Below are 288,358 nucleotides of genomic sequence, written 5' to 3' on the forward strand. Positions count from 1 at the left end.
GCCAGAATCACAGCAACCTTTTTCACAGGATAAACAAGTATCGAGTGTGGATAATAGAAACATTTTTGATCATCCTTCTGCTGCATACCTCTCTGAGGAACTTCCTTTTGATGACATTCTGTTTCGTTAGGATTCCCCGAAGCAGGATTTGGAACCTGCGCCTATTCCCGTTCATCAGAAAGGTCCCTACGTTGAGATGGTGGTGGGAAATAGGAAGCATCTATTTTTAGTAGATACAGGAGCACAAAAGTGTTCCATTGAACATTCACGGGTTCCAAACATTCCCCTGTCAGGGCAATCCTATGTTTCCGTAGGGTTTTCAGGCACACCTGTAGTTTGTCCAGTCTCTTTGCTGGTACCGATAACAGTGGGTCCCTTCACGTCGCAGTGTCCATTTCTACTTACTACAAACTGTAGAGAGAATTTGCTGGGGTTAAATTTGTTGAAGGAATTGAATGCAGTAATACATTGCACCTCGGAAGGAGTTCGGTTACCAATTTCACCTCAGCAATCACTCGCCTCTCAGTTTTTGACTCGGCCTTTACCGCCAGAATTCAGTAACATTCCGGAATGCTTATGGGCGATTGATGATGATGATGTGGGCATTCTTCAAATTGAACCTGTTAAAATTATTCTGAAACATGGAGTAAAACTGCCTCGCATTCCACAATATAAGATCTCAGTTGAAGGCGAACAGGCTTTGAAATGTATACTTTCTGATTTTGTACATCGTGGAGTAATTGAGGAAATTACAAGTAGTTTGTGTAACAGCCCGATTTTGCCGGTGTACAAAAAAGGTGATAATGTGATTCCTTTTCGGTTTATAATTGATTTGTGTGCTATTAACAAAATTGTGGCTCCTCAGTTTCCCATTGTACCTGATGTAACAACGATACTAACATTGATTCCGGCTTTTGCCACTCACTTTAGCGTTGTGGACCTCAAAAATGCGTTTTTCAGTATTCCTATACACAAGGATAGTAGGTATTTGTTCACGTTTACCCTAGGTGGACGTTCGTTCACATTCACTCGTGCACCACAAGGGTACACTGAGAGTCCAAGTATTTATAGTAGAGCATTGAAAGAGCAACTCGATACTCTCGAGTTGCCTACTACTTGCACGTTACTACAGTATGTAGATGATCTCCTCTTGGCTTCTGATTCTGAGAATGCCTGTAAAGAAGGCACCATGTTGTTGCTTTGTCGTCTACCAAAACATGACCATAAAGCTTCACTCAAAAAATTCCAATATTGTTGCCAGGAGGTCTCCTATTTAGGCTATCTCCTGTCAAAGGAGGGAAGAAGGTTGACATCTGAACGAATACAAACTATTTCTGGCATGTCTGTCTCAAATACGCAGAAGGAAGTTAGAGCCCTGATAGGTATGGCTTCTTCCTGTAGATTGTGGATCCCTAATTTTTCGTTAACGATTAAACCAATGCTGGCTTTGACAAAGAAGGGCCTTTCTTTGCCATTGCCATGGACTTTGGAACACCAGACAGCATTTAATTTACTCAAAACCGCGCTGTTTTCGGCACCGGTTTTAGGAACTCCAAATTATGAAAAGGCCTTTGTGTTGTATGTGCATGAACGTGATGGATGTGCTTTGGCTGTGTTAACGCAGGAACATGGAGGGAAGAGTAGGCCGTGCGGCTATTTCTCATCCGTCCTTGATCCTGTTGCATGCGCTTTGCCAAGATGTTTGAGAGCTGTCGCTGCTGCGTCTGTAAAACAGAGCGAGGGAATGGTCCTGGGTCATGCATTAACCCTAATGGTACCTCACTCTGTAGATGTTCTATTAAATAGAACTCAAACGCAACACCTTACTTCCGCACGATTGACAAGATACAAATTGATCTTGTTTGCTCCCCACATTCAAATTCAGAGGTGTTGTGTATTAAATCTGGCTGAACTTTTACCTGTCCCGCAAGATACTGTTGATGGTGACGAAACGTCACACGATTGCCTTTACACTACAGAACAAGAGACTAAAGGTAGAATCGATTTGAAAGATACGCCTTTGAATAGCCCACAAGGAGAGCTATTTTGTGATGGCTCTTGTTTCAAACTTCCGAATGGTACATCCACGGCTGCTTATGCCGTCACTACCTTGAGCACGATTGTGGAAACCAAAAGAATCATGCATAATTCCGTGCAGGCCGCAGAAATTATAGCATTAACTCGAGCTTGTGAACTTTCTGAAGGGCTTACAGTAAATATATATACCGACAGCCAGTATGCCTTTGGGGTGGTTCACAACTTCGGTAGACTCTGGAAAGAACGAGGTTTCTTGACCTCACATGGCACAAAAATACAGCACGGCACTTTGATAGTGCAATTACTTTCAGCGCTCGCACTCCCTGTTCAGTTAGCCATTGTAAAATGTACAGCACATCAGAAGGTTACAGATGATATAGGAAAAGGGAATGCTTTTGCTGATCAGATAGCTAAACAAACTGCCACTGATTTTAGTTCAGAAATGTATGCCGTAAGGGAAACTGTAAATGTTTGCACTTTTGGTGAAAGTATTGATTTTGTAAAAGACATTCAAGCAGATGCTACTGTAGAGGAGACCAAGAAATGGGTCGAGGGTGCAGGGAGATTGGATGGTGATGGGTGTTGGGTGGACAATGTTGAAGGAAAATGGTTGCTCCCTGACGCCCATATTACAATGATGGTCATTATGGCTCATGGTCCGACCCATGTCTGTGCTCATAAATTGACTAAAATGTTACACAGTGTATGGGCCATTGATAAAATTTTCAAAATTGCGGAGCGCTTTGTCCAAGGGTGCATGGTCTGCTTGCAGCACAATGTAGGAAGAGGTACCTCGACTCCTAAAGGAAGTTTCGCTCCACCTTCTGTTCCGTTTGAGGTCATCCACTTTGATTTTATTGAGATGGAACGTTGCAACAATCTTAAATACGTGTTGGTCGTCATTTGTGCATTTAGCAAGTGGGTTGAGGCCTTCCCTGTTAGAGATGCAACTGCCATAACCACGGCAAAGACTCTGTTGAAAGAGTTCTTTCCTAGGTTCGGGCTGCCGAGAGTCATCGGATAATGGACCACACTTTATCGCTGCTGTAATCCTACAAATATGTGAAGGATTGCAGATTGATAAACGGTTTCATTCGGCCAGACATGCCCAAAGTGCCGGATTAGTGGAAAGACATAACAGCATTATAAAGAACAAGCTCGCTAAGGCGTGTGCTGGCACCAAGTTAAAATGGCCGCACGCCTTACCGATCGTGTTGCTGACGATGAGAACAACCCCTCAAACTAAGACTGGGCTTTCGCCCTTTGAGGTGGTGATGGGGAGGCCTGCTAATATTTGGGGTATGCCAAAGAGTCGCTCATTGTGGGATCTAGAGAATGTGCTTCTTTCAGATTACTGTAACCAGTTGACTAAAAATCTATTTTCAATTTATCACCAGGTGCGAGAGGCATTACCTGTAGGATACGAGGGTCCCGGTCACAGTCTACGACCAGGAGACTGGATCCTCACGAAAGTTTTTGAAAGGTCGTCTTGCCTTGCACCTCGGTGGAGAGGTCCCTACCAGGTCCTGCTAGTCACCCAGACTGCGGTGTGGGTAGTGGGGCGGAACAATTGGATACATGCAACGCACACCAAACGGATCCCGCAGCCCGTGCCATATGATACAGAAGACACAGAATCCCTTTCCAATGCTGTAACCAACGTGCCCGAAACAGCAACAACCGACAAGAGAGTATGACACCGTTCCAGAGTTCGTAAGCCCAGACAAAACGGCCATCTTGTCTCCGCACTCTCCAACAGTGGTACTTCCGGATCATCCATTTTCTGATCCCATTTCCGTTTACTCGCCATCTCCAGTGGGAAGTGACGACACCTTGCTTTCTGATCCTTCAGCACCAGAAAATGTGAAATATAATTTACGTCCAAGAAAATAGACGTATGGCACGGTTTGACTATGCGATTGGAGAAATCATTTGAGGGCTTGCCTTTTGGCCTGACTGTACGAAAGGATTCTGCTGGCTAAGGGTTGTGGGAAAGACATTAAGAAGACGCATTAATAGGTGGGGTGTGGGGTTAGGGTACAAGTTAGGTATGGGAGGGGGCTGCAAGGGTTCTCCCCCTGCATTATATAAAATAAAACGTGAAAATAGTTAATTTTGATTTTTGGTGAAAATCGATTTGGTCACTTCTCCATTAGGTAAAATATATTCAATCAAATCTACCCCATTTGTGAAATGCACCACCCACACTTATAACACAGACCAGACTAACTATGCCATGGATAAGGCGGCGAAAATGGCAGCATATCTTCCAGTGCCACAAGTTTCAGAGTATCCTGTGTTAACATGCAGCACTGAACAGGTGCCAGCACCCTGCAGTGCCTTACCAATTGCAGAGTTGATTGAGTTACAGGGATGAACACCACAAGAAGAGAAAGAGCTATGGGTGAAAAGAGGGTATAAACTGTCCACGACCGATCTGTTATGGAAGCAAGAAATATGTGGGAAAGCGATTATGCCACATGAGCTAATACTGGTTGTGTTCGATCAATTACACCATCCATCACACATTTCCAAACAGCACTTTGCAGCAGACATACAGGAGGATTGGTTTGTCCCCAACATACAGGAGAACTTAACTAACATGGCTACACGATGCACTACATATCAAAGTTACAATACAGGGCTTATATTAAAAACTATCAGAGGCACCTTGCCCTGCCCTACTGGGCCATTCCACGAACTGCATATTGGTTATGGGGACATGGGTGAAAGGTGCAATGGATCTTGTTACCTCATTGTGGTCATGTGTCCCTTCTTGAGATGGGTGGAGGCAGGAACTTATGCACATTCAGACGCTAATTGTGCCACCAAATTTTAGTGTGGGAGGTTTTTCCTCGATGGGGCATGTGCAATGTATTAAGGTCAGATGACAGCATGCATTTCTTTAAATAACTTTTCAAAGAGGTTTCAGCATTATTGGGCATTAAGCATCGGATGTGTATGATTTACCACTCCCAGGTCAACGGAATAGTACAACGGATAAATGGCCTATGAAAAAGTAAGCTATCAAAACTGTGCACCACATTAAAGAAAAACTCTGTGCACTGTTTGCCCCTTGCATTATTCAGTTTGCACACACAGCCCTGCAAAGACCACCATTTATCACCATGCAAAGTGGTAACAGGGTACCGCATGCACACACCACTCTCTCCTGTTAGACGAGCATCAGACACTCACAGGTTAGCATCCAACTTGGGGGAGGAATTAAGCAGCTATTAGTCCTCCCTAACGAAGGCCATAAAATGTGTCTCCCAAAAGATTGCGCCCAACAGATTGCGCCTCCCCGGACTGAGGAAGCAGCCGGCGCTGTAACAGAACTGCCAGCAATGTCACCCCTCTGCAACTGTCCCCTGGCGACTGGATTTACATTAAAAATGTTGTGCACCAGTGGAACAAACTCAGATATAACAGTCCTTTCCAGGCCATATACGCCACTCCCCTTACTGTAAAAGTAAAGGAATTGTGTTACTTGGTGCACCTCTCTGATGTCTGCAAAGCACCCAAGCCTATGCCTACAACGAAACAGTAAAGCGCCCCACGTCCACAGCACCCAAACACCACCCTCGACCACAGCTCATGGGCCCTTTTTTAAACAATAAATATCCCCACGCAAACCCTATACAATGCTGCTATGCATTACATTTGCACAGGGAGTGCACTCTCGCACTCCACCATACTCTTTCCTATCCTTGCTCTTGTTCTCCTATTTCCCTCTCATCTGGAAGTGAGGCGGGCAGAACGAAAGTGGCGCCACTCTTACTGTCCTTAGAAGAAACTAACTCTTTCCAGAAGCTCACTTGTGTATACCACATGGCTATTTGGACTGTTAAACAGACATTCTTTGTGCACAAAGTGGAATCAGCTATAAAACAGATGAAGGAACTCTTTTCTGTAGTCAAGTCCTTTCCCTCGACTACTTGTTTCATTCCTAGGGTACCTGCCACTCAGACACGTGGTGATCTATTGTCCAAGTCTTTTACTACAAAGATAACAGATATCCGGAGAGTCATAAAAACTAAAATGGCTAGCTCCGTTTACCCAAAGTTGAATGATCTGGAGATTGTCAGTACCCAGGTGTGGTCCTTTTCCCCTGAGTTTTCAGCTGAAGCAGTTTTTATGGCAGGCAGTCAACTCAAATCAGCATCCCCTCCAGACCCTTCCCCCTTAAGGTTCTAAAAGATATTCTGTCTACCATTACTCCCTGCCTTATGCTGGCAGTCAATCAATTCTGCCTGCTAGGCTCTATTCCTGAAGAGCTCAAACAAGCCACTGTTATCCCTCTTCATAAAAGCCTTCATTGGATGTCTCTGTTCTGGCCAATTATTGTCCTATTTCTCTCCTTCCATTTCTTATGAAGCTTCTTGAATCTTTGATTTCCCTTATTCTTTCCTCATTTCTTGAATCTTAGTCATTTTCCGACCCTTTTCAGTCGTGGTTCTGGGCCGGGCGGGGCATAAAGAGTGTCCTGGTCTCGGTAGTTGATGGCCTTACCATGCTGGTTGACCAGGGTGGAATGGGTGTGCTGATATTATTATAGCTTTCTTCTGCATTCAACACAGTCAACCACTCCATCCTACTGTCCTGCATGGATGTGGCAAGCCTCTCTGGGCCAGTCCTGGCCTGGTTTTAATCTTTTCTGACTGAAGGGGCTAATCTCTCCCTCATCCTCCTTTTTGCTTTTCTGTCATCCCACTTTCCTGTGGTGTTCCTCAAGGCTCTGCCTTGTCCCCAATGTTGTTTAATATCTATATTCTACCTCTGATTGAGCTCCTCCACTCCCATGGCTTTCGGTGCTACTCCTACGCTAATTACACTCAGACACTGTTGCGTTTAGATCTGGACTGAAGTGTCTTCGTGGTTGTGAAAGTGCATGAGGGCCGTGGGAGAATGGATGGGCCGCAATTGGTTGAAGCTCAATGGGGACAAGAATTAGATTTTTGTGGTGGGTTCTCCTCTGGACCCCTTTCTGTGGTGCCCATCTTTCTGGCCCAGGACTCTGGGTGACCTACCTTTCCCTGTCACAGTGGTCAAGAACTTGGGAGGCTATCGTTCTGCCTCACTTTCTATGGCCACTCAGATGGGTGTAGTATGCAAAACCGGCCACTTTTCCCTGCAGGTGCTATGCAAGGTTTTGCCTTTTCTACCTGCCCACCTACACCCACAGGTGGTTGCCTTGGTGGTGATCAGTCGGATTGATTACTGCAAACGATCTGTTCCTGGCTCAACCCCTTGGGCTCATATATCGGCTGCAGCTCCTGCAAAATCTGTGAGCCATGCTAACTATGTCCCTACCCTATGGATCTTACGTTAGCCTTGTGCTCCGTTACCTGCATGGGCTCCCTGTAGCCAAAAGGATTGAATTTAAGTCCCTGTGTCTAGTTCACAAAGCTCTCTATCATCTAGGAGGAGACTATTTGCGAAGTAAATTTCATCTCAACATCCCTGGCCGTTCGCTTCACTCAGAAAAATCATGATACCTAAATTTCATCTCGCCAGGGTTGGTGGCTGAGCCTTTTCAGTCTCCACCACCAAACTCTGGAATACGTTACCTATATCATTGATAGGTATTGAGAACCATCTCCTTTTAGCCGCCTTCTTAAAACCCTTCTGTTCTAGGTCACCTCCTTTTGCTATACAATAGCTTGACCTCTGTGTTCGGTCTTCGCGCCAAGATACCCTTGAGTGGATGCGCGCGCTATAAATGTTGGTACCGTAACAGCAGGAGGGCTACTGGAAGGCGGAGTGTTGGCCAAAGTGAATAAAGCATGTGCTCCATTCTGGAACTAACATATCACAAAACTGACGTGGATCGAAGCAATGGAGAAACCAGTAAAAGTGCAACAGCAAGAAACTCATGAACTGTGTTATTACAATGAAGGAACTGTGTTCGTGGGGGTCAACCAACGATGCAATAAAACATTATTCATATTCATTCCAGACCTCAAAAAAGGCACAGATGCAGTAATGGGTGTGTGGACAGCACACATTCTTCCATCTCCCGCCATCATGAAGGGGCAACTGCTCACAGGCCACGTTGAACTCAGCACTTCTCGTGATCCCTGAAGAGCACCTTGCAGTGCGATTGAATAATTTGATTGCCTCTACCGCAGCTTCAACAAAAGGGGGGCCCACATGAAGCATGCAGCAGGCCCCCATCTTCCGTATTTTACCTGAAAAAGAGAAAAACAACAAGTTGTGCATGAAGCGAAGGTCAAACTACTTGTCTCAAGATTCCTATGAATTGCTCAAAGAAATACCCAACGAATATAGACTGTTCAGCAAAGAAGAAACCTTTTGTGCATCTCTCCTACTGCGGGTTTCAAACAGCCACAAACACCAAGTGGCTCCAAATTGTGCACTGAGAGGTCATACAGCGGGTGAATGATACACACAAAGCCTTAATACAATCAAGGTTGACTTTCATGCTATACGATTGATGACCCTCCAGAATCGATATGTGTATGACCTGCTCACGGCGATGGAAGGAGGGTTTTGCTGCAAAATTGGCAATTCACGCAGAGACCGGTTCCCTGGTGCAGATAATAGAAGCAGTGCACACACTCAGAACGCACATGCAGACTGAAGCTGGTATACAGCAGGGGGATTGGTTTGATAACCTTTTCTCTTGTGCACCATCCTGGATGGGAGCGATTATCAAACTGCTGGTGTCTGTGGTAGTGTTTGTGTTGGTACTTTTCTCACATGCCAGCTGGGGCTCCGATTTTGTGCCAAAGCAGTACCTAACAGGGCCATGATGATGGTTTCAATTGGGGTATCAAATGCACCTCGCAGTACAAAAGATAGTGCTGTCCAAACAGATGACCCAAACAAACTGAACTGAGACAGCTGTGCCAGCCCTTTAAGATGAGGTAGCAATACTACGAGGTGAATGGGGATGCAGAAGATACTCAAACATCAATAATCAAAATGACTCAGGAAGTTGGCAAAACTGACTGTTTTAATGTCAATTATCTAAAACAGTGAGTATAACAGACATCTACGGACGTCTCATGGCATAGTCTCAATGATTTTCATAAAAAACATCATACTTATAGTGAAAACTTGTCATTGATGACGTTAACCTACTTATAACTAACATCATCCTACGTGGCAAACTAAAAAAACCTAGTGGCAATTGTGATTGGGTATAAAGGAACATCTAAGTATACATTTGTTCCATACTAGAATGATAGGCTTCTTAACATCAGGTGGGGCAACTAAGCGCTCCCAACGAACAGGTCACAGGTCACTGTGAATGTTACGGAATGTACGATGTCCTATTGGTTACACAAACTATAGAACCCTAAATTACGTGGCCCCCTACAATAGGTTGGCTCTCTTACATCTGTCAGTACTTTTCCACCTACGTTAGCAGCTCACACGCTGGACTTCCCGGTGCTGGTGAGCTGGTCATAACCATTGCTTCTCACCAATTAGCATATCATCTATCATCACCTCAGTGGTCTGCTGTCAATTAAGCCTTTCAACTCGGCTTCGGAAATGTTCTTTGCTCTGGGGAATCCAGGGGAGCAGAGGCATGGTCTGCCTCCCTGCTTATGTGTGGTTCGTCATATTTGTCCAACTTCATCATCAAATTCGAGCTCTAGTGCATTTAAAATACTATTCTATAATAGACCTCTGACGTCTTCCTTGTTTTCGTCCATGTCTTCTGAACAGGAGTTTCATTCTTTCACACAATTATAAATACTTCTGCTCATCTTAGCTCAATACGACCTGGCCTTCTTGGGGTTGTTCCAGCATTCCCTTCAGAGATTCAACTCTGTATTTCAATTTGTTTTTCAACTGTGACACACTGGAAAAAAGCCTTCTTTCTCTAGTCCAGCACTGCTATAATATGTAGTGGAAGCATCCACACTTTACTTGCTCCTATATAGGTATACATTGGCGCTTGCTGCAATCTATTCACTACATAGCTAGCCTCAAGAAAACAGTGTCTGCTTGCGTTACTTTTGCATCTGTACACATGTGACATTACTTGATATCTTCATCGTTTCTGTAGCATAAATTTCTACACCTCGAGCCTGAGATGTCACTTATCTTTGATACTTTCTTGATGCCTTATAGAATATACACATTCTCTTATCTATGCATCTTTCTGTGTACATGAGTCTGGCTTCGTGTGACATCACCAATCTGCTCTTTTTCATTTATTTGTTCTGCTTCTTCTGGAATTTCATACAAATGGCTCATATGCTGGTATGGCTTCCTTAATGGGAACCTTGCTTCCAGGATTCTTCTTTGTATTGGTATTCTCACTGGTACTGCACGTGTCTCACACTCTGGCTCCGAACATCCAGGCAATATGGGCGAAATGGCAGAGGTGGGGGTATGTAGCTCCTTCTCTACACTCCCCCCTCTGGGAAATTCATCGACCACTCTCCCGTTGTCCTTCACATCCAGACATCCTTGTCTGAAGAACTGCTTCTTTGGTACCCAGATCTTGATTACCCCTTTCAGGCACCCAGCTGATTTCACATGCTCATCTTTATTCCATGTCATGAGCATGCACTGTCCACCTTGACTGCAATAAATCCATCTTCCCGCATACTTCTTATGGTTCTTTGGATACAGGAACTTCGTTCCCTCAGGTGCATGAATACTGGCCTTCACGAAATCTCTGATTTCTTCATCTGCCAGATCTTTGGCTTTCCATCCTGATTCAACCTCAATCATGATCTTCATCCCTTTGGCTTTCTTTGCATTGTGAGATTATTATGCTAATCAGACAGAATCCAAGCAACAGCATCACTATCAGGGCTCCAAAAAACTTGACAATGGTCCTCATTACGACCCAGGCGCTAATGGGTTAATGGCACCGTAAAAGGCTGCGGCGCCGTTCACCTATTAGCGCCTAATTACGAGGTCCCTTTGCGGGCCCCGACCTTAGCGGCTGGTGTAGACCAGCCGTTAAAGTAGGGACCCGCAAAGGGACCTTGGTGCTAATTACGGTGCCGCAATTCGCGGCACCGTACTTAGCGCCTTCCCCATTCCCATTGAGCCCTATGGGGCAAAAATGGGAATGGGGAAGGGCCATGGAGGAAGGGGGAATTGCCGCCCGCCAACCTTGTAATGGGGTGGTAATTCCCCCTTTCTCCATGGCGGAGTCGGTAATTTACCGGCATGGACCATGGTGCTAATAGCACCATGGTCTTCCGCCAGGGTCATAATGAGGCCCAATATCTACCATCCATTCTGGAATCCAAGAAAAGAGCTCTCCAAACCAACTGTCAACAGCAATGTCTTCCATTTCATCTACCATCTGGACATGTAGCTTCATCAGCATCTCTATGGCCTCTGTCAAGGTGCCATTCTTGTCATTATGAGAAGGTATGAATGTGCAACATGATTCTCTGATTTTGGCACAAACACCTCCATCTATTGCTATGATCATGTCCAAGACATATCTGTTTTGAAGAGTCAGACGTATGGCTCTCAGTTCTTCTCTGATAGCATTAAATCCCTTTATGGTAGTGCTGATCGTCTGCAGCAATTCCATCTGGTAATCTGCAGCCATTTGGCGTTTGCTCCAATCTGGATACTCGGCATAAAGATCAACGTGAATATTGACGAAGTCTGGCTGAACAATCTGTGCTCATATGGAATGGCATCAAAGGCTTCTATAAAATTTTGCTGAGAAATAGTTCTCTCTCTTCATTCTACTTATCAGCTCCACAGATCTCTTCTTCCTCAGGTGAGCATCTGCTTTCGGGAAACTGTCAAGATTTAAATCGCTTTTAGGAATCACCAACGCTGGAACATGGACATTTACTATTGAGCAAAGTCCCCCCGCCCCAATTCTCTGGTAGCTTCATATAACCTCTGGATCCACAAGCCCAGTAGTGGCCCATTATCACTGCTGTACCAATTTTCATTCCTGATACGTCAAAAATCCGACCACAGTTCTGATTATCACCAACTCTTCTTGTGCCATTGTTTCTGAAGCACAATTTTGCACTCTTCAAAGGTCCTCCTTCATGCTCGACCCATGTCAGTAGTGTGGCAAGTCTCGACCATAGAGGCTTGCATCCATTCTGTACAAGGTTAACAGTTGGTTCATAAAATCCAATTATTATCTGGGCTCTGCAGATAACAACTCCTTCTTCCCATCCATCTGAAGACAGTACTGATCCCCAGATCTGCATCTGGCCTCCGATCTTCCATCTCCGAATGTCGTCTGCCAATTTTTTTCTGGACTCTCAAGTCTTCTGTTTATCTCCCATCTGATTCCAGCTCCTTTTACTCCAGGCTTTTCATATCTGATCACATGATTCTTGGTATGTACCCTGTCTTGTGTCTTTGTCTTTGTCTCTTCCACATAATCATCTTCATCTGGATCTGTCCATTCAGTTGCCCATTTGAGATAGGCATCTCAGCTCAAGAACTGACCTCTTGTACGGCAGAGTGCTATGTGTGATAGACAATGTGCTGTCTGGACATCTATTTCAATAGCTATGAAGATTTTAGACTTCCCCATGCTATAAGGCAGGAGTGCACATACAGAGCATTCCTCCTTTGAGGTTCTCCTTCCCTCTTCTTTCATATGCTGATACCATGTGTTATTCCTCAAATGTGCTGTACTGTCCAAGTAATCATTTAACTCATGATCATCCTCCCTAGTACTTCTCTTGGGTCTCATTCTTTTCTTATGAGCCTCTATAATTATCTCATGAAGTATGTCAGCATAATTCCTTCTTACTGGACCAATCATAGAAACATTTGTCAGTGAACCTGGTGCATTTACATGTGCTACCTGTGTAGGGGAACGTTCCAGAAGCCTCATCATATTCTGATGCCTTCTTCTAGTAGCAGAAAATGACAGCCATAGGGAGTCTGCAATAATCTTCATACGTGACCTACCTCCAAAAGGTAACCTAGTCTTATCTACCTCAGGAGTAGGTGCTTTCAAAGGAGGAACAATTACAAAATTGCCACATCTGTACCCTCCTTCTGTATAGTAAGATACATAGGAATTGTTGGATCCATGTAATATGCAGTGCGCACTGTAAGTGAGAGAAGTACCACTATGAACAAAAAACACATGTACAAAACGTATATGTACGCCCACTTTTTACAACAATAATTTCTTGCACATCGTGGAGGTCTCTCGTTGTTAGCCACTATATTGTTGCTATTGACGCTGCCTATTCTTAAAGGAGAGTTCCGGGACTTTTTTTTTATTGTCCCTACGGTTCGGCCATGTGTTTTTAAGCATAACTCGGTCGATCGTAGAAAACTTTCCTATGGACCTTACCCGACTTTTCGTCCATTAACGCACTCGAAATCAGCCGCCATTTTCTGATAATCCTATCACTTGCCGCATCGCCCTGGCTCACCTGCTTTTGCGGCACTAAATCAAATCCCCCGCCCCTGAAACAGACTTTATCAAAACATTCATATTCCCCGCCTCTATCCGTGACGTGACTGTGCTGCGTAGGCAAACGCGCCCAGGCGTCTTCTACGCGACTCCACACAGAACCCGGAAATCAACACAGATCAGCTCACACAACACAGCGCGCCACAATTCGCAATATGAAACTGTACTTTTAAATCAAACCGCAAGATTGTAAATTTGGTAAAGTACATTTATTTGACATCAAATGTTTAGAGAATATTCAGCGATTTTCTTTTTTATTTGCTCACGTTCCAAAAAGTTCGTTTTGAGGCACGCGATGTTCCTTTGCTGTACACAGGGTCTTAGATCATCTCACAATACAGCGCCACAATTCGGAATATGAAACTGTGGTTTAAAAGCAAACTGCAAGATTGTACATTTGGCAAAGTACATTTATTGGACATCAAATGTTTAGAGAATATTCAGCGATTTTCATTTTTATTTGCTCTCGATCCAAAATAGTTCGTCTTGAGGCAAGCGATGTTCGTGTGCAGTAAACAGGGTGTTGGTTTACGATAAAATAAGCTCTTCGGTCGCACTGATAATCGCATGGCTGTTCCAACAACGAGGCACTAGGCCACCACAACGGTCTGTATGTTGCATCTAGCCGTTAGTACCGTGTAAGGGCATACTTGTACTTGGCGATCGTCCCATAAAATGGTCAGGGTGGTAACGTTGTTCACGCGGAGAAGCAACTGGCGGTTAAAAAAGCCGTCCGCCGGTGTCTGGTACTCGTGACACATGCAGTAATGCATGATGTACCTGTTTGAAAAACATAAACAATGAAATTAGTCTCACCATCAGATCTTTATTAAAATTATTCATTTTATATATTCGGTCGGGAAATTATTTCATAGCTAGGACAGTGCAACTGGGTTTTAAACGTCAAGGGGGGGCTGTAGGATACTGAGACAGTCCCTCAGTGCAGGGGTTGACAGGGAGTGCACCAGCCTGTACCACCTGTGAAAATGAAAGATGCAAACTGTATTAAAATGACAACTTTCTTATCACTGTCGATTCAGGTAAAAAATGTCATTTTGCTTTGAAAAAAATTCTATCTAGAAAATGCACAACATGGAACCAATTTACATGCATTCGAATGATGAGACGACCATGAAATAGTAGTGGCATCACTGACATCACAACCAGAGTATACTTACTCGTTACTCGGATTACGCGGACGAACAGTGCCGCAAAGTTCGTGCATAAGCACCATCATCATCCTCAACACGGTCCGTGAGAGGCAGGCTTCCCTGAACTCTGGCAGCTCGGTGATGCATTGCGGACTTGGCTCGCCTTCCGAAATGTAGGCCAAGCACCCGGAATTTTCACGGCAGCAGCAGTTCTCCTCCTCAGTTGGCATTAGCTCGCACCGATTGCACGTGCACCAGGTGGAGACGCCGTCCATGTGACATGGTCCAGGCTCTTCATCCGTTGACTGGTCCTCCCAACTGCCGTCCGAATCCCCATCGTTTTCGCGTGCTTGCCTTTCCAGTAGTTCTTCCTCGGTGTACTCGGGCTCGTACATATACGGCATTATTGTAGCCATTGTGTGGTAAAGAAAGTAAAATAATTTATAGCGGTGGTACTGGTATCTGTTCACACGGGCTACAATCAACGAAGGTAGCTGACCAGAGCACAGAAACGAGTCACAGAATACTCAAAGTAACACACAGAGAGTAATGGAATCGAAAATCTGCTGCTGTGTGTTGTGAAACGGTGTGTTTATACTTATTGAGGAAAGAGGCGTCCTGCCATTTCCATGGCGACAGTTCATTAGCTGAGGCGCAGCGATTGTTGACACGAAACGTGCTTTGGCGTTGGGAAATGGGCGGTACGCGTCTGCTGATGTCAGGCTCAGGGGCGGGGGATTTGATTTAGTGCCGCAAAAGCAGGTGAAGAATTTATGTTGTACCTATTACATGTGTATACTCAGTACATCATATACTTTTAAACAACACTCACTGGGGGGCCGTCACTCTGCAGAGAGATATGGGACCCCCAGTCTAGAGGAGAAAACAAAAGGAATTAATACCGCTTCTTACAAAGACAAAACTCATTTATTAAAAATCAGACTTAGTGTTTTAGTAACAACAATAATTAATAAGACCAAATTGGAACAAATGGGGCATTTTACATTAGATAATGCCCGGTATTAGATTTTATTAGATTTTTTTAGGGCTTTCTATGCAGCACGTTGTATATTATTAAAATTTATTTAAACAACGTAATACTAGCACCTATAAAGATCTTACACCTCTTGCTGATATCACACACCTAAGGATCCTACCCAATAAGGTCCTTACATACATATAGACACAGTAAAACAGACCTATACCTAAGGTCACTTTCAATTCTTATTGATTATGTCAAGTTGTTTTATGACATAGATCATAGAAAAGCATGAGTCCAGCTCATACTCTAATAAGGTCGACCGGTTTCATAACCACACTTGTTTAGGTCATCTTCTTCAGGACATGTAGTTTCAAAGGAAGGGGTGTTGACTCCCTAATGGAAAGACTTTTTCCAGATGTGTGTTCTTACTCCTACAAGGAAGTAAGAGAAAAAAGGGGGGGTTTATATCACTCCTCTGGTCCCTAAATTACATTTATACTTTATTTTAAATACAATGCTTATAAAAGTATTTCTGAATCTATTAGCCAAAAGGTCAATTTTTTATACTGAGGCTGCTGTTTGGCATTCAAAACAGCGCCAAGAAAGGCACTTAACAAGGGAGGGGAATGGGGATGGGACGTGCCCAGGGGGACTCCTTATGATTTAATTCATTAATACATGCATCAAGGGCTCTTGTTGGTACACCTTATAGCCCTATTGTGCAGCGAGTATATGCAAAGGTAGTTTAAAAGATAATGTTTTTCCTTACCGCCCACTTCAAACTAGTGGCACTGTCTTGTGTTGCCTGCCCATATACGCGTTGTGCAATTTGTCTTATCCCCTGCTGTAAACAAGAGAAAGCAATGGAAGAATCACCTTCCATACGTCACTTTAACTATATCATAGGTATTATCCTTATCATTAGCACGAATGCCTTTACAAAAATGTATAAGTTAAAAGAGCTTACCAGTTCTTTTAATACTCGTTGCTTATCGTATGCAAGAGGAAAAAGGGGGGGTGTTGTAGGCGCCGTTAGATCGCCTCATCAAGCGGCTATATTATTACTTTCCTGAAAGGAAAAACGAAAAACCCGCGGATGCACTCGCATTATATAAGGCTCTCTGTTACGGAAAAGTGGTTCTTTATTTATACCGTCATGCTATCTCAATAAGGCTGTACCAGAAGAAGATAGGGCTGCAAATTCATACCTTCGGTCCTCGCGTATGTAAGCACTATCCGGGTCTGCTGCTCTGATTACTCTGCAGCGGCTGTTAGTAACGGGCCGCCCTGCAACACTATCCTATTTTGATTACTGGCATACGTGGCCACTCTATGGTTGCAACGCCATATTGGACAGGGAAAACTAGGTCGCCATCTTTGATCAGGTCAAAAGTGACCTGTTGTAACCTTGTATGCTTATTTATCAAAGTAAAATACGGATGCGTGTTTGTGGGAACTTACTATCTGTTCTACACTGTTTTTTCTTTGGGCAGGTCGTACTTACACAGGAAAGGGCTTATAGACTTCTAATATATATCTCGGAGTTGGAAGATTCTAAAAGTAAAAAAATTCCCTATACAACAAAAGATTAATTCTCATCATTGAACAATTTAGTCAACATCTTTAACAGCAATGATATATATTACATATTCAATGGCATTTGTATTAACAAAAGTTGTGAGAGATACATAGCAAGCGAACACATCCCAGTTACATAAACAATTTGAAATGGGATGGGAACACGGGGAGATCCTATTTGGTAGAGCATTCTCTCATCACATGATACCAGATCAATGATCAAGAAAAGCAAACAAGGAAAATGAATGTTTTTGTTACATCGGCCCATGTTGCAGCTATTATAGCAAACAATACATTCTGTACATTACAGTGACACAGTGACTAACTCAAGGCGTCAATTACTATCATTAGAGATGCCTATCTTATAGTGGCTGTAACAACTTTTATGCCAGGGGGTCAAAAACAGGAATTCTAAAGACATTACCAATGAATCAACGTGGGAGAACTGGCAGCTCATTCCATTGGATTTGTTCATTCAGACCGATCTTGTGTGTATTTAGTCTAAAAATCCAATTTTGTTCCCTCCTCAAGAGGATGTTATGATAATTCCCACCTCTTTTAGGAAATTGTATTTTTTCAATGACTGTCCATTTAAAGTCTTCAGGGCCATGTTCTTTTGTTATAAAATGATTGACCATTGGAGCTGTAAGTTTTTTGGTTCTAAGGCACGACCGATGTTCTATCATCCGTTTTTTAATTGGTCTCATTGTCATGCCCACATATTTCAGATTACATGGACAAACTATCAAATAGATCACTCCTGATGTGTTACAGTTAGTGAGATGTCGTTGTACCAATGGAATGAGCTGGCAGTTCTCCCACGTTGATTCATTGGTAATGTCTTTAGAATTCCTGTTTTTGACCCCCTGGCATAAAAGTTGTTACAGCCACTATAAGATAGGCATCTCTAATGATAGTAATTGACGCCTTGAGTTAGTCACTGTGTCACTGTAATGTACAGAATGTATTGTTTGCTATAATAGCTGCAACATGGGCCGATGTAACAAAAACATTCATTTTCCTTGTTTGCTTTTCTTGATCATTGATCTGGTATCATGTGATGAGAGAATGCTCTACCAAATAGGATCTCCCCGTGTTCCCATCCCATTTCAAATTGTTTATGTAACTGGGATGTGTTCGCTTGCTATGTATCTCTCACAACTTTTGTTAATACAAATGCCATTGAATATGTAATATATATCATTGCTGTTAAAGATGTTGACTAAATTGTTCAATGATGAGAATTAATCTTTTGTTGTATAGGGAATTTTTTTACTTTTAGAATCTTCCAACTCCGAGATATATATTAGAAGTCTATAAGCCCTTTCCTGTGTAAGTACGACCTGCCCAAAGAAAAAACAGTGTAGAACAGATAGTAAGTTCCCACAAACACGCATCCGTATTTTACTTTGATAAATAAGCATACAAGGTTACAACAGGTCACTTTTGACCTGATCAAAGATGGCGACCTAGTTTTCCCTGTCCAATATGGCGTCGCAACCATAGAGTGGCCACGTATGCCAGTAATCAAAATAGGATAGTGTTGCAGGGCGGCCCGTTACTAACAGCCGCTGCAGAGTAATCAGAGCAGCAGACCCGGATAGTGCTTACATACACGAGGACCGAAGGTATGAATTTGCAGCCCTATCTTCTTCTGGTACAGCCTTATTGAGATAGCATGACGGTATAAATAAAGAACCACTTTTCCGTAACAGAGAGCCTTATATAATGCGAGTGCATCCGCGGGTTTTTCGTTTTTCCTTTCAGGAAAGTAATAATATAGCCGCTTGATGAGGCGATCTAACGGCGCCTACAACACCCCCCCTTTTTCCTCTTGCATACGATAAGCAACGAGTATTAAAAGAACTGGTAAGCTCTTTTAACTTATACATTTTTGTAAAGGCATTCGTGCTAATGATAAGGATAATACCTATGATATAGTTAAAGTGACGTATGGAAGGTGATTCTTCCATTGCTTTCTCTTGTTTACAGCAGGGGATAAGACAAATTGCACAACGCGTATATGGGCAGGCAACACAAGACAGTGCCACTAGTTTGAAGTGGGCGGTAAGGAAAAACATTATCTTTTAAACTACCTTTGCATATACTCGCTGCACAATAGGGCTATAAGGTGTACCAACAAGAGCCCTTGATGCATGTATTAATGAATTAAATCATAAGGAGTCCCCCTGGGCACGTCCCATCCCCATTCCCCTCCCTTGTTAAGTGCCTTTCTTGGCGCTGTTTTGAATGCCAAACAGCAGCCTCAGTATAAAAAATTGACCTTTTGGCTAATAGATTCAGAAATACTTTTATAAGCATTGTATTTAAAATAAAATATAAATGTAATTTAGGGACCAGAGGAGTGATATAAACCCCCCCTTTTTTCTCTTACTTCCTTGTAGGAGTAAGAACACACATCTGGAAAAAGTCTTTCCATTAGGGAGTCAACACCCCTTCCTTTGAAACTACATGTCCTGAAGAAGATGACCTAAACAAGTGTGGTTATGAAACCGGTCGACCTTATTAGAGTATGAGCTGGACTCATGCTTTTCTATGATCTATGTCATAAAACAACTTGACATAATCAATAAGAATTGAAAGTGACCTTAGGTATAGGTCTGTTTTACTGTGTCTATATGTATGTAAGGACCTTATTGGGTAGGATCCTTAGGTGTGTGATATCAGCAAGAGGTGTAAGATCTTTATAGGTGCTAGTATTACGTTGTTTAAATAAATTTTAATAATATACAACGTGCTGCATAGAAAGCCCTAAAAAAATCTAAAAAAATCTAATACCGGGCATTATCTAATGTAAAATGCCCCATTTGTTCCAATTTGGTCTTATTAATTATTGTTGTTACTAAAACACTAAGTCTGATTTTTAATAAATGAGTTTTGTCTTTGTAAGAAGCGGTATTAATTCCTTTTGTTTTCTCCTCTAGACTGGGGGTCCCATATCTCTCTGCAGAGTGACGGCCCCCCAGTGAGTGTTGTTTAAAAGTATATGATGTACTGAGTATACACATGTAATAGGTACAACATAAATTCTTCTCCACAGACCGTGATTAAGTGCTAACATGTATTATGAATACACGGTAGGAATGCAAGTTTGACCTTTTAGAGGTCATCAAATACAGAATACCCTTTGTGTTTCAGCAAAAGCAGGTGAGCCAGGGCGATGGGGGGAAATGATAGGATTATCAGAAAATGGCGGCTGATTTCGAGTGCGTTAATGGACGAAAAGTCGGGTAAGGTCCATAGGAAAGTTTTCTACGATCTACCGAGTTATGCTTAAAAACACATGGCCGAACCGTAGGGACAATAAAAAAAAAGTCCCGGAACTCTCCTTTAATCTTTTTTAAGGAGAGAAAAAATAATCTTTATTTGGGCAACATCATGCAGTACTCGGGAATCTGTTGAATTTAAGTTCCTCAATCAGCTGACTGATTGCAGGACGACTAACAGGATTCTTTATGTAGACAAAGGAATCGTCCTTTTGCTAGATGAAATATGGGTGCTTATCCAGTAGATAATAGAAAACAAAGGAAAGTAAGGTCTCGATGTCTGCACTCGAAAGTCTAATTTAAGATGTTCTCAGTGTTCTCTCAGAATAAAGATTGACCTGCTCTATGATGTCAAGTAAAAGTTCATTCAGCGCCACTGTGTTCCTTGGGTCTCTCGAAAAGGTTTGAACATCAGTTTGTCTTCCAACAAGATGCGGGGCATGTTTCTATCAGGTAATAAAATATCATACCCCTAGTCTTTGCACATTATAATCACTTAGGGGCATTTGCGTTTTCCCCACTGTACTTGGGAAGCTGGAGTACTTGCTCTATTACGGCTGCGAGCAATCTCCTCACGATCGGACCAGACTTAGGATCTTGCAGGAAATGACGAATGTCAAAAGTTCGCCCCACTAGTGCAGGGCAAGAATGAAGAATGCAGACAAAAACAGCAATGATGATCCGATGAACGTTGTCATTGTGCACCACCATGGGCACCTCTGAAAAGGAACTCAGTGAGAAAGGAATCAGGGAACTGTTCCCTTTTCCAGTCATCAAAAAGGAAATCCAAATCTGGCATTCTTTCCTTCCTGATCAAGGTTTAAGCATGCCTCAGTCCAATGTAAAATGCTCTTGTGGCTCAAGAACAAATAGCTTTCTATCACTCCTTTTTTAGTAGCTGAAATGAGTGTCCCGAACAAGCCACAGTACAAAGTACCCTTTGTCTGTCTTTATTGGACAGTCTCTGCGTCCTTCTTCCTTGTTATGGACCTAGTCTGCACGTGCTGAGGTTCTTCCCCGTGCTTGCTTCCGACAGGGGTGGGGTTGAAGGGGTCTCTCCAGCATAAATCTTTATGTCTCCAAGAAATATCCACGCATGCCTTCTGATAACTTTTACTGCTGACGGTGTCACGTCTTCTACTACGAATGGGCCATTAAAGCGTGACTCGTGCCATTTGCGAGTGAAATTCCTAACTAGGATCGAATCTCCGGGAACATTTTTGGGAGACGTAGTTCTTCCGATTCGGTTGTTGGATTGTCTTCATATGTGTCTGTGCCCCACATCCCTTCCATTTGAGCTGAGCTGAAATGACAGAGATACTTGTAGTCAAACATGTTATGTATGCACGTAACGCCTTTCCAAACAATGTTGCTGTCGACTGGGAATCACTTCTAGTTCTCGATGGAGGTGTGAGGGGTGTCCTAATCCACCTCCCTGTCACTATTTCATGGGGTGTAAGATGGTGGTCGGAACCTGGCTGATTTCTCAACGCATACAATGGCAGTGGTAGGCAATGCAACCATCCTTTCTTCAAGGTGAGTTTCAGTTTCAATATTCTTTCTTTAAGAAGGCCATTGAGTCTCTCACAGACGCTGTTCCGCTGCAGGTGATAAACCAATGAGAACGTGTGCTTTATACCAAGCAGCAAGCATATCTGTTCAAAGACTTCATTGACAAAATAAGGGCCGTTATCTGATCTCAATACTTCACATATTCCCCATCTAGGAAACACTTCTCGTACTAGATATTTTGTCGCGCAGGTGGAGTCTGGATTTTTACATGATCCAGCCTCAATCCACCTTGAAAAGGGACATACCACTACAATCATGTATCTGTATCCATTACAGACTTGCAGCATGTCGACATAGTCGATATGTAAATGCTGAAAAGGACCATTAGGTCTCGGGATAACTCCTTTAACTGTACGCAGTGTGTGCCCAGCAGAAAACATTTGACATACGATACAGTTTACTATGTAAAATGCAACGTGTTCTACCAAATTCGGTACAAACCATTCCTCTGCAATAGTTGCAGCAAGGCTCTCTCTATTAACATGCGTTGAGTATTGTAGCTGTTCTATGCCACCCTTAATAAGGCTACAAGCATCACCGGTTTACCAGTGCTGTCCTGTCGCCAAAGTGCTTCAGAAGAGTTTAAAGAACACCCCCTCTGCACCCATAGGTCTTTCTCATCCTGTGGTGCTTCCACCTGTATCTCCATTAACTGAGTCTTAGACAGTTCGTTATAACGTACAGACACACTCATCATCACCACCATACTTTCATTCATATCAGGTGTGTCAAACTTCATAATGTCTTCTGAATATGCAACACGTTTTGCTTCCTCATCGTCAGATTGATTTCCTAGTGAGATAAAGTTAGCCCTTTTAGTGTGAGCTGCTGTCAGGAACCAGGAGTGGAAATGCTGGAGTCGATGGAAGTTCCGAAACCGAGGATCTTTCTAGTCCTCATCCAACATGGCGCTTTGCCTTGGGAGTTCCGAAACCGAGGATCTTTCTAGTCCTCATCCAACATGGCGCTTTGCCTTGGGAGTTCCGATACCGAGGATCTTTCTAGTCCTCATCCAACATGGCGCAATGCCTTTAAAAGCAGGCTCCGCCCCCCTGCTCGGCGCGTTGTATCTGTTGCTGTTTCTTTCAACGCTCCGAGTGCTGTTTATTTGTATCGTCCTTCCGTGATTCAACTCCTTCTACAGCCCTCCCGTAGCGAGCCTGAACTACGCTCGTTTCCTTTCCTCTCTTACCTATCCATTCCGCCAGCAGTGTTGGTTCTACTTCCAACCTTTTGGACACAGTGCCTCTCCTTCGCACCGTGTTCTCTATTCCTTTTCGGCTGCCTTTCGTCCACTACCATCTCGGCAGCTCCTTTCTTACTTGATTCTGTACCCCAGTCCTATGCTGTGTTTTGCTCGCCTCCGCGAGGTTTATCCATTTTACCATTGGATTGTAATTTCACCTGTCTGGATCCACAACAAGAGCAGCTGTGCCATCTCTTCGAATCATCATCCAGATCATCTATGAACTAGGGTTTTTTCTGCCTCGTGCTTTTTCCCTAGATTGGAGGCTGGCCCCCTGGGGTTCCCCTAGGACAGGTCTTTGCCTCTGTCAAGGTGGCCTCCGGAGGGGCTAGACCTTACCTGCACGAAAAGAAGATTCGAGCACCCAAAGGTGCAAGGATAAAAGAAAGGAGACTCCAGAAGACTGAACCTGGCCGTCAAGAATCCACCTCAGGAGAGTCAGGTGAGGAGAAGGGGGAGGTAGACTTAGAACTTGACAGAATACAACGCCCGTGTAAAACCATGGCCTCCTTGGAACAATACCAAGAACTAGTGGCAGCTATGCAGAATCTAACTGCAGAAGTCCAAGCACTGAGAACTGAGAATATCGCCCTCCGACAACAGGTGGTCTTACACCGTGACGACCGCGGGGATCTACCCGCTATGCCCCTTTCTTTTGGCAAGTATGATGGTCACCCAGGGGGATTAAAGGACTTCCTCGACGCCTGCAATGTTTATTTTGCCTTTCGCACCCATACCTATGAATCCGCCAAGTCCAGAGTCGGATTTATTATTGCCAACCTCATTGGCAACGCACTGGCTTGGGCCACTCCCCTGGTAGCCAGAAATGATCCTTCCCTGAATGACTATGACCGTTTTGTGGAAACCTTTAGGGAAAGGTTCGACAGACCAGAAGTAGTCTACTCTTCCCTGGAAGCTATATTAGATGTCACACAAGGGAACACAGACGTCCAGACCTACATATCCCGCTTCCAGAGATTGGCGGCTAAGGCGGATTGGCCGGACTCTGCTCAACAAACAATATTCCGAAGAGGGCTACACGATGAAATCAAGGATGAGTTAGCTCGTGTAGCTCGACCCTTGTCCTGCCAAGGACTGATGACTCTATCTCTACAGATCGAATTCCGTCTATCAGAACGGAGACAAGAAAGAAGACGAATCAGAGGCACCCCTCAGACTATCGGTCTACCAGCTCCTTCTCCCACATCCAGGTCAAACCTCACTCCTGAAGAACCTATGCAAATAGGAGCCACCCGAGGACCTCTCACCCCTGAGGAACGCAAACGAAGAAGAGAAGCCGGATTGTGTATGTACTGCGGTTCCTCTAAACATTTACTAAGAAACTGTCCGGAAGTTCCTCCTAGGCGGAAGGAAAACTACAACCCTCGAGCTGTCGCAAGGGAAGTCTCGGGGGAATTGCTAAGTACCCTTGCAACTGCTCAAGACCCATGAATAACCCCGAGGAAAACAGTCTGATGGTGTTCCGTGTCAAGTTGTGGCTATCTGACTCGAGTCCCACTGAAGTTCTTGCCATGTTAGATTGTGGAGCAGCCGGAAACTTTATGGACTCCAATTGGGCTAAGGAACATCAGGTTTCCTCAAGACCAAAGACAACTCCCATACCTGTAGAAGGTGTGGATGGGAGGCCTTTATCTTCCGGACCTATTACTAAAGAGACTATACCTTTGAGGATGGAATTGAGCCACCATTCTGAATATTTGGTGTTCGATCAGATCCGAGCTGCGCACTTTCCAGTGGTCATTGGTATCCCTTGGTTAAGACGACACAATCCTCAGATCAACTGGAAGACCAATAGAGTGAGCTTTAATTCGCACTTTTGTAGGTCCACTTGTATGAACCAGTCAATCAGCTTAACTCACCAGGGCGGAAGGGCAGGTCCTGCTCTAAGTCCGGCTATCATCGCTTTGGTTCCAACACATTACCAAGAGTATTCGGAGGTGTTTTTAGACATCCAACCACGTGAGTTACCTCCTCACAGGGCAGAGGACTGTGGTATCGACCTACTTCCGGATGCCACAGTTCCGTTTGGACAGATGTATCCCTTGTCTCTCCCTGAAAGAAAGGCTCTACGGTATTACCTAGACTCCAATCTTCAGAACGGGCTTATTCAGGAGTCTAGATCCGCTTGTGGTGCCTCCTTATTCTTTATTCCAAAAAAGGATAGTGCAGAATTACGTCCCTGTATTGACTATAGAGGTTTGAATAAGGTGACAATTCGGGACAGGTATCCCATGCCTTTGATCAGAGATATTCTGGAGGCAGTACAGGGGGCTATTTACTTCACCAAACTGGATCTAAGGGGCGCTTACCACCTCCTAAGGATAAGAAGAGGGGACGAATGGAAGACGGCGTTCCGCACCCCATTTGGACTCTTCGAGTATCGGGTGATGCCATTCGGACTTGTCAATGCCCCAGCCATTTTTCAAAGATACATGGACAAGGTATTCACGGATATGTTGTTCGTATCTGTTGTAGTGTACTTGGACGACATCCTGGTATTCTCCCAGACATTAACCGAGCATAGGGTACTGGTTAAGAGAGTACTACAACGTCTTCAAGAACACAAGCTATTAGCTAAACCGGAGAAGTGCCAATTCGAAACCACCTCTGTATCCTACCTAGGATTCCTTTTGTCAGAAAGAGGCATAGAGATGGATCCAGGTAAGGTTAAAGCCATCAGGGAATGGAGAGAACCCAATACCGTCAAGGAGCTACAAAGCTTCTTAGGGTTAGCAAATTTTTACAGAAGGTTCATTCCCAACTTCTCCAACCTAGTGCTTCCTCTGACCTCCCTGCTAAAGAAGGGTGTCAAGTTTGTCTTCGGAGAGGAACAACAGAAGGCTATGCTAACCCTTAAGGAGTGTTTTTCTTCTGCTCCTGTTCTGGTACAACCAGACCAAACCAAACCTTTCATCTTAGAGACTGATGCGTCGATAGGAGCGATAGGTGCTATCCTATTGCAGAAGGCCGCGGATGAGTGTGAACATCCAGTGGCATACTATTCTAAGACCCTCACCAGCAGCGAACGCAATTACTCTGTTCTGGAAAGAGAGCTATTGGCCATCAAATTAGCCTGTCAAGAATGGCGTCATCTCCTACAGGGCGCTGCCCATTGTTTTGTCATCAGAACGGACCATCGTAACCTTCGGGTACTCCAACAAATGGAGTGTACCAATGCCCGACATGCCCGGTGGGCTTATTTTTTTTTGCAATTTGATTTTGTGATAACCTACATACCCGGCTCTGAAAACAAGAAGGCGGATGCATTGTCACGAAGCATAGGGGACAGCTCAGGGAATTACGAAGGGCATGACCGTATTTTCCCCGATCTTAAGGTTTTAGCAACTACTGTCTCCTTCCTCCAAGACCTGATACCTCAATATCAGGCTTGCACAGAACTCCCTTCTTCGGTCCGCTTACGTAGTGATGGGTTGTACTACCATGAAGACGCACTTTTCATTCCCACTAAAGAACTGCAGAAACTCATTCTTTCCTGGTGTCATGATTCTCCTTTGACAGGACATCCCGGAATCCGAAAGACCTATGAATTGCTGCAACGAGGTTTCTGGTGGCCAAGGGTAAGAAAGGATGTGCACCAGTATGTCACTTCATGCTCTATATGTGCTTCTAATAAATACCGCACTGGCAAACCACTCGGTCTCTTGCAGCAGCATTCCTTACCATCACGACCATGGGAACACGTGTCTACAGACTTCATTGTCGAACTCCCTCCTTCTAACAACATGACAGTAATAATGGTCACAATAGATTCCTTCAGCAAGCTGGCCCACTTTTCTGCATTCAGGCAGATACCATCCGCTTCTGAGACCGCTGAGGTCTTTCTTCGAGACATTGTCCGACTGCATGGATTACCCCGGACTATTGTATCGGACAGGGGATCTCAGTTTACGTCCAAATTTTGGACTTCTCTTTGTCAGACTTTAGGAATCCACCGCGCTCTTTCCTCGGGGTACCACCCTCAGAGTAACGGGCAGACAGAAAGGCTGAATGCCAGCCTAGAACAATACTTGCGGTGTTTCTGCAGTCCACAGCAGGAGAGGTGGTACCATTTCCTCTCGCAAGCAGAGTTTGCATACAATAACACTCTGCATACCTCTATCCAAATGAGCCCTTTTTTGTGCACGTATGGGTATCATCCTCAACATCTACCGGGTCTTAGTTCTCCAGCCACAAGGATCCCTGCCTTGGATGGTATCTTACAGGAAATACAGGAAATTCATGGTCTTGCCAAGAAGGCACACCAGGCCAGTCTACAGACTCAAAAGAGATGGGCAGATAAGAACCGGGGATCTAATCCCAACTGGGGTGTGGGTCAACTGGTTTGGTTGTCAACCAAATTCCTACCTAGATGGGTTCATGCTGGGAAGTTTTCCCCTAGATATCTTGGGCCATTTTCTATCCTTCAACAAATCAATCCGGTAGCCTACAGGCTCAGACTTCCGGACTACCTCAAGAGAGTTCATCCGGTTTTTCACATATCCTTACTTAAGGAGTATAAGGAAGATCCGTTCCTTAGACCCATCCACAAGGGTCGCGCCCAGGTACGAAGTATCCCGGAAGAATACGAAGTGGCTTACCTGGTGGATTCCAGATACCGCAAGGGCAGACTCCAATACCTGGTACACTGGAAGGGCTATCCAGTGGAAGAAAGGACCTGGGAACCAGTTAGCCACATCCACGCACCCAGACTTCTCAGGAAGTTCCATTATCTCCACCCGGGCAAGCCGGGGGGCTCCCCGAGAGGAAGGAGGTATACTGTCAGGAACCAGGAGTGGAAATGCTGGAGTCGATGGAAGTTCCGAAACCGAGGATCTTTCTAGTCCTCATCCAACATGGCGCTTTGCCTTGGGAGTTCCGAAACCGAGGATCTTTCTAGTCCTCATCCAACATGGCGCTTTGCCTTGGGAGTTCCGATACCGAGGATCTTTCTAGTCCTCATCCAACATGGCGCAATGCCTTTAAAAGCAGGCTCCGCCCCCCTGCTCGGCGCGTTGTATCTGTTGCTGTTTCTTTCAACGCTCCGAGTGCTGTTTATTTGTATCGTCCTTCCGTGATTCAACTCCTTCTACAGCCCTCCCGTAGCGAGCCTGAACTACGCTCGTTTCCTTTCCTCTCTTACCTATCCATTCCGCCAGCAGTGTTGGTTCTACTTCCAACCTTTTGGACACAGTGCCTCTCCTTCGCACCGTGTTCTCTATTCCTTTTCGGCTGCCTTTCGTCCACTACCATCTCGGCAGCTCCTTTCTTACTTGATTCTGTACCCCAGTCCTATGCTGTGTTTTGCTCGCCTCCGCGAGGTTTATCCATTTTACCATTGGATTGTAATTTCACCTGTCTGGATCCACAACAAGAGCAGCTGTGCCATCTCTTCGAATCATCATCCAGATCATCTATGAACTAGGGTTTTTTCTGCCTCGTGCTTTTTCCCTAGATTGGAGGCTGGCCCCCTGGGGTTCCCCTAGGACAGGTCTTTGCCTCTGTCAAGGTGGCCTCCGGAGGGGCTAGACCTTACCTGCACGAAAAGAAGATTCGAGCACCCAAAGGTGCAAGGATAAAAGAAAGGAGACTCCAGAAGACTGAACCTGGCCGTCAAGAATCCACCTCAGGAGAGTCAGGTGAGGAGAAGGGGGAGGTAGACTTAGAACTTGACAGCTGCACATGTAATGACTGCGATGGCTCCTGGGAGTTGTAGTGCCTTAATAAGCCTGTCCAATAAGGCAGCGTGTTGCACTGGAGTGCCGTCCGCTTGGAGGTAGCTCCTCCTTTTCCAATGTGCTAGTCCTGCGTGTACCGTCAACGTCACGTAGGCAGTCACTGTACACGATTACTTCCTGGTATGCTATTCTCAAGTGCAACTGTCAACACCACTAATTCTGCAGCCTGTGCTGAAAAGTTAGATGGTAGTCGTGCACTTTCCAATACTTGAAACTCCCCATTGGCTGTGCGCTTAACCACAGCGGCACCTGTATATCTCTGTCCATCATTTTGACTGATTCTTGAAGCACTGTCAATTAAAAGAATTTCCCCAGCTGCCAATGCATTCTCTTTCACCCTCGGGATCTCATCATAGAATTCCTCATAGTTTGAGCAATCATGCGCATGCTCGTCCTCTGCCAGTGGTTCAGCTATAAACATGGCAGGGTACACTATTCTGCATCGAACTATTTTAGTCACCGGATTCCATAAGACTACCTTGTAGGCAGAAGCCCTCGGAGACGTCAATGTGCCTTTCTGTTTTTCCAAAATGGCAAATAAAGCATGCTCATCAAATAACGTCATGGAACATCCCATTACTATGCTTGCAGCCTTCTCAATGGTGAATGCGGCGGCTGTCAAAGATTGTTCAGAAGGAAAGTGACCCCTCATGACTGGGTCCAAAATCCCACTGTAATAAGCTAAAGCCTTATACCCCAAATTAGTTCTGTGCGTGAGTACTGCTGTCATGTCAGTGCCATTCGTATGTGAAAACAAAAAGAATTCCTCAGCATAATTAGGAATCCCTAAAACAGAAGCTGCGCAGATTGCCTTTTTGAACTCATCAAACCCTTCTTCCATTTCTTCAGTCCAGACAATTTTTTCTTGAGTTACCTGTGCTTTTTTCAGACCCTGCAACAAACCTTCTTTCCTTCATGCGAGATCAACTGGCGCTTCTTCTTGACAATACTGTAATTTCTCTTTATCCACTGTATATCCGTTCTCAGCAAGAATAATCATTAGCTGAACAGAATCACGTCTGCACTCTTCCTCTGAGGTGCTACAGACCAATATGTCATCTACGTATTGCAAAACAACACTTTGCAAATTGATATTGCTTAAGTCCATTCGTAGGACTTTATTGAAAATTGATGGAGACTCACAGTACCCCTGAGGCAATCTCGTGCTTTTTAACCTCTGTTGTCCAAATATAAATGTAGTCAGATATTGAAAATCCTTATGCAATGGGATTGAATAAAACACATTTTCAAGTCAATCACTGTGAAATATCATGCCTCAACAGGGATACTAAATAGAATTGTCGTAGGATTAGGAACTAGAGGGAACTCGTTCTCCACAATCTGGTTAATCAGGCATAAATCCTGAATTAAATGCCACAACCCTCTCGTTGTTTTTGATAGGGTACACTGATCTATTACACAGTGACTCTGACGTCACTAAGATACCTTGTTCCATCATGGCGGAAATCATCTTGAAAATACCTTCATCTGCCTCTCGAGACATGGGATACTGTCGTGCACGAGGTAAAATTGCTCCTGGTTTCAATTGAATCTTAACTTCTCCAGCCCCTGTCAATAGGCCTACGTCATAGGGGCGTGTTGTTCATAATGAAGCTGGCACTTTTGCCATGTCTTCATCGAAAAACTCAGGACGCTTCAATGCTAGCAACATTTTGTGTGGAATCTCAGGTTTGATTGCTCTCACCCAATAAGTGATACTGATTTTGAATACTACTTCATCAACTGATGCATGATCTCTAAACATATCCTCATAAGTAACGTCAGTCAATCTATAACCTTCCCCAATGGTGATCACTGTACTCCATTGTCTGCCTTCATCATCATTTCCATCAAGCAAAGCCATTTTTCCTCGCACTGTGGCTGCTTGCAACTCTAAGGGAAAGATACGTCCTCCCTCCTCATCCATAGGTATCCTTGGCCTAAACAGAAATTCATCAGGGATCCTCACAGTTTTACCCACGACCAGACGTGCGCTCCGTACCTCTTGGTATTATTCCCTTGCTTCTTCCATCCTAACCCAATTCTAGTCCCTTTGCTTCCTTTCTTGATTCCTGGACTTGTGTGCTAGTTGTGCACCCTGTTATTTCCTGGATTCCTGGACCCTTGCTCCCCGGTACTTGAACGCACGCTGGAGTTGGAAGAGACTCGTGCAGCCTTAAGACTCAAGCAGTCGGCAAGAAGGCATCGATCAAGAAATCCAGCAAAGATCAAACTCAGGTGAGAAGGGGGGAACTCCTTGATAGTTTGAGACGCCACCCGACCAAACTCGATATGGAAATGGAAGTGGCCATCCAGGACCTAATGCGTGGCATGCAAGATCTATCAACCGTGGTGCAGAATCTAAAGGCGGAAAACGCCGCTCTCAAACAACTAGTTCTATCCCGCGATTCTGCCACAAAAGAAAGTGTATTGCTGGACGGTATAGTGGACAAATATGATGGCTCACCAAAAACCCTTTGAGGATTCCTGGATTCATGTTTGGTTCACTTTACTTTTAAGCCCTACTACTTTTCAACTCCCAGGGCTAAAGTGGGCTTCATAATTTCCCACCTTTCAGGAAACACCTTAACATGGGCTACGCCCCTCGTTAATTCCGGCGACGTTCTTCTAGATGACTATGATTGCTTCATACAGGCCCTTAAGACCATGTTTGACCGTCCAGAACAGGTCTATAGTGCCCAGGAACGCCTGTTAGACTTTCAGCAAGGATCCCAGGATATACTCACCTATGTTACCCGATTCAAGCAGTTAGTCAAGGAAGCTGATTGGTCCCCGTAGGCGAGTTTTACCCTTTTCAGGAGAGGACTGAATGAGGAGATTAAGGATGAGTTGGCCAGAGTGGCTCGCCCAAACTCATTCCAGGCACTAATGGACCTTGCCATGCAAATCGAATTTTGTATCCAGGAAAGAAAGGCAGAGAAGAAGAAATCTAAAGTTAATCCTCCGAAGCCGTCCTTTGAGAGTACCACCAAGGCGGACACTAACCCTGGCTCAATCTCTGTAGCTCGCGGTATTATTCCCTTGCTTCTTCCACCCTAAGCCAATTGTAGTCCCTTTCCTTCCTTTCTTGATTCCTGGACTTGTGTACTAGTTGCGCACCCTGTTATTTCCTGGATTCCTGGACCCTTTCTTCCCGGTACTTGAACGCACGCTGGAGTCGGAAGAGACTTGTGCAGCCTTATTCAAGACTCGAGCAGTACGCAAGAAGACATCGATCAAGAAATCCAGCAAAGATCGAACTCAGGTGAGAAGGGGGGAACTCCTTGATACAAACTCTCTTCGCTTCCTTGCTTCTTCTCTCACCCTTTCTTCTTCCTTTCTTTTCATATCTATTCTCTCATTTGCCCTTCGTATTTCTTCATCTCTTTGCCTTTGTGTTCTTTTATCCCTTAACTTCTGTTCCTCCTCCTCTTCTCTCTCTTTCTAGCTTTTCTCATTCTTCGATTGCCCTCAGTCTGTTATCATATTTTCTTTGTTCCTCTGCTCTCTCCTGCTTTTTCAGTTGTTTGTCTTGATACACCTATTCCCACCTTTGTCTATCCTTCTTTTTCGCCCTATCTTCTTTCAATCTTTCTTCTCATTCCCTGTCCTTTTTGTCCTGTTCGTCTCGATCTTCCCTTTGCCTTACCTCCTCAATGCTTTTACCATTGAGTTTGAGCAAAGTCTGACCACCCATCATCTCGTTCTGTATGAGCGCTATCTCATCAGCCTTATCTCTCTCTCTTTTCCATCTCTATATTTCCCGTCCTATGTCTAAGGATGTGCTTGGTTGATCACTTCTCTCCTTGTCTTTTTTCTCTTTGTCCTTCGGGACTTTAGAGATCACCTCTCTTTCAACAATCTTCTCTGGGCTCTCATCACTGCTATGTGCAGGCGACTCATATGCCGGATTTCTGTACCCTGCCGCTGCCTTAAGCTCTCTTAATGGGTACACTCTGTCATTTTCCTTACTATTACCATTTATTTCAGGTGCAGCGTGGGGAGCAGAAGGCTCCTCACCCCCCTCTTTGCATATGTTAAGTATCCAATCCTCACGAGGCGGCTCTTCCCTTTCCTCCTGGTACATCTTCCAGAGCTCTAAGCTCGCTAGTCTTGTATCTAACTTTTTTCCCGTGTATGCTGCATGCAAAAATGTCATCATGTGCTGCAGAATTTCCTTCGATAGTGATCCCCCTTGTGGCCATGGCATGAACATTTTATCTGTCATGCCTTTGACCTACTCTGCACTATAGTGTTTAAGCTTAGGTGCGTGTTTTGGCAGCTGTCTGCAGAGATGTGCAAGTGGAGTAATATCCTCCATTCTGACTCGTCACACTTTACTGTCAATACTCACCTTTACAAATAAATACATCTAAAAAAAATCAAAATATGAACGTGCACCAATCGTCGCAGCCCCAAACCCTCTATATCACGTTTTACTCCAATCTACTTTGTTCGTTCAAACACCATATATTCAAATTCAACAAATAAATAATTAACTCTTTAAATCCTGCTTTTTCCTTATTCACGTCTTCAGCATATATATATCTTTTGGACATGTAAAACAAACAGACAAACGGACATACTCGACCAGCCACATATATCTCAGTCTACGATCCTTGAGACTTATCCTGCCCCTAAAAATATCCCGATTGGGATGTGAACTGTTCTCTTTAGACAAGTCTTTAAACGAGTCAGTCTCCTACGTCAACCGCTAATGGGACCCTAAATACAGTTATTTCTGTTACATGCTTATGAAGCAGGGCACTGGGCTTACTCTACTGTGAGGCTTCTCATCTCACAGTTTCTCAATTGCTTGGCTCCTCTCCTCAAAAGAATGACTTAATACTCAATGTTCATCGTCTCAAATCAGTTATTCCCCAACCTCCCTCCGTTGCTCGTTTTCCCCTTATCACTCTTTTCACTTATTGCCCATTCACAATTTTGCCACCTCACTCAGTTTTTTACTCACCATTCGCTTTTTTGACTTTGAACTCTCGGGATCGCCACCTCTTTATCAGCCGCTTCAACCTTCCGTCCGCTTAGCTTCCTGTAGACGTCGGGAGGGGTTTATTGCCTGAAAACAAGGGATCCATCTAACCTGAGCCTGCAAGGCTTGTCTTATACTATTACTGCTATCTACAGCGAGCTGCACGTCCTTCCAGTTAAATGGCAGAGGACTTTCAATATTTCCGGGAACCCAAAGCTTACTATCTCGATGGATTTTTGACCATCACCACTCTGCTACCACGAGAACTGAGACAGCGTCCCAGCCCTTTAAGATGAGGTAGCAATACCACGAGGTGAATGGGGATGCAGATGATACTCAAACATCAATAATCGAAACGACTCAGGAAGTTGGCAAAACTGTCTGTTTTAATGTCAATTTCTATTGAGGATAGCTATGTAGTGAATAGATTACGGCAAGCGCCAACGTATACATATGTAGGAGCAAGTAAAGTATCACTGGTGGGTTATCGCCAACCTCGTGATGAGGCCCTTGTTGGGGTTCACCATGAAGTCGCTCATTCATTGCTGGCTAATCTAATTTCAAATTTCATTCATGATAGGTGTGATGCTTGCATTGAAATAGCATCCTAGTACTTAAGATTGCTGACATGTTTCTTTGGGCAGCAGCAGTCACAGGAGCAATCGTTGGGTAACGTGCACACATTTTAACTTGCATTTATTTAGGTAATGGCTACATGCATGCAGTCATACTTGCATTTTTTTATATTTGAAATGGAGCATGGGAGTGGTTGCAAATCATCTATGATTCAAGAAAACTGATTAATGTGGATATATACACTGAAAAGTAGGATTCATGGTTGTCGTTTTATTGTGAAGGAGATGGCAAGATAATGATTGGCATGCAGTTAATAGGCTTGGCCCCTATTCACGGCGGGTGGGTGGTTTGCAATCAATTTTCCATCACCAATTCACACCCACCTTGCCCTATACCCCATGCCTACGCCTACCTTCTACTACATTTATGTTGCATTCATGTCACATGCATATGGATAGGTGCACTTGTAACAGGCAGGTGAACTGGCTACATGCTGTGGGGTACACTGGTGGTGGGGAGGCGGGTTGCATTGGTATGACTTGTCTGTCCTGCAGGTGATAGGGTTGTGCTCAGTGTGTTTTTGCATGGGTATGTGGCATTGTTGTGATGCATTTTGGTACCTGTAGTGCATTTGATGTGCCTATCCAGCTTTGCAGTTATAAGGTTTGGGTGTGCTCCGTCAGGCCATTTCACACATGCGAGTCATGCCCTTCAACTCATGCATGCAATTTGTGTGTATAACATTGCATTATGCACATGGACTGGTGACAGTTATCCACCCGCCATTTCACATTGCACATGCACTGGTGATTCAACTCACCCAACAGACGGGTACGCTCTGGTGACAGTGTATTATCCACCCCCATTCCACAGTGTACATGCATTGGTAATTCAACTCACCCAACAGCTAGGTATGGTCTCTGCTGTGATGTGCCATGTACCCTGGCAGAGTGGAGCTCCTCATCACCCTAGAATCATGTGTCGCTCCCAGGAATCTTGCAAAGCAATGGGTGATGAGGTTGTGTGCATCACACACCATCTGCACATTGAGGGAGTGGTACAGTTTCCTGTTCCTGTAGACTGCCTCAATAGCATGCCTGGGCACAAGCTCCACGTGTATGCAGTCCAATGCACCAATCACATTGGACGTGCATGGAATGCAACTTTGGTGGGTGAAGGATTCCAATCGGGCATCACACAACAGACCCGGACCTTCGCCCTTAGCCTTAGATGTAGTGTACGATTAGGATGCTTTTTCTTTCTATTCAACAAATTCAAATTGAGCCGATACCCGACCCATCTCACACCCCCTTTTACAAATACCCCGGGTCACAATGGACCATGAACCAGGCCGGTGGGTGATAACACAATATTTATTTCTTTTAATTTCAAAGAAAGTCACACAATTTTTACATTGGGCAGCAATCACCAATGGGGTGAAAATTACAATGAAAACCACTGAAATACACTTGGGTAACCTTCAACAAGCACATGTCCAAAGCACAAATGAATAGGAGCACTTTTTGAATTAGGATTGTCATGAGTTTTGACCCATGTTGAATCAATAGACTGGGTAGATGTGGGGATGAGCTGTCGCCGCCCATTATTCTATCCCAGAACAAACTAAATGAATAGACTGGGTGGATGTGGGGATGAGCTATCGCCGCCCACATTCACGCCAGAATAGGAGAACTGCGCAGTTGGCACGAGACCACTCCAAAGATACAACCTTCTTGTGGGGAATTCATTTTCTTAATCCCAAAAAATTGTTGCATTACCAGTACTCACCACTATCAGAAAGCCGGCATTTTAAAACCACCAGACTTTTGTGTAAAACTGAACAAATGAAACAAAACCAGACCAAGGAAAGACTTGCTAAGAGGTGGATACAATGTAAAATTATATTCTGAAATGACTTGAAGGAAGTAATTATTTAATGTATATGTAAAAATTGTCAGTTTGATTTGAATGTAGAAAACTGGGAACAAAAAGTGACATTTAGCTGAAACCTGGCTTAATGAAACTGAATTCTGCCTGACAACTACCCCCGACAGGAGTTGATACTGGATCAACAGATGTGTTCCCAGGCCTGGCTGCCAGGCCTGGCTGCATCCTGAGGTCACATGGCCCTGTTGATTAGATTAGGGGTGGAGCAGCTGGGGACTACAGGGAGTTGAACAAAGGCCTGTCCTGGACTCAGGCAAATGTTATATTGGGGGGCTGTAAAGTGGCTTCCTCTTAGGGGAAACTGGGAGGGGCAGTGCCTCTGCTAGCAGCTGAGCTTGGGGGAAGTGGATAAACCAGTTATTTCACCCTGTGATGTGGGAAGCCACACCCCTTTTTGACCAGGGCATAATTTTAAAAAGATAGATAACTCAAAGTGCGGACTTGTCAGAATTATATAAGTAATATCATTATTTTTGTGATTTTTCTGTGAACATTTTGAGATGCGTTAGGTCCCTGTGGTGTATTCTGGGGGGTTGCTAGCAGAAAATAGGGTCTCACTCCAAATGTCTGCATGTTAAAAATCTGACACTTCATCAATTAATGTCCATACTCCTTGCGCACATGTGTGTAATTTTGGGTAAATGTCCGATATTGCAAAACCAGTTAAAAAGCGCAAAATGTTGTCAGTTTTGAATGCAAGCCCCCAGGAAGATCAGAGGCGGACAAGCATGGACCATAAGGGATATATAATGTGCACATGTAATTTCAACAAATTGTATATCTGGGAAGGATGTATTTGAATCAAATATAGATTTGTGGGCAAACTGACCAGGGGAGGATCCTCTGACCATAAAACCTACAGCATCACTCTGACTCACATTTCCTTCCCCCAATCAAGGAAGAGAGAAAAGCTTGACCAATGATCAGTTGAGAGAGGGGCTGGCTTAGTGATGCTGCGCACACACCCACTTTCAAAAGACATAAAAAGAGCCACTGGAAGCTAGAGAGGACATTCAATTCCATTTGCTGCGGAGCATGCTGACCGACGACTTTACATCCAGAGATCCAGACTTCAAATCCATCAATCTCCAAAGACCAGAACTTTACTTCAGAACTTAAAGCAAGGGCCTAAACCCACAAACTGAGAACTCTTCTCAGCAGGCCTCAGCAACCTTAAAATCATTTGAAAACTATTCCACAGCCGGGTGAGCTGTTGAATTCTTTTGCCAAGAACAATTGCCAGAGACCAGACCAGAGATCCAGAGTGACCCAGACCGCTGTGAGCAGAACCAGAGAGCTGACCCAGATCACTGTGAAGTGCCGAGACCAGAACCGGAGTCCAGTCCAAAACCTGACCAGATCTGTGGCAAGGCCTATTTCAAATTTATATTGTGAGTACCCAGCAGAACTGTGCAGAACCAATCTCTTAGTTAAAATATTCTAATCCAAACTATTTTAACCTAAGTAGAACTGCCTCCTAGAAATCGTATCATCTGTCATTTCTAAAGCTGCACAACTGTCACCTGTCAATTCTGAAGCTGCAAGCTGTCACCTGTCATTTTGAGTTTACTTTAAATCCAAAAAACGACCTTTATTTAATCGTCCGTATCTCTGGAACCGTTTGGGCTAGGAACAAAATTAGAATCTATGCTTTCCAACGAACCTAGAACCGACTTCCAACTCCTTATACTTTTTCCGCAATCGCGAGACACGCACTCGCGAAATTTACCGCGATTTGCGATTTCGGCTCAATTTCTCCACTTGTCAAAATAGCAGCTCCATTCTTTCCTTTGTTAAAATCAGTTTGCAACTTGGTAATAACTCATAGAGCATTGCTAAAGTGAGCCTGAACTAATACCAACACGCATCTCCCACTCACCCTGAATCTCTAGAGGGAATTAAAATCAGTTGGCACATTTTCCCATCCATTGCCATCACATTTAAAAAGCATTTTGGGCCTGTGTTTCAAACTCCTACCTGTTTCCTCTAAGCTTGCTGGGGGGAACTGAATTTCGTATTGTATTTGATTGCATTCCTGAGAACTGTGTGCTCCTCTTTCCATTTCCTTCCATTTCTCTCATTGCATAGGGGAGGGTGGGTGAATTGCCAGAGAAAAAGTGATTATCTTATCTTTTGCTAAAATCATATCAAGTATTTCTTTACTGCATTTTATTCCTCATTGCTTTTCCCTTGAAATCATAAAAGTATTTGTGCTACTTTATCCATCCTACACCAACTCCTCATTGATTATAAAGAAGTGTGCTAGTGTCAGATTACCCCTTGTTGATTAACATTATATTTATAAGGGCGATATTGATTATTAATTTATTATAAAAGCGTGGTATCTATATTTTGTTTTATTTCTCAAATAAACTTTTTAAACTTGCAAAACAGAACTATTTCTTGGCTCAGTGGGGTCAGTGGGATTCTAAGAGAGGGGTGTTACATAGGGGTAGTCGTCCAGAACTCATGAACTGGACATAAAGATATATCAATAAGGGTTTCCATTCAGTATCCCAGACTAGGCATTGACTTAGCTGTAGCGTTGAATTGAATCCTTTTACAGGATACATAGCACCCAAGTTATGGTTTCCTCCTGCAATGTTCCCTCAACCCACAATAAATCTGATTCTGAGTAGATAGAAAGAGGCAGCAGGTAGTCAGGGATATGAGGCCGCAAACAGAACTAAAATCCAACCTCACCCTCACAAAATAAGATTTTAAACCCTTTGCAATGGCCTAAAATGACACTCGGATTTTAAAAAATAATTAATTATATGTGTAATTAAATAATGATGTACATATGTTTTATCACAGTCTACGGGGTATCATATCACTAGCAACTATAAGGTAAGATATCACACAAGGCATACAGTTCACAAAGCAGGTTGAAATGGAAAACACAGTGCAGACAATCACACATGGAAAAGTTACATTTTTTTAGTTTGCCGTTTTAAATGTCAAACCGGTTTTTCAGAAAAACAGGTGAAATACTCTGAATTGGAATGCAGTTTTTAGGCTGGGGAATAGATGCACATCACAAGGACAATATAGAAGTGAAAGAAGGGCTCTAGCCGAAGAACTGGATGAGATTTGCAAGATAAAAGGAGGGTTGGTGTTGGTAAAATAAAGCCGTTAAAGGGAGGAAACCGGTTTGGAAAGAAAAAGGACAGGTTTTACTTAAGCTAGATTATTCAGACTAAATTGTTAAAGAAAGACACGGTATGATCCCGGGTTAATTTGCAACTTAACTATTTCACCTCACGTTCAGATCTATGTGGGAATTAATTCAAATTATTCCAAATATCGCTAAGGAGTTACAAGGTGAGGTGAATGAAAGAATTGCACTGACACTAGAAAAAACAAGGACAGGGTGCACAGAGAATTAGAACTCTTTAGACAAGTTATCTGGGTATGGATAGGATTGCTTAGAAAATAGGGCAAACACAAAGGGGTCAAGATGGGGTATGCTATATGTTGTTCTGGGATGGGTAAATACTCACAGTCAGCACTTGAGTTTGGAATTTAGGGCAGCCAACCGGGTTCTGGGCTCAAAAGGTTCTGGTCACTGGATAGTGGGCTCTCCTGGCAAAAGACAGCTGGGCAAAGGTCTTGTAATGGCACAGCGATGCCTCAGCTGGATGGAGCTGGTAAGGAGAGCAAGCAGGCGGCACTGGAGAATCCCAAAGAGGGTTCAGCCACCTTTCCCCTTTCTCCCTGAATCTAGTGGGATTTTGTTTTGGGGTTTTAGTGCTGAAGGGTGGTGCTGCCTGAATAGGAAGGCCTGGGTCAACTATCCCTTTTCTGGCAGTGGGGTCTGTAATCTTGAAGAGTGAAGGTGGGATATCTGGATACGCAGGCGCAGGAAGATTCAGAAGAGAGTGTCCCGAGTTCTGTCAGCCACTCTGATTTATAAGGCATGGTGACATCATAGAATTTTATGGTGGGCCAGGCTTAAGCTAGGCATGCCTCTAACAACTGAAATGGCCAGGGGTGATTGTTACCGCCTTGCTGTCAGCTGGTTAGATTTTTAGAGACATTACATAAGCTTTACGAGGTGGCTTTACAATGCCTAGGATCCTCACAGAGTTACTTTAGCTAAAATCCAATTTTGACATGAATGGCACATTTTTAAAGTTGTGACATCTTAACAAATTACATAGGCAGATTACATATTTTATGCAGAACATGGCAGTCCCACCCTCATGTCTGTAGGACTTTGTTTCGCCCGTCTAATAGTTTTTCACGATTTTCAGTGATAAATATTCGACCTAAAATTCTATAACTTTATACATGGGTATAGATTATCATAAGGAATGTAAGTACTGAATTTCACAGTGGCATCATGTACACTGTCCTCAAACTTTCCAATTCTCTGCCATTTCTGTTCCCAATATGGCAGTTAAGGCTACCACGTTTTAAATTAAAAAACACAAAATTAAATTTAAACTGTTAACTTTTTACATTCCTGCAAAGTCCTGTTGCAAAGATACAAGATACAAGTCTTAAAGGTTTATTAATAAAATAGTCTTTAGAGCCAAAATGGTCAGCATTATTCAGCATATAAGGGCATAGTTCGAAGGCTGCTTTTGGGTTAGCTTTGAAGCTCCCAGTAGAGGTTGCGGGGACGTGTGATTTCCTATTTCACATGTCTGTGTCCCAGAATCCCTATTGTAAAATGCCTCAGCCCTGACAAAAGTCTAATGAGCCTGTGATATGCGGCCTTCTGGCCCATTCAAAGTTTTCCAAGGTAGCAATTATCACCCATGTGTCCTAGAATCTATGGTGGTTGCTTCTTTCGGGGGTTAGGCCACTCCTTTGGTCAGCCAAATGTCCCCTGAGCCATGGCAGAAACCTGTTTGGCTAGTTTTCAGAAGGCAGCCCATGTCTTTATTCTTATTTTATTTTATTTTGTTTTAAATCAAAATCAAGCCTGTTCAATAAAACATCCCATAAATGTTTCCCAGCAAAACAAAACATTTACATTGCTAGGCCAAAACTGGGCCTTCTTTCAACATTACACTTTCAAAACAGGCATTTTTCCTTATTTACAAAAGCGCATTTTAACACATGGTGAAGTCTGCTGGGCTGACCATTTCAAAAGGATTTCTCTCTGAATTTCCCAGATTGTTTTGCAGGCCTAGTCAATTTCACTCATACAACAATCTGTTTAAAACACAGGTCCATTGAAATTGACATAGGCCCAGAGAGCCAGAGTCTCTTTTGCAGCATTGATATTTGACATTTTGTAACTCAAAAGTCAAGCGTTTTCCTGTGCAACTGAAAATAAAGCTTCTTTTGATTTCTCAGATTTGGCTGACACAGCCTGTCATACAGGGATAATGTTTTATTTTGCTGGAGCACCATCTGGATATGGGTGGGCATGGCAGTGCCTCATTGATGAAAGCAGTGTGATGTTGAACAGATGGATATAGTGTCAGGGCGCCATCATTATAAAGGCCAAATATTTCCTTTTTCAGTAGAAATGTGGATCAAGCAGCAAAGCAGTGCTGCTTCTCAATTTTCTTCTTGGTGCATGTAAGAACACACTGGCAGGCTTTCTCAGTGTGTCCCCTTGTTCCATCATGCCCCATAGGTGCTTGGCAAGATGGTGCAGCCATCATTTTGTAGCTATAAAACACAGTTTTGATGTGTGGCAATGGTGCTCCAAGGAGCCAGCGCAGCCACTTTGCAGGTTATGTTGAAGTGCAGCTTGGTGATGTGGGGAAGTACTACTGAGTGGGTAAATATATCCCACAGGTGGCATTAACCTGATCAAGTGTTCTGGGTAGGGCCATGTGGTCAGATACGTGCCGCGGTAAAGCATCCAGGACCTGAAAAGGACCCTCAAAAAACAGGGTTGTGATAGCCTGTGCAGCTCACCCACAGTGTGTTGGTAGGTGCTGGTTGCCAGGAAATGTAGCACAGACACTATCTTGAGCAAGGGGGGGATGGCAGTACCGATGTGGGTGAGGCTGACGATGTCGTCGCGGATCATGTCATCTACGGAGGTCGATGGTGGCCCTGTCCAGTCAGTAGAGGATGTGGATCTGTGTTTGGGTGAGGTTGAAGGCTGTGGCCCTTATACAGGGAATGGGTGGCTGCCTGCAGGGTGCTACCTGCTGGCCATTGTTATTCAGCATGGCCATGATGATCCCCCTTTTCCTCCTGTGCCTCTGGCGCCTCCTCTGCCTCTTCCAGTTTTATCCCTGCATGCAGGGACTCCACCTCCATTACTGCTACTGCAGCTGCCAGCATGGTTGTGTTGAAAGGGGTGTGGGGTGTGGCAGTGGTCCTTTTGTGCATTCACAGTGCTAGTGGTGTGCAGCTGGGCTGATTGTGGCCACTTGTGGCCTGTTCCTGTACACCTGACACTGTTTAACGCCTGGTCAGTGATGCAGGTGTTTCCGGCGTGGTTATCACTGTGCCACCACCACTTTTATGGCAGTTTTTCCATGAAGTCGGTACTCGGAATGTGCCCATGCTACCACTGTTTTGGTGTTTCAGGCACGGCCCACGGGTCATTCCACAGGTTCCGTTCATGGTGCTGCCGGATACAGTAGCACTGTAGATGCTACTCGCGGTGACGGTGTTTGCAGCATCGCGACTCGTAGAATGCCGGTCTGGAATAGGGTGCTGTTACGGTGCGACCGGCACCACTATTTCCGGTCCGGCATACTTGTAATGAGGCCCGCTGTCTAATAAGTTGCCATCCTTCACCCTTTGGGAAGATTGTGCCCTGGCAGGCCACCGGAGGAGGGCTGGGTATCTTTGTACGTATGATCCCACGAGAAGAGGGGCACGGGCCTCTGACCCCCACCGGTCTCAATTCTAAGTTCTAGCACCCAAATGCCCTAGATTTAGGACCTTTGTTGAATTCCAAGGTATCGGCTAGCCCCAGACCACTGGTCACAAACCTATTAGACCCCCGATCGATCAAAAAGATCAGAAAGCAGGGCTTCCCTGCCTTCACTTCTGAGTCATGTGATTTGTGCTACGAGGTGCAGGGAGGGATGAAATTACAGCCCAAGACAAGGGTGGAAGTCCTTGGAGAGGTGCTGGCATGTCTGGGAGCGAGTTAAGTGTGTGAGTTAGTATGACCTCGGCCTTTCCCCTCTGCCCTGTCTGCTCATGCCAGGTGCACTGCTACATAGATAGAGATGTGTTGTTTTAGTTTGTACATAATTGCCAATTAGCCACCTTGTGACCAATGATGAATACAGCATCGACCACGTGGAAGAAGATGGACAGACGGGGCTGGGACCAATGGCCTGGCATCCCCTATGGAGCAGGTGACCTATGTATAGGTTTCACCAATGAGCTGCGCAGGTTTCTACTGTATGTGATGATGTCACTGATGATGCTGTCTGCCTTCAAAAAGTTTTCTTTGTGCTGATTTTGGCGGAACGTTCCACGGCAGCAGAGTTCTTTGTTGACGCTTCAATTTTTATGTGGAAATAAACCTTGTTAACCTTGTTATCCTTGCAAGTAGTGTATTGGGCCTTTTTCCCTCGTGGGTTGTATTTCTTCTGGTGTGAGCGTCTAGGGGCTTTCCTACATTTAGGCCAATACTACTCGTTACACCTGAACCTGGTTTGACCTGCATCGACAGCACCTCCAAGTCTGGTTTGACACCTAACATCGGAATCAGGTACTTTCATGTGACCCTGTCCCGCTGTTCCACCTTTAGGGGCCCTAGAGAGTGGTTAAGTCCCTTTTTGCACCTTTTTTCCATCAAGACATATCTTTTTGCTCTAGATTGTTGCATTTCTCGCCCGTTTCTACCCTGACAAAGTATACAAGGGGCTTACATATTCCTGTTCTCCATCTTAAGTCGCTTTTTTTACAGGGTTGGGTCTTCTGGTGTTTTTAGTACTTGCATGATTGATTTGTTTAATTCAAGAAAATATTTTTAGAACCTTTATTTGACATTCTTTTATTTTGGAACTTGTATGCTATACCTGTTTGAGTTACAAGGGTCTCACATTCACACACCTTCTAAAAGTACAGCCTTGGCCCACGTTACCATAAAAGGTGACAGGGGTGTATCTCTTGGCTGCCTGTGCCTGTTTGACCTGTATGATTAGGATCACTGTTGGTTTAAAGAAGTGTGGGGGTTGAGTAGGGAGTTCAGCCACTACCCTTCCTTGCAATCCACCAGAGCAGAATTCATTTTTTCACATCCGCTATGTGGGATTTTCCAGATCAGTGAATCTCAGTGTTAAAAAATGAGCCAGAGGGTTGAGTCTGGTACAGTATTGGCGTGCTACATGACTAGCATGCGTGCAATTAAACGGTTTACAGCATAAGGGGAATTATCTGATTGTTACACACGGATGTGTACTTTGTTCATTAAATAAATTGACTGAAAATAGAACACAGGTAAAGGATGCGGGCCATTTTAGTCAATCTGTTCCTGGTGCTGTGTGTACTATGTACATGTAGTCACAGATGCCGGCTGGTTTCCATTGTATGTCTAGAGATGTGAGTGGACGATATATATCTTTTTTTATTGTAATAGTTCATAAAATAAACCTTTAAAAAAGGTAAACATTAAACTCATAATACAATTTCCATGACAAAATATTATTCCATCAATCAATCAAGTGAAGGAAGAAATAAAACCTCATTTTAAAACGTTTCACAATCCCCTTATAAAACTATAACAACTAAAATACACTTAAAATACAATTCACAAACTCCCTTTATAATAATAACTTAATCTCTGCACGAAACTTCAACACAGCAATGTGGAGCGGGGTGCAGAGTCGGCTCTGCAGTCGGATCCAAAAAATATACCGATCAACACAGTCCACTCTATGGACAAATTTACTGCATGATAACATCCAGAGATGATTTAGCTCAGGACGTTCTGACAATAACGACAGTAGGGGTGATCACGAGACAAAAGCTTTCTGATGTAACGATATTTAATTTTCTATCGTTCCAAAAAATGCAATTCTTAAACAAAATGCCCCGGTCATAGGGGCCCCGGGGCATTACCAGACTCGGTAATGCCCCCGCTGCGAGGGGCATATTGCTATTAGTACCCCGGCCCGCAACACCGGGGTACTAATAGCATTTTTTTCTAAACAGAAAAGAAAAAAAAGTTAAAGGAAATGGCCGCCGGGAAAGGGAAAATGGAGCCTTTCCATGGTGGCCATCGGGAGCAGATGCGCTGGGAACAGGAGTGTTCCCAGAGCGTTCGCTCCCGAAAAAAAAGAAAAAATCAGAAGATAAGTGGGGTTGGGATCGTGGGGAGTGGGGAGGAAAAGAAAAAAAAATAGACATACCTGAATTTCCAGTGGGGGACGAAGTTGGTCTCCAGCCGTGTGGAGGCTCGGAGCGGGGATGGCCCTGCTTCAAGCCTCCTCCTTGGCTATGGGGCTGCCACGCCCCCCACCAGGGACAAAGCAGTGGAATCCCGGCAGAGGGATTCCTGGCCGGGTAAGGCCCCGGCTAGGGCCAATCAGAATGGTTCTTTCATTCTAATTCTCCCTCGCCGGGTACTAATTTGAAATAAAAACTTGCAGCAATGGAAGTTATTGCTACCTTCCCAGCAAAGAGGACATGGATAGATTAGTATAAAAACCTTACAATTTAAATAGAACATTTTGGTTGAAGCAACGTGCAGGTTACAAAGAAGAAGAAAAACTGCTGCAATTTGCCATGCATAAACAATGACATCACCTTTGGAATCACCACTTGGGGGTAAAATATGACTGGGGACCTAACTGATGGCAGGGTGGCAATGGGATATCTGATATGGGGTGGTTAGACGTCGGGGGCCTAATGGGGGCGTACCAAGGGGCCTTTGTGGTGGCAAAAGATTGCAAGGGATGAAACTGAGGACCAGATAGGGAAGGGTGGACACCGGGACATTATTGGTAGCGGGGGTCACTGGTGACTTAATGGTCTCCCATAGTGGACGCTGTGGAACTGATGAGGGTCCGGTCCCAGCATAAGGCACTAGGGATGGGATGGGCTATGATACAGTCACGTGGTACCAGATGGATGGGACCAGGCACTGGGTGAATGAGGTTTGAAAATCAAAAGGTAGTGAATGACGGGGGGTGAGGTCTCCTTCCTACACTCATTCAAAAACACTGTGAGAGTGGGTGTCAGTGTGTATGCATGTAAGTGTGTGTGTGTGTGGGAGGCTGCGTTTAGCCAGAGAATGATCTAAGCATTCCCAAGGAACTGTGCACGCGTGGGCATGATAAGAAGCAGTAATGTAGGCAAGCATGGCATTATAGAAACTGGTGGTGTTGGCAGGGTGGCATTATGAAAACTGAAAACGGTAGAGTAATATAGAAACCGGTTGTGTGGACAAATGGGGACATTTTGAAAAATGGGTGCATGGGAACCCTAGGGCATCAACAACACAGGCAAAGTGGCCGGTTGGGGGCATTCTGGGAAATAGTAATCTGAGCAAGTTGAGACATTCTCCAAAAATGGCTTAAATCTCGGAAACAATCAAAAACGCAGGCCTCTCAAAAGGCTATGGCAGACATTGCCTGTTTGAGTGGGACTCACACACACACACACACACACTAAGCTCAGCCAGCAGCTGAAGGCTGTGCGCCATGTTTGGTGTTAGAGAGAGGTAAAGCATCTATGGCAAACACGTTCCACAGCCAAAGGCAGCCAAAACACAACCTTCAGGAAAAGGCTGTGCCCTGATGCAGACAGTGCTGTTTGTAATAGAAACATTCACAGAAAACAGTAAGCAGACAAAGGCAGCTGCCTATTAATGGTGTATCTCAGTAGTACACACAGTGCACCAGGTGTATGCATTTCTGCTCTAAACTTCAATCTGTGACTACCACACTTTCATTAAACAAGTTTCTCAGATGAAGACCAGATGTGTGTGAATGGTTGGGCCAAGGGAGCGCGTTCCCCAGCCTCCACCATAAGAAGCCTCTCCCCGCCACAGGCCAAAAATAGCAGGCTGTGCTATTGTGATAGTACATAGTACATAGCTAAGGTTGTGAGACTACTGTCTGGCTGTTGATAACATATACATTCTGATCTGATCAATGAATCCTGTAATGCATGTTGTGCTTACAGTTTGAGGGGATGTCAATCCCCCGCAGGGGGCGCTAGAGGGACAGCTTCCATAGCGGGCCACCGTTCTGGCCACCTCCTCCTGGGGCACCCCCACCTTGCCTCCTCCAAGGTAGCAAGGGGCGTCTCCGGGCCCAGCCACATCCGGCAGGGCTCCGGGAGGCATACATAGGCGGGGGGGACTGCTCAGCCGAGTGTCTGTTTGCAGCACCCACCCTGCCTGAAGTCCCACCCACCCTTATGATATGATATGATATTTTATTTATATTGCGCTCATACACAGGTGTTTCAGAGCGCGACAAGGCAAGGGAGGGGAACAGGGGAGAACGAAACAACGATCTTACTAGGCCCAGTGACATTGAGAACGTGCAAGTGCATGGGAGAGGGGGATGGGGAAAAGTGCATGGAGGGGAGGGAGAAAGTGGAAAGTGCAGAGCAAAGGAGAAACAGGATAAACAATCATAACAAAAATAAATACATAAATAATAAAATCAGCACAAAGTGGTAGTGCAGTCAAGTGGCAAGTGCTAGTTTTGAGGCAGCAGATCAGGTGGGTCCGATAAGTGCAGGAGGGAAAAAAAGGGGGCAGGGGGCTGTATTGGTACAGATACAACCCCAGTGCAAGGGGTGGCCCGGAGGCAGTGCAGTAGGGTGGCAGGATGAGCAGGAACGTGAGACCAGAGACAGAGGGTGTACCAGTGCAAGGTGCCAAGAGAGCAGACCCTTGCCCTTCTTGCAGGATATTAGGACACCCGCAGAAGAATTTACGAAGTAGTTCTGGGGTTTTCAGTGCAATTGACAGGTAATCAAAGGAACATGTGTGCTTATTATAAAATTTGATTCCCCATTAAAATTAGTTTGTTGATGTCTTTGCGTTTTCAGCGGACTTCGAAGGGTGTAAGTTAATAGGTTGTTTGGTTCATGCTCTTGTAAAGGTTGCCAATGTATAGGATATCAGAAGCCCACAGTGGAAGTAAAGAAATGGTTCTGGGGTGTTTAGTGCAAGCGATGAGTAGTCAAGAATTATGTTTGTTTACTATAAAGTTTAGCTCACTCATTGAAATTAAAGCATTGTATTTGTTTTGCTTTTCAGTGGACTTCGAAGGGTGTAAGTTTAGTGGTTGTTTTGTTCATGCTTTTGTAAAGGTTGCTAATTTTCTTTTTTCTGTCACAGGCGGAGTTACAGGGCAGTCCTAGCCGGGGAGGAGAAGGACATAGCGGTTTTGAGCGTGGGCGGTTTCCCGATGGCTGCAATTGAGCCAAATTCGGACGATGGGCACTGAATCCTTTAGGGACAGTTGAGACTCCTCGTCAACGAGATTCAGTGGTCCCGAAGAATTACTGTTTCACTGTTACAATCAGAGGCGTATGCCTGCTACTCTGCAAACCGGAAGTGATAATCAAAGGTGTATGTCCGTTACTCTGCAAAGCGGAAGTGACAAGTGTCCCTGGGAATTTATGACAATGACATTGCCCGCGTACGGGGCCACCTTAGAAGCCTAAGGATGTGAATTTACTTTGGGCTGGGACTGCCCCCTGTATTGCTGTATGACTCCAAAAAATATGATCTTGTGTTTCCAAATATACTCCACTGGTCCTTAGTATTCTTTGGTATGCGTATCCATCACATTATGTCTCATGCCCCCAGAAAGGGGGTGGCCAATGAAGGATGGCCCGCTATGTCTTTCACATCCGAGAGTTGGGGCGGGGATGGTGTGCGCACTTGTATTTTGTTAGGCAGAGAGGTAAGGAAAGCCTTGCATGAAACTGGAGGCGTTAAAGTTTTGCTGTGTTTGTGTAGAAAAATGTACTTGCCCAAACACAGTAAAACTTTAAAGCTGCTACTTTCAAGAAAGACTTACATCGCCTCTCTGCATACTGGTGCTTTAAAATGTATCATTTGATAGTTGGTCCCCACACCAGACCTTGGGGGAAGCACAGTGGGGGGGGGAGCCTCCAAGTTTGCCAGCCCAATTTCTGAAGTGGCCCCTCCCATCACTAGTTAGCCCCCCTCGGAATGTAGGTTTCGTTGCGCCGCTGCTCAGCCCCAATTACCATTCAAATGGCCCTGCTGTTTGGTGCATTACAGTGGTACAGAAAGAGCATAGCTGCCATCCATCCACTGTGCAGAATGCATGGAAAAAGAGCGGTGTGTACCATGCACACGACTCATGTCTGTGTTTCTTGGATGTGTGTCACTATGAAGAATATGACCACTGTTAAGTGCATTAGAGTGGTACACAAAGTGCACAGCTGCCGGCCATACACTGTGCAGAATGCATGGAAAAAGAGCGGTGTGTACCATGCACACAGCGTATGTCTGTGTTTCTTGGAAGTGTGTCTCGATGAAGAATCTGACCACTGTTTGGTGCATTGGAGTGGTACACAAAGTGCACAGCTGCTGGCCACCCACTGTGCAGAATGCATGGAAAAAGGGCGGTGTGTACCATGCACACGACTCATGTCTGTGTTTCTTGGATGTGTGTCACTATGAAGAATATGACCACTGTTAAGTGCATTAGAGTGGTACACAAAGTGCACAGCTGCCGGCCATACACTGTGCAGAATGCATGGAAAAAGAGCGGTGTGTACCATGCACACAGCGTATGTCTGTGTTTCTTGGATGTGTGTCTCGATGAAGAATCTGACCACTGTTTGGTGCATTGGAGTGGTACACAAAGTGCACAACTGCCGGCCATCCACTGTGCAGAATGCATGGAAAAAGAGTGGTGTATACCATACACGCCTTATGTCTGCGTATCTTGGATGTGTGTCACTGTGATGTGTCACGGCCTATCATTACAAACCCCACACTAGCAACTGAAAACAAGTTCTTTGAGTGTACATTTTCAACTCAGTATGAAATGTGTAAAGGACACATTGAGTCAAGGGAATTGACTTAAGATGGCCTAGAAAGAGCAGATGGTTGCTGGAGGTACGCGTGCACGAAGACTGCTGTTGAAATGAGGCTTTGCAGTAAACATAGATACTGTAACAGTACTACCCTGGTGGGTTATCAGTCCCGATACTTTGTGCAGGACAGAGCAGATGGGCGCTACAAGGAACACGTCACATACTTGAAGAAGGTTACATGATGAGTGGCGGCCTCAGTACATTGTACATTGCTCAAGAGCTGTTACATTTATCCTTCTGTAATAAAACACTTGGAAATTTGGTGAAAAGAAACTGTATTTAAAACGATGTTAGATTTGCTACTCACAACCTAAAAAGCTCCGGAATTCGACCGTTTGCAAGTATGTATAATAGGCAGACACCGCGATGTGTGCATAGAAGTTACTGTACCTGTGCCTGCCAGCTTTGGCCCAGGCCACGTGCACAGCGATAATCCCTTTCAGCGGTCAGCGACTGCTCCTATTGTTTAAGCCCAAGTAAATAATGGAAGGAGCTGGCCCTCGGAGCCAGGCCGTGGAGGTTTTGCGGTAATCTTGTCACTTTCATCCAGCTGCCCCTTTAACCCGTTCGCCCCCGGTTCACGCGGAGCCGCCACCCAGCGCTGGGAGTGACTGTATCACTGTAGCCTTCACAGGCTGTTTGTTGACCACATGCACGTCCCGAGCCCTGGAGCTAAAAGCACTTTACACCATAAAATAAAAGCACTGTCTTTTTTTCTCAAAGGTTACGTCTGGAGGCCACGCTGCTCATACTTCACACGGAAAACTACCGAAAGGGCTGTGCAGTCCTGCGTGATTTACGCTCTCTCGGCGCATTAGGATGTACAGCTCCGCCGCCGTGCTCCGCAGCAGCGTGAATGGATGTGCATTATTCAGAAAACATGTTTAGGAAACTTGTCAGAACATTATAAAGCAGGGGGTCGGGCGGCCATTAAATCTTAGGGATCTGATGAGGCACATGCTGCCAGGATGAGTTTGCAGTTTAAAACCCTGACGGGGTGGGGGGTGTTAGAGTAGGGGGTTCACCTTACACAGAATCTGCAGGTCATTTAGGTGAAGGACCACCAGGCCCATCCCGTCTGCCCCTTCGGGTCCTGCTCTTTTCTCCGGACCCTGCTAGGCAGAGGTCAAAGTGGGCAGGATCTAAAGGGAACGGCGTTCCGTTTCATCGTTCCCTTACTTCATGCGCCCTTACTTTATGCGACCCAGAATACGGTTTCAGGACGGCAACTTTTTACAACATCCTTTTTGTTTTGCATGTCACCCCTGCTGGCGACTTGAACCTACCTATGCCTTGCTGATATTCACCCTGTGTAACATGCACTGCGTGATCTCGCAGGTGCTGTATTTGGGGTTCTTTATTTCAATAGACTGCTTGGGATGTAAAACCCATGCTGCCAAACAGCCCAGCTTCATGGCAATGCGTGTGTGATTGGCTGCAAGCTCAGCTTTGTTTGCGGGCAATGAGAAGGGTGTGTGTGTGGCTGGGCATGTTCTTTAAGAGGTGGGAATGGTGGGTGGTGAAGGGGAGGCTGCATGAAGGAGCATGCTGAGGAGGACAATGAGTCACTAATGGCAGTCATTGGAATGCATTTACTTTCTGTGCGTTGTCTTAGTCTTAGTAGAACTCTTGTAGAACACAATGTTGCAGGGTGGAGTAGAGAAAAGCAAGGACCCAGGTATGGGGTTTGGGGGTGCCAAGTGAGTATGGGGGAGTGGGCAAAACAGAGGGCGGGCAGAGGGAACATAGTTCACACCTTTTTTTTATACTTCGAGCACTGCTGTTAGGTGGCCACTTGTGCCCTTGCTTACCCAATACCATTGCTTTATTTCATTCCCAAAACCATTGGGATTTCCTCCTTTTTGGTTTCCACCAATTCTGCTAGGAAGACTGATTGTGCATGTGTTACATAATGTAGGAGTGCATAGGTCGTTTTATATTATGCCCCCATTGAGTGAAATTATTATTTCTGCGCTCCTCCATGCTATGACTGATTATATTTTATTTTAAAAGCAGTCACCGTCATTCCTTTTTAAAAAGTCACGGACACTAATGGACACTCTTCGAACCTCCCTAGGGCAGCCATCCCCACAGTTTGAAGACCACTGGCATTGCATACCATGTTGCTTCCCGTCCACTTTCAGTGTCTCATCAGTGGCGTGTCCAGACTCTTTTGACTGGTGTGGCCCAAGTGGGGCACTGACTTATGCAGGAGTGGCATGAAGCATTACCGTATACCACACGCACATACACACAGACACACATATAGGATAGGATCATGGGGTGGCATCTGGGGCGGCCAATTAGATTGCAGGGGTAGCACATGCCACTCGCAGGCCACACCTATGGGTCTCTCCCCTTATTCTCAAGGTGTGCTCGGCCACTGGCATATGCACTTTGTACTGCGCTTATTTTCTTCATCGACTACCTCCGCCATACCCCTGTTTCTTCTTACAAGGGTTTGGCAACAATAGTTCTCTATAAATGCCCTCATTAGACACGCAAGTGTGGGGCTGAATGGCACCAAAGAAGGGCATGCACAAGTCTGCACGGGTAGAGAAATCTCAGCCACCACTATGGGCATGATCAGCGAGAAATGCAGCACAAAATCCGAAACCCGTGCATTATGACGTGACTACATTGCGGCCCGCTGAAAATATTCCTTTATTTGGCTGCATCATGGCCCAAAAAACCAAGGCAACTTATAAACTGTGAGTAACCTGCAGGTAGCAAGTTTTGGAGCTCAAATGGTTGACTTGGTCATCGTTTCAATTTTCTCAGGGTCATAGAATGCGTACAAATGAGCTGAGCAATAGCACCCATTATGTGCGCGCCAAAAGCCAACTCAGCTGTATTATCTTGGATATACGTGGTTGGCTGGGCTTGCCGACCCACCGAATATTAAAATGCAGCCAGGTTTTTAGAATGACTAAATCTAATGCAATTATTCCACATCGGGCTTCCTTCTAAGCACCGGGAGTGCAGGGAATGTCTTGAGATTAACAATGCACTTAAAGACATTCAAATGTGTCATCTTCCTGCTGTTCAACAAAGGGCTTCCAGCTCCACAAAGCCAACATCTGAGAGCGTGTCTTTATTACAAGAGAAAAAAGGAGAAGAAGAAGAAGATGGAGAAGAAGAAGGAGAGAAGAAGATGGAGAAGAATGATGATCGTAATCCTAACACCAATAGTAATCTGTTTTAAGTGTTTCCTGTTACTATTTTCCGACCTAATTTATGCAGAAAAATAGTACTCATGTTCTATTAGCTGCATTTATTGTTGACTAATGTGCTATATTTTGCATTATTCCGGCATACCGCCAACTTCAGAGCCATCTGTAAGAAAGGCCAGGGTAGAGAGAAGGCAGGAAATGTTTGTGGCAGGACCATGGTTCCTGTGGGTCATCTGGTGGTGATGCTGAACTTTATGGCAGAAGAAAACCGGAAATGCACAGCAGAGGCCGACACTGGGCATCGATCGGGAAAGCTCCTGTGCACCAGGCATGGGCCTCTCGGAAAAAGGCCTACTGGTCCTACAGAAAAAGTATGCATCATTGGAATCTATTTAGGGGCTCCAAGTAATTGCCTATTGCCCAGGTACCTGGAAGACAGTCAACATTTGCACTGTTATTTATTTGTTCTTTTGCTTCCGTCTGGATATGGATGGGAGTTCTTCGAAGATGAGCAGCTGGGGGACCATCGCTTTACAATGGACTTAAAAAAAGAGCACATGCTTTGCAGAAGAATGTGCACATGACACATGCTTTTGAAATGAGGCCTTAATGAACATATCGGAAGTATGATTGTGCACAAATTTCCGTGCCGCGGTCAGGGCTAGATCTTATTTGTATAATGAGCACATAGGGAAGGCCTACTTGCGACAAGGATGACCCTAGACAACCGATGGGGTTGAGGGGCATTTAGTATATTAAATAAGTAAGGCTAACCAATGCTAACAAAGACATTGCCAAAATAGCCGGGAACAATCAGTTAGCCCAAAGGAATTTATTAGAGGAAAAAAATGGTCCTCAAAGAGCCGGTGTTCCATTCCTGCTGAAGCAGGGGTTGGGGGGTGGTGAAAAGACTTTCGAAAATGGCAAACATTGATAAGCACGTGAGGCAATACATAGCTGCTTGCAAGAACCTCTATACGCTTTGAGGAAACGTCTGGTAAGCTTTGCGCATGCATGAATCCAACATATGTGCGCGCATGCATGCCACCAGTGCTACAGATATGATTTAGAAGTAGAAGTATTATTCTTCCTCTTTTTTTAATTTGGGAGTAAAATTATTTTTTAGGGAGGAAACATGTAAGCCCAGATCCCAATGAGAGTATTTTATGAGCAAGTACAAATATGTTTTAACTAGGAAAGGGAAATGTTTTTGTAATAATGATTTCTTTGCACCTAGTTATTCATACACATTAAAAGATACATATGTACTTCTTCCAAGCAATTTCTTCCTGTGATACCTACAACATGCACTGCTAGTCCAAACATACCAATGGGGCTGTGTGAGTGAAAGCAGGGGCAGAGGGTCATATGTGTGGGTTTCCCAATTTAGGGGGGAGTTTTTTACTCCGTTTTTATTTTTTTTCCAGACTATTTGCCCATTTTTAGGGAGTAAAAGTGGCTGATATACCCTTTAGCTGTAGGGTTGCGTGACATCCACACAATATGCAGTGGACAAGCAAATATTGTCTCCAATAAGTGTTAGAGCTGGGCAACAAGACAGACAATGGAACCAGAGGCCAAGAGGAAAAAGAAAGAAAAAGTCCAAATATGCATTCATTTTGTTAGCAGGCATTTGCTTTGCATAGGGCTAAAGTCGTACGTAAGTAGAAGGTGGGTACATAAAGTGGGGTGCAGAGACTAGAGTGTGGCTGCACTGCTCAAGGGTCCATTGAAACAGCAGAGAGCTACTGGGTGACCGCCAAGGAAGGCAATGGAAATTGGGAGGAAGGACAACTCTTGTAACCAGAAATGATCAACGAGAATTCCAATAACCAAAACATATGCATTCATTTGTGCATGTACTGTGTGCCTCTAAAATATGTCCGTTTATGTTTTTTGTCACAAGACTCTGAAACAGTCGAGGATGGAGACTACACGGATGATGGCTCGGTGGCTTGTGCACCCACCGAGTGGAGCTGCTTTTAAATGGGATAACCCACCTGATAATGCCAGCTTTGCCGGTGTGGGCAGCCTTTTCTCTTCCTGGGGTGATGTAATGAGTACCACCGTGTTGAGTAATAACAACACCCAACAGTTAAGCGCCAAGAGCCTGCCCGGCGTGCACTGCTGTGTAGATGGTTAACTGGCCCGCCAAACAACAGAATATTCACAACCAGTCGGATTTTATAAATGAGCAAGAAACAACAGTCATCGGACATTGTGATTGCTCAGTGATTGCGGATATCCCGAAAGGCGGACTGGGGAGAACTATCCGGGGTGTCCTCCATCCCGAATAGAGCAGCAACGCAGCGCCCGGCCCCGAAACTAAATGAGCAGCGCAGGGCAACGCCACGCAGAAATACCTCCGAGGAAAACCCGCCGTTCCTAGGGGCAACATTAATAACAGGGTGTGCCAGCGCAGCAGCAGCACCGGTAATCATTAGGTCCAGCGCCACGGGCACAGCCATAGACCCCGCCGGCCGCGACCTGCGGGCAGAGAGCCACGGCAGACACACTCCACACAATGCAAGCAGCCGCCATCCGGGCGTGCTCTGCCATGCGCTGCCCCCCGAACCCAGCGCCTGAAACAAGGACGCCGATAAATTGCGCCCCTCGGAGCGAAGTGCTCCAGAATCCACATACACACACGAGTTTTTCTAGGAGAAAAATCCATTACGTGGTGTAACAGGAATGTGTGTGTGTGATGAGTTGTGCTACTTGCGTGGCGTTAGAAGGCACTCCGTGGCCCTCCTTACACGGGTAGATGTGTGTGTGGAAGGGGTGGAGGGGGGGGTCTGGCTTACTCATTCCGGGTACCAGAGCCAGTGCACGCGGCCGCAGCAGCACACAGCGAGGGGTGAGTCCCCGTCACTCATCTGATGTGAATTGGGACGTTGCTGGAGTGGTTCGGGCAGCACAGCAAAGATCACATACATGTATTGTGACGGGGGGGGGTGGTTATTCAGTGCCAATATGTAATTCAATAGCGAGAAGGAAGGCTTGGGACATGCACTTGGCAAATCGGGACGCAGGGGCCGCACAGCAGGTGCAGGGCGCTGTTCAGTAGCCGCTGCCTAATGCTCCCGTCACAAGTGGGACACAACACTGTTTTGGGTGAGAGTTGCTACACGATACGCTGTTTGGGGGGGGGGAGTTCTGCTGACATGGCAGCGCGGGGCAGCAGGTGACTCTGGCATGTAGGTGTTCAGGGGTGGCATCGTGAGGGCTCGGGATAGCGGGGAGGCGCTGGCTGCTCTGGTGCATTGCTTTCAAGTGCGGACTACGTTCCGAAAATGCCTTAGTGCCCCGAGGAACCCACTCCCGCACCACCACGAATTTTCCTTTCTGATAGGTGCTCCTCAAAGCCAGAAGAGGTGTCGTCCAAGAAATGCCGCCAATTGATAGTCAATGCGATGATTTACTCGCCTTCCTTGCTGAATTCGTGAACAATTCGAAAGAAATTCACGCAAAACGAAGGCTTGCACAGAAAATATGTCCCGAAGGCGCCGCAGGGGTGCTTTCCCCCCAACCACCGTGCTCAAGAGAGATCCCTTCCTACAGGTGTTTTCGGTGGAATGGGCAGAGCGATTCTGGGTAGGATAGCCCCCGCTTTCCCTGCACCTACGGGTGCCCCCTGGTTCCCCGGGCAAAGGTCCTCGCCTTTTCAAAGCTTCTTCCTTCAGCCCGGAGAGTCGAGCTGCTTCCTTCCCGGGTCCATCGCGTGCGGTTGGTAACTGGCGCGGGTGCCTGCTTGGCCACCCCCCCGTCTCCCTGCTGTCAGTCGTCGCTTCTCGCCGTCAGTGCGTCCAGTCAGGCCCCCTTGCAGCCTGGCCCTTGCCGGTCGCTCTGAGAGGTGTCGTCGGTCTCCCCTCAGAGTTTCTCCCAATCCCGGCGCGCCTTCTTCCTCACACACCTCCCGCTTACACTCGGGCCCGTCTCCCTGGTCTGTGATGTAAGGGAGGAGTCCTTCCCCTCCCGCAACAGAACCCTACTCCCATTTCACAACACGCTCTCCTCCCCAGCTGCACGCCAGCCAACTACCACACGGGTATGGCTCAGCATCTCCTGCTCCCCCGTCCCCTTTCCGCGCCGCAAGTCGCCTTTTCAGCTCCTCTTCACTTCTCTTAACGCTGCACTTTTTCCGCGTTCTTTGCTGCTGCTCGTCTCGCGCGCTCTCTTTTATTAACCGGATTTACTATCTCTCTGTCTTTCCCCTCGTTTGGCAATTTTCCCTTCCTCATTTTTTTGGGGGGGAGTGGGGGGTTGACCCTACTCCTCTGGCTTTTTCGAGGATCTCTCTACCCGCTCGCTCTATTTCATCACCCTGCCTCCTCTTCCGCAGCCGCGCTCCGAGCTGCGCTGACACGTCCCCAGCCCCTCGTGCCACCTGTCCTCGTTTCCTATGCCGCCCCCCCATCGCGCCTCTTTCACTTCTCATTTCCCCGTCACCAAAATACTCTCTACCGAGCCCCCCGCGCCCCCCAGCACTCCACTCTTCCTTCAGGAATGTGCGTTCCGCCCGTCCATCCCTAGCAAAGAACGGCCTCCCTTCATGCGCACCTGAGGCCAAGCCCGGGTGTTTCCCAGGCCCCTCGGACGGCGCCCGCTCTCCTCGCCGGACCCTGGGTCCTCTCCCAGCTTCCTATGCTGTTTCACCCCTACTCACGCAGCTTCCTTCACAGGGGTCTGCCTCCTCGTGACACCTGAGATGGCCCCCCGGTGCCCCCTCTCTCTGCCCGCGCGCCCTGGGCGCTTTCTCTGCTCTACTAAAGTTGCTGCCCGGGTCCTTGCCAGACACCCCAGCTTTGCGGCCACGGGGTTAGGGGGGGGGGTGGGCACCCTCTCTCCCCCTCAGGACTCCTCCGCCAGTCCTTCCCTCGCCCCTCAGCCCCACTCTCCGCTCCCCGGGCAGCAGGCTCCCTTCTCCCCCGTGTGTGTGGCGCTTGCGCCCCGCCCCTGCCTCCTCCCCTCTGCCGTCCATTGGTTTCCCAGGCCCTGGCTCCCCGTCCGGCCCCCGGCGGCTGTCCATTGGCGCCGCGGCCCCTCCTTCCTCGGCCATGTCCCTCCTCCCCACAGCCCCCCCCCACCCCCTCCTCACCACCCGCCCCGGCCCCCTCCCGGCCCGCTCCCCCCGGGTCTGTCCTCTCAGCCCAGGCTGACGTTCAAGTTCGCGCTGGCGGCGGCGGGCGGCGGGCACGTCACGTCCGCACTTGAACTTGCAGCTCAGGGGGCTTTTGCCATTTTCTCCACCTCCCTCCCTCCCTGCTGCCTCCCTCTCTTGCTCTCTCTCTGCCTCTCATTCCTCCGCCGACCCTGGGAGAGAGGTACAGGCGCGCACCACAGCCCGGGGAGCGGGGGATGGCGCTGCCCCGCCGCCCGCGCCATCTTTGTCTTATTTCTGGTTTATTCGGAGGCGAGAGGCTGGGATGAGGCTGCCGGCCCGCGCCGCCCGGGAGAGCGCCCCCGCCGCCCCCGACCCCGTGTGAGCAGCGAACGCCCGCCCGCGCGCCCGCCGCCAGGACTCGCGCACCCGGGCCACCAGCCATGTCTCGCCGCAAGCAGGGCAAGCCCCAGCACCTGAGCAAGCGGGAGTTCACACGTGAGTACACGCCTCTGTGCCCGGCATCTGTCAACTCCCGTCCCCTCTGCCCGCGCGCCCCCGGCTCCACTTGTCTGTCACTGTGCGACCTGGTGTGTGTGTGTGGGTGTCCATGCGTGTGCATCTCGCTCCATTCTCCACCTGAGTGTCCTGCTCGGGGGTGTCCCCGTGCACCCTCGGCGCGCCTGCATCCTTCCCCCTTGCTGCCCCTCTCTCCGCATCTGTTGAACACGCGCACTCGCCGCCAGGCGGAAAGAGATACCTGACTTTCCTCATTGCAAACTTGTTTACTCTTCCTGGGTAGTGCTGGCGGCGCGCCCGGCGCCCCCCTTCCTGCACGCGCCGCCTCGCGGAGGAGCGCTGACCCCGGCCAGGCTCTCTCTCTCCCCGCGCGGAAGGGACCGAGCCCGGGCAGCATGTGCGGCGGCGCCACGCTCCTTGCGCCCCCGTGCCTGCAGAGCACGAGCCCTCGGCAGCTGCTTCCTGGGTGAAACGAGGAAACGGCTCTGCTTTGCATGGCGAGGATGTGCACTGCATTTCAGTATACCCTGCACGGCGCAGCTTTGCTTGCGTAACTAGTATTCACCTTGCATCACACTTTTCCGTGCATCGAGCTTGCACTTTTCCGTGTGTTGGGCTGTGCATCTCCGCTCAGGGATATTTAGCAGTGTGCACATTTACGTCAATGCACGCTGCACGGCTCATCTTATTCCATAGTGTGGTTTGCTTCTATGATGCGCACTACGCTTTTCATTCGTGTTTCGAGGTTGGCATGTTTTGCTCTAAGCTCATTCTCTGTATTTCTTTTGGGGCAGTTTTATATCGTTGGCATTTGCCGGGATGCATGTTGCACCATTTAGCACTGCAAGTGTCTAGATTTTGCACCAAGAATCTTCACTGGGAACTATTTGTATCGGCCACTTTTATTTACAAACATTGTACAGAGCGTGCCCCTCTGCCGTGTCTTTCTCACGGGAACAAAGGTTGTGCACTGCAGTTCTCCTCGCATCGTATTTGGCATGCTCTAAGCCACCCTGGATTCAATTTGCACGGTGCATCAGTATGCACCTTTTCTTGGATGCACTTTGCACGGTGCACCCGTTTGCATCCAAGTTGCAGTGGGCAACTTTCACTTGATGGCATATGCTCTATGCACCAGGAACCCTTCACCCCTGTCCTACATTGTGTATGGGGGCCAGTGTCCCCTTGCCCTAAGCCCCGTCCACTTGCACGGAAGGTATTTTCGACAGGGAGCCAGGCCTCGGAGCCATGAGTGCAACCAGAAATTAGAGTCCTTGGTTAAAGGGACGCTGAGTCCGGGGACTCTACATTTGTAGATAAGGGGTGGGGGTCTTCCTCTGGTCAGCTCTGCAGTCAGGACAGTGGGCAGCCCCAGCCGCTGGAGGCAGCCGCTTAAGTTGTATTTGTTTTTCCTTATACACTATTCCAAACCATGCAAAGCCCTAACCCTGTTCCCCGACGCTTGCACAGCCGCTGCTGCCCGCGGAGCTTTTCCCTCCCTCTCTTTACTATTTTTTGGAAGAATTTCAAAAAACGGAGGAAGCGGGATTTGATTGGGGAAACTCTGGTGTGTGGCTGTTTACAAGCGCCGCGTGTGTGTGAGCGAGAGATCCCCCGGCAGCCTCCCCCTCGGTTCCGGGGAGGGCTCTCTGCCAGAGAGGCGGGCGGGCGGGCGGTCTGCGCGCGGGCTTGCGAGTGTTTATCCGCCGCGGCTTCTCCTGCCTGCTCGGATCCCCAGTTAAAAGTCATGCTCTCGCCTTCCGCCTCTGCACATCAGCGCAGTTCTGAAAGGGGCAGCCCTTTTATAGATATGACCGTGGCCATCATGGCAGGAACTGTGTCATTTTGGGGCTAACAGTTAAACAGGCTTGAGAGATGTGCATGGCCACCCGGCACAGCCATTCTCCCAGGCGGGGAATGCCTACCTAGAAAAAGTTCCATGAGTGAAAAAATCACGCACGATTCATGAACTTTATTTTGCTTCCAGTTTTAGTCTGGTCACTTTCCTATAGTTGACATAGGCAGTCCTTCCTTCCTTCCTTCCTTCCTTCCTTCCTTCCTTCCTTCCTTCCTTCCTTCCTTCCTTCCTTCCTTCCTTCCTTCCTTCCTTCCTTCCTTCCTTCCTTCCTTCCTTCCTTCCTTCCTTCCTTCCTTCCTTCCTTCCTTCCTTCCTTCCTTCCTTCCTTCCTTCCTTCCTTCCTTCCTTCCTTCCTTCCTTCCTTCCTTCCTTCCTTCCTTCCTTCCTTCCTTCCTTCCTTCCTTCCTTCCTTCCTTCCTTCCTTCCTTCCTTCCTTCCTTCCTTCCTTCCTTCCTTCCTTCCTTCCTTCCTTCCTTCCTTCCTTCCTTCCTTCCTTCCTTCCTTCCTTCCTTCCTTCCTTCCTTCCTTCCTTCCTTCCTTCCTTCCTTCCTTCCTTCCTTCCTTCCTTCCTTCCTTCCTTCCTTCCTTCCTTCCTTCCTTCCTTCCTTCTCACGTACTCCCATACTCCCTTCTCAGGGCCCATGTATTCTGTCTGCGCCTCTCACGTGCAGCCTCTCCCCCCCCCCCATCACCACAGACGTCAACGTCGTGTTGTGGATTTCGTGGCCTAGGTGGTGCTTCTCCGCGCCCCTCTTTCCTGCCCCGTCGCCGTGCGGTTCTGCAGGCTGTGTCCGAGCTCTGCTCTCGCGAGGGGGAAGCGGGCGCCCAGAGCCCCTGGCCGCCGCTAGGAGGCACACGAAGATCAACAAACGCAGACGAACTTGAACCTGGCCGCTTCCCCCTCCTGAGCTCTGCTTCATTTTCATAATTTGCCTGTCTGGAGGGGCACGGCGGCTGAGATACCTCCCCTCCCCCTCCTCTCTTTGTTCTTAATTTTGACTTCAGGAAAAAAAAAACTTTTCTGAGAAAGCACAGCCGCTGTCTCTCATAGCACGCGTTGGAAACTAGTTGGAGTCTTGCTTTTTTTCTCACTGAGCCGCACTCTCTAAGCGTAAAGTATTTTAAAAAAACAAAGCACCATATCAGCTACGCGTGTGTTGCGCGAAAAGTAACCTTTCTGCAATATAGGGGTGTTTAGAGGCACGCTATGTACATGTCTCGTCATACATGCCACCATACACAGGAACACACACGCCTCTGCCCCTCTGAAACGGGGACTACACCCGCCGAGTGATAGAGGGGCGTAGGGCTGTGTGCCACCTATTTCGCTGCCGTCGAGCGCACGCGATTCCAATTACTTCTTTCTTTTTTGGCGCCTCGAAAGCCCGAGTACCCATATTTCCAAGAAACGTCCTGAAGTGGCCCCCGGGAAATGAGAAGCAGGTTTCCTGTAACACAGAGGGCCGCCTTGTTGACCGCCTGGCACGCCTGCCTTTCCCTGCACGTGCTCGCCAAGGCCGGGCACGGCCACCAGAGACCCGCCGCCCCACCGCGAGCCTTGCCCCCGCCTGTCCCGAAGAACACTCGGAAGGGGCTTTAGGCGGATGCGCTAACACTTTAAGAAAATAAAGTCGTCGACTACAATGCGTTTTGTTTGTGGACTACGAATCGATGCAAATGTGGCCACTGGAATCGGAAAGACGAAAAGATGCTTGTGGATTGCACGCACGATATATATATGTATATCATGCGTCGTGTGTATCTGTACACGCTTCATGTGTACTTTATTATTATCAACGCACGTCTGCCTTTCAGTTCATTTGCTCCAATTCAACCTCCAAATTACAACAGTCTAAGTCACTGGGTGAAATTGTTCTGGCATTCAGAACTACATTCCTAAAACAGTCACATTTTGAGAGCACACATAGCAACAATGGGGGTTCATACCCTGAAACATATATTGTTTTCATTGTGCCTTTTTGTTCTCGCAAACCCCCGTTGTTGCATCGCACTGGCTTGTCCGTCTGTCTGTCCCATGTCGACGTCTTCCTCTTTCCCACGAGCGTCCTCTTTTGTGTGCCTGTCGCCCAGGTGTCATTATTCTTCATGATCACACATCACCCATAAGAGCTGTGGACATGTTAAGGTTGCGGGGTTGTCGCCGTGCATTTGATCATCTTGTTAATTTCAAGAACTTTGCCTCCTATAAAATTAATTGGGTGAAATGATGGGGGTGTGCTCAGCAGTCTCCCGACTGCCATTCCGCTTCCTGGTTTGGATTGTAAAGCCAGGCATTCATTTTGCAGAGCAGGATTTAGGGTTTGTGTGTGTGTGTGTGTGTGCGGGTGTTTTTCACGGTCGAACATTCATTTCATCTGCGTTAATTTGCAATCATCAATTCCTTCCTATGGGCACACATTTCCACGATTTAAAATGGGCGCCTGCATTCTTGCAAGGAGGAAAGGTGCAGTGGCTTTCAAACCTTGCTCCTTAAGGCTTTGCAGAATCAGTTTTGAGAAAGCACCCCACTGCGAAACACAGCTGCTCCTACTAATTCTTTGCCAGGGACCTGGTTATGCTTTGTCTGGTGAGTTGGCAACCTCTACCATTCCATGTTGAAGAGATGCTTCCTTTCTGTAACCGGCAACCTCCTTGCTATATGACCTTATGTTAAGTGGAGGTCGGTGCTGGGGGGTGAGCGATGACGGAATGTGCCAACTTACCCATGTCAAAATACAGGTGGGAACCTTGTGGGGTGTGGGGGCCTCATTTCATGTAATTTGACCCCCCCCCCGCATGTCTGGGAGTTCTCCGTCTGGGTAGGGTAGTAATGCATTTGACCTCCGTCCACCAGATGTGTGCCCTATTTCAATATCCCTTCCAACATTCGACAGCCAAATTAAAATCTATTTTTTGATTCTCTGTGGCTTTAAGTTCATTACATTGTGAAATTGCCAGCCTACTAAAGAAGGTCAGGCTGATTAACCATTTCAGAGGTCCTTGCCACCACGCTCCTTCTCCAGCGATGCCCTTGCCTTTTTTGTAAAGTGTATTCTCGAGACCGTTCACGTTTTTAGTGCCTTTGTTTGAAAAGTGCATACATAAACGTCAAGTTTTTTTTACCAAGTTGAAATATCGATTGCAGTTAAATAAATGATCACATAGTGAAAAAGAGATCCAGCACATGTCTGTACAGACTTGCAGTGCTAATTTTAAGCAACGACGAGCATAGAAATCAAGTTGCAGCAAATCCCTTTTCTGGAAGTGATTTCAGAAATGACTGTCGACATTGTCAACATTCGGTTTGTTGAGCACATACAGGGCTCCTTGCAGTCTTGGTGTGGACGTGCAGTTCTCAGAACGGCTAGGCCTAGTCCTGTGTGTTGGCCAACACCAATGCGGACATGTTGGGAAGAGTGTAGAGGCTGGGAACTAAATGTGCACTCCTACTCAATGTCACCGACTAGACATACCCACAGAAGTTATGGCTTTCGGCCTCACAGATGAAAAAGAAAGTCCGTCTGCAGCATCCTTGCAGTGGAATATTCCTCCTCACCTTTTTCCTTGTCCATTGCTCCACAAAGCAAAGATCACGGGATTCCATCATGTAGTGCACAGGGAGTACAAATGATGTTAATAATCAAACCATCCCTCCATTTCTTTCATTTGCTCAATGAAAGACGGTGCATGGATTAAAAGTGATATTGCACTCGCTGACGTTTTAAAAATACCATTAGTCCCAAAAAGGGACTGCAATTGCCAAGCCTTTGTTTTTGGACAGGTTTACATTTTATTTACGAGTGCAATGTGAGACTTTTCTGTAGTAAGTAATCATTTGTGTGGTCTGTATGTGTGAAATGATGATCATTTTGGTAATTCCTCTCACACATGGCTGCGACTGTTACTGTGCACGGTGTATGGTTGCGCAGAGAGACGCACGAGTCATACGTCGTGCAGCATTCCATGCCTAGTTTTTGTTGTTGTTTTTCTTATACAAGGGCTCTGACGATTCTCTTCTGTGTTTTCCCCAACTGCAGCTGAGCCTCTTGAAGCCATTCTTGCTGACGATGAACCGGAGCACGGCACACTGGGAGCGCCCGAGGGGGACCAGGACCTGCTCACATGCGGCCAGTGCCAGATGAACTTTCCGCTAGGCGACATCCTTATTTTTATTGAGCACAAACGGAAACAATGCAGTGGCAGCTTATGCCTTGAGAAGGCCGTGGATAAGCCACCCTCGCCGTCACCCAGCGAGCTGAAGCGGACGGCCCAACCCGTGGAGGTGGGCATCCAGGTCACGCCGGAGGACGACGACTGCTTGTCGACGTCATCCAGAGGAATCTGTCCCAAGCAGGAGCACGTGCCAGGTAAATGGAAGCCCACCAACTATGCGTTTCTCCATTGTTCAGCATCATTGTGTTTGGTTAACCTCAGGTTAGTGATCTGCCCATTTACAGGCCAGTGGCAGTCGCAGGGTGGTGCATTTTGTAATATCAAGAGCTATGTTCCCAAGTTTACAGAGATAGAAGCTTGTGTGTTTTCTATCCTTTGTTGCAATGTGTCTTATCCTCAGTAGGCCCTTGAAGAGGAAATCCACTAGCTGTCCAGTATGTTTCAAAGTAGTTTTCTACTTAATTATTGGTCATTTATATTGCGCTTAATGCAAGGCTTCACCAGCTTCTAAGTGCTGGGCTGGAAACTGAGCCCAAGAGCAACGCATCATCTTGTTCCTAAGGCGAGTGCATTGCTACCGAGCTATGCTCCCGGCTTTGCCATTGGCCAGATCTGAATGCAGGCATAGGAAGGGAGAGATGTTCAGGAGAAGTCTTTCCCATCTCAGAAGAGAACGGGTTAAGAGTGTTCCTGGCTAGCCCACCCTCTCACCCCCCCAGCCTTGAATCCATATTGTCTGTCAGCAGCATGGGCTGTAATTAAACACAGCCCTGTGGCAAAGTGACACCACGACCTTGACTTTAAGATGCCATTTTCAGCCGGCCAGGCCAGAGTCGCCAGGGCAGCCGCTGAAGCGCGCAGACATGCTCAGTCGAAAACTTTAAGGGCATGTTGGACATTTCCAAAGGTTGGTGTGACAGGAAGGGCTTCTCGCTGCAGCCAGTGTCTTCAGCCGCATGATAAATGCGCCTCTCTCGCTTTCTCTCATGCCTCTGATGTGGTCTTGACAGATGCATCTTGATTTTATTTTTGGTGTGAAGCGCCATCCCTCGCGCTTGGAAGTGACGTGCACCTTTTCATCTATTGCCACCAGAAAATGTATTAATAGCCAGATGTGTTTGTTGCAATGTACCTCTCTGAATCGGCCCATCCGAAAGAGAGGCTGCGAGAGGGGGGTTTGTGGATAAACAGCCAATCAAGTTACAACCAAATCATGGTACAGAAGCAGTGCATGGGTGCTTAGACTAGTGGCCAGAGTGTAGGCAAACTTTAGATGGAAAATTATGAAGAGCTCCCCTAAATATATTCCCATATATATATTTATTGGGCAATTTGTTTCTTTGACTTTGATAAAATCAATAGAGAAACGAGCACATAACATAGTACCACCACAAACATGTCTTTCGAAATTTTGAGGATCTCACCTATTTAGCATGTTTAGCTCCTCATTTAATAAATAATAGCTCAAGCATACTCACAGACATGCACTACAGTTCACATTGTGAAAATAGTGTTTCACTGCATTAGGGCCCAAAATGAGTCTCTTGTGTGTGCCCCAGCCGTCTACCGCGCCAAGCCATTTATTTCCTCTGCAGGCATCCATTGAATTCCAAGCTGTTATGCGACTTTCTCCAAAGCTTTACAGGCATCCATGCAGATTTACTTTTTCTGTGTTAAAGAGTTGCAATGCTCAAAAGATGTCAATGAAAGGTAGGCTCCAATTTAAAATGGAGGCCTCACAGGGCCTGATGATGCACGAAGTGTGTTTCAATGGGTAAATCCAAGTGAATCAGTCCCGAAGTCTTTGCGATGTCTTTTGACATTGTGTAGGTTAAAGATGTTTACCCCTTCCTCTCAGGGCCTGGTGCATGGCGGGGACCATTTCCATGCGCTGCCTACAATATGAAAGAATGAAAAGGAGTTTGGATATGAGTAATGAAGCCAGCGCCTAGCGGGGTGAAGATGTAGCCCCCAGAGCTCCAAAAGCCAGGCTAAATCACCAAATATGGAGTAGCACTCGGGTGATGCAAGATCATATTTACATATAGAACAGCTCTGTTTAAAAGACACAGCACAGGCTCTGTCAGGCAAGAATTGGAAGCATGCTTCTTGCCAGGGTCCCAAATAGGTCACGCTGCTTAGACTGCAAGTCCGCGAAAGACTTCTGCAGCAGAGGCAATGTGTGCAGGTAGCATTGGCATTGTCAGGGAGGAGGTTTGCTTCTGTTGACTCAAGTTTGTGTTGAGCCGGTTCACATGAAGTGCACTATGTTGGCTTTCTTGAGAGCACACAATACATGGGGGTTTTGCAGAACTTTTTATTTACATAACAGAAATATTCGTAGCTACTAGGGAGCAATACTCGTATTTGGATCTCTTCACTGCTTTGCAAAACATGGCTGCAGTGCAGTGCCCAAAGTCATAGCGGGGGCTTCAATGACAAGGTCTTGCACCTCTTGTGTAATAGGGAGGGGATACCCAGCACATGGACGGCCACGTCCTGTGCTTCGAAGCAGTTACGCGAAACAGAGTCGACATGCTCGCTGAGTCACCACAGCATTTTTGATTCATCATTTTTTAAATTTTGTATCAGATACTATACTATATGCAGTATGGAAAAACCCCAAGTAAATGACTCGAATAAATCGACAAAGCAGCATGCCCCGAACATGTATGAAAATGCAAAGTACAGGTCTTCATAGCCATAGTTGTTAACCCTCAAGCCCACCCTACCCACATAAATCAATCTTCATACAACCATCAGAGGTATTTTGATTAAGTTTTGCCTTCACACGACATATTAAATTGTGATGGGAAAGCAGAGGCATATCCTTCCTGATACCGTGTTGACACAGAAGTCTAAGAACACAAAGTTCCGTAGGGAAAGATCCTCCCATTTCCTCTTTCAACTATTTGGGTCACTCTTCGGGGTATCTTTGCTCTGTCTCAGTTGTCTCCCGAGATGCCAGTGGAACTGAATGGGTAGCTTTTATTGAATTACTGTGGCTCATGTTGGCACTGAGTGTGAATACTTTCGATGCTTGGCATTCTTGCATGTTCGGTGTCCCGGTGGTCGTCGATTGCTGTGCATGAGGCTATAGGGCGTGGTGTTAGCTGTTACAGGGCGCCCTGAAGTTTAAGGCTTGTAGACACACTTGTCTTTTAGTCTTCATCAGCACCCGCTCCACTTGGTTAGATCTCAGAAGTAATAAGCCCTCGGCATTGTAATGTTTTATATACAGACTTATATATGAGTGTATATAACAGCCGACTGAAATCTGAGGATTGCGGGTGTAAGGAATACATTAATGAAGAAGAGGAACATTCTCGCCCAGAGCAATGCTAAACAAAGAAACAGTTTTTGGTGTGGTAAATTCGAGAGAAAAAAAAATTCTGGGGTGTTGTTTAAAGTGCTAAGGACAAGTGTGCACATCCTTTTTGCATAAACTTGATTAAAGCTCAGTAGTTCAGGGGTTAATATTTTTCCTTGAATACCCAAACAGGTGCTATATTTTTACAAATAAACAGTCAATAGATTCCGGTCCGGAATACATTTAAGAAAGATCCGCTCTCTCTAATAAGGTACAGCGCCAGGCCTGTGTTCACTACTGAAAGACCATTTGTTACTGCCCTTTCCTGTTAGGTAAATTCAGATGGGTCCATCCCCACGACCCACTTGTTGTTTGTGCCCATAAATAAACAGAAGAATATCCTATTGCCAGCAGCAGCCTTTGCGGCCCCCTTCCTGGTGCCCTCATAGAGAGAGTGCTGTCTTGTTACATCACTCCAGGGGAGTCCATTTTGTCTGGGGCATTCTGTGTTGTCGTGAAACTCAGGTGCGCACTGCAGGGCACCCAGCACGCTTTGTCATTTCTAAAGGTGGTCCTCTACATTTTATGTGTTGGACCATACACAGTAGGCCTGTTGCCTGCAAACACTCTTGGTCACTGTTTATTTAAAGTGCACCTTAAAGGTTTATTTTAAATTGTATCTAAAACATGGCAGGGCCTGTACATTTATTTAATGAACTTATGATCTAATAGCATCTTTCTCCCACCGCTTCATAAATGTATGGGTGTTATTATTCTTTGGAGGATAGCTCAGGGGCAACGTGCTCGCCTTGGAAGCAAGACGACACGGAGCACCACAAGTTCGATTCCCGGGTCCGCGCTTAGAAACCTCTGGGTATTAAGCGTGTTAAAATAACCTATCATATCACTGTGCAGTAAGCTAGCCATGAAATGGTCACAGCAGAATTAACCGTGCACATGTAATGTGGGTACAAGACAACAACTGAACACAAACAATGACTAGCACCGTTATGAAGAGGCGCCGAGCCCTGGCATATATTAGCCAGAAGGCAGCCAGTGCCATGCTGCAAATGCCAAACACTGCCATTTGCTGTGCCCGCGCAGTTCTTTGTGGCGTCCAGCGAATAAGGGCGAGTTGCACACTTAAATGAGAACCTAATGAGCCACTGCTCAGAGAAGCATCTCTTCACAGAGCAGATGTCAAGGCAGAAAATCGCAGGCGCAGAATTTGCCATCAGAAATGCGCCATCGGACCCATGCAAACTGCCCGTTTTCATGGCTACTCTTGGGCCTAATTTGCCAAATATTTTTCTATGGGATTGCGCCATTGTAAAACGCTTTTGTAAATCAGTCCCTCCTCTCGCATACAATAGCCAGTGGTGCAGACATTATCATTGGCAGGAATCCCTGTTTGAAGTATTAAATGGTAATGTTTCATCGTTAAGCTGTTAGATGGGTTCATCGCTACCCCGCGTTTACATGCTCTTTGCTGATTTGTCATTACTGGCCAAAGTACTTGATGCCTGTATGTGCAAAATTTCTTTAAACCCCATTAGCAATCACTGTATCTGCGTTCAATTGTTTCTCTCAGCGCGCTTAGCTTGCTGAGGCGTTTTAATGGGCAGATCAGGTGCCCCCTCGTTATTTTCCCAGCCTTTTATAAACATACAGTGCAGTAGTATGAATGGTATGATTGCTGTTATCGGTCCACCGTTATGCCTTTTAATACTTAGCATCTCTACCGCTCTGATTCATCTTTTGGACCCCCTTTCGGCATGCCCTAATGATCCTTCTCATCATGAAACATCTCTCCCCACCCGCTGTCCCACCAGTGCACTCATTCTTAAAGGAAACTGTGTTTGGTCCCTTGGACTTTTATGCAAGGCCTTCTTTTTGATGACCACACTTTCTGTATGTGGACAGGCAAACACGACAGACACATCACAAGACAGATTGACTGTCCCATGTCTTTATAACAGTTGCTGCTGTGTGCATGGCGGCGGTGGGGTAGGAAGAGGGTGATTTGCATGCATAGCCTGCTTGTGTGCCTGTTATCTGCAATACTTTGAAGTGGCACACGCGTCATGTAGCACAATATAATAAGTCTGCCTGAATGCATACCTAGCTTTATTCGCAGCCGACACTCACACATTTCAGTCATTTGTATTTTGAATATGGTGCACATTTGGAAATCTCGTGCAACCTCGATATTCCTTCTTACACCCCCAAGTGCATCTATTATATTCCCCCCACTGTATCCCGCCCCTAGTAGCATTCTTCAATTTATTTCAACGTGACCCTCAATCCCAAGAAAGGCATGGGGGTGTAACCAAATTCTTAGTCTGATTCAATGCTTTTATATCATCCGTTTTCAACCTAGCTGCTGTGTAACCAGTGCTCCCGATAGGATTTTGAAGTGGTAGTATTTTACTCCCTTCTTTTTGGACGTAAAACAATCAAGCCCAATTCCCAGGGAGAGTATTTTCATAGTGAGTAAACCTGTTTCCACTGTTAAACAGGAATGTTTTTGTAATTTATATTTATTTGCATTTCGTTTTTCCTGCACATTACGCCTTCAGGTCAGGCAGTATTAACAGTACAGTGTCTTGCTGTGGCACTGCGCGCACTGCTGGTCCAGACGTATCCAAGGAGCTGTGTGGGTGGAAGCAGGAGGACAGGTTCCTCACGTGTCTCTTTCCGGTTTCTTTGTTGGGAGTATTTGCCTATTTTTAAGGAGTAAAAGTGGGTGATAACGGTAGGGCCGGCTTCAACAAAAGGCACAGTGCCCGGCCTGGTTCTGTGTCCATTTTAGATTGCGCGTTTTTGGCGATGTTTCCTCAATAGCTCAGCGAGTGCCCCACACCAGACTCCTGTTTATCATTCGGTGTCTTTGTGCAATCTCCTGGGCCCTATGGGCGCGCACGGCTGTATGCGCTTCACATGTGCCCTTGTATCTGGGTCTGGTTGTTTGAGAGCTCCTGCGTGCATGCATTTTCTGAGTTATGAATGATTGATTATCACTCGTGAATGGCAAAGCCATGAGGCAGTAATTTAATCATCTACTGCAGTAGAAGAAAAAAAAAACATGCTGATAACGCGGAGAAGTGATGGCTTCATTCCATTTTAGAAACATGCGTTCAGGAGGCGATGGAGGCCCGATAGCGTACGATGGCTATGCGCCTAGCGTGAGATGGCATGGCGCGCGCCTGCCCCATCCAATGTTTTCATTGTCTCAGTCTCTTCCTGGAATACCAGGTATGCCATTGGCATCACACGTGTCTTCAACTGACGTATTTTGGATATTTGAAATTAAATATGTAAATTATAATGACAACACACGTGTGCATATATTTATGTGTCTTCGCGTGATATGCCGGCTCATGTATGTACGTCCATAGAGAGAAGGTTTTCAGCTCTAGGGTGTAATATCTCATTTCACTGTGTTGGTAAGGCTTCACGCGAGGCCTGGCCACACATGTGTGATATGGACCCCCCCCCTCCCATCTACCTAGTGCGTAATAATTATTATATGCCATGCTTCATGCCACGCTTCACACAGAGTAGTCTCCACTGTTTGAACTGCTAGGCATCATATAGTAGTGCAATGCATGCTGCCTTGTATTCTCGTTATGGCACTTGCAAAGTAGCTATCCATTTTAACTCAACCCTTTGACCAAATGTCACACGCTGACTATGTCACACCTGGGGTCAGCAGCATGCCATCCATATGTGAAACCCACGTGAAGACATTCAAGTCTCTCGACCAATAACCACATATGAAGGGCCTATAATAACTTTATGGGGTTCTGATGACCTGATAAGTCATGAGTTTGAAGGTTGAGTGCTTTATTACTGTCATCAGAGCATCAAGATGGTGATAAGGAGCACCGCGCGCTGCCGGCCCATGTGGATGCTTTTATATGCCAAAATGTCAATGGAGAAAAAATACTATTCACTGGGTGACGTCATCCCTGTGAATTACAGGTTTTGGCGCCATTGATGACCCTGACATTCATTAAATCTCCTCCACACTCTATAGGCCTAACGCAGTCGTTACTATTCACAGGAAAGCAAGATGATAACTCACGTATGAATGCATTCACACAAAGATCTTCCTGAAGCTCAATGAGAAATGAAGCGAAGCATTCGTTTGCATTTCCTCTCTTTCACTTGTTTTGGGGCTCGTTCTTTGATTCATCGAGTCCGCTGTACCTCAAAATCAACTTACGATGTGCTCTTTCCAGGGTGTTTGAATGTAACATTTTAATTTTCTGAAATAAATCGAGGCTTTCTCAAATATAGAGCTGTTCGCTGCCTTGCATCTCCCACTGGTACCAACACATTGAGCGGGATCCCTGGCAGTGGGCAACAGCTCTATGCTGGCACCGACTTGATTTTAGAAGGGCCATGGCCGTCAAAGCATCGTCAGAAGGACGGCTGAAGTGGGGTTGGCGTGCCGCGCAGCTTACGGCTCCTGCATGGAAGCTGTGATTTTCAATTGCCCTGAAGAAGGCTGCATGTTTTGGGTGTTTTGTCGACATGCAGTGCCGGGGAAAGCCTCTCCGAGGCAAGTTGTAACTAGAACTGTCACTGTGACTGCATGGTTGAGCTACAGGAGTTTCTCTCTGTAGTTTTTCCATTGTCTGGTTTCCCAAAAGCTTAATTAAACACAGTGGGCCTGATTCACAGAGAGATTTTCATTGGGATTGCGCCATTATAAAATGCTTCGGTGAATCGGGATCTGTGGGTTGCGTGGCCACCAAATGTACTCCTGGCGGCATGTAAAAAAATGCTGTAAGAGTCACGGCGGCAAAAGTGTCTTGTGCAAAGCCTTCCTGAGTTCAGAGTGCCCTTTCATACACCAGTGCGACAGTTCAGTCGAGTGAGCTTCTGCCAAAGAGACTTGTGTGTATTTTGGAGGTAACAGAACTTGTTGGCCTTAACTTGCACAATTCCCACCATTAAGTTCGGTTTAGAATCCACCAATTATTTAGTCTCAGAGAAATGGTATTTGTATTTGTGTTGAGCATTATTGTTCTACTAAGCCATACTTTGCCCAACATCCCGGACTGACCAAGGCCATCTTGCATCTCAGCTGAAGGGCTTCCCTGCATGCTGCTCTTCTGTTAAGTGGTTCAGAAAATGTCCAATATTTTTCAGCCACTCCGGAGCCGCCTCACCCCACTAGCAGATGGAAGGGTCCTAAATATGATGTTGGTCAGATGTATTATTTAGTGTCCTGCTGCCCCTGAATTAAATGCAACTGACCTGCAACACACCTATTATGAATTGTGCTGCCTTACTGCAAATGCAACTGACCTGCAACATACCTATTATGACTTGTACAGCCTATGCTGCTTATGCAACCTACCTGTAACACCTGACAACATCTTGTAACACCATACTCACTGTAACTAGTGCCTAGGTGCCTCAGGGCTTTGTGTGCTGCTATAAATGCACAAATAAAATAAACATATGGTAAGGACGCCCTGACCAAACCTCTGTCCACGTGGCTTCAAGTCAGGCCAGTGCCAGGTGGCGCTTCTCGGCGCATCGGATCTTTTTGCCACTCGTGTGGTGTGAAGCTGTTGCAGTTTGGTAGGCCGAGGCATGCAGCTTGAAAGCGATGTGAGAGAATGCAGATAAACAGAACTGGCCCTCATTTCGAAGGATCCTGGCTAGAGGCGTAGAGCGGGAGAAATCCTTTGATGACTCCCTGGCCACATGATACCCAATCACCCACTGTGTGCATGTGCTCTGTCATTGTGCTATCAGACCTCATGCAAATTGGAAATTCAGGTCAGCAGAACGTTTCTGCCCAAGAGCAGGGGCACAACACGGAGCCCCTTCCCGGAAAAGGGCCGTTGACGCAGCCCAGTTGCTGAGGTTGCAGCATAAATGCATTCTTTGCTTTATCAAAATGTGCAGAAAAGGAAAAGGAAGTTTGAAACGACAAGAAGGCAGCAAAGAAAAGCAGACAATTTCATCTCGCTCAATTGAATTCTGCTGGGACGCTGGCTTGTTTTTCTGTGCCGTGGTACCAGCTCCGTGCAATAAAAGGCACTTAGCATCAAAGAAGACACAGCTTGGCACCTTGCCACCCCTTTAGCCCGAGATCTAATCACTCAGAATCTTTGACTTTTTCTACGCGATTCTATGTGCGCCCACGGGTACGTGCCAGCCAAATTATTAAGATGAGAAATATTCAGTTTACATTGCCTCTTCCTTGGGGCCCAGCTGAGCTCGCCTGCGCATATCACGCTGCGTAAGTGTGTCTTGGAGGGTGCAATCGATAACCATGCACTATCGCATGTCTTGATGGATGGCCAACAGTATCACTATCGCCATGGCGTTCCTCCATTTTCTCCGCAAATGTTTTTTCTCATTAATTCTCATGCCAGGTCTGCAAGCGACAGATCCTCGGCGATCAATGTCGCTACGTGTGTTGCGTGATATTTCGGGGTAGCGTTTTAAGCGACTGCTAATGATTCTGTAACAGACTGAGGTCGTGGGTGATTCTTAAAGTGCACAGTGAATGTGTATGAATTTGCGACCGTGTGCCACGAGGCGTGGAGTGAGTGAGGCCAGTGGATTTTGGTGAAGGCCTATTTTCTGGTGGCCGCTGGTTTTTAGGTGAGCAACTGAGCATTGGCTTGTTCTTCGTCTATGTGTGCTGTGCACCAGCTGTGCCGAGTTGATTACAGCCCCCCCCTCCCCCTCCCTAGCCCCCGCCTAGGAATCCAGTTGTGAGAATGTCTTCACAGAGCTGTGCGGAAGGGGGGCCGTGTCTGCTGCGAGCGGTGTCAGTTACTTGGCGGCTGGTTCCGTCGCCGCTGATTAGTCATTCCACGGTGGCACCGAGCTGGGCAGGCAAGGGCGGGGGCGGCCTGGGGTGTGGTGAGGTCGGGCCTGAGCCCAGCAGGGAGCTTGTGTTCTTCATTTGCCTGTACAATCGGCGCACAGCGGCTGTACCTCGGAGCAGCCCTCAGGTGTGAGCGCAGGCGGGCGCATGTAAATGCCCTGTCAGGCACAGCAGCGGAATACGAATGCCCCCCACGCCCCCGCCCCACCCTCCTCCACAGCGCTGTGATAAAGCTGTGCACTGGAAGCTTAATGTGCAGCCGGGCTTGGGAATGACAGCGGCGCATGCATGTCCAATATGCCACCGTGTCCGCACAGTGTAAATACCGGCGTCCCTGTTCCTTTCCCCTGCCCTTGGGGTGGCACGCCGAGCGCACAGCTATTTAGCTCAAATTGCAATAGCCATGCCCGTTTTGAATTCGTGCCATTTAGGTCTTTGCAGAGTGTTGCATAAAGCATGGAGCTAAAACATCCTAGCTGAACAGAAAACAAACTGGAACGGTTAGCCTCGGTTTCTGGGTGTTCACGCACTCTCGTTTTTCCCTCTTGCTCACCATTTAAAACCCGGTTGTGTATTTTTTTCGTGCCCACGTTTAGGGGTTTCGGAGATGACCACGTGGCTTGTTCGCCTTCGAGAATCCACAGCTGCCCATGCGTGTGTAGTACAAAGACACAGTCCCACAATAAGCAAGGACTCGGCGTGCATGTTTCCTGAAAAGGCGCACTCGACTAAAGTTTGCTGCCAAGTGGGGCTGCATTAAAGGGCTGCTGGCAGGGCACACCATAGCGCCTCTTCGTTTGGTACCCAGTTCACAGAAGCGGCGCGGAAGCAGCGCTGGGCGGAAACTGAAGACTCGCAGCGTGCAGCTCTGCACCTGAGCTGCACGTATCCCAGAATGCACGCTGGTAAGGTTAGCAGAGGAGCTGGGCGGCGCGCGCGACGCTCGGGTCAGGGTGTCCACTAGAAACACTTCCGCAGCTAAGAAAGGTTATCATGTATCAATGAAAAAGTAGTGCACGAAGCCAGCAGATTTCAGCCACGACCTCACAGTGCCCTAGAAATGCCCCGACCCCCCAAAAGCAAACACCATTCCCCAAATGGCAGTGTTCGCGCTGAGAGCATGTGTGCGTGCCAGACATGTTGTGGCTACTACATTGACGTGTATGGCTCATGCGCTGCGCTTAACACCTGGCCTCACTTGTCAAGAGGCATTTCCATTCACCCCTTTCATATTGTTTTCATGGAGCTTTCTTTTGATAGGCCAGAGGTGTTAATAGTATCTTAGTCAAGTATAATATGATAATGCATTCACACCGGGGCACTCTAAGCAATTATCTAAATTCAGTAATCACATATAATAGCAGAGGCTATTTTTTTGCAACATATTGATTCACAAACTTGACAGTTGTAATGTCTTCCTCTAATTATCAACGCTCTCATGTCACACCTATCTATGATTAGCCCCTGTGCCCAGCACACGTCTCTTGCTACATGTGGTTGTCGATGTTCATTTACACACATGGCAAAAGGCCCCCCTCAGTGTTGTTAAATGTCTTAAATCCTCCATGGCTTAATAACACGTGTGGTAAAGTGGGCACCCTATGCCTAATAGCTTGGCTTGGCATATCACCCATCTCAAAATATCTCATAAGACGACCTGGTGCTCTAGACAGTGTTGGAAAGTGCAAAACCCGCATAAAACCCTATTTGTATTGAAGATCCTCTGGGTCATATGTGAGCCTAGCTCATGTGTGGGTGAGTGCAGATAAGGAACTTGCTGGAATGATCCCCACTTCCATGCCGTACCTCCCCTGACGAGGTTTTGGTGATTGGCCAAAGAGACATACATTTGATTGTCAGTGTTGTTAACAACCAAATCAGCACAGCGGCCTCCTTCACAGCAAATGTTTCAATGTTGCAGAGCCATGCCTCTTAAGTTTGCGGTCACCACTAGCCAGTGGCTAGTGATTATTGACTCTTGGCCGGTAAGAAAGGGTGTGCTGTGTGTATCTGGAGAACTGAGGTGGCGAGTGACATTTTATGCCTGGCTAGTAGCTTGAACGTGAAGTGTTTACCTCTGGTAGAGCAGTATGTGACTTCTTAGTGGACACTCTCCCCTCTGTTCCTGCCTTCAGGCACACTGCCTTCCAGTTTCAGGCCCTCTGGATCGAGGCAAAGAGTAGAGGGAGAAAAACAGACTTCTGCCTTGAATGGGGACTGCTTCACCAATGCACACTGCGTGGAAAAGCTGGTAGATATATGTTCATGAAGCGGGTCATCTGTATGTATTTAATACATCACGCTCTGCAGGCAAGTTAAGTGGAGAGGAACTGCAGGCTGGTCCCTGGAAAATCAGCTCTAGGTTATGTTAAAAAAGGTATTCTTTGCCTTCCAGTCTGGCGTTCAGATAGGTATACCTATTCTAACTCTTTCTGCACCCTCTCGCCCACCATATAACAGAGTAATCCCTGAACTCCACAGCACAGGAGAATGCCATTTGATGCTGCATCCATACCCAGGACTATGCACACGTCCACAGCGTAACCTCCCTGATTCCGAATATGAGCAGAATGTAAATGATGTTGCACGTCATCTCCCCACCCCTACACCAAACCGTAATGTGACTGCCGCAGTGAAATTCACAGCACAGGAGAATGCCATTGATGCTGCAACCACACCCATAACTATGCACAAACCCACAGCGTAACCTCCCTGATTCCGAATATGAGCAGAATGTAACTGATGTTGCACCCAGCCTCCCCACTGCATACTGCAGCGTAATGTAACGGTTGCAGACGTGCCTGCATCTTTCTCTGAACATGTGGCTGCTACTGACACTCCCACACGGATGCATACATATGGAAGGGTACGCACTGCTACTATCGTCCTGATCATTTCATGCAGTTTTGCTCATTAGTGCCCCTGCCTTCCCTCAAAAGACGGAAACGCAGGCAGCCAGAGCGTGACAGTTTGTTAAAAACGTTTTTCATGCTCCATTTTAGGCGGGTGCCATATGAAAGTTGTCAGCGGGCACGACACCGCTGCAGTGTGTTTGAGGTTTCCCGTGGTTAACCTTTCTGGGAAAACCCTGCTCCAAGAGACAGACTTGGCACAATGGCCCTGCGCCCTGGCAGGGAGGCACTGATTCTTGGCATGGGTAGCCTGACTTGGTGCCCTCACAATGAATCTTTTCTTACAGGCACTCTGGATGCTGAGTGGTTCCCATTTGTGGAGGGGGTAGAAACGAGGAGCTTTGCTTTCCTGTCATCGCTCGTCTAATTGTTGTTAAAGAACAACTACCCTAACAGCTCGAGATTGTCTTACGCAGGAGCTTCCCCGATTAGAAAAAAAATAGAATCCAAAACCACACTGAGGAATGGGACTATTGCTGTTGTGGGGCGAAGAGAAGGGCCTTACTTTACCTCACCGAACTGTGATCTCTGTACACGGAGTGATACCCTGACTTTATAAAAACACCTATTAGCTGTAGAATAAGTATTAAAACACGACATGCAACCCTTCTTCCAAAGGCAACGATTCGTGTGGATACCCTGCTTCGACCCTTCCTGGTGCGTCACATGCTTGCCTGTCCTCTTTCTGGGGATTGCTTTTTCGGCCGTCCACTTTATTTGTTCTTGGAAAAATGCAGGCCTTAGGCATTGCACTTAAGCCAGTGTTCCCACAACCTGCATCCTTTATTTACAGAGTCAAATGTAATGACGATTAGCCTTTAATGTCCATTGCTTCGCCCTTCGCATTTCCTGTTGAAGGAAAGTACATTTGTCTCAGGGTTAAACACCTAAGACCCCTTTTAAACTTTGCAAGACCATAAATAACTTTATGCATTTAATTCTAAGTAATTAGTTCAATACAATGTTTTAATTATTTTGTTTTGCTTAGTTTATTTTGTTTAAAAATATATATGTGTTCTGTAGTATTTACTTTGGGGGAAACATTAAAAAAGGAGGACTGGGTGTGGGATTAAACCCCTGATAAATGTATTCTTAGATCTTCTTTGAAAGCAACTGCTAGCCTTTTAACTAAAACATTTGAGTTTCTTCAAAGCACGTTAGTTTCTTCTGATCTCAGAGCTGTGCGGCTTGTAGCAGTGGCATGAAAAACCTTATTCTACTCACAATTGGGTGGCTTAACAACTCTGTTTGTACAATAGAGATACAAATTCATTTATAAAAACAATTTGGTGGCTTGACAGCAGGCATTGTGTGGCGCTCCCTGCCTTTGTGCAAGACGTGGCGCTGAGATCACGACTCTCCGATTCCGCAGTGGTCTGTCACGATTGCAGGCTTCTGTCTCGTCGATAGATCCTCCCTCCTTTACATTTAGACACCTGAAGCAGGGACTTATTGACTACACAAGCGTTAGAGCCGAATAAGGAACTATCTTATGTTGAGGTGGCTGAAGTTGTGCGACGCAGGCTAGAGGTTTTTTATGACATTATGCTTGAATTCTATTAGCCTCCTCCCAATGGTTTAGAACTTGTGTTTCTTCACCTCCCTGCTAACCTGCTGGCCCCAGAATTCCAGCAGGTGCTTTCCTCTTTTGATCCCTTTATCTTCCCCACAAGTTGTGTTGATGCTTGTTGATGTGCCACCCTCATGCTCCTCGTCTGTTTGTTTTCAGTGTCCTGTCAATGTGTGGTTCTAACCGTACAGTGTCTCCAGTGCATTGCCACAAAAAGGCACCTCATACTGTTCCATAGGGGAGTGCATCGCTATAAGTGGCAAACTTAATGAGCTCTGTATTTGTCCATACATCTTTGGTCACCACCTTTTGAAATTTTGATGCATTGCTTTTTGACCCAGGTATATTGTGGTGTACAGGCCACGTTTATTTTTATTGCGTGACTTGGGAAGGTATGGGAACACTAAATTGTTTAGGTTTGGAAGAGATTGCCCCAGGCATTTGGGCTTGTATTAGTAAAATAGAAGCAAGGCCTCAAGGCCCTGTATCTTTAGCCAGGAAGCAAACCTTGTTGTAAGTGGAGAACGCGGTCTGATGTTTTGATATCGATTGTGCCCGTTGCAATGTAGAGCGTTTTTTTGGTGGCACACCCCCTTCTCGTCCAGCCTTCACTGGCATGACGATTGCGTTTGTTTAGCGGCAGACGTGGGCGCAAGAGTGGAGGGGCTGCAGGAATTGCCCGTGTCAACGAGACTGTGGGTCCATTCAGCCTCGTGGAACGGCAGGGATAACACATCTGAACTATGGCCTGCCAACCAACCCAAACCTTCTGGGCATGGGATGGCGTCTGCAGCTTACTCCTGGAAATCCCAAACTAATCACGTTCAGGCCAGGCTAATTGTTCATTTAGTGAATGGGCACAAGGGCTGTAGCCCATCAGCATGAACAAAACGCTTGGGAAACAGATGAAGGAGGGACTATGGGCAGTCTATTCTTGGAGACTCGGTTGTTTATATCACATTATCAACCCATATTTTCTGAAGCCTCCCATGGGACGTCCTTATTCGTCATTCTGGCCACCTCTGACATATTCTAATAAGCTGCTGGCATGTTTTTGATCACCTTCAAGTGGTACGGCATGCCAGATTGTCTGGGAGTGCGCGCCAGGATTTAACCATTCAAAGCTATATTCTTATGAGAAAAAAATAAAAATGTATACATATGAAACACGTATTCTTTCTATACATATGCAGACGCCTGCATGTGTGTGTCTGCGTTGTGCATGTATTTTTATTGATCTGTACATAGATAGTGTTCCATGGTATTATACTATGCTAGTATGCACCCCAAATGCACTCAATGTTTCACATACACACACACCCACCCTCTGGTTCTCTCTCTCTCTCTCTCTGTCTCTCTCTCTCTCTCTCTCTCTCTCTCTGTCTCTCTGTCTCTCTCTCTCTCTCTCTCTCTCTGTCTCTCTGTCTCTCTCTCTCTCTCTCTCTCTCTCTCTCTCTCTCTCTGCCGCTCTCTCTCTCTTTCTCTCTCTCTGTCTCTCCCTGTCTCTAGTGTGGCCTGAGGCTGTGTGTAAATCCTGTCAGTGGAACTCCATCCGTGAGAACTGCACATAGGATCTCAGTGCGAGCAATGAGCGGATCTGGCCTTCTTTGCATAAATTAGCATGTGCACACCGAGAATGGCATCTTGAGGTTTCTTTCTTTTTTTGGTACACAAGTCCAAATCAGTCTTGTCTGTGACTAATGTGCCTCCGTTGCCCTGCGGCCGGAACGAAAGCCTTCGATCTGGTCTGGAGAAACGTAGAAGAAATAAAAATGTTTGGACGCAGAAAGGAAATCTCAGCAAGAAAAACCCAGTGCCTTTTGGATGAATCTTACTGATAATTTGCAGGAGCTCATTTGAATTTTAAGCACTTCTTTAATCTTCAAAGGCTAAATTGCTTTATGAATATGCATAGTGTGGGCAGACTTTAGTTCATTACCTAGTTGTAAATTCTAATGACCATTAGGTCCTTGCAGTAATTGCGAATTGTTTTGCATTTTTGATTGGCCTATTAACATGTGCATTCGGCACACATCAGACCAGCCTGTCAGGCTGCTGAAGGATTAAAAAAAAAGGTGAAAATTGTTTATAGCACCAGGATTTCTTAGATTTTCGATCTTGGAAAATTGATGATGTAAAAAAATAATAATAACGTAGTGTTTTTTTCTTGCCAAGATTGAAAGTTCACCAAGAGATTTGACATTTTTAATTTACATGATGACTTTGCACTCCTTCATTAATGCAATTTGCATATGAAGCTGTAGTTAATCACTTTTGATCATGTTTTCTGTATTAGCTGCCTCAGTGGCTCCTCTCTCTCTTGCTGCAGCCGGAAGAGGCAAGCCCATGCCCCCTCCTTGCCAAGCTTCCTCTGTCCAATGTAGACATCTGTGGCTCAACCTTCGGCAGCCATCGGAGGCTTGTCACATTTCTTTTCTATTGCAACATTTCAGGAATTGAAAAAAGGAAATAGCTATTTGCTCGTCAGAAAAGGGCCTATTTAAATTGAAAAGAATCCGCCATTTCCCAATATGGCTTCTCCTGTCCATGTAGGTCCACCTTGCATTTTTTATGAGCACCCAATAAAGCTGCTAGGCTTGTTTGAACGTCAGACAATGTTGCTAAATATGCCACTCAAGCCCAAGAAAGATACTTAGTTTGTCTGGGGACACAGAGCTTTACTATAAAGTGTAACTCAGGTCTGATTGCTCCACGCTCAAGTCATAAGCTCACTTCAAGCAAAAGTCTGCCTAGACAACCAACTTTGGCACGGATCTAAACACACCCTGAAGAAGAAGCACACGTGGTTAAAGTACCCTAGCGTAAAATACATTATTTTAAAACTCAGTTCTTGCAGGGGCCTCCCGAGACAGATCGGTGGTAGCTGATTTCTAGGAGCCAGCGGCATTCTGTGTGTTGGCTGGCATGCACCTCCACTGCCAAGGGTCTGAAGCACAATATTATTTACAGTGCATATTCCCAGGATGACATGAGCTCCTTTTTTATGACTTTGTGCGGGGTATTGGGTCCTAAACACTCACTGAATGTCAGCAGCCAGTCGGCAATGTAAATCATGCTCTTTAAGTCCTAGTGTCCCACCAATGACCGGCTGCCTCCCTCAGCACGGGCAGGCAAGGGTCACTTCCTGCACGTGCTGCCCTTATGCTGCACAAAGAAAGTCCAAGGGCAACCAAAGGCAGTTCACAGCGTCTGCGTATCTGGTATGTGTCTTCTGCACCGCAATGCCCTCTACATCATAATGGATGCTCCCCTTTTGGTTTGCGAGGCCAGCCTGACATGTGGCTAAAATATGCTGAAACTGATACCCCGATTAAAAGGGATCTCTAACCAAAGAAAATAAATGGTGATGGGAGGTGGGGGTCGAAGGGGGGGGGGGGGGCGGATCATGTACGAAACATTAGTACGTTTTTAACCTCACGAGGGCCCAGGACTGCCCTCCTGTGACTCCCAGGCAGGGCCTGCTGGATGCGCACCCGCAGTTCAGCGTTGTTAATATTCATCTGGGAAACAGTATCCAGAACACAAATAAATTATTAAGTGCATGAACTTTTTAGGCAGTAAGATGAACTGATGGGGTCCATCTGCGAGATCCAGGGGCTTTTTTATTTGTGTGTGTGTGTGTGTGTGTGTGTGTGTGTAGCGGTTCTGCCCTCTCCGACTTCATAGCCTTTGGTCTCTGGCCAAGAGCATGCATAATTGATTCCACACGCGCTATCATCTGCTTGGTGTAATTGCTTTAGTAAGATAGGAGGAAATCTAATGGACCAATCACCATTTGGGAAACTGGCACAAAAAAACAACTTATTTCCAAGCTTTCTGTTGGTTCTGTGGCGAAGGGGTGGCCCACTCCAAATAATAGACAAAGAACTCTTGTGCAATGAAAGCAGGCGCTCTACTTTACCCGTGCACAGTGTTATTTTTTTACTGTTCAGTTGTTGTATTCTTATCCTCCTCCCACTGAGAGGTCTACCCCACAGGGCTTTTCCACAGAGGTAGACAGCGCAGCGATTTCAACATGACAAACACACTCGATTTTTAGAGGGTTGTCAAATAGAATTTTCAAGAATGTAAACTGCACCTAGTTTTGGATAACATTGTTACCAGAGAAATAAAAGGGACGCTGTCCTAGAATAACACCACAATTGTAGAATTAGAAAAACAAAACTGAAATAGAAGGGAATATGGCAAGTTGACCAAGCTTTTGAAGCTTGGCGGGGAAGACCTTTCCAGGGGTAGTGCGAGAGACAGATATCTCTTGCTGACTTATAGCATGCAGTAACATTGCTCCGTTTACCTATGACAGGGTTGCCACGGTGCAAATGAAGTCACACTGTGTCCACTTCGTATCAGTCTCCTGACACATTATGTAGAGTGTAAACTATGGCCACAGCCGCATAGCCTGCGCTGACAAAGCGAAAATCATCTTGTTTAAATAAAGAAATACTAGGCCGCTGCACTTGAAATGAGTGTTTGTGCGTGACTATAGGGATGCAGATTTTTCTAACTGTACAGGATGGAAGGGTCGACAGCAGAAACATGTTCACGCATTTTAGCACCATAGTAATTCTATGGAGAACAGGTTTTGAAAACCTTTACTATACATGTAAACCCTGAACACCTAGCCAGGGCCCTACAGGAAAAGCTGATAGATTGAAGTTGGCCACTTGCGGCAAGCCAGTTCCACTGGTGGACGAAATCGCATCTGAAATGAGATTGGCAAAGAAGCCGTTGTGTCAGTGAACGTATGCCATTTGCAGACCTGGATTCAGTAAGCCAGCAAAAAGATATGAGGGAGCCATTGGCGGCTGAATGGAGTTGATCGGAGGCTGAACTCCTGAGCGGAACGTGCGGAAACGAGGGAACGTCAGAACCCAGAGTCATAGACAGGCTCCCCACCTCATTGAGTAGTGGTGAAATCCCAGAGAAAGGGAAACACACAAGTACACCAAGAGCACATGCAGGAATTAGCTCTAGATAGAGTTGACCTTCTGACTAACAATGCTTCTCCTTTGATATTTCTATCAATTGTTATTTGAGAGAACTTACAACGCACTAGATCAAATGTAAATCTGGAGACTTTTCTAAAGTGATTAATAATGGTGTTAAGAGTTACCACTTGTTTGTGTGCAGTGTGCGAGAAGCACAGGGAAATTACTTTTTTTTCCGTCAAGAGATGGGGACCAGAACCAGAGTTTGCCTACAGCAATTGACAACTCAGTCACTACCAGGCCCTGCTTCCTTAAAAATAAAAGAAATCTGAATCAAAACCATTAGCAATGAAGGAAACGAATTTCCAGACAAGCCATACATTGGAAGCTATCATCTTAATTGCAAGTCATCAAAAACCCAGGCTTGAAGTGACCAAAGGGGAAGTTGGTTAATTGAAAGGGAGCCTGGCTTCATTCTGGATGATGAAGTACAAGATCTCATGACAGTAGAGCAAGAAGTAGAATTTCATGCGGACATCTTTCAGGGCCTGCTAAGAAGAAAAAAAAAACAACTTTATGTCCCTCAGATTGAGCTATTCTGTTGTTTCTTCTCCTGCATTGCAAATCTGATCCCAATCAGAAACATGAATTTAAGAGGCAGCCACAGCACTCATTGCAAGAGTTGAGTAGCAGTAAAATGAAACCCTCAGCAACGCTAGCTCGTTCTCAGTTCTTCCCGCCCAGAGTGGCAAATCGCCCCTCTGCATAGGAAGCAGGCATCTGAACATGGGGCTCATTGGCAGGTTGGCCAATCACACTGGCGGGAATGGGCCTGAGTCCACCCACTCATGGCACGTAGGCGGCCAAAGAATGGAAATGAGTTCTGATGAGTCTAGATATCTCTTGAGCCTGCGGCCTAGGCATGAAAAGCTTCTTCGCACATGGTAAGCCACCAAGCTATAGGGTTCCATTTTCCAGAGATTGTCTGGGAAATGTTGCTTTTCATCACCTGTTTTTGTTGTAGGTTCCTGCAGAGTCTGGTATTGATTGAAGTGTCACAGAGCTGAGCTACATTTTATGTAGCCTTTCAAAAAAAACTCTCATTAGTTTCTTTTTCAAGACAGTATTCATCTAAGCGTACTGGTGTGTAAGCCCTGCTTGTTTACAGCTGCGCATAAACATTTTCCTTGTGTATCCTTTGCGACTTTCATATGGTAGCTCGATACACACATTAACTTCCCGCATAAATATTATGATGGCAGCATGCAAGGCTGGTAGTGTTTGCTGTGGTTGTTCAGGGATCGAAATTAAGATTGGATAAGCAGGAGCTAAATGCAGCTCCTCGGTACCCAGCCAGCAGTAGCCAGTGACCGGGAGATACCACTGGGGTACCAGGAGCTAGTTTGTAGCGTTCTGCAGATGTAACTTCCACATAAGATGCTCACATATCATTATGTCCTTTATTTTATGACCCCTAATGCTTTAAATGGTGCATAGATGTTTACTAATGTTTATTTTTAATTGGTCCCAAATACACACAGTTAGATTCACATGGGTGTGTTTGTTCGGCATCCGTTGGCCTGGAGAGCCAGGTAGCTGTTACTGTCAAGCTAGCCAGGCTCTTCTAGGCTACAAGCAAGAGCTAAATAACTCCCAGCTCTCCTCAGTGTTGAACCTTGGTTGTTATTTCTCAAGTATGCCACCATCAGTGATGCAGCCTTTTTAGTTGTCTCATACAGTTACTGCCACGCTTATTCACAGAGCGTTTTCCAATGGGTTTTCAACATTATAAAACAGTTATGTGAATTAGTGCCGTAAATGTGTGGCGTGTACTTCCAGCACACACATTGGTGGAGACAGAGCGAGTCGCGCAACGGCATTGCAGCACACACAGCATCACTGACAAATTACAGTGCTTTTGGGGGGTCCTGGGTGGTGGGATAAAGAGAGCGCTTTAACAACAGGGGGCGGATTATCTGTTTTGCACACAGTACCCCCTTTAGCATCTCCTACCAAACACTCAATGCAGCATCTCGCATTGTGAAAGCTTCACTGATGTAAGTGAGCTCCACAGCAGGTCACCCATTTCCCTTTGTCAGTTCGAATTTTTTCAAGTTAACAAATATTTTGCTTTTCACCCGTTTTGTATGCTGGGATTGCAGGCTTGGGGGAGTGAGCTGTGGGGGAGGGGAGCTGTGAAAAATGTGTGTACCCACATAATTCATGTTTCTTTCCTTGCGTTGCACAGGCCTTGTTTTACAGCAGTGACTGTGCTTATTACACATTACATGCCGTGCCTCACGACTGGTGTAGTTCTGAGGGTCACATGTCTTTATACCGTGAATGCCCATACATCGAATATTTTATATAGAAACAGTTTATAGTGAATGCACTTTTTTGGGGGAGGAGGGTCCACGGCCAAATCCCTGTTTCCCACCCCTAAAATCCCTTCCAGCTGTTTCCAAAAAATATTTAACCCGTTACCCCACTCTAAATGCATTCACTATAACATGTTTCAATATAAAATTTCGATATATGGGCATTCAATATAAAAGATTCGATATAAACACTGTATACCGTTCTGAGTAATGCATGTGCTGTCATTGCTTCTGTAAAAAAAAAGAATGTGGAAAACTTATTTCAAAAGCTTTCCACAATTATAAGACTTATTCAGTCACATTTCACACTGTATCCAACATTTTCATGCTGCACTCGATGCCAGCTGGGCCTTCCATGCTATCCCTCGAACCATCAATACCGCTCACAGCCTATATCACTACTCATCTATGCATCTCTTCAACTATGCATTCATACATATAGTTTGTCAGCACATCTGTAGTCAAAGTGGTGTTGAGCGTAGAATGTAGGAATTCCGTTTTGCTGACTGCACGCAACTTTAAGTCGGTGTTGTTGCGTTTAATGGTGGCAGTGCACATGAACAGTGGCTATAATGTATTGCGATTGGCTACACATGTAACTCGCAGTGGTGACTGACAAGAGAGAGAGAGACACTGCGCAATCACATTAATTTTGCTATGTGTGAATGAATGAATGCTTACATGAGCAGTTCTCAGTCCTCATACAGTCAATGCTTCATTTCCCCACCACTGCTGCTACCCCCCCATAGCTGCTCCCCACACTGTCGACATATTTGGGGTTACACTGCAGCTCGCATTTGCCCATTACTGACTATCACCACTTCACAATTAAAGTGAGTGAGAAACCTAAGTGCTGGGCTCAAAAATAAGCGCCAGGGCTGAGCCCTGCAAACACCCCCACAAATTAAGCACTAGAGACATGTATGCAAATGATGTGTGCTGTTCACTGCACAACTGGGTAGCCCACACATCACCACTCATGTTGAAGTGCACCTGTCTAGCTAACGTTGTGTCCCGTGATATTTCATTTGCAGCTTTATTTAGATCTAATCTTAATATAACTTGTTAGTTTTTGCATTTCATATAATTAGTTATTTCTGCAAAATGACATGCGGGTAGATGTAGGGAGCACCCCTCTGCTGCAGCATATAGCCTTACAGCCCTTTCCCAAAACTGTTGGTGAGGATGGGTCTTGCGTTAAGCGATCAACTCTGACACGGGGCATGCCTGCGCGTGTTATTCTGGAATTATGCAGGGCCCTTCTGCAGTCGGCAAATCGAGTACCCTTACATTCTGTGATAATTGCAGATATTATTTTATTACAGCGCTTAAAAACGGGAAATCTAGAATGAAGTGTGATTAAAAAAATAATGTAATTATTATTTCCCCAAATAAAGGTTAATAAAGAGCAATGTTAACCAACTCTACACATACATTTTTGTTCTCATAGTTCGCATTATCAATCATTTAAAATAAACATTGTGTGAGGTGGTGACTGTAGACTTCGAATTCCAATTTGTGGTTTTAAAACAGGTGGTTGACTAACTAAAAGGCCACACTTGCCTTGTGGTTTGAAATCTTACATTGGGGAGCACCCCAAAGTTTGTCTTTTTTTTCTGCTCCCGTTCTTCTTCATGCTAAAGTACTTTGTTTTGAGGAGCGGAATAAAATATGGTTTCCCTATTTTTTCGAAACATGCCGGAAAATACGATGTAAGAATAGGAAGAGCCAGACTGATACTCCCTGCCTGATAACTAGCCACGCACACATATTCCATCAGATTACAGTATCCTCTGCTACTTACTGCCTTTCCCATGTGCAAATCTAATGCATGTTACAAATGACCAGACTGGCCTGCTTCGATTCTAAGCCTAATCGTAAGGACTCTTTTAAATAATTTACTAAAGACACTGTATAAAGTGAGCCGATCCTCGTTGCTTTTGAAAAGGGTTACTTTTTTTCAGAGGAATACAAAAAAAAACATATATCGACCCGGTATCAATGTCATTTTGGGGCATCCCCAGATGTTTTTGAAAGGTATCTTCCTTTTCTCAATAATTAATATTTCCTTCTTTCAAATATCAGAAAGTTCGTATGCAGTTTGAAGTCGTATAGAAAGTATGCTGTGGGTTATGAATGATCCCATACTTGAATTTTCGGCAAATGTGGAAAGCCTGTGAGACCGATTTGTGCTGCATTCCAGAACTCACAATACTATTATTATCTGTGCGCAGACATTGCTGTTTAGCGCTTTTCCTCTCAAACAGTAACATCTACACATTCTGTTCTCTGGGCCTGCGTAGTTAGTGTGATTTGGCGTATCCGGAAAAACAAATTCTTTATTTGAGAAAAAAATATTCTATGAATGTCCTAATCCTACTGAGGACACGGAGTTGAGCACTGCTGGAAAGAGACCTTGCCCAGATGGGCCCACTGCAATACACACGTTGGGCCAGATTTACAAACTATTTTGTAAATCAGGCTTTTGGCCTCTGACCTCAGAAAGCAGGCCTACCGAATCCCCAAAGTGGTTACTTGCTTAACTCCTGACCAGAGCAATTTTTTTGCTACTGCCCTGCCTAAAAACGAAAAAGGCTGAAACAATCTGCACAGAAGGTATGTGCACAAACTCTCGGCCGCTCAGGACATTAGTTTAGTGTTGGCATAGGTAAGGGCAAGTTAGAACTGATGTTTATTACAAAACCGACAGGGATCATACAGGACATTAAAAAATCTCCAGAGTCACCGCTCCCAAGCCTGTGTCGCACCATTTTGTGGTCCTCTTGCGTCACAAGATGGGCCCTTCCCAAAAAAAAACTATTGTTCTTTTTGGTTGGGTGATCGGAGTGGTATGCCTTATAGATTGCCCCTGTGGATCTCAGTTGATTGGCCTTCGCATGTCAGGTGGCTGGCCTGCCCATTCCCTAAGAGACTATCTATCACATTGTTGCAGGGTTGCAGGATTACCATTGGCCCTTGCCCTCTGCCATCCACCCGTGAATTTCTGTCCCCTGATTGGCTGGAACTGGTCTCCCCAGGTCTGTGACCTAGCTCTGTTTGCAGTGCTCTGTGCACCTCTTAGAGGTGATGAGAATGACTATGTGTTCCCAATGTATCTGTTAGCAGTATCATGTTTGGCTATGAGAGTGCCCTCAACGTTGCAACATTGTTAACAAGTCCATGTTTCATTTCATATGTGTGTTGCTGAGAACCGTTCGTCTTAACATTGCGGGTGAGTAACCGTTGTCTAGCTCGGCTGCATCACTTGGTTGAGGACCATGAAATCGAGCTCTTCTGGTCTGCAATTCTGAGGATTTATTCTGTTTTTCTGCAGATGGCCCCTTGTCGTTTTAGGTCTGCAATGTGGTGCTTGTCTGTGGCCTTGGCTGCGAGCCCTGGACTTCCTCTTCTGTGCAGCCTAATTCTGCTTTCCCTCTTCTCTCGTCTTGCGGCTTGTGGCCTCATGTAATCCTTGTTATACTTATACTATGATTTCTACTTATCTATATACTGATATGTTTCCCATATGTTAGTCATATTTGGTCCTTCCAGGCTCCTTATGTGATCATGTAGTTCCATAGGGTTAGTTGCTATAAGCATCTGCAAGCTTGCTCTGCATCTCTTTGTTGCCTTGCGTTCAGCGTTTCTGCACTTAGCTAATGTGAAAAATAATAAAATCTTTTGACAGTATGTATCTATCATCTGTCTACAGAACTGTGTAAGCATGTTCTTCGTGTATTAACGTGTGTGTTTGTGTATGGCTGCGAGTGTGTTTGGTAACTAATGTGGCTATGGCGTGGTGTCACTAATGACATCTGCACCGTGGTTTCTCGGTATTAGTCAACGTCATCCATCGAGGCATTTGGATCCATGACCAATGTTGAAGCACCTGTATTCATTAAGACATTGATTGGATATGGTTTGAATGGTTGTCTAAGAGAATATCTTTCTGCATACGTGTCAGGCACTGGTCCTCCTGGGGACTTGCCGAATAGTGAGTGGATAGTGAGTGGCTTTGTGCATTTATTAACTCTTTGGGCCATCATGTTCATGGGGGTGAGGAGGGGCATTCCAGGGACCCTCTCTTCAGTAGGAATTCACAAAATCGTGTTATTTTTGTTTCCCAAAGTTGTCCAAAAATAGATTCCCTTTTGAAGCACAATTCAGCCTGAACTAAGTAGTTTGGAAGGGCAACTTCCTTGCAAACACGTTTTACAATGGCACAATCCCAATGAAAGATGATTTGGAAATCAGGCCCAATACCTTATATATGGTATATGCCACATCATGCAAGAATGCACATACAACACATTCATATTCATTGAATCTACATGTAGAGTTGAGTTTTGTCTTATCCTCTCAATAGTCACACATTAGTATTCAGTAGTCACATCTCATGAAATGATGTATGCTAGAATACATTGGGCCTGATTTACAAAAGTGTTTTATAATGAGGAAATCCCATTGGAAAACGCTTTATCAATCTGGCCCATTATGTGGTCAGTCACCGTCAGAATGAGAAAGAATAAAGCTTCAGCATTGCATGCCAGTGGGATATTTGTCACCCTAGCCAGTTATCCCTGCTCTATTCATTCAGTTTATAGATGTGGAATTGAGAAGTTCAGAGAGTTAAAATGAGTTAGTGCTTCTTATAGTTAAACATTTTTGAAATCAAGATCTTACAGCATGAAATGCAGTGATTGTTTTAACACTGCCCTGATACCATAATGGGAGTATGAAAATATAGTGTCATAACATACTGCTGTGATGTTAGTATGCATTAGTGGCGTGTGCGTTGCGTGTTTGTGTGTGTGAATGTGATGTGGATATAGAATTAGCTTAGAGTGTCTGTGCACCATGAACTGAGCACGTGCACAGCCATCCTTAACCTGAGACTGGGCTACAATTCGGGGTGGAAAGCAGCTATTTTGTCCCCACATCCAAATCCTGGGGCTGCCTCAATCTGTGTTCATGCTTGCTTCAATGTTACACCCATTTTAATGTTAGGGTAAGTTTTGTGAAACATGAAATGATCACCCAGTCCAGCGTGCATTATGTACTTATATATTAAAGATCTGAAGTCTCACTCCTGCTCCCCTTCAAGATTTCTATTGTCTTCCTCTGGTCGCGCATCTGTCAGCAACGGCTGGAGAGGCTTCAGCAAATGGTCACCTGACAACATGAGGCTGACATCCATAGGAAGATTCGGAGATGTACGGAGCAAATCAGAAAGTCTTTTTCAATGGTGTATCTCATTGAAAACACTTTGTGAATTAGGCCCATAGTGTTAGAGAGTGAGAGAGATGGAGCGACAGCCCCAGATCAGCATATCATAATCCCTCGCTCTCTCGCTTTTTCTTTATGTATATGTATATATATATACACATATATTTGTGTGTGTCATTACTATTATGTTATTGTTTGATAACTGATATATTCTTAACCTTATAGTGCATGTGCAATATCACAAGAACCTATCAGTTTCCCAGTAAATTCTCAAATCCTGACGAAACATTTGAGAAAATACAAATTCAACCAAGGGTGAATGCAGCAGGCAAATGTAGTGATGATTGGTGGAGAGGGAAAAGATACAACATTGCTCAGTGGGTTAATTGATCTACTTCTGATATTGGTGTGCTATCTGCAGGGAAGATGTCTATTGTGCTAAATTGTCTTTTCCTCCCTGGTATCTGAGCAAGGGTCCTCCCTGGTCTTGAAGCTAATTCACTATACCTGTAAAACCAGGATATTACTTGCATAAGCCCAGCAAACGTTATTATCCCTTTTCGATGTCAATGTATAGAGTGACATTGAGTCATGGTTACTAGTACTACCTGTTATCTACAGCACTCCCAAATCTGTCAGGCGCTGACAGCAAACTCTGTAAAAAACACAAGTTATGCTTATTATTGCATGAGGTCCCACTGTCACCAGATAGTTTAGTTCAGGGGTCAACTACTAAAAAGCACAGTGTAGCTCAGGGGCCAAAAATCGAAGTTGCAAGCTACTAGCCACGGTTAAAAAGTCACTTGCCACTTCCATTTTATACACACAGCACACCATTTCTTACTCGTACATGGTCAAATGGCACTAGTCAATAGCTAGTGGCGAGTGCAAATCTTTCACCCTGGTGTGGCTTCTGCAAAAGCAACAATGTGTGGGAAGACAAATTATATGGAACTGTTTGGCTATCGAGCCCCTGATACTGACCTGCCTCTCGATTCTTTGGGTCTCACGTTTTATGGATAGAGATCCCGCCCACTACTACTGTGTGCCCTGAGCGAAAAATATCCTGAAATTTCATGGCAGCCCATACATTTCCCTTTATGTAGTTTCATCACATGTCTTAAATCCGTATTTTGTATTAATATTCATTCCTCATTATCTGTGCAGACTTGCCTCACATGGTGTCGGATAGAATCCTTCACAGGGTAAGAAACCTAATTGGCCAGCTGGACCCACACAATGGGCGCTTGTCGGTAATAGGAGCTCTGCACATACAAACTTTAGTCAGGGCGTTTGCGGGCTTGCAGAAGGCTGTGCACCATTCCCCCTACGAGGGAGGGGGCAGAGGGGGCCCACCTGCTTCTGAAAGAATGGCTGTATACTTTCTTAAGGCTTGGGTGTAGACTAATGTCAACTAGCGCTATAAGGTAACACAGAAGCATTACATTGTAACAAGAATCCATTCATCATTTTGAAATGGGTTTGTTTTACTCCCTGTTTTTTTTTTAAAGATGCGAGTGAAATGATTTTTCGGGAGGTACTTAAAATGGGGGAATTTATTAGTTGAGGGAAAATGTATTTTTTACCCTAAAAATGTATATCTTTCGGCGATGCACACTTTTTTTGCAGCTAGCAATTGGTGGGAGTTCTTCAGAAGATCAACCGGCAATAATATTAGAACTCCTTGCTACGTCACTACTCTGCTGCCGGAGCCACTGGCCCAAACATAACGGTGGATCTGTCTGGAAAGAAGCAGAATACAGTGCCTGACTTACAAAGCATCCTTCAATGGGATTGCACCAAAGTCAACAAAGCGCCGACGGGTCCCTATATTTGTAGTATTTTACTTCCTATTTTTGCGTTTGTCTCCCTTAAAACATATGCCTGATTTAAGGGAGAAAAGGTGTCTGGATCCCCATTTTATCTACAAGATAGAGCATAACAAAGCCAGGCCTAACCTTTTAACACAGTGCATTGTTGCGCAACGCAACATCATGGTGCAACATCATTTGTAGCGTAACTTAACATAGCCCTTTGGCAGAACTAATCCTTATAGTAGCATCATCTTGCCATTACTTGGCGTAAAATTCTTTATGATATTCAAGCTCTCGAGAGCTCCCCCCTCTTTATTTAACAAGGCGGTCTGGCTAAAAAAAAAAATGCCCTCGTTACTTGTGAGGGGGTGGCGGGCCGGTTGTATGAATGCTTACAATTGTGGTGGGGGGAGGTGTGGGCAGGCTGGGCTTGGCTGGGGTTCAGACACCCAAAGTGTTATGCGCTTCAATCAGTGTGCATTGTGCGGCGTGTTGCTCCTCTTAATGTATTCCACACTGGCTGTGAACATTTTAATTGCAAGTCAAAATGAATTAGTACTGTTGGCACGGCTGTGCCAGGGAAGATTTTTGTGCTAAATTTCAAGCGACTAGAGAACGAAAAAAAATCTGCTTTTGTTTTCTGGCTGGGGGTAGTGTTGGGTGAGGGGCGGCATGGAGGGGTCAAAGGTTGGACGTAAGCCTCCATTCTTTCCCCCTTTTTTAATTCCTCAAGTTGCTTTCACCCGGAACCTGTCCCAGTCCGACAGGCCCTTAGCAATGTGGTCAGACTCATCTGGTGAAGGATGAGGGGAGGAGGGGAAAGAAGAAAAGATGTTAATAGTGAGAGGGGCAGCGGCACAATGGGAAAATTGTACACTGCGGCCTTTAGTCTCGGCAGTGCGGCCAGGCTGGTTTAGCAGACAGCATGATAGAGGGCTTTGTCCGGGGTCCCAGGGCGTGCCCTGAACTTGCAGGACTCTGTTTATCTCGAACAAAAAGGAAGGGACGTACACCGGCCTAGGCGATGTCTCGGTTTCTTTCTTAGCTATAAAGATACAGGGGTTGCTGCTGGGGGTTTGGGGACTTGCTGGAGAGGACTGGGGAAGTCATGGGAAAGGAAGGGCAAAGAGGAGCGATGCCGCGTTGAGTGAGTGCAGGAGAGGGAGGGGTGGCGGGGCCTGGCTCAGGCTGTACATTAACAGATGAACTTGGCTCAAGGCCAGACTCGGCATGAGCGAATGTTATAGGGCTGGGAGCAGCCAGGTCTTTGTGTGCGCGTGTAGATTTTTTTCCTTTAATCAAAGCAAAAATACAAACAACTATCAGGGCAGCTTTTGGTCCAAGGCAGTAGAAGGCAGATTCTGTCATTTCTTCCTGGCTTGCTGCTGGAAAATAGAGATCATTCCAACAACCCCACGGGCACACAGTGGCGAAAAAGAAAAAGGGGATGCTATTGTAAGAGGTTATCTTTTAGGAGCTCCCAAACAGGGAGGGGCATTCACAGGATGTGAGGAAGAAGAGGAGCATGGATTACGTGCCACGTGTATCAGGTCTCTGGGCAGAGTTGTGTGTTTGTTTTGGGCCTATATCAACGTGCAGCTTGTGAGTAAAAAGGGGGCGGGGAAGGTTAAATGTGTGTTCTGCATGTAGATAGATGCTGTTGTGTTTCTGTCACTCTGAAATGTTTGGGTGTCCAACTGAGAGGTGACGTTATGAGGTTGCACAGTAAGGGCCTAATTCACAGGACATTTAGTAAGGAGCAAAGTGACCTTGCGCTGCCCCGTGCAAAGTGACTTTGCACTGCAAAAATACACTTTGCACCGGGCCTAATTTACAGAGCGGAGCAAAGTGACTGTGCACTGCAAAAGTACTCTTTGCACCGCACCAAATGGGCCTAATTCACACAAAAAACACTAAGTCCACAAAGAACCGACAGTTAGCCCTGTGGTGCACACGTATGGAGGCATTGTGTGTCGTTTAAGGGGTTGGGGGATTTTAGCGGTGAGTCGATTACTCAAGGAGAAGAGGGTAGCAGACAAACGAGTGATACAAGTGGTGGGGAAAAGAAGCATGGGTTGCAGCCACTGGAAATAAGAAGCGCCATCCAGTGGAGAAGCAAGAGGTGCATCAAGGAAAAACAGCAAATCATACCATGCAATTGCAAGGCATGAGAAAGCCATACAACTGCCCAAAGAGCATTAGAAGTCACAGCAACACATGAAAAAATCTGTGTGTGTGAGCGCAGGTGTGTTGCGTGTATGTGCGAGTGCACCTGCTGAAGGGGTGTGTGTGAAAAGATAAAGCTCAAGGGTGTATTTTTCTGGCAGAAAGTGACCCCTGAAGAGATTTGATAGAGAAGTGAACGCAGTGAGATTGTACGGGCTCTCTCCCAGTACAGCTCTTTGCTCTGAGTGGCTCCCCGGGGACCACCTGCACACAGTGGTAGTGGGCAGGACATTTAGAAAGAGCAGATGATGCAGACAGTAGTCCTGGCAGCAGAATCGACAACCTATATAGGCACATTTTTCACTGGATTCTGATTGCTATCTGGTCTCGACATCCTTAAATTTCTTTCTTTTTAATTGTGGCATGCATCTGCCCCGTGCAAGAGGTTTCCGGCACTAGCCCCCTGCCACGTGGGCTCATGTTCAGACTTTTCTGGCTACTTTATGTGCAATCTGCCCAATCAAGTTTTCAGTTCTCCAATAACTTCAGCCGAAATCCAAGGAAACGTCACAGGTGCCTACGCACTGGGAGTGTGCGTATTGCCCTGCGGGACCTTGAGATCTAGTGAGTATTTGAGGACTTGCTGTGTGGACACGCACGAGACAAACTGACGCACAATCAAGGCCTGCAGCGATTCTCTGCATGCTTGCTGGTCATTATGCAAACATACTGCCTTTTACTGCATAGTGGCTCGATGAGTCCAGCCAACATCACTTGCCTGCATTTTTAAGCTCTTTCGGGTGAGTCCAGCAGGGAAACCCTATTCAGTCCGTAGCTGCCCGTCAAACGCTCATCCATGCTACTGGTTCCCTCAATACATGCCCACAATTTTAATTTTAAAACGGTGACAATGTGTTTTGCCCTCTGGACGACGTTAAAAAATATCAGTTTTAATGATGGTGAACTATCTGTCACCCAATTATGCACGTGTTTCTGGCATCTAAGCACAATCTACAGTCACAGGGTCCATCCTTTCTCCAAAAAAGGACAATTCATTACGTTGGGTCTGAAGTGAAAATATAGGTTTGCTCAACTGCTGGTTTGGCATTCTACTTTGCTTCTGAATGGCATGTTTCGGGAGATTGTGCAGAGTGGCAAACTCAGAAAATGGAAAGTCTCTGAGGGAATCTGCTTAGGGAGCAAGAGGAAGGCAAATAACAAGGAGCAGAGCACCGTCAGGGCTTCTCAGGCCTCAGGTGCCGAGACCCAGGCATTGTGGGGCAGCCTCTGGAAACGGTGATACCAGTTGCATTGCTTGGACCGGGGCATTAACAGGAATAGTGGAGACCAGGAGACCATTTGCATTGCTTGGACCGGGGCATTAACTGGAATAGTGGAGACCAGGAGAGCCATGGAGAATCTTACAGTCCGAATTCCGTGACAAAGGAATAAAACATAGAACAAATGACAGGCTGTGCAATGCACTTCCAACCTCAAAGAAATGGAATGTGTTTCAGGGAGCCAGCAGAACCAGAAAGGTTGGAGTGGAGGCAGTGGCCACACAGGTGCACCAAGCTCCCATTTTTTTTTACATTTTATTTATTTTTGTCTGTGCAGAAAATGTTTGTAACACTTTCTTACAACGGAAACATCCCATCAGTCTGGTGGAAGTGGGAGTACACACTGCCAGTATCAGAGTACGCACAAAGAGTGTTTTACACTAATCCATTTAGAGGATATTTAGCTGGCACATTTCTGTTCATGTATGTCCGGCAACTGGAGCATGCGCCATCTCTTGTTATGGCATAACCCAAACATGCTCGGGTAATATGCAGAGGTTGAAGTGGGTGGGAGCGGTGCGCCTATACTTTTTATTTTTAAGTGTCACTGTTCCTATACTTTTATTTTAAAAAGAAACCGTCCCGGAATAGTTTCGTTTTTAAAATAAAGGTGTAGGAAGAAGTTGAAGCTTGCACTTCAATGCACTGCACTGAGCATTCCCTTAAAGAGCAGGTGTGTTTGTTTAGGGTTGGGTTTTGTGTGGGAGGGGGTGCAGCGATGGGGTTTGTGGGGAGCGGGGCAGGCCAGCAAGGAACATAGTTCCACTACTTCTTTTCGTACACTTCGACCACTGGATAAAGATGACTAAAAGCATCCTTTGAATTTACATATGATTAGAACCATTCTAGACATCCGAGGGCCACTTGCACGTGTTTCACACCAGGTGTAGGGGAACAGATAAAAGCTGTGGCTGTGCAAGTTAATCCTCAGGAACATGTCTTAAGCGGAATATACAGGGGCACTCCAAACACGGCAAAAGCCGAGGAAGCGGACGCTTCTGTGCCCTCAAACCCCTCGCCTTTGCAGTGACCTTTCGCATGACATGTGCCCCCATGCCACCAGCCGCATGCTTTCCTGAGCAAAGCGAAGCATCCCATTTTTCTGACAGTGCTCTTTGCAAGCTCTGGAGCAATGTAACATCGTGGCCTGTTGTGCTGGGAATTTGTCAACACCGTGTAACTGCTTGGAAAACCTGCACCCTCCGTTATCCTGGCTTGCATGAGCCAAGAGGCAGTTCAGTTCCACGATAAATTCCTGTCTGCCTAAGACAGACATCTCTCATATATGTTCCACAATAAATAACACATGCGGGGTGGTCTTATGAGGATACGGAGTGTGACGTAGAGCCATATTCAGTAAGAACGCCCACACTGAGGCCTGCAAGGTCACCCCGAAGTGCCTACGTTTAGTGAAGTGCAACAGCGAAGGCAGGGAGATTATGGAAAACATGAGTTAATCGTAGGTAAACCAAGGGGCGGGACATGGGCAGTTGCCACCCAGTGATTGGTTGTGGCAGAATGACTAACAGACATTTTGATTGACAGATAAACAGGGCTGAGGCTGTGTTATATTTAGACAAACACATCATATTTCTACCATGATCTTAAATATCTGAGCCGCATCGCCTTCAGACATGTTAGTTACAGCTTGCCAGATGACTTACAGCAAACACACCCGGTGATACAGTAAACCCTTACTGTAACTCATCTAAGTGCTGCAACATTTTTTCGAGCTTGGAATAATGAAACTGCGGGTATATTTCTGTGAATTGGCTAACTACTGGGCTACACTATCTTCTTCCAATGCATTAGAGATGAGGTGCTTGTGTGTTTGCCATGAACACATCATTGTTTAACATTGGAAAACTGGAATCGCTGTTGCCACAATGTATACCATGTGGCCAGGTTGAGTCACACTTTTAAATGAATACAATTGGATTGGAATGATTAGAAATATAAGGAAGATGACATTTGAACTCTTACAAAATATGAAATGATTCCTGATGTTTTTACAATCTAAGAAAACAACAAACAATTCACAAGTCTGAAAATTACATTTCTGCAAACAATGTACATTTGTTCAATATTAGACATTAAATACACACATATTGAGCGTTGCAACTTTCACCTTAAAGGTGCTGCAGTAAAGGAGTTGTGACAAATCTCACAACTGATTTCCTTACATTTTTGGCCCAAGTGTACACAAGCAGAGTACGCACATAACGTCAGCCCACTGCCGCGCTTATTTCACGATATGATTTGATAGGTCATGTATAACGCGCGCTTAATGAGAGGTTTCTAAGCGGGGCCGGGATGCGAACCTGTGTTGTTCCAGGTTGTCTTGCTTCCAAGGCAAGTTCGTTGCCCCTGAGCTATCCCGCCGAGCCAAGAACACTACTTGCATGTGGTGAGCCTTCAAACGTGAGCCTTGTCCCTGCCATTCAGAGTTACATTTTCAGCTTGTTGAATATTTCCTCACCCTAATGCATCTAAGACCTGACACTCTAACCGGCTACTCCACGCATGCTTTGGACTATGAATCCCAGAATCCCTTAACGTTGACTAAGCTGGGTAGGATTGATGGGAGTTGCAGTACAAAAACATCTGAGAGCCAAAAGTTGAAGTCCCTTGCACTAAGATTTAAGAGAGTCGTTCATTTCATGCTCACACCTGGCCTTGTCTTCATGCTCCAGTTCACATTCCCCCACCTCTTGGGTCTGGGGGCAGGAAGTACTCTAATTCTTCAAGCCAAAGCCCTAGATTTGGTTTTGCTGAAGGCATTGAAGGGCTGTAAAGGGGCCATCACAACCCAATAGTGGGAAAGACTGGTAACAAGGTGACTGGATGAGAGGGTTAATATTTCTGCTTTAAGCTTCTGGCAATAGTGACTTAAAAAAGGAAAGAATCAGCAGTGTTGACTAGTGGTAATTCACTGCGTTCCCTTTCCTAAGACGTCCCTTTATTTCAGGTGCAGGGATTTGCGTGTTGGGATGTCAGGATAGTAACAGGTGCGGCCTGCCTTGAGTCTTAAGTTGCATTAGCCGTCAGATAGCAAAGCAGGTAGAACCTTCGCTTTGATATCCATACAGAGACTGTTGACGCTGGTTCGAATCTCAAACTCAGCCTTTCATCCTTTCATGGTCGATAAATGAGCACCATACACCATGGGTAATATTAACCAGCGCTGAGATACCTGATGGTTCGTAGCGCAATGTAAATGCAGATTTTTATTGTTATCTTCTGCACAGTTGTCGGTAATTTACATCTGGCTTCGAGGTTGTCACCCTTCCACGGCAGGCCCGTAGTTGCACCCAAGGTTGACACAAATGTGTCGGCTTTAAATGCAACGTATTGTTTCATAATGTGGGAGGAGGCGGAGTCCCATGAACCAGCAAAATGATGCTATCTTCAGGCCAATTTATATGCACTGCTCGTTTGTCCCCGATGCAAATTATTAAGTTCTAATTATACATATCCATTTAATTACCTCATACGTTTTTATTTCGCAGACCCTTTTCGGCGATTCAGCATGAGATGGTTGCCGATGGTAATTATTTGTGCATTTTGCGACATAAATGGCAAGCACGAGGCACTGTTCTCCCCATTGGAGGAGTAACACGGACACACTCTATTTTTTTAAAACCTTGTATCATGTACTTTAAAAAAAGTAGAGAATATCCCCCGTGTCCATATTTAGCATAGTCACGATGAACAAATATAAATATTACATTTTCAATGTAGGTCTGTCTGGATGCTCTGGATTTGGCTATTTCCAAGTTCTACAAATTTCATTTCATACGAGAACTCAGTCACAGGTAGATGGAGTGATTCCGCTTAGTACCAGATGAACATATCCAGACCAGCAGACGCATCTAGATAGACGTTGGCCTGCGTCGCATCTGGATAGGATCGATTGAAGGATAACATGCCCGCGCCTAGGAAAAACGTGAATGCTAACATGTGCCACACCTAGAGTTGTGAACACCAGCCTGCGTGGCGCTCAGATGGAGTTGTGAATGTTAGCATGCCCACACCTGGACGGGTCTCTAGACACTAGCCTGCGCCGCATCTGGATGGGGGTGTGAGGGTTGGCATGACCACACCTGGATGGAGTCCTAAACATTGGCCTGCGCCGCGTATAGATGGGAATGTGAGGGCCAACAGGTGCCACACTCAGACAGAACTGTGAATGTTAGCATGGTAAAGGTCAGTTAACCCACTAACCAATATAAGCTCAAACTCTGAATACTTATCTCACTCAAAAAACTCACACAACCATCTCTCGCACAACAAGCCGCACGCACTTCACAACACTGCAACAACACATAAGCCGGAACAACAGCACACGCGGATTGACTCCGATCCGATACCTGCATCAAAGCTCAGCACCCTGTGTATACGGAGTTGAAGCTGCCAACAGAACACCACTCCTCACTATCCTTCTCCCTTATTCACCTTACTAACCCATCCCACCTTTATGATTTACAGATCCGCCTGATCGCCTGGGGAACAATTCCGCTGGTGACGGTGCGCGGTACAAATACCTTTAACATTTAAGATTTAACATTTAGTCATACAATGGTTGTCCAGGCTGGGATTTTGGTATTATATAACTCATGCATCCTTGTTGCAGGGATGAAATTCCAGCCATTGGCCACATCCCGGCCCAGTAGACAGTGGCACATGGAAGTGATTAGCAGGGCCCCCAGGAGTGGGGGCAGAGAGCAAGGTTGGTTCCTTTGCTCTGCTATGCCCTCAGTTTGAATATGTATCTCTTGTTAATGCTGTACTTACAGTCTCTGGAAGCACTCCCTTGAATTAGCGCGCAATAGAAACAATCTTTTCAGGTATCATTTTGTGCAAGGATTCTGCTTTTTGAAACTGCTGTGGTGTGGAACACTAAGCATGATCCTTTCTATGTGGTGCATGTCTTTGATGCTTATATTTTGCTACATATATCTGCCATGTGTGTGCCAGAAAATTCTTTCTTGTGACCTTCGTGTTTAGGCCGCTACATTGGTAGGACAGAAGAAATTAGAAGAAAGTTGAAATCAGCGTCCTTGTGCCTTCCTTCAACTGTTGTGAATCGGATATTGGAGAGGCGCTATTGGACGTGTGGGGTGTGATGGGAGGCATCCCCAGCAAGGGTTCAAATGTTAGAGTGATGCCATGTCTTTGTTGTATTAATAAGCTTAAAGTCACACCACCCTCTTTCGTGATAAACCTTTCTGTTTACTACATTCACTTTTCCCGGGGGCCTAGGCACAGGCACGCTCGGCATTCATGTAAGGGCCCCTCCGTGGCAACACAAGGAGAACAACAGTGCCTTTTCTTTTAGTTAAGTGTAAGGGCATGCACTGACCAGCCCCTGACCTTAACTTCCCACTGAGAGAGGCAAGGTGTGTTGCTATGCAAACTCAATCTTTACAGCTGGCACTTAATTCTTGTGAGCAACCATGATTGTGGGTGTCATTGCATCAATTATTTTGGTAATACCACTTCCTACATGCCCGCTGGTCCTGTTTCCGTATTACAAATCATTTCTCTGCCACTGGCAATGAGGAAGATGGCTGAGGAACTGTAGAGAATGTCCTCTTCGTTAATGGAGTTCATGCGCAGTCGGCCATCTTACAGTCACGGCCTCGAGGCAAGGAGCTCATATGTAAGTAGACTTGAAAGTCATTGGCTCCTTCAAATCACGGTGTTGTGGAATTTTGTTGCACAAGAAAACAGAGGCAGGTTTTGCGATCACTCTTTGTCCTCGTAACCCCTACAGCCAATGCAGGGATGCGCATCTATATAGACATGATGAAAATCAGTGGGGCTCTGCGTCATAGTGGGACTGGCTCATACCTCAGCATCCCCTCTCAACTCTGCATTGGATCTAATGGAGCACAGGTTCTTGAAGAAGACTGGTGTCATTGGTGGCGTCTGAAAGTGCACCACAGGTGATATCGTGGAGAGGGCTGTTGCAAGGAGGAAACATCCGAGTATTTGCTTGCAGTGCCCTTAAACTGTCAATAAAGTTGACTAAACGCATTCACTTGAGAACATCATCTCCTATTGGACCGCTTACTCCTCTGCCAGCTTATCATTGCATCCTAGTCCACCATCACCTTCTGTAAGAATCCGCTCCTCACCATTGGCTGCCATCCGCCATCTTGCATTAGAAAAGGAATTCAGCACGATGGAGCATGCCAGGCTCTGCCCAGAACAATACATACAACACAGTACTTGCAAGATGTATCAGCGGTGTACAGTTTGCCGTGCAAGTTTCTTCAGCACTTCTTCCTGACATTTACTTACAGTGATTTGACGCTATGACGCAGCCAGAATACAGAAACCATACTGTTCTCAGCACCTTGAACTACACTATCCTAATATAGTGTACACAGTGATAAAAGGGAGCATGAAACTGGTTACCCTGAGCGCTCCTATGACTGGCTTTCCGAAAGTGGCCAGTCATTACATATGTCTCTGAGCGCTTATGTATTTCTGTTCCTACAGTCTTGTCATTTATCGTCAAAGCTCACATCGGAGGGAGGTCATTATTGGGACGGCGAGTTGGTGGAAAAGTGTATTCTGCGTTTATTCTGCTCCTCAGCCGGTCGGCGAGAAGAATCCATTGTGCAAGTCAGAGCCTGAGGTCAGCCATCAAAGCTCCCGATCAATACAACAGCTTGAAGCAGAATGGGGAGGATTCGAAACAATTAAATATTTATAATAACAAAATGTCTGCAGATGAAGGAAAGCTTGTCTTCCCAGAGGATGAGCTCACACCCCAACCCCCACCACACGTTTCTCAGTAGGTTCCGGATGCTGCGGGGAAATATTGTATTTATTACACGGAAGAAGGCAAAATCCGCAGAACCTGGAGCAGTTCAGAGGAATTCTGCATGCCTACCCGTTGCGATTCGGGTGATACTGCTCCAGGGATCTGCTGCAGCTCGCCCCCACATATGGCCTCGTGCCACGGTGTCGAGAATCACAAAAAGGAGGCAGCGAGTACATTCTGTGGGAATATCCATCCATCGTTGACTTGGGAGGCAGGGATCTAAGTGTTGACGATATCACTTACAAATAGTGTATTGCACAGAGTGGGCATGCTGGAGCATCTTTTTCAGTTTTTAGCTTGACTTGTAAATGTAACCCAAGTAAATGCCCTTAACAACGATTGTGCAAAGACCTTGCAGCAGAAGATGTACACGGTGGCAAGAGTTGACAATTGGGTAGCGATTAGCCCACCAGGTACTAAGGCAGGGCTTCTTTTTTTTAAGCCTTGTGCATACGTTTGTGAGGACCAATACAGAAAATGGAAGGTCGTTGGATTAAAGGGGCATACCCCTCACTATGAAAGTTAAATAGGTGCACAGGGGTTTTAACCAGATCCCTACTCCGATGTGTGCTGTGCACTAGCCTGGAGTGCAGCTTCTGACTTCCCAGTCGTGGTTACTGTAATATCGTGAAGGCGGTTCAACAGGTTGATGTATTATAAACAATGAACGACATCAAGTCCATGTCCAGATTCAAGTTAGCAATAATTCAATGCAGAGCGGGTGTACACGCTCAAAGCCCCCTGCTAGTCACGCCAGGCACCCACAGCCTTGAAGAGCCTGCTCACTAAACACAGGCACTAGAAATATATGAGTAACTTGGGACGAACGAAGAGACACATGACGCATTTTTAGGGAAGGTCGCAGAAACAACGGAGTCGAGGAAGCCACCTGCCCTGGCCACCCCCATAAATGTTTTGTCAGAATGAATTTTCTGTTCCCGTCTGCGGCGAGAAATTGAGCATTCGATATTTTGTTTGTGAAGGGAACAGGAGTTGGCATAGTGAAAGCTGTGTGCTCGAGTTAAGCAGCGGCCCTTCCCATATCTGAGATTAACCTGGACATGCCCGGATCTTGCGGGAGGGAGGGTGGGTCGGGGGGGGGGGCTTAGTAAGCAGCAGACGGCTTCTGTGGTCAAGTGGAACGGGGACAAAACCGACGCAGCCCTGCTTGATTTTTGCCAAGTTCCTTATCGTGGAGAACATGTGCGCAGCCGTCTAGTCACCACTCCCTTTGCGCTGGACGGATATGTTCCTTAACCCTGTGTGGCACATTTTCTTTGCGCTGGCATCAGGTGTTCCTGGGCCGCTTGACAGTAACATATGCAAATTAAAACCTATTTACTCTTCCTTGATTGATTTATTGATCGGGAAGCTGTTTCGTTATAAAACTCTGTAGCTGTCCGGGTGAAGCGGTGTTCTTTTGCACCCCTTTAATGCACGATTGAAATTTTTGAGCATGCCTTTTTTTTTAAACCTGCCCAATTGCAATTTATAGGAAGGTGGCAGTGGCAGTTTCTGTAATGGGTTAGCCCTACGTCCCTTCCAAGGATTTGCCCCTGCCATGGGCTAAAGTGACGCAAGCCATCACGCCTGGGCATCGACTAGCCCAGGCCTTCTTTCTCGCCTGCAATCTTCTGTGTGGTTGTAGCAGTGAGTCGGCTTTTACTATGTTGTGTCTGCGCACTCAAGTCTGCAAACGCTGTGATCTGCGCTGGTTTACTGCCTGCTGGAATCATGAGTCACAACTGACTTTTTTTTTAGGCACAATTTAGAAAACTGTTACTGTCATGATCAACTATTTTGATCAATGGATAATGATAATCTATCTGCAGATGGGTTGTACCTACAACAATCAGGTTAATTGAAAACAGGTAGCCTGTTTCTGTTAATAACCCCTGTTGCCTTTTTGACTTGATATTGCTTCGTCAAAAGTATAATCCCCTATTTACATGGGCGCTTGGCAGCCCGTGAAGGTTGGAGTTACTTGAAGTCAAAGAAAGTGGTTTACAACCAACCTAAATTAGGGCCGCTGGCTAGTGGAGAATTGGCACGCGCACTCCGTGCCGCCAGGCAGCTGATTATTATCTACGCCACGTCTTGCTGCTCTTTTCCCTTTCTAGCTTGTCTCTTGGGCCTTTTTGGAGCCCAGTGCTTCCATCTCCAGGGTTCGAAATTGAGAATCAGGAGCTAAAAGCAGGTCCTCGGTGTTGGCATCACCTTGTGGACAGGAGCTGCCGCAGGGGAACCAGGCGCTAGCATAAATGCTCCTTTCACTTTTTGTCCATTTTGTATGAGCCATTGTGTTTAAATGTCTATTAGATATGTTCTAATTCTGCTTTATTAAAATTCTCAAATACTCAAAGTTAATGTCACATGTCCATGTTTGGAAGGCACCAGTTGGTCCTAGGAGCCAAAGGTAGCTCCTGGTAGATGTTGGTTTCAAGCTAACCAGGCTCTACTATGAGTTAGAAGAAGGAGTTAAATAGCTCCCAGCTCCCCTCAATTTCTAACCCTTTTATCTCTGTTTTCAGATTTTGCATCCTTTCATGTCTGTGTGAAGCAAGCACAACTGCTATTCTAGCAGCCCTGCAAGTAAGGGCCAACATATTCCACTTGCATCAGTGCGATAATTCCTTGCACGGGGAAAGTGTTTAGAGGGCTTCTTCCATTAACTGTTTCTCAGCTGTGCATGTTTAATGGGACAGAGCCGCTTAGCTGGCCCATGCCTGCTAATGCTAGTGTGTCACCTACACTACTTCTATTGTGGCCTGTATTCCTCGTGGGCAGGGGTATGTGATTGGGGGAAGATTATGAATGCAGATACCCTACAGCAGGGGGGAAAAATGTAAGTTAGACGCTACTACTCAGCCATAAAAAAGTTACTCACCACCTCAATTCCATACATGCTCATAGCACACCATTTCTTAATCGCATAATCACAGAGTCAGATACCACTAGCCAATGTGCTAATGAACATTTTGTACCACTTCTGTGTGCCCATAGCTGAGCACTGCGTCACTGTGGCATTTGCATTGTGCACTGTGTACTGTTACTGTTGACCAAGTTAGTGGTATTGACTGCAAAGCTGGGCTTATATGCATCATCTGCCTCTTCCTGCCTGTCTTTTTCTCTTCCTCCATTTTGTTACAAGAACCATTCGGATTGGCTAGGAATTAAGAACCCCTCTCCCTCATGAGGAAGGATGGGTTTTGGGGCAATTTTCCGATCACACATGCACTTGGTGGCACGACAAAAATATTGTCCCAGAAATCACAATTGGATTACTCATTCACCACCTCGGGGATAATAAGTAAACCACAGGATATTGTTTTATGGAGAGGCAGGCTTTCCTGCACGCATCAAGCAGGTCTAGCGCCAGGTCCTATGTGATCAGACTGCTGGACAGTCATGTGCTTCTGGAAGGAGAATGTGACAGCTTTTTTGTTCACCTCGCCCAATAACTCACAAACCTAAGATCAGTAATGAGCAAATTATCCACCCAATGCTTCTAGAGTTCAATTAAGGACATTGTACTCATTTCTAACCAGCTCGAGATGGATATTGGCAATTGTGTTATTTGATTATTTTCAGTTTGCTACGGATTAATGCTGCATCACAAATTAGTTTCCCTTTAGCAATGGAGTAATAAGAAATTGCCCTGACTTATGTCTTTTAGTGCCCTTGAAATCACGTAGTTATGATATGATATGTTATTTATAAGATGTTTAACACCCAGAGGTTTCTAAGCGCGGACCCAGGGATTGAACCTGTGTTGCTCCGTGTCGTCTTGCTTCCAAGGCGAGCACGTTGCCCCTGAGCTATCCTCCTGAGAATGCTACTGCACCCTGACTCTCAGGGCAGAAATAAGGAAAATGCACACATAAATCTGCGTGAGTTTTGCCAGTAGACAGCCCAGGGGTATTGAGAGCCAAGCAGAAAGGGGCTACCACAGCTCTGCATAAAGTAATACAATGCGAAATGGCTATAGCCAGGACCCAAACACACTCTTGCAGGGGTTGAAATGGAGATTCAATGAGCGGGAGCTAACACCAACTCCTGGGGGTTGGCATCACCCAGTAGGCAGGAGCTACGGCAGGGGAACCAGGAGCTACCAGAGATGCTCCTTTAATATTGGTCCATTTTGTATGAACCATTGTGATTAAATGTGTTCCAATTATTTTTATTAACATTCTCAAATACTCAAAGTTAATGTGACATGTACACGTTTGGAGGGCACAGTTGACCCCAGAAGCCAAAAGTAGCTCCTGGTAGCTGTTGGTTTCAAGTTAAACAGGCTCTACTGTGCTAGAAGCAGGAGCTAAATAGCTCCCACCTCCCCTCAATTTCGAACCCTGCTCTTGCCTTAGACCACGTGCCTCTCTGCTTGGAATAGTGTATGACTGCATGGATGTACAAAATCCGAAACCTATGCCGACTTGGTCCTTTTCCACTGCTTGCCACACATTGAAAGCTGCATCGGACAGAAATCACAGAGCAGCTCCATTTTCTTTTTTTATGGTGTTTAAGTTTTAGCATCAAAAGCAATTAATCACATTCAGTGTGAAAACACCATCAGGTGGATTTACAATTAGGCAGTGGCTAATGCAGGTCATAATTTATAATATAATGGGACATGCACTGCACTAAAGAACAAACCCATTAAGCACACCCTATTTGTTGTTTGTGCTTAAGCAAAGTAACCTGCCTACAGGCCCAGGGTTCTGAACTCCAGGCCTGTGTTACAAACGTTTTCTACAATGGCGCAGTCGCACCTTAAAACGCAGTGCAAATCAGGCCCTTCTACCCATTTTCTATCAACAGCTAATCTCTCAATCGATGCCTCTCAATCCGGGGGCTCCCTTTACGGCTAACCTGCGGCCGTCCGTACCCATAACGATGAACAGAGTTTTCACATTGGCACACAGGTAGAGGGTACCTTTACTGCCTGCACCCATGAATACTACATGTTTTCTGTGTCTGCCTTTTCCGCTATCCGACTTACACCTCCCACCCTCATTTCTTACAGAGCCATGTGCTGCGAGGCCAACATTAGTGACAGAAAGGCACTATAATACCACTTACCTTACCGTACCTTACTCTTTCTGTTGACAATGCCATAAATCAAAGACTTCACTGTTAAGTTTAATCCTCAATATCAGCCATTTTATGGCATTAACCTGAACCCTCCCTGCTCATAGAGCTCATGCATGAAGCAATCAGTCAGTGGAGATTGCAGACAGAACAGTGTCTGCCAAAAAAAGCTCTTATGTCTACTATTATTTAATTAAAAAAGAGTAGGTGGGCTGCAGCATCAGTGTGGATAACATTAGACGTCACACCCATAAGGGTTGTTCTACTTCTGTCACGTTCTGAGCCTGAGGTTGTGTCTGATTTTTATTTGAGATAGGAGATAATTACATTCTTTTTCCTAGCACTCCCACACCGCTATCGGAGAGGGATCTTTTACGCTCGGTGTCACGTGTGTATTAAATGTATGTATCTGTTGATGGTCACTTGAAGGAGGGCTAGATGAATGCGGGAGACCCTTGGTGGATCACAAGTTGGGCGAATTTGTTTTGGCTACATTTTCTTTATGGATTGTTTTCTTTCAACGCCAAAAGCAGGGGAGACACTCACCCTCTTCCTACTCCCACCTATCCCCTCCTCGCTCTCCCCATTCTATATGCCTGTCCCCATCCCACCATCTATCTTAAGTGCTGGCTATTTTTTGGGGGGGGACCTGCAATGGTACTTCCTTTGCCTTGGACCTCACAGCTGTGCCATGCTCTCCGCTCCACACTGTTTACAAATATGTCTTGAGACTGGCTCCATTGACTTGACTGGATACTGTCCTTCAGCTTGTTCCTGTTTTGTATTGTTCTCCAGAGCATAAAGGCAAGCAGGATGGGTGAGCACCCCCCTCCATGTACCTCTCCCCCTCTGATGAAAGGCATTCCCCATTCTTGAGCTCTTCTGGATGAACTGGCCGGCAGCCTTTAGGATAGCTGAAGATGAGCAGTGATATTCATCTTGACCTCGGCCCCAAATGTGTGAGCATGCGTGTTACCACCATTTAATTGTGTATTTTCTCAGTTCTGTGTCCTGTCACTGGGGGGAGGGGGGCAGTTGTGATGTATTTTCTTAGTTTAGAAGAATGCAGTCAACGGGAGCTTACCATTGGCTAGCATATCCAATTTACTAATAATCTTGGAATATTTGTTTGAAAGTGATTTGCAAAGGACAGCAAAATTGTAACATGTGCAAATCAACAGACAATGCTTGTTATTTGTAAAACTGGCGTTATTGGATAAATGACTTGTTCTTGTACAGGCGTCATCATGTTTCACTGCTTGCTGCCTGGCACCCAGAAATACAGACCAACAGACCTCAGATAAGGGACGTGCCATCCCCTCTCCCTATGTGCACAGGCATATACAAGAAACACAAAGGAGCAGTCCTTTGCTTCCATCCTCACAGCCCTGTGGATGTTTTCATAGTCTGTGGTACCAGCAGCGCTGCGCCACAGGAAGAAGCGCTAATATTATGACTCACTGATCTGAAAAATGAACTTTAAGGGGGAAATACATACTTTAATTTGCATGAGCTAGTTGCTGCAAAGATTTATGGATTACACAAGGATATCTGTCTTATAGTTCAAAGATACTTTTACTCGCCTAAAGAACGACCTCATTGGGAATATGAATAGCTGGTTTTACCCCAAAAGATAATTTTACTCCCAGTTTAAAAAATAGTGACTAAAACACCACCGCCCCCCACCCCCCACATCAACATTTTATATATCTGCAGTCCCTGGTTAGAGTGGTCAAGTTGGGAAGGAGTCTTTCCCTGGGACACAGTGTACACGGACTGCTGTGAAGCATGTATGTACACACCGATCCCAGAGCCAGGGCATTTGGGACAGTTGTGAGATAAAGGTAAAATTAAAACAGACGCAGCCATTTTTGGTCTGATTCAACATATATGTATGTATTAAATGCTAAAACATAAATACACCACGGTGGAAAGGACCGGCTGCATACATTGGGCCTGGTGGATTAAGCGTTTTTCATTGTAATTGTCCCATTGAAAAGAGCGTTTGTAAATCAGGCCTGTTGACTGCCGATGCGTTTTCTTTTTATAGGAGGTTTCAGCAGATGCCTTTTTTCCTTACATTTTTTTTACTATTATTTGTTTACTTGTGTGTAGCCAACTTTTGGCTTTTACAAATAACGTTGAGGAATGAACATGTAAAAAGTAGGTGCTATGCCTTGTGGTTGTCTTTCATATTTATGTTTGTAGTGCTTCAATTTTCTCAAAAGCTAATCTTTTTTCCTTTAACTATTTTTCTTAGGATGGGGAAACTCCTTCCCATTTGCCAAAAACCTTACTGGGTGAACTGGTTTGTTTTGATTTCTAGCATGTGGCCACCCTCACACATATTCTACCCTATACATAGAAAGACCCTGTTTCTTGCCTGCTATGAGTAAACCATGGAGGGAGGCAAAAGTTGTCTGATCTAAAAGGGCAAACTTGTTCAAATAAAAAGAAAGAAACAATCCTAAAAACTAGGCAGGACCCATTGCGCCAGGGCGGAATTTGCTTTTCTGAGGGGGTGTCAGAGGGAGGGGGGGGGTGGCCATGCACTTCTACCAGCAGACGGTGTCATGTCGAAGGAGAGGACTGCATTTTGAGGTCAAATTTCCATATAAGAGACCTCTCCACTTACTGCCTACATAAACCATAAACACTCTATTGATGACGCAGCATAGGAGGGGGATATCAGTCGCGTATTCATTTACCTTTTTTACAGGGATTTCTTATCAGCAAAGAATTGTCTTTTCCTACAGCTAAAAGAGGCACCAACTACGCGTTGTCCAGGTCAGGCCCTTCCTTGTGGTTTAAAGAGGCCTCCAATCATCTAAATGCTTTGTCGGTTCTGCTGGATGCAAGCCAGAGCTTTTAACTGATTTTTTTACAATGGGCTCCATTGCAAAACCAACTCTTCCTGTAAGACTCTGTCACCAGTTCAGCCTTGGCTTAAGAGCGCTTTCACTTCCTTCCCTCGGCGCTGCCGTCAAGATCACCCGGTGGCACTGGTCAATACGCCATATACCAGCATCGGCCCAGCCAATGTTGTCGACCCTGTTGTCTAAATTGTTTGGATTCTGCTATCATTGTGCCTGTTGCAAAAACAACAAATAATTCAACATGCGGCTCGTGATCAGGGTGTGAAGGTGGGAACCAAAGCTCCCTGATCATAGAGACTGGACACATATGGCCAATGGTATTCATGGAGAGTATGGCCCTGCCCTTCCATTTGGAGGCCCAGTCTTAGTGACCGTAGTTATGTGAGATGTGTCATTCGTCTGGAGGACGGTGGTGCCTGGCTCCAAAGAGTTTCCATTCTGGGGCCTGGGGCAGCTGGTTGTCCTCATTTAAATGTGCTTCAAGATCCTCCACTGTGGTGGGTTGTATGGGAGCGCAGTGTACAGCATCACAAACCAGATGCGTGTTGTCAAATATTGTTGGAAAAGAGGTGGATATTGACGCATTTCTAATGGAAGGCAATAATGCTGTCTATTAATTTGAAGACAGACGTTTTCAGTATCTTCTTGTCCATTCTTGTCAAACAGGAGACACCCCTCTATCCATCTTTTCTAGGGGACCAGTTCCACAGTTATCCAGAACATAGATGGTGCCTTCAGAGGAATTCTGGGATAAGGGTCCCCACCCTAGATTGTTCTCGGAGTGGGTGAATGTGCCCCACTTGTTCTTGCAGATTGGTTTGAGAATAGACTTTAGAAGCAGTATGGACTAGGTTCTAGGTAGGACACCTGCAAGACAAAAGTCAAACACCAGGGACACTCCGTAGCTGCAGCATGTGAAGTAACACCCAACAGCACTGTATATTGAATGCAGCCCACAAATCAACGTCAACAGCAAACTAGCATTTATTTGCAGCACCTTAAATGAAGAAAAGGTTAGGAGGAGCATACTTGTTTTATACTCCAGAGTGTACTCCATGTCCCAATGCCTACCTCTTGTTGACATTCATGGCTAGTACCGCAGGTTGAGTCTAGACTGCATGCATTTAGAAATGAAATACACATCAAGCAGAGAATTGCAAACTGTCCTGCCCGGGTTCTTCTTTGAGATTAAATGTGTGAAGAAGTGACCCGGTTTCTCGGTACACACCAACTGGGCATGCATATGAATCTTCATCACCTGAGTGGTACCATCAGACCAAAAATGCTTCTGAATCAATGTGGCCGTGTCAAGGTACTCCTGCTCCATGGGGCGAGTAAAGCAGGGGCAAGTGCTAGCTTGTGCGGGTAGTTTTCCCTGCTAACAGTCAGTGCTTCATTGGAAGAAACCCACATCATGTCAGTTCTGGCTGTAGCTCCCTTTGGTGGCCAGTGAATCAATAGTCTTCTAAAGCAGAAAGGGAGTTTTTTTTTCTTTTCTGAAACGTGGTGGCTGGTCTTGGTGCAGATGTGCAAAAATAGGTTTCTCAGAGTTGTGGTCTTTGGACAACAAGGCTTCACTGCACTCGTGCTACATGTGCAAGGCATTGGGCGGATGAGGGCAATGACTGTCCACTGATAGGGTGTTTGGGAGTTGATCTCACTTGCCTGTGTTGATGAAGCTGAGGAGTTTGAAGGTGAGCTAAGATCTCACAGGAAACCCAGTGAGTTGACTTCCGGGTCAGAGAGATGTACGCTTTGGGCTTTTTCAAATTAGTTAATATGCACGAGGACTCAGTGAAGCATGATATTTGGGCTTTCATCACAACCTCTTCTCCAGGAGAAAACTACTCCGTACATTTAGCAGTGTGCTGATGAGTGATACGCAATATGTCCACACATGTAAAAGGCTTTCTCTCGCTTGTGTCTTGGGGTGGGACTTGACCTCAGTGAGTTGGGCAGCTGTGCCCCAGCGTTGCTTATTCCCCACCATGTGATTAAATATGCGTCTGTAATCCATGCGCAGTTACTGCTTATTTTATTTCCTGAAAGCTATTCAGAGCAGCCTGCTTTCACCCAGAGAGTCTGTGGAGGAAGCGGACAGGCAATTTTTGTTTCAATCCAGGAGTCTCCCCGGAGCACTAGATCCAGGGGCCGATCAATAGGTTTTATTGTAGACCTTGTGGTCTCTGAGGGCTCTGTGACCTTATCTGGGCTAAAAATAGTGTCTGCTCTTGCAGCCGGCAGAACCTTGACCTGCGAGAACCTATTTGGAGCGGAAGTGACACGTGCAGTCAGCTGTACGTCCCAGACACGCTCCGAGAATGGGGTCTGTGCCGCTGTGCCCAGCTATGGAAGCGCAGTTCCTGGGCAGGGAAGCGCCACATACGCTGTGGGGTCTTGCAATGGGGCTGTCTGAGGTGTACTGGCCGGTGACCTGCATGCCTGCAACCCGCCCTCCGTTGTCTCCCGCGGTTCTCAACATTGGGCCGTTTGTTAAGCACAAGCCTTGTGTACACGTTTAAGCATATCCTTGCGTTTTCTCGTGTCCGCCTCCTTTTCCTTCGTTAGTCCAGCAGCTGAAGGGAGAGCGGGGCAGCATAACCTTCTCATGCGAAGGTCGTGTAGCTCCAACTAGAGGTCAAAAGGAAGAATGGCTTGATATTTCAAGAACCCCCTCATATCCCAAAATGACCCAAGTTCACTGTATCTGGCACAGAACACCATGTGCGCCTCATATGACCCAGCACACTGTAAGACCCCTTCTCCGGGAGTGTGTCTCCCACCCCCAACAGCTGCTCCCGTGCAGAGAAATATAAGGGCATCGCCAGAGCCAGGAAATGCTCCCTGCATGTCCGTGTGGAGCTTTATTCCTTGTGGGTGATGTTTCCCTATATGTCCTATGTTCAAATCCTCTGGGCCAGTAAATGAAGTCAGTGTATGTAGGCTTGCTCCAGTGCCCTGTGTGTAGCGTACAAGTTGCCGGCTCAAATCCCAGAAGGGCACATTCAACCCTTCCATCTTTCCGAGGTTAGTCACACAGTTGGGTGAAAAAACCTAGCACTCAAGAAGCAGCCGTGTTTGCTGAGCGCGCCTTAGATGGATGCTCAATAGTTTTACTGGGGGAGCCAGGGAATTCAAGGGTAGGGTCGATGCAGGGGGGTCTGGGCCGGCTCTTAGGGCCGAACATGAGCCGAGTTAGGAAAATGGATATGCAAAACACGGGATGAGTTATTTTGCAAAGCTCACAATTACTTGTAAAAAGTAGAGCTAGACCTGGTAAAATATGTTAAAAATAATTCGACATTCAGACTGGCCTCAAAACCCTGGTTCACAACTTAAACTAAAATGTCTGAACCTTGGCAAATCATATAATCTCACCGTTTTATCTGCCACAGTTGGGGCACCCGAGAAATTATTTAGTTTACAGCCTATTTTGTTTAAAAAAAAAAAAAAAACTCACTCATGGACTATTGTGGTGTTGCTCAAACCATATATAATAGTGACCATTCTTATATTGCCCACCACAAATATATTTGGCTCTTGGCTTACTCATGCCAACTTCTTGTGTGTTTCTTGATTTTCACACCTTCAGCAGAGTGGGTGAGGCAGTGATGATGTATATGGGGGAGGGGAGCGTGGATGGGCCAGATTGTTGTGGCACATGATTCGGGGTTGGGGGGCATAGGGAAAGCCCTAATTTATGTTGAAAGGCTACCACTTAGCATCCCATTCCATTTCAGCTCCACAGACCAGCCGATGTAGCTGATATGAGGTAGGAGTGGGGAACAGCGAGTTGGTGGGGCGGGGGCATCCAACTTGAACAGTGTTCAAGTTGGATGCTGGTGGCATTCGGTAGTGGGAGGCTGGCGGTGCAAAAAGGTGATTACCCTGCTCTGGGCTTGGGGCATTTGATCTTATGTAGTCAAGTGCAGTCGCCTCTAGCAAGGCTCCTCCACATTATGCTGTGATGCAAACGAAAACAGGAAGTAATTGGACTCCCAGTACTGCCCCAACCAATCAACGAGTGTCAGAGGGGCAGGGCAGGAAGTTAATTACCTGCAGTGGTCATGTATGGAAAGCTCTTTTTCAATCTTTTTTAAACTTTCCGGTCCAGAAGTATGTGGGCAGCAGGTGGGTCTCATGGCTTGCCCCTGCTTTAGCAAAACCAAAGAGGTGATGGTTGGAAGGTTTAGAATTAATCTTAACCTCTGGCATTACTCTGGGCAACCTTCCAGAGCATCGTTCTTCACCTGCCAAGCCATTACAAAAGGGGAAAGACCATATGCAAATCAGGCTTGGTCCCACCCCAAAAGGGCCAGTCCAGCCCGAACTGCTTGGTACATCCCTTCCGCACAAGACCACAAGCACCCCCAAACATGTGCCGGTTTAGACCTCATCATTGAGGAGTAGCTTGGGTCTCTCTAGGGTAGCAAAACAAAAGAGGTGATGTCTGGAAGGTTTAGAATTAAATTAGGCAGGCATTGACCCAAAATGAGGACTCAGGCAGCTCTCTCTACTCACTCTTTACAAACCCTTCTCTGGGGGACATTCTTCAGTTCACTGTTATACAGGTTTTTCCGGAAGTCAACAATGGGGGGAAGCATCCCCTTAATTTGGTGACTTGTGCAGCGGACCACAACCAGAGGAGTGTCCATCCAGTGTTGCATGCAAATATCTGGAGCGTGGGAAACACGTGTGCATCAAATAGCAACACATATCCTAGAAATCGTAGTCTTTCTCCTTGGCAATGAAAGCCCTGGTCAGTGGCTAACGCTGCTTTTCATCACGCAGTGCTAGTCATGGTTTCCATAAGTGAAACAGAGGAAAAATAAGAAACGCCCACGTTTCAGAAGCTGCCCGTCATTGGGGGTCTACTGAACATCCCTTGGAAGATGAAAATGGAAGAGAGCGATGATTACGGAGCTGTAAGAGGTGGCATTTTGTTCCCCGTTCACAAAAGCAGGGGGCCATCGTGGCCTCGCTCCTGAAAAGCGAGGTCACTGCTGGCATTAGTGCAGCTAATCACATAAGAGCGCGAGTGGGCCCTGTCTGCGCGCTGCATCTCCTGCCCGGGGAGCTGAGACTGGACACGCCGCTCCGTTCCCATACAACCAGTCCCTCTTTGGTTACACAAAATGTCCGCCCTTGCCCTCTTAATGCGGCAGCTATTATTAGCAAGTGTCACTCAGTTATCTGAGAGTGGCTCTTTTAGCTGCCATCTAAGTGCCTGACACTTGGGTTTACAGCAGATTAAATTAAATTTTAGACTGGTTTTGCTTCACTGAAAGTGGACAAAAGCAGCAGCTGCTGTGGAAATGTAATCTGGCAGCGACAAGTGCAGGGTGCCGCGCCTGACGCCTTTCTCCCTTTCGTCTCCCCGGAGGTTCTTAACCTGCAGGTGACTATTTTCAGATTAGGTGCCTGACGAGCTGCTCTCTGCGGGCCGGCAGAGTAGGGGGCATTGTCCTAATCTCGCCGCCGCCGCCGCTACTGCTGTTCCTCGTCGATGTTTGCTCAGAAAGGCAGCTCTTTGGGTTGTGTGTTCTTAAGGCATGTTAGCTCTGCATCATTTTTGTCTGAGCCGTATGTTGACGTGCCCACTTTCACAACACAGCAGTGAACAGGTGTTTAGGCGGGCGTGCAGAAACTCTTGGAAGGTTTGCAACCTCGATCCATGGATAAATGTCTGACCTTATAGCGTAATAGCAGAGTCGCATTCTGTGTATAACGCTGACTGCCGGATCTCTCCCACTTGTAAACGTTGCACTAATATCGCCCATTACTAGGTATGAACCGGCTGGAATGTGAACCTGTCACACTGGGTTCTCTGAAACGAGCACTTAACTTGCTGAGCTATACTACCGGCTATCGAATAAATGTTTGTGACAGTTGCTCATTGAGAGATAGTTTGAATTCAGGTTATGGTTTTAGGATTTGCAACCCTACCTTGTGCATGGTCTCCAGGTGCTCTGGCAGATCTGATGGAGGGTGGTTAGGTGGAGAGGAAACAGCAAGACTGCAGTGCTTTGTATTGAGTTTGTGCTGAGTATGTTGGTTGTAGTTGGAGGTCTACGTTTGTTTGAACATGTGTGCAAGGGGCTGGTTTGCATTTGCGTGCGATAAGGTGGAGAGAAATTGAGGGTTTGCCAAACGGTGGGGAGTGTTCTTGGGGTTTCCTTAGCGATTTCAAATGATTGGTCTTGCTGTCGGCTGTGTCATGGTGAGAAGGTGTTTGGCTTTAGTGGCTGCTGCGTTAAGATGTCCTGTGTTGCGGTTTAGATGTTCTGGGGAACCAAAAAGTTGTTCTCTTATGGGTTTGGCAGTGCCTTGATGCATTCATTGTCTTCTGGTTGTTATAGGTTCCTGAGTGTCGTGCGTTGTGTTGTAGGCAAACCGTCGGGGGCAGGTATGGCGGATTCCCTTAGGTTACGTCTGCGCATGAAAGTCGAACTATTGAGGAGTCTCGTATCCATGGCTTGATGGGTGTAGGTTAAACTTTTTGTCTGTTAAGCACTGCTGAGCCAGGTTTTTTTACCTTTCCTGAATTTCAGATGGTCCTGTACGGTGTGCTTTTCCCTTGGTAGCGTGTTCCAGTTTTTTGCTCCAATAGTGAAATAGGGGTAGCCTTTGTGTCTTTCTCTGCAAATCAGTTCTTGATCTTAGGTCTCTGGTTGGTTGGTAGTGTGAGAGTATTATTTTTTTGCAATTCTGCCCCTATCTGAAGTTGAAGGGACAACATGCCGAACTGACAGAGCACCAAGTTCCCTTTTTCATTGTTGCCTACCTCCATCAGGAGTCCAAGCCACCGTGCCCTGTTCTGTGCGAAGTGCCATTCCAGTTTTCTCCTGGATCCTGTGTCCTGTGGGCATAATGCACACCCCTGGAGCTGGTCCAGTGCAGGGTTTCTCCCTAGTGAACTCCTCCCCCCATGCTTGAATCAACTTGGTTGGTGTGAATCTCAGGGCCCCTATGCACATTATGCATAGGGCCACCGCCATGTTGTGCTTCTGTGCTGCTTCTCTTCAAGGACTGGCTTTACCAATCCACCAAAATGTAACACCCAGTCAGGTTTTCGGGATATTCACAAATGTAAGTCTAATGTGCTTTTCTTTTTGGTTATCCTGAAAACCCGACTGGATTTGACTGTTCAGGGGTTGAAGAGCCCATCCCTACGCCTGCTTGTTGTCAGGACGCCTTTGGGGTGGTATCTGGTGTTTACATCTAATGCCTTACCATCAAATGCCTTTCCACCGAGGCATTTGCATCGATAAAATATGCATCGAATGTCTGTTTTTTAAAGGTAAAGGGTTTAGTTTAATTTTAATAGGGTTTAAAGGGTAAAAAACGTGGTTGGGTGGGACCCCCATTAAAAAAAAGCATTAGATTCACATTTTTCTGATGCAGATTATTCGATGGAATGGTCCCTCAATGGTAATAATTCGATGCAATGACCATAAACCCTTTAAGGTTGTCCAGATCTAAAGTGTAGGTGGAAATGTCTAAGGGGTCTTGGGTAGTGTAAGCGTATGGTAGGTTCACATTCACTGAAAGAAACACAACCCATGTTTTCTAAATAATCCATTACACCATTTACTTACGGTGCCCGGACGTTTGGTCAATTGCTCCATTTCTTATTCCTCTGCAATGGTTTTCAATTCGCGTTCGCTCACTCTTCAGGATTGACTTCATTATCCTCAAGCCACCTGTCCCTTTGCAGCCAGAATATCTGTCTGCTAAGTGGGTGGGGTTGGGAAATGCACTCGCAGTGCAGCCACCTGAAGGCCTGCCATTGCCCAATGCAGGTTTCCTAAACTCCCTGCTCAGGGCTTTTTCTCAGCAGCTAAGCAGGCCGGGAGTTCCCACCCCACCCACCCGGAGCTTCCATTCAATGTTCCCTTCTAAATCGTACTTTCCCCAAGCTTCTGGAAACCAATTTTTTGTCTTGTATATCCCTTGTTTTACTTTTTACAGTGCTGATTTTATGATATGTTATAACTTTTTCATAGGGTTATTGCTTTTTTAAATATAAATCTGCATTATATTTTTAATTCAATGTCTTTTTTTTGACGTTGCAATGCCTTTTACGGAATCTTGCTGCACCACTGGGACTCGATGCACGTTATGCATTTTTTTTTTAAAAAGAGACAGGAAATAAAGTGTTTACATGTATCTATCTGCCCGACACATGCCCTCTGAAAGCACTTTGGTCAAGATATATAGTTATCGCTAGAATGCTTTGGATTACGTGGCTTGTTGTATTGAACGTCTATGAAGACATGGGCAGTTGCCCTCATGGCCAACAGTTTCTATCGGTGGACCACTCGCAGGGCTGGACTGGGAACTAAAAGAGGCCCTGGAAATAATTACTGGGGATCAACAGAGGCCCTGGAAATAAAGTTCAAAGTGGCCCCAAATGACACATTTTCAGCAAGCCCAATGCTTTTCCTATCAGAAAATTTGGAAATACCACAGAAAAGAGGCCCAGGGATCAGAGGCCCACCGGGAAATCTCCAGAGTTCCATATAGGCCAGTCCACCCCTGAGCACACGTCTCACTCCCCTAATCCGTTCTCAATCCCTCTTAACAATGGGCCCCTTGCATTTTTTTAGACAGATTTGCGTATGGCAGAGCATGTCGATACGCTGAGAAGCAAAATCATTTGGGTTTTCAGAGTGACCATCAAATATGCAAATAATTACCAAGAAGTTCATTGGGAAATATTTGTCTAGCAGATCCATGGTTGAGCTCCTAAAAACCGTATCTGGATTTTTCTCTTCGGTGTGTGTGAAACCCAGGCCTAGATGTGTGTGCAGAATTAGTGTGTGTATGTGTCGGACAGGGTGTGTGTATGTATGAGAGGGAGGTGTATGCCTGTCCCCATTCAAATCTTCCCTAGTGTATAGAAGCACAGACTTGGTCCTCTCTGTGTATGTATATCGTGCTGAGAGCACCAGCACATAACTCGTTGGTAGAGAGCAAGAAAAGCGCTAGAGGGTGTTAGGGTGAAACTCTATTGTGTCTAAAGGGCACTTGTGCCTCCCGGATGGGAGGAGAGGACAATAGTTTCATTCTGAGAGAAGAAAACTTTAGGGCATAGTTTGTTTACGAGTTGCGCTTGATATTACAGTGCGGCTTTGTTTCGCTGGATGCTGCTGGCACATGCCGCCTTGCCTGCTGCTCTGTGCGAGGCAAACTGGAGAAACCACTTTGATATCCAAAAAGGGAAGCCTTTCTCCGGCCTCTAAGTGGAGGACGTGGGACTGGTAATAGTTTCAGTGCTTTCTTCATTAGCGCCATTATTGTTGTTACTGGGGATAACGTTTTTACTTTCTTTTGGGTGTTTACGAGGCTCTGCCCCAGGGAACTTCAGCCCTTTTGCTCCTTCGCCTTAAGGATGTATGTGTTCAGGAAAATACTGCAAAAGACTGAAAGCCCATCTATTCAGAGTAGCATGAGGGGCGTAACTGTATGTAAACTGCTCTCATTGGCTCGGTGCCTGCAGCCACAAGAGTAGCATCCTCGCACACCACCCTGCTTAGCATAGGCTTTGGGTCATGAGCCGCACACTGCGGCTGTCAGTGTTTCATGAGTTATGCTGTTGCTTTTGTGTTTCATGTTCTTTACATTCTCCCAAAGTGCTCTTAAGTGACTGAAGGGTGACATGCTGGTGTTACGCAAAATACATAACACAAATACGTAAGCTGCCTTTCAGAGGTTTGCTAGGGGGGATTAGGGGGCTATAGCCCCTGGACTTTTGGTTCTAGCCCTAGATAGAATCTCAGGGGCTACAACCAAAAGGCCAGCTAGCCCCGAGTCCCGATAGTCCCGACATTAGCATAGCCCCGGACCTTTTCCAGACCTAGCAACACCATCTACCCCTTTTGGGACGGCCTCCCTTCACTCCCTTCAAGGCGGTCTCTATATTTCTATATTTGACTATCTATTTCGCGAAATGTAGCGTCACGAATGAAATCCCTCTGCCATGGATATACAGCTAGAAAGAAAGAATACGAGTTGAGCGACAGCATGAAGAAAGTGAGTGGGTGAAGGGTGGAGGAAAGGGGAGTCAGAAACCAATGCAGTGTCAAAAATGTTCAGAATATTAGAGAACTGCCAAAGAAATGGCGACTGAGTCTGAGAGACAGTGTTCCGTATTTTGCACCATTTTTATCCCAAGCAAGACAATATCCTGTTCCCTGTTTTGTGTACACAGTGTCTGCCAAAGAAAACATGGAAAGGAGATTACAATTACAGTAGAACCAGGGAAGGAGACCAGGAGGCCCTGGAGCTGTGGGCACTTGAACGTGTTTGTGCAGGGGCGGTCTCTGTTCTTGCTTCACCTGTGCAGGTCTCACTGTGTGCAGCCTTAGCCCACATCTTGTGCAGCACTTGCACGGCGGTGATTAATGGGCCAGAGCGGCCTGCTAAGTTCCAAGCAGCCGAAGCAATAGTGGGCATTATTTTCCTTTCTGAAAATAATTTTGGGGGAATGGCGATTTCCTGTCTAGTGGAACGTGTGCCGGTTAAACATTTGAAAAGATGAAGACGCGGCGCTTCATTATGTGACCGACAAACTGGGCCAGAGGGTCACGGGACAATGGGTGTTATAGTGAAAAAAGCAGGCGCCCTATGCAAATGCTGTGTTCAGAGCCCGGGTCAGAGGTAGTGGGCGGGGCCGAGCCTCGTTCTCGCCAAACGCGGCAAAACCCCAGCAGTGACCTCTTCTCTGCGCCACGTCACTAACCCGGACAAGGCCTCGTGTAAGACGATCCATGCGCAGCGCGGGGCACGGGGTCAAAGGCGCATGCGAGAGGGGCGGGGGGCGCCCCTGCGACTCAGCAGGTGACATTCCACACGCGAGGTGCCGCAGGGTAGAAACAACCCGCAGGAAGCGAGCGCGTATTCTCTCAAATAACTCGTGTGCGGAAGAGGAAAGGTGGCGGACAGAAATCAGAGCCCCGCATAGGCTGCTACACGATAGCTGGCGCTGGAGGCCCCCTGGCTGGCAGTGCACTTCCAAGCAGGCCCCGTGACCCTGTTCGAATGCTTCAACCGGCCCCCTTCGCCCAGGAAAAACGTAAACACGTAGACAAAAGTTACACCTGTGCTTGTACATGTTAAGTAGAAGGGAAGGCGGTGCTCGTGAGATGGCCGGGGTCTCGGCGTGTGCATTCGTCGATTCAAGCTCTATCCATGCCGAGTGCTCCAGTGGGCGGAAGTACTGCAACCCCTTTAACATATAAAAATACAGTAATGCGCATGCCCACCTCGTTGCTGCTATGTTAACAAGAGCACACGCGATACTGCAGGCTACCAGTATTACAGTCCATGCACTGCTTGCAAAGGTGCGGCTGAGCTGTGTTTCCGCAGTGACCCCTTGGACAGGACGCGGGGCTGGAATTACAGTGAGAGGGATGGCAAAGAGAGACAGAGAGACAAAAGAGGGAGAGAGGTGGAGAGAGGCAGCGCTGGTCATTGGGACGGATTTTCCTGGATTCGAGAGCCGGCAACAAAAAATCTCACCGGATCTGGGATGGTGAAAATGGAGCCTTTTAATGCAATCAAACTGCTCTTTTTGCAGAATTCAGGATCCAAACTTGGGTTGTCAGGACCAAAGTCGAGAGAATTAGCTACTTGAACCGTCTAGGGTTAACACTTCTGAATATGCCAGAAAAGTACAGTTTGTACGTTTAAAAGATGTCCACCATTCACAATTTGCTTGCAACGTTATAGGAAACGCCCCTCCTTTCATGGGTTATTTTCCCAGTTCTTAATAATTATTAATTAATCTCCTGAAATGAAAATATTTATTTATGGGGGCAGGGGCTGAGAAAAATCTCTTGAGTCCCCCCGATTTACAGCACCCCAATCCTAATCTGCAGTCACCACACAGTCGCCAACCCCCCCCACCCCGTCGCAGGTGGGATCCCAGAGTTAATAATTTCAATTTCCGGCACTGGAGAGGGGTAATCTGTGGAATTTTGTGGCACGCAAAACCATAGCCTTTTCCAGAAATGTGGATCTGCTCTTAACTCCAAGCTGCAGCCCTGCAGATCTCCACCAGAGGCACATGTCTAAAAAATCTCAAAGTCCTAGTCAGTGCTGTTGCCATGGACACAGAGAGGGTCTGGTGGCTTCATTGGGGAAGTGGGCACACCAAGCAATGCAAGCTACTAGGCAGTGGACCTTAAGGGTGGTGGACATTGTAGAGGCTGGCTCTAAAGCACACTGAGTATTGAAACAACCTGTTGATCCAAATACTTAATAACAAATCCCTGTGCATGAAAATGCACAAGCTACACAGCTTGCTTTCATAAAAACTCTTAAAATGGGTACCATGGCATTTTTAATCCTATTGTTGGGCTTTGGAAGTATCCTTCTCTTATAGTTGGGTAAAGCAAAGCTTGAGATGGGCCTCACAGGGACAGAGAGCCCTGGTAGTTTCTCAGGCAGAGCAGCTTTCACTAACGGAAAATAAGGACATCGGCCTAATTTTCCTGTGTAAGTGTGTACAGCGAGCCAATCTTTTCAGATTCCTCTTTCATTTCCACCTGAAACTCTTGTCTGCTATCAAACTCTATGTAAATCACCATTTCTTTATATAGCGTTAAATAGTGATACCCACCCTATCGCTATAGGTGTATGGCCTGGCAATGTATCCCCCCTTTACTTCGCCATAAACACTTACTTTGACATACATTCACTTCGCCAGGCATTTACTTTGAAATACATTTACTTTGTCTGCATATTCACATTGTGAAGTTGGCAATGGATGTGGTTAGGGGGAGAGTAAGGTTAGGCTTGCGTTCAAGTCATAGCGAGGGGAAGAATGTGGGGTAGAAAAGAAGAGAGCATCAGGGTTCAAAATTGAGGGGAACTGGAAGCTATTTAGCTCCTGCGTTTACCCTAAAAGAGCCAGGTTAAGCTTAACAGTAACTTCTACTAGGTGCTACATTTTGCTCCCCTGGCCAAGGAATGCCGAACAGAAATGTAACACTGTGAGATTGGAACAATCTATTAAAAAAACATTAGGACAGACCTATATAACATTTAAAGCATAAGGGGTCATACATAATGGACAAAATGATATGTTTGCACCTTATGTTGAGGTTTGATTTGTGGAATGCTATGTACTCCTCATTCCCAGTGGTAGCTCCTGGTCACTGGTTAATGTGGGAGGCCCAGTAGCTGCTTTTAGCTCCTTCTTATCCAATCTAAATTCGATCCCTAGGGGATGCAAGTGTCTCCCCATGCAATGAAAAAGTAATGTCTGGCGAAATAAATGTGACAAAGTAAAGACATACATCCCCTGTCATGTGTTCTGCTGTTGGGTTTCATACAGCGCTTCTCTTTCGTTTGCATGGTTTCGGTGCTCTGGCAGAGCTGAAAAATATGGGGGACATTGGGGATTAGTTAGGGGGAATGGGCAAAAATCCATGATAGCTTTTCTGTTGCACTGACACATGCTGTTTAGAAGGATGTATGTCTATTGCTCGAAAACAAATGGCTAAAATTGTTGTGCTATTTTTTTCCCCTCTCATTGTTTACCACAGAATATGCAGGGAGACCCCTTGCACCCACCAATTATCCCTCACCAACCCCCATCCCTCCCCCACTAATATTGCCTGACCCCAATCCACCATCTACATTTTGGTGGTCAAATTTGTGAAACAAACGAGCATATTATGGTCAATCAATGGACCCAATGCCATCCAGAACTACCCATGCACTGTAGGCAGGTCTGTTTCTGGGTGATTTGTGCCACACGCACTTGAGGTTTTTGTTTCCACAGGGGAGCCTCATGTGCCTGTTTTGCTAGGTTGCATTGGCCGGGACTGTAGTAGGTAGAAGTCTTGCTCGGATGGCTCAGTTCAGGGGCATAAATGCCAAGTTGCAAGCTACTAGCCAGCCATAAAAAGTCACTTTCCACCCACATTCTATCCATACACTTTACAACACATCTCCCTCATCTTATATAACACCTTCCCTCCTGCAGTCTGAGGTCCTGACGTCACTGGGCGGGACCTAATGCACCTTCACTCGGACAAGGTTTACATGCTTGGAGACTACTTTGGTGATGAGCTGGAGCAGCATAAAAAACAAATAATAATAATATTATGACACCCAGCACATCATTTCTTACTTACCAAGAGTTCATTAGCAGTAGCCAATGGGTAGTGGCGATTGCACATTTTGCACCCTGGCTTAGGTGGTATGTATATTTTCTGTTTGAACATAGGAGTTGAGAGTATTAGTCCAGATAGCAGGTAGCTGAGACCCTGATGAGTATCTTGGCGCATTTTTGTGCTATGGCAATGTTAGTGTTGCTCCTCAGGTAAGGTAACTGTGACAAGATGTCCTGAGGCACCCCTGTATCAATCAGTATCTATGGCAATGACAGCGTGCAGCAACTGGACCTACATCAGAGGGGGAAAGACGGGGAAGAGCAGAGAGGAAAGCATGGAAGAGATAGGGGATCAGGCAGCATTGGGTATGGAGTAGGAGGTGAATTACTTCTGAGGAGTACTCAGAGGCACGCAGACGCAAGTCATAGAGGGTGTACTCACTCCAGATGAAGCACCAAGGAGCATCTCAAAATCGGCAGAGTCACGTGATGTGGAGCAAATCACGGTGAGAGCAAACTCACATTGGGGGCAGCATTACTGTGTTACACCTATAGTGAAATCGCATTTGGCCTGCATTATAGTCTGAAACCTTGCTCTAAATCTCAATGGGCACCTAGTTGTAAAAACTCAATAGGGGGAAGGAAGGGTATTTTCCTGTTTTTTCGGACACTCAATACACCTTCTGCGAGCAGTCACCTTGTTTTCGTGGACAAACGCATTCCAGACTTTTTTTTTGGGATTATAAACCCAGAGAATGTGTTATGGCTGTCAATATTGCAACTGCAGCGCCTATCTTTTTCCTCTATCATGTCGTCGCATTCAGTTGCCTCTCTGCAATGTCATTGCCCTTCTTTTTATTTCCTTTATTATTTGTACAGCGTGTATCCATACAGAACCAAACAGGCAAGCCTCGAGGTGCATATTATTGGAAGAGATAGGTTTTTAATTGTTTCCGAAATATCTCCAAATGCATCGTGAGCACTGAATGAACAAAAGACATTAGATTTCTGACCTAAGGGTTCTTGTGGGCTTATTCTGTGTCAAAAGGGGGCACAGGTAAGGTGGGGCGAACTCCTACGTACACTTGTAAAGCAAGCATAATATCTTGAAGATAATCCATTGGCATAGTAAGGCAAAGGATAACACGCACTGACGCATTTCGCACCACTTGGAGTTTCTGCACTAGGTTATCAGCCATTCCTACATGTAAAGCGTTGGCATAACACAGGTGGGAATTTGTAAGCATGCCAGCCACTGAGGCATACTCTTCCTTAGGTGAACATTGCAGAATCCGCCTCAGTACCCGAAGGCTAAAGAAGCAGATCTGGCGACATGGCTAATTTTTCACGACAATGAAAGATCCCATTCCCAGATCATCCCCAGATTTCTTGCTTTGGTCTCAAATGAGCTGGGGAGACCAACCAGGCCTGGGGAACTCATCAACTGCTGAGGGTCATTAAGCAAACGTCTAGGTCCTAGCCGCGATATTTCCGTTTTTTGCAGTGTTGAGATGCTAGCCATTACTCAACATCCGTTTGCGTTCCATACTCAGGGTCTCCAGTAGTGGAGAGAAAGCGTTGAAGTGGCCCAGAGACTTTGACATACATTTCAGTATCATCTGCAAAGGAATGATACTGTGACTCAAAATTGCGAACAATATTCATTAATGGTTGAAGGTAGATATTAAAGAGTAATGTCGATAAATGCAAACATTGAGGCCCTCCGCAGCCTAGTCTGATGTGTTTTAATATAAAGGGACCAATCTTTTACCATTTAAGAAAGTCAGTTAAGAAGTGCTCAAACCAGGATAGTGTCTGGTCATTAATTCCAGTTAGAGATTTAAGATTTGTCAACAATACTGAGTGATCCACAGTATCTAATGCTGCCGATAAATCGAGCATAACCAGTGACAGGAGATTACCTTCATTAGCATGGGCAAGGATATCGTCGTAGATTTCTGTCAGCGCGTACTCTGTACAGTGCTCAGAACGAAAGCCAGATTAATGCGGTTTCAAAATAGTGTTGTGTTCTACAAATTGTTGGAGTTGCATAAGAAATAATATTCTCCAAAGTCCTTTCCTACCATGCTGTCTCACTGTCATCACTGGAAAAACATGGCTTCTCTTAAGTGTCATCACAGGGGAGCCACTCAACCTGGCTAAACAGAATATTAGTGGCCCCCAGACAAACCAATGTCATGGTTGCAGTTCGTTCTGAGCAGTCTTAAAGAACACTGTTCATTCATGCTGAGGAAAGCACATGCATTGCTGCTCATGTACTAGGAAGGAGGTTGCACTGCATCTGTATCTATGGTAACTTAATAGGGAAAGCCACGGTTCTGTAATCCCATAGTGTCTGTGCACTAGAGGTATTTTATTTATTTGGTTGCTTTCTTGGATGATCTGTATTCTTCTACAGTCACACCAGCACCTCCACCGGTTGAGTCTCGGGAGGATAGCTCAGGGGCAACGTGCTTGCATTAGAAGCAAGACAACACGGAGAACCACAGGTTCTGATCCCCGGCTCTGCGCTTAGAAACCTCTGGGTATTAAGCGCGTTATAAGTAACCTATAATTAAACATCTTTCCTCTGCCATGCGCAACGCAATTAATATTTCTGCAGATTTCGTTTTTGTGGCAGTGCCTTATTGGCCACCTTGTCGGGTGGTCACAGACGCTGCTTTGTCTTTTGAGGTACAGACCGACTGAGTAATGCTTGTTTTCGAGAAATGGTGCATCGTGCGAGGGAACGCGTGTCACTGACGGGTGCCACTGTGAAGCATGGCCTTTTCAGCCATCGCCCCTTGCGAGCCAGATTACAGCTTTTGCTCACTGAAAATAGCAAAAGGAGACCCGACCGAACACAAGAACTTATTAGCCTTCCGAAACATGTTAACAAGTAGCCATTAGCACTTTATGTCTGCATGACTAGTGCGCTGAAGTGTTTCATCCCTGGAGGGAAAAGGCATCGCTAGATAAGGTGGCACGAGCTCGCACATGGGCGAGTCCGTGCCACTCAGACCTCTGAGAGTTATCACCTCTCGCTTGTCATTTCTGCCCTGCATCGCAAAGCACTCTGGGATGGGAAAGGGACGCGGGCCCCTTTGTTAGACCTCAGCGTTCGAAAACAAACAAAGGGGGAAGGAACAGGCTGGCTGAAGTCTTGTGCACTGGAACGTTAAGACCATTGTGATGTCACCAGTGCTGCACCATGCAGTGTGTACACATGCATGTGGAATCACCACAGAAACCAAGATCCTGAAACCGAAATTCATTCTGTTTTGCCGCTTTTGTTCCTGGGCTCAGTTCTTTAGTACTACGAGAGATGCCGTACACCACTTTTCGAATGTATTTATGTGAATTCATAGAGTGCATGTTGAATATTTTCATGGCACCAGCACTGAAGTAGTGAAACAAGGCCATGGTCAGCATACCCAAATTCCTGCTGCCATGGAACGAGTCAAGCTGTGTGTGCCTGGTGAAATTTCAGGCAAGGGCCTTATTGCTTTAGGCCGTATATTTTAAAGTCTAGCGTCAAATCTGTATTGCTGACTTTCCCCCTGCGAGATGCTATAAACCTGGGGAGCGGCAGCAACTGGCCGAGGACATATTGCAGAGCACAACAGGTAGACGGAGATTCCGTCAATCAGGAATTTAGGATTAATACCATATAAAGCTTTTCGGGTAAGCCATTGACTCGCTGTACTCTGCATTCCACCGGAAGCCAGTGTAAATATCCCAGGGCATATGCGATATGTGTACCTCTGTCTAGTCTGAGTAATAATTGAAAGGCCATCTTCTGGACCCATTGAAGTCACCTCTTGTAATTTCTTGAAGGGCCCAAATAGACTGCATTACGTTAGTGCAGCCCGGTAGATGTAGCACTGAGAGTCACAACCACCTTGTACGGAAATTGAAAAAGCAGAGAAAACTGTATTTATTTGGAGAACAGGGAGGCCAATTTCAATCAGAAATGGCTTAAAATGAGAGATTTAAAAATGGCGGAGGCATCCCCGGGAAGGATGCATGCATAATAGCACAAAGATGAGAACAAGTAGGGAGCCAGTATGTGAGGGTGTGAACAAAATGGGATATAGACCAGAGACAAAACAACATAAACAAATATATGAGAAACATTTGAATTACAGAGGCAACATTAACCTAGGAGGGCAAGTGCTTCAAACCGAAGAGGAGTACTGTACAGATATACACAATGACATTATTATATCATTACGTGGCACTGCAGAGATTGATGGGATCAGGTAGGGGCGATGAGGCCTGTTCCCGCCACATAATTTCCTCACGTTGGCTAAAAAAAAGGCCCTGATAAACACCTGTTCTACTAACACAGGCTCAATACAGGGCTGAAGAATGACCCTAACAACCCCTGTCCTACTAACACAGGCTCAATATAAGATTTACAAATAACTTTGACACGTCTCAATAATCTCTCCTGCTTACACCCCAGATTGGTCTAATGACTAGTGGTAGAAAATAATGCCAAAGGCCTCCAGGATTCACATAAATTATGTTTTTTTTAACCAAAGGTTAGGAGAGAAATAGTCACGGCTGGAGAAAAACGGCCTCTGAAAATGTACATAACAGTTTTGAACTCTTTACTTCTTTGCACAAGCTTCATGGGCATCACATGTATTGTTACGTATTAATTTGATGTGATTTCTTTGATCCATTATTGTACACCAAGGAACAATTTTCCAGGTCTATACGTGGACTTTATTATTTGTGGATTAAGTGCAATGATTGTTTGTCAATGCCAAAGATTGTTGATTTTATGACACTACAATAACTATTATTAAATCTTGAAAAACAGCCGAAATAGATGGGCCTTTTTCGATTCATCTTTTTTTTCCCTTTGAGAAAGGTACACCCTAACGTGGATGTAGGGACGATGAGGGGGTCACCCGGCGGAGCTCCCTCTTTGGAAAGTAGGTGAAGTTTAAGCTGAGCTTTGAAGAGATCCATAGTCGGGTTGGCTTTGATTGTGATGAGCAGAGGTTACAATGGAGCGGGGTGAGTGCGGAGATAGAGCAGAAGCAAGAGGAGTCATGGGACGGCATGGAACAGCAAGGCGGAGTGAAGCGAAGGAGTTGGTGAGTGCACTCAGATACAGCCGGGGAGGTAGGTACTGAGAAACAAGACCATTGAGGGCTTTGTTGACTAGCAGAAGGAACTTGAAAAGGGAGTGGTCGTGCATGATAAACAATCCAGCATGATGTCGGTAGTTATATGAATGTTGAGAAGGTTAATGCGAGCAGCAGAGGTGGTGGTAGTGATGAATTGTATCAGTCGGACGTTGCTACTAAACAGGACCTCAAGGTTGTGAGCCTTGGGTGAGGGAGCGAGGAAGTCAGGCGAGAAGGAGTTTGGGGGAGCGAGGGGAGTCATTGGAAGCTGGGAGAAAGATGACTTTGGTTTTTGATGAAATTATCACATGGCAGGTGAGAGCCACGCGTTGAAGGATTGCAGTGAAACAGTTTGCTTTCAGTTCTGATATGTCTGACCAAAGGAGAAAAAAGATTTGAGTGTCATCAGCACAAAGGTGATAGCGAAAGCCAAATGACCAGATAACTCTTCCTACACCAAAGATGTAGAGGGTGAAGAGCAGAGGTTCAAGGACTGATCCTTAGGGGTGCGCCTACAAGGAGAGGCTTTGATTTAGAGGTTGAAGAGTTCCATTATATTGTAAAGGAGAAACCTTCAAGGTAGGAATCAATTCAAGTGAGAGCAGATATGTGAAACCCAAGGTCGTAGAGAGTGAGGAGGAGAAAGGAGTACTCACCAGTGTCAAAAGCAGCAGAAGAGGTCAACAAGTATGGGTATAGAAAAGAGTTTGGAATGATGGTATTTACAATTTAGAGCGTTTGAGAACAGGCCTATCTTGAGTTTTAGGGTGAAGTTCCTAAAATGTCTAGCTTGTAAAATTAGTCGCTTTTATCTGCACCCCTGCCCAAAACAACCTCCCATTTTGAGCAATTTAACTTCAGTGCATTCCTGGCTATCCACTCTGCCTCTACCCTAATCAACAGTGTGTTAAGTGAAGTTGCTCAAACAGCAAAACTCACCCTTCCAAACCTGTGGGGAATTTCATGACAACAGATAACATGAAAAATCCAGGCTCATTGATCGCATCTGCGAGTGAGTACTTGCATAGATTGAAAGAGAGCATAGGCGGGACTGAACACGACAGGACAGTTCTCTTTTCCGCGATTCAAGTGGAGGCAGGTAACTCATGCGATATGTCTTTCAGGAAGGATGAAACCCACACGAGGGCACAGCCTCGAATCCCTGCATAGTGGAGGCTGCCCAGGAAGACTCAGAGGTCGACCTTGTTGAATGCAGATGTTTGAGGAATCGGTGCTGTATGCAGTCCGCCAATAGTACTAGGAGAGAGTCTGTGTGCCTGCGTGGCTGGTAAACACTGCCTAATGCCATAGAAAGATGTCTTCTAAGGTATTCTACGAGGAGGGGTGCTTGACATTTAACTATTGTGGTAGGAATTGTAAGTGGTGAGCCGCCCCAGAAAGCTGGGCTCATGTAACTGTTGTTTTTTTTTAATCACTTTACTTTTCCTGCCCCAAACACACCTCTGCTTGATTACATGTATTCATCAGTAACCATCCCTGCCATGTTTCATGGACCTGCACACCTTTGCACAGTGCCCCTTGTGTTCTGTTTTCAAAGCCACACGTGGTGTATCTGTGCCGGAGATTTTTCTGTCTTGCTTATGTTTCAGAAAAAGATGTTCAGGTGCCATTCATGCCAGGAAAGGCTGCCACCTTTCTCCAGTGTATCTCGTTTCAAAGTGCCATTTGCCCCCCACTCTTGTGCCCTGAAAAGAGGCAGGTAGTGATTTCTTATGGGTCCACTGCTGCTGGTATCCTGCACAGCTGCCTAGTCATCCCAGATGTGTATCCGCAGCACTGTTCCTGTGTCTCTCTGGCTATAATCACTTAAAACAGGCACACAGAAGCCGCTATGGAACTGCCAGGGGTGGTTGCCATATCTGTTTCTCATAGACAAAACGCTGTCTTTCCTGCAAGATTTTATAAACAAGCATTGGCAAAGCCAACAGTTTGGCTTTTTGTGTAGGCATGAGATGTACATTTGCCAGGCACTGCAATAAAGGTGCTACCTAGCCATAAGATGGAAATAGATGGCCTTGTCAATTCTTATTTTTAACAGGACTTCAGTGCAAGGAAATTATATAAATCAAATGGCTCAAGGCACACTTGGTAAAGATTCCTATTAGACCAGTAGTGCATTTAAAGCTGCAATTAAGCCATTAATTCATAGCAGGTAGCATAGAAATAACACTGGCAGGCCGGCATTTGATGTTACTGGTTGCTAGAGCTAGCTCAATGAGATCCCTGGAGGATGTGTTTTGGGGAGTGACGGGCAGGTATCAGGTTGGAATGGCAAAAAGGGAATAGCATGATCATGGGCTGTTTTTGGGTTGGTAAATATCCAAACAACACCCAGATGCGGTGTGTTCCTCCTCACATTTCATGTTCCTCCTCATTGTACTCCAGAGCCATAACTTCACCTTATAGCTGGCAGCACCACCCAACAGCCAACACTAACAAACATCTGCTGGGTTGCTCTAATGGAGCTTGCTTCCGATTTACAAAACATGTGTAGTGACCATTTTTTTTTCCAGTATTTTAACCTCTTTTGAAAGGTCCTGGACATAGACTAGTTTAGTTCCCGTCTGCTCTATTTCCTCCCTCAAATGCTTTACGCCTGCCATGAGTCAAAGTCATTATGTCAGGTCTCCCTTACTACATCAGAGCTAGGCCAGGGGATTCCTAAACACAATGAGGGCCAGTGCATAGGGTCGAGAGAGCTGCCAAAGGCGTCTTCACCAACACTCCAAAGTGGAGGGCGGTGGCGTTGGGAGTGGGGCGCGACACGAGCCATTTTAGAGCTTTTGGGTGACTTGTGTCTGAGAAACACATACATCAAGGCAGAGCAGAGCTCTCCAGTTAAAGGCAGTGCACAGCATCCGATAATGGCCTTGCGCGAGCGCAGGTCTTTGCAGCCTCCTAATATAACCTTACAGTGCTTAAAAAAATGTATTGTACATGTTTGTTTCACAGCAACCGGCAGCCCTCCTTGTTTGTGTAAATGTCAAATTCTGTGTATTTATTGACGGCACTGCTGGGCCTACGTGTCTGACCAGCGTCAGAAGCCTGCTTGAGGCGCCCTGCTGTGTAATCAAGTGTTTCTTCCAGCTTGTGCACCCCTTTTTCGCAATGCAACTTGTTGGTAGGATGCCCCTGGGCAGTCGTCGTGTTAGGATGGTTCTTGGTGCAAGCCACGTGTGCCCCACCCTCTCCTTGCCTACGCCGGCTTTCTGTATGAGTTTATGAATCCTTCTTTGGTGAGGCCTTGTTTCGCCTCGCTTTCTTAATCAGTTTACTGACTCGTGGCAGCGCTTGCGGATGGCAGTCCGGAGCGGATGGCAGTCCGGAGATTTCAGGGCGGAAGACGCTGCGTAGCGTTTGTGAAGAGCCCACGAATGGCTCTCAGAAGCCCTGGCACTGGGCCTGTCTGTATTCGGTGGCGGCCCAATGAAAATCCTGGGTAAGGCGCTATCATTTGCCCCTCTATCCCGGAAATATGTATGTTCGCCCAGGACCCTTATACGAGTTTAAAAAAGCCAATTGCCCTTCCCACTAACAAGGTTCACTCATGCAATATCTGAGGCAAGGCGTTTTCCTAATTAAGGCCCAACCCTTGGGGTTCAGGAGTGCGGCCATAACCTAGTTATCTGTGGCTAGCTGTGCAGCGTTGCTCCGGGTAAGCCGCGAGTGTGCCGTGCTCCAGTTGGTTTACCGTGCAGCGGGCCTTTGCTTTCATCCCTCGTGCGCCGGGTTTTGCATTCCGCTCGGAACGCAGTCAATCCCGGGCCCGCTGTCCGCACAGATATGATGTTTTTTTTTTAATAGTGCTTGTTTATGACTAAGGTCAAAGGCAATATTTCGGGACAATAATGAGTTAGTTCCTAATTGAGGACATGTGCACGGCACTGTTTATTTTTGTACTATTGCTAATTTATTTGTAAACCGGCTCCTGGGCTCTTTTTATCACACGCGTTCTGCCTCCGAATGCTGCTTCCCAGGCCTTCGGGTCCCGGGTTCAACGCGATAATGCTGCCAGGTAGCAGCGATTTAATTACTGGGATTGAATTCTTCAGCACGAAGCGCAGCTTTGCAAGTGCGAGGAAGGGATAGCATTTATAAATATACACACATAAATCTTGACACCGCGGCTATTATTTGGAGTTGCCGACAGAAAAATGGAAATGCGTGAAGTGTTTTGAAGGAGAAATGCTTGATTCTCTCGTCGGCAGAAACATGCTGTCGAAGCATTTTTTTAGAGCGCCGCTCGGCCTGGCCATTTCTTTAGTGAATTTGCTTCATCGTTTGCATGGGAAATGTCAATCGTCCCACGCTACTGGCGCAAGCTTTTCGGTTGTGGTGCCTAATATATGCTAATATACTCTAGCCTAGCGATAAGGTGATTTTTCTAAAATAGTGCCGTGGCTCGCAGTACTTGTGTGTGTTAATGACATTCTGTTTGTGACACCCGTCTGTGCTACAAAATGTTACAATGCTTAAGAAGCTGCAAACATTTATGAGTGTCTGTGGACAGTATTTTAGCAGTTTCCACTGTAATCTGGAAAAAAAATTAGCAGTTTTCTATTCTCTTTTCATGTGTGCTTAGAAAAGACCCCAAAAGTTATGGTGGGTTTAGACAGGCTTGGAAGAAAAAAAAAACGTTCACCTGAAATGGCAAAGTAAGATAGATTTGAGCCAAGTCACACAACGCCACCTAGTAGCCATCGCTGGAAGTTCACCTCCAGTTCTGAGCCACATCAGCAAGGCATTGTGGGTATGCAAATGAGCACAAATGCCAGCTAATCAGACATATGCCAGAGTTTTCAGTCAGCTTTCGGAACTCTCTTGGTTGGTATCAGCCAATAGAGCAAATTGAATAGTCTGCCACTAGGCCTGTATAGTTTTTTGAACTGTGATACTGGTGCGAGGTTATGCTCGTCCTAACAGCAGCGTTGATTTTTGATGTGAGTCACATGTGTAGCAGAAGTTACAAAGCTCGACCCTGCCTTGACACTCCTCATTTACATCAGGGCAAGTGACATCACATGACCTTTCACTCCGATTGCAGGCCTTTGCACGTCTTCTTTTTAAAATCTATATAGTAAACTCGAGGCTGCAGCATACCTATATCGATTGACAATACTGATAGTAAAGCTAGCAACCGCTGAAGGCATGCTTGCTTTAATGAATCAGTAGGCAGGTTGGTCAAGCAACTACCTGCCTAGTGGGGTTTGCAAGCAGCAGGAAGAGGGTTATGATTGCTCACCCCAAAATAATAATGAGCATCCTTCCAGGTGTACTTAGGCTACATTATCCGAGTTTCCTTTACCAGCAGTTGTACAGATGTGCATCAATCTTAATATCCTGCAATGCATACAGTGAGTTCTGTGTCCACTAACGGTGTGAATATAGCAAAGTTTTGAGAGGTGTTGCAAAAGTAAGTGGCAAAGAGTGAGTGCATTGTGTGTATGGAGATGACTAATATTTTCTCTAAACTCCTGGGGCAAAACAATGTATGCAAAGTTTCGTCCACGCAGAAACATCCCTCTGCAGTGTTGTGCTGGGTGGCTAGGAAGCTGGGTTGTTAAACGCAGCAGTGTGCACTGCAGTGCACTTGCTATAAACACACTAGGCCGCAGGTTGGAGAAGATGCAGACTTTTCAAATGCATCATCGTACATTCACCATGCGGTTCGTTTTGTCTTTGCTTTGGCAGGAGCACGAAGGAGGTCAACCTGCCTCAGAGTTTTGATTATTGTGTGCGGTTCAACTCTGATCATGGCTCCTGGGCCCAGCAACCCTTTGCTTCCCCAGCCAGCCCTCCTCTAGGTCCCTTAATGGAATGCCTCGGTGGCAGAGTGCCACCACCATGGAAGAAGGCAGCTCTGCTACAGCACTGCAGTGGGTGTTTGTATAGTGCACCTAACCCGCGGGTAACTGGTCGCATAACTTATTTACATGGTTACAAAACAGGTAGCAGTCGAAGGGGCCAGCCACCCCAGTGTACTTGACTAGGCCTACAAGACATAGCTGGTTACTTTGTGGCACTTACAAAGCTCTAAATGTGATGGGTTGAAGCTTGCAATGGTGGTTAGGCCTGGCGTTTCCACGGCAGCTCTAATGTAATGCATCCTGCAAGCGCTCCTGCCAATCCCAGGTGAGGTATGGTCCCACCAAATGACTCATCACTCATGATGACCATGCAGATTGCGGCCTCCAAATCCACCCAGTTCAGTGAACCAGCAGAGGATTGTGAGACTAGGGGGTCGCATGTAAGCAACGCATGTGTCCACATCGCTGTACCATTGCAGTGTGCGCTGCAGCAGAATTTTCGGTACTAGTCAGCAGATAGATACATGACAGCGCATGAGACGGTAGACACCATTTTGAAACTTAACTTTGGTTTGACTTCGGTTGCCTGGGATGCCATGGCTAAGACATCAGCTGAACGGAGCGCCTAACTTCCAGTCCAGGGTCCCAGGCACTGGACAGAATAATGCTAGTTTCCTCTGCTTTGATTCTTGAGAGAGAGATAATACCACGTGGCCCCTCACTCTTGCCTTTGTTTTGGAAAGGCGCCTCCCACACTGGGCTGAGGCGGATTCGCAGTGTATGCACAGTGTGCGAGGCAGGGGGAGCGCACAGCAGGGTTGGCGAGTCCCAACCCATTGCATGCCCTGATGCACTCTGGTCACGGAAGGGCCGGACTGCGCCCTTTGCCTGTGTATGGAGACTGTTTGCACAGTCTAGGGCGCAGCTACAGAAAATAATAACCACCTGTGCGAGCTGTTGATGGAAAGATAAGGCGGGCGGAGTGCGTGAGCTGGCGCTGCAGAGAAGGCCCCAACGTTTCCCATCGGTGGACGTTGATGAAATGTTTGTCCAGCTGAAACCAATCCCACCCAGCACTGAACCTGTTGAGTGATTCCCAGGACTGACAGCTGCTCTCCTGGATTGTACCTGCAAGTCCAGACAGGGCATTGTTCTGCTTCTGGCGGCTGGTAACCTTTGCACAGTGAGTTGAGAATCCTGCAGCCCGGGCTTGTCGAGGGGAGGAGACTTCAAACACACCTTTTCCTTGGCCGCAGTTGCCTTCTGCATTCTGTTCACTTCACCCTTTCCCCATTCACGTGCCACCTGTTCTCGAGGACAGCCTTGCACCCTACCTATGTCCCAGAAAGCGCTATACAGCATGCCACGCCATTCACACGGACTGAAGAGACCGCCAGAAAACAGCAGAAAAGGCTGCACGATTTTCCACCCCAAAGATACTAGTTCTCTGGATTGCCCAGCCTAATTTAATTTCCAAATGTACTTTGTACGTAATAATCCGAGGCCCTTCCCTTCCCTGCCACTTCCAAGCACCCCAGAAGGGGCCGAGCACAACAAGCTGCCTACTTAGGTGTCTCCATGCCCACCTCCAACAACAAGAAAAGTCTGAAAAAAGCGGGCATCCTAGTGCTGTGCCCTTTAGGCCTGGAGGGCAGAGCAGGATCCCCGGGCCTGCTCACTTGGAGGGGGAGTGGTTTTATTTACTTGCGTGTGACTCCTGTTGGTGTCAAAAATGGAGGCGTAATTTTGCCCAGTCTTGAGGAGGTTTTCCGGGGGCTGCAGCAGTACTAGATTAGGGGGCTTTAAATAGTCCTTTCCACCAGAAAACGTTCCTTTCCCGCCTGCCGCATACCCCCTGAGGTCCCGTTGGAGTGTTGCTCCTTTCCCACCATTCGAGCATTAGATAGATAGCGGCTGTGCTATGGAATTTCTTAGCAGAATGGTGCTTTGTCACAGCGGCTGTGGTGGCGTTCTAATTTTTGTCTCACTCTAGGGTTATTTTTTGAGTGGGGGCGGGAGGCGAGTGCTCACCTCACCACCGGTAATGCCTAGTGGCAGAAAGTGGGGGCATGGAAGACTGATGGTGCAGGCTGTGGTTGGGCAGGGTTTAGGTATCAGGATTTAGGCATGACCTAGCCTGTAACTCTAATGTTTGTATGAGTGGCTTAGGGCTTTTTTTGGGCAATTTCTGTGGGGATATTTGGCCCAGTTGGCCAGCACCCTATTGATTGATATAGGAACAGGGCAATATATGTGTATGCATAAACGAACATAATCTTCCGAGATTCATGCATATGTCATACATTTTTTCAAGTAGAATAAATGTCGAAGCAACTTGTGTCTATTTTCAGCCTACAATACAAGCTCCACAATATGGAACAAGCCAGCAGTGAAGGCATGGCCCCACAAAGTAGTAGATACTCACCCTGGTTCTACAGCAGGGAGACGCCACCAGCCTGAGTTAGTTTATCTGCCCACTCCTGGTGCTGACATCCGAACTGCTCCTTACACGATTCTAATTGCCAGCAGAGAAGTCATTGTTTCTTTTAAAATGATAGGACAGACATTGTCAGCACAATTGGATGTTCTTCCAAAGGGACTACGGTGGCAGAGGCTGTCCTACCTCACTCACCCCCTTGCTGCATAACCCCAAATATGGGCACACTGAACTTACCAAATGCAACCAGACCAGGTTGCACTCTGAGGGGCGGTGAGCTCTCATTTAGAGCACATTTGCTTGTAGCCCTGTAAACCGCCAGAGGATCACCTTGACGGCACTTCTGTGTCTCAGGACAGAGAAGGTGCGCTGCGGGAAGCTGACTGTTGGACTGGGCATTCGGGGGACTCTGTTGCTTTTTCACCGTTCGCCATTGTCTGGCTGGCCTTGCAATGGTCAGCGGTCCCTGGGGCATGGTGACCACTGCATTGTGATTGTTGGGGCGCCTACTCAAAATGGTCTGGCTATTGAATTCTTTTGGCCTGGATCAGCTTCTTTTAATTGTATGCCACCCTTTGTGATCCACGGACCAGCATGGCGCTTTACTTTCTTTCACTTTTAAAAGCATAACAAATCCCATCACCCCAGACTATCCCACATAGGTTCTTCCAGGTACTGCACTGTTCTCATCCCCACAATTTGGCTCCCACCAAATGGAAGGGCCGACAGAGGTGTCGTTTTTGGAACATAATGTAGGCTGCTTTCATTGCTGACATTTATACATTTTCCAAAAAAACACACTTGCACATGTTTTAACCAAAATCCTTATCTAAACCACATTACAAAACATTTCTGAAAAAGTACAAGGTATATAACACGTTATGTTATGCTAGCTTAGGCTCACTTGTGGAGTGCGCGTACACCATTGAGGTGATTTCCTGATGCTTAGTGTCAGCAAGACAAGTATGAGGAGAGGGATATTATGTGAGCGGGGCGAAGAGCCAGGTTTTCAGAGAGAGAAAGAGAGCTGGTTAGTAATAGAGCAGAGGGAGCTTTTTCAAGGTTGAGACAAGACATGAGAGAGAGCGTCTGCCTTTGTAGCAGAGACAGGTGAGAAGAAGGTGGTTAGAAGAGCAAAGATTACGCAAAGGGAAACGCCTTTGATGAGCAATGGCGGTCCACGCGAATCCAAAGAACAATGACTAATACAGATCGTTTAAAATGAACTCTTTGATGAATGGGATGCCAGTGAAGTTTAGGGTGGAGGGGAGAGATGTGAAGGCCCACAATGAAGCCTGGTGCATCGTTGTACATGCGCTGAAGGTGATATAGGAACTCGGAAGGGAGCCGGAGAGAGCGAGAGAGTTACCATAACCTAAACGAGACTAAGCACAGAGGTGCCTGTAGAAATGATTGCAGACTAAGAGAGAAAGGGAAGAAGCGGACAGTGCAAAGTTGTAAAAAGCAAGAAGAGAAAACGTGTTTAATCTGAGAGAGGACCGTGAGTTGAGAATCACATTTTACACCCAGGTTTTGACTACAGTGACTGGGGGTGGGCAAATAAGTGGGGCAACGACTAAGGTGGGGTGGGGTGCCGTGCGGGGAGGTTCCTAAGAGAGGGTTTATATCCTATAATCAAAACCTCTGTTTCATCTGAATTCAGTTTTAAATAGTTGTTAATTCATATAAACATTACTCTACCGGGGAGGCTGTTTCCTACACTGGGTGATTAAGGTTGCAGCCAATAAACCCGCAGCGAGAACGGCAGTAAAAATGTTTTTGTTTCAATTGGGCAGGGTGCTGCATTTCCTTGGTAGCCTCCTGTGCATGCCTGCACCTGTGGGGGGATGATTCTGGGCTCACGTGCCCCATTTACTAGCTCGGGCTGGCTGCCCCACTAGACCACCTGGTCAGAATGCACGTGGCACCTGAATGGCATACCCCTCACCAGGGGGAAAAGCATTCTCACCACAGTTGTGATAGTTTGAAATGGCTGCAACTGGCGTCATGCTGAATGACACCAAAACCCTGAAAACACTGTCTCAGCACTTCCAAAATGCCAGTCCTATCGGTAGGGCGGGGGCAGGAGGGTGGGGGGGTCTTCAACTGTTATAGATGAATTTGAACATCTAAGGAGTCATTTTAAACCCTGTCTCCAATGTGATTGTAAGAAAATGCCTTTGTTGCCTAGAAGTTACACAACTGCACCTAGAGACAACCTGAAACGTGTTGGTCTCCACTGCCTGACCCTTAGATAGCTCAGGGTTCTCCTGGTTTATGGCTGAGGTACCCATGAACCCTCCAATGAGCACATCTCTTGAGATTATATGATGTAAATTGTTTCAGTGCATGTATGTGCATAAACATAGATCAGGAGGTAGTTGAGAAATTCAAAATGGTGTTTGTGGCACGCTTCATCTGGGAATGACCAGTATCTTTATTTTCCACAAGGTTCTATGGATTTCCCAGTCTACGACCCCAAACTGTAGCAAACTGCACATGTGCTGTGAGCAAGGTACTTATGTCAGATATCCCAATGCATACTGTCCACCCATAACCTCTCTGTGACGCTTTCAGGTCATGTAACACTTCTTTGCACCGTTATCCATCATACTGTCTGGAGCAGTGTTGGTATTCGTGAAACAGCACCTTTCCTTAGGTAAAGATACAAAAAAAGGTTGTTTGTCACCAGGTCAACACAGTCTGTTAAAGAAGCTGTTGCTTGCAGCATCTCCCAATAGGATTGGATAAGCAGGTGCAAAAAGCAGCTCCTCAGTATCCAGCATTAACAAGTGACCAGGAGCTGCCACTGGGGTACCAGGAGCTAATACATAGCGTTCCGCAAATCTACCTTCCACATAAAATGCAAACATACCATTTTGTCCATTAATGATGACCCGTTATGCTTTAAATATCGCATAGATATGTCCTAATATTTATTTATAGATTGTCCCAGATGTACAGAATTAAATTCACATATAGGTGTGTTTGTTCGGCATCAGTTGGCTTGGGGAGGCAAAAGTAAGCTGTTGGTGGCAAGCTAACCAGACTCTCCTAGACTACAAGCAGGAGCTAAATAGCTCGGAGCTCCCCTCAGTTTGGAACCCTGACAGGTGATGGCTGCTTAGTATTCCCAGGCCTTAGACCTGACCGAAGCTGTAATGCTACAGTTATACACAGAGCCCCAGATAACATTTTGAAGTGGAAGTATGTTACTCGCTATTTTTGAAAGATAACATTAAAATACATTTTTGTGCGAGTAAAAAAGCCATTCATGAGCTTTTTTCTTCTCGTTTTCCTTTTTGAGAGTGCTTAACTATTTTTAGGAAGTAAACGTAGCTGATTTGCCCCTTATCTGTAGTGTGGCTTAAACAGCAATGGCGTGCTAACAGATACCCCTAGCAGTGCCTCAACATAACCCACTCTGTTTTTACCCCAATACAACGAGAAGCGAGATTTCAGATGCAGATTGTAGAACTGTGCAAGCAACTCAGTAACAACTGCAAGAATGGGACAGACCTTGTGGCATATCAGGACCCTAGTCTGTGCCCTACGATGACGGTGTCGAGAAAGCGGCTCAGATGAAGTAGTGGCTTAAAATATAAGAGAGTGGCAGGGAAACGTCAGAGGACTAAGGGCCTCGATTCATGGTATTTTTTGCATGGTACAAAGTGACTTTGCACTGCTGAAAAGTGACTTTGCACTGCCGACACAAACTCTGATTCATGGAACTGTTCAAAGTGTATTTTTACAGTGCAAAGTCAGTGTATAGTAATTTTTTCTGTATAAAATGAACTTTGCACTGACTTTGCACTGCAAAAATACACTTTTCGCAGTTCCATGAATCAGGGTGTGTCAGCAGTGCAAAGTCACTTTGAACTGTGCAAAAAAATTCCATGAATCGGACCTCTAGCCTCTGCACCCACAGACATTAATTTCCATGGAAAGGGCCAGGGCTGTATGGAATAATTGCCGCCCATTTCATAATTCCGAACTGCCGAAAAGTTCGACCAAATCCCCAAATCGGTGGCAAGGGCTGCAGGGGTGTCCCCTACACGCTTGTTCACTATATTGTGAGCGCAGGTTGCGGGGGTGTCCCCCGCAGCCGATCCTGTAAAAAGTAAAAAAATATTTTAAAAAAGGAACAGACCCTGCGGCACCGGTTCCCGATCACGGAAGTGAAAGGGAACATGCGTTGCAGGGACACAGCGAGTCGGCGGCCCACAGCAAAGTGTGCTGCCGCAAGGTAAGTAGGGGTGTGTGGGTGGGGGCGGTGGCCAAGATGGAAATGTTCAGGGGAGAAAATGCCGAAAGTTATTTTCAGAAAAATAAAGTTCTGTCTTTTCTCCCTCCAACATTTCTGCCCCAGGCTTCTAACCCCAATCCCATGGTAACCATGGTTGACATAGAAAAAAATAAGTCCATAAACTTGGGCCTTTGGGAGGCCATTGATGGAGCCCTTAGGAATCCTGGAGAGCCTGTGGGGCGTTTAGGCAGAAACCGAACTATGCACTTGTTCCTTCTTCGTGATCGAAAAGCAAAACTGTACCATATAGTACACATCAAGCAAAGAAAGTATGTCAGATGCTGAATTCATTGTGAGAAGTTGCAATAGTTTGGTCATCGAATGATGGCAAGGAAGATCTTATGGGGGTGGGGATATGATGTGCAGTACCTGTGGACCAAGTGTGTGATGAATTTGCTAGCCAGTGGAGTTTTGTTCAAACAAGTGTTGCCGCTTTGAACAATGTAGTGCCCCCAAACCATTTAGTTGGTTGGTTTGGAACATCTGGCAGATGTTGGGGTGCCGCTTCCATCACTGCAATGAACCTTGAAACAATCTGGCTAGGGCATGAGGGGCAAGTTGCACCTATTGTTTCCGGGCTTTTTGAAAATCCAAATTCGCTACCATTGTGTAACCTGTAGAAGAGGCGAGACAAGATTTAAAATGCGTTTCTTGATTGCTATTTAAAGTAACCTGTAGAGGAGCGGCAGGAGCTCTATAGCAGTCACCCCAATTACCAGCAGAGAGACACCCGGGCCCATCAAAAACTCCCCACTGCGAGAACGGAAGACACAGCCATAGGGCAAGCTTTACTGTCTTTATTATCTAACAAAATGACAGGGATCACACTAGAAAAACATGAATTCTGCTAAACACTCGTCTTCTGAGCGTGTGTCACCCAGTTTTATACAGGTGTGACATCACAAAACCAAGTTCCGTTCCGAAACCTATCGGGCGTTCATATTGGTCCGTTTAGGTGAACCATAAATGTGTTCTATACGGGTTAATTCTACTATTGGGTAGCCATATCTGACGGCTTCTCCTAGGACTACCTCTACATGTAACAAATTCACTGTTGCACGGTCGAAGGGAGTCTATTGGCTAGAAAGAACAAAAAGAAAAAAGGCAATTCATGAATACAAATTATTGAAAATATCCCATAAGACACCATATTTATCAATTCTTTTGAGCCTCCGATACGTTACTTTCTCCCTACTTGAAAGGATAGAGGTCAAGTAACCAGTCATCAATAGATGGTCTAGTATCGCTCTTCCAGCATTTTAAAGTTAGCTTCTTAGCGATCATCAGCATTCTATAAGTCCAAAAGAGCAAGTCAGCAGACACCCGAAGATCTACAGGAAATAATCCAAGCACACATATCAATGAAGTCTAAGGGAGTGAAGCATCCAGCACAAAGTCTATCCGCTGAATGATACCCTCCCAAAAATCAACACTATTTGGGCATGACCAAAACATGTGTAAACCTGTACCAAAAGCTGATTTGCAATTCCAGCAGATATCATCTTGAATGAGTTTACAGCACTTCATCTTTGAAGGGGACCAATAAATACAATGTGTTACACGTTGCTGAATGTATCTCAAATCTAAATCTATTTTCTATCTACATGGCCCTGCACAAATCTGGTTTAATTCGCCATGTGACAGATCAAAAACTAGTTCTGAACTCCATATCCCCCTAGCACATTCAGAAGCCATAGTAACTTCATTTAATGCAAGGAGCTTACAAGATAGAGGCAGAAAGTGGTTAGATCTTACTCAAATGCAATATAGGAGGGATCTCGTGTAAGGAAGCATTCAATGGAGTGAATAATAATTTAAAAATTCCACATAACACTCAATAACGGTGTAGTTTAGACAATTGCCGCTCATATATGAATCTCAAGAACTCAAAATTGAGCATGGAAGTCCCATCAAAAATGTGCCCAATTTTCCAGATACCCAACGCCTGCCATGAGGGCCATGATAAAGAGCTATTATTAAATCTTTAGAACAGATAATTTCATCTATCATTATAGATAAGACTGTGGGGCTATTTCCCTTCCCAACATATGGCCCTCTCCTTTGACTGGAGAACATATGTCATTGTGGGCAATCATCAAGCCATTATGAAATCTCCCCAATCTGTCACTCCAATGTAAACATAAAATACTCCTTCATTATAAGCACTGAGCGGTGTCTAAGGCCTGTAATTCGGCCCGGGACTATGATGCATGTCGTTGCCCTCGTTCAGCTAAGTTCAACGTTGTTCCATGTGTCAGCACCGGGACCATGATGTGGTGGAGAAGATTTACATGGAAGAAACTAATGGCAACTTTTGCCAATATTGTTGCAAAAAAAGGAAAACCAACAGTGCTTACTTTTCCCAAATGTTAAAGATCGGTGCAGCGTACGTGTATGCTTGCTTGCGAACTGTGTAAACACCAAGTATCCAACAATGACATTCCTCTAAGAACGTATCAATCCTGGTCTTGCGTGTAAGGTATGAAAGTAACACCCAAGCAACACCTCTGCAATCCACCAAACAAGTTCAAACAGAAGTTCCATGGAGCAAGAGCACCAAGGGTACAGGACGAGATGCTCACGAATACCCTGGAACCATTTATAAAAACACACCCAACCCTCACTTTAAGGGAAGTCATAAAACCTGCACTTCTTAGATAATACAGAGGTGAGTAGGTTGCCAAATCAACACCATTCTCAGCCATGAAAGAACTTGATTAGGCCGTCTTTTGAGTCTGCCTGAGTCTGCCTGATTGCAGATATGACTTAATACACCCCCAGCCATAAGGTGGACAAACCTGTTGCAGGTTTGGATATGTGTCACTCACAGTCACAGATCACATCTCCGTTGCCCAGTTACCCATCCCAGAAAATCGGTTAACTTTCATTAATTGTCACATTCCCAGTTCTTGAAGTCACCCCCTGAAATGGCAGGGAGGTGAATATACACTAGAAACCTTAACAGTGACCGCAAGGGCCACCTAAAAACTGTGCCTGTTCTTCACCGACTGGGATGGAGTGTCAACCATTATACACACAACCAGGCACACCAGCCATCCAAATCCCTAGTCTGGAGATACGGGAGAAAGGAAAATGGGGAAACAAGAGGCAGGCAATCGCTACATCATGTGCTTGCCATGTCTTTCTCCCCCGTTCCAGGACAGGCGAAGACTGTCCTTGGTATCATGGTGCAGAACCTACCTAACCACCCACACCTGTTGCGGTGAGACATGAACGGGCGTGTAATTTATCAAAAACAGTGTGTTTTCATGAATTTCTGTGCCTTATCTTCTCAGGCCAATTTGTGTCCATTAATATGCACCTTTATCTTTTGTGCCCATTGCTGGAACTCCATATCATCCTCCATTCCCGCAAGCCAATGTGAGGCCACCCACAGACCCTAGTAAAATGCAGGTCCAGGTGCAACACCTGGCTGTGCTGAGGAGCACCGCGCAAATCCAAGCCGCTCCAGCATCGTTCTCTCAACAGGGGATACTGCACCTGCAGATCTGCCCCAAACGGAAGTCTTTCTCTCTGGAGCAATACTGCAGTTTGCATAATCCTAGAAGACATTGAGAACGTTAGCATCCGCAGCCTAGCGACAATTATTTCTTGGACAATCAAGTGCAGGGTGGTTAAGGCCCAGCGCACTATTTCAGTTAGGATGTCAAGATAGGCCTTTCTCTCTGTTGCTGTCTGGGGGATGCGGCAGGAGAGCACCGGGCAGTGCAGGGAGGCCAGACACCATTGTCTGCCAGGAATTCGTGTTCCGGAGGAGAACGCTCCTCTGTGTGGAATCGAAAATTGTCAGAACATCAATTCAGCCTCCTTTCAGCACTTCCTCCTTTCGCCCGTGTTTTGTTTTGGAACAAGTGTTGGTCAAACAAGCTTTTGTTTGTGGTCAGTCGCTTGGCACACAACAGAACGTCTGGCGGGGGACAATGAGGAAGCTGTTTCAGTGGCGGCCAGTGGCAGCTGGGATATCAGGGGCCGACCGATTGTGAAAAAGAATGCAGAATTCAGGGCGGCTCAGGGGGACGGGGAAGTCCGCCTTGGGTGAAATGCAACTGCCAAGGGACGGCAGAGTGAACCAGAGTCCCTCTGGGGCGTGATGACGCAGATCTGCAGGTGCCATTGAAGTCATGGGTTCTGACTTCATCAGACTGTTTATTTGTACCAAAGTAAGGCCATTTGTTTACATCATCAGAAAAAAAGGAAATAAGCAGTTAAATGTACAGCACCTAATTTTAAAAAATACATCTCTCCAGCTGTTTAATAGATTTCCTTTATAGAGCCAAGGTTTTCCAAGATATGTTTCACCTTTATTTGTGTAGGTTTTGTTGCTGTACTTCTGGGGACTATACGTGATTCTGAGAGGCAATACGGTAATATGTTACTGTTATATTACCGCGTGTTTGTTTGCTACCACATTCTGGCACTTAAGGCTGAGGAGATGCACGTGGACAGGAGCAACCCGGGAGGGTGGCTAAGGATAGCCTAAACTACGGCCTGGCCTTGTCTGCCCACCAAATACTACCCCCCCCCCCCATCATTTGAATGCACTCTCAACGTAGTGCTGCTTGACAATTGTGAAGCTGCACATTTTCTTTCAGAAAGCATGTTGCACTGCTGCTTTGCCAAATCAGACAGTGACACTGTAGCCAGTATCGGCGCCAAGGAATGCATCTTGCAGAAGTCTGGGGATGGTAGTAGTGCTTCCCGTTGAGGTGGTGGGGTCAGATCCATCACAGGCAAACATGCTCCACTCCTCCCTTAAGCAGAATAGAGGATGTGGGCCTAGCAGATGAAACGTGGACACGCCTTTGGAATAAGACGCCTTTGGAATAACGCCTTTGGAATAAGACACGTTGATTTTAATCATGGCCTTTCCAATGATCTGATCCTGGGAAAATGTCTGCATCTTTCAGTGTCTCGTTTACTTTATCTGCAATAAGTCTTAGAAACAGAATATTTGCATAAAATCAATGGACAATTGTAATCACTCAGGCAAAATTGAATAATTTTGATCAATATTTTGACCACAAATAAGGTGAGGTATCCCTTAGGCATTGCAAAGGATTCTGTGTGTGTGCAAAGGCTTCTGTCTATCCTAATACATTGCTTTCTGGTGGATTGTTATTTCGGATGGCCTTTCGCTAAGCTTGCTTTGCGCACTTACCATTGATTTTGAGCGCTATTTCCTACTGTGACATCATTCAATCTAGCTGAAACACCACACAAAAGGCAGTACATTTGCCTAATTTGAGGGATACCCGGAAAAGGTTTGGCAGCCTGAGAGAATACAAAACACTGTAGAGGAATCCCCCAAATCCCAAATAGACTCTGAGGAATCAAACTCAGTCAAAAAACGCAACTTTATTCAAACATCAAAACAAAGCCGGAATAGCATACAAGTCTTGCTGCTCGCTACATGTTAATCAAAGAAAACGTCTTAAGTACTGCAAACTCGTCATTAATGCTGTCACAGCATGATATTAGTTCGCAAAATGTATGGGGAATGGGGATAGGTTTGTGGGTTTGACTCCCTATGGATTATATAAGGGTTAAACAGTTCATTGGACTATCTGTATCTGATGACTCCTCGTGGAACCACCCCAATATTGATTATATTATAATACATCATATCTAAGACAAGTTGTTGGTTGGCATAATACTTCATGGCGGCATGACACCAGGGACTTCTATTGGTTGGCACTTTTCCTAACCAACCTTGGACACTTGATAGGTCGTCAAGACATATAGTAGGGGGTGAGAGGCCCATGGACTGCTCTTTTTCCAATGAAAAGCTACCAACTCTCATTCTTAGGCCATGAGACAGGGCATTCCCTTTGTACTTGGCCTTGTTGTGGCGATTCGTGTCCATGTGTGATTTTAGGGAGTTTTGCAGGTGCCCTATCTGTGTTCACTTCTAATGAAGGGCCATTGTCCTTTATGTCTGAGTCACGTGCTAAGCGACCGTGTGTGAAACTGAATTACTTTCTGTTTATTAAGGCTATAGCTAATATTAATGTGGGTGTCATGTTTTCTCGTGCCACTGGGGACGCTCTTGGGTTATGTTTCATGGAGTCTTTTGGCTTATTGCTCTGCTGCACCTACCCATCAAAGGCTGTTTGTACCTCTTCTGAAACATTAATTATTCGGCGAGTATGCTGCTTGCATTTTGTGAACCGTTATCTCGTCACTTCATTCCACTCTCCCAATCCTCCCTTATTTCACTCACTTGTTGCCAGCTACTGTCTGAGCTCTGCACGAACACGTGTTTCTGTGGATCCAGCATTTTGAGTTTTCCGAGGCCTTGAGGCCTGTGCTCATTCTGAGACATGCTGCGGCTACCATCTTTGGGAAGATAGCTGCCCAATTACACTCTCGCTTCCATGTTAGCAAGCTAAATTCACATGTCATTCATGTTGTATTCACTTTATACTTTGGTCATGTTAATGTTCCTCATGTCTATGGGTGCTCTATTAGTATTCTTCATGTATAAATACATATATTACCTACTGTATATGTTCTTCATGCGGAGTGCATGTTTTCTTCATGTCTAATGCAGGCGCTTTTGCTATGACAACTTTGGTTTGAATGCCTTTGTTCTCTTCAGCTAGCATTCTCTCCTATCGTGTCGATGTAGTCGACACTTTGGGCTATACCAAGGATTTGCACAAAAGGCCATATCCACAATGGCAGCAACTGAAGCAGGAGGTTGTTTCCTGCCTACAGGCAACTAAAACATCTGAGGCACTAAATACATCTTCAACCTCACACATTCACCACAAAAGGGCCGTGGCCTAGCACACACGCCTTCCATGTATGCACATGCTGCTTAACGCCACTGCTGAACCTATGCACGCAACAGTGGCGGTCATTCAAAGCTAACATTGCACCTCGTTGCAAAGGAGTTTCACCTACATTCACAGCAAGGTAAAATGCAGATCAGTGATTCTTTGTGTCTCACAGAGTGGCTTTTATAATTTCTGTGAAATATTTGTGACAACATGAAGCTGGCCACTGCGCTTCTTTTACTTCCATGAACCTATGATGAAACCGATCTAGTGTTTTAATGGCGATTCAAAGAAAGAAGCACAACTTTAAGAGAGAGGAACCTGTATGCATACTAAAAACTCCAAATATCCTGAATACACAATTTAAGTGACTGTTATAAAGCCCACTGGAATACATTTATCAGTCATACGAACATATTTCAAACATAGCGTCTCGTGTGATATAACCTGTGCTTGATAAATTTTACATTATCTCGCGGCTGTTTCTAATCATAAGAGATGTAACGACTTTTACAGTTGTACACGCACATCATTTAATTCTGCTATTTGTAGTTGAGGCTGGATGGGTAGCCAGAAAGCTGCAATTGAACTTCTTAGTGCAAGAGTGAATGGAGCATTATCAGCTCAAAAAGTGGAACCAGCGTGAACGTTTTTCGCTTTCAGCAGAACAACTGGCGTGAGTGCACTTGTGGGAGAGGGATGGCTGATGCAAGTTAGCAGAAAGCAATTTCATTTAGCAAAATATGTGTGATTTGATAAAAAGAATTCTCCAAGCTGCTGTATATTTTCCTAGAGCCCTAATCTTTGTTAACTCACAAGTAGGTTGCACGGGCCCTTGTGCGCACTAAGCTTTTTCCGTGGCATTCTCCCACCTCTAGTACCATCTCTTTCTTAACGCATTGGCGCCATAGCAGCCTCAAATCCTTCAAAGGCAAAGGGGGCAATTGGGAATCTTGAAAAAGAAGCAAAAAAGATTGCATATTCATCCGGTGGGTTGCTCACAATTTCTGAAAACTAATTATCAGCAAATCAAAAATGGCCCAGAGGTATTTACGAAGATAGAAAGAGGGTGAGAAAAAAGATAGTTTGCAACTGCTGGCTGTCTTCTGGTCCTGTGGTTGGGAAGCGGGCGCCATTTGGAGCAGTCTTTATAAGCAGGGTCAGGAAGTGGCCCCTTTGACCTCAATAGTGGCGCCATCATGGCCCATCAGAAGGGAATGCTATGCACGGTATTACATTCTCACAAATGTGCATGTCTTGACCTACTGCACACTCCATGGAGGTGGGGAAATGCCGGAGAAATTAATCTAGCCCACTTTTTGAGAAACGTAAAAGTGGGTTGTCCCCAGCTGTGTGGCGCATGCCTTGTTTTACCTTTTGGCATCACTTTACCAGAACACATTGCAAACTACTGAGTACAATTTAAAAAGTCGCCTGCACCTGGAAATTGTGAAATGGGACAAGAACTGCTTAAAGGGATTCCAGGCAGAAGGGAATGGTGGAAACAGGGCAGCTTTCGAAGAGGAGAAGGCCAAAAGTGGAAGTGGAGCCCCTCAGTGGTCAAGGCTGGAACTGCTATCACTTAACATGTTGGTCTAGAGGAGGAGAGCCGTCTCTTTGCGCTAAATGCTGCAGAAAATTCGGGAAACATAAAAACAACACAGGAGGTGAGAAAACGGGTCTGTCCAGGGCTCAAAATGTCAAGTCATTCACTTAGGAAGTGGACCTCTAAAGAAGCAACCTGTCTCTGGTAGGTTATGGTGGAATGACAGACACAAGGGTGCATGTGTCTTTGAAGTACTCGACAGAGGATGGAGGGTCCTTCATTGTTGATCCAGTGCCCCTCCAAAGTTAACCATGCCTTTCTTCATGTATACATTTTCTGTCACTTGCTATTTTTCCTAGTGCCCCTTCTCTGTCTCGGTGCACTTTGAAGTAGCTGCTAATCATTGTAAATATGTTACATTCATTTGTTGGTCATTTATTATTGATTGGTCATTTATTAGGCGCTTATACAATTAGTAAAATGGTTTCAAAGCGCCCACAGGGCCAACAGGGTGGCGAAAGGGCAAGACAATGAATTACAGCAAGGATAAATATTTGCAATAATAGTACAAATAATGAGAATAAGGGAACGGGAGATGAACCAACTGTGCCTTGTGAGAGTTCAGAATGTGCAAGTGCAGAGGGGTGAGGGATAAGGTGCTTTGATGCTCATGGGGTAGTGCTCTGGGTAAGTGTTAGGAGCAGAAGAACGTAAGTGCAACCACCGGTGAGTGGGTGGGCCAAGTAAGTGCAGTAGAAAGAAAGCGGCTGAGATGAGAGATTTGGGGTGGGTCAAGGCCTGAGGACACATATGGGCCCTGCACATCCGTCACGCTGCTGTAAGATTAGCAGGGAAGAGAGGAGGAGACCGAGGAGGTAAACAGAAAGGTCTTGAGGCTTTTCCAGAACTTAAGGAGGTCTTGCTCAAGACGTCGAGGGAGAGGGAGGCTGTTCCACAGGAGGGAGCCAGCCGAGGAAAGCGATTGCCTACCCAGCTCTCTGTTTAACATGAAACAAAACAAAAGTATTCATCCTTACATAGGTTAGCAATAATTCCATATTTGGAGTACACTTAAAGATCTGCCACTACAATATTCAAGAACAGTAAGTAAACTTGTGAATGTTCAGAGAGAAGTAAGCCTAATTTTAAATGGCTTGCCAGAGTAATAGGAAGAACGACCAAAAATAGCCTACTACCTTTCTTGTTCAATACGTTATTAAGAAAAGGGGACAGTAAAGCACCATAAACATATTTATGGTGAGAATTTAACTAGAAGCAAATGTCTTGTTTAAAGCAACGAAAGGTTCATGGTAAACAATAGCTGGATTAGTTGTAGACACAACATTTAGGACATGGAAGAAATTAATGATTGGACTAGCCTTCACTTAGCAAAAGTATCTACTCTTTTTGGTTTCTCCTGACATCTTTTTGCCAGTGATAACAAAATCTTCCTCTTCTATCTCTAAACTTGAACTCGCTCGCAATCCTGAACAAAGTACTCGACTTTTCTACTTGTTACCTCTACAATCTTCCCCCATACCCCCGACAACCTCCCGCCCCACCCCGGTTGCCCCAATGCTGGATTGCAGTCCTCCAAATAAGACTTTGAAGTGGGAGTATTTTACTACCAATCGTTTTAAAGATGGGAGTACAAATCTTTTTTTGGGAATAAATAAGTAAACCCGATTGGCAAAGGGAGTGCTTTATAAACAAGTGAAAATATGTTTTAATGTAAAACAGAAAAGCTTTTGTAATAAATATTTCTTTGCACCAAGTTATTCATGCATATTAAAGGATAAATGCTTACATCTTAGGATCAAGCAGTAATTAGAGTACCTTTCTTCTGTGGCACTGCGTGTACTACTGGTCCATACATTTTCATGGCACTGGGTGGGTGAAAGCAGGGGGGCAAACTCCTATGTTTCAGTTTCCTATTTTTTGTTGGGAGTATTTTCACTCACTTGTCGGAGTTTTTGTCTATTTTTAGGGAGTAAAGGTTGCTGATACACCCCTTATCTCCCACTGCAACTTCACCCCCTGCTATGCGCCTCCTCACACTCTTTGCTCTCAATCACTACTCTACCTATTTATCTTCAAACCACCCCATCCCCCTCCGACAGTTCCTCATGTATCACTCCTGATCATTTGTGGCGTGATTCCGCTGGAACGCACTAGGTATTGCCACTATCACAGCTTGCAGCATTCCCTTCATCGGCCTCTGGCTGCCCATGGGTCCGCAGGGAGCCTGATGATGGTTACCACTGGCTGACAGAAATACTTGCAGTGGCTTCATGATAGAGCAGGGGTGCACCACTGATTTTGCTGGAGGGCCGAAAGTACCACACAAGTTTTATACAGTCGACTGGACCGTCTTTGGGGATGAGCGGGTGGTAGGGGCAATGGTGCGCAAATTTGAGTAAAACAAATATGAGGTGTACGTTTTATTTATTGCTCTATTTTTGAACTGTAACCTGTGTGATACATTGCTTTTTAATACCATTACCACTTTGATTTATTTGCGTTTTGGGACTGAGATCATGTTTTATATCAAATGAAACCTCAGGCATCAGGATACAAAGCCAAAACACTGACAGGCAATACTTCATCTTTAAGCTCAGATGACTTGGGGGGGGCATAAATAATGTTCTGAAGGGCCGCCTCCGGCCCTCGGACCATATCTTGTTCATCACTTGGTTAGAGTATTTCCCAATACCACTCACGGCTGCTCTGCAAATCGGTTGGAGTCATACTTATCCATTTTGAGGATATCCAATTTTGAGATCATGTAGCCCAAATAATCCAGACTGCAAATGAAAATACCCTTTCAAATGAACACAGGGCCAGTACATTGCCTGGAAAGCGAAGTGGGCTATCGTAAGTTCCACATGGCAGATTTGGGGATGGGCGCAAGGATTCTACACTGTATTGGGTGACTTGTGATGGGCTACACTGTGCAGATTCTGGACTGCCAAGGGCACCCTTTTAATGCATAGTGGAACAGCCGCAGTAACTAAGGACCCACTTTGGGGCCATGGAGTTTGCAGGAAAGAAGTGAACCGCAATATACATTGACGGAGATAGACTGGACAACAAAAAAGTTGATTGGGCATCCAGCACAAGCTGGGAAAAGGCTTTCATGGCAGTGGCAGACAGGAGAGGCGATAGGTCTCGGGAGGGGCAGCGGGACTGAGAATAAAGAGAGCAGACTGTCCAGCTGGTAGGTTCCGGCAAGAGCGTGGGAAGCTGCTTAAGGCGATGAATATTCATAGACTGCCCTCCTTTTATCAAGAGGATGCTCTGAGGTCTGCTGGCTTATATTTTTTGAGTATTTGCTTATCTGCGTGACCAATGTTGGTGATTTGTGTGTGGATTTTGGTCCTCTGTAGAAAAGTGCCAAAATAAATTAGCACTCAACATGTGCTGTTTAGTTCAGATGTTGGCAGCAGTGCGGAACGTACAGAAGACCCACCGACTCAGTTCCAGTGTTGTCAAATTGCAGGCTTCGAGGCTCGTGTTTTTTAGCCTCCCAATTGGAATTAGGAATCTTGTGCTGTCCTCATACTAGAATGCTGTGCATCATGAGAATCCAAACCTGTACGACACCTCCTGGATGTAATTAGGCCATTGATTCCCTAGGTCAGGCCAGGTGCCATCGGGTGAAGATCTGAGAAGCAGGGGGCACATCAGTGGCACCAAAGGGAGCAAATAATGATTCCACACCCCTGTTGCATATGTCACAAAGAAAAGGGGGACATTTTAAAAAAAAAGACTAAGAGAACGAGGAATGCTCCGAACACAGGAAAGAGTAGTGCCAAAGCTCAATAAATTGGCATGTTAATGAAAGAGCAGCCAACGCTGCAGCACTTAGAAAAGAACGAAGTCTGCAGGGGGCAGGTGGTTAGAGCGTTCTGAAATGATCTGACCTCTGCTTTAAGAAGTTCCCCGATGCTGTCCACGTTGCGGACTTGTTGTAAGACCCATTTCTTCCATCTGACCTTGTTGTTCTTAGAACATTATCATTTTAGCTGTTTTTTTTCCTGTACAATGTTTTGTTGCCCCTTAAATGTTTTTAAGCACGTGAATGAATAATGAGAAATAAAATAAAAATTATTTTAAAAATTCAAATGAAACGTCATTTGTCTACATTTTATGCTCTTCTGAACACAACAAATACGTTGTTTAAATGTTGCTTGAGCGCATAGGCGCTGTATGCCACTGGTTTACTGTTTCACACACAGGAACTACTCAGTAACAGTTGCCCCCTTACTTCATGAAACACTGCCTTGTGCCGTCCTGGCACGGGCAAAACACGTCTATGCTGAAAGCAAGCATCGTCAGTGTGCAAAGTTCTGGGATGTCTCATGGATAAAAGCTGACTATGGGTTCTGAAGCTTTGTGCGGGTAAGAGTGGATTTGGAAACGTAAATGATGGATTTGACCCACCAAAGTGTATATTGGAGGCCTTCCTGAAAAGTCAGCCATATTTTGTTTTTCCATGACACCAGGAACTCCAGATTTATTCTCAAAATGAACTGCTGTTGAGTGAGCTACACTGGACCTTTTTTGTCTGTCGCATGTTTCGGGTGCTGCAATTCCTTTGGTCTAGTTACCAGCATTCTAGTCAGCTGACATCATCATTTAGACGCATCCCAAAGCAAAGACACATGTTTCTGCCGTTTTTGGACATCATCAGGGAGGTGAAGCTCAGCCTCTCCAAGGCACAGTAAGCAAGGGTCCGTGTCTGGATAGGCCTTAGAGTAAAACCCACGTTTTACTGAATTCACAAAGGTGTGGGAGCCGCTTTGCTGAGTAGAAGTACCCATTTGCATATCAGCCTGGTCCCACCGACGAGGGCAGTCCAGCACCGAAATGCTAGGCAATTCTGCCAGGCCTCATCAGTGAGTTGAAGCTGGGTGACCCGCTGAGCACAGTGAGCAAGGGGTCCACATCTGGATTAACCTGGGTAACTTAAGGTGAAACTCCAAACTCCTAAAAATTCAAAAAAGGTTTGGGATCCCTTCTACCACGAACGAACAGGCCCAAATAACCTGTTCTATGGGAAGGGGCCCACTCGGAAGGGTCTACAAACACATTTTAGCTCGCTTTAGTTTCCACAGAGGAGCAATATGCATTTGCATATCAGTCTGGTCCCACCTACTTGGGCAGTCCAGCACAAAACTGCTAGGCAAATCTCTTCATTCTCAGCACAGGGACACCCACATTTTTTGTAAGTTTTGGAAATCGAAATACCTCTCTCCACCAAGAAATAAGTGAAAGAAAAGAGATTAAGCTATAACCGTAAGCACACTATTATCAGAAGAAACGTGCTATTCAAGTGAACATTGTTTTATTTGAAAAAAAAAAAACTGTTCTGGTGGCAACGCTGGAGTCAGACCCTTAGGTACTGAGTCATTAGGTGAATGTCATTTTTCACCCAGGATTCTGTTTGCCCTTGTTGTGGTGATTTTGTGAACTCCATATTTATTTCTCTGCTTGATTTTCACAATCCTGTGTACAGGTTTTGTCCCACGTCTTGATTTGTGTACATCTCTTGAATTCTATCTATTTGGTTGATCATTGGCAGATCTTTTTTGTATAATTCTTCAGAGTAATGTTTGTTCTTGTCCGTTTCATCTCAGTTCTCTATTTAATGTTGCTTTTAGTCAGGGGAAAAGGAAGCTGAGTTGTGTGCTAATTTTCCAGATCTTCATTTTCTTTCATAGGAATTTGTTGAAATAATGTGGTGGAAAACATGGCAATATCTTAAAATTCTGTGACCCTCAAATACATTTCCACGTGGTTGTCCATTCTGTGATAGCATGACAATTATCAAGACGAGATTCCTTGCAATGCGCATAAAAAACGGAGGAGCCATGCTAATGTCTTCTCGTGCCTTGGTGTGTAGTGTCCACGCGCTGAATGCCAAGTTACAGCCTTGCTTGTTGTCTCACTAGAAAGATTTCAGACCCAAGTACAGACAGGGAACGCATCTAGAAACCAGAGCCCGACGCCCTTTTTCAGTCTTCTCAGTGCGTTCATAGTTGGTCACAAACAACCTAGAATCTAGAATGCAGTTTTTTTTCTCCAAAATCGATAGTTGAAATGAGATTGTTCCCTGTGGCCACCAGACGTTTGATGCTAAAGATGCACAGTAGAGACTCAGGGGAGGCCTTTAGAAAATTGTGTTTTCGTGTCCGCTATGTGGAGAGTTTTATTTTTTAGACTAAACCGTGAAGTCTGGGTTTGACCACCATCTTTTTCCTACAGGGAATTACTGCCTGAACGCTGCATGATGGTGACATAACAAGATCTCTTGATATATGTAACGACATTTGAGCTCTACCTCCCTGATACCTTTGAGCTTTTAAGGCTTCATAATTAAGTTATGGCCATGCAAGAATTACAGAATCATGCCATCTCTCCATGTTTTACTTGATGCTGGACTGGCTGTAACCGTTTAATGTAACATCCGTCTGTTGCAACTGAATTTGCTTTCTCTCCAACATTACAAGTGAAACTACTATTATAATTAAAAGTAGTGTTTTAAGTGAGGTAAGACATTTGGGGGGAGGGCTAATTTGTGGGGCGTGGCTTCCATGATGGGCGTGGCCTGAGCATTACCATAGGAAGGTATGGAAACAAATATATAACATACATAAATATATTTATGTACGCATTTATATATTTGTAGGCATACCTTACTATGGTCTGTGCACTTTTCAAGCCATCGTTTATAAACATAGACATACGTAGCATATGTCTGTGTTTATAAAAGATGGCTTGAAAATAATACAATTCAAGCCATCTTTTATAAAGCTTTGCCGACGGACAAAGCCCGAGGTGTCTTTTCCAACAAAGCTTTATAAAAGATGGCGTGGATTATGTACTTTCCAAACCATTTTTATGAACATAGAAATATGTACAGATGGCTTGAAAAGTACACAATTGACCCTCGCGAACCTGGGGGTTCCGTGAGCCCCCAGATTAGCTGAGGGTCAAAGACGCCTTGTTGACCTCGGGAGGGGGTGGGGAAAGAAAGGGGCCGTAACTTCCTCTCGTGACCCCTGACCCACTTAAAGCACTGATTAAAAGATACATTGAACTGTTGGTGTAAAGTCTACTACTCTGTTGTAGAATATTCCCAAACCCTTCCCCTTAATCCTGTCAATTTGACTTTTGGAATTTAAGAGATGGGTGCACCTGGTAGATGAAGTGTGCATGGTATGTGCCAGCCTTCGTTTCGAGCAAGTACAGCTCAGTCTCCGAGCCACTTAAATACGTAACTTTCCTGCACAGGTTTGTGGAAGCTGCCCGGTAGACTCCCCACTCCAAACACATGCTCTGGGCAAGGGCTGGTAAAAGAAAAAAGATGGGCTTTGTCCACGTGGCTTCTGTTTCCCGAACACACTTTTGCAGTACAATATATAGCTGGCCCCTATCCTGGACGTTTTACGAAATGGTCGTTGAATCAAAAGCACAGTCAGTGAAGGAAACAAATATATATATATATATATATATATATATATATATATATATATATATATATATATATATATTTGCATAATGAAGCACCTTTACGTCCTTGCCCTTGCTTGTACGTTCTGGCAAGCAAATATTACAAATGAACCACCCAACCTGAGCACCAAAGCCCGGAAGCCACATCAAATAGCCCGTCCCTCTCTCTCTAATCCCCCGCCCCCCCCCCCTTGGAAGCCCTGCTATTCTTAGCGAGGCCTGATGCAGATTCGCCTCCGCGTTTGTTTTATGTGAGGAAACGGAGTCTGTGAGTGCTCTAACCTTACTTGTAACTTCCTGGTGGAGCTGGCAGGCGTGATTGAATTCCGTGACACCGTAAGAATCTGGCCAACCCTGCCAGCGCGCGGAAGGGCAGCCCAGCGACTGTCACGCGGGAGGCTTCAGAAGCCGAGGCCGTGGAGAGTGACCTGCCTTCGCGGAGGAATCCGAAGGCTTTCTAATTAACTCAGGAGCTCTAAATTAGAGGAAAGCTGCTCGACAAGCCCCCTCGTATGCTGCGAGTGTCAAGGCGCAGATAATCATTACATCTAACAAGCATCTGATTTTTAGCAGGAGCTGTGAGACCGAGTCAGCTCATAATGTCCTTGTTTCCGAATGCTACCGTGAATTTAATTTTCTCCAACCCCACGCCCCTCGGGTTTATGTTCTTGGATCCCCACGAAAGCAATTGGTTAATTGAAGGGGGGGGCTGTACAGCGATCACCCTGGAAGAGCGCGAATTCGGTTTGGTGACCAGCAGAGGGGTGGTTGCATTTTTTGAAGCACCCTTTCTAGTTCCAGCTTCTCTTTTTGCTCATTCTATGTGAGAAAAGGATCACAGCTTGGTTGAGAGCGAAATGGCAGCCCTGAAAAGCTTCCGGCAGATTGTGTAATTTCCTCAAGTCGACCACAGAAGATAGGGTGCAAAACCTTGCTGCGTTCTGTGTGAGTTGTCGGAACACACGACCGGAGCAATGCATTGGTTGGCTGATGCCACTGAACTTCCTGTGGCTTGCTGTTTCTATTTAGTCTAGTCAAACTACAGCGCAATGCTCCAACCGTTATAGTGTATTTGACTTCCTGATCTTTTCTTTTTACATACATCTGTCACGCAGGGCTGAGCTTGGAACTGAAACGTTTGCCCATTTAAGTGCTTTTATTTGCACAATCAAAAATAGGAAAATATATACAGAGCTCAAAATGTACACTCGCCCTAGCCATTGACTAGCGATCAGTGAGTAAGGAATATTGTGCTGTGTGTCTGTGCAGAATAGGCCTCAAAGTGCTCTGCGGTGAATGGCCCCTCTGCCGACCGTAGTCTGAACAGACAGGAAAATAAAAGAGCCTTACATTGCATGCAAATACAGGGTTCGAAATTACGATTACTTGAGTAGGAGCTAAAACTATTGGGCATCACCTAAAAGCATCAAGCTACCCATAACGAACCAGGAGCAAGTACATAGTGTGCTGCAAATAGATGCAAACCTGAACTTGTTGTCCAATGTATACAATCCATGATGCTTTACATGTCTTCTACATGTCTCTAATGCTTCATTATAGACATTCATAAATGCAGAAAGTTAATGTTACCTAGTTATGCTTGTATGGCATTGGATGGACTTGGGAGCCAAAAGTAGCTCCTGTTTGCAGTTAGCGTCAAGCTAGCCAGGCTCCCTAGGGCTAGAAGCAGTAGATAAATAGCTTCCAGAAATATCTAACCTTGAAATAGTATTTAGACTTTAGGCAACTGTTCAATTACTAGCAGAGATGACTAGCTTAAAGACAGTATACTAGACATACAATGCAGAGTGTTCAGGCTGCTATGTCAGTGAACACCTGGACCAATTTGCTTGTGGGACTTGGCCCCCAATGTACTCTGTGTGTCACACCATTAAAGAGGGAATTATAAATTCGTATATCAACCCCAAGGACAACTGTCTACAGTTGAGGGCTCTGCTGTGCTTTACATGCAGCACACATGTACACTGAATAATATGCAGTCACATGCACATCACATGCACATTTGTCTTATGTCTCAAAAATACATTCAGTGGATGCCCACTTGTAATTAATTTCGAGTTAATGCAGTAGAAATGTTTTATAGTGAATACAAATATAGTGTTGTACCGTTGAATGAAGTGGACAACACATATTTAGTATTAGCGAAAACACTTAATGTACAATATACCAAGAAAGTTATGGTGGCATTAAAAAGGTGGAAGAAAAAACCTTTCACCTGAAATGTCAAAATAAGAAAGCCCATTTGAGCTAAGTCACACACTCCACAACCCCCTTACGTCTTGGGTTGATTAATGTATGTATAAAGTAGCACTGCCCTCTAAAACAAAGACAATTTTCTGGAGAAAAGGGTTTGAATTTGGGGCAGTTTGCATACCCACAGTGCCTTGCTGATGTGGCTTGGAACTGGAGGTGAACTCCCAGCGATGGCTCTTCAGTGGCGTTGTGGAATCTATTTGGCTCAAATGGACTATCGTACTTTGAAATACATAGCTATCTATAGAGAGACAGTATAGCCTGATCTACCCCTTTGGGTGCAGTTCATTATTCTGTGTGAAAGGCAGAGGTAGATATGGGGCAAACTGTAAGTAGGGCAAGAATGGCCAGATGCCTGTCTTTCTGTATGCCATGACTGCCTTGCACCCCTCTGTTATGTGAATGTTATCATGCTGTGACTGTTGCCTTAAGCCCACCACACATTTTGTTGCCTGTTCAGTGCGTTATGCCAGCAACAAGGCCACCTCACAGGACTGAGGGGCAGAGTGTAAATATTTCAGGTTCAGAGATGAACAACGTCAATACCAGTGCAAGCAAGGGATCAGCACTATGGGCCTCCCAGCAAGCCAGCCAGGCAACAAGCCAATGTGGACAGAATGAGCGTTCAACAGAAGTGATGTGCTCCAAAATGGACTCACAGGCAAGAGAAATGGTGATGTGCACAGCTTATACACCAGTAACCCTTCTAAGGAAAATATCCGGGAGGGGTTGTGTGTCAGAAATGTCAATCTGCCATGTTTGCAACTCCCTGAAAAGTTATCAAGATTTTCCATGTTGTTTTCCCTCTTTATGGTACGAGGTTTGCATACTCTACCAAACCATAACTGCAATAGTCAATTTTAGCAAAATTGTTAAGGAAACCAAGCACTGTCTTTGGCCCAGCAGTGGTCAGGCCTCTATGCCTTACACATATGAGGAGGATATTGTGAATCGAGGTAAATTCCGAGGATTTTAGTATTAGAAATGAGACAAAAGAGTGATCAGACCGGATAGATGGACTAGTTACTAGGGAGCCAAATTGAGTTTTTTTCTGGCAACCGAGTCCAGGCTATTACCTAGATTGTGCATATGGTTTTTATTATGAACTTCAAAGCCTACTGACAATAGCCGTTGTGTCAGACTGGTGGCTTCTGTATGTTGGGGGTTACCATACCATCAGTTAAAATCACCCAATACAATTATTATTATTGGGTTTCTTGCGGGACAATACAATATCTAAAAGATAGTCAGTGAAAGATGGCATGTCGTTAGGGGGTGATCAACCAGAATTATTCGGGGTGGGGGTAAATTTAAGTAGAATGGTTTCACAATTATTACAATTGACTGGTGACCGAAAAAAGTGTAGGTCATTGACTCCCCCACCTTTTCCAACATCTCTATTTTGGCAGAAGAAAGTATACCCAGTGGGGGTGGCGAAGTGTATGTTTGGACCACTGGAATCTCGCAACCAAGATGTACTGAGGTCGTGGCAGTAGACAATAATCGTGAAGTAGGCACATTTGGCGTCATGCTTGGGCCTACTGCAGTTATAGTGGTGGACTCAGCCCACGGGGAAACACCACTCTAGTTTACCAACCTCTGTCTTGTCTTCCTAGAACAGGGGTCAGCGCCGGCGTGTCACTGCGGACTTGCGTAAACACCTGGGGGGAGAACGCGGGATCTCCTTTCCCTTCAAGGTTTTGGGGCAAGAACCCTACGCTTAAAGGTTCCTTATTGTGAAATCCCTTAGCAACCCTACCGCAGGGAACCTGACCACAAGAGGCTCACAACAACGCGTAAACACAGCTGTTTGTGTCAGTCTACGGACCAGAAACTTGAACCTCCTCACATCTCCTCCATGCTCCCACGCCTGGTCTGTTTGAACTCTGACGTGGCTTTCTAGTGAAATATTATTTATTTAATTGTTAATTACAGCCGACTGCAAACTCTGAGGCGAATGAAACGTGATTTGCTGTACACAAAATGGACTCCTTGACAATAGTGTTTCAGTATCAAACAGAGCTAACTGACGTGTACAAAGGTGCCTGATGCTTCCCACCTTGTATATATGAAAATATTTAGGCCAACTACTACATTTCTCATACCATTTATTTGGTTTGTTGTAACACACTGGATCCTACAAACGTAAGTGGCTAATCCTGCGCCCAGGCACCAATCACTGAGATCTGGCTCTTTTTCATCTTAACTCTTGGGATAGTTCATCCGCCTTTCGGTAGTCCACGGTAGCCCACGGCTGCTGCGCGCTTTATAAATGATAATAAATAAATAGTACCATAAACCGTGCCTAGAAACTGGCAACTACCCCCTTTTGTGATTTTGTAACCTTTTATAGGGGCGATTCAAGAACAACCTGCACTTTAAATAAGAATTCCTGGTTGACAACACAACCTGACGTCCACCCATTGACACCGTCCATCCTTCTTCTAATTTAGGAAGTGAGTAAGCGAAGACGCTCTTCTGTAGCCTTTCAGGCTCTTCTACAGGTAACCAGCAGTATCTGCAAGATAAAATACATATGTTTGGAAAGAAAATGCTGTACGGTTTCCAAACAAATGATTTGTAAACTTCACAGCAAATGTCAGCCTTGGTTCCAGGCCCTTACTTATGTGCAGGATACTCAGCTGGTGAATGCACAAGAAGGTGTGCCTTATAAAGTAGCAGACCAGGTCATGCAGAAACAATCATCTGTTTTTCACCTGCCAATGCGTGCAAAACAAGAGGCAGCACCTTGTGGACTAGAAACTATGTTACTGCAGCGCCTGCTCAGAACCACTGGGGGCATCTGTTGCTCAATGGTACGTAAAAGAGATAGGGCCTGACTCACAGAAGTGTTTTATAATAGCGCAATCCCATAGGAAAAGGTTCTGTGAATCGGGTCAGTAGTATGATTGTGCACCATACCTAAGTGTGCCCTAGTTCATCAATACCTGTGCAACACCTGAATGTCAAATAAGTCTGTAAAACATGTGTTGGTCACAATGGCTTTTAGAACAAACATTTATTTATCTTCCTAGGAAATATGGCACTCTAGCTTGTGTCTTCAAACACTACACTGTTAGTAGGGAATCACTTTTCAATTAAGGGGAAAGCACCACGTGTTTCTGAATTTCACACTCGGGTGTTAGATATTACACCATTCTCCTTACACAAAGCTTGTACTCCAACACTAATTTTAGAAATGATTAGAATTAGATTTTTTTTAAATTCCCTCCCTGCAAGGAAGCGGATGGCAGCCTGTCATCTCTGAGCAGCTGTTAATAACTTGCTACTCACACAGCTTCTGTTGGAAACCAGTATGTGAGCCTCTGTTCTGCGATCACTGAAAACCTTTCAGAAGGGTGTCAAATGGCAAGTCATATCTATGTGCAGAAAGTAACATTTTCTGTAAGCTCAAATTGTTATGTTACCTAATGCCGTACACCAGGCCTAAAAATGTGCACTTGCCAGTTGCCATTGACTAGTGATAATTGACTTTTGTTTGCGATTAGCACACGGTGTGCTTTCTGCAAGTGGAGAACTAAGGGAGTGGGTAACATTGTATACCTGGTTAGTAGCTTGCCGCTTGACATGTTTACTCCTGCTTTATGGCATCATTAAATATCTGAGATGGATAAAACTTTCTTTGTTCATGCAGTGAATCTCCCTGGATTAGCCTGGATAGCAGGAGCCTATGAGTGCCACATCAAGTATCCTATGGACATCCCTGCTGTGCTTTGAATGATCCTGCCCCCAGAATAGATGTGTACATATCTATACGTGTACACCAAGAAAGTTACGGTGGGTTTAAAAAGGTTTGGAAAAACCCTTTCACCTGAAATGGGAAAGTAAGATAGTCCATTTGAGCCAAGTCACACAACGCCACCTAGTAGCCATCGCTGGAAGTTCACCTCCAGTTCCAAGCCACATCAGCAAGGCGGGTTCATCACATGTTCTGTGGATGGGTGTTACTCATGATGGTACCCCTTGCATACTGGTGGATCGTTCTGACCCTTTGGGAAGACTTGCTCTGGGTCATTCTATGGGGATGCGATAGATTGCTTGTTAAGCCCTACTTATTGAATGGAGTTCGGCTTTGGTGATGCTTGCTCTTCGGTGGGACAGATGCAGCATGGTCTCAGTGTTTAAACATTCAATGCGAACTAAACACGATTTTGAAAGGGGGTGATGTTGTTTTTTCTAGCACTGCTGATCCGTTTGCTTCAGGTTTCCATGGTGAGTGGAGAAGATCCATAAGGGCATTTGAAGAAGGCATTGTTGGTTTCAAGATTTTAAAAGACCATGTCAATAGCATACTTCTATGTCCACTGCTACTGCAACTACATGATGTGGCTCTGAAGCCACAGAATGTGTTATTGCTGGTTGTGTGGCTGTGAACATTGGATGTCCTACTGTATCAACGGATTACTGTAAACATAAGATATTGTACTGTAAACATAATATGTGTTACTGTAGCAATGAGCTAGGCATTGTAACCATCGGACATGGCACCTCCCAGGATACAATAAAAGATGGATATGGTTTTTCTATGGTATTTTATTAGTACAATCTTTGACAATGGAAATGGTGTTGAAACCTTGGGCTAGTGCACTCTAATAGAATGCTACAGTATAGCAGCATTGCACATAGCATTATAAATGTAACATATGGTAGTTAGGGACCATGTTAAGTTGCATTGCTGTCCCATTTTACTCCCTGGACTAGGTAATAGGTCCAAGAAAATAAAAAGGGCAGTATAAATGTGTTAGCTTTTCCCTCTTAATGCCACCTGGGCTGCTCTGTCGATGCATTCAAACCAGTAGCATCCATCAACCGTTCCATAACAGGGAGCTCTGCAAATATGTTTCCTGGCCTTAGCAGGGTACTGAAGATAACAATATATACATATCGATTAGCAGGAGTTATTCAACTCAAAGAAAGTATGGATTACAACAAAAATATTTTTAAAGAGCAGATCTATTTTTACTTGTTTAAAACAATCACCCCCAGCCCCCCAAGAACTGGAATTTTTACTTGCTGAAATTCCTTATTACTCCCAACTTCCAAAATTAGAAAGTAAAATACACCCATGTGGCACCGCAATTGTTAGCTATGGAAGTGCAGCGCGCATGGGGTATGGCCGTATAGCTGTAGGATTCCGTAAAGTGTCTGGGATGACCTCTATAGGGTACTGTGCAAAGGCAATCACGAAATCCAACTATCATGCATGGCATTTTAATAGTGCAGATTGGTACGATAGATAACCTTGGATATTAAACTTTTTATGATAACGGGCATAAGCTACAGTCAGAGGAGGATATGGTATTGCAACCATGGCACATCGAAACGTAATTGTAGTAAAAGATCACCAGGGTTTTGTAGACATGGTAGGGTTTGGTACTAGAACCCTAGCACATGCTATTGCAAGATTACTGTAGCGTACATTCACAGTGGGCTTTGGTACTGTTAATGTCGATTATAGTTCGATAGCAGCAATTCATGGGTATCATATCATTAAAGTAGTATTTACTTTCTAATGTGTTTCTCTTGGCGTGATATTTCTCAAATTCAATAATCCTACTACTCCGGACCAAACCCTAAACTAATACATTTAGTGACAAACTTGGGCATCCTTTCCTTCTTTGTCATTCCTTGTCTCCTTCTCACTCGGTCACTTTATCTCTCTCCATCTCTGTCTCTCACTCTCGCATGCGCCCCCCCACCACCCTCTCCCTGTCTTAACATTTAGATTTAGAGGAGGGGGGCATTCAGAGGACCTTTTTCTTGGATATGCAGGGAGGAGGCATTGTGTGGCTTTCGGAGCGCGCATATCAAACCTATGAGGACAGAATCAGTGTCTGTGGATCAAGTGTTATCTTCTGGTGCCTCAAAGGTTGAATATGAAGCACTAAATAATTGATACCACCTTGCATCAGACATCTTATAAACAAATATTATTACTCTATCGAAATTATACCTATTTTATTAACCAGGTAAAGATTAAAGCTAGAGTCGGCACCGTCAGGATTCAAACCTGCAAGCTTCGGGTCGCACTTGGATCATGAAAATGTCAAGTTTTCATATAGGATATCATGCTGGATACTTCCTGCTTCTAGTCTCTGTAGTAACAGCTGCTAATATTGCTCGATTTAATGGCACTCAATTTATAGATCTCCGAAGGGTGATGGGCCATGTTGACCATACAGTGGGTTCTAAGTTGTGAAGTACGGACGTATCCTATGTGAGAGGTGAGCGCTTATTCTGGGAGATATCCAGTCAACATTTACTCAAATGATAGTTCACCGAACTGTCATACAGACATGCCAGACTTCAGAATTTGATAAAATAGTGCTTATCCGCGATTGTGAGGGTGAGTGTTTGTGGGTCTGTGGGAAGGAGGTGCGAGGGAAGGGGTTGGAATAACGCAATTAGTTTGGTGATAACGAAGGGCAGCACCCTTTGTATACAGTAAGTTTCTCAGCACTGTCCATGCAAATATACATGAAAGTACAGGTTTCGACCATGTGCTGTTAGGTGATATGCGGCTTGACTGCATTCCTCGGCTGCTGCACTTCCTGGTGGAGGCTGTAATTCTTTCCTTACCAAATACAAAGGTGTAAAGTGTGTAGCATCCAGAAGTGATCAAGGGGACAATTCACAGAGCCCGAGGTTTACCTGCAAAGTGTTTTGTTTGCCTGATGGGATCACTCTTGATATCCTGTGATTTTAACAAAAAATGTTTTATAAGTTTTACCGAAACCAAAATACCGAAAAAATACCGAAAATAAGTGGAGGTAAGGGGTTAAAACAGGTGGGGGAGGGGGTTGGGATGGGTTAAAAAAAAATGGGGAAACGGGGGAGTTCTAGATGTTGGGGGCACATCGGACCGTTTATATATGCAAAGTGGGCCCAGGCTGCAAAGCCTTTATTTGCTGCTTGGCCCCCTTCTGCATGCAGGACTCCTTTGAGGATCGGGTGCTGTGCGTGCAAAGCATGCTGGGAGCAGGATGCAATACACACTAGTGTGTTCATCGTATCCTGCTCCCAGCATTTCCCCGCGATTTGGCCCACATTGTTTTAGCTTTCTTGATTTAACACACATGACAATACTGCTTAGTAGTGAACTTCAGTAACCCCCAAGGCAGAGATACATGCTTGAGGGAGTGGGCCCTATAGAGGCAAGAGGGAGTTTATAGACCACTCAGAGCAATCCCTCTGTATTCATAGACTCTCAACACTTATATTTGCTTGAGTGGTCTTGTGTCGTGTTAGGTAAACGCTGCCCGGTCTGCCTTATCCTTGGAGAAATTAACTTGCACTTCCCATTGTCAGTCATCATTTTATACTATACACTCCATATATTGTACAACAAACCTCAAGGACAGTACATTAGGATACGTGGATCCAAGGACTATGGTGCTTTAAATACATTTACAGGTAGGGTAGACTGTGCGTAGAGAGATGAAGTAAGTATGAATGGGACTGTTGTAGTATTTATAGCATTTATAGATAGGAAGAAAAAGTTGATGTTTAGTCATATTTTCTATTTGTATTTGAAGCACCATAGACCTTGGATCCACAGATCCTAATGGATCGCCCTTGAGGTATGTTGAACAATACATGGATTGTATAGAATAAAATGACGATTGACAATTAAACTGTCATTAGAGTCTGATGAGGTATAGGCATCACTACTGCCAGGCTATTATGCAAGTCTATGCAAAAAGGGATGCGTATACTCGTCCTTGTCATTTAAGGGCTTAACGAGGTAATGGGAAGTGCAACTTAATTTCTCCAAGGTGAAGGGAGATCGGGCAGTGTTTACCTAACAGGACATAAGACCACTGAAGCAAATGTAAGTGTTGAGAGTGAGTGTGTGGGCCACCATCAGACACCCAGAGACGTGTTGTGTGTAGGTGTAGCAAGGCAACAGCCTGTCTGCTCAAGACCATTGGGATGTTGCAGACCCCATCACTCAAACACGTGCCCCGGGGCATACTCTGGAATTCATTGGATGAGGACAGTGCTGTGTGTCTATGTGTGCGTGATATAGGCATTTATATGTTTTTGTATTTTTATTTATTTATTCAATTAGCTTTTCAGACAGAGGAAACTTCAAAAGCTGATATTGGACGTTTTAGCGCACTGCTGATTAAAAAAAACAGGATTCTGGGTGGATCGTTGGTAGCCACGCATTTCAAAGTGATAAACCAGTTACATGGTAGTCCACTTATATTGTTGTTTTTTGGCCATGTGCAGGAGCCTTGGCGATGGAGACCCCTAGACTTGAAGGGCGTGGCATGTGAGGGGCCATTTTGAAGATGCTCATACAGGTGGCAGACACTAGGTTAAGAGGATATTCCAGCGAAGGAGCACAAAGAGGGGATATGACGTGGATTGAAAGATGTGGCATGGGGACTTTGCCTGGGTGATGTTGTTATGAAAAGCAGTGCAAGGAATGTAAATTAATGTTTTTTTAAGAGGCCACTTTACAATGCATGTGAGATGCTGGCTATCATTGTGAGGAGTTCATAGTGAAATGAATGAAAAAGAACTTTTTTGTTGGTCTGTGTTAAATGATGTACTTTTTAGTGCACACCTGAAAGGCTGATCGTTGTTTCAAACATGCATTGCAGGGTTCAAAATTGCTGGGAGCTATATAGCCCCTGGATACGGTGTACAAGAGCCTAATTAGCTTGACACCAACAGCTACCAGCAGCTAGATTTAGCTCCCCAAGCCAACTGGTGCCATACAAATATACCTACCTGGCATTAACTATGTGTCTAAGAATGTGCATAAAAGTTGCAATAATGAACCTCTAGAATACCTGCTTGTATGTACTGGACACAGTTATAGTTTCATTTTATTTGGAAGGTAGGTTTGTGGCATACTGTGTATTGGTGCCTCGTTCTGCAGGAGCAGCAGAGAGGAAGTGAGCAACATCGCATCACAGAATAAGAGGTATCGGCAGAGATAAAATGTGGCAGCAAAGAGACTAACAGGTGTAGTGGCAGAGTTATAAAGTGGAGTCAAAGATAGCTAAAGGCTAAATGAGAGGTAGCAGCTACAAGGAAGACCTGACAGAAAAGAAATGTAAAAGAAATACAAGGAAAAGTATATTAAAGAATGTAAAAAACGGAAGACATGTAAAGCAGCATGGCAAGAGATAGGATCAACACAAACACTCAGAAATTGAGTATAGCAAGACGCAAAATGTGCACTCATCACTAGCCATTGTCTAGTAATATCTGTCTCTTGGTAAGAAATGGTGTACTGTCTGCATAGAATTTAGGTGGCAAGTATCTTTCCATGGCTAGCTAGTACCTTGCAACTAGAATATTTGCACCCTGAGTATAGGACATAGCAACAAAGCACTAGACAGGGGGGTTCAAGGAATGTGCATTTTTGGGTCCATGCCACAGTTTGCCAAAAAAACAAGTTCCGTCCTCTCTCAGGCACTCATTCCATGAGACTGAACCTTTAACAGCTCTTGGGTAACTATGAGTAACTCCTGATCAGAGGAAACTCTTGACACCCAGGAGCTTCATCCAGCTTCTGCTCCATGAATTTAAATTTTGACCCATGCATTATGGCTCAGCTTTATCATTCCTACAAAACTTGGATATAATATGGGAGAAGCTCACCAGAAGAACCGCTGAAATAAAGTGGATGCTGGGCCTTGCCTGCTGGGAGCCATGATGCCCCACTCTTACATGCTTTCATCTGAAGGTATGTCTAAATCTTAGCAAGCGCACCTGCGGTGGCAAAGGGAATATATATTTCTCTTAACTTTAAATTAATGGATACTTTGGGCCCGATTCATGGAAAAGTGTGCATTCTTCCCACAAAGGCTGCATGCCGACACTGAGCGCAGAATAAATTATGCACGCTCCACATATTCGTGGAATTATTTGCCATATACGCAAGTTGTGGCCGGAATGACCTCGATACGTCCCCACGCAAAGCAAAAACAGCCAGAATAGCCACCTTTGCATGCTTCCCTCGGCGCGACTTGATGCATCCTCCAAACAGTGCGTGGGGTCTCCCGCAAGCATGCCTGCATAATGGTCACCATGCGCGGGGTCACCGTAACTGTCACCGACAACATGCGTACGATACTACGTAACTCGGGTAATACTTGGGAAATCTGTGTGCAAACCCCCGTAAACCATTCCTGCATTCCTCAACACTGCGTACATGCAGCCCGAAGTCAGATCGGAACTATGGCTGCGTGCACGCACCCCTAAGTCCGACACCCGATATTACCTAAACGATGTAATTCCTATGCGCAAGTGTGCTTTCGGGTGGTGGATTGTTTGAGGGCTTTGCGTGGCCATATCCCCACCGAGAGGTTGTGCACTCAGATCCATGAATGCGTATCGTTCCATGCGATAGTGGGCATCCGATGAACTGCATGCGAGCCGTCCCTCGTAACGCCCACATTTTCCTTGGTTCTTCCTAATTTACTGTGGTCCGCCACCTACGCAAGCCTCACTAACGCATTTTCCGTGTAGATAATTCCATGAATCGGACCCTTTATCGCATTAAACACTGCTTTGTACAAGTTTAAAAACACACTTTGTCCCCCCCCCCCTCCGCTGCCCACAAAGCTGAACTGATTTTTGTTAGGGATTTTCCCACCAAGCAGTTATTATTATAAATGTAAGAACAACGTTGTGTTAATAACGATAGCAATTTATAGAATGCGCAACACAACTTCAAGTTGTTATTTTCACCTTAACAATGTGTCTTTCTAGTCCACAAACTTGCGATACTCTCTTTATTGATTTGAAAGGAATGCTGGAGGATAAAACGGGTACCTGCAGGTTATGCACAGATCTCCTTACGCCGTGCTCAACACTCTGAAACACCCTACTTTTTGACTCGGTCTTTGAGAGCGCCTATTGGCTTGCACGGTCTGCTTCGCCTTGTGGTGTCTGTCCTCCGTCTATAGCGCGCCTGCCGGCCAGGGTCTCGCCCAGAAGAAGTGGTGTGCGAGTGACACAGTAGCGCAGGAATGCAGCTGGCCGGCCCTGTGTGAAGGTCAGGTTACTCTTTCTGGGAAAAGCAGAGCACTTTTTGTCATGAAGTATGGCAGGGCAGAGTTCACTGACAGGTGGGAGGAACTGTGTAGGGCTGCACACCGTATGTACTGCCTGCCACATGCATACTGAGCGCTCTTACACCGTGTATCACTTGGTTAGGAGTCGCAGTCTCACCTTGGGCACATACCACTGCCATAGATCAATGTATTTATGTTTTTATTTTGTGGTTTGTAATATGACACATGCAAAGAACAGAATAAACACTGGTGCACACCACTGTTGTTAATGTGTCTTTCTAGCGTTAAGGTTTGTAGTGACGTGCAGAGGAGTGTAATATAACCTTGACACTAGGTTGTAATAGTCGAAGAACCAAAGAAAACGGTGTCCACGTGCTGTAGAAAACTTGCATCCCCTGCACACTCAAATGTTTTGTCAAGCCATAAACCATCATTAATACCCTTTGACTTTAAAATTGTTGATATCTTGACTCACAAAGTGAATTAATGATTGTTTGTCGCTTGACAAAACTTTGAGTGTGCAGGGGGGGCGAGTGTTCCACAGCACATGGACACCGAATATGCCACATGCAAACAGGATGCCTCAAAGCAAGCCCCAGGCGCACCCTTCTAATAGTGACAGAAGTGGACTGTGCAGCGTAAGCATATTGATTACTTATCCCTAAGTCACCGAAGAAGCACCCACACGCCCGCCTTAAAAATCCTCTGCGTTGAATGTGCACGGGCCCAATTGGTGTATGTTCAAATATAGTTCATTCTTAAAGTTGACTTTTCACTTTCTAGTGATGCAAGCATCCTTGGCAGTATTGCTGTCGTGTAGGGCTGCTCTCATCGACCCACTCTGTTTTTAAGGATATCCACAAAGATTAGGTCTGAGGAAAATATGAATTTCGGTGGAAAATCTCTTCAGATGTTTTGGGCATTGAAAAAGCCCTAGTACCTTTTGTTATTTGGGGAGTCAAGGAGCCCACCGCTTTTGTTCTATTTGTGATGCTCCATGCACCCTTCCTTGGCCCGCCAACTCCATCTTGGTCCGGCCAACACCAATTTTCACTTGATTGCTACCACCATAGGCTCTGCACCTGCCTCATCGCCTTTGAGCAAAACTGAACAGTAGCAGTGAATACATCGGGCATCTTGACGTCAATAATGGCTTAACAAAGTGACTGTGCTCTAAAGAAAGTGACTTATTTGGAAATAGCGCATCCCACATCTTGGAGGTGTCATGATAGTGTTGATCCCCGTACTGTCTTAGACGGGCATTCATTGTTATTTTCATTATTCTCGATCCGAGGGCTTTGGGTTGGATGCAGTTGAATCTTTTCTGGTTGGGCGCATCCCGGCAGGAATTTAGATCAGTGGAGAGTGCCCACCCGCAAACTGGCATGCGAGCATCCATTCATTTCAATCATTAAAAGCAATTGTAGGTTCAAAAAGCTGTGCACGCAGCGTATTGCTTGATGGGGCATGCCTGTTAGATCTGGGGGTTCATCGCAAGGTCACCTCCGGGGAATCTGTGTGGCAAACTACTTTAGCCTTTGTTTGCTTGGTGTCGGAATACTCGTGGCTGAGTGCCACTGCTTTGGGAGCCCCTCTATTAAACTGAAAAGAGTGGAACTTAGATAAAGAACACGAAACCTTCTGGAGAGCTGTCTTCTTTGCACACCCTTGTAGCCAATGTTGTGGTTTGAGAGTCTGGTCCCAGGTGCCGCTGGGACTCTAATCTCACTCGGTTTTCTGGAATGCCCCCAGACCATGGCATCTTGAGCGCCTTGTAGAATGTATTTTAATGTATTTTCTTCGTGGTGATGTCCTTATGCAGCGAGGGGGCTTTACTTGTGCCCCAGCAATGAACCCTTCTGCAGAGACGTTCAACTGCCATGCGATGCCAGCCCTGGTGGGCATTATCCTTTCCTTATTTATAGCCCAAAAAAGGGAAACTTTCTCAGTCCTATCTGGGTCATCGCGAACTGTTTGTGAAATCCGGTCTTCCTATTGCCGAGCGGCTCTGCAGGTCAAGCAGCCATTGCTTTGTGCTGGTTTCCCAATGGGTTTTAGATGAGAGTGCCGCTGGCTCGTGGTGAGTGCGCATGCGCACATCCCTGCGACCAGCCTGAATGCTCTGCTTATCCTCCCTTGAGCAGCTTTTTTTAATACGGTAAGAAAGCGATTTCTTTTTTGCTTCAGGGTCTAGAGAGGAAAAAGCACACGTCTGCCCAGATAAAAACTAACTTCCTTCATATGCAGTGCTGATTCATCAAAAACAACAGGTGCCTGGGATTTCCACAACGCTCTGGCTCTATTCCGAGCCCTAGAAGGCAGCAGGAGCACGCGCCAAAGTACCCCTTGCATCTGAAGTGAAGAGAAAACTAAAGACAACAGAAGAAGGTAAAGGAATAATGAAGTGCACACTGGTGGGAGACCTAGGCCACGCCCTAGCACCAAGAAAGCCATTGCCATCGTCAAGCAATGGCGCTTTGTTCTTTTATGTACCCAATGGCAAGGCTGAGCTTGTCGACCCCGCCCAAAAATATCCACTGAATTTCATGTTATTTAAATGTATCTCACAGATAATCATTGTAGATAACCTGAAAAACTGAGTGGGTTTCAGTATTGAGATGGTCGCCAGACCAAGTCTACCCCTTTGTTTAGCAACATAAGGAAGGGAGCGTAGAAATGAAGCACGGTGGTAATACCTTCTTAGGTGACCAAGGCTCAGTGCCCAGGTCTACGACACCCTCCCTGCCTTGCTCTGTGACCTGGGACAGTCTGGCATCAGAGGATTTGCTTGGAGCCCCGCTGGGCCTCTCAAAGGATTTCACTCCAGCCAGTACCCAGCAGGAAACCCTTTGAGAATAGAGTTTGGTGTTAAGGCCAGTCCAGTCTCCATCCGCCTGACCGGACCCAGGAAGATTGTAGAGAAATTGGATGTTCCTTTTGCGCAGCTACTTTCCCTTTTCTAAACTGCTTCCCTGAGCACTTTGGGGATTTTGTTTGCCAGAGAGATTTTTGAGGGTAAAATGCACACGGAGAACCGAAGGAAGCATATTATTTGCTACTTAGCTCAGTGATAGGCTTGAAAGTTTTTTTTTTAAAGAACATTCCTTTCTCAAGTCTTTTTTTTTTAGCTCAGATCTGAACCTGGTTTAAAATGGAGGAAAAGGAGATCTCATATTACGGCTACATGGACGGCCTTGTTACCTGTAGAGCTGTGCCTGGGGTTCAGCAATTGCCCAAAAAAAGGCATGCGATTTTGGGCAAATCGATTGAACTCGCCTTGATCCGAATTATAAATATGTGCATAGTGTAAAAAGCAGCCCTCAATGTGTGCTCTAGTACTCTGCCAGTTACACCCGCTACACCGCTAATAAGCCCTGGTTTCTGTAATCCAGTTTTAACTGGATTCCACTACTCAATTTTCAGTGCATCATAAGTCAAGATTCCCAGGCTGCAATGCGTGTATATTGAAGCAAGGTGCCCTTCTTCTGTGAGCCAGGCCTGCGCTATCAAAAATGAGGTGCCCTTCTTCTGTGAGCCAGGCCTGCGCTTTCAAAAATGAGGTGCCCTGCTTCTGTGAGCCAGGCCTGCGCTATCAAAAATGAGGTGCCCTGCTTCTGTGAGCCAGGCCTGCGCTTTCAAAAATGAGGTGCCCTGCTTCTGTGAGCTAGGCCTGTGCTATCAAAAATGAGGTGCCCTGCTTCTGTGAGCTAGGCCTGCGCTATCAAAAATGAGGTGCCCTGCTTCTGTGAGCTAGGCCTGCGCTATCAAAAATGAGGTGCCCTGCTTCTGTGAGCCAGGCCTGCTCTATCAAAAATGAGGTGCCCTGCTTCTGTGAGCTAGGCCTGCGCTATCAAAAATGAGGTGCCCTGCTTCTGTGAGCTAGGCCTGCTCTTTGAAAAATGCCTTAAAAAAGGATCCACACAAAATATATACCGAGAATAAAATCAGGATTCTATTTCAATTCAAAAAGACTGCCAATCAGGGGCGTTGAGTCCGTGGGTGCTCCAGGGCCCGGGCACACCCCGGGCACACCCCCTCCCCACCCCCGTGAGAAATGCTATTTTCATGAAACTCCCGATTCTTAGAATTAGACGTTTTGTTTTTGTTTTTTGCCGCCAGCTCCCCCCAGGAAAACCAAAAGTCGGCACCCCTGCTGCAAATTCCATGCTTTGTTGACTTTAAGGGCCTAATTCACAGTTTATTTTCCAATGGGGTTTGGCAATTATAAAAACGCTTCTGTGAATTAGGCTCTAAATCTCACTGTGTGACCATTTGTTAGCTCAGTTTCAAGAGTTTTTTTTTTTTTTTTAGAGAAAAGTGAATCCTCTTCATTTGTTTGAAGTTGGACCTGGCTCGTCCTCCTAACGAATAGTCAAATTTAGTTTGGTTTTGAGCATGACAAATAAACATGCAAATAACGGTCACTGAGATTCACTCGAGTGGGCGTCATCTAGCTGGGTTCCAAATGGAGGGGAGCTGGGAGCTATTTAGCTCCTGGTTGTAACTAAGAAGACCCTGGTTAGCTTGACACCAACATCTACCAAGACCTACTTTTGGCTGCCCAGGCCAAATGATGCCAAACAAATACACCTGTGTGATGTATCTGTGCACTTGGGACAATCTATAAACATTAAGACACATCTATACAAAATGTAAAGCATAAGGAGTCATGAATAATGGACAAAATGATATGTTTCTGTCTTATGTGGAATTTAGATTTGCGGAACGCTATGCACCAGCTGCCTGTCCCCCAGTGGTAGCACCTGTCACTGGTTAATGCTGACTACCCAGAAGCTGCTTTTAGATCGTGCCTATTCAATCTTAATTTCGAGATTTGATCTGGAAACCTTTGAGTGACTAGAACCTTTTGGACAGCAGCCCTAGGCAGCATAGGAAATGGCGAGGGATCATGGGAGTTGTAGCCAAGAACATTTATAGGGATGCCAGTTGCAGATCCCTGCACTCTAGGTACATTTTATTGCATGCATGTTTAGCACGGAAAGCGTGGAAAATACCCTGTTTTTTAATTGTTCTTTGGGTATGAAAGCCATGTCTTAGAAGGAAAAGAGTTTCTAGGCACCCATGTCTCTCGAACAGACCTCAAGTAAGCATGGTGGTCTGGATAAAAGTACTATTTCCGAGCAAACTAGCTCAGTGGGTGAAGAGCTTTCAGCTGAAAACTGTGCATACACTGCTGGTGCTCGGTTTTATACTATCATGTAATGCAGAGGTGACTGTAGCACTGAGCAAAATCTGAATTTGTTGCTCAAAGGAACATGTGGCAAACATTCTTCAAATGTCCTTTGTTTTTCACATTAAATATGAAAATTGCAAGCCGCAGAAATGCATTCATTTTCTCTATCAAGGGCCCTTGAGCCATTGGAGAAATGAGAACACGTGGGGGTAGTCTTGGCTGCTGGGGGAGCTGGTATAGCTAACCACCTTGCTGCTTAATGTGTGGCTTGTGTTGCATGTTGCCAGCCACTCAGGCTTTACTTCACAGATGGATATTTTGGAAGGTTTTTTTTTTTAACATAATTTGCATGTATCCTGATCTACAAAGAATACTTGTTTTTCTGTAAATCTTTCAAGATCCTGGGACCCTGCTGGGCCCTGGCTGCTGTGCCCATCTACTGCCCCACACAATTCACAAACGTTCCCTTCCTCACAAACTGGAGCAGTTCACCTGGAAAGTTGAGAAAGGGAAAATGTGTTCAGCCACCAATCTGGCCTCAGAACCATACCACATGATGCCTTCCTGAGGCAGACAGCCTTGGCTGCTGGGGGTAGAGGGGGCGAAGGGGGGGGGGCTAGCATAGCTAACCACCTTCAAAGACTGACAAGTCACATCCTCTAATTCAGGGCTCAAAATCTGCACTCACCATTAGCAATTGGCTGCTGATTATTGACTCTTGGTGAGTCAAAAATGTTGTGCTGTGTGAATGTGTAGAATTGAGCTGGCAACGGACTTTTTTATAGGGCTGGCTAGTAGCTTGCAATTTGAAAAGTTTACCCCTGCTATAGTTACACCATCTAGCCCACAAGGGCCTGATTTACAAAGTATTTTTTTAATGGGACTGCACCACTGAGAAAGGCTTTTGTAAATCATGCCAGGAAACAATGCTCAGAGAATTAGCAATTGGGGGTTAAAAACAATAATGGGCCCGATTTACAGCGCGTTTTTCAATGGGATTGCGCCATTGTAAAACGCATTTGTAAATGGGGCCCAGTGTCCCTGTTGCTATCATTTCCCAGCTCTACTTTTCTGAAAGTGTGACAAAAATGTTTGCTGTGCAAAGTGTTGTGAAATACAAGAAATGATTTAAGAGGGTGCCATGTCCTGCAACCCACCTTATACAGTGTTTATCCCTAAGCCCCCCACCGCCCCAACCTCCTCCCGCCTCCCAATACTCAGCTATTTTTGACGCTGCTGACGCTGGGGTGCCATTCATCGGCTGCCTCCCCCAAAATAATTTTTGACACCTACGGGGTCCCCTCACACCCATTAATCAAACCCAAACCTACTCTTGTCACACAAGACATGTACGTACAAAGGCAGTAACTCATCTCGTGCGTGGATACTTTTACCTCCTATATTTTTAAGAAATTATAATAAATATGTAAGCATCATAGGAAAAAGGGCTAAGGGAGTGTTGCCCTCAGAGCGCCGTGTTGAGTAAAGTGTGGAGGAGCGCAGCAGCCAGGAGATCTTGCTTCTTTGAACAGGTTTTTTTGTGTGTGTTCAAAGCATTCCTCTGTCTCCCTTGTCTCACTGTTGGCTTCTGCTGTGCTCCTTCTGAACTTTTTCCTGGGGGCATTTCTACAAAATGGCCTCCTCGTTATGGATTTTCGGAAGGGGGAAAATGCCTGGCGAGTGCAACGCAGTAAAAAGTCTATTCGAGCGCGAGTGGGGACAACTAACTCTGCTTCATTTGCTTAAAATCGAAACAGTTCATCCTTTGGACAGTCCCGAAGCAATGCAGCGTCATAAAGTATGCATGAGCCTTCTGTGGGGGTGTTTAAACTTTAAAACCAGAGAATTCCACATGCACCCACAGTCCTTACTGGAATGGATCTGCGCATCAGTGGTACGGGTGCAGGGCCTGTGGCCCGACCAGGCGCTTCTGGATCAAGCGATTGCTCCCAATAGTTTGCAGACATTGAGAAAACAGACTCGGGGGTGGTGCAAACAGCCTGGACACGCCCACTTGCTTAATTTTACAATAGGATAGAAAAAACAACATTACATGAATGGGCTGCTGTAATAACCGTAAAAGTGGTTGTTTTTTGTATGGAGAAGGTTTATAAGCAGGGACCTGGCACGCTGTGGGGCATGGGACGCTCATTGTTTCCGCCTGGGAGATTGGCGATTGACTGAGCTTTTTATAAGATGCTTGGCCTGGAAGTTACAAGGTGGGCGTTCAGGCTGTTGGGACCATAACCCACTCTGAACCCCATCAACCGTTCAGCAATCAATTGACATACCCTTCAACCTTCCAGTGATACAAGCAACGCCAGGGTCGGACAGGGACATTAAATGGTCTCAGGCACCAATTAAAAAGTGGCCCAGAGTTGCAAATGGGAATTCATTGCTTTTGTGACCGACTGTTTGCATAATACCCAAGGGGGTGGCTTTTTATATAATGCGATGCAAATTGTGTATTTTAAAGAACATTTATCCAGTAACACTGGTCAAAACTACTAGCCACATGGTGATGTAACTTTTGACCAAAATAACTGGCCCACACTAGCATTTTGTGTTTTTGGTTCGGGCATTGCCCTATAGGCCAGACCGAGCCTGAGCAACATATTCACACAGGGAGGTCTAGCAGTGGCTGCTGGTCTGAATATTTGTCGGTAATATTAGTATTGTGGCAGATGCGAGCTTGTTGTTGTTCTGATAGACGAAGCGTAAGTAGCTTACTGCGAAGTAGGTCAGAATAGGGGCAGCCAGGGCTGCACATGCGCAGCAGGGAGCAGAGAAAGGCAGCTGCTTCCTGGGCCTGTGAGCTGCTCGGGGCCATTGTGAGCCTCAGACGCAACGCCGGCCGGACGGGTGCGTTACTTTGCAGTGCTGTTGGGATATGATAAAGCGAAGGCCTTGCCTCTTGGCGGTCTAATGGACGTTGGTCCTTGTGATTGGCACACATTGCTCGGCAGCGTTATGATCTTGGTACGCCTTGAACAAAAAGTGCGGGAAACATGCCATTTGACTTATTTTGATAAATTAAATATTATTGGCGATTACACGTCGAAAAAATGAAGAAACACGTCACCCCATTCTGTAGTTAAATAACGGGGAAGACCGGAGCTGGTGTCATTACGGGGCTTTGCGGGGGAGGTGGTGGGCGGTAGAGGGGGTGTTGCTCCTCTTCACTTAATCTTCACTTAATTCGGAGGTTTGTCTTTATGGAATGGCAAACGGGAAAGCTTTGCCTGCTCATTTCAACACATTCAACGGAGGGAAAAGAGCCCTTGTACACACATACGTTTTATATTTGTATCAGCAGAAAAATATTTCCATGACATGTCGACACATGCAGCACGCACACCCCTCCGCCGCTGGCGCTGTACTCTGCCGAGCCTGCCTGTTTCGAGAATAACGCTTCAAGCTGTGGCACATGGCTGTCATTTCCCGCAGCTTTGGCCTTGTACCAGGAGATGTCTGCCGTGCAGTGAATAGGGTCTGGTGCAGTCGACCGCCTTCTGCTCGGCCATTTTCCTGGCGTCCTGTGCCAGCATAACACTCCCTTTATCTGTTCGGTGTGCGCGCTCTATGCTGCCATCAAACAGAAACTGCCGTTCACGATATGTGTGCATTTGATTTAATGCATGCAATTTAAGTAGATAAACGTAAAAACATTGTCCTGTAACTTTTGGCCTTGTCCATAAAGGCTCACACTAAACTTAGCAAAATAGGGTATTGGCCACATTTGAGAATGCATACCAAATTTGGTTAAAATTGATCATTTTCACCTTAAAAAAGGTCTGCTCAAAAGTTTTTTTTTAAAAAATAGTATCTTCCACAGATCCAAAAAAGACACTTTTAAGAAAAATATCTTGAAATTGTGTCCCATTTTCAAGTTTTTTGGTAAACACGCAGCCATTACATGGAATCATTGCACACCACAAACATTTCTAAAATAGTTTGGCAGACTCCAAATATTTCATTTTAATTTTGAAATATGCATCTATAATTTGGGTGTGTGCAGTAGGGCCCAATAATCACAAAAACCTACTTATGAAGATAACGCCTACACAAATCCACATGCACGTGTGACCACCCGGTGCATTGCGTTGGACATGCACACGGACACAGATAGTGCATGGATAAACACACACATACACACGTATGTTCAACAAACTGATTTGTTCGGGCATTAACACAGACATTGATAACAGATACTCAAATACACACTCTTAACGCCATCAAATGCTTTATTTAGGATATGCACAGAAAGCACAGAAACTACACTAACATAAATACTCATAGGGCCTAATTCACAGAACGTTTTGCACAGAACGTTTTGCATGGAGCAAAGTGACTTTGCATTACAAAAATGCACTTTGCACCGGCCCTAATTCACAGAGCAGAGCAAAGTGACTTTGCACTCTGCTAAATGGGCCGAATTCACAGAAGAAGCACAGACTTAGGGCTAAACACGTTCCAACAAGCCGCAGGCCACTTTGCTCCGCTCTAAACGTTACATGAATTAGGCCCATAGTGCTTTTGTGTGAATTAGGCCTACTTTGCACAGTGCAAAGTCACTTTGGGGCGCTCTGTAAAATAGGCCTGGTGCAAAGTGTATTTTTGCGGTGCAGTCACTTTGCTCCACACTATGCGCTCTGTGAATTAGGCCCATGGAGTACGGATACACACATTCACAGACAGAGGCTGTGATAACATAGATAAAACCACAATTTGGGCATACCCGAACACGTCGCCATGCAGTAACTCATATGACTACAAAGTGCAGACATTTTACTTGGAACTAAGAGAACATTAAACCACAACAGAAAAGTTTTCTTGCCTGTAAAATACTACAGACTTTAATTACAGACAAAAAAATGGAATTAGAATAAAAATACTTTTTAACTGGGAGTAAAGGTTGCTATCTACAAACAGTTAAGGCTGTAAACATTGGAAAGTCCATTGTTAAAGCTCATACAAACACGTAGTCAACATTAAATAGTCCATCAGGGAATATAATAGGCTATCAGGGAGGATAACTCAGGGGCAACGTGCTCGCCTTGGACGCGCATACGAAGCAACACATGTCCGATCCCGGGTCCGCGCTTAGAAACCTCTGGGTATTAAGCATGTTATAAATAACCTGTCATATCCTATCACACTGTAAATTAAACCCTAACACACAGTATGCTATTACTTCACAGCACTCGCTTTAGATATTAGGTAGCATACATCAGTACTGTATTCAAAGTGAGTTTAAGTGTAATGTAATGGAGAGGGGTCTTATCTAGCACAGCTTCTGCCATTTTAGCATCCTGTTTGCACTAGGCCAGTAAGAGAAGGGGAAGATGGCAGGAGGAGAGCGAGTGGCATGATGCCAAAGCTGAAATGCCGATGAGTGCAGTTGGAAAGCAAGCTGTTTGCTGGTGTTCTTCTAGGTGAGTTGTAGTCAGGAAGTATTCTGCTCAGTTTGATTCTAACCAAGTATGCCTCAAGAGCGAGGACGGGTTGTTGGTTGCAGAAGGTTGCCTGTTACAAGCAGGTGAGTGAGGCGTTGAGTTCTGATGGGTCTGTGTTTGCATGGGCTGGGTTACTAGGTGTTCACCTGCAATGTCGAGTGGCTTGCCGGTGTGCCTAGTGCATCGGTCTGCAAGTCCCGTCTTCGATAAACCCCAACCACAGCAGTTTTTCAGGATAACCACCAATTACACAAATAACTTAAACAGATTCTGTATATTCAGAAGTGTTTGGTGTAGAAACGATGAAAACAGAGAGTTTGACTCATGAAGACCATAGTTGGAGACCCGTAGTGGGTTAGTGAAGATGCAACAATCAAGATGCATCTTCTTTGCCGGAGGTTGGAAGAGAATTCGAAGATTCAACAAACAAGGACACATGCATGGGATGCAGCAATCACAAAGCAGTACATGAGCTCATTGAGCTGTAACAATGAAGCGGCAATATATGACTTGCAACAATCAAGGAGCAGGTAATGGGGCACAGCAATCAAGGGGCAGTAGAAGCGGTGCAGCAGTCAAGAAGCAATATATGATCTGAGGCAAAACAATCACGGCGCAATACACCAGATGCAGCGACAAAGAAGCAATGCATGAGGTGCAGCAATCAAAGCTCGAGTCATCAGAGGCCACACTCAAAAATCGGTGTAGGATATGTTATCTTTTTCTTCAGACGTCATGCCCCCCCCCCGCCAACATTTTCAGCAAAGTTACTCCACTGGACACGTGAGATGGAGCGCTATGGATGCAATACGTTTGGCTTATAGGTGTGGCTTAGGTGCCACTTAATAGCCCAAACTGAATAGAGTGCTAATAGTGGCACTGTGGGGAAGTAGGCCTGTGTGGTGGCACTCCTGCGAATCGTAGTATGCCAGATGGCAAGCGATGGACTGGATGCTTGTCCGAATCTTTTCTGTCTTCCCAGGATTATTAGCACTGACTTGTTTCTTGATGTCATATAATAAGAGTGATGATGCTGTTTGTGATGTCATTCAGTGTCCTTTATGTCATTAGCAAAATTTGGGTGGGTGCGCGCTCTCAATTATATTGCTCACTCACATCCATATATCATGGCTGGGGAGTGGGGAGAATAGTCCACATACGGGGTGATCGGTCAGAGAGTTTCTGGTGTCTCCTTCGTCCATCGGAGCAGAATGCAAACTAGATCATACATTTTTTTTTTCCAACCACCAGCGCTGAGCACTCAAAGGGCAGCTATCAGTCTCAGGGCTCTTCCTTCCAAGCAACAAGTGCCCTGAGAGATTTGGCCATGCCGTTGGCAGGATAGCAGGACATTTGTAGGAAATCTGAATGCACACAATGCTCTGTTGCCTTCCCTAGCCATAACTTGCCACATGGCTGGATTGACCCAAACATTCTCACCTTCTTTTGGGCAGAACAACAAATGTTTTGCCAAATCAGTGAATCTGGAGAGTGGGTTTGTGGGCAAAACGAATGGTATTTCTGCAGTCCTGTGCGACTCTCCAAGGTACCAAAAGAAGCTGCCAACCCTCTGCACCGCAAGGCCATTCCATGGTGTGGCGGGCACATTGGAGTTGCTTTATATGAAAAAGAAACAAGCCACATATCCATACACATATAGCCGCATACAATACCTGTCTAGGTTCATTAAAAGATGTTCAAGGGTAATTAAACGGAGCGTAATGCCCCCCAAAAAAATCAGAAAACAAGGCAGAAAAAATTGAGTTTTTTAATCAAATATTTGGTGGATTTTCGCACTTTTTAATTAAAAAAAATAGATAGGGTAGGGTAAGAGTACAAATTAAGGTGGAGGTGCAGGGGTCCCCCACCGTATTATAAAAAAAGTGCAAAAAATAATAATATTTTCGCAATTCAACCAAAAAACCTCTTTTCATCCTTGTTAGTTTTTTCTCTGTTTTTTAACGTAGAACCAAAGGGAGTATTTTTGGTTTTCTGAAGAGTGACAAATGATACGTTTGTAATTAAATTAGCACACCTTTTGGAACATTCTATTTATCTCAGCCAATCTGAAACAAGAATTCAGAGCAAATTCTGTCCGCTACTCGCTGGAATATGCTTGGGTTAAGCATTCCTAAAATGCAGGGCCAAGCACCCTCCCACACTACTCTCCATTGTGCTTTGACCTGCATTGCTTGCCCTTTGCTAGCCGTGTACGTGTACTACTGCTGCCTCTCACTCTGGGACTTCTTGCTAGCTATCTGAATTCTGCACAGCCCTCCGTCCACTGGATAACTACTGGCATAGGAGGGGTGGTACCCAACAGCTGTGGTGCCATTGTCACCCTGCCATGCACGGGCCCCACAAATAGAACGGGAAACGCATCATGGCTGGTCCCCTCTTTCCAGCAGCAATGTATTGCCACGCCACCTTCCCTAGGTCAGGGGAACTGGGCACACCCTGTTTCGGATGCCGCCCTGCTGCAGCCCTCAGAATAGACACCAGCTCCACTGTATGTACACGCCTCACTCATGGCGTCCCCCTGCCATGAGAGCGAATAGCGTTAGCACACTTGGGGGAAGTGTTGGCGGGCGTTAAGGGAGCCCGAAAGCCCTCCCTAACACCCTTGCTTCACTCAGGCCCTTATTCACAGAGCTTTTTCCAGTGGGGTTTTGCCATTATAAAACGCTTCTGTGAATTAGGCCCTTAGGAAATGACAGGGAATGCTTCCCATGTGGGCTCTGAGGCTATACTAGCACAATGTTGAAAGTCTTGCAGCTTCAAAAACTCGGGCATCAGAGGTTCGAGTGCCATAGGACCTCAAGACATGCTTGGCTGGTTTCATCAGTGGCTCCACCCCATTTGGCACACTTTCTAATATTACGACAAAACCGGGTTTTCACGTTTTCTGCTGTCCTAACGATGAGACCAGGCCGATCGCGTCAGCAGAAACCCGACAGTAGAACTAATTGTGAGAGCGCCTTCATCGGGCGAGCCAAACATTGTCTGTTTTCTTTTGCTTTTTATTAGGATACCGGATTTGATGTGGCATTGCTAATAGTTAAGAATTGTGCTAGTGCATTTTCACTAGAAACCGCCGTAACTGAAAAATAATATAATATAATAATTTCTGAATGTAATAGCTGGCAGCGAAACACGTACAAAATCCCTCATTTAGGAGCATGTTTTGTTACATGAGACTTTTAGTAATTTTGGGCAAGTGCCAATCCCTCCAAAGGAAGTAGTCTTCTAAACTCAAACTAGATGCAAAAGAATGATCGTCACCCAGAGATGCCACAAATGCACATGTGGTGCAAATGTTGGCAACCTGAGGCCCGCCTGACGTTCCAGAACTCCCATCATCCTTAGCCAGTCTAGTCAGTGATGAGGGATCATGGTCAGGGCTCAAAATGTGCGCTTGCCACTAGCCATTTGCTAGTGTTAATTGACTCTTTCCAAGTTAGAAAGGGTGTTCTGTGTGTATGTTTAGAATTGAGGTGGCATGTGGGTTTTTATGGCTGGCGAGTAGCGTGTAACTTGACATGTTCCCCCCTGATCATGGCAGCTGTTGACCAAAAACCTCTAGAGGTACCCTTAGGGTGCCTACCTCTGATGTAGAGGCAGGACATGAGCTCTTTCTTAATGTCCAACATGGGAAATTTCTAGGGCAGTTTCTGAGTGTCCCTCTCTGAGGTGCTTCACTCCAATTGGTTGGTGAGTAGTAAGTGTGCTTCTGCCTTATGAAGAGCAGAATTTGGGGTCAGCGTTACCACATCTCAGATACAAGTGATGTTTATCTGTGCCCATGTTGAATTTACAATTTAAACCACACTTACAAAATGCATGAAATCTCACAATAAAATGAATAATATTGAGATATTTTATTGGCTACCATATACTTTATGGCTGTAGGTTTAGGACTTTGTGAAAGAAGCCCCAAGAAAACCAATTCCTGATGTCATTATTACATGAGAATAATGCAGACATTACTAAGTATGATGAAGTCGCTTTAGACTTACCCAAATGAATGTTAGACAAGAAATTTGAAATGAAAACTTTTTCCCCCTTAAATCAAACGAAGACCTTGGTTATACATCAGCCTTTCACCGTGGGCCATGATTATGCCATGCAGCAAATCAATGTTCATCTTTAAACAGTTGTGCAGAGTCATTTTGTGAATTATCATACATAACACGTTTATTGAGGACTGCAGCACGGGCAGTTGGGACCGGAGCGGCGTGTAACACAATATGCTGCCCTGGCAGCGGCTGAGTGAAATACAGATTGCATGATGAGACCGTAATGCATCATTTGCTATTAGTGGACTAGTAATAATTACCAGTTTCAGAGCGGCCCTCCCAGCGTAATCTGCTGCCTCCATCCTAGCGGCCCTTCTCATTGACATTATGATTACCCGGGCTGCCCTCCCGATCCGGAATATCTCGCTGATGGGAATTCCAAAATGCAATCGTGAAAAGCTGCGCATTGCATGCTCATTACGCAGTGAAGTATCATTTTATGTGACCTTACGTTACAAGCAGGGTGGCATTACATTGTTAGCATTGCCAGGCGTGATGGTGCCGGTTCAGTTCCTGATAAAAGGATACATTTTTCACAATTGTTTTCTTTTTCATTTCTATCCAAACATATGCGTGTGGGAGGAAGGGAAGGCAATGCTCCAATTGAATTTCAATTTATTTCCATCTGGATGAGACCGCCCTTTGTGCCTGCATTTACAACGCATTGCACAACACCCAACACACAGCCGCGTACTCTGCAGAAACAGGGCCCTGATTTTATGTTTTCTTACATGCTAGACAAAGAATAACTAACACTGCTCTAAAATGTAATGCCTAATGCCGGGATCAAATGCACAATTACTTCTCTCACAATATTTTGAAGGCCGCTGGTAGTCAGCTATTTTCTGCCCACCCATCATCTTCCTTTGCTCCAATTCAAGTGGTCACACGAAGGGTATGGTAATTTAACAAGTAACCTAAAGAGTGAAGAAAATACTTTTTGGGTCACCGCAGACAGCCTCTTAATTTTGTTTCTACCTTTCTCACCAAAGCATAGTTGAATTTCTTGAAAAAAATATTCTCCTTAGATTTGGTTCCTTCCTCATAAAAAGGGAAATCGTGGGTGTACTTGGACACCGTAGTACGTTCCCTGAAAACCAGTCTGATTTTTTTTACATTAGGTAAATGTTTGAAACCTAATTTTTAATCTATTAACTAATCTTGTAAAGAGTTTAATCCTAGAGCAGGATGCATTCAATGAGATTAGGAATGCATTGTTAAGTAAATTACAGTTCAGTCCAGGAGTACAGTGCATAGTCGGCCCGATTGTGCTGTAAATGTGGCTTAAATTGTACTGCTGCTGCCTTTGCACTTCAGTTGAATGCAAGGGCCCTTGTTTTTCAACTATAAATGGTGTATTTTGGCAGAAAATTGCTAGATTGTGTGAATAGTATTTTGTCCTGTTTCCTCACATTTCATTGCAACATTGTACTAACAGTGACACATGATCAGCATAAAGTGCTATTGGGTGTCATCAATTGTACGGATACGACCACATTGAAGAAAAAATACAGTTCATCTTGAAATAATGTTTTTTCATATCATCCTATAAGCCTACGATCCTGAGCATTTGAAAATGGTGTCTGGCATTTTGTAGTAGCTAAATTCTCCTTGGGTCACTTTCGTTTCTCTTTCTTTCATATTTTTGGATTTTGGAAATTTTCAAAAACGTGAATCCCGTGTTCTTTTAGGAATGAGACCCTTCAGTCTCCTTTATTGTTTCCTTGGCAACACGGGGACATGCAGAAAGTGGTCATAGAAGGCTCAGGAATGTGTGCAATGCGGTCCCCTTGACAAATGCCACTTATTGCACAATTGTGTATCTGCCACTCCATGCCTGATATCAGTGACCCCATTGCTCACACACGCTGGCCACCGTTTTGCCTAATGTGTATGCATACGGTCACTCCAGCAAAGAAGTGCGCTTCTGGGGGAGGCGTGTAGGCTTGCTAGTGGTTACAAGCCATCAGCCTGGACATGTCATTGTCGTCTTTCACAGGTAATATTTGGAAAGCCCTATGTTTGGTATTGCAACCCTCAGAGTTGGCAGCAATCTGTGGGAGGCTGCAAGGAGGCTTCTGGGTGAAGTGCTCAATGGAGCCCTTGGCTCGAGCCAACAGCAAACTAGCTGGGTCCTATTTGTGTATGGAAATGCTTAACACACATATCTTTCTAAACCAAAAAAAAGACACTGTAAACAAACAAAAAAGTTAAATTTACCCCTGTGGATCTATGCATTGCTATACAAAATGGTGGTTTTGATTATCCTGCTTACTTCGTGTGTGAAGGTATTATTTGCCGGCGTAGTGGTCCTTTCATCTTGCCCCTTAAACGAGAGATGTTGCCGTTGCAGCGAGTCGCCATTTCCCCTCTACGTTGGAGAGAAATAAGGCCTCTTCAGTGGGCAGCTTGGCCATAGGCCCGTTGTATGTGTTGATCCATCCCTCCCTCACAATACGTGCCCCATTAAATAACGAGGGGGAGACGAAGGTTCTATTTGAATTTGCTTGTAAAATTGTGTAGATCTTTTAAACTGTGTTTTCTGGGTCCAGGTATTTGTTTACAGCAGCTAGATTTGAGAAGGTAGCCATCATGCGTTTCTTTGTTAGGACGTGCACAGGGTAATCGCACCCAATTGAACTATCGAGCATTTGACAGAACTGGTCCCTGCTCTTAGTTGGTCAGACATAACTCCCAGAGAAAGAGCATGTTTATTCTTGGTAAAACTCTGAAATTCAAAAATGTTGTCAATCTTTAGGTTTCAATTAAAATCACTAGCACCCCACAGTGGATGAAGCTCACCCTGGCATTTCACAACCGAATCTGCATTTTCTGGAGTAAAGGCGCAGGACTGAAATGTGCACGATGAATCTGGTATATGAGGCATTTTGGCAAATGCTGCAGAGAAAAGCCTAAGAAATGCAGGGCGTTTGATGTATAAATGCATGCTTTCAGACCTGGTTCAAAAAATGCACTAAATGCATCATGGCTCCCTATTTTCAGACAACAGTTATGTTTCAGTTTCCATGCTTTGATTTTTTTGATTAATCTCAAGAGAAGATGAAAGTAGGCTCAGTATGTGTACATCTTTGATAACCCACGCAGTGATTTGAAATTGATGTTGTTATTGTATTGTTTTGCAGGTAAAGATGAGCCCAGCAGCTACACGTGTACAACCTGCAAACAGCCCTTCAACAGCGCATGGTTTCTCCTGCAACATGCCCAGAACACGCACGGCTTCAGAATCTACCTGGAAAGTGACCATGGCAGCCCCTTGACACCGCGGGTAGGCATCCCATCAGGACTGGGTGCAGAATGTCCCCCACAGCCACCACTCCATGGAATTCACGTTGCAGACAATAATCCCTTTAACCTGCTGAGAATACCTGGATCAGTATCGCGAGAGGTTTCTGGTCTAGGGGAAGGCCGCTTTCCACCCACGCCGCCTTTGTTTAGTCCGCCACCACGGCATCATGTAGATCCACATCGCATAGAACGTCTCGGTGCAGAAGAGATGGCTCTTGCAACCCATCACCCTAGTGCCTTTGACAGGGTGCTGCGACTGAACCCACTGGCCATGGAGCCACCAGCTATGGATTTTTCCAGGAGACTTAGAGAACTGGCTGGGAACACCTCCGGTTCTAGCCCGCCATTATCTCCCAACCGGCCCAGTCCTATGCAAAGGTTACTGCAACCATTCCAGCCAGGCAGCAAGCCTCCCTTTCTGGCAACACCACCCCTTCCTCCTCTTCAGTCAGTCCCCCCACCTTCCCAGCCACCGCTAAAATCTAAATCTTGTGAGTTTTGTGGCAAGACATTCAAATTTCAGAGTAATTTGGTAGTACATCGTAGAAGCCACACTGGCGAAAAACCCTACAAATGCAACCTTTGTGACCATGCATGTACGCAAGCCAGCAAACTAAAACGCCACATGAAAACGCACATGCACAAGTCCTCCCCCATGACAGTTAAATCAGATGATGGCCTCTCCACAGCCAGCTCCCCAGAGCCCGGAACCAGTGACCACGCTGGCAGTGCAAGCAGCGCCCTTAAGTCTGTAGTGGCCAAGTTCAAGAGTGAACATGATCCCAATATGATTCCAGAAAATGGGGACGAGGAAGAGGAGGAGGAGGAGGAAGAGGAGGAAGAGGAGGAGGAGGAAGAGGAGGAGGAGGACTTGAATGAGAGTGACAGTAGGCACGATTATAGTTTTGGCATTAACCTAGAAGCGGCCCGCCACCATGAAAATAACTCCAGGACTGGTGAGGAGAACCGCTCCATGCCAGACATCATGCAAGGCATGAGCCTGAGCGTCATGCACCACTTCAGCGAGGCCTTTCACCAGGTACTGGCTGAAAAACATAAACGGGGCCATTTGTCCGAAACGGAGGCCCACAGAGACACTTGTGACGAAGATTCAGTGGCTGGGGAATCCGACCGCATTGACGATGGCACTGTTAATGGGAGGGGCTGCTCACCCGGTGATTCGGCCTCTGGAGGCTTATCAAAAAAACTGCTCTTAGGCAGCCCCAGTTCCCTGAGCCCCTTCTCGAAACGCATTAAACTCGAGAAGGAGTTCGACCTGCCTGCTTCAGCAATGCCTAACACAGAGAACGTTTACTCCCAGTGGCTGGCGGGCTACGCCGCTTCCAGGCAGCTGAAAGACCCCTTCCTCACCTTTGGAGACTCCAGACAATCGCCTTTTGCCTCCTCCTCCGAGCACTCGTCAGAAAACGGGAGCTTACGCTTCTCCACGCCTCCTGGCGAGATGGACGGCGGGATTTCAGGCCGCAGTGGCACGGGAAGTGGAGGAAGCACCCCACACATTAGCGGCCCCGGCCCTGGCAGGCCGAGCTCAAAAGAGGGCAAGCGCAGCGACACTTGTGAGTACTGTGGGAAAATCTTCAAGAACTGTAGTAACCTCACTGTGCACAGGAGGAGCCACACGGGTGAAAGGCCATACAAGTGTGAGCTTTGCAACTACGCCTGCGCCCAGAGTAGCAAACTCACCCGGCACATGAAAACACATGGTCAGGTGGGGAAGGACGTTTACAAATGTGAAATTTGTCAGATGCCTTTTAGCGTGTACAGTACCCTGGAGAAACACATGAAAAAATGGCACAGTGATCGAGTCTTGAATAATGATATAAAAACTGAATAGAGGTATATTAATACCCCCCAATCGGTCCCCTGTAGATTTTTTATAGTGCCCTATGATTTAAAATAATGAAAGCTACGGCTATAAGAGGGTGCTTTTCACCAGCACACTTTTTTTCTACCCCCCCCCCCCCCCACCCCTTCACCGTTTGAATGCATGATCTGTCTCGGGGCAATACTATTGCATATTACGCAAACTTTTGAGCCTTTCTCTTGTGCAATAATTTACATGTTGTGTATTTTTTTTTTTACTTAGATGGCACGTGTGATATGTTATGGCTTATTTTTTAAATCGTCCCCCCCCTCGTTAATTTCAGAGCAAACATGTCGCTGTTTCCATTTCTGTTCTGAGAAATGACCATGCTGCATAAGTTCTGTGATACACACATCATGTACAGTTTCTGTTTTTGTGTCTTATCGAGGAACAAAGTCTTTAGGTTAACTCTCTACAGACTGGCTGGGTTTTGCGACTCTAGCTTCCTCCCCAGTCTCTAACCAGTTGGCCACAGCCATCAGACTTTACTATTGAGAAAACAAGGCCTTCCAGTGACAATTAGAAAAAAAAGCAAATTTGTACTATCCTTTGTTTTAAAAAAAACATCAATAGTGCCTTCTATCTATTCAAACCATATTGATGGTTCTTTCTACTTGTTAAACACGTGTAGCTTAAAGCAAAAGCGGCAGATATGAATGGCTGTGCAAATAGTGTCATAAACAGTAGTATCTTTCCCCCAACAACGGCTACCTGAAAATATGACCCGATGTTGGTCATCATTCAGACACCAATTTTGTGAATTTTTTCGAAAGAGATCCTGACTATAGCAGTACAGACGCTTACATATCCCTGGCGTGAGCGTCGCGAGGCATTGATCTATTTCTTACTTAGAACACCCTCCCCAATTAAGAAATTGCCTCAAAACAAGTACCGCCCACATTGATTTTGGCCCCCAAGAAAAGCCTGCCAAGTGAAAGCAAGAGCAGATGCGCTTATTCCTGCTGGTTCTCCAGCGCGCAGAAAGGCAGGAGGTAATACTTAGCTGAGCGTAACATTGTGGTTCATTAGCACAGCGCAGTACGCTTTGATATTAACAACTACCACAAGTGTATATAAGCTAATATATGGCATTCAAATGCAGGTGAATGGAAGCAAACGAGCAGGAGTGATCATTTTAAAAGTAGCACTGCAGACTTCTGCGCCCCCTAAAAGAACCATTCGCCCTCTGATGGCTCTTCCAACACTATGTGATATTTGTGTGAGCGTGGCAAGAATTGATTCTTTTTGTCGTGTGCTCAAGGGAACAGACACCCCAGTTTGGGGTTCATGCAGCACCTGACTCTGCCTGTGGTAACTATCATTTTTAAAAAAATAACCTGAGGTACAGAGATTGAGTATAAAACAAGACAGCTTAGGACATTTAAGTGCACTGTACAATTTGGTTTTCTAGTTTACAGGTCTTTATATAATGGAAGCGTTGTACAATTGCTAAACTAATTAAGTATGCAGATGTGTGTGTGTGTGCGCGCGCGCATATATTTGAACGATTAAAAAATAATGCTCAGTGCCCAGCAGATGCATTTCAGAAAAATGCATTACAAACTTGCTATATATATATATATATATATATATATATATATATTTGCAATGCCAAACTCATGCATTACACACATCTAGGGCCGAAGTGGTACTTTGTCTGTATAAAGATCTGTGGGCCATCTTAGAGGCTCTGCTGTCCTTACATACTCCTAACACCAGCCACCTTCCTACATTATACCTTTAGCCTTTTCTTCCATATCCTTTCCATATTCATTGCCCCCATCCAATCTCTTATTTGTCCCTTTTATTTTATCCTTTTGCCAGACTCTTTCATCCATGTTTTCTCATTTCGATTTCTTTCTTTTTTTTCTCACGTGTTTTTTTACAATCCTTTCCCTCGTCTGCACCGGTTATATTTTTGTATTATCCACCTCCTATATTCCGTCTATGCTTATACTGAAAGGGCACCTCCCCACTGCATTCCTTTCCACTGATCAAAGTTCACCCCTTTTCTCCTCACAGCCTTAGAGGACTCCCCATAGTAACATGCCGCCTAAGCATGTTCTACGTCTCTTTCTCCATGGAGTGGAGCTGGCTGCATTTCTGCAGACACACCGTTCCCCATTATGCTCTCTCTCCCACCATGTTTTGTGATGGCTTCATTCCTAAATTCTTGATGTGCACACCAGCAACAGGAGACAGGGGTCTGTGCACTTATCTGCTCACCGCTCCCACCCCCACACCCACCCCCACACTCATGGTAGGAGACATCTGAACCATTCCACGTGCAGTTTAGACTCTGCCCTTTCATTTCACTGCAGCTCATCACTGAGGTAAGGCATTTTCTGTTTACTGGCCTCCATAATCTCCCTGTTTCTCTTTAGTGGGTGTATGCAGTGCGCGAACATAAGCAAATGGCTGGACTGTGGAGATGGATGGAGCCTCTACGTTGGCCCACAGAGATCTTCATCTAGACGAAGCACCAATTATGCCCTAGATTTGTGTGTGTGTGTATATATATATATATATATATATATATATATATATATATATACACCCATATTCATATATTAGCAACTCAGCAGTATCCAGGTAAGGGTATAGAGAATGTAATTGTGATGGGTCCGTACCTTTGAACCTTGAAACAAACTAATTCCAAATCACCACCATTCTATCCTTAAACTCTTAAACTTGGTAGGCCCTTCTCTATGAATAATATATATATATATATATATATATATATATCTTCATAAAGATAAGGAAATATACAAATATAAATATTTATGTGCATATTTTTATGTATACAATACTTATATTACTTATATTTGTACATTCTTACAGGGTTGCCTGGGTGTATTCACATATACATGCATAATCCTATACTATATATATAGTATAGACTGCCATGGCGTGCATATTTCAGACTATATACAGACCCATTATGAGCCTGTACCAGCAGATAGTCTTACATCATGGTTAAATCTATACACTGACACACAGAGAAGACCTGAATGTCTTTGGTTCTTATGGTCAGAATTAGAACTTATTTTGTTTTTGTTGTTGAAAAGTAGAGAGAAATCAGAGTAGTTAAGGAAATCCCTTTGAGGGGACATGTGGTCTCCTTCCACAATACATTTGTTCGGACGCATAATCTCTAGTTTTCTACATACCCATGGTTCTACATAGGAATGAATGTCAGCTAGTTAATGATATTGTGGTTGGCGTCAGAATCCCTCCCTTAACTAACATATCAATAATGTACATGTCTACCTCCGGCTCGCCAGATAGAGCTCAATTTAGGTCAGACATGACCGCTGCCCCAAATGTGCTTGTTCCTGAATACATCTCAACTGATTGTGATTGTAGCGCTGCTTCTGCAGGACAGAGGCCATCCTACTTGGGAGGAAGTAGATACGTGGGGTTCCACTACTTAAAAGGTGTCACCACCAACTCAAGATGACATAAGAGCCTAGGCTCTATCTTGGTCCTAGACCACTCCTCAATACTTAGGTCGCTGCCTTGGTCCAGAGCAGTCTGTACCACATTCATTAATGCTGCCACCTCTACAGGGAGAGAGCTTATTTATGTCGAACCCCTGAGAACATATGAGCAGGTTTGCACTATACAGTTTTATTTTCCTAAACACACACACAAAAACACACTAACACATTGCATGTGTTTGTGTGTCATTGTGCGTTTACGTATATATACTATATAATAGCAATCACATGTATATCTCGACTTAAGAGGACGCCCCTGCCTCATGAGTGGCTTAGCCATGAATCATTCATTGTGATCTATTCATACCTATTTATGCACACTTACTTCCACAGACGCGTGGTTTGGAAGCGTTAATGGCAATTACTACTACTACTACTCCAACTCCGAATGAGTCCCTTAATACTCCTGCGAAGAATGCACGCAGAGCGGACTTGCCTCGCTTGAAACCTACGTCCCCTCAGTGCATAGGACACAGAGGACCCTCCTTCTCTCTTATTTGTCTTATATGGCAAGCACTCCTCTGCCCTTATTGCTAAGTTCACGCTATAATAGTGTTTGCGAAATAAATAGTTCATGCAGACTCATTATCCATTGAAGCCATGCTAATGGCTTGCAACCGGTGTGGACCCAGAGCTCTTAACTTGATAAGCCATTGCATTGTTGACATATATATATATCTCGTATATTCCTAACAGTACGTTTCCTCAAATGTATGTATTATTTCAGATCTCAAGGTAGCACTGATTCTGAGCAACTATAGTAATAAAATAGAGTGTGAAATAAAGCATTTTTCCTTAAGACACTGAGAAAGATGTTTTGGTGCCAGATTAAATTCGCTCGTTTTACTTTTATTTAACTAGTTCAAATGTGTTTCTATCCCTTTGAGCGCATTTTCCCCATAAAAATAATTCTGAAATGAATATCAGTATCCTGCTACGTGGCATGAAGAGCATGTGTGTCATTTGATAGTTTGCATGGAGGCAATAGGCACACACGCCACCAAACACTCTACTCTCTTGAGGACACCACCCCTACAAATACCACATTACATTTAAAGAATATGCAACCTACCTATAGGCACAGATATGCCTGAGAATGGGACAGATTGGAAATGATGACTAGTTCATGTGAGGCATTGTTAACCAAGTGTAAATGATAGCTAGACAGGCCCTGTCCAACTCGAGCTTCTACCTCAAATTACCCAACTCTGCATTACCAGCTGTTTTAGCAGCAGGATATGATGGTCCTGCTGTGGACCGAGTAGCAATGGCCGCGCTTCCTGTGCCCGAAACTGGCTGTTCACCTTGAAATGGTCGCCATCCTTGCTTTGCCCATCCCCTAAACTCCTTACATGGGTGGCTTTTGTACAAGTTCAAGAACGGCTCACCACTAACTAGGTTGCCTAAGTAAAATCGGCTTCCACAGGTCACACACAGAAGGCTGCCATTCAGTAAATATTCAATCCACAGCAACCTTCCCCAGAGTAAAATGCCATGAGATTTTTCATTACATTATGTAAAATGATGGCTTATTGGGACACCCCTACACGTTCTGCCATGGAAGCTTCCCTTTAGCTGACAAAATGCTGGTGCAAAATGTGTTGTGCTGCACAATTCAGATGCCCGTTGGTTTTCTCCACATCACGGGGCATGTCTGGGAAACCTGCCAGTTGCCCATTAACCTGACCCACCGGTAGAAAGTGACGTGACGCAGGGACCAGATCTACACACATTTGTTTATGCGCTTAAAATGAAAGAAATAAAAACGCGCTAGTTCGTATATAAACATATATGATCTAGGTTAAACACACTAGACGGAAGGGCGGGTGCTGCATGATTTGTTTATTGCGGTGAAAGGAGTGAAGACTGCCCTTTCTGTCACTGGTTGGTGATATACATGTAATGTGACTATGGCCTCTGTTTACTGGATCGCACATAAGGCACCCCCAAAACATCCTAATGGCCCCCTTCAGGAGTCAGACCTTGACAGCAGGAAGCCCTCACTGCAAGCGTTAGGGGTATTACGCTTTGCCCAACACCCTTCACGCGACCCTCTGCTTCCTCTTCATCAGCACCGCTTTCTGGGGTTCCTTGCAGTGTCCTGGAGCTCAGGCACAGGGATTCTCAGTAAACAGGTCCGTTTTTTTCTGAAAATGATATCTCTATGCTGGGAAATAATTGCACAATCAGACCCATACAATAAAACTGCAAGGGCTATTGGTAAAATAAAGAACGCCACCCTTCACCCACAGCCCACTCGGGCCTACCTTAACATCCCCACCCGCCCTTCAAATGATAGTGGCTGCTATGAGTCCCTCTGCAGTAAACGTGAGCATGGATATGTCCACAAACCTTTAGACGTAAGGTTACATTTTCAGTGCTACGTCCTAAACCTAAAACAGCTAAATGTTCCATTTGCCCCACTAAATGTCCCCTTTGACCCCGGAAGCAGCTCGTCTCTGGGTGAAGAGTCAGCAACTACCACTCTATTGACTTTACAGACCATTTCATTTGATTGAATGGTCTTTGATCATTATTAGAAGCAAAACATGCCTATGGAGGCTGCTTCAAAGCACTAGTGGGAGCCATATTGGGGGGTTGGGAGCATTTAACATTTCAGTTACTTTTCTTCAGGTATGTAGACCACGCCGTGTGGTGGGGATCAGCCATGGTGTACATTGTCTATTATCCCTGGTCGCTCATAAGGGCAGGTAGATGGCCAGAAAGAAAAACACACATGACCTCACGCCCTTGTGTATATATGCTATGCACTTATAGATAATAATAGGGAATGCAATATTATGTTAATGAACTCACTCCAGCTCTTCAGGCCATGTATAAGTCATGACACTCCCCTTTTCTTTAGTAAAATAAAGTGATATTAAAGTGCACGTGACAGAAAATATCAAATATACCAGATTTTTCCAAACAGAAAAGTGGGATATGATTCAGAATTGCTACACAACGTGTTCACAGTGTTTTCATTTTATTGGGGCGCACCCATTTTCGGGTACATTCTCACAAACGTGGTGCATGCTTTAATATTTACATGTTTGCAACGCAGCTCAGGGATTTTCTTGTGGCTCCCAAGGTTAAGTAAATAATACTTTGTGCACACAGAACACTCCACACCACCGGTGCACTGGGTGACTTTGTGATAGGGCTCACAGGAAAAGTGCATCTATTTTATTCTGTTGTCCTCATGTTGTTTTGCTTTTTAAAAAAGCTAATTATTATTGATATTTCTTGTTACAGTTTTGACAACTACAGCATTCCCCGTCACTGTGCCAAAACAATTGTCACGGGAGTAAAAATTAAACATCAAAAGAGCAGTCTATACACTGTGTAACAGGGTCCCCAATTGTATCTGGCACATTTCCTGATAGGATACAGTGTGCTATATAATGTGTGTGTGTATATATATATATATATATATATATATATGTGTGTGCATACAAAAGTGCATAGGTATATTGTATTTTTACCTTTGGAAGCCATTTTAATTCTGCCCAGGCATATTACAGTTTTAAGCAATATGACTGGAAACAGACTACACTTGACATAGCAGCATTATATAATATGAGTAAACTTCTACAGCATAAGGATTTTTTGTAACACCTAAAACAATTTAAATATCTTTAATTTAAAAACAAATTAATTGTTTGTGGAATCCATATTTGAGGGCTGCATCGTCTTGGTGATTTAGCTTCCTACTTGTTACAAATTTAAACAAAACCATAAACGCAGCAATTGGGATTAAGGTTCATAAAATACATTGGCATTAAGGTTTCGGTTATATAGTACTTAAAAATTGGAAATCGATACATTCATGTCAATTGGTTCCTATGCTAAACTACGTTGAGTAGTCTTCTCTGTATTTCTAGAATGGTATTTGGAATAACTGTTCACCTAGCATAGGCACTGCAGTATTTATATCGAAGCGTGTACTTTTAACTGTTGTGCATTCTCTTAAAAGGGATTTAACCCTTTTGGTAGTGAAAAGAGAACACACCGGCTGCCACAGTATATATATTTTTTTATTTGGCAGGATAATATAGTCCAAACGTATTTGTAAGTTTCAAAACAATTAAGCAAAGAAAAAAAACACATGGCACTGTACGGAAAAAGGCCATGTGATGGCTATTTTTTTGGGGCGGGGCACAAAACAGTGAATGTCACATTGACAGCCGCCACAGAGAGTTGTACATATATTTTGTGTTGTTTTGTTATTATTTTGTTAATTCCTTCCTCCTTGCTGCCATACTGTATGCAGTGCTGCAAGCTGATGATGCTGGTTTGTTATCTAGTGTGATTTTCGTCCCTTTCTTTCACCCTACATTCCAACATCTTACGTTCATATGCAGTGAACTAGAAAAAAGAACTGAAACAAGTTTTTTTGCAGTTTTGTACATTGCCAAAATCTAAATGGTGCTTTATATTTAGATTCGAAAGATGTTCATATGCAAAGCATATTTAAGGAGAAAGCCTGCTTGACTCAATGCGTTTTTGTAAATGGCAATGCAGAATATTTTGTTATCGGACTTTTTTTATTCCTGTATTGAAAGCTGTTTGTCGTAACTTGAAATTTTATCTCTTACTATGGGAGTCACTATTTATTATTGCTATCGTGCTCTGTTTAAAACAGAGGCACTTAATTGGAACTTTTATTTTATTTTATTGGGTTCTCTTTTTTACTATTATTTTGATGACTAAGGGTCATTACGAACGATTTTTTTTAATTGTATTTGTTTCTGGTCTTTGTTAAGTTTTATTGGATAAACCACTGTCTGTGTTTTTGGCAGTTGTCTGCATTATCCTGTTCATACACCCATTTTGTCCCTTTTATTGAAAAAAATAAAAACAAATTAAAGAACACAATTTAAGACTCTTGTGTCCTTATTTGACACATACTGCTAGTTAGCAAGTTCTAGTTCTGCTTTTGTCCGATTTCCTCAATATCCTCTTGCAGACATTTTGTGCTTGTGTTCGTCCTGATAGGAATGCCATCTTAAGTAATGCTAGGCAAAAATTATCTGACTTTAAAACTAATTTCAAACGTTCCATTTTTAAAAAATCGCTGCAAATAATTTTAGTCAGGATGACAACTTTCCATAATCGTGTTTGGACAAATCAGCCAAATGCCCTGCCGTAAGGTAACAGGCAACATTGGCAAAAACATGCCCTCTCCAGCCATATGAGGTCCTTACTGCACTTTAAATAAAATATTGCAAACCTATACTAAGGAAACATATACACATGAAGTAAAAATGTAGCCCGAAATTGCAGAAAGGCCCTTCTCACTGCCCCACCCCTTTACTATTTAAGGAAATTTGCAGTGCGTCTAACCCCTAGAAAAAAGTGCAATACCTTTGTATTCTAGGCAAATATTCATTTTTATCTCCCGCACATTGAGATGCATTTCAATCACTGGTGTCTACATTCCACTGACTGCCATGCTCCATTTAAGACCCTTGTTTGCAATTTGCATAGATTTGATACTTTTTTGTATGCATTGTCTCTATACCCTGAATAAAGTTCAGGCTTTCATTTTAATTTTAGCCTTTTGGACCTTATTTAGTGTGCTGTCTGTTTTTTATTTTTATTTTTTTAAAACACTGCATGTTGCGGCATCCTTATGGTTTATAAATACATACCTCTGTGATACTGTCTTTCCAAATACCACTGATTGACTCGCTACCAAACGTTACCCCTTCCCTAGCACTGTGAAAAGGGCTGACACTGTTTTGCTGCCTTCTTGCCATTTGCATAGCTTTGTTACCCTTTCATATCCAGTGTCTTCCAGGGAGTATTTTATTTTTTACTAAGAGTGTGATTTGTATCCTTCTTTTCTAGGGGGAAAATACAGCATCTTTAAATCTAAGAACAGAACAATCAAATATATATGGCAAGAAGTCTGAACAGATATGCAAAAGTGTTAAAAAGTATACCTACTAATAATGGGCAGGAATAAGTAAGAGACATAGCTTTCACCGCGAAGATGTCAGAAGATGGAGAAGAAGATGGACGCGCTGAATCGAGCAGGCCACAGGCCTGTCAACAAGACAAAACCGAGATCCAACCTGTTCTGTTTAAGAGTCCTAGCCTTATGTTTCGGCCCGCTGTACCAGACAGAAGTACTCGAAGCACTTTGCCTCACCCTAATAACATGACTTCTGATCTTTCGCCATTCAATGTCCATAAAAGAAACCTGTCAAATAAAAGACAAGTCCATGTGTTGGAAGTTCCTCTGTTACTAATTTAATGGAAGTGGTTAGTAGAACAGAGTTTAGAAACTCAGCGGAAGACTTTTTAAAAAATCTGTTGTGTCAATGGAGTCGTTGCGGCAGTTTATTTGCATTCTAATATCTTTTTTATTTATTACTCTAATGCTTAATCAGAAAAAAAGGCAACATTTAAAAATGGATGTGGAGGACATCATATCATTTGATTTAATTGCTTGTGTTACATGAAGCTCAACAAAATCGATTTGGCATGCTAGTGTGTCCAATTTACAGTTTTAGTACCTGCGGCGGGGCCACTTGTTCTTGAGGAAATGGTGTCTCGGCTGTGCCGTTGTTTCCAATGGTGCTTAGCCTGGACATTGCGTTTGTCGTGGGCTGTGACTTACCGCTGCATTATTGCTGATAATAACCTCTGCCCAAACTGCCCATGTATGTGTCGGACCTGAAGAAGCCCCGTGTTCAGAGATAACCTACAGCATTGTCTCGGCGGCGGGAGATTTACAAAAACTACCCAACAAGGACATAATTTACGAATGTCAACATGTAGCTGGAGCACGAAAGGAAAAAAATAGTAATACAAAATGTGACATTTTCTAACAGTGTGATAAATTAATGGTGGTATAAAACCATGAACCATTGAGGCCTTTTCAAGTTTGTTAGGATTCTGAACCAGATTTATATGGCATCCATAATGTGTTCTTAAGCTGCTGTAAAATTCCATGCAAGCATGACCCAGTGTCCCGAAAACTTTTATAGCTATATTTCAATGTGGAAAGATGTCGAAATGAAAAGACGAAACAAAATATATATATGTGGGTAACATTAAAATGTCCATTGTTAGATTTTTTCAAGGCCTACTGTATAAAGTTTAAGTACAGAAGCATTGTCACTGTATAGTCATTGTTGTTAATATGATTTAATTGTAATGATTTATGTAATAATAATGAAGATGCTGACTGGAACAAGGACCAGAGTTTGGATGCATATTTATGTGTTTCCCTGAGATTAATAAACTCGGAAACAAGACATACAATGTCACCGCGTGAGGTTCCCAAGACTAGGCACTCTTTGGCAAGCTATTGGGTGCCGCAGGTGACCTTTTGCTGCTGCCTTGTGCTTAGCCAAGCAGAGCAGTTGCCTTCTCGACCACAACCAAGGCAGGGGGTCTGGACCCTCACGAAACAGCACTCAAAGCACCCAGGAGCTTACTACAAAGCCTATGGGGATTTTGAATTCCTAGGGGCTTTTTAAATCTTTTTTATTTAAATTCCTTGGGGGGGGGAACAAACTCCCCCACACTAGTGCAGTGGAACAACAGTTCGTTGCCATTCCCCTGCGTGACAGCACACTGTATGCAGAATAATACGTCCACAAACGTTCAGCCGATCCAGCCAATCAGAGAGGCCGAATGCCCACTGGTGCTTTCCACTGTGGGGACACAGAAGCAGGGTTCCTCTTAGTGCAGAGTTTGCACAGTCTTGCACATCGCAGGGAGACTACCAGCTCTTATTTTAATAGTTTTTCCCCCCCAAATAGGTTGACAAATCCTGTGTGAATATGATGTAAAATGTTCTTATATACTGCAAGTATATTCTAAGAATCGTTGTTTCTACACATTATACACTTGCCTTTAAAAAGGTGGTTAAGCTAAGAAAAGGAACTTGAAACAATAAACGTTGGCCCGTCCAGCTCTGTTTGACCTTCATTGTTTCCCTTTTTTTTTGCACTTACAAAGAAATGTAGTTGTTTAATGTATGCTTTTCCACTTTGCCTTTATTTTTACACAGTGTACCATTATTTGACAGGATTTGCCTATTCACTGTCTCTAGGGTAAGCTCATCATGTGCGCACAGTTATCTCCTGATTCATGGCATTTTTTGCTCGGTTCCAAGTGACTTTGCACTGCGGAAAAGGGAATTTGCACTGCCGACACAAACCCTGATTCATGGAACTGTGCAAAGTCAGTACCAAGTCATTTTTGCAGTGCAAAATGACTTTGCACTGAATCTGCACTGCAAAAATACCCTTTGCACAGTTCCATGAATCAGGGTTTTTGTTAGCAGTGCAAAGTCACTTTGATCCGTGCAAATAATTCCATGAATCTTAGGAAGGGGCATTTGACTATTAATCACTGATGACCTAGAGCCTGCATGAAACTGGTCTGATTTGGGTATTTGAAGGGGTAAGTAGTCATGTGGGCATGCATTTGTTAATGCTTGACTGTAGCTCAACAGCTTCTAAGGCCATGGTTCAGTACTGGAAGAGGTTGATAACACCATTACCGGCTCTCAATAACACCGTCACTGGCACCTAACAATTCTCCAGTTTGGTTCCTTATTCTTGATCGTGTACCGTTCTTGTATTGAAGTAAATTACAAAGTGGTAATTTACTTATGTTAAGTGGGGGCTTATGGAGGTATGGCAATGGCAAAGGTGAGGGTGGATTGGGGTGTGTTGTATTGGGGGACCTCCTCATTATTTAAAAAAAAGATCAATGAACAGCAACAATGTCATTTCGTCTTTGTAATTTACTTTGAAGAAAGAAAGTAGAACTTCTTCATTTCACACGGAGATAGGTCTCCGAAATATCAGACTGAAATCATGCCTTTGCGAGCTGACATGAATGGAGTTCACAGGTAGGAAAATCCCACATTGTGAGATGTCAATTTGCCCAGCACACCTCTGTCCGTTCTTGTCCTTCCACAGGCTGTACTCTGGACACTGTCAATATTTTGTGAGTGATCGTCCAGGTATATTTAGTGGCACTTTGTTTTCAGCCTCTAGCTCGCACCTTTGGATATATCCTGCTGCAACTTCATGGAACAAGACTTCCAAAAACTATCCCTAGTGTTGGGACCACGTGCCAATATTTCCTGTACAAGATGTTTCCACTCTTATCCTTCGTCCATTGACCTCCCACATCTACACACAGAGGCTATAGGGGCTACAATTAATCTTTTTGCTTATGACACATTGCACAACCACTCTAGCACTGACCAATGCAGCCTGACCTATCCTTACATATTTTTAATAGAGAAGCGGTTTTAGGGGAGAATGTCTTGGGACTGCCATGCTCTAATGTGTATTTTTATGTAACTATTCAGTGATCCATTGAGTGGGGCACCAGGCCTCATTGATATAAATGTGTTCCTTAAATTACAAAACACTATTGATGCTACAATCACATTTGTGTTAATATTGGTGTTATTTTAAGCTGCCAGTGCCCCATGAAAGGCGTTGACTAAAATCCTACGTGATGATGGAGCAGAATGTGTACTTTTCCTTGTTGACCAATCGGGAGTCTTTGATATGGTTGACCAATCCCAGATCTTTAAAGGACATATGTGATCGAAATTCCCTGTGGCAATCCAGAGATTCAAGAGACCCCCTTTACCAGCAAGACCCCTTTCTTCAGCAGGGTTAACTGATTTCTAGGTACTCCAAATATCCCAGGAAAGGCTTTGGAGAAAAACTCGAAGCTATGGCAAGCCACACAGAATCTGACCCATTTAAGAACACTTACACTAAACACAGATTCTAATTCTCCTGGTATCAAAAGAACACCGTGCTCTCCATGCACAATGAATGAGGTATTGGAATAATCCCATAACAATTTCGAAACAGTGCTCTTGGACAGCGACTGCGATTGTGAGGGTTGTTTAGTGACATGGGCAGGTCGCACTTGGATACCAGTCAATGCCCTGTACCCATTAGCATCCTTATGACACAGTGACCGCTGGAAAAGATCAATGATTGGCTATTAGGAAATCTGGATATGGGCAAGGCATGTTGACTTTAGAATTTAAGGGGGGCTATCTTAACTATATCTGAGATCTTAGAGCTTAAAAAAATCAATCCATGCTGTAAAAAAAACACACATTGGAAAAAGGGATGACAATCTGTGTGGTCTGAAGGTTTACACGTTCCAGAGTTAGAAGGGACAGCATCAGATTGAACAATTCCTATTTGCATCCTTCAGCTGCACTCCGGTTTTTCCAAGGGCCAGTGGATGGTTGGGGCAAGGCAGCTGTTGCCCTGTACTCTGAGAGCCACCACGCGACGAAGCACTCATGGGGCTGCTTCATCAGGCGAGGGATGGGTTGAAGCTGCCTCCTTACCTGTTATCAACACTTCAGCTACTTACAGACTCACTTCCAGATTTCGATTAAAGAATTCCTAAGTCAGGCAGAAATGTTGCAATTCCCTATTGTTGGTAATCGCTGACATTTCTTTTTGCATCTTGGAATGATCTTCTTGTAGACTCACTGTGAATCCATCTCTTAGATCTTCGAGTTTGCTCCACGTTGCCACTTCAAGATGCCGCAGGACATGAAGAAGAGGCCCCTTCTTTCAGCGCCCACCACCTCGCCTCTGCAGCCAGCTACTCTTACCACATCTAGGAGATATTCTCGAACATTAAAGGCTGCACACACAAAAGACCGATTTCTTTCGGCCGTTTTGGTGCAGCCTTTAATATGCAGAAAATATAATATTTCTTTTCAACACCACCCGCAACCCCCAACCCCACCCGTCCTCACTCCTGAAATGGGGGTTTCACCAAGCCCCCTGTTAATCCCATGCCTTCTCCCCGCCATAACTTCCCCTACCCGCTCACACACACACATATATATATATATATATATATATATATATATATATATATATATATATTTATTGAAGCCATACTTTATGGAGCACCACAATTTAGGTGGTATTGATTGACAGTCGTGCTGTGCATGGTCTGCATAATAAAGAGGAATTTTTTTCCAAAACAAAATTGATTTCCTGGTGATTTCTCAAAGAACGGGGGAGTGTCTCTCACTTGGACTGTTAAGAAAAAGACAGTCTCAAGATACAATATATATATATAGATATAGATATATATATACACATGCAGGCACACACCTTCTCCTCAGCCCCCTGCCCCCCCCACACTACAAACACTACCCCACAAAATACACACAGACAGACAAAGACCTCCCAGCCCACTGACACCTTCCCCTGCTAGTTCTGGTCACGCCTGTCAGCCCCTACGCGCAGGCGTGTGCCGCAGGGGCTTTACAGTTAGATATAGAAAGACCAGTCTCAGAGTGGTCTTTTTAAATGTGTTTTCATTTTTCAAAGGAAAATAAGACTTTTTCACTCGTATCACATCTAGATTTAAGACAAAGTTCTCTCCAGGAAGCACGCAAAAAACATTTTTATATTGTGCACTCCCGATTCCATCAACATACCTCATTTCCTTCAAACAGAATATTGTAGGCCAAATTCATAGAAAATGCGCTAAGTCTACCAAACTACTTTGCGCCATAAATAACATTGTGATTACTTGCACGTGCAACATGTTTAGTGCTGTATGCTGATTCATGGATTCTAAAGCGCAGAGTAACCCGCAGTGCAAACAACGAGTTGTGCCCGGAATGCCCACAACATGCCCCCACGCAAACAAAAACTAGCACCAACAAACAACCTTTGGGCCTGCCTTTGCACCACCATCGAGCACCCTGACGAAACTGCGGACCGTCACCCGTAACTAAAAGCAGCAACCCGGCGAACTTGCAGTCCGTCCCCCACAATGCAAGCCAGTACCTTGGCAAAACTGTGAACCCCCCCTATGTAAGCAAGCACCCATACGAAACTGCAAACTGTCCCTCGCAATGCAAGCCTGCACCATGCGGAAACTGCGAATCGTACCCTGCAATCTGAAACTGCAGACTGCCCCTTGTAACTCAAAGCAGCACCCCGGCGAAACTACAGACTTTAAGTTCAAGGCATCTAAACTTTGGGCCTACACCCCTAAGTCATAGCAGGATACTCAAGTCCTCAAACTTCCCACTCACCTCTGACCACTACCACAGGCAGCCCCCTGCTAGTCCTCACACCTCCCACTCACCCCGGCCACTACCCAGGCTGCCCCTGAAGTCCTCCCACCACCGTAACTCACCTCCCACCACTACCCCAGGCAGCCCCCTGCTAGCGGGCCCTCCTCCCTATGCCCACTACCCCAGGCAGCCCCCTTAAGTCCCCCTTCTACTCCCTTATGTCCACTACCACAGGCAGCCCCCTGCTAGTCCTCGCACCTCCCACTCACCCTGGCCACTACCCAGGCTGCCCCTGAAGTCCTCCCACCACCCTAACTTACCTCCCACCACTACCCCAGGCAGCCCCCTGCTAGTGGGCCCTCCTCCCTACGCCCACTACCCCAGGCAGCCCCCTTAAGTCCTCCCACCACTCCCTTATGTCCACTACCGCAGGCAGCCCCCTGCTAGTCTGCCCTACTCCCACCACCCCCACTCACCTCCGCCCACTACCCGAGGCTGCCCCCTCAAGTCCTCACACCTCCGACTAACCCCACTTACCTCCGACCACAGCCCCAGGCAGCCCCCTGCTAGTCCGCACACCTCTCACAATCCCCACTCACCTCGGACCAAAACACCAAATTGCCCCCTCAAGTCCTCCCAGACTCACCTCTACCCCAACCCCTTCGAGCCCCCTGCTAGTTTGCACCCCTACCAGTCCAATGTTGAACCTACATCAACTCTACTGGCCTGCCTCCAACATGAAATACACCTGCCAGATATCCTACAACATGAACAACAGGGAGCACTGCTGTGGAATCCATGTCCATATTTCCTTACAGGACTCGCTGGTACATCACGCTCAGTTGCACATCAACAGGACAGCATAATGTAGCACCACCTACACTTTGACCACTCCATGCACTTGTGACATAGTAATGCAATGTTGCGTATCATTGTTCCTATGTGCCATTGAATGGCCTCAAAGCGTTGTAGGTGATTGCACTTGCAGGACCCAAGTCCGAGTTATCAGAGATTGTTTTGAGTCATTTGGAATGCGTGTGTGCATTGTAGCCTGCACAAAGGAAGGAAGGTAGCTAGGTAGGCAGGAGTGGCACAAGTACAACAGGCTTGTGGTTGTGTGATGTGAAGGTTGTCAGAGAGTGCTAGTCAAGGAGATTGATGTGTACAGCCAGACAGATTAATCAATCATGTCAATATGCAGCATTTGTGTGGCATATGTGCAGCACAATATGAGAGCAGATAGTGTGTGATTGCAGATGTGTGCGGCTGGGTGGCGATGCTTTGGGAGGGATGCAGCTACCGAATAGTGCACAAGTGGTGAGTGTTGCCCACACATCTACAGTGAGGCCACTTCCCTCCAAAACACCGACAATGCAAATACCCATACCGGTGAATGAAGTGTGATCACATCCACATTGTCATGTTCCAAAGGAACACCTAAACATCAGTGGACCAGAACGGAACTCAGCGTATAGCGAACTCAACATTCAGTAGCAAATGTTTAGAGGTTCATGAGCTGTCACCCAATACAACACACAACTAAACCATGTGGATCATGTAACAATGTTCAACAAAATCCAAAGAATGCCGCCATGGCAATCACATATAACACACATCACCAAACACACATGGACACATGCAGCAATGGAGTACATACTCAACCACAGCATACAGCTATCCCACGCACATCCACACCACATACAGAATTCAACAACATGCCTGTAGTGGAAAGTAGGCAAGCAACACATGTGCATGTCAAAACTGTCAAAAAATTCAATACCAAAGAGAATCACCTGACACATACAAGAGCACCCATGTTCACTGAGCATGGATGAACAATTCATCACACACAGGGAGCATGTGCACATGGCCCACAGCAAACATTGCAGTAACAACATGACATTCACAGTGAGGCCCCAACCCTTGTGGTAGACATGGAACACATGCATTTGGATAACATGGAAAAAATGATTTTGGGCATGGAGAAAGAGACTGCAAGAAGTGTGGGGTCAAGATTCTTAGAACTTGTATTCAAAATATGTACCCTAAAATGCTAAAATATGGGTAAGGGTACAAATGGGATCAATAACGTACTTTGGTCATTCAGGGAACCACTAACTAATAGTCTGTATGACCCTCCAACCAAAAGCGAACTGACCGCTGGGTGATGGACTATCCCTAGAATGAGGTGGTGAGCCGCCTCTCCAGGTTTAGGGGCCAGAGAAGACACTGACCATCCTTAGGCTATGGCTGAGAAGCCCATGGACAACAGTGACTGCACAGTAAGAGTTTAAAAAAAACTGAAAATAAAATAAAGTGCCTGAATGGTGGGCTTAAGTAGGAGAGAAACTATTTTAATGCTACTACCTATTAGCCCAAAAATGAAAATTTAACATGGTATTTTATCAAGGGTGTTCAGTTGTTGGCTCGGCATCCCAGTGCGTATCTAGTCGACCGGTTTCAGTGGGGTATGATGTTGTTCCCACTTTCTTCATGACCCAATAGACTGGATGACACTTGTCGGGGGGTACAGCACCTGCACTGCCCTGAAGTGCCAGCTATCCCTACACTACCTGTTCCTGTGTAGGTGCCTGGGCAGTCAAATGACGACCTCATGTGGGGTTCTTGTTACTCTCTCAGGCAGGGATGTAGGCACAACCAGACGTGGTGATGGGACTGGTGCACAGGGGGCTGTTGTGGCATGGAAGGCTCCCTGGAGGACGACGGGCACAGAGCAGGAAGTGGAGGAGGGGCAATTGCATATGCCAGCGCACAGAGACCACCCGAGAGCAGTGCGGTTGCCAACTGGTCCAGGAAGCAGCTAATCTGCTTGTGATGCTGAACAAGCTCCCCACGAGAAGCTTTAACAGCATCACAAATAAAGGCTGTAAGCCTCACAAGACCACTCAGCAGGGGCTGCACAACATCTTGGATGGCCATCTTGGTCTCAAGCAGGGCCAACTGGTCCAGGAAGCAGCTAATCTGCTTGTGATGCTGAACAAGCTCCCCACGAGAAGCTTTAACAGCATCACAAATAAAGGCTGTAAGCCTCACAAGACCACTCAGCAGGGGCTGCACAACATCTTGGATGGCCACCTCGGTCTCAAGCAGGGCCTTCGGTCTGGGTGGAGGCATCCAAGAGGGCGGTCACTGCTGCAGCCGATAGCCCAGGGACAGGAGGTTGTGCAGAACCCTCCACATTGGACTGGACATCCTCATGTCTCTGGGCCAGGGGTGTTACCTGAACATCCTCCTCAATGCCCCCACCTGAACCTGTGGACTGGCCTTTAATGGCCTCCTCCACCTCCATCAACCCTGATCACTCCAGAAAGTCTTCCGCCCTGGATGGCCCATGTGTGGAAACACCATGTCCCACAGCTAGTGAGGTGTCCCCCCACCACAATCCCCTGCTGGGACTTACCCTCAGAATCCTCGCTTGATGGTACTTGCGCTCACCAAACCACATTGTTCTCAGAACAGGAGGTGTCAACAGTGACTGGCTGGGGCCTGCTCCTGGGTCTGGAGGCCCTGTCCCTGCTTCTCCACTCCACAACACTGCTTCCTCCCTCTGTGCCAGCTGCAGCAACAGTGGACAAAGAACATTGACATCAGTTAACAATGACAATGCATGTGTGGCATAAACAACATAAACAGTACCATTAAGTCAGCATGGATCAAGCAGCAACTGCCACACACATGCCCATGCAATCAGCATGAATACTGACACACGGGTGTAGGGACAACGATAATTTACAGTCATGACACATGCACATGTCAACCCAGCGCATTGACGTGTGTCCACAAACACTATGCAAGAAATCATGAAATGGCTCAACACCAATGCCAAAGTGACCCAAGTGTAACCCGTAGCCAGGCCCACAGGAAGTGTACCTGAGGACATGTCTCACCAGCATCCTTGAATGTCTCACATAATAACCTTGTTTGCTCGCATAGACATGCTGCATGGAAAAGGCTACAAACAGGACGGCCATGAGGAGTCACGCATTGGGACAGGGAAACTTGACAATCACAGCCTACACATTGGCACACAAGGGTGTGTCCACAATATGCACAACTGGGTCCATGTCATTGACACACTAGAGCAGCAGTCTCCCAAGAGGCCTGTGGACCTCAACTACCTTATGGAGCCCCACTAGCACTTCCCTGGGATACCTACTGGGGCCCAAGTCCAACCTGCACAATCAACCGAAGGCCTTGCTCAGCCACTCCCACAGCATAAATGCCTGTAGTCACACACCTGCTCTGGTGCCCTGGTACCAGCACAGAGGAACCCCCCAAGCTCCCACGCCACATGCCCGTCACACAAGGAGATACCAACCAAAGACTACAATGCATGCGCAAAGTGGGGCCCATGGGGGGATGGATACAGATATCTGTGAGACACAGCTGAGCCAGTTGCGACTCAGGCCGCCTGGAGGGCCTGGCTCCACCACATGGGCAGTTGGGCATGGCCGAAGGTACTGGCCGAAGGAACTAATGGATGTGTGGTCATGATACAGTGCTAACCATGATGCTACCATCCAGGGTGTGACCTTCAGCCACTAACACTGTGCTGGGTTCTGCAAGTGGCATAACACCGCCTGTGGGTTGAGTCACAACAAAATGACTTGTAACCCCTGAGCGGTGCCGGTAAGATGGCCACATAATTTCACATGCCCCGTGTCTGCTGCCTGATGACAAAAGTTCACTGTGGACTTCACACATCACTCCATGTGATGAGGGACTTCTGGGCATGTAACAATGATCCACTCAAGTAACATACCCTAATGTAGCAGTCTTCCACCTCTGATATGAGTATGTAGCCAGGTGAGAGGAACCTCAGTGGATGTGCTGGGATGAGCATCACACCTCGTGCCTGTCCATATGACATCAGTGTCAGTAGATGGGCCAATCCTGAAGGGTGGGGACTCTGTTGGTCACGCATGCACTAACGGCCCAGCTGGATGGGTGGTAGGAAGAGTCTAGGCCCATGCAATATCCTTGCAAGAAGAGAGCAGCTGCGGCCCATGCACACACCACTGTTATGAGGAACGGTGGGCTGGCACCCATTTAACTGTTGCTGCGGAGCTCGGTAGAGAAGTGCATGGGCAAGACTCACATGGGCCCACACCCACTGTGTGTTGGCTAGGCCCTGTGGTCCGTCCTCCATCCTTGTACTCTCGCATGAGCACTGGGGAACTGCTGACCTGCACTGCCGTTGCACTGCTTGGAGGGGAGAGACATCTATGTAAGGTGGCACTGCTAAAGGGTGCATGCACTCGAGTCAATACCGTCCCTATGGAGGTGGCATATAAATGCGTGTCTCAATGGCCATGGTCAGACAACCAGTCCAACCCGAGATGTACCAAGTGTACAAGATTAACCTGCGGAATGCAGGGAGCCAGATGGACGGCCTGCCTTGTTGTAGCGGTGCAAGTCATTGAGGGTAATCTGGCGGCAAGGCACCCTGCTGGGGCACAAAAGCACTCACCCACTCAGAAGAGTGCCCCCAGCATGCAAAGCTCTGTGGGCACATTGCGTGGTGCATGACCCTTGTCCGTCCTAGGGATGTGCAGAGCCTGAGTGTGTCAGCGAGTTCCAATGGAGGGCAGACAGGACCCTTACACACTGCCGCCAGAGGAAGGTGAAATGAAGTAAACTTCCTTTGGAGCAGCAGGTAAGGTTTAGATTTCTTTATTAAGCATCTTCAGTAATCAAGTATTATTAGATACAGGTTCAATAAGAATAGGAGCTAAATTGGGGTGAAGAACCCACTGGCCTCCACCACCCAGGCTACATGGTTCTAACTGCCTCAGGTGGAACATTCACTCATCTACAAACATCCCATAAACATTCCATGCACTCCCAACATTCTACCGTGACAACACATCACTCAAACAGGAAGAAGCCAGGATACAACACACCTCCTTTCTATGCACTTGCCAACAGGAACCATACACAAACCAAAGCAAGTGGAATGCACCACACTGTTTTCCTCGAGTACATACCAGAGGATCAAATCACATGCAGAGAGAGAAAACACAACACACACCCTCTCTCCTTGAACATTCTAATCGAACACCAAACACATGGGAAACAACCACCACCACACACCATACTGCCATCACCTGTGGAATCAAGAGATGCGGTTGTCCCACAAAAGCATAACTGACATCTAACAACAGGCTGCACCACAACTCTACATCCAAAACCATCATAGCCATCATAACCTATGCATTACCTCCTACCCTGCACTACCACCAGTGGAGCCTGCCACGCTTGAACTCAAACCTGCCCCTCCTGGGCCTTTCAAACATCCATCAACAACACCATGCACCTCCCATCCACCGATGAGCTTCCAAGACGAGCACGTTGCCACTGAGCTGCTGGACAAATATAAATACCTACTAACATCCAAAAGGACCCTGATCTCCAAAAAACACTACACACAGGGATGCACAACCTAAGCGAAATCCATAACTACAAAACACGTTGCAGACACAACTCCATGCTATCTCACAGACAAGAAATACCATACCATCACGCAATACCAATCTCACACTCACCATCAGACTCACACAAATGGCAAGACAGCATGCAAAGAATTCCCCTTGGAAACAAGCAGAAATCCTACCAACCCAACTGCTGGCCAGGCACATTAGAAACAAAAATAATACATAGCACAAATTCTTGAATATGATTGCTGCTTACAAAGGCGGAGAACCATTGCCAAGTCGACCAACCCATGATGGACAACCACCCAACCGAAAAACATAAGGAAATGCTGATAAAGTTTATCAAACAACAAATAAAATTAGGACTCCGGACGGGACACAATAAACACATTAAATAACCATGTGACATGACCATACATCCTTAACATAGTAGCTTGTTTTTAGTTTCCACTCTTTTGGCGCCGGTGTTGGAATTCATATTTAGAGTTTCTCAGGTGAGTAGGTAAGTAGAATCCACAAATTCCATTTATTCTTGTTTGCTTTTATTTGTACAAATCACTTGTTTTGTGTTTGTTGTTTTCGCTGTTCTTAGTACAGAAAAATTGTCAGGTTGTGTTTAACATTGTTTTCAAGAGGTGCCGACACGTGTTTCGACTTTCAAGGTCTTTATCAAGGCTGGCATAGTTTGCAGTATGCCTATATTACCATTTGTGACATTCATTATCATATGTGAGAGGTGCAAGGTGAGTGTATGTGGTCGTGAGGTGTTTGACCATACATGGTGGAGTGACATGGTGTGGTCAGGTGACATGATTATTCAATTTTGAGATCACATCTGAAAAGTCAGTACAATTGATAACATGATCAATTGGTGGTCAAAGAGACATGCATATCCCCATAAATGAGGAGTTAATAGTTTCAGTAAAATTACATAGTTGCATGGCCCAATTTCAAAGATATATACAGTCATACATTGTCATTGTTAAATTGTAACAAATCAAAATGGAAAAAAGAGAAGAAGGAAGGAAGATAGTTGGACAAGTGGTAATAAAATCATAGGCTGAGGCCAATATATTGGTAGAGTCAGGTAGGTGGGTGGCAAGGGTGAGCACACCTGGTGGGTGTCTGTCATTGGTTCGATTGGTGTAGGTGATGAGGAAAATTGGCTCAGTAGCCAAGCAGTTTCCTCAGTTGGAGGGTGAGCGATGGATAGGTAACCGGATTCCTGGTGGTCCAGCAGGTGGATACCTGAGTGCGGTAAAAGCAGAGAGCAGCTGTCAGTACTGGTAGGTTCCGGTGGCTTTGGAGGTAATGGTCTGTTAAACCGACCGGCTGTAACGTGAAAGAAAGGTGGAAGCACAGCACCTGTGTTCCTGAGAATTGGCTAGTCCTGGGTAGGCGTGATCTAGTGGTCCATATAAATTAGGGGGTACGGGCGTCACATGGACGGATATCTCAAGCTAGTTAGTGGAAGTACAGGCAAGTGATCTTAATGTTTCAAGAATGTTCAGTGATAGGATGTATGGGAGGTCATTACGACCTTGGAGGTAGCCATGCCGCTATTTGCGGCATGGCTACCCCCATTCCGGGTACCGGGTCCGAGTTCCTACGTGCTAGTGAGATGGCGCAGGTTAGGTGGGCTTGCCTGTAGGGCTGCTTACCTGTGTGCGCAGTGTTCTGCGCTGCGAGCGACTGTCCCTGGTCTCTGTCAGATCGGGTAACCCGGCAGTTTCGGAGTAATACGTTGTATGTAAGCGGTCCAGGTATTGGCCTGAAGGTGCTTCTGTGATTGGGTGAAAGAGCAATCCCTCCTGATGAAGATGGCTGTGGCACTGATGGGATCGAGACCTTCCCTGAAAAGGGTGTGGCGCTCCTACACTAGGCGGTTTGTTGGGCAGGAGACTGCGTGGGCGGGGGAGGGCCACGTGAAATGACTCATGGCTGGAGTAAGGGGGTACATGGGGTGCGTCCAAGCAGGTCTGTAGCATTACAGTGGGGAAACATGAATAACTGCATGGGTAGGGTGTGGAGAGGGACTGATGGTATAGTATTGCGACAGATTGTTGTTAAAATATAAAAAGAGGAAGCCGTGGTTCAATCTAGTCAGAAGATGTGTTGTCATAAGATACAATAGGGTTGATCGTTGAAATGTGGTGTAAAGAGGATTAAAGGTGGGGTGTGGCACTACCTAGGAAGATAAATATATATGCATCGACTAGGTATAAACAACCACCGTTTGCTACAATGTGAAGACAAATTGTGGTGAGACATTCAGTCTGCCAGGGTGTAGACTCGCATGGATATGGTTTCTTGCCAATTGGCTGGTTTGAAGACTATGGACACATTTGGATCTAGTACAGTGTAAATTCACAGAAAGACTTTCAGCTCATGTTCAGTGTTTAAACCCAGTTCTGTGTTGCGTGTTCTGAAAATGAGTCTGGCCTCATTTTGCTGCAGTCTGAGGGCTCTGTTTCCTCCTCTTGTGTCTGGTTTGATCATCTCCAAACCTACGAAACGGATTTCTTTTTGGTTGTCCCTCTGGTGTTTTTCTTGCCAGTGAGTCGATAGTGGGTATCTGGCTTCAGCTGTTTTGAGCGAGGTTCGGTGTTCCCTGATTCTTGTCTGTAATTTGCGTATTGTGCTCCCTATATACTTAAGGACACATACGCATATGATAACATAGATTACAAATTTGGTTCTACAGTTAATGAGCTGTTCAATCCTTTTCTCATAGATGGTGCCAAATTGTAGACAATTAGTGGTGATTGTGTGAGAACACATGGAACAAGTTCCGCATTTGTGGAAGCCTGACACAATTTGTCGGGTTAGCCAATTACTGGTGGTAGTAGCCAAAGGTTCCATAAATGAGACACTCTGCATGCACTTTAGTGTTGGTGCCCGACAATAGGATAGCTTTGGTTTTTCTGTAACCCAACCTTGTATATCTGGGTCAACTCCCAGGATATGCCAGTGTTTAGTTAGTATTTTCTGAAGTTTAGGGCTGTCCTTGTTGTATTCTGTTACGAAACGGATGTTGTTGGTAGCTTGTATCGTGTCATCCCTTGGTTTTGTTTTGAGCAAATTTGTCCTGGGGATAGTGCTCACTTTGTTGATTGGTGTCGTGATATTGGTTGGCTTATATCCTCTTCTTAGAAATCTGTTGCGCAATAGGTCACATTCTTCATTGTAGGAGCTTGTTGTGCTGCAGTTCCGACGTGCTCTGATGATTTCAACTTTGGGTATATTTTCAATGACATTCCTTTTGTGACAACTGATGGAGGATGGAGTTAACTTCAGTTGGTTTCCTGTAAATTCTGGTTTCTAGTCCCATCTGTGTGGCTGTAATTCTGATGTCTAGGAAGTTTATATTGTGTTCGTCTTCAGTCCCTGTCAGCTCTATTCCAAAGCTGTTGGAGTTTAGAAATACCTTGTATTCATCGAGTGCTGTTCTGCCGCCTGTCCAGATGAGCAGGTTGTCGTCAATAAAGCGGTACCATTTCAGGATATGCCTGTTGTATAGGTCCTCACTAAAGGCGTGTATTTGTTCATATTTGTGCATAAATAAATGGGCGATGGATGGTGCGTAAGTTGCTCCCTTGGCAATGCCTCTCTTTTGTTTGTAGTATATTCCATTGAACAAGAAGAAACTGTTTGCAAGTGAGAATTCCAAAAGTTCCTTGACCATTGCCAGGTGCAAATAGTGAGATGCTGATGTGTGCGAGAATGCCTGTGTTCAATGGCTTTGTAAAGCGCTTTGACGTTGAGGGTCACTAATAGGGAGTGAGTTTCCCATTTGATGTCTTGCAGTATGGCCAAAGTGTGCATCGTATCTCGTAAGTAGGTCGGGATCCTTAACATATGTTTGAGCCCCATCAACACCTAGCCAATAATACCACTAGTAGAGTATGCCCCAAAACAGGCATAACTCCACCAGCAATACTGTACATAGAACCTGGCCCACACATCACACACTCCTTCCAAAGCAATGCGTGAAACACCAAACAACAAACACTAGCGTATAAAAACCCCAGATAGCCAGTGACAACCAGCCACAACTTCCAAGACTCCACCAACTAGCATTACTACAGCTGAAGGCAGGCGTCCCCTACCAAAGCAGCAGCAATTACAAAAGAGGTCATGTCGGAAGCATCCCCCCCACACCAGCCATCACTCCAAACACATACAAAATACATTCACCCACTATGTGCAGAATGCAACACTCCAATGACCAGTCATTACATGAAAACATTTCACATACTTGTGATCACATCAAAGTCCTAAACCTATGCTCTGACTGTGCACTCATTTACACTTCGACAGTGAAACACACCATTGACACTGTCTAACTCAATTCCATTATTGCATGCCATAACTGGGCAAACAATTTGAACGCTTCTCCAAAAGCAAAAACATCCTTAAAATTTGAGAGGAACAAGTGAGTAAGGCTAAATGTCCTTACTGCTTATCCTCAGCGTAACCTTCATGGCCTCAAAATATTAGCTCTAAAAGTTTAAATGGCTAACTCCCCAAAATAAATACACTCCATCATACAAACTCAGCCAAATAGACCTTTGCAATTTGAAAATGTGACATGTAAAATGCCAGATGTCATAAGAGTCCATGAGCCCATGCTGCATTGAAGCAGCCGAAGGCTGAAAATCCTCAGAAATGGTTAAACACTAACAGCTCTTTTAACTAATAACTTCTGATCATGAAGCCATACAGATCCGACTCTCATAATACCCATGTTAACACACCAACTTAAATAAGGCTAAATCATATTCTTCTTACTTTAAATGATACACGCCACGCAATTAAATTGACAAAACTTCACGTGAACAGATGTGTAATGTCGCCCCGTCTCCCACTTCAACTCGCGCTTGCCCAGCCAAGCGCAGCAGAGGAGGAGACATAAAACTCCTCATGGCTGCAGTTCAAATGCCACAGACACATTACCAGCTGATCGTTTATTGAGTCTGGCCAAAATTATCAATACATTAGAACTCCTGACGAAGTTCGAGCTTCACCAGCACCCACACCCGCCAGCTGATGTCACCACTCTCGACCTAGCCGCAGGCAGGATAGGAGCTCCGATGAGCCAACCACCACAATTGTCGCTGATCAACAAAAATGGTTAATTAACTCAAATGGCAGGGTGCTTGAAGGCCTAACTTGCCCTATGCTAAGGTGGGATTTCCCTACCTAAAGAAACAAAGGAAAGTCTGAGTCAGTAAGCTCAACTTGAAAGTCTGTCTGTGTCCAAAACCTATACTTGCCCTCACAACTAATGCTAAACAACGTGTAGGGATGTCAACAATAAAATAATTTAGTGTTCCAAATAAAGTTCTGAGCTTCTTCCAGCTCTGCGCTTACTTTTCAGCTCCCCTTCCCCAAGTTCAAGACAGTTCCACAAAATCTTAGGGTTGCTTTCCCCATGTCCAAGACAGTTCCACATAGTATTGGGGTTCCCTTCCCCAAGAAGATAACACAGTTCCAAAAAGAGCCTTGTGGTTCCTTTCCTCAAGACATCAACACAGTTTGTAAAGTCTCAGGTTTCCCTTCCCCAAGACTTGCCAACTTGCATTTAGTCTCAGTCTTTCAATGTTTAAAACCATACCAATGTCAACTTTATATTTCTTTTGGTTGCTTCACAGTTCATACAGATTGTTTTTCTTCTGTTTGACTTCAGCAATCTCTTTCATACACTTCTTTGGTTCTCTGTATATTTCTGTAGCTTTCACAGATAGGGTATTCCCCAAGTAGGCGCAGTTGTCAGACCCCACATTCCACCAATTATAGGTCATGCAACCGGTAACCCCGGGTATTCTTGCCTACACAGGTTCTTCTGTATCGATACCTGTGTGCTGGTTCACATTCACTTGGCTTTCTCCTTGCCAGCCTTTTGGCCTTGACACAACGTGGTTTCCTCTTGGCCAGTATCTTGACATTGCCACAATGGGTCTCATTCCAAGTACAGCGGTAGGGGGTTAACGGCACCGGTAAGGATGTCGGTGCCGTTAACCCCCTAATGCCGCATTCCGAGGTCCCTTAGCGGGTCCCACTAATTTGCGGGCCCATTATTAGCTCCTTCTCCATTCCCATTGGTCTTCAGAATGGGGACTTACCGGGTCCGACAAGGTCGGAATGTCCTGGTGAGTCCCCTATTTATTTATTAGCACCGTGGCTATCTCCAAACTCGTAATGACCCCCAATGTCTTTTCTCATACAATTCATTTTGTGGTGCTCTTATTCCTTTCACCATATTGCTTTCATTCTCATCAGCAATATTCTATACTTGCTTTTCACTGTAGTTCATACAATTCACTCTGTAAGTGTAATTCACACACACTTATCATCTGTTTTTAGTGTTGTCACAAGCTTTCATTTAGTTGGTTATTCAATGATTTGGATCTTTTATTCTGCTGCTTATAGTTCATTTAATCCATAATATTCCTCACACTCGTTGCATCTTGCACATACGTTTTCATGAATTCAGCATTTGATTGGGCTTTCTAACAGCCCTCAGGAGCACCCTGGTTCGAGTTCTCTATCTTTTCCACTCACCGCCCTTTGGCGTCTCCTCCGGGCGACTGCTGTCTCCGCTTCTGCTCCGCCAATGCATTTTCTTCAGTTTGCAAGCCCTGCTTGCGCTTCACTTTCTATCTGTGGGTTACCAGCAGCACTGCTCGCTTTCCACAGATGTTGACAGTAACTTGAAGTGTTTGGGACTCTTCTGTGCCCACAGCTCTGGCTGCTGACATCCGACCAATGAGGCTCCCACTTTTGTGGCCCTCTTGCGGCCCGTGCGGGCCTCGGCTCTACAGCTCCTTGGGGTTCTTTGCCGGCATCCTGGCTGTCCAGCAGGACCCAACCTCCTTCTGTACAGGATTCTCCCCTCAGGCCCACAACGCTTGGCCTAGCTTCTCCCCTGCTGGCCTCTCCCTCTGTCTCGTTGGTCGCACCTTTTATACACCTGCAACCATTTGACAGGTTGCAGGTGTGAGTCCTTAGGCCCAATTGCCTGACCATAATTTGTGGAGCACTTTGGACATGCCTGACCCTTACAGCAGTTTGCATGGCTCTTCCTTGTCTCAGTACTAAATTGGTGTAATGACATGTTAGTCTGCACTACCCCTAGTCGCCTCTTCCTTGTCCCAGTACGATAATGATTTGAATCAGGGGAAATGAGGGAAGAATGTTTAAAACAGCCTATAAAGGCAGGGGGAGGGCAAGGGGAGGGTGGAATGGATTAATATATGGAAAAGGAGAATACCATGTCTCACCTGTGGGTATCCTCTCCCAATCCCCAAGGACCCTCCACCCAGGTGATCCTCCCTTACATCTCCAACCCCAGGGTCAAGATCGAAAAACAGTGGTCTTTCCCTGGCCACCTGAGAAGAGGATCCAAAGGATGTAGGTATGAGGATACCCTCAGGTATCTCATATACCCTTCCCCTATGGGTGTCGGACCGGAGTGCTTCACATGGAAACAGGGAAAGAAAGTCTACGTTACCTTGATCTTTGCCCTTCCGGTGGTCCTCTGTGAAGCAGAAGGTCCAAGAACCACTGCATAACCCTAGGATTGGATTCCTTCCACACCAAAGGGAAATGATCAGTTATCAGTCGAAACGTACAACCTAAGAGGTAGTACTTAAGATGTGTCGCTGCCCATTTGATTGTCAGTGCCTCCAACTAGATGACTTAGTAGTTTTTCTCCCTGGAGAACAACGTCCGACAACTTCTGACTGATGTATAATATCGGGTGTTGCAATCTGTCGTGGTTTTGAGATAAGAGGGCTCCCAGTCCCATTAATGAAGCAACAGTGTGGAGGATGAACTCTTTAGTAAAGTCTGCTACTTTCAAAATAGGTCTCTGGCATAGGGTATGTTTTAAGGTCGTAAAACAGATTTCATCTTCCTCCTACTATCTGATCTTTTGGGGCTCAACATTTTTCAATTTGTCAGTTAGTAGTGTGGTTTTACTGGAGCAATTTGGAATTGAACGGCGCTAGTAACCGATTAGCCCCAAAAATGCCCTCAGATCTTTCTTAGTTTTTGGTGTGAAATTCAAGGTAGGTAGACAGCTACAACAATGGCATGATATACCAAATGGCACCCTGTTTTGGTTCAGTTTTTAGTTTTTTTAACAGATAAGTTATGATATTCCCTTTTGTTTTATTGTAGTGTTTTTGTCAAATTGATCCATATGTCTTCTGGGAGAATAGAAGCACACCACATTGCGCTGAGCTATGTGTCCTGAAGAAAGCTCAACGGGGATGATGTCAATATAAACTGAAACAACTTAAAGTTTACTTTTTGAGCTGGAAACACTAATGTGTCGACCAATACTGTGTACTTTGTCACATGGTTACTAACTATACTTTCTTGTTGTGTATTTATGAATACGACAGTGAGAATAAGATCAACACCCTAAGTATGGGATGTGCTACCTAATTGACTGACATGGCTTTTAGATATATGGATTTGTTTAATATATGTTTAATATATGTTCATGATTAATGCATTTTGTTTTAATTTACTGTTTTTGATTACTGACCATATTGATGGGGGTATTGACACCCTTTCTAGGTTGTTGCTGGATACCTAACCATGAGGTGTTAAGGGTGGGGAAGCCGGGGCTCCTTTCCCTTTCTTTGTTCCTCTTTTCCTCATGAGACAGGCCCCTGATAAAAAAGAGGGTCTTACCCTATACTGTTTTTCTGACGTCTATATAGGCTCTGCAAAATTCTGATTATGGTTGTAAGATTTTATCCATCAGTGTCTGGAATGTTGCCGGAGCGCTGTATATACCAAATGGCAGAATCCTAAACTGAAACAATCCTATGGGACTAGCAAAGGCAGTTTTCTCTTTGTCATGTCCATATACTGGAACCGGCCAGTATCCTTTCGTGAGATCTATTGTTGAAAGGTAGACAGCATTACCCAGCTTGTCAATAAGATCGTCAATACGTGGGTAAGCGTCAAAGATAAAGATGGCATTCACCTTTCTAAAGTCTATACAAAACCGCCAAATTTCCTCAGGTTTTTCCACCAACACAATAGGGGAGTACCAGGGGCTATTAGAAGGCTTGATGATGTTAGCTTCAAGCATGATTTTCACTTCCTGGATGATGGTATCTTTTCTAGACTCTGGAATCGGTAAGGTTTTAAATGTACCACTTTGCCTTCGGGAATGCCGAAATGATGATACATATCCTTCACTCTTCCAGGCTCCACTCTAAACACGTCAGTAAACTGTCTTATAAGGTCATATAGGTCTTGTTTTTGGTTGTTACTAATATCAGGTGAAATTTAAGGCATTATTATCTGTATATTCTGGTAACAGAAAGGATATGATGGCATGGGACTCCAAAGGATTTTCTTTCCATTCCTTTAATAGATTTACAAGGTAGAGTTGGGTTTTAAGACGATGGTTCGGTTGTGAGATTTTATAATTACACAGACCCATTTGTTCCAGAACCTCATGTGGTCCATGCCACTTATATAAAAGTTTATATTCAGCAGTGGGTAAGAGTAGTAGCACCTTTTGACCTATGGAAAAGAACCTTAAAGAAACCTTTTTTATCATAGGAAGTCTTCTGTTGTTCCTGTTCTTTAACCTTGTGAGTCTGTACTAAAGATCTAACAGCCGTCATATGTTCTTTAAGGCTAGTCACAGTTTGGGAGAGTGGAATTGGGGCTTCTTCTCTCTCCTCCCAAGTTTCCCTCAACATATGCAGGACATCCCGGGGTTCCGGTCCATAAAGTAGTTCAAGTGGGGAAAATCCAGTCGATGCTTGAGGCTTTTTTCTAACTGCAAACAAAGCCCAGGGAATCATTTGGTCCCAGTTCTTACCATCTTGTTCCGGTAACTGTTCTTTAACTTCCCCCATAAGTTTGCTCATGAAAGTAGAGCCCTGGTTGGTTAATATATCCTTTGGAAAACCTACTCAGGAAAAGAAAGAGAGCAGCTGTTTCAGAATTTGTTGCATGGTGTTGGCTCTCAAGGGAAAGGGGTATCGTACAGAGTCTACAATGACTTCATATATATTATTTCCCCGTTTGGATGTTTCCAGGGTTCCCACAATGTCCATACCAACCCATGAAAATGGGATTTCAATTATTGGTATTGGATTAAAGGGAACCGGTGGTGGTATATGAGTGCTGGTCTTCTGGCAGATCTCACAAGCCTGAATAAAGTGTTAAGCATGGATTCCAGGCCAGTAAAATGTACTTGCTATTTGGGCGTGGGTTTTGGACTGTCCCAGATGTCCTCCCATCAGATGTGAATGGGCTATCTCTAGGATCACCTCCTTATGACTCTTAGGCACAACCAACTGTGTTTTTACCAAGCCCTCTGAAGTGGTGTCCCCTGTATATAGAAGTCCATGCTTCAAAAAGAAAAAGGGACCTTCTGACTCGGATAGGGCTTGCAAACATGCTTCAGCCAATAAGGGGTCATTCCCTTGGGCAAAGGCTAGGTCTGGAAGTGTCTCAGGTTCTTCCTCTGTGGTTTTTCTGCATTCAGGGTTGGGAGGAGCATCAGGTGTTTCATCTGCCACCCTAAAACCTAAAGTACCCCTATCTTTTCCCACTTTACCCAATTCCTCCTTAACCATAGGAAGTATTGCTTCCTCGAGCACCTCTTGAGCAATTGCATCCCCTTGATGGATTTGGAATGGATCCTTCCTGTGATTTTGTAACAACAGCTTAACATCACCTCTGAAGTCTGGGTCTATAACTCCTGCTAAGACATCAATTCCATACCTCTATGCCAGCATGGGTTAGAGTACTAGTCTGATATACGTATTAGTGGGAAGGGATTAAGATCAAACCAGTGGGTACTAGTCTTCTTTCAACTGGGGGAATAATTTCCTACCTACTGCTACAAATATCAAACACAAAAGAGCCCTTTATGGCTACCGATGGGTCTGATGTCATGGCACTTAACCGTTCAAATTGTAGAGTCCCTCAACTTGTATCGGTTGAGCCGCAGCCCACCCCTGACACCGTTTGTGAAGGCATCATGCAGCAATACACAGAAAACAGATTCAAAGTTCAAACAAAAATGGTTTATTAACTTAAATATCAGGATGGTTGAAGGTCTAACTTGCCCTATGCTAAGGTGGGATTTCCCTACCTAAAGAAACTAAGGAAAGTCTGAGTGTGAGGAATTTGACCATCCGGATAGTGGGTGTGCGTTCACCTGAGCTTTTCTGAAATTTTATATGAAATTGAATGATGGTAGATCAGACTCCGGCAAATGTGGGTGGCTAATACGCGCACATTTTCCTATGCTCATTGCACAACATACACGTAGAACTGTGTATGCTTGGTGGACATAGCCTACAGGTGTCGTCAACCCTGTCATATTTAGTTGGGCTATGACAGCCAACAGTACATCATGTCCTCTCAGAAGGGGAGGGCAAAACCTTCCTCCTGCCATGGCCAGCCTAATTAACTATCAAAGGCTCCAGGGATCTCTGCTGTTCTTTTGTTGAGCCCTGCAGAATGCTGGCAGTGATGAACCTGGCTGCTGAGGTTAACAAAAGAGAAAGGAATCCCCAACAACATTTGCTATGCATCCGTGAAAACCTGAAGCCAGCTCCCGCTTCTCAGTATAAAGGGCAGTGAAATGTCATGTCTGGGAGAGCTGTTTAAAGTAGTCATCCCCATAGGGGGACCTCATTCAGAAGGTACGAGAATGTGGTTTGCAGAAGCCAAAAAGTCTAGTCTCACTGCAGCTTCAAGGGAGACCTACCGCTTTAATCAGGAACCAGGATCCAACCATATGGACCCTTTGATCCACAGCAGACACCCCTCTACCCTTTCTTTGCAAAGCACTCTGGTTATGACCTCATGCATGCATGCAGGAGATTATTGGTGGGGACCCATGATTGGTTCATTAAAGTAGGGTAAGCCTACAACAATCACTGCAGCCCATTTGGCTTTAAAAGAGGTCTGAGCACCTCTTTTGGGTAGATCATCTGAAGACTTCGCAAGAAGTAGCAAGGGTAACTCATTATTGGACCCTGGCTGAAGGTACAGTCTGCCTTGGATCTTCTGTAGGTGGAGAAAGGCCAGGACCTCCAAGAGGGAAGCAAGTTCCTTCCCCTAAACATCTCCCAGGGACAGAGGGTGATTCTGAATCTGGAAGACCCTTCAGCAGCTCCAGAACCAGTACCCAGCCAGCACACAGCGTGCCCTGCTAGGCTCTGCAGTAAGCTTCCTAGGCGGGACATGCCAGAGACAAACCAAGGACAAGGCATCTGCCTGCAACACTCTCCTCAGCTTTGATCTGTCCTCCTTAAAGGACGACATGAACCCAGTGAAGAAGCTAGGAGGACTGCATCGACAAGCATCTACCAACGTCTGCCATAAAGGAAATATTTTCAAGCCAGTTGGGCCTCGCGAGCTGCAACCGACTGCACTGCTGACTGTTGTTACACCGCAGTCACTAAAGCCACCCGAGATGCTTCAGAACCGTCAACCAGCACAGAGACAGCGATTCCTGACCCAGAACCACCGTGTAGGTCAGCCGGCAGCTGTCCATCCAGCCTCACTCACCGAACTTCCTGCCGCCCGATACCCGCAGCTGTCTCCTCTCTTGAACTCTGTCACAGAAGCTGCAAAACACCCTGAAACTGACTCTACACTGTCGAGCACCAAGAACCTCTACAGGCACAAGACTGGTCCTTCTCTGAAGGCCTCTAGTGACATTTTACAACCTATTGCTCCCTTTGTGTTGAAACCAAGTATCCTTGAACTATTGCGATTAATTACTAAACTGCCTACTCTCCTGTAAGTATCCAGAATGCATCCCTTTTCCTTGTTTGAAACTGTCTGTCCTCTGCATTCCTTTACAGGGTGGGTTGTATTTTGTAGTGTGCTAGAACTGTCTGTTGTGATAATAATAAAATAGATATTTGTATACAACCTTGATTGGACAGTCCCTTTTATCATTGGGTAATAATAGTATTTTGGCTGTGTTGCAACTAACCAACGATCCACGATCTTGCAGAGATAAGCCTTCCGCTCCATCCACATTACCAAAATTGGACAAGGAGGTTTATAATTGACTTGTGTTTCCAATCTGTTTGGATCCCTTCTGGTGTAATAGAAGGGTGAGACTGATTGATGGTTCAGAAACCGATATTCATCCCTGGACCACTGGTGCCCCGCAAGTTGATTCGTCACATTGGTGGCAGGCGGTTGGATCTAGTTGGAGCCTTGCGGACAGCTTAGTCACCCAACGATAAATGTACTGTTGCAGGCAATGTTTAGACACCGCTAGGTATTTGTAATAACCATGGATCTTGACGCAGCGACTGTGAAAGGCATGACCAAGGATATCCTGCATGTCCTATGTCAAGAGAAGGGACTTCCCCACAGCACTAAGGTTAATAAACTTGAGTTGCTGACCAGCCTCCAAGCTTGGTTAGAAGCGAGGGCGGTTGGAGAGAAGGCCCCAGGGGACAGGCTAGGACCTGTGTACCCGAATCAAGAAGACGTTCCGGGAGGGGCAATGGAAGATGACGAGAAAGACAGCATGAGTAGTGTTTATCATCAACCATCGCACTGGGGGGGGGCAAGCTTGGTTTCTTAACACTCTAGAGTGTCAGGGAGGTCAGGGGCTAGTGCCGTATTCCGCAGGTCCCAGGCCTCAGCACATTCTCTAAGTGGCCCAGTAATGTTTCCCGGCTGTTAATGAGGTAGCGGCTAGAAAGCTCCTGCTCCAGGAGAGGAGACTACCGCTAGAGGAACAGAAACAGCAAGATAAGGTCACCATAGAGCTGTGCAAGCTGACATTTGAAGAGAGGAATGAGGTCAACAGATCCACCTCTAGCGAAAGCAGCAGTAGTGGCCAAACCACCAGAGAACCTGGGATAAGCCCCAGTGGCACATCCCCAAAGACGTAGTGCAGGCTTACAAAGAGGGTAAGGATATTTTTGACTGGTTTGAAGCACGGGAGCTGGTTTTTCAGCTATAGGAGGTGGACAAGGTAATGTGGGGCGCATCTCTGATGAGTCGCTTACCGACACCAGGGACTGATGCAATTCTTCAGTTAACTCCTGACAAAAGGCCCGTTTATGAAAGCATGAAGGCGGCCGTCCTCAGGAAGTTCTGTAAAACCCCACAACAGTATCTCAAGAGCTTCAGAGTGCTCAGAAAGAAAAGTGGGTAGACATTTGAAGCATTCACACACTTGTCGTTGAAATATTTGGCTGGTAACAAAGTTGATACATTTAAAGGGATGTACAATTTGATTGCGTGTGAGAATGTATTGAAGAATTGTGAGGTTGACCTACACCAGCATCTTGTGGACAAGACTATCACAGACCCTGGGGAGCTTGCTAAGGCTGCTGACAGGTTTGTGAGTACCAGAGTCAGAAAAAGGCTCAAGCGAGCACACCCAAACCCAAAGCGAAATCCTGGGGCAAAAAAGTAAACAAGGATAGGAAGGAGAAAGGTCCAGCCCAATCCTCTTCGAAAGTCAAGTCACCAAAAGAATGAAGGGAAATCCCCAAACTTTTGTTCAGCCATACACACCGAAATTAAGGCCATCATTAGTGTGGGCTTCTTACAGGAGGACCTTCCACTACTCCAAGGAGTGGCCAAATGTGTATTGGTTACACTGAGTGGGAATGGTACTCGGTCTCTAGAAGAGATTCCAGTTCCCAATAATACTCAACACTATTTAGAACATGTGTATATCAATGAACACAAAACTCCTGCAGTCAGAGACACTGCAGCTAGCCTCACTGCTGTCACCCGGCACTGGATACAGCCAGGCCAGAATATTGATGGGCCTGATTGTAGCATCAGTGGGTTTGATGGAAGTAGTAAGTGCCCATTGGCGATAGTAGAGTTCAGCTGGCGAGGTGAAACGACCCAGCATTGTGTATCGGTGAAAGACTCCATCCCTGTCCCATGTCTGTTGGGTAATGATCTTCCTGATACCAAGGTAGTCGCAGTGGCTACCTGATCGAGGGCCAAAGAGATCACCACATTGAAGACTCTCAGAGCCTTAGTGCCTGGAGTGCTTCCAGAGGGCTTGTTGGTGGGACCAGTGTAGCCGGTAGCCCACAGTCCAGTTCCAGAGACTGCTGAGTCACAATACTCCTCCAGGAGAGGGGCCAGTAGCCACTTAGGACTCTACATTGGGCCAGTAGCCACTTAGGACTACATTGGTAGCAGGGGACTCAGTGACTTCAGAGATGTTTGGCGTAGTGCAGGAACCTGAGGTGGAGGACCAGGTGAGCTCAGATCTGAAGGGCCTGCCCAAGCTGGACTAGTTTTCATCAGCTGGGGCCCAGATCAGACTGACTTCTTTAAAGCCCCGAAAGAGTGCCCCACTTTGGTGCGCCTGCGGAAGCAGGTAGTAGAGCAGTCTAAAGGCGAGGCCCCTGGCCTGTTCAAATTGTACTCCTGTACAGTGAGCCAAAAGACTCTGAGGGTGAGGGCACCAGAAGGTTGGTGATTCCCCTGTGCCAGTGAAAGTTGGTTTTGGATTAGGCTCACCAAATCCCTTTGGCGGGTTACTTGGGAGTGACTAAGACATCAGACTAGTTCTCTGCACATTTTTACCTGAAGCAGGTTGGCATAAAGGAATTTGTCCGGTCCTGCCCGACTTTGCAAGCTTCTGGCAAGTCAGGTGGTGCCACAAAGGCCCCCTTAATTCTACTACCAGTGGTTGGCAGCCTTTCAGGAGAATAGGAATGGACATTGTGGGTTTTTTGGATCCTCAAACTAGCTCAGGGAACAGTGACATCTTGGTGGTGGTAGACCATGCCGCAAGGTACCCTGAGGCCGTACCTCTGAGGAGCATCAAAGGCCCTGTGGTTGCAAAGGCTCTGATTGGGATATTCTCCCGTATTTGATTCCCCAAGGACGTCGTTTCTGACAGGGGGTCAAACTTCATATTAGCATATATGAAGGCTATGTGGGAAGAGTGTGGAGTCACCTACTGGTTCTCTACATCCTTCCACCCACAAACAAATGTGCTTGCTGAGCAGTTCAACAAGACCCTGAAAGGCATGATAGGTGGCTTGGAAGAGCACCTGAGGAGAAAATTGGATATTTCTCTGCCATACCTTCTGTTTGCCTACAGGGAGGTGCAACAGAACGGAGTAGGTTTAGCCCCTTTCATCTTCTGTTTTGACACCCTGTACTAGGTCCCCTCAGTCTAGTGAAAGAGGGGTGCGAGGTCAACCCTTCATCCCCTACACGAGATGTGGTGGACTATGTACTTGGCATTCGGTTTAGAATGGCAAAGTAAATGGAACAGTTGACAAAAAACCTACAGGCCAGTCAGGAGCTGATAAAACACTGGCATGACCAGAAGGCCACAGTGACAGTCTATTTTCCAACAAACTAGTAGGATACACTTCTTCAAAGTGCGCTTGGCCACTGAGGTAAATAATTGACGGTGAGATGCAGACCTGGTTACTATAGGTCCTACCCTAGACCTAAGAACGTGTAAAAAGTTATGAGATAAACCAGTATTCTGCGCTCATCATATATTTAGGTGTATTCAAGGTCAGTAGTTTGTAATAGTTCATCTAGAGAATATGCAATGATGTGTAGTAATCCTCTTTCTTTCAAATTATAATAGTCCAACAATAGTAAAACACAATTGGTGATTAGACATATTTTTATTTAATTTTCATAGCCAGAGCCGACACGTGTTTCGACCCATGGTCTTTTTCAAGGCTGAATCTAGTATAGTTAAAACAAAAACAGTACCATAATAAATGTATACATACCAAGACCAAAGTTAAGAAACAGAAAAAACGGGTACAAACAAAGGACATATGGAAAATTAGAATACAAAATAAGGGATATCATATCCATATTGTGAATGTACATCTTTCATATTATATCTATGTCCCATGTTTGTTGATAACCATACAGATATGTTATTTTGTAGATTCATTGAAGCACTCAAAATAAAAATAAACAATTTAGTGTAAATAAAAAGCTTAAAAGTATAAATAATCAAGGTGTACCAAAGATTGCAAGAGAGAATATTCCTTTGCTATACCCATGCAAAGTGTCCACCTGTCTTTGAGTTTGTTAGTAATCGTTAGGTATCTCTACATCCCTCTATTTATTAATTCAATACATTATTTACGTGTGTTAGTTTCCAATAATATTCCATCCTTTGGATGATAGTGAGATTGTAAAAAACTCACCAAATACTTTAGCTTGAATTATTCTGCAATTAAAATGAATACATTGCTGTTAGCTTATTTGTGCTGACTTCGTTTTAGCCCTTCTAGAATTGAAGAATAATACGAGCATAGACTTGCCCATTGGCTATGTGAAAACCCTTTCTTATTATGCTGTACAGGTAATTGGAATGGTTTACCAAGGTTTCTTCTTGAGAGCTACCTGAGGTATAATTAGAAATGATTTACCATGAGTTAACCCGCCTCAGCTCATTTTAAAGACAAATATTGGTATAGTAATATGATTTGAGTTTAATTTACCCTTGAAGTGTCTGTTATCATACTATTCTCTTGGTAACATATTCAATGGCCCTCATTACAAGTCAGGCATTAAGGGTTTAACGGCGCCGTCGGTGCCGTTAACCCTTAACGCCTGATTCACACTTTAATGCCTGCTTTTTGCAGGTGTTAAAGTCCAAGGCGCTAAGCGACCTTGGTGCTAATTACGGCACCGCAATTTACGGTGCCGTAATTAGTGCCTTCCCCATCCCCATTATGCCCTATGGGGCAAAAATGGGAATGGGGAAGGGCAAATGGTGAATGGGGAATTACCGCCTCACTCACCTTGGAATGGGGCGGTAATTCCGCCATCCACCATGGCGGAATCCGGCATGGACCATGCTGCTAATAGCACCATGGTCCACCGCCTGACTTGTAATGAGGGCCAATGTATAGTTGTTCAGTCCTAGATTAGTAACTGCAAGAACCATAATGTTTGATGTAAATATATGTTTTAATTAACTAGCCTATTATTTACATTGCCCCAAAGCTATATCTTGGTTGTGCCATAAACTGTGCGCTAGTTAATGTTCCATTATTATCACATGGAATAGTATCAATGACTAGGGGCGCAGAATATAAATGACAATAATTATGCCCCAAAATTGATTACAGGTCCAAGTATAGCTATATAGTATCGTATAGTACTTCATCGTAGTGAACTTTGCATTCTTGAGCAAAATAATAGTCTAAGATTACAAGTTAGTGTCTAAATTACCTTCTTAGATGGGATATCCTTCTTGGAATCGCCCTGTTCATCCCACGGGTATTTCACATGTGGGCATCATTTTATTTCTCATGTTTATATACATTGTGTGTAACATGTAAGTTAGGCTTGGTAACAAACAGTGAAGACAGACACAAGTGATCACAGTTCAAGGGTGTTTATTGAACTTCAATGTTTTGTTTGAACACCTATCTAACCATAAATCTAAGGATGGGAGCAAGCTACGTCCATCAAATAATAATAACGCAGTCCTGGTGGAGTCTCTGTCAAAATAAAAGTGCCTATACTAAAAAAGCCTATTGCCAATCCTTACCTCTAAGAACAAGTAGTGTGGGAAAATGATGTATGCAAAAGAAAAGTGTTCAAGAAATAATATGTCAGTATAGTTGAACAGATAGCTTCCCTTCCCCACGTTCTCAGCACGGGACAAGGTGACACACTCAAGCTTCGCACATGCTCTTGCTTCTCTAGAAAGAGGATGCAATTCAGAACATAGATATCCAGGCCTTAGTTCCTTTCTCATCAGGTTTTTCACATTCACCAGTTCTCGGGTTTATTGTTCATCACGGGTCTCCGTCAGTCGGGTTCGGACCCCCTTAAACACAAGTTCACAATAGGTCTCCCTCGGCCGGGCTCAGACCTTGCAATCTCACTTTCCTTACTTTCCACTCTATCAAAAATCAAAGACTTTCGACTGTTCGATGGATTTATTTAAATTGTCGCAGGACCACTTCGATTCACTTTATTCATAAATTTCACCTTTAAACTTTACTTTCGCTTCTGCCACTTCTTGGCTGGGTACCTCAAAAAGAAACCTTCGATTGAGCACACCCGCGGTGCCAGATCACTCTGTTACTTTGTATCATACCTTCTCTGATTCATATTAAAGTTCAAACATCCATCAGCAATTGAGCTTTATTCACGTCTTTCATCACACGCGTTAATATTCTTTGCTCTTAATACAATGGTGTCGCTTTCAACCTTGACTTCAACACAGACTGGTCTTGTATCGGTCTCCCCAACTCACCAGCTGTGTTGATTTCTCTGGCGCTGCTTTGATCCTGGAGCCAAGGACAGTACCACAACTGCTGCTGCTCCTCCCGACTAAAACAGTCATGCAGGAGGGCCCCAGGTATCTCCGACACACAATGCAGGATTCCTGGCCTTACGCCTTTTAATCTGAAGGCATATGGAAAGTAACAGTTTGTTGCCGACAAGGTCAAGGGTATCTACCTCCTTGTTCTCCCTTCTCGGTTTGCAACATTGCTCCCCTCGTTCAATTGCTGTCTGGAAAACACTGCTCCTTCGTGTGTTTTGCCTCACTCCCAGTGTGTTCATGTGTTGTGCCTTTTATCTGTGTGGGGAAGCTTAATGGAAGTCAGGTGTAAGTTGTCAAGAGTAATTGCCTGACTGTGCCTGACCACAGCAGTGGGACATGTCAGGTTCATTGCTCGGGTATGAGGCTGTGTACTCCCAGAGTAGCCTCTCTCTGTGAAAGTGTTTGTGTAGGTAAGGGGGGAGTTCCCAAGTGTCCTACCTGGCAGGATGGAGTGAAGGTGTTGAAGGGGGGGATACCGCATCTCGACATCAGGTGTCCCACTCCCCGAAGACCCCTCCCCCAGGTGATCCTCCCTCACTGGTCCACCCCCAGGGTCTGGGTCCAAAGGCGATGGTTGTGCCCTAGCCACCTGACAGAGAGAGATCCCCGGGGACTAGCGGGTGAGACACCATCTGGTTTCTCACAGATTTAACATGCACGTTGCACGTAAGGTCACAACAGTAAACAGCGTGACCTGCTCACAATAACGATATCAGTAAGGAGTCATTTTTTTAAAACAACTATTGGTCCTCCACAAACCATGCAGAATAGTTTTTGGGAAAAATGTCTATTGTACCTCCACAGTCAGTCTTAAAAAATGTTTCTTTCTTCAGTTAGATAGCTGATCTATAGTAAATGAATGCTGCCAAATGCATCTGTACCTGTCAGATATGTAGAATCCGGTGGAGTACTCCCAGAATCCTTAGCTAAAGTCCCCTCCTAGGTGGCCAGGGAAAGACAGACGCTAAATGATCCTAACCCTGTGGGCATTGCTAGCCGGGAGCATGACCTGGGAGGAGAAGGGCCCAAGGGAAATAAGAGGACTTTGTGGGATGAGACACAGTATTTGTCTTCCTCAAGGAAGGGAATATCTGTAATGCCGAAATATATAATGGCTTGCTGTCAGAGAGAGTTTTTATTTTCTCAAACTGATAGTTGGAATATAGATGAAGGTAACCACCAGCAGTTATATTTTGAAAGTCAGAAAAACCCTCTTAATATCACTGACATAAGCCCTTATGAGTCCCAGAGAATTAAGGAGTCTTTAAATGTTGCCAATTGAATTCCTGAAAAACCATACTCTTCTGTAAAGTCAAATAATACTTGGAATCCTCAGATACATTAGGGAATAGGTATAAAATGAAAAATGAATGTGATAATGATAAATTCACGAAGGAAGCATAGTTCTATATTGTGGATAAGGCTTCCGGATTTATGTAATTTATTGTTCTGCCATTTCTGTCTGTATTAATAAATATTTCTTTTTAAGCCTTTTTTTCTGTGCCAAGAATCCCTAAGTACTGGGACGTAGAAGAAGACTGCAGAAGTACAGAACTGCAGGTGGTAGTCAATTGGGAATAATGACCCACACCTGAAGGAGTGGGAGGCATAAAAAACCCCTCAGGTGCAGGCCATAGGAAGGAGTAGCAGTAGAAGTTGTGGTACTTTTCCTACCTCCATGTGGCTACAGCAGAAGCAGAGGTTGTGTGGGAGCAGAGACGCCGGGACCACAGTGGCATGTGTGGTTGATGTTGGTCCTGAGAGGGTCCTGATTGCTCTAGACTGTAATTGAAGAGCTGGTGCAGCAGGAAGCGTTGGGAGAGATGACTCTCCTCTTGAGGAACAAAGCTGCAGAGGTCGTGCAGCAGAAAGCACACCTTTTCATAACTGTCCCCCTTGTTTTCCAAGCACCGGTGGCAGGCGAGCACTGATGTGTTGTTGGAGCCAGGAGAGCCCTACCGACAGTAGATGGGAGCCACGGAGGACCGCAGGGAAGTGATTCCCGGACTCCTTGGGGAAAATGAAGCAGAGGACTTGGAGGCAGCGAGGTGAACGGACGCGCACACCAGACCCGGTGAGATCACTACTAGATAGTGACCCCAGAGCACTCTGCATCCACCCACTGGCCAAGTCCAGGGGCCTCGACTATAGTAAAGTAATAAGCGAAGTAAAATAAGTGAATAAGAGCCCTTTTGAATGCGGAACTGATAGAAAACAAGTTAATTACTAGTTTAACAACCAAGCTGATTTAAAAGGGCACAGATGGTAACATAAGAATCTGCTTGCCATATCATTAGCGGGTGATTGTGGCATTGTGGGACACACAAAGAGCCAGCACCGAAAAAGGGTGACATCTATGATAGAAAAGAGAAACACTCATTGCCAAAGCCAAAAGAGAAATATACCAATGCAATTCAGAAAGAACTATCATTGCCAAAGCCAAAAGAAGACAGGTGGTATTTTCACTGTTGAGAAAAATGATTGCCCATATGAAAAGGAGGTCCTAAGAGAGAAGGACTTGACCTTACATTGCCAAAGCCATAGAAGTGTGAAATTGAAACAAACCCTTATCAGCAGTTGGTTGGTGGAAAGGGGAAGAAACAAGAGTGGCAGGAAGGCTAAACCTCTGAGAGAAGTCATTCAGAGGGAGTTGAACATAACCTGCAGAGAATGTGGCAACCACACGAGTGTAACAAATAGCATCAGTGTGGGTCTTATTTCCCTTGAAGTGGTTCTTACATTTGAAGCTGTGGAGCAAAGGACACTGCCAATTTGTTTTGTTTGAGTTCAAACTTTACCAGTGAAGTACTGACACATAATAGTTTTCTCTGGCCTGGCAGGAGAGTACACCAGACCAGAGAACGTTGTCTTAATAAGCCTGGCAAGGGAATGGACCAGATGAAAGCATCTTTAGTACTGCCTGATGGTTAAAAGTCTTGAGGAAGAAGTTGAAGAACCATCAAAGTATTTTGTTTGATAATGCAGGACCATCCTGACAAATGAATAACATTGAAGCAAGTGTTATGTGAACTGCTGCTGAAGTCTTTAATATTGTCAAACAAATGGTTTTGTTAACTGGTGCAGAGATATGCTGACAAAGACCTTTTTTTAAACCAATGAAGTAAGGAAATATTCTGAGTCACTGGGTTATTTCAGGAATTTTGTGTTATCAAATTGGAACTGTGTGTTCCTAAGTTTGGAATCAAAGAGAACTTTTTATACGATACAGGATTTCCTTATCCTTTTTGGAACTGTTAAACAAAATCCTACTTGAATCAGGGGAAGGGGAGTTCACCAGGATTAGAAGGAGACTCACTTATTATGATGTGACTTTAACTGTTATATTTGTTGCTGTTGAACTGCCATATATTTGCCCTGTTAAGTTATGTATGAATAAGTGTGAGGGACAGTATACGTTTGTTAGAGTATTTCCTTTAGTTTATTTTAGGCAGGGAAATCCTCGTCAGGGTAGGGATAGTGAGGCATTTATCCAACCTTTTGATTTAATAAAATGACATATTATGAAAAACCTTCACAAAGTTGTCGCCTCTCATTTCTGACCCCTCACACAGAGCACTTGTTGTCACCAAATCACATTGCATGTGCACAAATGCACCAACAACTGACAGTGCACATACCTACGTGTGTCCACTTCACAGATCATACGCCCAGCATCGTCAGGAGCCTGCAAGCCGGTGTAGATTAGTACAACACACGTGCTGCATACAGAAGGGATGACCTGCAATATTGCATACCCATGCACAACACACATACACTGTGCAGGTGGGCTTCCCAGTCAAGGATCTGGGTGTGGAGCTCTGGGTGGAACCTCTTGAGGACCCGGAGCTGAAGAGATGATCTCAGATGGTGACCCGCATGGTGCACCTCCACAGAGGCATCTTCCTCGAGGGCTGCCCTCATGGCTACGGTGCTTGAGGTCCTCCCAGTGTTTCTTCATGGTCTTCATCGAACAGACTGCCACCCCCTCCACGTTGATGGTAGTTGTGATGTGGTCCCAGATCTGACGACGGGCATCTGTCCTAAGCTGTGCTGCTGGGTTGCAGAGGAAATCATAATTTGCCAGGACCTGATCCACCAAGATGCCTCCTTCGTTGTACATAAAGCTGGCAGCCCTCTGCCGCGCTGCCATTGGGGTGCCGCTCGATGCAGAGGAGGAGGATGGCCCAAGCATGGCAACCGCTGAGGCAGATGTGGACGAGCTGGGTCCTGACAATGTGCTGCAGAGCTGTGGTGGTGGTACAGAGAGGTGGAAGTCCCAAGTTGCCAGATGAGGTGGTCACAGAGCCGACAGAGGAGAACAGGCAATGGCAGAACAGCTGGCACAGCTGGCACTCCAAGGCAATGTTGGTGGGTAGCAGGCACATCTACTCTACCGGACAGCATCAGATGGTGGGTTTTGGAGGCAATATAGGGCAGTAGGAGGCAAACATAATGGCAAGGAGGAAGTTCTGTGTGCGTGTCTCATCTGAGGCAGCAGATAGCAGAAAAAGGGGCCTTAGCGTGTAAGTTATGTGCTGCACGCTGCACGCAGCACACCTGTGAGGCCCATGGCAGTGACATGGGAGATTTAAGAGGTGCAATGCACATTACCAGTTGTGCGTAAGAATTATACGGAGAGAGAGGATTTGCTATTGCTGACACACATTTGGGGTTGCTTCACAAGCCGTTGCCTTCATGTTACGTGGAAGCATTGTTTTGGTTGGGGGGTGCCTATACAGCATCACCTATGCAGTTTCTTGGTTGGGGGTGCATATACAGCCTTACGTATGCATATTTTCGGTGGAGGGTGCCTATACGGCATCGCATATGCATTTCTGTGGTTGGGGGTGCCTATACAGCCTCACGTATGCATTGTTTTGGTTGGGGGTGCCTATACAGACTTGCGTGCACATTTATCTGGTTAGAGGTGCCTATATGACAGCATTGCATATGCATTTTCTTGGTTGGGGGAGCCTCTTCGGTCTCATGTATGCATATCTTTGGTCGAGGTGACCATACGCATTTTGTACTGTATTTTCTTTTTCTGGGTGACTTGCAGAGCCCACTATGCATTGCGTTCCACATTTTCTTTTGTGGGGTGCCTTGGAGCCTTGCAGGACCACCCTACGTAGTCCATCACATATCCTGTTTATTTTTGGGGTTTGCTTGCACCATAAGTGGGAAGGTTCCAAAAGGGAGAGGATGGGGCATGGAGAGGACACACGTTCCCCAGCCCCAGGATGGGTGCGTGGTGAGGACACACATGCCCCAGCCCTAGGAGGAAGACATGGTGAGGACACACGTGCCCCAGGTCCAGGACACTGTGAGCCTCAGCCCATAGGTGAACCGGCACCAGGATGGGGACTTGGTCAGAGGCCTATAGGTGGTCCAGCACCACCTAGGGTCACTAGAGCTAAGAGGGGACATCCACAGAGCAGGAAGAGGTGCCACCCCATGATCAGACACAGGTGAAGGAGAAGGGGCCACCTAGGAAGAAGCGCTTCATCAATGACGAGGGAAATCCTCACCAATTATACGCAGGAACACCATGTGGATCTCTACCCCTCGGCTGGCAGCACCCATACTCCCATTCAGTGAATGAGGATGACAGAACACACCCTCGACACATGAACGCTGCTTGTAGATCCTGTAATCTACATCTCCGCACCCTTAGATGATCCTTCCCTTGCCTATCCTACCTTCACCGAGTCATGGTAATGTTGGCTATCATCCTCTCCTGCGTAAAAACTGCTTTAATTCCATTTATGTCGCTGCCCCTCCATATCAGCTCTGAAAGCTACTACAAACCAAGAAAAACACATCCTACCTCGTTCTTGCACCCACCCCCAGGGAACACGTCTCCTGCACTCCGGGTGCTCCACTGGCTTGCCCTTGTCAGACAAACAACCTTCAGAGTTATTTGTCCCACCATCGGTGTCCTCCACGAGTTGTGCCTTGACTTCCTCCAAAACTGACTCATGGGTTACCAACGCAACAGAAACCTCACATCAGGCTCTGCACTTTTGCTTGTGATTCCTTCCTTCAATTCTACTAGAACTGGAGGCATCTCTTTCTCCGCCCATGCTCCCACACTCTGAAACTCCTTCCCATTCAGCATCCACCAAGTGGAGAACCACCTTACCTTCCAGAAGGCACTCAAAACCTGACTCCTTCCTTCGCCAAGCCGGACAAAGGCCACACCTCATGCAATGTCCCCACACAGTTTGCCCTGCTGGAGGAACCCTGCTGGCATATAGCAGTGTTGTACTGCATGTAATGCCTTTGTTGGTTTCCAGGAGTGCATCTTTTTTTGCATGCAGATTGCCCGGCCAAAAGGATTACATCATCTGAGTTGCACACAGATGACAGGGCAGCCAGCCTATATGTCTCCATGCACTCCAAAGGACCGATTTAGCACATTTGGACCATTTAGATTTGTACTGCTTGGCACATGTGGACCCCTGACTGCATTTACCTTTGTTCCACGTTCCACTTGTTGTTAACTGTTAGTTTTCTGTATGTTTCGCATCTTCAATGTATTGCATGGCTTTTCTTTTCATAATTGTTGTTCAACTCTTGCCACAGTAAGCGACTGCAATGTATGTGACTGTATATTGTGGGTGCATGCATGTGAAACTTCCTCCTCGACCCACATCATCTATTTATATGTTGTCCTTGCAAGTGTCTGCACTACACCCTATGATTCCCACCCCCTTCCTTGGAACAGCTCATCCTGGGGGTGGGCTCTGATTGAGGGGGGAGAGACATCTGGGGAGTGATGACCTGTCCATGAACTATTGTGTCCAACAAGGGGTATGTGGGTGGGGCAGAGTATGGAGTGGGGGTGTTATAGCCTCATATGCGTGGAGATTGGGGACCTGGGTCTCTTTCTGGGTTGCCTGCAGTGGTGTGTTGACCATGTGTGTTGGGGGCTGAGAATCCGAGGAGTCCCCTTTAGTAGATGCTGTTCTTTTCCATGTCTCCCCTTCACCCTCTCCTCTATTGTCCCTGTTCACCCTCAAACTGTTCTATTTTTCAATCAGTGTGCTTCCCAGCTTCTCTGTCTATGCTACCTTCTGTTCCTCTCCTTCTGTGTATCTTCCTCTCTGCTGTCCTTCTCTCAGACCTCACCCACTCTAATAGCCCTCTTCCCTCCCCTCATCTCCCCATCAGAAAATATATTCCTTGCTCCCCACTCCATCTCTCTATCTCTCTGCTCCCGGGCTGCCCTATATTCCGTTTGTCTGCTCTCTCTCCAGTCCCTCTTGCACTCTACCTTCCTTCCCATCAGCTCCCCTCACTTGAACTTTCTCTCTCCAACCCTTCCCCTCCTCCCTTGGTGTCCCTTCCTTCCCCTGCATCCAAGGGTAACCCACAGGCAACAGTGAAGCCTGACAGTGGGTGTGCCAGACTTGTATGCATGCCATCAGTGGCCCGACTTGTACCCTTGGCCCATGGCAGAATAACCCCTGTGTCCAGAGTGCTTCACATACTCGGGTGACAATGTGTTTACTTCACTGCCAGTGATTACTCTGTTCATGAGTTCTGATTTTGGTGTATTCTGTGGTGCTCACGCTCTTCAATGTAACCTGCCTGTTATTCCCAGTCCATTTATGCATACAATGCACCATCATCGGGTTGGACATTCCCTGATCCTAAACTGTGGCTTTGCCTCGGGTCACCCACACAGCTTTCCCTGTTCTGGCCTGCCTCCTACATTCAAGGCATACATTTGTTTTCAAAAATTGATTAGCAGAGTTTGCTAATTAAAATGTTCTTGATTATCAAACAAATCTCACGCTCTGAAACACTTGTGTACGAGCGCGATAGAAATAAAATATCAATCAATCAAAAAAATCAAAAAACCCATTGGATTAGCAATGTTGTTCTAATAGTCTTAGTGTCACCAGAAGTTATTTGTACCCAAGACATAAAATGGGCAACAATAGAGCAGTTTTGTGTACCACTGAAGTAAGACATTAGTGAGTCAGGCCTTGCAAATTCTTTACAATTCTGCTATACTTGCAGGTCAAAGAACTTACTTTACATACTCAACCTAAGAGATATGCGCTCAACCCATGTCAACGGATGACAACAAATTGAAAAGCGCATTCTGTAAAATGGTGCATGTCACCACAAGCCTACTTTGTTTGGCACACTGCTGCCACCCAGAGGCCAGCCATGCACTGTAAAACATTTAATTGACATTTACTGCAAACAACGTAAATGTTAAATAGATGTTTCATACATTCCCTGCAAATGGTACTCTCCCTGCATAAAATCTACTCAACTATGCGTGTGCGCAAAAGACTTTGCAAGCCCTGAATGAGTGTCTGTAAAATGCAAACGGTTAGCTGCCTGTATGGACACAAATACATATAATAAGGCTCTGAAAAGAGTTTGGACAGTTCTCTCCTGCAGGTGCTAATATAAAATGTAATCATAAAGCAAAACGAGTTCAAAAGGCTAATTACAGTGTATGCTAGTGTAGTAGATCTGTCGCTGTACAGACTGGATGGAACTATTGATCACTACCTTGTATAAACATCTAGTTAGCTTTGTGTATTCATGATGTAAGAGGAAAGAAAGTAAGGCACTAAGCAGAGTGAGTGGCATAGCAGGCACAGAACTAGGCAAACTAGGGTGAATATTGTAGTTTTCGGCCATCTCACTTTCAGGGTAGCTGGTATAAAACAAGAGGGTGATAAGATAGAATGTCAAGAAGTATGGACTCAGCTCCTGGGTTGAGCACCAGTTGCCCAGATATATGCAACTATCAAGTTACAGAACTAGGTTTGCCATCAAAAGCAAATGTGATCATGTACATTTAAAAAATGTTCAGTCATCAATATGATGTATCTTCCCCAACAAAATGAAATGTTGTTGATACTATGAGATTTAGATAGGCCAACCTAAACTTGACTGTAAAGCACGGAGATGGTGCTGTGCGTTACAGCATCAATACTTTAATTATGCATTATGCAGCAACTTGCATTTTTAGGAATGGAATTGCATGAATGTCTTTTTAAAAAAAAAAATAAAGATAACACATAGTGGCCTTTGCAGGACAGGATACAGTTAGCTTGATAAAAATATAATTCCAATTACTTCTGGTTTTCAATTGATTGAAAAGGAATTTTTGCCTAGCACTCCTACACATGCGTTTGGTACTTAATAGTGGATTACTGCTGCGCTCTCTCTCCATTAGCTCCTTTGTAGTTGCAATGAACAGAGAAAAGGTGGTGAAGAGAGCCCCGGGGGCAAGAGGGGATTGCAGGGCGAGCTGTGCTTTCATTGAACAGGGTAGCTTAAATAGCTAACTTTGCTACACAAGTGTCAATTTGATTAGCAAACCTAAATAATTGCATAGCAATTTGCTATGCAACACGGCTTCTGTTATGCCTTTCAAATTAATGGCTGAAGTTTTAGAAAATTGATTCCCTCTGCTTTGGGACTGTGTCAAGGGTATGCCCCCTCAGGTGGGCTCCCTTAAATGGGTGTCACCCCCTTACAGACACAGCAGAGGCTGAACATCCTGGAAGCTCACTGGTGGCCAATTCGAGTCTATGGGGTTGGGTGTTCTCCGCCCCACTCTGGGCCCTCTTTGCCATGCTATTCGACCTTCACCATCACGCACGTATGTGCAGCAGTTCAGAACAATGTTTCTGTGAGGTGCCAACCCCCTGTCCACACACTCGTGGTGGTGCATGGTGTGACCCCTCCCACTCTCAGTTGTTACTGCGGCCAGTCTCTTCCCTTCCACCACCACCACCGGGGCGTAATGGGCGCCTGGCCCTCACAACCCCTCGTGGTGAAACTGGGCAGTCAGGATGCTTCAGCACTAAGCCTCCGTGCCAGGTCCATGCATCCTGCAATGGTGCTGATCATGGTCTGACTTTAGAGCGACAATGGGAACAGGGGACCTGCAACAACCCTAGCCACACACCAGGGGAGTGTCTCAGTGTCTATTTTAATTCAAACAACCCTCAGACGGTGGATCCCAAGGGGGTATACAGGACCACAAGGTGCATTCAGAGTGTCGATCAATGTGTCTTGCAATTAACACTGATTCTCACAGCTAGCTTCGTCGGCACGTGAGCCGAGTGACCCACCACCAGGAGTCACAGGCACATTTTTTGTCCGGACATCAGCACAAACCTGCAAGTGCAGGAGGGCTGGGTGTTACGCTCACCTTGTCTCCACGGGGGCGTTGAATGCGAGCAGGGTCAATGGTTCGTTTTCCAGCATGGTTGAGCTCCACTCCCTAGCTGTTTTGCTCAGGCCCCTTGTCACTGCTTGAACTGGCCTGGATTTGGCTCCTGATGGGAAAACAGAATAGATATAAAGGACTGGCGCCTTCCCCGGTGGACCCTTCCCTTGTGTCCCCAGATAGGAGTCCTTCTGGTTACCCAACGCAGTGTTTGCTCACCTTGGAGATAGTTATGATGTGCTCTCCTTCCTGCTCGTCTCAACAGGGGTGCAATGTTGCTCTTCTGAATCGAGTTGCTGCACTGATTCCGGTACAATGTTCTTATGGATCAAGTTACTCCACTGATCCGTCACGAGGGCACTAAGATCGAGTTGCTCCACTGATCCGGTGCTAAAGGTGAGTCTTTCTTTGTTTAAGTAAGCAATTAAACCACTGTTTGTTATTCACTGTTCCCTTGCCAATTTTCTCTAATTCCTGTCTCTTCTCTTCCAACAGATTCCCGATATAGGATAGCGTGTGAACAGCAGAAGCGCAGAAGATGCTGCCACGTGAAGCGCTGGACGCTGCTGAGGGCATGTAAACTGCGGTTGCATGAGAACTGTGCTCGCGAGCTTCTCTTCTGCAACTAACCTTGTTTGCTTTTCTTTCGTCCCAGGTGCCGCAGCAGATGGAGCGGAGCACCGGAAAGGTGCAGGAGGCTGCATCAGCTGTTGTGCATAAGGAAGAAGGTCGCGGACCGCTGCGGAGGCCGAAGATTCCCAGGTAAGTGTCAGGTAAGCTGGAACCCTCACGTGCTGCTGGAGTCTAAATGATCGTGGACCGCTGCGGATACCTAGACCACTGGATAAGCTTCAGGCAAGCTGGAATCCGCACATGCTCACAGGATTTCTTCAGATGTCAGCGGAGAGCGTTCTGCTGCCATGGGCAGTTCAACGCGAAGAATCTGACAAGGCCTGGGCGGGGTTTATATAGCAAGGCCCAGCCACATCCAAGATCTTGGAGCATGTTCTGCTGGCCACGCCCATACTTGCCACACCTTATGCTAGAAGATTGTTCAGGCCTGCAGACAGCCGATGTCAATTGTTGAAGGCTTCATACTATGAACCTGGTGCCAAAGGTGCCAGGACAGGGTCCACGTGAGCCTCCTTTGATCTTTCCTGTTATCAATCCGGACAGGGTGTCTTCTAAACCCTGAAGTCCCGAGAGCAGGATGGCATTGTCTCTCGGAGGTGCTGGTCATGACACTGGGGAGACACAGCACCACCTGTCTTGCCTGCCGACACAGCGAGACAGCCTGGCACCCCATCTAGTTTCTCCATGTGTGAGTTGGCCAAGAACATTGCGTTTTTTTCAAGTCAACAGGCCACAGGTGCTCAGCCTGGAAATCCCACCCACATTATTCTGCAGCAGTGCAACATGGACTTCCCACAGTGACAGGGGCAGCCACCACCACCAGACAACCAGACTAATCCACTCATCATTCAAGAACCATGTCCTCCCGCTCCTCTTTCTGGGAGGAGGTCCAGAGGCAGAGAGGGTGCGGTTTGGGTAGGACCTCTGGGGACTTTGAACACCAGCACAGCCACACAGAGCAAAGCTCCAGGTGCTTGGTTACAAGGGTATGTTTCCCACTACACCGGCAAGCATGGCCATTGCTCACCCACAGCTGTGGGCAGCCAGAGCCTCAAAACCCACCCGTGGAGTAGGCCCGGCTGCACCATGGCTCTGAGCTCAGCCAGCGTGGCAGGCTACCATCCACGTGGGGAGGTATCCTTTGAGATCAGCAGGACTTGCCTTCTGACTGTGGTTCCTCCACCGATACCTGTCTGCTAGCAGGTCAGAGAGGAGTTCACCCGACAAGCACATCAGCTCCAGTGCCAGCTCAGAGAGGAGGGGGTCCACTCAGGGCCGCCTTGCTGATGCATGGTTGGTGTTCTCCCAGCAGGTTAAACCAACCCTGTCAGACATCCATGTTCATCTGCTGGGTCGTGAAACACTTCACTGGTCAGACCGTGGCACGAGGGCACTCAAGGATGTGGGTGTGCATGTCTGGGATGCAACAGCAGCTCCACCATTGATGATCCTTACCCAGGTTTACATATGGAAGCCTTGTTGTCACTTTTACTTCCTCTGGATGATCAGGTTTGATCCCTTTCTCAGTGCTCCACCAGGGCCATTGCCAACCCCAGTAGGACCAATCCTGGGAACTCTCTGAAGCTTCCAATCAATAAATTAAAGTGAGGGGCAGTGTGTAAAAAGGGCAGTGACTTAATACAAACCAGCTTCTGACCTGCCCTTACTGGTAATTCCTAGTGCATGTGATATAATTGTGATATAGTTGCAAACACCAATACATATCACAAACACAGTTCAGTGGATTACCAGCACTTGTCGGCAAAGAGTAGAAACATGCTGATCCATTCAGTGTGGCGCATTTGCAGCCCCAGATATTTGAGAGCATCACAGATGTGTTATTGATCAATCTTGTGTGGCTGACTGCCACTTGTCCCTCTAAACATTTGAACACCAAACACAGGGGGTCACATACATCGTTGTCATGGAGGTGTCTGGTTCATTATCATGATTACCCAGACAAATGACTCCACCAACTGGGAAAAGACATGCACCACCACCCACAAAAATTGTGAAAGAATGACCTATCTGTGAATCCAGTTTGTGTATGGGCTGGTTGGGGTTTACCATGTAGGGTCAAATTGTAGGCTCCACTCCTGGCGGTGCCTTTCTTTCTATTCTGTCTATTTCTTTTGATTTCAGCTTTGAAACCATGCTCAGTCTCGGTACCAAAAGACTTTGGTTTCCCATAGGCGGGCAGTCATTGTGCTTGCAGAGTAGAGCCACATATGCTTCTTTTTCCCCCTGCCGTGAGGCAGCAGGACACTCCCAGCAGGCCATGCTCTGATGCGACATTGTGTGGGGCTCTGTGGTTTCAACACGAAGCCCACCGGCACAGAGATTTCACCACAAAGCCCAGTTTGAGTAGCAAGAAACAATTGGGGCACAGTCAAGTCCCTTACACACTGTCTTCAGTAATACAAAGGAAGATGACTCAGCTTTCTTGTATTATGTGTACCCTGGACAACAGAGGGGGAGTTCTGGCCATAAGTGTCCTGCCTCCTTATGGACCCAACTGGAAAGAGAAATTTCAAATTGACAGCCATACAGACTTCCAGAGGACGCGGACCGTCTGGTAGTGCTATGCATTCCAAAGGTCCTGGGCATAAAGGTCCATGTGGTCCCCTGGCCAAGGGCCAGCCGTACCCAAAGGGCAGGGGCCACAGTGGACCTGTATGCAAGCCAGGTGCACAAGGGTCAGGGGGAAGAAGGGGAAGCAGGAGTGCTTTGGTCAGGGTCGATTTTTGCTTTTCACTCCAGGCACACAGAGGGCACTGCTCAGTAAACCATGGTTGTCAAGTTTCACAGTTCCATGCAGGAGTCATTGGCCAAATCATTGTTTTGTTACGCAATACAGGCCTGTATGAGTAGGTGAGGAGGTTTCACAAGCCTTGCCCAGGCCTCTCCAGAGGGCATGGCTCAGAGGTATCCCAGCCAGTGTCCTAGCCATCCAGGAATGCTAACCCAGCTATTGTGCACCTGCCTCTGATGCAGTGTTTTCTAGACACGCTACTCAACAGTTCCTCACATGGGATCCAGCCCACACTGGAGGGCAACACTAAAAGGTATCGAGGGCAAGGGCCTGAATGGCCAGGAGTGCTACCCCACCCTTTGGTGCCACTGGGTAGAGCATAGCGGTCAAGTTACCTTGTTCCATACGGGACACCTCAAGGCTGTCCATTTGTTTTTCTTTCACACACAGCATGTTTATGCAAGCTGAGAAGGTGTTTTAGGGTGAAATGATGTGGATGGTAGACAGGTGTGTACTTTGTGCAGGTGGGTTCATGGCACTCAGGGGAGCACAGGGTATGGTGTCATGGGTGCGGAGGGAGACATGGAGATGGGAGCCTGGTGAGTCATTGCTTGCAGTTGTTGCATGCCACTTAGAGGGTACACAGTGGTGGTGTTGTGGGCGGGGAATGCTGTCACTGTGTGGGGTGCTTTTCAGTGCGTTGGCCTGAGGTGAGCAGGTCCAGCTACATGGTTGAAAAGGGAGCCATGGAGATGGGAGCCATTTCTTGCAGTTGTTGCATGGCACTCAGAGGTACACAGTGTTGATGTTGTGAGTGGGGATGCTGTCACTGTGTGGAGTGTTTTTCAGTGCGTTGGACTCAGGTGGGCAGGTCCAGCTGCATGGGTGTGGAGAGAAAAATGGAGATGGGAGACTGATGAGTTAGGACACAGGGCTGTGAAATGCATGCATGCCTACACCTCCTAAGAATTGCATTGCTAGATGACTGAGGACAGCTGGAGCAGACTCTCAAGGGAAAAGAGCTTATATGAGATTGACACCGTTCTTGTATTGAACTTGCATTTTTCTCAGTCTTTTGGTAGGGAGTGGAGTAGCCACTCCATCTGTATATTAGGCTGAGACACACCTAGTGTGGTAAGAGCAGTCCTCACTAGTGTTTGTTCCTGCTTACATTATATTCTGTGCCTTTCTTCTTGTGTTCTCCTGTGTGTTGTTGGGTGTACGAGTGCACAATTATTTATGTTGAGCATGTGAAAGTGTTAACAGATTTCATTGATTGTGTTGTGTGCTTTTGTGTGAGCGACAAGGATACTGTTGCCTCCACTTGCTATGAATGTGTTAGTGATTTGGGCACTTAATTTGACGGCTATGAACACACACAGTTTGCCTTTCTGAGACACACATTTGCAGAGTTTTGTTATGGGAAAAAGTGGTTTAGCCCTGAATCATCATTGTCAAGCACCACAGATGTGGCTTTACTGTATGTGCTCCACGGTGGCTGCTATTCATGTGAAGTAGTGAACCCGCAGGTCCTTTAAGATGAGGTAACAGTATCTGAGATGGATGGGGATGCAGATCTTACTCATACTTCAATAATCAGGAGGACCCAGGAAGTTTGGCAAAATCACTACTGTTTTATTTGCAAGTTAAAACAGGGAGTACAACGGGCATCAATGGACGCCATACAGCAATCTCACTCAAGAGTTCCTCCAAACATTTCATGAAAACGTTATACTAAATATTTGTCATACATGATGTCATACTACATGGCAAAATAAGAAAACCTATTAGGGGATGCAATAGGCTTAAAGGACACATCTAAGTATACCTTCTATAAAGGCGGGGATCGTGATTGGGTCTCTAAGGTCAGGTGGACAACTAAGCCCATCCCAAGTGCAAGTCATCTTATGTGTCATGAAAATACACAATGTTCTATTGGCTTCTCAAACTATAGGGCTCCTTGCTACGTGGCCCTCTACAATTGGTTGGCACGCTTGTACCCTTTTTGAATATTCCACTTGCTAGCAGCACCCAAGCTGGTACCTCAGGTGCTGGGGGGTTGGCCTGGTCTTGCCTGCCCACCTAATTAGCCCAAAATCCATCATCACTCATGCGGTCTGCCATTTAATTACTGGGTTTGAACTCGGCCTTGCGAAGGCTTTCTGTGCCTGAGAAGAAAAGGAAGTGAAGGCATGGCCTTATCTTCTGGTCTCGGTGTAGCTCGCCGCAAAGTCTATTTTCATCTGACCATGTGACTACAGACCACGTTTTGAGCTCCTTCGTTGTATTTATTACCATTAAATGAAGAAAACCTGGCACTTCTAGTGTTTTTCCATTACACCTGAAACAGGAACTCTGCTCACTTCTCACATTCATTGTATCTTCTCAAGTAGGTATAACAATGGGTTCTCCCAAATTTTTTGTTTTCGGGGGTCAGGTCTGTGAACAGGGAGTCCTCTCCTCTACGAAATAAGTGTCTTATCAAAGGGATTGTCGTTTGTTCCAACAACACAAGCCAAACCTTTTGAAACAGAAGTCGAATTGCAGAAATTTTACAGACTTATACGTCTGAAATACTTCTTCAGAAACAAAAATTTGACCCCTAAAGAACCTACCACCACGGGACTTAGAACACCTTCGAAACTTGTACCCACTAATGCTATGGTAAGCCCAGCAATAGTAGCCTTCGAACAAAAGATCTCCTGGGAAATTCAAAAAGTGATAAAAAATAAAAATAACTCAAAAAACAATCTATCAAAGGCAGAAAGAGAAGCATTAAGAGCCCTACAAACCAACGATAACCTAATAATTAAACCAGCGGACAAGGGTGGGGGCATAGTGCTGTGGACTAAAGAACTCTATGAGACTGAAATAATGAAACATCTTAATGATACATCTTCATATAGGGAACTTCCAGCTGACCCAACCCCTCGGTTACAAGAAGAAATCAACAGTCTCATGAAGTATGCTCTTGAAGAAAACTGGATAGATCCTGAAGAAAAAGAATTTTTGGTGAATCAACATCCTACCATTCCGGCCTTCTATTTAATCCCAAAAATTCATAAGGATGAGAAACAACCCCCTGGCAGACCAATTGTAGCAGCCATAAATTCCATCCTAGAACCTTTGTCAATGTACTCCGATTGGTTCTTGAGACCATTCGTCCCCAAAATGAAATCATATGTGAAAGATACGACTAGTATGATTAAAATGCTAGAAAACATCCATTTAGATTCAACAGATATTCTAGTGACCTTAGATGTGGTGAGCTTATACACCAGCATCCCACAAGATGACTGTCTCAATGTGATGGCTGAATACTTAGAGAGACGCACCGAGACCCTCAATCAGGTTCCAACAGCATTCATTTTAGAATGCATCAGGCTAGCTCTGACAGAGAATTTTTTTCTATATAAAGATCATTTTTACAATCAACTTAAAGGGACAAGTATGGGAGCTACTTTTGCCCCAGACCTGGCAAACCTGTATATGGATAATTTAGAACAACAATACATATACAGTCCTAATAACCCTTTTCAAATTTATATTAAAAATTGGCTACGATATATCGACGATATTTGTCTGATATGGAGCTGCACCTCAGAGCAACTAGCCTCATTTCATCAGTGGTTGAATCTTCAGAATTCTCACATCCAATTCACGATTCACATTGACCTTAATAAAATACCGTTTCTAGATCTGGAAATCCAAAAAACCACAGAAGGCTCTATCAAAACGGTCCTTTATAGAAAACCCACTGACAGAAACACTCTGCTGAACTACACAAGTTTTCATCCCCTCAGCCTCAAAGAGGGTTTACCATATGGCCAGTTCCTACGTATCCGCAGAAACTGTACAGATTTAGAACAGTACAAAGTACATGCCAAAAACCTGAAGCTAAGACTTAAAGAGAGAGGATACCCCCAAAGAATGATACACAAAGCATACAAACGAGCGTTGCATACGAATCGCACCAGTACGCTAGAACCAGCACAACAACATCAAGAAGACAAGATAACCTGTGTAAGCACATATAGTCCGATTAGCAATATCTATAGAAAGATTATACGCAAACCCTGGAAGATGATTTATACGGAAGACTTCAATCCCCCGGTTCCAAGGTTTGCGTTCAAAAGACAATCAAATATAAAAGACAATCTGGTACATTCCTATCAGCCTTCTAAATCCAAGAAATTCGCACAAACATCCCTTTGGGGCCTACCGCCTGTAATTGGTCACCATCGTTGTGGACATTGTTCAGTGTGTGCACAAACAACCACTCTCAAAAAAATCACTTTGTGTCACCAAACTATGGAACTGAAAGTGTTCACTAACTGCTTAACATTGTGGGTAGTATATGCCATCATATGCCCATGCGACTTGGTATATATAGGCAAAACAAAACGGCCTGTCCGTCAACGGATACACGAGCACAAATCTTGTATTCGTAATGCAGTAGAAAATAAACCATTAGTGGCTCATTTCTCCAAAAAACAACATAAATGTACAGACTTTCTATGGTGTGTCATACAGGTGATCCGAATCTCCCGTCGCAATGGGGACAAAGACAAAATCTTAACTCAAGCGGAACAAAAATGGATCTACAACTTGAGAACAGTCCAAAATGGGTTAAACATAGCTGTCGAATGGAGTGCCTTTCTTTAAATAACAAAGAAAAAGACCCTGACCATTTTACATCTGTGAGTCACCCATGTTTAATTTAATCATCTGTCATTTAGCAAGCGGTTCCCAATCCCATTAAACACTTTATGGGCGGGCAATAGATACAATCAATAGTCCCACAGCCAATATGCACGCTCCAGCTTTTTTCGCATACATTTCGCAAATTGCAGAACCTTGTGATATTTAAGTATAGAACATATTTATATCAAAGTGTCCATAATATACAATGTAACTTGTAACCACCAAGATATATGGTCTGATGGGTTAAATAAAGTAGCACTTTTTTCCTGCCTTACACCAATGCACTGTCGAGAAGCTAAGATTAATTAGTTTATGAGAAATTTGTCCTACAGAAATGTCTATTTATAACTGTAATTATGATACACTGTATAGCATGCGCTATCTGAATAAAAGCCACATCTTTGCTCGTAAGTGTACCTGTTGCATTCCAGGTCCCTTAATAACCATAGCGAGCTAGCACTGTGCTGCACGTTTACATATGGCCTCATTATTACGGCTGAGTTCTACGTTAACAACACGTTTTTCGGTAACACGTGATCTTTTAAAAGACAAAGCCCCTCCCTTCTGCCAGAGTGATTCATTTACATGCCAGAAGACGCTGTTCGAGCAAAATTGCCATAGTCTTCAAACAAATAACACAAGTAAGTTCTAGTGTTTCTTTCGCGCAGTAGCGAGTGAAAGGCTTCTTGCAACCTCGCGGCCAGAGGTAAATATACTCTGTTTGTCACGCGTCCCATTAGCAAGTCCAAAACTTTCTCTCTTCGTTATCCCTTTATCAGTGATAACAAGACATGCTTTTGCACCGTGTTTCGGTGTGCCAGAGTGTCCTGTGCTAACGCACGGGCCGTTGAGGCACACTGAGGCATGGTGTAGGAAGGTCCTAATATAAAGACCTCATCCATGCATTAATTTTAACAACTCTGCAACCCTATCAAAAGTAATTAAAACCTTGACTCACCTTTAGTGGGGGCCTCTGGTTACAATAACCGCAAATAAGCGGTATCTCCATTTTTAGAATTGGAGTTTTACATCAAGCACATGAAATCTAATCGAAAGATTTTCGATTTTCTATGCGTAGCATAAATAAACTGTCACGGTAGTAAGAGTAGCTCAAAATAACATAACATACACATTCTTTCAAGGCACAGTCTCAAAGTCACAACTGGTGCAAAAGCATTTAAATCACTTCTTCTAGTAAGAAAAATGACATGATCATAGAAGGTTAGTTCATCGAACGTGCTTTTCTTTTGCAGGCACAATTTTTCAAGTTGCCGATGCAAACAGCTCCAACTTGTAGATAACTAACAACGTGACATTGGAGTACAGAAACCTGAAGATTCATCCATATCCAGGTGTCAACTGTAAGTTCCCTTTTGAGATGTCAAAACTAAGTTTTTGACTTGTGTGCTGATTGAACAAACACGCAAGGTAGTAATTTCCCTCTTTGTGTCCCCTCTTGACAGGGTCCTAGAAAAGGGTAATACAGAACCTACAACCTTATCTCCGTGGTCTACAATAATTTTTCCACAGGTCGGTGCAGTCCTTTTGGCACAGTAATCAAGCCATCCCCTTGATAATAGCTAGTAGAGATCAGACCGTTCCACAATGTAATATATGTTTAATTTATGTTTTTAGATTTGGCTTTTCATATGAAAAAGGGTGAAGACTGTAAGCTTTCACAAAATCATCACTGTCCTGAATATGGCCCAATAATGATTATTTAGACCACCGTAGACAACGATGGGGCTATTGAAAGGGGCCGAAACATATGTCGACCTATAGAAAAACCAATTGTTTTTTCTAATGTCATGCATACTACCAACAACCAATATGCTTAAAGAAAATGTAAATTGCCGAACCCTTATGTTACAGAATGAATGAATTGGTATGAAAGGTATGAGTGATGTATGAAAAAGCCTATTAACGTACAGTTTTTTTAAAAAAAATGTGGTTTTAAACCAACTATTAAAGTGATTTATATCTTTATAATTCAACGGTTTCTGTTTAATAATTTGTTCTCCTAAAAGGTAATCGCTGTAGATTTATGTAACAGCACCTTAGCACCTGTATCTGTAGTGTCGAAAGACCTTAGAGAGAGGGGTAGTCAGTCTGTCTTGTCTCTTCTCAAGTAGGTAACCAGGCTCTTGGCGGCCCGACTCTTAACAGTTGGCCAGGCAGCGTTCTCGAATCTTCCTTTGCCATCAGGGTCGGATTGGCCCCTCGGGAGTGGGGGCCGGTTTCTGGCCACTCCTGGGCTGGTTTTGAAGAAAAAAAAATGCACATTTATTTGGTTGGAAAAAAACCAAAAAAAAAAACAAAACACCTGCAATGTGCAATATGGATCTATACACACAGATATTAATGATACATATGGTGATCCATTCTTGTATGAAATGTATATCACACGAGTGAAATGATAACCATATTTTTCATTGTGTACTTAGGAACAATGCTATTTGATGCCACTTCCTGTTTTGTCAAGGGGTGAATGGTCGTGTTTCATCGCTTCATGGGATGCCACTTTGGGGTGGTGTCAAATGACATCACTTCTGGTGATGTCATCAGAGGTCAAGGGTCGCAAGGCGAGGGGTGGGCCACATTTTTGAGGGGAGGAGTGGGCCACTTTTTTTGGGGTCCAACCCTGTTTGCCGTTAGCAATTCTATTCTGCTGCGCCACACTTTCAGCCGTTTCATTCACGGGGTCCAAGTTTGCTCAAATGCGTTGTGGAACATCCAGGTTATATACATTCCTATATATATATGTATATACATATATATATATATATATATATATATATATATATACATATATATATATATATATATATATATATATATATATATATGGGATACATTACTCACCGTAATCGTATTTCTGATGCTTGTATCTGCTTAGATTCACATGCTGTGCATAGGCCGACATCTAGTGGAAGCTGCGGAGTATTACAGTTTGTTTTTCGAAAGTCGAAAAATGGGCGTCGACACAGGCGTGCCAGTAATACTATCCCTAGTGTGACGTCCCCTGTACCCAAGATCCCTCACGCGTGTAGGATCCTCAGATTGTATTTTTTCTGACATGAGGAAGCATGAGGAGTAGCGTGAGTACAGATAATCCAAGCAGATAGACAGTAAGGTAAGACTACAAGCAATCATGCGCCTTCTCTCGGAGGGGAGGAAGGGTGGGTCGCATGTGAATCTAAGCAGATACAAGCATCAGAAATACGATTACGGTGAGTAATGTATCCCTTCTGAGGCTTGTGGAATCTGCTTAGATCACATGCTGTGCATAGATTAGCGAGCAGTACCAGAAGAAGGAGGTGGGATGTGAGAAGGGTCATGAGCAAACAGGTGTCTTAGAACCGCTTGTCCCACTTGTGTATCTGTCTTGGAATGAGTGTCAATGCAGTAATGCTGAGTAAAAGTGTGAATAGAGCTCCAAGTAGCCGCTTTGCAAATGGTGTCGAGGGGAACATTTGCAATGAAAGCCAGAGTGGCACCAATGCCTCTAGTAGAGTGGGCCCTTGGCGTAAAAGGCAGAGTCTTTTCAGAAAGAGAGTAACACAGCTGTATACAGTTGATAATCCACTTCGAGATAGCGCCCTTAGAGACGCGATCCCCCTCTCTGCCTGTAGCTACGGAGACAAACAGTTGATCTGTTTTTCTTAGCGGTCTGGTTTTATTTACATAGTATAGGACCGCCCTACGCACATCTAGGGTGTGTAGTTTCACCTCAGCCGAGCTTTGCGGGTTCTGGAAGAAAGCCGGAAGCTCGATGGACTGGTTTACATGGAACTTGGATATGAATTTAGGTGAGAACCTAGGGTGTGTGCGTAAAACCAGTTTGTCTTTGTGGATAGTAAAGAAAGGATCCTGCACTGACAGAGCCTGAATTTCACTGACCCTTCTTATGGAGGTAATGGCTACTAAGAAGGCCGTTTTATAAGTCAGGTGTTTGAGACTACTTTTATGCATGGGTTCGAATGGGGGTCCCATGAGCTTAGCTAGCACCACGTTGAGGTCCCATCCTGGCGGTGGGTTCGAAATAGGAGGGTGAAGTCTCTTTACTCCTTCCATGAAGGCTTTAACCACTGGTACTTTCCACCACGAGACCTTGTTATGGGATGTGGTGTAAGCCGAGAGGGCTGCCAGGTGTACTTTCAGCGAGTTAAAAACCAACCCTGCATCCAGCAGGTGGAGCATGTATGTCACAACGTTGGAAGGAGTGCAATCAACAGGGTTGATTTGTTTATTCTGGCACCAGATAACGAATCTTTTCCACTTATCAAAGTAACAGTGCCTTGTATTTGGTTTCCTGGACTCCTTTAGAATGTCCATACACCTCTGTGGTAATTTGAGATGTCCAAACTCTATGACTTCAGGAGCCATGCTGCTAGGTTCATAGAGTTGGGTTCCTGATGCACTGTTTGACCCTGTTGCTGGGACAGTAGGTTGTACCAGGCTGGGAGTCTGATGGGTTCGCACACCGCCATTCTGCGTAGGTGTGGAAACCATGGTTGTCTCGCCCACATGGGAGCAACTAGGATGAGCGTCATCGATTCCTTGTTCATCTTGTACACCACCTTCCTGATGAGAGGAGTTGGTGGAAAAGCGTACGCAAACATCCCTGACCAGTTCATCCACAGGGCATTCCCTTGGGAGTCCGGCTGGGGGAACCTGGATGCAAATCCTGGGCATTGTTTGTTTTCGCTTGTGGCGAATAGGTCTATAGTGGGGAAACCCCACTGAGAGAAGAGATCTTCTACTACGTCTCTGTGAAGGACCCATTCGTGTTCTTCTGGGAGGGAGTCTCTGCTTAGAGCATCCGCTAGGGAATTGAGCTCCCCTGGAACATGTTGCGATGACAGGAAGATGTTCCGTCTGAGTGCCCATATCCATATTTTCTGGGCAAGCTTGGACAGATTTGGCGAACGAGTCCCCCCTTGCTTGTTCAGATAGAACATGGCTGTCGTGCTGTCCGTCCTGATCTGCACCGACAAGTTCAGTAGATGGGGCTCGAACGCCCTTAGCGCTCGGAATACTGCCAGAAGCTCTAGCAGATTGATGTGGTTTTTGGCTACTGAGTGAGACCAGAGACCCTGAGCTGTGTGGTGGAGATGGTGAGCTCCCCACCCAGTCAGGCATGCATCTGTAGTAACCACTGCTTGTACTGCGGGATCGTAAAAGGGTTTCCCCTTTGCGAGATTCTCTCTTGTCCACCAGTGTAGGCTCTGTACGAGTGTTGGCGAAATGACCACTAGATCGTCCCAATGACCACTTGCCTGAGACCACTGTTTCGCCAACCATTCCTGCATGGGACGCATGCGCAGACGCGCGTGGGGGACCAGGTAAATGCATGACGCCATCATGCCCAGTAACCGCATAGCTTTGCGTACTGTTATCTGTTGACCTGACTGATAATGTGGAATTTGCAGAAGTATATTCCGAATTCTCTCGTCCGAAGGGAAGGTCAATCCTTTCTGAGTATCTAGGATAGCTCCTAGAAACTGTTTTGAGGTGCTTGGCACCAGACTTGACTTTTTCTCGTTGATGGAGAAACCTAATTCGTGGAGGAGGTCGATAGTCCTCTGATTGTTTGACATGCAAATTCCTGGGGTTTCCCCCGTTATGAGCCAGTCGTCCAGATAAGGGTACACCGGGATTGCTTCCCTGCGTAGGTGTGCAGCCGCCACCGCCAGTACCTTGGTGAATACCCTTGGTGCTGAAGCTATCCCGAAGGGCAGTACCTTGAATTGGTAGTGTCGACTGTCCACCTTGAAGCGCAAGTACTTTCTGTGCGCTGGGAGCATGGAAATATGAAAATAAGCATCCTTCATATCCAAGGTTGCCATGTAATCCCCCTTTTTTAGGAGGGGGATTACCTCTTGTAGCGTGGTCATACGGAATTTTTGGGGCTTGACATACTTGTTGGCAGGCCGTAGGTCCAATACTGGGCGCATTGTCAAATCTTTCTTTGGCACAAGGAAGTAAGTTGAATAGATACCCCTGTTTACCTGGTGTCCTGGGACGAGTTCTATCGCGTCCTTTTCTAGCAGAGTGGCGATCTCCTCGAGAAGGATCCTTTGATGCTTTAGGGAGTGCACTCTTTGTCGTGGAGGATGATTCCGGGGACGCTGCAGTAGTTCTATACAATATCCTGCGGATACTGTTGACAGCACCCATCTGTCTGAGGTGATCCCTTCCCAAGCCTGGGTGAAGGTGGAAATGCGTCCCCCTACTGGGGTTGCGTGGCAAGGGACCCTGAACTGAGCGTCACTGTTTCGGTGGAGGCGTGCCACCTCCCTTGTTGGGGCTGCCTCTTCCACGACCTCTTTTGTTACCCCTGCCGTAACTCTGGGTAGACTGCTGGTTGTTATTCCATTGTGTACCCTGTCCCTGGGCATAGTTGCCTCTTTGTGAATTTTGGCCGCGGGGGCGACGAAAATTATTGTTCCCCCTCTGGTTAGGGGGTTTGTTGGTAAGCTGGCCAAGGGATTTGAGAGTCTCATATTCATCCTTGGCATTTTTAAGTGCGTCTTCGACCGCTTTCCCAAACAATAGGTCGGGTTCCACTGGCTTGTCTATTAAAGAAGCCTGGGTTTCTGTCTTGAATCCCGACTGCCGTAACCACGCATGTCTCTTGATAACAGTACCTTCTGCTATCAATCTCCCTGCGTTGTCAGCGGCGTCGAAAGTTGCTTTTAAAATGCAACCAGACACGGCTCTCCCCTCTGCCGAGATCCGAGCCAGCTGGCCCTTTAACGGTTCTGGAGCAGAGGCAATGAGCGCCGCGACTTCTTCCCATTGATGGCAATTGTAACTAGCCAACAGGGTGGTGGAATTCGCAATCCTTGCTTGGTAGGCGGACGTTGAGGCTACCTTTCTGCCAAACCCGTAAAGTTTTTTGCTCTCCTTGTCGGGAGGAGCTTCTGAAGAAGATAAGGGCGTGCCAGCCCTTTTTCTAGTGTTGGTCACCACTAGGGAATCTGGTTTAAGATGTCCCCTTATATACAGAGGGTCAGACTGGGCTGCCCGGAAAATCTTTTCAATTCTGGGGTTGACAGCTCTGGTGAGGTTAGGATTCACCAGGGAAGGATCTATTCTTCGTTGGATGGATTTGAGGATAGGGATGGTCTGAGCGACCGGTCTTCTCTCTCCTACAAACTCCTCCGCGAAGTCCCTTTCCTCCTGTACACCGTGGGTGTCGATGTGGAAGTGTTCCGCTGCTCTAGCGAGAACCTCGTTGAGGAGGGGCTGGTTATCAACTGGAGAGTCAGTAACTGGGGCTTCGCTTTGTACTGGGGAATCTACTCTGTAAATTTCCTGTTCATCTTCTCCCTCCTCCAGGTCCTCATTCTCTGCATAGTAATCTGTCCCGGTCTGTCCTTCCATAATTTCAAACTCCTGGTCCTCTTCAGGGAAAACTTGTCCCTGGTACCTGGGGAGTGGAGTAGAATATGGAGTGGAGTAAGGCTGAACCTCGAAGGGTTCAGGTCTTTCGACCCGGGGCTTTTTACTTAGCGGGATAGGATCGGAGGAGCCTGAGGGTATGGCCCCTTGAGGGTTATATGAAAGAAAGTGTTCTGGGTTCTTATCATAAAAATCAGCCAAGGAAGACATCCTAGACATAACCCTGTCTATGTCCTCACTGGACCATTCCCTGGAACAGGGTATAACTTTAGCAGGTGATGAAGTATGGGACTTTTCAAGGGTAGACTTGTGTTTACTTGTCTGCCTAGGGTGAGAGGATGGCTTTACAGGGGTGGAAGGCTGTGCTTTCCGCTGTTTCCCCCCCTCCCCGTGCGTGGAAAAATGTTTTCCCTGTCCCTTGGAGGCCCCAGAGACTTTCGACGCCTGGCGCCGAGGGTCTGGAGAGGTATCTGTGCGTGGGGCCTCACTGGTGTTAACCGCGGTCTCGGTATCTTGGAGCGCGGCTTGGGGGTGGAAGTCGTCTTCGTCTCCCGACGATCGAACTTCCGTTAATGTGTGTAACGAGGCACTCTTGGCAAGAGTGGATGATTGCCTTGCGTCGTGAGGTGATCTCGATCGAGAGCGCCCAGAGGACACCGAGTCGGACCGTTCTTTTTGTGCCTCTTTCCGGGAAGTCGACGTCGTCGAGGTCCGGTTGGTCTTAGTGTGTTTAGTGTGTGTTAGGTGTGTAGCGCTTGCGTCGCCGGGGGTCTTCCCCATAGCCGCCCTGCCGGACGACCTTCCGAGGTCGGGGACCTGCGCTCGCCGGCTGTCTCTTGACGCCATAATGCCCTCGCCGTCCGAAAGTACGGCGTCGCTGCCATCGCTGAAGGCGCCCTCCGCTGCCATGGCCGCCTGCCTGGCGTGGTGGGCCCAACGCTTTGTCGAACGGTCCTTAAGTGTCTTAGGTTTAAACCTACTACACGCTCTGCAGTTCGCTTCGGGGTGATCCCTCGGCAAGCAGAGATTGCACGTGGCGTGCCTGTCGACCCAAGGGTATTTGCGATTGCACTTGGGGCAGAATTGAAAAGGGGTACCCTCCATACGCACCTTAAGGCAGCGGGCTGCTAAGTGTAGGAATATATAAAATGTAACTATATATCAAGAGTGAAGAGTATGTACCACCCCCCACTCTCCCTACTTGTAAGGGCCGAGGCCAGCGGCCTACTAGGCCCGGGCCGAGGCCAGCGGCCTTCCGAGGCCCAGATCCGTCGAGCAGTCGACGGTCGATGACTTCTCCAGCCGTCGTCGAGGTTGAGGGTCGACGTTGGGGTGGGGAAGGGAATGAATAAGAATTATAATTATAATAACAGCAAAAGTATGGCTAAGGCCAGGGAACTCCGCAAGATGCTTCCGACCAGTATGGCGGAAAAAAACAATCTGAGGATCCTACACGCGTGAGGGATCTTGGGTACAGGGGACGTCACACTAGGGATAGTATTACTGGCACGCCTGTGTCGACGCCCATTTTTCGACTTTCGAAAAACAAACTGTAATACTCCGCAGCTTCCACTAGATGTCGGCCTATGCACAGCATGTGATCTAAGCAGATTCCACAAGCCTCAGAAATATATATATATATATTCAGTAAAAAAAACTTTGTGATGTCATCTTTGATATCCTGGGTGTTAGTCTTAGCAGTGCACGTGGTGGCGCGAGTTATGGTTGTTTAGCTGACCATAACTGGCGAATTTCAGGGGTTTTGCGGTTTTACTTGGAACCATAACGTTCCTTTAACACATTTTTTTAGCGAATTGCATAGGTTTTTAGTAGTGCAACCTAACCATAACGTCCCTTTAACTAAGTTTTTTTTATTGAATTTCACAGGTTTTTATTAGGGCAACTTAACCATAACGTCCCTTTAACAAAGTTTTTTTACTGAATTGCACAGGTTTTTATTAGGGCAACTTAACAATAACGTCCCTGTAAGAACGTTTTTTTTTACTGAATTTCACAGGTTTTCAGTAGTGCAACTTAACCATAAAGTCCTTTTAATTAAGTTTTTTTTATTGAATTTCACAGGTTTTTATTAGGGCAACTTAACCATAAGGTCCCTTTAACAAAGTTCTTTTTACTGAATTGCACAGGTTTTTATTAGGGCAACTTAACAATAACGTCCCTGTAACAAAGATTTCTTTACTGAATTTCACAGGTTTTCAGTAGTGCAACTTAACCATAAAGTCCTTTTAAATCGATGAAGACCATTAGCACCCTAAATGGATGAAGACCATTAGCATCCTAGGTTCCCAAAGCAGGAGCCCGGGGTGCTAAAAAAAGGATTTTTCTCCCCAAAGAAGGAAGAAAAATCCTTTACCAAGATGGGCACCATGGAAAGGGAAGGCGGGGTTCCATACAGGGCCCCTCTTCACTTCACAACACGTGTGAGCGGTCTTCACAGCTATGTGTTTTGTACAGTGTGTGTGCGTGTTCAGATGAGGCGGGTGTGAGCTCAGATTCATCTCATTTCTGCGTGCTTTTCTTCAAAGCATGTGCGTGTTTGCATAAGGTGCGTGTGAGCTCGGAAACGCATGTGCGTGGTCTTTGCAGCTACGTGTTTTCTAGAACAGGTGTGCGTGCTCTTCGCAGCTACGTGTTATCAACAGTGTACTTCCTATGGAAACAGCAGGTTAACCTTAACTACACAGCCGTGTATATATATATATATATATTGGTGGCACTGCCTGCAGTCTATTCATTACCTAGCCAGCCTCATGATTACTTCGTCTACTTGCATTACATTTGTAAAATGGTTTTGCATTTTCATCAGTGCTTCCCCGCACGTGCAATCTTCATTCCCCACATGAAATGTTGCTTAATTAGCTACTTCACCTTCAGATTCTATAAGCATATATATACTTTCTTGACTGGCATCTCTTCTGGGTGCGTCATTTCTGCTTCATATGATGTCACCAGTCTTCTCTTTCAGTCAACTTCACACTTCTTCTGGAACTTCCTTCAGAAGACCGTTATTTCTTTGTGGATACATATAGGGTTTTCTGAATGGATACCTTGTTTCAAGGACTCTTCACGGTATAGGTACCATTACTGGATTTGTGCATGTTGCAATTTCTGGCTGCCAACATATAGGCAGAATGGGGCCGGGACTTCTGGTAGAGGTACTTGGCTCCTCCTCTACAGGTGGTTTGCACATTCTGATTGCATGCGTCCTGTCCTTGTGCCCTTTGGCCTGCTTACGAGGATAGGTGGTGCCTGTGGCTGAGGGCGATGACCCACCTGCAGCTCTAGTGGTATGTCACTATGTGCAGCAACATTGTGCCGGACACAAGATGCCACAATGAACTTGCATACTACTGGTGGGGCATATAGCAATATGTCACCAGAGTGCTCAATGGAGCAGAAGTATGACTTAAAACACCCCAAACGTGCACTCCACTAGGCCCCTAGTGGCTATGTGTGCTGCATTATACCTTACCTTAGCTGGGGTGGCAGGATTCCTGAATGGCATGGTGAGAGCGCGTAGGCATTGTCCCCTGCAAATGTGGAAATGGTTGTTGTTAGCATTGATTATCATGGGCTATTATTGTGTGCGTCATGTGACTGCTTGCATGTGCGTGATCGTTGATACTCATCAATGAACCAGGTGCTGCCAAAGGTTTCCGATGCCAGGGCCTGGTATAGTGGAGAACAGCAGTAAATGAAGCTATCATGTGTGCTTCTGGGGAATTTAGCATTCACGTGCATGATAACTCCCTTCGCATCACCTGTTCATTGATTGAATGCCAATGCCTTCGGCTGCGGTACATGTGCTCGGTTGCTCAGGGAGACTGCAGTGCAACATGCGTATAACCAATGGCTCCCAGTATCCGTGAGAAGTGTGGTACACCATTAAACTCCTTCCAAAATCTCTGCCTTGCCTGCAGTGTGCATGGAATGCATATGTGCCTACGCACACATGATGTTATGCAGCATAAGAGCTGGTGTAGGCATCGGGATTGCATGGTCTGCGATATGCCCCAACAATGGCAGAGGTGTGCTGGAATGATCCCATAGCCAAAAAATGAAGGGCTGTCAGCACCTTCTTCAGGGATGTGAGTGCATGGGACCAGATGGCGGGTGTTGCAAGCATGGACGTCATTTTAGGGGGGAAAGGGGTGTTTGTCCCCCAACTTTCATGGCACACCATTTGTCCCCATTCATTTGGCTAGGTCACCATTTATCCAGGGTTCATGCCCCCCACCAACATTTTCAGCAAAGTTACTCCACTGGATGCAAGGTCTTCCTCCCACTCTCTATCTGACCATGTCTACGATGACAATGACGATGGGAAGGGAATCTCTACCTTCCAGACACCTCGTCATCTGTCATCCCAAAAAGTGTTGTGCAAGGATGGCATATCCTGTCCCTCATCAACCTCCTCCTCCTTCTTCCATGAACATGTACGATCGCTGCCACTACAGTGGGATACATCCTGGAAGTGCAATTTTGTAATGGTGTGCATTGCATACTTTTATATGTGGCCTTTGTGCTTTGTGCGCTGCGTCGCGTATCATGTGGCGTTGAGATCACGAGATTTGCGTTTGCTTTTTCAGTCTGAGGAGTTGCGGCTACCAATCCATGAATTTGGTTATGTTTGTGCTTGACTGGGTGTGTTTTTTTTACGTGGTGCGTCCCTCAAACCAAGAGCGAGGCACGCCCCCTTCTGTGCCTATATGACATGATCTTAAGCAATGTGTAGACAGAACAAATAACTTGAGGTAGACAGAAGTAGGCCTAAATACGTTCAAAATGTTATGACCAATGTACACAATGTGCACTGTTTCAAGAATAGTCAATATTGACCACCAATTTCGATCACCCGTGCCACAGTAATTGATGTGCACATGTCCAGCGTCCGTGCAGGGGTGAAGAGGTGGCGATGACTTGAGTTTTGGGTCCTGAGTGTGGATCTTTTCTCAAGTCAGGGAGAATGTCTTGATTTCCTTATCATTTAAATGACCCCAAGTTCCTGAACCACAAAGACACGTGGTGAGCCATTTGCGCATAGCGACATCTGCACGCATCATTCATTGGTGATGCTGCCGTCTGTTCTCTCTAAGGCGAGTAACCCACAAAGTATTTACGTTTTCTTGTTTATGTTCTTTATACATTTATGTTGTGAACTAATAAGGAGCCAGTTCACTTAGGAATCAATTTGCACCTGCAAACTGCTGTACGCCCAATGGTGCTTGCGACCACACAAACATTGTACAACCATGGTGGTATACAAAGAAATCCGCACGCTGCAGAAGCATTTTGCGCTTTCCGTACATTGCGTGCATCATCTTGACATGATTACCAAAAAAGCAAATCAACACGTGCACATCCCTTTAAAAGAAATGTTGACACAGGAAGGTGAAACACATGTTTTCTCCTTAAAGCCGTGTAAACTTCACAGGAAACATTCTGAAAAGGGGACATTTGTTTCAGCTGATTTACCTGTGTCCCAAATCTGACATATGCCAAGTGACTTGTGATTCTTTGTGAATGAAGAAGCTTACTATCTATTTGTAGATGTGTCCTTCATTTATATCACCTGTCCTCTGCCACTGCTATGGGTAAACCCATCCACTACCTCTCTTCCACTTTGTTGCTTATCTGCACAAACTGTGCAATTGCAGAGTAATTTGCGCGTGCACATTTTTCACTGTGAACAGTTGCAACGTGTTGACTATTTTGCGTTTTATGGATCAGTTGTAATTTGTGACTGAAAATGCCACTGAGGCAAAGAAAAGTATTTTTATTCATTAGTATTTTATTCAGAAAACATTCGTTTCTTTACATGAAAACACAACAGCTGGGCACAAAAAAGCAGGATAAGACGGATCATAATAAAAAGAAAAAAAAACACATTCATAGACAAAGGATTGCTAAAACAGCTGGAGTTATTATGAATGCGTGTGATTACATCTAAACAACCATGCACTTTGGATGAAACTGGCAATTGCTTTTACAACATCAAGATCAATTGCGCATTTTAAAAATGATATGGCATCTACTGTGTTTAAAAACATGTTTTAAAGAAAATAGGTAAAAACTGTTTTCTCCTTGTTTTAGAATAGTGGGGACAGGAGAAGACAAAAAGCTGTCACTTTCAATTTCATAACAGCAGAAGGGGCACTTATCAGGGGAGTTTGGATTCTATTTCGCAGTGAACGATGGTTAATAGTAAAATGCTGAATCTGAACTTCATGTGTATGATGTTTGTTTGGAACTGGGCAGTATGAAGGCATCATGAAGTAAGACACCGGCAACAGATTCAAAGTTCAAAACAAAATGGTTTATTAAATTAAATGTCAGGATGGTTGAAGGCCTAACTTGCCCTATGCTAAGGTGGGATTTCCCTACCGGAACAAAACCTAAGGAAAGTCTAAGTCAGAAAGTTCAACTCCAAAACCTATCCTTGCCCTCACAACTAAAGCTAAACTATGTGTAGGGATGTCAATAACAAAAGAAAGAGTGATCAAACAAAGTTCTGAGCTTCTTCCAGCTCATTGCCTCCTTCTCAGCTCCCATTCCCCAAGTTCAAGAAAGTTCCACAAAAGTCTTGAGATTATCTTTCCCAAGTTCACACAGTTCCACAGATCCTTGGGGGTTCCCTTGCCCAAGTTCAAGGCAACACAGTTCCAAAGAAAGGGGTCTTGAGGATCCGTCCTTAAAACAACATTATAATTAATCAAGCCTCAGGGTTCCCTTCCCCAAGAATCCAACGTGCCAGCTTAATTTGGTTTCAACCTTCCAGTCTTCAATGCAACTCCAGGTCAACTTGACACTCCTTCTGGATTGCATTAACAGTTCACGTACCATGCTCCTTCTTGGTTTGTTTCACAGTGTCTTTATCTTTCACCATTGAGGGTTCCCTAGTCTAGGCACAGTTGTCGTTCCACACAGTCCATCCATCAAAGGTTGCACAACCAGGAACCATACGCTCTTCAGCAACCACAGGTTCTTCTATACTTGCCCTTACGTGCAGATTCACATTCACTTAGATTCTGTTTGTCAGCCTCTTGGCTGTATGTGCAGGTTCACACTGTCTTGCCTTCTCCTGGTTAGCCTCTTGGCTTTGCCACAGTGTGTCACACAACTACTGCCAGTCTTTGGCCTTGCCACATGGTAGTTATTCATAAAGTTCACTTGACTTTGCCAATCCACTTTGTGGGTGTGTTAGTTATTCCCCACTTTTCTGTTAGGCTCTTCCATGTTTGCACTCTTTTGAATGGGCACTTTCCCATTTGTCTTTTGTCAACTCACAGATTTGCCCATAGCGTTTTCATTCAGTTTGCTATTCAATATTTTCTTAGTATGACATGACATGAGGGGAGTATAGCACTGTGGCAACGGGTGCTGAGGAAACAGATTTGAATCCCACATCCTCGCTTCAATGAAAATCAAACACATTATAAATAACATGGACTTCTACAATTCAATGAAAGTAGCGCATAGATACCTGCAGGTTATGTGTGCTGAAAGTAAATGCAAATAAAAAATAAAAAAAAGAAAAATTGCCTTTTCAAACATTCACCACATGTTTAGTATTCAAACATTTTCACTTGTTTTACAGAACTATAATATTAAACAAAGTTCACTTTGTTATCCAGAACTATGCTCATTGACTTTCATACCATTCGACATTCATAGTTTTCTTATTTCAGTTTGTTTGGCACTCTCAGAATACATGGCAGCATTAGCGGAGCGCTCCGCACAGACTGTTCCCTTGCTTACACTCACCGGTTATGCTCGACCGCTTTCTGCATCTTCGCCTGTGCCCTTCTGCGATCCTCCTGAATCCATGAGCTTCGCATGCCTTGCGCCAGCCACCAAGAGCTTCCCTCGCGCTCCCGCTTGCTGCGGTGGCTGTGGGCTTCTGTTGCTATCGCCAACCAGAGCGCAACCCGAGATTTAGACCCTATCATGGCCTGCACTCGGCAGAGGCGTCTCTCTCCTTCTCCGGACTTACACAGCTTCCAGTCCTGGCTCCAACTTGCTTCTCTCCAGACCATTTCATCCCCTGCTCGTTCTGCTTACACACAAGTTTTCCGGACTCATGGAGGTCTCTGGACTCATGCTGGTTCCTGGCCTCATGCCGCTCTCCCTACATGGCATGCCCCCACACCTCTTATATTGCCTAGGTGTATTAAGGGCCACAGGTGTGGGTCAGCAAGATCAATTGCTTGACCGCTGATCAACTTCTTAGTCGAACCTGCCCGACTTCCTCAATAATATACATTCACAGTCTTCTTCTTCATCTAAGTACCAGAGTGGCAAAAATACTTATTGTTATTCACCACTCCTTATCGCCTCTTCCTCGTCTCAGTACTGTGAAAGGTCCAATGAGGGGAGATATCTTACAAAAGCCCATAAAGGCTGGGAGGGTAAGGTTGGTTTTCAGATGGAAAAGGGGGATACCATGTCTCGCCTGTGGGCACCCCTCTCCCGATCCCCAAGGACCCTCCACCCAGGTGATCCTCCCTTGCTTCTCCACCCCCATGTTCAGGATCCAAAAGCGATGGCCTTACCCCGGCCACCTGAAAAGAGGATCCAGGGGGAGTAGGAGGGAGGATACCCTCAGGTTTCTCACAGCAGCCACATCAGATAGTTTTTATAACCCCATTCTATTTTCAAAGGCAGGTAAAGTTGGTTAATGTCCCACTTGCCTGCTTTTTGAAACAATGATCCAGTGCCCAGGCACTAAACCTTTATTTTAAAAGTCTACTGGGATTCTGCTGCATGTCTCTATGTCTGTCCCAAAACGCGGGCCGATCCAGCTCTATCATTTAATTTTTAATACAGGGGTCATTACAAGTTTGCCGGTCTGGAAACAACGGTACTGGTAAGCTTGCCGGTACTGTTGTTTCTGGACCAGCAAACTACGAGTTCTGCCAGTGGGTGCCTTTCAGCCTACCAGGTCTGACCTGGCAGGCGGAATGGCACCCGCTCGCAGACCTCGATGGATGCACCGGCACCATTCATGTTCCAAAACAAAACCTACGAAAAATCTCTCAAATTCACCATTGATACTAAGGAACTACAGCTTCCCACCAGGCACTTTTCATGGCCTCCCAGGTCCCCACAGGTGATATCACAGATGACATCATCAATGACAAAAGCGAAGGGTTCTGAAGGCAATGATACAGTGCAGGAAGTATAGCCATAAGACGTACTCTGAGCCTACGGCCTACATGGTAATACGCAGGGCATGGCATCAAACTGTGCACTTTAAATGCCTCGGACAGATTTAATGAGCTTCAAGTCTGTAATAAAACAGAGCATGGTAAGAGACCGTGCTTGTTGAAGAATGGTAGTTAGTACTTTGGGTAGGTGCACTATGCATGACTACAGGTGCTGCCATATTCGCAGTGCTCACAGGGCACAGGCACACTTATGTAATTGATGATGTCATTTTTGATGTCATGTGGGTGTTCAAGATTGGTACATGGCTGGGTGATTTGTGGGTCCTTGGCTAATTGTCAAGCATCATGTATATTTTGGGTTGCGAGTTATACTCTTCTGATTCAAACTACAAATAGTCACCATGTGAACTATAGGCTCCGGAGTGGGCACTCACATTTACATATGCTGATGTATGTTGTGAGGTGGCTAGTGACTGATGGTTTCCGAATAGAAAATAATGATATCCTTCCTTAAATGAAATAACCAAATGTAATCATTTTGTACAAACTCTTCAGGTAACTTCAATAAATATCAAGAAAATGATTATAGCATCAAGACCAAATTTAATTAAAAAAAAGTTTTTTCAGTGGATTGCATTCTCCCACATATTCCTTATCTTGATAGATAGCTATCCAGATTCAGCTGCTCTGATTTCTTTCCGACTGGGGGCGTAGTGCCGTTCAATATCATTGTCGAACACTCCCTCGTTTACGGCTGTGTCATTCCTCAACAATGGACGTGGCATCTGGCGCTGTATAAAAGGATGCACTACACCCCTTAACTCAGTTATTTTTTTCTGTACGCTTGGCACGCTATTCAGAACACGCCCATATTCGATTTCAAAAGAATTAGATCACATGTCAGTATGTCAGGGCCTCAACTGTCAGGGTTTAAATGCTGCAAGGTCTGCAACTCTGAAATGTCCCTCATGGACCCACACATTATCTCTTTGTTGTGTCGGGGATGATGCAGAGCAATGTGGTTCTTGTCTGGTGATGAACCCGAAGGCGGTGAAGGAAAGCCCAGCAAAACTGGGGCTTTGCAGACTGTGGTCAACATCTCAGGTGAAATCACTTCCAAGCTCCTTGGAGCACGATACTGAAGAGCGTACCCCTGAAAAATATTGTGAGGGATGTCGCCACACGAAGTCCCAAAATGTTGCCACTCGCATAGCGAATCTCACCACTCCTCATCGTCGTCGCACAAAAAGAAACACTGATGAAGACACGATTCCGACTCATCGGACAAAAGGGGTAAGCCGTACCCTGTGAAGCATGCACTTAGGGAGGAGTGGGAGGACTGTAAAAACCAAATGCTCAATGTTTTTGAAAAGGCGTCTGCTGGTACGGCTTTGGCTTCGACACAGCAGGTGGTTACGGCTTTAACCTCACCCCGTCTGTCCGGTACGAAGGCAGCCAAGGCTGGTCGAATGCCCTCAAGTGAGACCCCTAAGGAGAAATCTCCTCCTGCGGCAAAACTGTTGGCAGACCTGTCAGGCCAAGAAGCCCCTTGACTGGCGTAGACCCTGCAAGATTGAAATTTAGTACTCAACACTCAACCTCTCGACCTGTGTTCTTTGGCTCAATGTGGTTGATTTTTGACACGGAGGGGGACCCAATACCTTTGGGGCTCAAACCGATGAGGGGCAGCCTTGGGTCCATTGCCAGATTTTATGGTGGACAAGGCTGGCTTATTGCAGCTGGTGGAGGGCCTCCATGATGCCAGTGGTTTGGACACATCTCTGATTGTGGAATTCCAGCAACTAATCCTATACACAAACCTAAACACCCAATACTACAAGGCGGTTCACAAGGTCATCGTGGCTTTGGGGCTCGGTGCTCCGTCGAAGCCTGCATCGCAGTGCGGCCTCACTGACATCCTCCACTATGGGCCCCAGGCTTTGCCGTTCAATGCTGCCATAACTGATCTGGTCATGGCTGTAAAGACTGGTAGGGGGTGTCTGTACTTCTGCTCTCTATATGGTAGAGGAGAGGCACAGCGGACCCCAGCCAAGATTCTCTATTTGCTAGCAATGGACTAGCAATCAAGGCCTAGCTTCTCAGGAGGTGATGCGGGCTGGTTCTTAAGTACAGTGTAGTCCCCAAACCCCCACAAAGGAATGTCCACACACTGTATTGCTGAAAACACAGTCTTTATATAATTCATATTCAAAGGTATGTACACGATCACAATAACGCACTTTGTACTTGGTTGTCAATAATGATAAATATATACACGTCTAGAGTGGTACCACTAATGTTATCAAATATCATTAAAGTGCATCAACTGTACGGTTAAAATGTCACACAGATCAATAACGAGTAAACCAGCAATAGAGATAGGCAGGAACGTAAGATGGTTGAAACAATAGGCAGAATGCTGGCCCTGTTACCTAGACACAGTTCTGTGTGGAGATCCCCCCACCTGGGCAACCTGTAAATAAAGATATATTGCACATGCCCAGTCCATATGTTCAATAGTCTCACTTCTTCCTATTAAGTTTTTACCCCCCCCCCCAATGTACCTGGTGGAGTAGAGTTCTCCGACGATGCACCGACCGATCCTTCTTGAGTGCCTCCCTTTCAGGCGGGAGCCACGGATCTCCGAGAGGTGTCGGGGAACTTGGCGTTCGGTGTCGGGGAATCGACGGCCCTTCTTGAGTGCCCTCCCTTTAAGGCGGGAGTCACGGGTCGTCGAACGCCCGACGGTGAACAGGGTGAACTACGCAGGGAAGTGACAGCTTTGTTCCTAGCGGTGATTGTCGATGACAGAGCATCGGCGTCCTGCAAGGAAGAGGCGTGCGGGGCACCTCGGTGACGATAGTTCTGGACCACAAAGAGATGATGAAAAGCTGTGGCCCATCAAGGGCGTCGAGACTCGTCGGCGTCTCTGTGGTCTTTAGGTGGCGGGAAACCCACCGGTGGATACTCCTCGGCGCGTCGACGGTCAGGCCTTCTCCAGCGGGAGACAAGTGGATGACGATGCAGATGAGAGCGTCCGACGATCAATGGAAGTTCTTAGGCGGTCGTCGACAGTGGCGGACAATAGTCCGGGTGCTTCTCCTTGGAGTTCCGCAGCAGTCCCTGTATCGGGTCGGCAGCCTGTCGAAGGTCTGTCTACCAGGGAGCGTTGGCAAAGATCAGCTGTGCACGATGGTCCCTCGTAGCTCTGGAACAGGGCGCCTTACCAGGTCCTCTCTCGGTCAGTCCTTCGAGGCACAGCAGCTTTCAGATTGTGAAGGAGAGCAACAGCAATTCATCTCGTCCAGCAGGGCTTCAAGGTCAAGCGTCAGTTAATCCAGTTACTCGTCGTAGTGGACTTCAGCTTCTGAACACGATTCCTAGCAGTGAGAGGTCCCCAGATATACTGTTGATCTCCCATTCATTTCACTGGGTCACACTCAAACATCCAATCACGACTACGGGCATTCATGCAGGCAGGCAGCCAATCAGGCACACGAGGTATTCAGGTGATTCACTTCTCTCCAGACATTCACAACAAGTTATCTGTATTGAGACAAGTACCGAGCCATTAAAAACTCCAAGCTGCATTCATACCGGTTTCGGGCAGGGTTGTCTCAGTCATTGTGTCAACCACCAGATACTAGATACCCACAACACAGAATGCATATTCGTCACACACTCTATTCACCCAGGTCCCACCCCCAGGAGGTACCCACAACATATATCACCGGGAAGGCTCCAGCTAGTCTGGCCGGGCCGTCACAACAACACCATATATGGCACTTCCACCCAACAGCCAGTCAGGACTTTGGGAAAACAAGGGAATGGGTAATAGAAAGCAAGAGGCAACCGGAGCCATCTTGTTTTCCATCCGGAATCAACTGATCCCAATGGCAGGGCCGGGGTATCCCAAAATGGAGGATACTCCGCGCACCTGTCAAATTCAGCCTGGAGCTGCCACCAGCCCATACCCTGCTCTCTGGGCCACCCACAGGTGCCCAAAAACATACACTAGGGGCACAGGGTTGTACCCCCACCCATGGGTGCCATAAGGGTATCCCACGGGTCCGTTCACCAAACCAAAAGAAAGAGAGCTGCACCGCCAGGAGTCCCACATGAACTCCTGCGCGGAAAACACGACAGAACACACGATGAAAAGCAGTAAAGGACAAGGATACGGAGGCCCTGTCCCTCAGATGCATTTCCAGCATCACAATGGCTCTGTGGCAGCACCCGTGTTCGACACCCGCAGTCATCACAGAGGCTATGAAAAAATATAAACTGGCAAGAGGCGACCTTCTATTTTAGATGGCTCATCCCAACCTGGAAGGTTTAGTGGTGTAGGCTGCGACAGTTGCATCCAGGCCCTCGATTCCAACGTCGAACCTCCCCGAGATTAAAAAAAAGTCTGCGCTTTGGTGAAGAAAGTTTTCACCTTGGGGAGCAGGGCTCTAAGAGCTGTAAAAACCCCTTATTCTTTTGCTAAATTGTCCCATATCCTCTGCAGCACTATTTCAGAAGCATCTGATCACCTCGCAGAGGGAGAGGTCAAGAATAATCACACGCAGGGTTGGACGCAGCAGACTGTATGGGTCTTGCTATGGGCACTTCAACAGTCTTTCGCATGTCTGCTTATTTGAGGGGCTCAAGTTTCCGAACATTAAATTGAAGCTACTGGCCCTTGGCTTCAATGGTAAACATCTCTTTGGCCCCAAAGCCGTCAAGTCCCTAGAAAAATTCAAGGACTCAAGCTGACGGCTAAATCACTAGGATTAGCATTGCAGCAGCAGCCTCCATGGCAGAAGTTTGCTTTTGGGTCTAGAGGACAGGGTAAGAGGAGGTACTCCATCTTTCACAGGAGGGCGCAATCGCCCCAGTCCAAAAATTGACAACGCAGGTTGCCATGGACTTGTAGAGGTAGAGGAGGGTGAAGACATTTGACTACTGCTGTTGTGTCGATGACCCCTCAGAAAACTCTTTGAGATTTCCCCCCATACTTCGCCAGTTGAAGGGAGTGTCTCTGGGTTCTTGAGCAAATGGAGACAGATTACGTTTGATACGTGGGTCCTTCAGTTAGTCGAGTGGGGTTACTGACTCCTGTTTTTTAAGAGACCACCAGACAGACCTGCAACTCTCTCCCAACAGCCGGAATGGGAACTACAGGAAGAGCTGCAGGCCTTTCTTTTGAAGGGAGCGGTAGAGGCAGTTCAGCAGATGAAGTAGGCTCAGGAGGGTACTCCTGATAATTCCTGGTTCCCGGGAAGGAGGAATGACTCTGTCCCATCCTGGACCTCATGGATCTGCAGTTCTAAGACTGGTTGGTGTGACTGAACCTTCATGACGCCTATTTTCACATACATTTCCACAGGAAGCACAGTCTGTTTCTAAGGTTCATCATCAGGGACACGCATTATCAATTCAAAGTGCTCCATTTTGACCCCTGCCCCCGGGGTCTTTACCATGTTGATGACAGTAGTAGCGGCCCACCTCAGGAGAGCCGATGTGTTTGTGTTTCCATACTTGGACAATTGGTTGATCCGTACATGGTCGCCAGAACAGGTTTTGAGTCATCTCGAGGACACCTGTTCACTACTGCATGACTGGGGTTTCTCCCTGAACACAGACCTCACCAGCGTAAAAGGGAAGGCTTTTCCTCCCGAGTATAGAGTCACCAATGTGGCACACATGGTCAATCTCTTTCAGAACTCCTGCGGTCTCCCGGCATCAGATTTCCTGTATTTACTGGGTCTCATGGCATCCTGTATTTTCCTGGTGCCTCAGGCGAGACTCCGGCTGAGATCCCTTCAGTGGGTTCTCAGGAGCCAGTGGTCGCAGTACTTCGGCGAGATGTTGGATGTGCTCAAGTTGTCGAGGTCTGTGGCAAACAACCTGATCTGGTGGCGCGACAGGACAAACATCTTGGTGAGAAAATCTTTCTGGGCGCCATTGGCGGATGAGTAGCTTGTCATGGAAGCCTCACTGAAGGGTTGGTGTGATCATTGCTGCTCTCTCCAGATCAGCTGTCATTGGTCTCAGAAGGAGAAAGGTTACCACATGAATCCGATGGAGCTGTGTGCAGTCAGACTGGCACTGACTGCATTTGCACCTTCTCTGCAGGGGAAACATGTCCTGCTGTTAACGGAAAATACAGTGACCATGCAAAAAGCAGGGAGGCGTGAGTTCACTGCCCCTCTGCAGGGAGGCCCTGCCGCTATGGTTCTGAATGCAAGAGAACAACGCCATAGCCTCTGCAGCTCATCTGGCAGGGGTGGAGAATGGGTTGACAGACGGTTTGAGCAGGCAGAGCTCACCTCCCACGAGTGGGAGCTATGCCCGGAGGTCGTTACAGAGATCTTCAACCGGTGGGGCACCCCGACAGTGGACCTGTTTGCGACGATAGACAACAAAAGGTGCAAACAGTTCTGTCCGAGGGAATTTCCCCCCAGAGGTGGCATTGGGGGGATGCAATTCTAGTGGAGTGGGTCTTCCTGATACCAATCATCGCTTGAGTTCTCAGGAGGTTGCGGAGATTCAGGGCTCACCTGATCCTGATCATCCCAGACTGGGTGATGAGGGTGTGGTACCTGGATCTCCTGGAACTGGCCGTATGCCCACCTCTTCGGCTTCCTCAGAGGCCGGACCTCCTGTCATAGTTGGGAGGAAATGTGCTTCACCCAAAACCTGGACCCTCTTAACCTGCGTGCTTGGCTGTTGTGAGGCTGAGGTACAGGGACTGGGACTTCAATGAAGAGGTGCTGGAGGTGCTTTTGGCTGCATGTAGACAATCCACTAGATCTCTGTACACGTTCAAATGGAGGAAGTTCGTGACTTGGTGCAAGGCAAAAGGAGTGGACCTCATGTCATGTGATGGCATTTTTGCTGGCCCTAACCAAATAAGGGCTGCAAGTGGACACAGTGAAGGGGTATCTGGCATATCCTTTCATTTTTAAAAGGGCACCAGAACAAGGTTCCTTCTTTACCATTGCAGTGGTGGCCCATTTTTGGAAAGGCCTGGTTAATTATTTCTCTCCTTCACCTTTTGTCATCCCTAATTGGGATTTGAGCATGGTTTTCATCTTTCTGATGGGGGCCCCATTTGAGACTTTGCATGCATCTCCCATCAAAGTCGTCAGATTGAAAACTGCTTTTTTGGTGTCAATTACTTCAGTTAGAAGTGTCAAAGTGGTGTCAGAGTTTATTATGGTCCAGAGAATTGGTCTCCCAGCGTTTTACCCTCCATCTTATCCTTCAAAGGATGAGGAGAGGCTCCACAGATTGCACCCCAATATGGTGTCGAGTTTTTACTTAGCTAGAATGGGCTCTTTCAGAAGTGATGACCAGTTGTTCGTAATTTTTTCACAATCCAGGTTGGGGTGAGCAGTTACTAAACAAAATATCTCTCTCTGTATAGTGCTATGCATTTCTGAATGTGAGCAGACCATGGGTAAGGACTTCCAGCAGGGTCACGGCCTCTTCACCTCCTGAGAGGGGAGTGCTGGTTAAAGACATTTGTCGTGCGGCAAGATTGTCTTTCTCAGCACGTTTACCAAGCATTACAGCTTGGACTTGGGCCATGGGGCAGATGCGCGCTTTGGTAGGGCAGTCCTCCAGAGGTTTTTGGTGTGACTTCCAACCCGCCTCCAGCATGGTTACTGCTTTGGGAGTCTATCAAAATGAGGAATCTTTGGAAGAATGCAATCCATTGACGGAGAAATTACTTACCAGTCATGTTCTTTCTATGCATTCTTCTCCCACCGATTCCTCATCGCCCTCTCAGCCTACTCTGCTTGGAGGTCCATAGTCTTAATCACATTCTACGTTCACCTTTTTGTGTGTGATGGCACAAGGAGCACAGTGCTACGTTTCGAGCAGCAGCTGACAAGACTCCTCTACTTCTTCTGGTTGCATTTCAAAGTTTGAAATATGGAAGAAAAGGGTAAGCAAGCAATGGTTCTTTGCTGGTGTTGTTTGTTTCTATGCTTTTTCCCATTACTATATGTTTCCTCTTGCAGGTTCAGCTGGGGCAGGGGGGGGTATTTTGGAACTAAGGCAAGGGGGCAAAGTACATCCTTTTATACGGCACCCGACGTCACGTCCGTTGTCGAGAAATGTCGCAGCTGTATACTAGGGAGTCGTCAGCGATGATATTGAGCAGCACTACGCCCCTTGTTGAAAAATGTTCCGAGCAGCTGACTCTGGCTAGCTCAAGATGAGCAACCTTTGGGAGAAGAATCCATAGAAAGACCATTACTGTTAAGTAGTTTCTCCTTTGGCTAAAACACTGGCATAGCCTCTTATATTTGTAAGAATTAGCTTTTCAGTGCTAAAATGTTCTTTACTAATGTGTGAGTGTGGTTTAATGCTCTTTCCCATAACATTTTTAAAGCCCATACTTGACTGATACAACATGTGCACAACACATCAATGTTCTTCCTCAGGAGGTGAATATTTAAGTACTCCTGATGCGACTTCAAGCTATCGGTCTGCCTATTGGTCTGAGAATCAATTTATAAAATAAGAGGGGGTGGACCCTTCAGCCATGACACACACACTTGGCTTAGCACTGGTGAGCCTCTCAAAGCCTCAGCCGTAAATCTAATTGGTTAACTCAGAGTTTACAAAACTAATTGGATTAAATGATTTATAAAAAGCTAGGTACAAATGAGTTGTGAACTGAAAGCAAAGACAGCCTGTTTCATGACTGCAAAGACACCATGCTTCCGTCGGGTGGGGGGTTCTTTTTTGAATCAGAAGAACCAATCAAGAGGCCACAAGAACTAATCTTGGCACTTCCTGCACCCTCCTCCCTCCTTCCCATTTTAGCCAATCTTCAGCTTTCTCAATTACGTTCGAGGTCAACCAGACCATGGCGGGCAAGAGGAGGTTTTCCTTGGTAGTGGTTGATATCGCCATTTTGATGTTCTTTATTTTAGGGTTCAACCAAATAAACATGCTGACATCTTCATTTTTCATTTCCACAGCGTTTTATTTTCTCTGACGTGTAAATCGCGCATGCATTGCAATTCATACCAGGTTTTTTGATGTATCTACATCAACAACAGTTTCAAGAATCACTGCTCTGGTTTCAGTTCTGGTTAGCAGGGCTCCAGTGCTTGGGAGAGGCTCTCACCCACTAACCCCACAATGATCAAAAAGAAAATATGAGCAACAGTGCATTCTTGCTTTGACGTTTCCAACAAAATTACTCAGTAAGGTTCCCAATTAATAACCAGGAATCACAGCTACCTTCGAAAATATAATCATGGAATAAACCTCCAATTTACCTGCTTTCCAAGAATGCACTCACACCAGATGTGCAGTTTGAGTTTCAGGTTTGTAGATTGATCTACTTGTGGATGAATTTAAAATGTCCCACCCTTTAAAACTGGTAGGACACCTGGGAGGTTGGGCTTCCACCTTATTTTTATAAATCACATAGCGATATGCTGGTGCCCACGCTACTCTGGGTGTTTGAAGAGTCTTATGATGCCGGTCAGATGCCTGTTAGCATGCGCAAATCCGTGATAGTCCCGGTACTCAAGCCCGGTGAGCCACGCCACCTATGCGCAGCACATAGACCATTATCGAGGATGAATCAGGATGTTAAGATATGTCTGTGCTGTTGGCTGGACGATTGAAAGGAGTGATTAACCACAACCGGGCAGTGTTTGTTCCTGGTAGAAACACTTCTTTAAATGTACACAGATCCCAATATATCATTGATAGCACCCAAGCACACAACGCCCAATATGTGGTAGTCTCCTTAGACTCCGTTAAGTCTTTCGACTTATATTCGAGATGCATGTTTGCTGTACTGGATAGCTTTGGTATTGGGGATCGGTTCTCCAGATGGGTAAAATGTATTTATTCGAAGCCTGTCACTAGAGTGCATGCAGGCAGACATATATCACCCCCATGGAAGATAAGCAGTGGAACAAAACAGAGAGGCACACTGTCAACATTGGTGTTTATCCTAGCATTGGAGCCGCTGGCCGTTTACATGCGTTCGGAATGTGAAGAGGCTAGAATACTAGTGGACGGGGCGCGTCTTCTGGTTTGGTCTGTCCTGAACTGTAGTAGGAACGGAAGATAGTTAGGTCGTTCAGGAACCTTTGGTTTGTTTGATATGATTTTTCCACATTTGCCAGTTATTGTCTTGATGTTCGCGGCACTTAGGCAAAGTCTGGTTCGTTGGGTATTGGCTTCCAACGATGGAAGGAACCGTTTCCACTCCGGGTGTCTTGACGACCAGGTTGTTGCGAGCAGATTGTGATCACTTTCTTTTGTCCGAATAATTTTGAATTATTCGATCAGGGATAGTAGGCTGTTGGAAGAAAAGATGTAATAAAGTGTAGCCTGGGAGTTTTCCCGTTCCCACGTTGGTATGATGTTTTCCCAAGGTTTCAGCCATGCCAGGTTATGAAGGTTTCTTGAGTTCATGGCGGTCATCCACGCATTGCCTCTGTCCTCAGATGACAATTTCTGTTTGTTTTTGTTCAGGCTAGAATTTTCTTGAGCACATCTGGCATTTAGATCTCTGCATATGATGTTCTGACTTGTATTTGTATCAATTCTGATGGTGTCGATTGCGTCTGTCACCTGGTTGCAGAAAGATGAACTCGAAGTTTGCAGGGGATTCCAGTATAAGTTTATGATCGCCAGTTGAGCTGTGTGAGTTTTTTCAGACCTTGGGTCCTGGAATGACCATAATGTTAAGACTACCAGCATTCCGTAAGTCTCTGTCAGCTTTTTCAAGATCTTGATGCCTGACCCAATCCTCACTGCAAGCAGAAGGCCGGATGACGGACGCCCAAATAGGCCTCTTTTGGCCGCTGAAAGTTTTATCTCATACCCGTCTAGAGAAGGCTTCTCTGTCAACCAGGTTTCCTGGAGGCATATAATGTCAAAACCCACCAGGGTCTAGTTGTTTTGATTTGTGAGATGTAAGTGTCCCTGGGTATACCAAGAGGCCATATATAACGTGTGGAACACAGGTGCGTCTTTGGCTGGTGTGGAATTAGCCCAATCTAGTTGCTATCTGCTGGTCTTCCCTTTGACGGCTGTCTTTAGCCATTGCCATGGACCTGTCGGGTATCTGGATTCATCGCATTCAGGAGCCATTTCTTTTGATAGAATTTTGTGATCTTCCCTCTTTCTTGGCGGTAAAGTGTCTGATCGCGTGCGTTGGTTACGTTAAATTTTTTCCTGTCTTTGAGTAGTAGGTCATGAAGACACTTTCCCATGAAAATTGTGGTAGGTGGATGATGGATGGCTCTCTGGATAGTCTTTATACAATTTAAGGTAGTTTTGTTCGCTAGTTGAGATCTTTCTGCTGTTATTTTTGTTGTACATGTCTTGAGTTTTTGAGTGATGATGTGATTTATGGGGCCTAACTTCCTCCTTGTTCCTTTTCCTGGGGTCGGATAAGGAAATTTCGAGTTCCGTTAAAACAAGACCGGTGAGTCTGAGCTCGTTGTACGCTGCTTCCGGGACTGTTTGTAGTGCTCGAGCTTTTATATGCAGGTATGCCTTTGCTCTTTGCTCTCTATGGTAAGGCTCGATCAGACGGAAATCTCCCATAGTTAGCGATCTTAGTGATTTTATTTTGCTCAAGATTTTTAGCACCATTTTTCTATTCAGAATCATATAACCTGATTTATGCAGTGCTTGTTCAAGTTGAAAGATTCTTGTGCCCTTGGAAATGGTTTCTGAGTTGCTTTGGCGAGGGACGCCTTGTTCATTTGGCGAGTTTACCTCTGCTTGTGATTTCCGCTGCTTTTTCTGTGGTGTTCCATTTGGCATACCTGTTGTCTGAGCTTCAGCTGTTGAAGGCTTTTGTTCTTGTGCTTTGACTGACACTTTGGTAAGCCGGCCCTCATTGTTGGATCTTCTCGGGCTTCGAGTTTTGTTCGATCTGGGTGAAACCTTCAGTTCTTGGTGGTTTTCCTTGTCGACACCTGTGAGTGTCTTCGGACTGCTCTATATCGTGTTGCTAATAGAGGATTTGTCTGCTGGTAGGTGCTGTGTTAAATCCATGAGGCTACTTGATGCCTGAAATTCAGCCGGCGACTGTGGCGAATTACTTAAGTCAATGAATACTTGAGTTTCGGTAGGATCCTCTAATTGATAAGGTTTTGTTTGTTGGTGTTTATTTACTGCTGAGTTCTCTTTATCAGTCTGTTTTCTGAGCCCTACCGACTTCGGTTTCATGGAAGGTATTAGTTTCGCGCTTGCCAGTTGAAAAGCTGGATTTAATTTTCTTAAGGGACCAGTTCCTGTGGTCGTTTCTAAGGGACTGGAAATGGTTGTTATGGTGTCTCTCGAGTCTCTACTGGTATGTTTGATAAAGAGAGGAGCCATATTTTCGTGGTTACTTAATCCACTAGTCTGGGATGCCTTTTCTGAGGTCGATGGTTTGGCCTGATTGGCAGGCATGGCTTTGGTCTGTTGTTGTTCTAACCAAGACAACTTTTCATCAATTGTTGCTTGTGCTGACGTCTCTTTGGCTTCTACTGCAGTTATATACCCTTCCAAGAAGATCAGTTTGGACTGAATCGTTGCTAAGATTGAGGTGTTGTCTTTGGTGGCATCATTTATGGCTTCATATAATTTACAGAAGGGTGATAGGGCGATTGTAATTGCCGACATTAATGTGGTCATGTCAGGCCTCTGTTTAGGTGACCCTTTACCTGTGTCACCTGAGTACTCATAAGGAAATCTTTTTTTGATGCAGTGTCTCGAGAGTCCTTTGACAGAAACTGAGAGTCAGGTATGTTTTCTGCTTGGAATGGATAGTAATGGGGTGATTTCCGTGTTCCTGGAGACATTAGTTGGTCATCACGGCTAGAGTTGAAACAACCAGTATTTGACTGTATTGGCAGTGATATCCTGCCTCGATATCGGCTTTCCAGATGGATATTAGTCCATGGTTGAGAGCTCATTTGGGGCACTGGCCTCCCGTCTTGGTGTTGTTTGTCCGCTGTTCGGTGAGCCTGGATGGCTGATTTGTCAGTGTCTTTGCCCCCGGGTGATCCTGTGGGTTCGATGCTAAGTACCCCTGGGACGACTGCTGGACACAGTGGGGAGGTTTGGTCCTTCATCTGCTGCTCCTGATGCTCTGGATGCAAAAGTTTAGCAGGTTGCTCGAGAGTCTGGGCCTGACCCAGCAAGGAGATTCCTGTCAGTGACGCTGAGTGTTGGGTTGGAGTAAGTGCTTCTTGCTGCTGGTCCTCTGGATCAAGATTGTCTGCCTTGGGGGACTGGGTAGGGGGGAGCGGATCGCTGATTGAAGAGCTCACGGCGGATGCAACAGGTGGCTGAGTAGGAGATTTTGATGGTGCTTCAGTGGCAGGATAGGCTGTTTTTCTTGATTTTGAGGCCAGGAAAGATTTTTCTAAGACCTCCAGGATTTCAGCATCCGAAAGTTCAATTTCTGTGTTAAGTTTGCGTTTATATTTTTGTTTTTTGAAAAGGTTGAAGAGTGCCTTTGAAATGGAAGGTTTGGGAAGACTTTGGTTCCCTATGTCACTTTTTTTGCTGAGTTCTGGTTTTGAGTTCTAGCGTCTGGTGATGTAGATTTTTGTTTTTGTTTTGGTTTCATTCCAGGATCGGCTCTCAGTTGTGAAGTGTCATTTAATTTGGCCCCCTTTTTTGCCAGTTTGATTTTTATTGTAGAGAATTTTCCTTACTGGTAGAGTGGGTGAGGGAAGGGTTTTTTGTCCCAGTTCTTCTGGACTCCCGCTTAGGATGGCACCCGAGTCTATGGTTGTGGAGGACTTTGGTGAACCCTGTGTGGGTGAAATAGCCACGGTATGGCTGGTGTCATGTTGTTGCGGATCTGTATTCACTGGGAGAGGGTCAGTCACCCTGCTGCTGTTTTTGTCCATAGAGGGTAAGTCATACTCCGCGGGCAGGTTCGGTGTGTATCATTGCCGTGGCCCTGATTTTGTTTTGTTTCTGACCGGCCAGGACCTCAAGGTGAGTTCCACTGTCCTGCGTGCCATTGTCCTGTAGATTTGATCCGGTGCTTTTGTTGACTGCTTCCACTCGCATAGGGTGCATATGGCCAGTTTTGTCATAACCGTCCATTTGGCCATGCAGGACCGGAGAACGTGCCCTCCCAGGTCATCCTCCGACGGCCTCGAAGGTAATCCCTCTCGCCGAAGCGGGACTCCGGTCCGAGCTATGGTTCCAATTGGATGCTGACTGAGGAGAATCTGCAGGCGAAGGGGGTATCGTTGGTAATTGTCCGACTTCTTTCCCTGAGGGCAGATCACTTCTGATCTGCTGCACGCTAGCCTGACTGCGGTCTCTTTCTTTGTGTGGCTGAATGCCCGCGGTCACTGGGTGCATTCCAAGTACGTGCTCTGCAGCTGCGGCCTCGAGCACCTCCTGTAGCGCTGGCAATGTCGGTGGGGCTGAGGAAGACGGCGCGCTCGCAGCAGGAAGGCGGGGAGGGCAGGGGGAGCAACTTGTCATCCCGAATGAATGGCGCTGCCTGTGCCTGGGAGCAGGACGTTCTTGGTGATTTACCTTTCCCTTTCTTGACGGGCGATGAGGAGGTAAGATTCATTTTCTCTGGTTGTGGAGCTTGTGTAACACTGCTCCGGAGACATCGTTTCGATTCCATGTTCGAAGAGGAGGGGGGCGATGCAGGTATGTCCATGGCGCCGAGGCCCCCTGTGGCCCTTGCTGCCTCGCGGACTGCAGACTGCTTTACTCTGCGCCCTACTCCGCGTTCCGCTCCATGGAAAGACGTGGGTTCTTAGTAGGTTTGCCTACTAACAGCAATGGAGGAGAGACTGCACAGAGGGTATGGATTGCAGACTTCTTTACTCTGCGCCCTACTCCGCACAGTTTATTGCAATGCAACAGCCAGCGCCTAGATGCACTACACTCTCGGGTAAGCTGCTATATGCACACATATATTACAAACAAATATCAGCTTCCTTACAAATTCAAGAATACTTCTTCCATTTTCCTATCATACCATGAGCTTCCTCGCCTGACTTGGTCAATTACAGATATCAAGAGGGCCATTTATAAACTCCACTACTCTAAATCAGGTCTGGATGGCTTCCCCCCTTGCTTGTACAAAGCAGACCCAGACATATCGGCCATGATCTTAAAGACCAAATTTCAGGCCATTCTCTATGTGGGTATTATCCCTGCCTCCTTGTTATCCGCTAATATCATACCAATATATAAAAAAGGCGATCCCTCTCTCCCACAGAACTATCACCCTATTGTCCTAATCGACACTGAGGCAAAACCTTTAGCAATTCTCCTACTCTAGGAAAAATATATTGAAAATAATGCCTTATACTCTAAATATCAAACAGGGTTCCGGAAAGGGATGAGTACCACGTTAAACGCTATAATAATGGCTCTTACCATTGCAGGAGCAAAGAAAACATCTGCAAATCCAGTCTATATTGCTCTTATTAATATGTCACCAGCTTTCAACAGTGTAGTACGTAACCTATTATGGAGCAAACTTACCGATATGGGAATTCCGAAAGTTCTAATATTGGTTCACAGCACTACATACCAACACCTCTTACAAAATCAAAATTACATCTGAGGGTCGAACTACAAAACCGATTAGTACTGGATTAGGTTTGAAACAAGGCTGCAACCTCGCTGCTACCTTTCTTAATCTGTGTCTTGCAGACCTCGACAAACATTGGGACGAAAAAAACTTGTTCTCTGTAAAAATTGGCTCCATCCAACTTCAATGGATCGCTTTTGCCGATGACATTATTATATTTGACCCCACTCTGGCAGGCCTACAACTCAAACTAGGATTATTCGAAGAGTTTGCTACGGCACATAATCTAACCCCCAATCCTGCTAAAACAGCAGTATGAAATTTGGAATCCAGAAAAAAAACTGGTAAATTTCAATGGTAGATCATGGGAACAACCATCCCCTGCATTACAGATACGATTTATCTAGGCTATTACCTATCAGAGAAAAACTATCAAAATGTGGACGGACCTACTAAAAAACAAGATCAGACCGCTTCTATCACAATTAAAACTAATCCATACGAAATACTGCAAATTTTCCTTAACTCCTGTTATCCAGTTCTTAACCCTAAAAATTGAAAGTGTTATTCTATATTCGCTGGATATTTGTTTATGTGAAATGGGTCTGACCTTAGACCAATTACAAGGTACATCTTTGAAAAGCGCTATGTGTTTTCCAATGTCTTTGCCCAATGCTGGGCTAAGACATGAGCTAGGTCTAATAGCTCCTCACTAACTTCGCAAAAATAATCTACCCCCGCACGAATTCATTATTTGTCGACATGAGGAAAACCATAGAATCAATGTCCTCGGCATCTCTCGTTCAATACCAGGCCAAATTACAGGCCTTCTGAATGAGGCCTATATCACGGTGGATGATGTTCATATTAGACCAGCTTATGCAAAAAAAAAGCTATTTGAACTGGATTGGTGCACAACTATTGAACAAATAAGGAAATACAAATTGCACAAGGAATCTTATCTATTACCAAGAAGCGTATACTTAGATACGATCACATAATCCTATTTCCTTGTAATCATACGCGAAAAGCTTACTTATGGTTTAAACTAAACCTGTATTACACCAAAGAAAGGATTTCGAACTGGGCCGAGAACAATACCAAATCTGAGAGTAAGCATTGTAGATTTCCCTTATGCACTGAACCCATTGAAACGCTTAAGCATCTGATTTTATATTGTCCACACTTTAAGCACACAAGAACCACACTACTTATGGAATTTGTAAATGTTAACTATGCTGACTGTTTAATATTCTTATGGGCTAGAATGATGCAAGGCACTCACAAACCTCTTATTTATGCCTTAGTGAGGTTCTGCAAATTAATAGAAAAAGAACTAGCCACATATGCCAGTGCCTGAAAGTCTAACTAAATACACTATCATGTTAGTTCCAAGTAGTGCCAAATTGACACCTCATAGCTGTGTCTATTTCATCTTGAGCATGGTTCTTGGGACCTATTGTAAAGCCTTACGCGACATGCCTAACAAATATAAGGAATTATGTGCCATGCTGTTATATCTTTCCGATTCCTTATGACGATTCTATATGTCGAAATAACCGTTATGAATTACAATATCTTTTATGATAATAAGTGTTTTTAAGAAGCTTTTAATAAGTTTTATCGTAATGATGTTTTTATTTCTTTTGAGATGATATATAATCACGGTACTGTTATGAATATATGATGCTATGTCTTTTTTGTAAAGGTTCTGTTCTGTTGTAATAGAATCAAGAACAAATAAAAAAAATTAAAAAAAGACTTTAAATAGACAAAAGTAATTTCTTTACAAAGCACCAGAGAACAAAAACCATAAAGAAAGCCATAGAGTAAACTGTGAAGCCAGGGACGTTATTTCACCAAAATGCCTGGGGTAGCGGAAGTGACACCACACAGCCCTTTATCTCTGATGACATCACGGGAAGTGATGCCATTTGACCCCACACCAAAGTGACATCACAGGAAGTGATGGCACACAACCTTTCACCCATTGACAAAACAGGAAGTGGCATCACATAGCATTGTTCCTCAGTACATTAAGAAAAATATGGTTACGATATCACTGTAATATTATATACATTTCATACAAGAATGAATCACCATATGTAGCGTTAATATCAGTGTGTATAGGCCATATTACCAAATGACTGTGAATGTAAGCAAACGCCCAACACAACAACCTGGACTATTGTACATCTCAGCTAAGAACAGTGATGCAGACACACTGGCATAACATCGCAGTTTTGAAGTTAAGATGTATTGGAACCTCACAGAAGTACAGCTCCAAGGCTGGTACCTGCAATTTATATATTTGTAAGTGTTTCCATGTTAGCTGAGCAATTGTTGCAATAACTCCACAACAGAAATCCATCTTAGTATGACAGAAAACCATCTCAGTATGCTTTCATAATTTAAATTGGGCAAGCTCAGAAAAGAGCGGGAAAAATGTGGGAGGATCTATTTAATGGTTTGGTGCCTTGAGGGCCATTTAAGGGATAAAAAGGCGAACACTGCTCCCTCAAAGGGACTCTTCCCTTTCTCACTTTCCCCCAGAATCTCGCTGTCTCCAGAGCCATGGTTCTCTCTAGGCTGGAGTAATGCAACAGCCTCTTTCTCAATCTGCCTTCTTCTACTCTCCGCCCCCTGCAACTAATCCAGAATAGGACTGCAAGATTTATCCTTGGCCTTAAGCGCAGGGACCATATCTCTCCAGCGCTGAAATCTCTCCACTGGCTCCCAGTGGCTGCAAGGATCAAGTTCAAAACCCGTTGCATTGTCCACAATGCTTTGTATGGCCGGGGTCTGCACTAAATCCAATGCTCTATTCCTAAATACCTTCCTTTTCGAGCCCTTTACTCAGCCACCGCCAACTCTCTAAGGGTTAGACGCTTCTCCAGGTACTTCCCTCTGGAATGGCCTCCCTTTCCCTCTCA

General features: G+C 45.5%; 1 protein-coding gene across 5 annotated transcripts; it reads left to right on the forward strand.

The window, feature by feature from the left end:
- The first annotated feature begins 57,687 nt into the window (after positions 1–57,687).
- On the forward strand, positions 57,688–205,070 carry BCL11A (BCL11 transcription factor A). 5 transcript variants are annotated; one of them, XM_069608039.1, is made up of 4 exons: positions 57,688–57,739; positions 65,207–65,536; positions 191,576–193,595; positions 202,977–205,070. In XM_069608039.1, exons 2-3 carry the CDS (start codon positions 65,308–65,310, stop codon positions 193,591–193,593), a joined length of 2,247 nt encoding a protein of 748 aa, XP_069464140.1. In that variant the 5' UTR covers positions 57,688–57,739; positions 65,207–65,307; the 3' UTR covers positions 193,594–193,595; positions 202,977–205,070. The 5 variants fall into 5 exon arrangements, with proteins under 5 accessions (XP_069464140.1, XP_069464138.1, XP_069464139.1 ...); XM_069608037.1 differs by lacking the exon at positions 57,688–57,739 and adding an exon at positions 57,747–59,290; XM_069608038.1 differs by lacking the exon at positions 57,688–57,739 and adding an exon at positions 57,748–59,290 and having other exon boundaries at positions 191,576–193,467.
- The last annotated feature ends 83,288 nt before the right edge of the window (positions 205,071–288,358 follow it).

This window comes from Ambystoma mexicanum, chromosome 4q (genome assembly GCF_040938575.1).
Source record: "Ambystoma mexicanum isolate Mex_15411 chromosome 4q, UKY_AmexF1_1, whole genome shotgun sequence".
Taxonomy (NCBI): domain Eukaryota; kingdom Metazoa; phylum Chordata; class Amphibia; order Caudata; family Ambystomatidae; genus Ambystoma; species Ambystoma mexicanum.

Bases quoted from the DNA above. Each gene is read 5' to 3' on its own strand.
- BCL11A (XM_069608037.1), top strand. From the start codon at position 59,236: ATGTCTCGCCGCAAGCAGGGCAAGCCCCAGCACCTGAGCAAGCGGGAG. The intron at 59,291-65,206 runs GTGAGTACACGC...CCCCAACTGCAG, and splicing joins GAGCAAGCGGGAGTTCACAC to CTGAGCCTCTTGAAGCCATT. The intron at 65,537-191,575 runs GTAAATGGAAGC...ATTGTTTTGCAG, and splicing joins CAAGCAGGAGCACGTGCCAG to GTAAAGATGAGCCCAGCAGC.